The 288,358-nt window shown below is 41.8% G+C and overlaps 2 protein-coding genes across 3 annotated transcripts in view; one reads left to right on the forward strand and one right to left on the reverse strand.

Annotated features, from left to right (window-relative positions):
• The window catches only part of TGIF1 (TGFB induced factor homeobox 1), a 10,569-nt gene extending 8,385 nt beyond the window's left edge, over positions 1–2,184 (forward strand). Inside the window, exon 3 of the mRNA XM_077809052.1 lies at positions 1,238–2,184. Within this exon, the coding sequence (XP_077665178.1) occupies positions 1,238–1,801 (564 nt within the window). The 3' untranslated portion in view covers positions 1,802–2,184. The remainder of the gene's footprint in view (positions 1–1,237) is intronic.
• Positions 2,185–31,208: 29,024 nt separating this feature from the next.
• On the reverse strand, positions 31,209–228,149 carry DLGAP1 (DLG associated protein 1). Of its 2 annotated transcripts, none has more exons than XM_077809053.1 (10): positions 227,196–228,149; positions 210,747–210,961; positions 163,324–163,501; positions 160,493–160,733; positions 69,445–69,818; positions 56,049–56,140; positions 45,869–46,290; positions 37,743–37,834; positions 34,488–34,640; positions 31,209–31,418 (listed from the first exon to the last, which is right to left on the reverse strand). In XM_077809053.1, the coding sequence occupies exons 1-10, from the start codon at positions 228,147–228,149 to the stop codon at positions 31,209–31,211; spliced, it is 2,931 nt and encodes a 976-aa protein (XP_077665179.1). The 2 variants fall into 2 exon arrangements, with proteins under 2 accessions (XP_077665179.1, XP_077665180.1); XM_077809054.1 differs by lacking the exon at positions 227,196–228,149 and adding an exon at positions 218,835–218,885.
• Between the last annotated feature and the right edge of the window lie 60,209 nt (positions 228,150–288,358).

Consider the following 288,358-nt stretch of genomic DNA (forward strand, 5'->3'; position numbering starts at 1 on the left):
GGTGATAAGCACATGTATTAGCAGTATAATTTTCTTTACGCTATTAAAATGGTGACTTTGGGCCTAATCCTACACTTGAGTATATGTAACTTTTATTTATATGAGTCTTCTTGATTCATAAAGTCAGTGGGACAATTCACATGGGTAAAGCTATTCATATGCATGAGTGTTTGCAGGATGAAATTATTTGGGAATTGTGAGTCAGGAAATTTGGGTTTTATTCTGCCACTGAAACATGTGTGACTCTGGGCATTTCACTTAGCCTTTCTGTGCCTCTCTTTCCTCCATTGTAATATGGGCATAACCTCATAGGAAAGCTGAGAGACTTTAGGGCTTGTCTACATTAGCGAGTTTACAGTGGCACGACTGTACTGATGCAGCTGCACCACTGTAAAATCGCTAATATAGCCTGTCTCCTGCCAAGAGAATGCTGTCCACACCGGTGCTTCTGTTGGTGTAACTTACGTCACTCCGGGGTGTTTTTTCACAGCCCTGAGCGACATAAGTTATACCAACAAAAGTGATAGTCTAGACAAGCCCTTAGTTCATGAATGCTTGTACATTTTAAAATCTTTGGATGGAAGGTCATGTAGGATTGCAAAGTATTATTATTAGTGGTAAATTTTATTTTTTTATCTTTATAGAGCAGTATTTTGATATAAATGTTGCAATTAGTTAAGTAAAATCTCTTTAATATAACATTGTGAGGAAAAACTACTTTATATAGAAGTACTTAAAAAAAAAAAAAAAAAGACGTTAAGTCATCTGTTATTGCCCAGGAAACTGGTTTGATATTTAAACAAGGATGCATTTCAATGAGGTAATTCATGTTATGTCTGTTGACACAGTCAGTTGAGCAGGAAAAATCAGTAACTGTTTGTGGGAGGAGTGGCTCTTTTAATAGAGAAAAGGTTTTCCTGTTGTTAATTAACCTAAATGCAGAGAACAATAGGTAATAGGTTAATATATGTTCAGAGTTAAAAGCTAAACCTTTCACTTCAGGCTAGCAGTCTTCTTCTTTTTTTTTTTTTTTTTGCAAGGGAGAGAAGAGCTGGGGGTAGAAGAAGAAAGAAGAGAAAGGTTTTTACTAGATGTGTCAGAACTTGTCTATCAGTCTCTTTTGTTGTAGAGTTAAGGAAACTGCTTGGAGGGATTCATTAATCTAACTGAAAGACTCTACTGGCATGTAGTGCGGAAGTGAATGAAGGTAGAAATTAAGATATCATTATGTTCCCAGGTCTGCAACTGGTTTATCAATGCACGCCGCAGGCTTTTACCTGACATGCTGAGGAAGGATGGCAAGGATCCAAATCAATTCACTATCTCACGAAGAGGGACCAAGATTTCTGAAGGCAACCCAGTGGAGTCTTCCACAGGCACAAAAAACTACATTCCACTGTTAGAAGAGAACTCATTTCTTTCTGGTACCACAGGACTAAACAAGGCTGTCTCTTCTAAACCTTCTTCCCCAGGATCTGTTTTGGCTCGACCTTCAGTGATTTGCCATACCACTGTAACTGCATTGAAAGATGCCCCTTTCCTTTTGTGCCAGTCATCTGGTGTAGGCCCGACCACCGACCTGCAGGAGACATCAGCTAGCAGATTCACAGACAACTCTCTTGCATACCACGAGGATGCTTCTAAACTGGGACCTAGTACAACTGCACAAAGTGGCCTTTTCAACACTCCTCCTCCTACCCCACCAGACCTCAACCAAGATTTTAGTGGATTTCAGCTTCTGGTGGATGTTGCACTGAAAAGGGCAGCAGAGATGGAGTTGCAGGCAAAACTTATGGCCTAATTCCCCCTTTTTTTTTTCAGGCAGGAATTTAACAAATATGTGATTATTGCTGCCCATGTGATATCAAAAGACTAACTGCATTTTTTATTATTATTATTATTAATCTTATTTGCACAAGGGATTGCTGAAATGAAGCTTCCTGTCACTGAGGTGGTCTTCAGTGAAATATGGTCATTCCAAGAATTATAAACTTAAAGCTACTGTAGAAACAAAGGGTGTTTTTGTTTGTTTGTTTGTTTTTATGTTTCTTAGTAGGTTTTTCATAATGTGAGATGGTTCCCAAGATCATGTGATTTTTGTTTTCGTTTCTTTCAGACTGTGCAATATCTAGTAATGATGTAGACTTCTTATCATTCCTATATGGAACAGAATATACCGACATGCTGTCTAAAACAAATGTTCAATTTTTTTAAACAATATGAATCTGGATGATTATGCTTTTTTTCCACGATGTAATAAAATATTTTCTTTAAAAATGGATGCATACAGTGTGTTTTGTTGAACAGGAGCTTCACAGGGGACACCAAGTTGTGCTCCAAATATAACCAAAATAGAAAGAAGCCAGCATGAGCTTGAAAAGGATGCCTTCTCTCTGTGTCGATCAGAGACCTACACTAGCAAATTACAAAGTTGTTGTAAAAAGGATGTTTATAGGGATGAGGTGGACCAGAGCTACCTGACAGTGTCCTCTTGGGCTGAGCTTTTCAAAGGAGCCAAAGGGAGTTATGTGCCCAACTCCCATTGACTTTCAGTGAGATTTGGGCACCTCTCTCTTCCTTAGAAATCCCTTAAAAATCCCAGCCTCATTCCTTAAATATTGCTGAATTGATGTACATTGACAGCTCAGGGGAGAACATTCTCTTGAAGGTGAACTGAAAAGAGTAGACCAGTTGCGTTTGTGCTCTTCACTGGTCTTTTGTGATGTACAGAGAAGGCCTCAGAATTTTTTTCCTGCCTCTTTTCTTACACCAGTAATGTCAGGGGGTTGATTTGCCTGTTTTTTCTGGTAGACTGGAGTGGGATAGACATCACAATAAGTTGAAATATGACGTGCAATTTTCCCAGCCCGGAAGTGAGATATGAGGGATAAAATTTTCAAAAAGTCCAAGTCTATGGGCTCATGTTGAGGCACCTTTCTGCTTAGGTGCTTAGTAGAATTTACGAAAGCTCTTAAGTGAGTGAGGAACTTAGGCACCTTGTGTGATTTTACAAAAGATCCTAAATATCTTTGAAAATGTGTCTGAAGTCACTTCTGAAAATGGGCCTTAAGCTTCTAAATCACTTACCTGTTTCTAAAAAAAATTTACCCTAAGAGCTGCAGCTTGGATTTCAGTCTATTTGAATGTCGCTACCCAACTCCAGTCCTCCAGCTACAAAATCAACCCCCGCCTTCCTCTGAAAAATCAGTTCCCTAATGATTTTATAGTGTTTTGGGGGTATGTCAAGGGGAGGGTCATTCAGGACATCTTTATATAAGTAAAAACAATTTTTTTTTCTTTTGGTGCATTGCAGTAGACTTCAATCCTTTGGAGATAATAGACAGGTCTATATCCTCCTGAGTATTCTTTGGCTGGAAGTCTGGAACTCTTAAAAGATTTAAACTTCATTGCTGCTTTAGCTTTATTTATTCTGCCCATCTCTTGCTCTCCATTCACTTCCATGTTAGGGGTTACATGTGCTGCACTTTTTAAAAACAAATTCAATGGTTAGGCGACTCTTTTGGTTGAAAATATGACACTCCAAGGTCATCTCGTATGTTGTATGTTTAGAAAATACTAACTATATTTGAAGGAAAATAGAAGTATTTTGTATATAGGTAAAACTTGTAACTTTTTTTCAGCATAGGCAGACATAACTGTAGGCACCAGGGAGAATGTACCTTGTTTTCACAGAAGAAGCATTTTCAGGTTCAGAAACTTTCTACACTGTTGTTATTTCCCAGCCTGGCTAGACACAGTTCTTTCTTCTTTGTGCTGTTTTTATTGGAATACCTATACAAAATGTTTAATTCCAGTTTTATAACTACCTGTAAATATATATCATAAGTATACTTCTTCATAAGTGTGAGGTTGACTCTCAGAAGGAAAAATCTGGTCATAGATTGTAAGGCCAGAGGAGTGATCATGTAGTCTGACCTCCTGTATAACATAGGTCATAGAACTTCCCTGAAATAATTTCTAGGACATATCTTTTGGAAAAACATCCAATCTTGATTTAAAAATAGGCAGTGATGGAGAATCCACCATAATGCTTGGTAAATTCCAATGGTTAATTATCCTCTGTCTTTAAAAAAAAAGTACACCTTTATTTCCAGTCTGAATTTGTCTAGCATCAACACCCCACCATTTCTAGATCAATGAGTTAGAATCAGTCAATCAATTGCTAGATCAATGAGTCCATTATTATATATTTGTTCCCTTTGTAGGTACTTACAGATTGTAATCAAGTCACTCCTTAACCTTCTCTTTTTTAAGATAGATTGAACTCTTTGAGTCTATATATCTCTATAAGGCATGTAGTCTAATCCTTTAACCATTCTCTTGGCTTTTTCTGAACCCTCTCCAATTTAGCAACATCCTTCTTGAATTGTGGGCACCAGAACTGGACACAGTATTACAGTATTCCACTGAATGCATCCGATGAAGTGAGCTGTAGCTCATGAAAGCTTATGCTCAAATAAATGTGTTAGTCTCTAAGGTGCCACAAGTACTCCTTTTCTTTTGGCAGATACAGACTAACATGGCTGCTACTCTGAAACCAGTATTACAGTAGTGGTTGCAGTAGTGCCAAATATTGAGGTAAAATATCCTCTCTACTCCTACTTGAGATTCCCCTGTTTATGCATCCTAGAATTGCATTACCTCATGTTCAGCCACCAGGACCCCAAATCAATAAGGGAGGAATTGTTTTACATTCTCCTGTGGTATGGGTATTGTCTGAAATGGTGCTAGAGGCTAATTACTTTGATGATCTTTGCTTTGAAGTTTTATGTAACATACAAGAGGGAGATGGAGTTTGCTGCTCACTATCCTGACTCACACACCCCAGGCATTGGGTTAAGGAGAAACTGACCTTAAGCAAAAATTAAGCTAAATGTTTTCTGAAGTGTGTAAACAAGCGCCCATTCACATAGTTTTCCCCATGTTCCAGATTACTTCTGGCTGCTGCTAGGGTGTTCTGAGTCGGGGGAGGGGTGAAAAATGGAAGGAAACCAGGCCATAAAAAGGCAGTCTTTTCTGAGATCTTTTTTCATTTCTTACCCTTTTAAATGGGACGTTTACTCATCAGATTGAAAAATATTAAGAGATTCACTTGCTGACTTCCGCAGTTCCACTAGAATAGCGACCAGCATGAAGGTGCAGGAGGATGAGGGAGAAAGCTGCTGTTGCTCATAGCTAAAATAGTCTTAGCTGTGAAATAAGAACGGTGGGCTGTAGGCCTGATTTTCATTTACCCAGATGTCATGGGATCAGGCTAATAATCTCTACTGAATGGTATAGGTACCATTCTGGGGACTTCTTGAATTTGCAACCTATTTTATTTGGGGCCAAACTTTATTATTTTTATTAAAGCAGCAGCTAGACGCCCCAGTCAAGAGTAGAAGCCCTTTGTGCTGGGTGCTACTTAACCATAGAGTAAGGACTCTTCCTGCCCTGAGGAGTTTATTTAATTTGGAGGTAAAAAAATGTGACTCATGTCGAAGTGTCTACCAAAATAATCTCAAAAGAGAGTTTTATTTACTGTTTGCTGTAAATTAGTCCTGGTAAGCTCTGGGAAGACTTCTCAACAGATTGGAACAGTGGTGATGCAGTCACTGCGGTACTAGCCAGCAAAGGGACTAAGATGACTTCAGAACAAAACCGTGGCGATAAATTTAGGGTATCAGATGGAGCTAGAGCTTAAAACTGAACATGAGGCCATGTAGCTAATGAGTAAGGCTGGGAGAAGTGTGCCTGCCAGCCACTCAGCCTTGAAAGAACAAAAGCAAAGTTTATTTCAGGAAACGATGTTTAAAAAACATTCAAACAAAAAAAAGAAAAGAAATAATGAGACGACAGAAGCAGCTCTGACAGTTTTTGCTGCTGGGATAACTGGTGCTATAGCTAATTAAAACAAAACTGTCAAGTACTGACCACTACCTAAATTCAAGAGGCACAACCAGATTGACATTTAGCACCACTCGCAGAACCCAAGGAGAGGAGGAGAGGACATGACACCGTTGTTTACCACATTTGACTAGAGAGCAATAACGTATCCTCTGCTGGAACAGAGTAAGTGACCAGAGAGGCATGACAGACCTATGCCAGTAAAAACAGCTCACTCACAAATTGATCAAAAGCCAAGAAAACTATGTTGCTGAATATCTATAGCTTGAGTGACGACAGAGACAGTCTCTGTCTACTATGCAGAAATGATGAAACTCGACTCAGGAATCTTCAGACTGGGGCTGGTGGTATCACAACTGTGGCTGTATTCTTAAGCTTAGTTCAGTGCAGAGGCCTGGGAGCTTGGAAGCATAGCAGCCAGCTTCGTGTGCTGAAGGGAATAGTCTCACTGCCAGCACTGCACTCTCTTGCTGGTGCTAGGGGCCATTCTCATCCCACTTTCCCCACCCTGCCCTTCTAACAAGCCGCAAGGAGGGGTGGAGCTAGAGACTGGTCTAGCTCACTTGAAGTCGGAGCAGCTTGTTTCCAGGCGCCTGGGTGGCACTGACCCAACTTCTGGAGTGCTGCATGAGCATGAATTGAACCGGGAAAGTGAGAAGTAAGGGTGGAGTCGGTACCATGCTGAATGGGAAGAGGTTTGAAGGAGAAAGGAAGCAGAACTTGGGATCTGGAGGGAGCACCAGTGGAGAGCATAACAGGAATATGTATGGCCTGGAGAGAGGGAAAGAATACCCAAAGTCTGTAACCAAATGATGTGGGGATGTACTGCCTATGTTGTATGTGTACGATGAACATACTGAGTATTAGTTATACCTATTGTGTTTATGTCATTTACAGTTAACAGCACGTTGTATAACTCAAAAGTTTGTATTGTTCAGATTATTGGTCTGCATGTTTCAGCATTCTGTGCTGGCTTTCTGCAAATGCTATAAACATATTTCGATATTAGCGTGCAATTCTTTTAAGAGCCATTTCAATTTTTTCTCCATGCCAATGACTGTTTCAGTCCAGTGTGTATTAAATTTGTTAACCTTTTCTCCTTGTTGCCAGATGTCAAGTCCACAAACACAGCAAATGTTGCTGGTGCAGAATGTTACTTGTTTTAAGTCTGTTTACTGGGTTCTCACGTTCTTATGTCTTCATCCTGTTTCACTGGTTTAGCTGGATCTTTGCCTATAGCTCCAGTATTTAGATTAAAATGAAAGAGGTTAGATTATCCACAGTCTAGGGCAATGTCACTTAATCCTGGCCCCATTCTTGATGTAATAATTACATTAATGTGTGATGTATAGTCTCCACTGTTCACTTGAATAATCCGTTCCATGTCATGAGTGGGATTTCCTCACAGTTGTGCAACATATTGACTTCCAGTATTACACAAAATACTGCTGGTTATGTTGCAAACTCAAAACTCAGACCAGCTGTATCCAAAGGCTCACAAAGGTTTGTACCAGACTCACATGAAATTCAGTATTTCATGGTGTTTCAATTTGAAATTAGATGTCAATCAGCCATTTCGCTTGACGTACACTTTGAGATTTGGAATTCATTGGCAGGGTTGCACTTTTGCCATCTCCAAGCATTCAAAAGTCAGGAGCCAATTCCCCCCCCTCCCCGCTCCCCGCCCCGCAAGTCATGAGATTCGCTTAAGAATCATTAAATCTTTTTTTTAAAAAATGGATTCTGCCTTTTTCATTTGCCTTCTGTTTTTTGAGCCTTTAGGGTGTAGCTGGACCACATGTTCAAGCTTTTCTCCACACCCATAAGAACTAAAGGCTTGCTTTGTTCTTTAGAAGGAAGCTGAAATTCTTGCAATCACATGACTCCAGGAACTAGGGCTTAAGGAAAATATTGCAAGATTTACCAACCACTCATGAGAGTTTTCAGCACTGGGTTGCAAACCAATGAGGATATAAACTTGAGGCGGGAGTTTGTATGAACTCCTGTGACATAAAAGTGCAGGGATGCACATCTCTACAGTTAGGTTATACGTATACAGCAGCCTGCCATGGTGAGCCTTGATTAAGTATGGATCAGAGTTACTGTGTAAATCAGACTTGTCTCACCAGCTAATCCCATGCTTGGAGAGTGGGCAGAGTTGCTACCACCCTTCTTTAGTGTTTCCACCCAGAAAGAAATAGCTCTAGACCCAGATCCTGCAAATACTAGCACACATGCTTATCTTGGGGAACAGGGGACTACTCACATGTGTAAAGTTTCTCTCAGTGATTCCACAGGAGAACCGTGGTGATTGGTTTCTGAGCGGATGGGTTGAATTAGGGCATCACTGGCTGTTCTGGCCATGCCCCCATATCCATTTGGGGCTGCCTCTGACCATTGGCTGGTCCTTTCCCAAGGATGCGGATGCTGCTTTTGACCACAGCAACTTCCCAGCATTTGTCCAAAGGCTTTCCATCAGTGTGGGGCGGGGTCTTGTCCCTGGGTTTATGCCAGTGGAGTCCAGTATGAACATGGTCTGAATCTGGCCATATATCACATGTAAGCAACTCAGGCTTGGTCTAAACTACACAGTTAGGGTGACATAAGCTGCTTTACTTTGACCTAATAATGTCTGTGTCTACACTACCAGGTCACTTCTGCCGATCCGACTTTATTACTCCACCTCCAAGAGAGGCGCAGCACTTAATTCAACATAGTTAGGTTGCAGTAGTGGCAGTGTAGACACTGCATGGCTTATATTGACTTAACTGGCCTCCAGGAGGTGTCCTGCAATGCTCCACTGTGAGCACTCTGGTCACTGTTTTCAACTCTGCTGCCCAGCAGCCAGGTACACAGGAAACAGCCCCTTCCCTGTTAAGGGACTGGGGACTCTTGAATTTCCATTTCCTGTTTTTTTCCAACTGATCATGCCTTCTCCACGCACCCCTGCCTGAAGTACACAGGAGGTGGTGGAGCTTCTGGGTCTGTGGGGAGAAGAGGCTATGCAGGCACAGTTCCGATCCAGCTGTAGAAGTGTACAAATCTACGTGCAGATAGCGTGGGGACTGGAGGAGAAGTGCTACACCAAAGGGACACAGCTGTGCCATGTGAAAATTAAGATGCTGCAGAAGGCAAAGGAGGCGAACAGTCACTCTGGTGCAGCTCCGCAGACATGCCACTTTTACAAGGAGCTGGATGCAATTCTCAAAGGTGATCCCCCCACCCTCCACCCCAAGAGTAGCGTGGATACCTCTGAGGAGTCAGAATCCCTGGCCAGCACAGGAGGAGAAGAATGGGAGACAGGCGAGCAGGAGATCCATTGTCCTGGAGAGCCAGGAGCTGCCCCAGAGCAGGCCAGCCAGTTGCAGCACAGCAGCATGGCCAAGTGCGATGCCAGGAAGGACCCTCTGGTGAATATTCAATTTCAAGGGGAGGGAGGGATGTGCACAAGAAAGAAACGAAGCACTCACAGCAACATTCAGACTATGGGAAGGCACAATACAGAAAAGCAGCGTGCATTACTGTGGGTCATTACTAAAATGGACTTTTCAAAGCCTCCCTGAGATGCATTGCTCCACACTGAGCTTGTCTTATAGCCCTGGTATATGGCTGCTCAAAATCAGCAGACAGCCTATCCACCTCTATGCCCTATCTCTCTGGAAACTTCTCTCCCTTTGCTTCACAGATATTATGAAGCACACAACCGGCAGCTATAAACATGGGGCTATTTTTGTCACTGAGGTCTAACTAGTGAGCAAACTGCGCCAGCGACCCTTCAAACAGCCAAAGGCACATTCAACCACCATTCTGCACTTGCTCAGCCTATTGTTGAATAGCTCCTTGCTACTATCCAGGTGTCTGTTGTATGGCTTCATGAGCCCTGCGAGTAAGGGGTAGGGTGGGTCTTGCAGTATCACTACTGGCATGTCAACGTGATTTTGTAATCTGGAAAGAAAGTCTCTGCTTGCAGTTTTCTGAATAGGTCTGTGTTCTTAAAGATGCATGTGTCATGCACCTTCCCATACTGATGTTGGTAAAATGCCCCCAGTGATCCACCAGTGCTTGCAACACCAGAGAAAAGTGTCCCTTTCTGTTTATGTACTCTTTGGCAATGTGGTGTGGTGCCAGGATAGGGATATGCATACCATCTATTGCCCCACTGCAGTTACCCCACTGTAGTAAAATGATCCAGTATCTCCTGCACATTGCACAGAATCACAACCCTTCTTAGCAGAAGGCAATTAATGGCCCTGCGTACTTGGATCACAGAAACCCCAGGGGTTACAATAACATTGTTAATGTTATTTAATATTTGTATTACATTAGCACCCCTTGTTCTGGGTATTTCACACAACTACTACAAAGGAGGGTCAACGATCTCTGATTGGGACCTATATGTGCTACCACAATACATATACTAATAAAAAATATGAAGCTGTGCTCCCTTTCCTGAAGTACTTATAATCCTGGAATTACAGATGGGGTGGCGGGTGAGTGGCTAAGCCCCCACCTCTCTCCCACAAGTGGATCTTCCTATCTGCAAAGGGTTGACTGCAGAGTCCCAGGTGGGGCTGCAGCCACATGGGAAACTGTGCCCATACAGGTCCTGATGCTTTTATATATCTATCTAGCTCTTTCTCTATATATATCCTTGGAAGCATGATCACCCACAGAGTGAGGAGTGTGGTACTAGAGGATGAACCCTCACCATCTGATTAGTCTTTGATTCATGTGATTTATGGACCATAAAATTTGGTCATCCCTTTGCTCTTAACCTCATTTGTAGCCTCATTCTGTTGTAAGTTACAGATGCAAAACTGGTTCCCGGTTTGTTTGGTGACTGAACCTTTAATGCGTTGGGTACACGACTTCAGCAGTCTGAAAGTTGTGGGAGGGAAGAGAAATCTTTATGGTAATTTCCAAGAACTACTGGATTTTTTTCAACCATGATATATTTAGTATTATAATTAAAGCTCGTGGTTGAATTCCATTTATTGCTAGGCTAGGAAAAATTTGTTTTATTTGACACATTCCCGCTTGCTTTGTAAAGTTGTCTGGCTGGTTTCGAAGTTGTGGATACTAGACACACATTCACTGGCAAGATGGCAATTGTTGTGTTATTTCATTGAGTAAGCATTCAGCTATTTTGCCAGTCCTTGTTATTTCACTTCCCTTTCTAGCCCACAGTGTTCTGATTGTCTGACCTTGTATTAAGCAGCTCTTATTTTTTCCTTTTGTATGTCTAATATCGTCATGTGGTTGAATACTTCCCCCTATTGTGTCTCTCTTCTGTGTTATTTTAGAGTGCTTACATAATATTACATGTAGTCTAATTAACTAGTTTAGCGGTTATTTTGACTCTATTTGTGTTGTTTTGCAAGTCATCTAATCCTTGTGTTCTCGCTAACAAAAAACAGCCAATCCCTACTTTGCCAGGAAGCAAACATAGTACCCGTATGGTATGAAAGGCGATTATACAGGGACACCAATGTGCTGTTCTTAAACATGTGACAAGTGTGGCTTTTTCTAATTTCTGCTTTAGTGCTACAACAAGGCACAGTTTAAAAGAGAATGCATTAAGAAGCGCTAGGACTGGTAAAAATGCACTCAAAAACTGCCAACTTTTATTTTGATCAGTCAACTGTTTAAAAGCTGGTTTGTGGCATCTTTAGTTTCAATAAAAAAAATTCTTCATCTGGACTGCTGAACTGCATGCCAAATTTTTACTCTGTTGTGATTTGCAACAGCCAGATATTAACTCCCCCAAATAAGGTATGCAGTAGAAATACCAGCGCCAAGCCTGACTCAAAGGTTAGTTCAGGTTCACGCTACTGATGTCAGCAGGTAGGTGCTGCTGTAATTCATGGTTCATTTTAAGTACAGCCAGTTTTTATTCAGCTGAAGTGTTTTGAGCGATGTGCTGTCTAATTTTAACAAAGGGCTCCCTCAAAAAGTTCCATAGTTATACATGCGACATTTGATGGGTAAAATACTTCACCACTATCAGAAATGTCCATTTATTCCATCCCAATCACCACGCTCTTCCTACTGACCGATCTAGCAGTCCTTTCACTACCTCCTTCAGCCCAGTCCCTCTTGACCCACTGTACTGCCCCTTCATGAGTAGCTCCTCCCTAGAGAGCCGCTACTCCTAGCAGTTCCTCAGAAGAGCAGCAACTACAGTGGCAGTAGATGGACCATCATGCAATGTCTGGCCTTGGGGTTAGATAGGGAGTGCATCCACTTTGGTGGTGACGTGGGTGGTCAGTCAGGGAATAAGTCCCCTTTGGTTATTTAAGTGGGTAGGCCTCCTTTGACTTCTGAAGCTCTTCCTGGGCTGGGGGGTGGGAGAGGAAGGCCCAGCTTCTCCCCTCCCCCGGAGAGGGGGACCAGGGCTCTTTGGACTCTGGACTGAGGTTGGGTGAGCATGCAGACTCCAGCTGCAGTAGCAGCAATAGATACAGGACTTCCTACCCAGTGTAACAGCATCTTGCTCCATGTACTGCATGTGCGACTGGAGTGGCAGTGGCTGGTGTGGACAATGCTACCCACCCACCTCAACAAATGGGAAACTTGAAGAGGGGGGCTGGTGGTGATTGGGATAGGCCCAGTTAAACAGGGGAAGGAGAACAGTACACTGAGGGGATGCAGAAGTGCCCCTCCCCTTTGGGGTCTCTAGCCACTCATTGGCTAGCTTGAGGAGGAAGGGAGCTGATTGACTCCTTGCCAGCTCCTTTCTTTAATTTAAACCCTAGCCTGGCTCAGGGAGCCTCTTTTTGCACAGCCCCAGCTGTCCTATCCTGTGCTGGTAGCCCTAGTTGGAGTTGTGTTTTCCAGAGGCTGCAGATCTGACCAATCTCCTTTTTTGGGGTCAGAAGGAATTTTTCTTCTTATACCCCAAATTGGTAGCGGCCAGGGGAGTTTTTCCGCTTTCCTTGCAGTGTCCTGGAGATGCAGTGAAGTTAAATATGAACAGGATTAATAATTAGTGATAGTACTTGGTAAGGATGTTGGTTCATTGCAACTTGTGGCTGGTTTGCAGTGCAGTTCAAAGGAAAGATTCATAGAATCATAGAATCATAGAATATCAGGGTTGGAAGGGACCTCAGGAGGTCATCTAGTCCAACCCCCTGCTCAAAAGCAGGACCAATCCCCAATTAAATCATCCCAGCCAGGGCTTTGTCAAGCCTGACCTTAAAAACTTCTAAGGAAGGAGATTCTACCACCTCCCTAGGCAACGCATTCCAGTGTTTCACCACCCTCCTAGTGAAAATTTTTTTCCTAATATCCAACCTAAACCTCCCCCACAGCAACTTGAGACCATTACTCCTTGTCCTGTCCTCTTCTACCACTGAGAATAGTCTAGAACCATCCTCTCTGGAACCACCTCTCAAGTAGTTGAAAGTAGCTATCAAATCCCCCCCCCCCCATTCTTCTCTTCTGCAGACTAAACAATCCCAGTTCCCTCATAAGTCATGTGTTCCAGACCCCTAATCATTTTTGTTGCCCTTCGCTGGACTCTTTCCAATTTATCCACATCCTTCTTGTAGTGTGGGGCCCAAAACTGGACACAGTACTCCAGATGAGGTTTAAACTTTCCCAGAAGTAAAAGCCCTGGGATATTACTGGTGGGCCTTATACTCATGGGATAGGGCAAGATCTTGCGGCCTTTGCAGGCCCTGCTTTTAGTACCCCCTGAACCCTGCATGGGGTGGCAGGACTCAAAAGAGTGAGCTGAATCCTCGGAGTAGGCTGACGTGAGTAGGCTGACGTGAGTCTACCTCAGATTATGGGTTATATGGTAGAAGCCCTGGAATCCCCACACTGGAACCACTTAAAATGCCTAATAGGCATGGGTGACAGGGCAGGTAGCCCCCTCCCTGTGTTAAGTTTGGTAAAGTTGCGGCCTGCCACTTCAAATCCGGCCCTTGGTTTGTTCTCATTCCTGGCCGTGTTTACATCAGTGCACGTGCCTAGAGGCTCTGGTGAGGGAAGACGAGAAGAGAGTTCCTCTTGCAGCAGCTGCCAGAGTCACTGCACTCAGAGAAGGCTGCAAATGTTAACAAGCAAAGTCGGCCCGCTTTTGGGTGGGCTGCAAAACAGAGCAGTGCTGCCACCCCCTTTTGTAATAGTTTCCTCTTTCTGGTTATCATACCATGGATGCACAGAGCCAGCCGAAGGGAAGGATTAGCGAGATGCTTCTTTTGGCTGCTCCACAACCAGTAACTCACTAATTTAAATAAATAGTATCTATGGAAGTGGAGAGGGGGGCATTTTGGCCCATCTTGCTGAATATTCCTTTTAGTCTTTGCAATCACTTTGCATCAATTTTCAAAGCTAGCTTTAGCATGAAAAGGGCTAGAAACTTCTTCATTTATTTAAATGAAAGCTAAGATTCTCTACAGGGACAAAAAGATGGCTCTGGTAACAAGGGATTTTCAACTGGCACGTTGACGTTCGTCAGGCTTTCTTAGTGATTCCATGAGAGATTTTCTTGGGGCACAAAACAACACAAGGGTAACTCAGACTATTCTTGTTTAAATTCCTGAGGAGCAGAGCTCAGCATCTCTCTCACTTCCCTTGAGAATCTCCTTTTATTCCCAGCACTACACCCCACCACGCTCATTGAGCTGACCAAGACTGTAAGAGCTTCCTTCCAAAGCTCATTTGCACTGCTTCTTCAATGGTCAGTGGGGTTGCTGAAGAGCAGTTGGAGGCACTGTCGTCACCCAGGGACTAATTACTTCTGTAGCCCTTCCTGCGGGCCTGGGAAATGAGACTACACATAAACCGCTACCACAGGTGCTGACTTTTGTTTTTAACCGCTGGGTGCGCCTCTCTGCTCCTGGGCAAGCGGCAGTTGGGACCTTGGGGGGGAAGAGGCCAAATGGGGGAGGGCCTCAGGGTGGAGCGGCGGGCAGGCCTTCAGGGGAAGAGGCCGAGTGGGGCGGGGCCACAGTCCGGGCGGCAGGGCCTACAAAAGTTTAATCCAGCCCTGCGGGTGTTGCTGAGCACCCACTATTTTGTTTTGGTGGGTGTGTGAGCTCCAGAGCACCCATAGAGTCAGCGCCTATGACAGCTACAGTGGCTCAGAAGCAGCACTGTAGTGCTTCAATGTAGATACACACTGCCACAACAGGAGGGAGTTAGTGTTCATGTCGCACGCCCGGGCCGGGGAAGCTAATGATCCAACCAGGGGACCAAATTTGGTGATGAATCCTGGTCACGTGCCACCTGAGGCACTTTGTGCATACACTAAGAAGAAGATTAATGTAGATGGACAGAAGAATTCTTCTGTCAAACTAGTGCTGTGTAAACCACAAGGGAGTGGATTTTTCACATCCCTGAGTGATATAGCTTGGTCGATCTAACTTGTTAGTGTAGAGTGTTGTAGGAGCAGCCGTGATCTGTATGCTTTATATAACCTGTAGGTTCAAAAGGTCTCTTATACCTCCCCCGCCATTTTTTGTCTCCTCTCCGTCTTTGAATACCTGTGAAGTGACTTTCCCCCATCTCGTCCCTCCTGGAATACTTGTGGGATGAATGGGCTACTCGAGCAGCTGGAAGATCAGAAGAACTCCCAGGTTGACAAGGTGTCAGGCACTCTGATTAGGCAGCAATCACACTCCCAGTGCATGGACGCTGCACAGACAATGCTCGAGGTGGAGTGTGACCAACCAGATGCGGCCATGAGAAGGTCCTTAAAAGGGGAAGGGGCCATGTGGTCAGGAGTGCACTCACAAGATTGTACCTCCTGTGAAGGCCCTTCGCCCTAACTGCCTGGCCAGTTGTTCGCCACGTTGCATTTCATCGTGCCTCGGGAAGACTTACTTTCATCACACTGTCCATTGCTGCACTGTGGAACACTTACCTTGAAGAATCCTGACATCTCCAGTGCCGTGCCTGTCCTGGGAGCGTGAGAATGCGAGTATGAGTGTGACACCCCCCCTACCCCCGCTTCTCTTGAGCTTAGCTATCAGTATAATAAATGTGCTGCTTTCTGCCAGACTCTGGTGGGTCATTAGTCCTCCCTAAGCTTACTAGCTGGCCCAATTTCAGGTAACATAGACCTGGCCTGAGGTAATGTCCATGCTACTCATGGACATTCCCAGAATACCGGACGTTCCAGTATTTCTGGGAACAACGTGGGAACGCCCCCACACCAGTATGACCTCACACACATGGTATGTTTGAGATCATGCCACATGGGTGATGCCATTTTTAAGAGACCATCCCCTTACCCTCATCTGTATTCCTGAGCTATGTTGTCTTCCGCCTCCAGCCAATGGTTCCCCTACACTGCATACCTGTTGCCCATTGGCCTGTGCTGCTATCAGGTACTGCCCCCAAAACAGCTTATTAGGCCTACTCCTCAGTTCCGCCATGCCTTACACCCGTTGGCCAGGCTCCCCCAAAGCACTGCCCCCTTCCTATTTCCATTGGTCAGTATTCCTTCTCCACTCAGCTTTTTGAAAAAGATTGCTTTGGGCCAGATGCCTTCTTCTTTGGCAACCTTGAGCATCCTCCTTGGCCAACTTCTGTGCCAAGTCAAGGCTATTGCCTGCTGTGATTGGATGACACTGGGGATGCCTGCTGAGCAACTGGAAACACACGCTTCAAAATGGTCTCCCCTGTCCAATACTGGACGAAACCCTGTCCAATTCTGTCTCAGTAAATCCTTGAAAAGCAGGACTGTCCAGTTTAATACCAGATGAGTGGCCTGCCTACACTATGGTATTGGTTGCTACAGTGATACAGCTACAGGTATGGTGCTGTAGTGCAGATTTTTCCTACAGCAACGGAAGGTTTTTTCTGTAAACGTAGGGGAATCCACCTCCCTCAGAGGTGGTAGCTTTGTCAATGGAAGAAGTCTTCCATCTATTTAGCCATGTTTACATTGGCGGTTAGGTCAGCTTAACTATGGTGCTCAGGGCTATGAATTTTTTAACCTACCTTTTAAGAGTAGACCAGGCCTAAGTCTATCCTTGAACTTTTTTGGCATAGTCCCCTAGCGTAGGTGCAGCCTGGGAATCAAACATGGTCATTTCCATACCAGCGCACCAGCAGAAATTTAGTCTTTGGTGCATTGCTTAGTTTTTGCAATTGCTAGGGAAGGCCCTGTTGTATCTCATCCACATGGAAAATAAACATTTTAACAGGCATACTTAATGATAAAAATTAACCTGGGGGACTTACCTTGTGGGTTTCAGTCCTTTAAACTACAGCCAGTAATTACTGCATCAATAAAAGCTGTTGTGGGTTGGGAGAAATGTCATTGAAGCTGATGGGTGTAACTGCCGCCCTTCATTTAAGATAGCTGTAAGAAATAGTTAAGCTCCTTTATGAAGCAATAGTGGCCTCCACTCTGAACTTAGGCATGTCACCACACAAAAAAGGCATATGTGAGACTGCTCAAGAATCTGAATTCTATGGGAGAGGGGATTGGCTGGATAGTTCTTCCAGTAGAGGGACGTGTGTGCGCACGGACGTGTGCACGTGCGAGAGAAGCAGACAGAATATCCCAGAAATAGACACCATGAAGGACCTGAAAGCCAAACACAGCATGAACAAGCACGGAGTGTGTGTCCCTGAGAAAAGCCTAGAGATAGCTCTTTTGAGCTGAGTGCTGGCTGTAAGGGCATCGGAGCTCTGAGTAAAGAAACTAGCTCCCGTTTGTTGGAGCCCTCCTGTGTTCAGGGAAACAGGACTTCGCAGTCTTTGTAAACAGGACTGCATCAAAGATACCTGACTCCATCATCAATTTCGCCTTCCACGGGTGGCAACTAGCAAGATTGGCTAACTGCCCAGGCCGAAAGGGATAACACTACAATGTGTGTGTGTGATGGGGAGGTGCATTTTTAGGCAGTTTTATTAAAAAATTAAAATGTAAACAAATTAAATAATCTACCCAAGAAAAACTGCTTAGTCACCTGTACCACACATTTAAATTTACATCCTTAAGAAATGTCAAAGTCAGGCAACACTTAGAAGTTACATGAAAAAAAAGTACATGTAAAAAAGGAGCTATTATGCTACTATCATAACCTGACCTTGATCATTTAGCGTCTCACTACCATACTACTGATCTGAATTACTATACATTTAACCAGATGTATACATATCAAACATGACAAAAATCTTCTAGTGCAAAAGTAAGTAGGTAATATCAATTCTTGAAACCACATACTAATAGCTTGCAGCTAAATGGTTTGGATTTTCACATTATAGCAAAGATAATAATATTGTGACTGAATTCCCATTGTTTCTGTTATTTTTTTAATGCTGATGACCATAATGATACACAGCCTAATTGTGCAACCATTACTCAAGTTGGTGAGCACCGACAGGAGTAATTCAGTTGACTGCAGTGGGATTCCTCCCAGAGTAAGGCTTGCGCATTTTGGCCCTTTGGCTGCATTTTTGTCCTGGGAGTCACAGGCACTGCCGGTTTCATGTTTGTGTTTAAATCCCCATGACTTTTGACATTTGGGGATTTTTGCTGTTGGGTGGGTGGATGTGATGGTAACAGACGAAACAATTTCACTGAGAACCTTGAGAGCTGCCAAGGCTGCATGGAAGATTGAAAGAGGGCAGCAGCTCAGCAACAACACTCTAACAGCACAGACCCAGGTCAGAGAGCTTTGAGGGCTTTAGTTCCCCTGAGAGTTATGAGATTTTGCCTTCCCCAGCGTTTTAAAAGTAAGACTGTTAAAAATGTGGCGGGCGGGGTTGGGGTTATGATGGTCAATGTGACCACTGCTGTAGTCAAAACTGTAGTTACTCTCCATCTCAAGGACAGCTCCAATTAGCACTAAAACTAGGGAAAAAAATAAGTTATTTGGTGTACAAACCAATGTGCATGACACAGGACTGTTCATTTTTTTAAATTTGCATTTTAACCATCCTATGAGTCTTGTTAGACGACTAATGCTAACCAGAATACATTCTTACTCGTTTAATCATAATGCCTCTTCCCAGCCCTTTTGTGCCTGAGGGACACATTGTTGGTTGGTCCTATGGATCCTTCATTAGCTAATTATTTGTTACCTGCCTGGACTATGCAGAAATGTAGACACCATTCATTATACATAGAAGCAGCCACTAAACGGAGTACAGGCTTTTCTTTGTTCTGGATTTTTTTATTTCCCTGTTAATCATTAATCTATGTCTGATGTACATTACTACCGTCTGTGCTATCCCACAATAATTAAAAACTTAATAACTAAAACAAGTCTGGGATAGAGCTTTTCACTACAAAAGAAACAAGACCTTTGCATTGTCATATGCTGACATGAAACTATATTCCAAATTTGCAGCTGTGACTCACTCGCCTCTCCTGTGTAAAGATACCAAAGTGCGTATATAGAAATCAAAGTTATGTCTGTGTTTGACAACATTGCAATGTTTTTGGTTATCCATGAAGGACAAAGCTGGCAGAGATCAGCACTTTTGGATGAGATCCCTCGTCTCTGGTTTCCCTAAAGTGGTGGAAACAAACCTATAACCAATAATGTGCTGTGTGTAAGATCAAAGTACGTGCCCGTGATGGTTAGGGGCTGAAACATTAACCAGACCTTGGGAAATTGTCTGTAGTTGCTGCTTCATGTCCTCAGCAGCACTTTTGCAAATAGGGAATACAAATCGTCATATTACTGTGTGTGGAAAGGGCACAGCAGTGTTTGCACAATGCAGCCGGAACTACTTATGGTGGTACATAAAAGTGTCTGGTGTGCTGTACAAACAGCAGTAATTAAAAGGTTTGTTCTTGCCAGTAAAGAGCAGCAGGAGATCTGTCAGAAGTGGAGAGTCTCCTGAGTAGAGATTCTGGCTTTTGGCTCATAGAAATCATAGGCACATACTATATCTGATTTTGTGGGTTTTCTTTTTTTACGTGTGCTCCTGCTTTAATAAACTTACCTCACCTCCATGTGGAAAACTCACCCTTTTAAACTCCCCTTCTCCCCCCCCGCCCCCGCGCGCTTTTTAAACAAACCTGAGCTCCCAGAGATCAAGAACAAAGATACAGCAAACCACCAAACACTGCTGAATGCAGGGATGTTGTAATCATCTTACTTCTCCTTGGGCTCGAATTACACAGCTTTTCAAAACCAGTAAACAGCGTAGGTGACAATATATAAATCTTAGGGGCACACTTGGGAAAACAAGTCTTTTGCAACCTTGTAACCGTTGTGTTTAGCTGATATATGGCAGTGTTCAGATGGGCAATGCAGTGCCCAGATATCACTGCAAATGTTTTCTGCCCAGCTGGAGAGGAGCCAACATGTACATAACCACAGACACTCACAGCTGTAAAAATTGTCATTCTCTTTACGAACACTCACACCTTCAGTGAGGCTCTCAGATTCTGCTTACACTCAGCTCCTTGGTCGCGGGCCATAAATGTCTCCTCGGGTTCCTATACTACCTGCACGTATATCATCTCTAAAAGCATTAACTCACCTGAGTCCCACTTTTAGCTTTCTCAGCGGCTACTAACTAAGCTTGCTTCACTAGAAGGGCTGTTTAGGAATTAGTCCCTCCAATAATGGAGGAACAGCCGAGTTTAGCTTCCTTAAATTGCACAATGTCACACACTATTCTTGTTCTGGAATAGCAAAATCCTTTTTGGTCATTAGTGCTTCACTTGGCGTAAGATATTTTTGTTTGCCCACAGCCTCTGCCAAAGGACTAGCTCAAGATTGTCTATCTAAACGGTAACATTTTATTTAGATTGTAAATTTGTTCGTGCATAGAACTTTGTCTTTATACCTCTCTGTAAGTGTCTAGCACACTGTTAGTGCTAGACTAGTAATACATTAAAGAGGACTAATTATTGGGACTTCAAATAATAATATGCAGTTCTTTTTTGCATCTTTTTGCATCAGTAGATCTTAAAGCACTTCACACTCTCGAATAGATATATCTTTACCTGTGTGGTAGGGAGCTATTACTATCCCAGTACGATACATGGGGCACTGAGGTGGGAGCTAAGTGACTTACCCAAGGTTGTACAGGAAGTTTGTGGCAGAGCAGGGAATTGCCTCATGGTCACCTGTGTCCTAAGTTAGTGCCCTAAGCACATAGCACTACTGTAATATAAATACTTTCCACATACACTATTTGCAAGTTTGTTTTTAATTCTGTGTTTACTTGAATGGAATACTGTGGAATTTTAATTCTCTACTGTTGAAAATAATGTTCTGGTGCAATAATGCATCAGTGTGATGAAACAAAGTTTTGATTATATTAAGACCCTGGTCTGGTCATGTTCTTCTTATCACACTCATAAAGGAGTGACTGGATTTCAGATGCTATTGATAGGAATAAACTCATCAGAACTAGATGGTACCAAGAGAGGAGGACATGCAGAAAGTAAAGCTGTATAAGATGCTACAGAAGGTTCCAAGTATTCTGCATCCAAAAGGGGTGGGGGAGGAATGTTAAAAATGTCATTTGTCATGTTGACCTCTGGACTTACACTAGTGGAGCAGGGAGAAGACCTTAGCCAGATTCTCAGTTCTTAAATGCCGGGTAAATGGAATAATCCCCCTTCACAGAGGTGTAGCTGAAAGCAGGCTTCTAAGCCACTTGCTGGAAATCTATGGGGCCACCTCAAAGATAGGAAGCTGCTTGAATGGCATTTGGCTCAGGACCTAAGGTATGACATCCTTATTCAGACTCAGTAATTTCTGGTCCCACCTGTGTTGAATTATTGCTACCTGGAAGTGTATAGTTAATGCTTCACTTGCACTTTTCACTTGCAGCAATTTCTGAGTTAGCATGACAAGAGGACATAGGCTAAGACATGTAGGTTTTCTGTTACCATGGCTTACTGGTATGTGAACAGGAAAGGGGACATAAAGGGAGGTTCTGAAATAGCAGAATCTCAGTTGTTGGTTAGCTGCATAGTATTGGGACTACCCAACTTTATGGCTACGATTGTATTAGGAAAGTCTAATACTTAGCACATGAGCTTTGTGGCACCTGTTTTGTGCCCTCAGGTGGATGCTGGATCTTCAGATCATGTTTGCCATTCACGGCATGAGGCCACTGAACATTAATTTTAACTTACATGCCCTATTGATTGGGTATTTAGCACATAACACTCACATTTTCAGTTTCAAACCTTTACTGCTCAGCTTCAAACTGACACGTGCACGTGTTTATGATCAAAATCTACTTTGTAATTCTTAGAATCTAATGACAAATGTCATCTACATTTTGACAGCCATTTTATTTTACAAGTTCACCCCTTTGTCACTGAAAATTGTTTGTTATTTTTATTTTGGCAGTTACAGCCAAATATACAGGATCTGGTGGCTGCCTGAGCTCTTGCTGGGAGAAACGAATTGAGAATAATAATAAAAATCAGGAACATCACTATTCACTTACATTGCATTTTTCATCTGTATGCAGTGCACAGTGGTTTGCTAACATATGGCTGAGTTCCTAGCTCTACGTACATTTCTGCAGACATCACTGTTGCTGTCATGAGGCTTTTCCAAAGAAAGATGGAAACTAAAGGAAGTTGCCTTGTCAGCTGACACGTAAGATTAGAGGAACCATATTAAATTGTAGCTAATAGAGTTTTTTGGAGTGGTACAAGCCCTTAATGACACAAACCATTTTTTATCTTCATACTATTTATTAAGTGGAGAATAAGGACAGTGACCTTGTTCCCTTGCATATGATTGTGGCCTGAAATGCAGGTACTTTAAAAAAAGAAAAGGAGTACTTGTGGCACCTTAGAGACTAACAAATTTATCTGAGCATAAGCTTTCGTGATCCGATGAAGTGAGCTGTAGCTCACGAAAGCTTATGCTCTAATAAATTGATTAGTCTCTAAGGTGCCACAAGTCCTCCTTTTCTTTTTGCAAATATAGACTAACACGGCTGCTCCTCTGAGACCTTTAGAAAAAGTGTTTCTGGTTCACTTGGAAATTGATGAATGCATCTTTTCCATTGGAGGAGCTAATATGCACCACCATTGTTATAGGAAAATCAAAAAGGTAATTACACAGGAGTTCTCCTTTCTCTTACAGTAGTCAAATATTGGAGTGAAACTGGATTTAAACTGGTGTGAGATGTGAATGAGACCCATTCGGTCTACCTCAGTGGTTCTCAACGCATGGCCCGCGGGCCACTTGCGGCCCAATCAGCACATAGTTGCGGCCCATGTGACATCCTCAGGGCCCTACAGGTAGTGTATATATTGTGTGGATGAGGCCCACATAACGCACAAAGAGCTGCATATGTGGCCCACAATAGTAAATAGGTTGAGACCCACTGGTCTACCTGAATCTCTGCTGCAGTTTTGATTGGCTATAGCACTATTCTTCTCTTCTTGGCCTAAAACTGATGTGTATTGTTACTTGTGTTTAACAGATGTCACATTTCATCCCAAAGGCAGCTGCACTTCAGTAGCGTGGGATGAACTCTCTATGTAGTAGAAGCCTACACAGATTTGCAAACATGCTGAACATTTGCAGATCCCATTGACTTCAAGGGGATTTTTGGGTGCTCAGCACTTCTGATGCACTTTGAGGCTTGCAAAAGGCACCTCATCAATCAACCAACAAAACTATAAGCATTACAATGACATTGATGTTTTGTAAAGTTGAAATTTCTTCAGCCGAGTAGCATGTTTAGAAACTATTTTTGATGGCAAAGAAACAAGTTCTTGGGAAATGGGTGAAACAGAACATTCCATCCCTGGGTACAAGGCTCAAGGAGCTTAAGGGCTACCTGCCTTCAGTTGAGGTTCTAGAGCAGTGGTGGAAACATTTGGGTCACAAATGAAATTGATGCAATTCTCCAGTGCCAAACTTCATAGTACTATTGTTATCCATTCTCTGCCTTCCAGTGTCGCTCTCTTTCCTCTGTCACTATGCTGCTCCCTTCCCAAATCTGTCATTGGCAGCTCTCACCTTCAGCTGCTCATACCAAAGGCATCACTACCTGCAATGTCAGGTGCCTGTTTCTCTCCTGGTGCTAGCCATGCAACCAGGCCTTGTTGCATCATACCCCTTCAGTATATAATTTATGGTCCATCACTGGTACCAGTTTTCCCGTCCAATGTCAATTACTCAATAGCGGGATTAGTCATCCCATCCTCGGGCATATCAACTACTGTAAATCTAGGATACATGAAAAGCTGGGCAATCACTTGCCATTATTGTCTATAGACTGACAAATGACTCAACATTGTTTTCTAAAAGGTGGAAAACTTTTCTGCCTAAGATATCCCAGGAACTGTTGTGTACTCGGTTATAGTGAAGATCATTAAAAAAAAAATCGAATGAAAATGGTATTAGAGAAGAACTTTATGAATGGTCTAAATCAGGAATTGGCAACCTTTGGCATGTGGCCTGTCAAGGAAATCCTCTGGCGGGCTAGTACGGTTTGTTTACCTGCAGTGTCCGCAGGTTCAGCTGATCGCAGCTCCCACTGGCCGTGGTTCACCATTCCAGGCCGATGGGGGCTGCGGGAAGTGGCGCGGGCTGAGGGATGTGCTGGCTGCTGCTTCCTGTAGCCCCCATTGGCCTAGAACAGTGAATTGCAGTGGGAGCTGCTCTCGGCTGAACCTGCGGACGCTTCAGGTAAACAAACCGTCCCAGCCCTCTAGCGGATTTCCCTAATGGTCATGTGCCAAAGGCTGCCGAGCCCTGGTCTAAACCTTCCACCGTGCACTGGGCTTTATTTCATTTGTTTGCATAGGTTTTATAAAATAAAAAAGGAATGGTTTAGCTGTATTTCAAGAGCTTCAGTAGTCCAAGAATGATCGCATTCTCATGCAGTTACCTCAGGCAGCCTGAGACCTATTAATAAAATTGTAAAAAGGAGGGCACATTAGTTCAAAGCCAAAATATTGATACAGGACCCCCCTCCAGGTCTCTCTCCAGAGTTCAATGAGAGAAGGAACTGGTAAAGTTAATACTTCCCTAATAAAAATAAGTTATCGTATAGCAAGCTATAGTATGTGAAGACAGACTGTATAAGGCGTTCCTCCTTATTAAGTATTTAACCATTCAGTCTCCTTTGTTATACTGTTATGAGCCCTAGAATAGGTTTTTATTTCAGCAGAGATTTTACCCAAGTGACTTTTCTTACTCTGTGTGGTATTACATATGATACACTCAGCCTATTCTTTGCATTCTGGCCTGATCCTTTTTCTTCCGCTCAAGGCCCATTCCTTTCCCTGAATATTTGACAGTTCTTAAATGTACCTTCCACAGAATGGCAGCCCCCATGAGAAGCTCTGAGAGGCCGTATTGTCTGAATCCTCGAGAGGATCTAAAACTCTCAGATATTTCTCTCTCAATGGAGCCGGCAAAGCCCATAATTGCTTCCTTTCTGTTTGGATGAAAAAGGCACCCAGCCATGGGGATTGTTCCCTCCTGGGTGAGAAGATGGAGGCCTCACTATGAGTCATGCAGAGCAGCTTATGTCAGTGCCACAGCTCAATTTTCCCACCTGGTTTTGCTCGGTGGAGCTCACTCACTAAAGTCAGGATTTACCTGACACAGCAGCACAATAGATAACAATCTTGCATTGGCAGAGGGATTAACACAATGACCTAATAAAGCTTTTCTGTCTCTAATTTCTATGATTATATTGTTACTGGATCAATGAAGAGAACTATGAAAAATACAATTACCAGGAAGCCCCGTTCCTTTCCTTGTTTCTTTGTCTTTGTGCAGACTGTACATGTGTCTCACAGAGAAATACAAGACCTGCTATATTAATTTGCACTAGTGAGAGACTGTTGAATGAAGATCAGTCCTACGTGTGGGAAAGTCTGACTGTTCGCTGAACATGCCAATAGTAGCTGAAATCCAAAAAAATCCTGTGGAATAAAATAATAGCATCTACCTTTTTGCTATACACAATATCCGAGCAAGAACACCAAAGGGAACTGTGAAGCCACCTCTGTACGCACAAAAACATCTTAAAGAGAGAGAGAGAGAGAGAGAATGTGTTTGTGTCACCGGCAGGTGCATGATGTGCATGGAAGGGCAGATATTTTTTTAACTTGATGCAGCGCACACACACTAAGTTTTTTTAATGTGTACTTGGGGAAATGTTAGTTTTTTGTAACACAACTTTCTCATGACATGCTGGTAAGCCTAGCTCTATTTGTGTTGCACGTGAAGCAAAGATTTTCCTAGTAAAGGTGCATTTTTATTGACTAGCTGAACAGCTGCATTAACTCATGGCTTGGTGTGCCAGTTAAAAGAATTTTCTCTTTGCCAGGAGTTGTTCTTTGTCACTTTTCTTTCAAATATCTTGAAGAGGAAGAACAGGAGGCGGCATTGTGTTGATTGAACACCACCAAGCTTAGTTACAATATACAAGGAAGCTACAGGTGCCAGTTTCCACACAAAGTTGTTCCTATTTATAGTGTGCCACAGTGCCCAATTAGTCATAAAACACAAAAACTACAGGAATTCGCCTTGATTGCATGTCACTTTTTTTCTGAGTGAAAAGTCTGACTGCTCCAAACAGTTAAGCACAAACCAACAATGCGTGGCAAATCACCTGATATTAAATCACACTTGCAGGAAGTAATCATAATTTGGTCTTGAAAAACAGACCAAGTGTATTGCTAGCACAGATAATGTTCACCTTGATTAATCATGAGGGTCGGGTGGAGGTAAAGACCTTGCACAAGGGCTTTGTACATTCTCTCTCTGGAAAACAGTTTGAACATATCTGTTATTTGGTGCATTCTGGTCCATTCTGAATGCAAAAAAAGTCTTCAGAAGGACTTTTAATGAACCTCAGGGATATCACCTCTAATAGAGACAGTTTAATTGTATCCAGAGAGGACTGAATTCTGTCAAAGAAAGGGAAATTCTCTCCCTCTGGTGGGTGGTAAAGCTTTAACAATGGGTCTCCATCTATCACATCACTGACACAAGCCTCCACTGTAGTCTTCCTGTGCTTAGACTCTGTCTCTTATAGAACACAAGAGGTTAGTGTGGTTATATCATGTGAGGGTGACAAATTCAAATGTAATTGGCTTAACTAGCATAAGGTATGGTACATTGTGGAGTACAGGCATGAAATTAAAATAATTATCCTTAATATACTGACTCCACAGCCTGAATTATTTTATAATGTTGGCATTCATTTGTATTGTTATGAAATAGAGATGACAGGCTTAGAATTCAGATGGGCATTGCTTTAAGAATTACAGAGTGTCTTTGTCACACATACTGGACAAAGTTCATTCTGGTGGACAGAATTCCACTGAAAGGAATTCAGCTGTACTTCCTTATGCCAATTTGTCTCACCACGTTTTAGCCACAAGTGAAGGTAATTACAGCATGAAGGGACCCAGTGTGGTGAAAAATAAACAAACATAGGGCTTGTCCTCACTTCACTGAAGTCAATTGCAGAACTTCTGTTGTCTTTGTGGTGCTTAACCCCATGTAGCTTTGCCTTTGAAAATATTTCTAAGCAGCCAGGCCTTGATCCTGGTAACACTTACATATGTGAGTAACTTTATTCATATGAATATTTCCAGTGAGTTCAATGGGATTCTTCATGTGAGTTGAGTTACTCATGCAAAGTTTTCGGAAGATCAGAATCTAAACCTCTGAATACTTAACGGTAGCTTTCTGGTGGTTATGCTTTTATACTTGACCACATCAAATGAATCATTTTTACTGTTATGGAATTGTGAATTTGCATTGAAAACCCACAGCTCTTACAAACAGTGCATTAATTATTTTATTAATTTGCTCTTTTTTTACATTATGGGAAACATTTGTCTATTTACATTTTTCTCTCCACACACAAACTAGATAGATAATCCTATGAAAACCCAATTCATAAAGCCATAAAAATGCTTTCCACCCCTCCTTCTAAAAGCTTTCAATTTTGTTCCTTTTTTTCCAAACCAAAAACACTTTTAAAATCACATTTGGGAATGCAGGTAAGCCAGTGATTTACATTCCAGTTATTATTTAAAATATGCATTTAAACATTTTTTAAAAAAAGAAACTATAAATTCACAAAGATAAAATTTAAATTAAAGTGATAGTGCACATCAGAACATTAAGGGAACACCAATAAATAAACTGAAATATATTACAAATAAGTTATTTCTATTTACCTTTTCAAATATTAAAAATCTTTACTCCATTTCTTCATCATTCTTTACAAAAAGATTATGAGAATTTTATGGAAACATCTGCGAAAAATATAATAAATACTTCTTTTAAAACTTTCAATGCAGGAGACAAAAACAACCTTTTTGTCTTTTAAATTTTCCCCCAAGGGAAAAAAAAGCAACAATTTTATACCAAGTTAAACGGAATATAGTAATTTTTAGTTTATATTTGAACAGATAAGAATAAAAAATAAATAATTACAACTTACACTAAAATAAATGATGTAACAGATGTCTGTGGTGATATGTAATAAGTCAAGTGGCTAACTAGTGGCATTGTAGGGGGCAGAAGTAGTTTCTGTCCTGTATTTACCAATTTCTAAATTAGGTGTACACTTCAAATTTTGCTGTAAAGCTAGGCAAATGTTATAATGGCCTGTCCACAGGTGTTAGGAACCAGCAGGCATTCAACTAAGAATCAATTTAAAATACATTCCAAAAATATCATATAATGTACAAATACAATTCATAATCTACAAGACTAAAAAGTCTTCCATTTTCCATTTTTTGGAATTCACTATGACATAACCTTTGTATAAATGTCTGTAGCCACTTCTCAATCTAAGTCTTAACTCTTCTTTCAGAAAACTTCAACTGAAACGTACTTATGAACGTGCATCTTCACCTGAATGCTGCTTTGTACATCTTAGTACAAAGGAGTTCCAAATAATTTTTAATACTTAACATGACTATATGACCAAAAGTGGCAGTTGGCACTATATATACTGCAAACACTGTGATTTTTCATTGCTGCTAAAAGTTAAATGAAGTGGGTTCTTTTCAAAACTAGCAAATACACTGGTATTCAAATGCTTATAGGGCCAACCTTTCAAAGCTCCCTTAACATGAAGCACTCAGTGGGGTTACACTGGATTTCTGATCACTGTAGTTAAAAGTCTTTTAAATATTAAATTATTAGCCCTTATCTTGTAAACCACAGCAGTAAATATTTGTGCCCTGTTTATAAATACATAGCTCAGATACCAATGGCTTTGAGAGGTAGCAAATTCTCTAGTGGCTTTACAATGTTTTCATGACACTATTTGGTGCCAAAACCTATTACCTCTCCTAATTTCTTGAATGAAATTAAATTAGCACCTGGCTATGTTACATTAAAAGAAGCTGTCTGGCATGATCTTAGATGTATATTTTTAGAAAGCGCTTAACTTTCTGGTGGGAATTTCAAATGTTTTAGATGGGAGCTACACAGTTAAGGCTACCATGCACTGGAATTTTCACAGGTGGAATGTTCACACTGTTTAAATAAGGAGGGCATTTACAGCCAACTTTGGTTGGATGCAAAGTACACATTAGCCACCACTCAGTGGACTCTGTCACTATACTATTTCCAGGTTAGAGAGAAAAGATCTTCCTTTCTTGTAAGGGTAACACCCTGCTATATGATGTCCAAGTGGGAGAAGAGATGATAAGAACCACCCTGAGCAGGGCAGGATTCTAACCTAGAGCTCAAGAGAGCACTAACAATAGGGAATGGCTACTATGCCAGAAGACACAAAAGGGCATGGTCTGCTGACTAGGGGGCATAGCCAGGTGGGCCCGGCCAACTAGCACCAATGTTGCCTTCTGCAGCATGTTCAGGCTGCTCATTTTCAGCGACATACCCAAGACCTCCTATCCTGTGTTGGCACAATGGCTGGTGTCACTAATGCATAGCCAACGCCTTCCTCCATCAGTGCAATTCCAAGCAGCAAGGACAAGATTTTACCTTAAGTATCAAGTAAATTGCTGAAGACTAGGGAATGCATATTGTTCATGATTTCAAAAGCTAGTGTAGTGAACAAATATAGGCTCATTATGGTCCCACTGTGTCTGAAAAATCCTCATTTTTGAAAAATGGGGTATTTTATATTATTAAAAAAGAGACTAAAGGAGAAACTTACTCCCAGCTATGAACCATCTGATGGAAGCAGTCTGACCTGAAGCTTACAACCAGCTGTGTATAAAACAAAACAAAGTCTTGCTTTGAAAAACATCATGGATTCCATTTACAGTATTTCAGAAACAGGGGTGGATGGGTGTGAAATCTGATCATTTCACCAAGATTAAGACATCAACAAAACCAAGCTGTTTTTTCTTTTTTTTTCTTCTTTTTTAAATCCAATATAATTCATACAATACAATACAACAGGAAATGACAATACAGTACAGTTTTAAAAATTCTTAATACTTTGACAAAAAAGTCCCTTTTTATATTATCTTCAACCATCATTTCTTCTTATCTCCTTTCCTTTTGCCTTTTTATTGCCTTTCAAAATAGATGATTTCCCTGGAAGATTGAATTTACAATCTTCTGCTGATCAAAATGTTTAAGTAGTGATTGATGAAATACAAATGAGGCAGTTTGTGCAGCTGTGAGAGTGTGCAGGTATCTTTTCACAGGATCTTTTCTGTCCCTCACCATCTCACCTGCACAATTTACTTCTCCCTCCTTTTTACCACAACACAGCTATCTCTCCCCTTACCTCGCCCTTTGTGACGTCTTAAATTCAGGTGAGATATGATTCTGAGGTTTAGAATAAAGTGCGCCATCTGCTTAAAAAATAATAGTAATAAAAAGAAGGGAATCTGAGCCATAGCTCCTTTAATCTTTAATGAGGAAGACGGCAGAGTCCCAAAGGATCACCCTGCATTACTGAATTTCCAAAATACTCTATAGTTTTATATTGCTGTACACCAGGTAACAGACTAACTTTAGATAAACTAAAGATCATGAATGAGTTAAATGGTGCATTTACTATACAGGTGCGTGTGTGTCTGTGTGTACGTGAGTTCTGTATTTATTTCTTAAACAGAAAAAAGGATTGTACTCTCTTACATGAGGCAAAGTGGGAGCATCAATACATGTGACAAAGCATTATAATGACATGGGCAAACCTTTAGAAAGCAACGGTTATTAGAGGACACCTCTTGGATGATCGACAACTACACCACGAAAGTGGACTTCATTGGGATCATTGGGATTATGGAGGGAGAGAGAGAGAAAGAAAGAAAGAAAGAAAGAGGAGAATACAAATACTTAATGGTGGCTCTGAATAGGGACCTAGAGGAGCAGATTATACAAGAGACTTGTCTTGCCAGTGAGAGTCCTCCTGGTGGGATCCCTTCATAGCCTCGTCTGGGCTTCGGGGATGTAAATCTCAATGCTTTCAGCGCTCTCAGTGGCTGAATTCTGGCGGACAGATGCGGCTCGTTTGGCAGCCATCAGCCGTTTCCGGGCCTCTTGACGCTGTGAGCTTTCCAGAGAACGTTCCCGTAAGAGTGGCACCTGACCTTTCGCTGGCTTCTTTGGCACTGGAGGAGGGACCCTTCTCTCCTGATCAAAGCAGAAGGTTAATGACATTATACAGCTTCTCAGGGAAAGCTTGGAAAAAACTAGGATAGGTCAGTAGTTAGAACACACATTTTACCTAAGGTTTGTTAGTTCTTATCTGCATTTTTTTCTTCATTGAACTGGCTTTTGTATTCAAGGGTTCATAAAAATAATGTAAGCTTAAAGCAAAGGATAGTATTGATCGCAGTGCTAGTTCTCCACAGGTACGGTGTGTATTAAACGCCTGGCGCTGAAAGGGCCGAAGCTCCCACAGCTAACCAATTAATGCGGTTCCCATTGGGGAATCCAGACTCCTCGTCCTGGTGCCAGGGATTAGAAAGGAGAGCATCTTAAACAGAACTTTGTAGCACTATTTAAGCTAATACAGTTTCATAAACCTAATGTTTAAATTCTACTACGGAATTAAAAAAACCCAACTCCTATCAAACTCTTTGGGTTTGTCAATAAAATTAATTTACTATAGCAGCAATCTGTGTTACAGAAGTGAAAAGCACAAATGATCTTGTCCCTTACACACAGTACATACATAACACTAGATGGGCTTACAACACTGAGATTCAATGGATATATATCACACAGTAAATGTAATGTAAACTAGCAGCTTGGAGTTGGCTATACAGTTAGAATAAAAAACATGTGCTTAGTGGTGGCTGATCTTGGTAATAGCTCAAATAATCCACACTTTTCATGTCTCACTATAAAAATTCTTTAAATTTAGCACCATGCTGAATGAGCGTGAGGAATTACAATAACCTACACACTGAAAAACGGGTAGGAATTTAAAAAAAAATCACTGAGAAAACATACACTAATCGTCACTTGAGCAGCCAAATATACATGGTTAACAAAGATGTAATTTTTATATCTATAAGGATGGCTTTAGAAAAAGTGTGTATTCAGTTCTGAATTTCAGGCAGCTATAAAGTTTTTGTCATGTCAATTTAGATGGTATTTTAAATTACATCCCCTTCCAAATGTGAACATAGTTTCTGAGAGTAGGGATTTTATTACTACAAAGATTCCATTCTAGCCTTTAGTTTGCTCTCATGTTGATCACAACAGCCTTTATTACTTGAAATATAAAGCTGCCTAGTTGCACTTATTGTTCACACTTTGCTTTTTCCTCTACATCTAAAGATTAATCTATGCTGTTTAACAGGCCCAAGGGGGGCGGGGGGGGGGAGACAGAGGCAAATGCAAATATCAATTCCACAGAAAGTTTTCATTCTTTTTTTCCTTTTAAAATAGGAGATGAACAGTTTAATTTAAAATCACAGTCAAATGAAACAGGAACAGAGTCAGTGTAATTCTTTAAAGTGCATAACCTCTACCTTCCTACTGCAGATTGTAAATACATACGATCCTTTCTTCATTACTGCTTAACTTCTTTTAACCCTTTATAGTCTTCCTTTTGGTGGGATTTCCTTGAAATGTTTTCAAGGAAAATGAAAGGGACATTTTTAGTAAAACTCTCTTTTCTTCATGCTGAAGACTGGACACATTCTTTTGCATTAGAAGCTAATGAAAAATCGTATATTAGCATGTGCGCGCATGTGTGTTTGCAGTTTTACAGCTCCTTCTCAAAAAAGACATATTAAAAAGTAATTACCTGACTTCTGTATTGTAGCCTCAGAAAACAAACAAGGGCCACCCCCAAATAAAACACTAATGGTATTCCTCTGATGGTTTGGGATTAACCTGGAATTTGGCTCTCCTAATTCAGAAACAAAGGGCATGATTTTTTAGTTTTGTTTGGTGGGAACAGGATTCTAACAGAACTGTATTTGGAAGTTCTGTGGAAACTTGTGTTCTGTGGAAATCTGCTGGAAGATTTGTGGAAATCTGTGTTATTATTTGTCCAAAAGAAAATGCCACTTTGCTTGTCCGCAACAAGATGGATCAGAGCTATTTTTAGGGCAGTTAATCCAGACATCAGTTTGGGTTACCCAGACGTATATATTACTTGAAAAAGGGTACAATACTTGGTCTGCAAATGGTGCACTCCTTGCTCCCTTGCCTTTTTGGTGTATGTTATATCCCTACCTATGTGTCATAGTCATCAGCCAATGCCCATTTCCGAGTCTAATGAGGCTAATGGAAACCCAGCTGTAGTGTTAGATGGCAGCAGGAGCATAGCATTAGATTGTACATTCCTCTGGACACAGATCTGGCTTTAAGTGTTTTCTGTGAAGTTTCTAACTCACTTATGGGTTCTATAAAATAAACAATTATGATAACAATAGTTTTGGAGAACTGTATTGTGGCTCACCCAAGGTGCTGTTTGACCAGCTGATCAGCTGTCCTGATGGTGAGGATTAAAAATAAGGATATGTGCCAAACCAGAATGAAAAAAGGAACGTGGTTCACACTTGGAAACCTGGTAGTCTCTTTATGGCAACAACGGAAAACTCTGTTAAAAATAATTACCAGTGCTACAAATGATTTTTGGGCTATCTCAGAAAAATAACATTACCCGCAAAATGAACCCAATTACAAGAATTTCCATTTAAAAAACAAAAGAAAGCAAACAAAAAAAAATGGCATGGAAAGATTACCATGCAACTTGTAGGAAGTTTGGTTTTAGCTCTGTATGACGGCAGTTGGTTTATCACTGTACTTATGATCTGGTTACCAAAGTCAGTGATGATTTCTAGTTTTCTCAGTAACAAAGCCTAGAGTGTGCAAGTAAACTGAATTCTTGCTATATGCAATAATATGCACCATAAATGTGATTTATTTAAATTTAAGAATCAATATATATGGCAGTTCCTTCCAACGACTGATAAACTAGTATGATTAAATGTAAAGTTTAACAAAGTACTACATTCCCATTATCCAATTCACAAAGACAGATTTGGTTTTAAAATATGCCTGAAACATATTACAGATAATATCCCAGATGATTGTTATGTAAACATTGTTGTTACAGTGAAATGAATCTGATATGAGCTTCATTGCACATTTTTAACATCTGTACGCAGAGGACTATTTAATTTGTCCAGTATTTGTGCAGGGTTTTAAATGAAGCATACAAAATCTACATTGTTCTACCTTCTTGTCATGAGGATCCATCTGTTTCCAGTTATTGGCCTTTAACTGATGAAGTTCATCAAATTTCATACTAATATTTTCTATGGACAACTGGAGCATATCCCAAAACCCTGCTAAATCCTGGGAGGTCGGCCTTGGATGTGCATTAGGATTCTGTACAACAGAAGAAAAAATATTTTGGCTTTAGTATCTTTTAATATAAAGCATTTGTGCAAATGGCTATGCACCTCACAGTAAAGCAGTTTACTTCGATTCAAATTGATCAATGAGATACTTAGAAGAAGTTAATAGAAATGAGAAAGAACACTTTTTACTAGTATTTTTACTTATAAAGATTTAGAGCTAAATTCTGACAGGTGTGCTCCAGAAAACCTGTGGTTTCCCCTGAAGTCAGTGGCCTCAATTCTGGCTACCCATCAAAACATAGGGAAAGGTTGCTTCTCCGTCCTTCTGTAACAGGAGCAGCAGGGTGGCACTCTTTGGCACAGCCAAGGGGTCTACCCTTCGTAAAATCCTGGCTGCACTGAAGTCAATGGCAAGACTCCTGTTGACTTCACTGCTGTCAGGATTTCATCCCACATTTCTGCATGTGCATCTACTGATTCAACAGGGCATTAATTCACATTTGTACAGTGCTTCAATGATATTAAGGACTATGAAAATATTACATTTTAAATAAATGTACCCTGGACAGATTATTTATATTCCTGGCAAAAATAATCTGGGCAGAGGGAAATATATGGGAAAAGAGAATATAGATGCACATTAACCCTACTTTTGCAGGGTACTCTTTTGGGGAGAGTTATATGTTGAACCGGAATCTGACTGTTAAAACTTTACTTGTGCCACTGGCTAGTAAGATTTTGACCTTCCAGTCAAATGATACACACTGCTGTGGTGAAGTCTGTCTAAAGGATCTCTTTAAATGATTTACATCAAATAGACTGTTGGATACATGGGTTTACAGCTTGATTCTTCAGAAGTGCTGAACATCCACAACTTCACTTGAGGTAATGGGCTCTATGGGTGCTCAGCGCCTCTTCAAATCAGACCTGTCCTGACACCCAACAATTCTATATGATAGCTGGCTTAGCTGAGATTATGGTTTTATCTCACATTGTGTTAACATATCTTTCTCCAGCAAAAAGTAAAGCAGGTGCTGGTTGTGAAACTGTTTCCCTTAAGAAATTTCTACCACTGTATTTTTTTCATAGTGGGATGCCTATCCCACTATGAGAGAAGCAAGATGCCTATCCCACCAAAGCAGTGACTGTGGAAAAAGAAGAAGTCACTTTTCTGCATAGAAAGGATACAGGTTATAACAGGATTCTTAGTTCTTGACCATTGACATTATTAGGTAGGCAAACTGAAATAGTAACTTTTACATACACAGATATGGGAACAAAATACTTTTTCATTCTTCATGGTAAAAAGAGAAGGACTAACTCATGCAGAACTGATTTCCATTGCATCTTGCAATTTAGGCAGATTTCTAATTTAGGCCCTGATCCTCTGAGGTGCTTTGCCTTCAGTGAGAGCTGAAGGCCCTCAGTACTTTGCCACAGGAGTGAGCCTCTGATTCCAAAGTAGAGTTCAGTATGGAGTTTTTACAGTTATATTTTTCTCTTTAAGGCCTTGATCCAGCTCTCTTTGAGAGACTCCTAATGACTTGGATGAGAACTGGGTCAGGTGCTGAAAGAAAATGTCATATTAAAATATACACTATCCCATAATGTCAACTTGGCATAGTTCAAAAAGTGTTTTTGTAACAATGAAAAACAAAATCAGTTTATCTGTAATTTGGAGCCATGGCAGCCTTATCTCAGCCTGATTGGATGTTTTAAGAAGAGAGCTTAATAACAGGATGCAGAGTAACAGCCGTGTTAGTCTGTATTCGCAAAAAGAAAAGGAGTACTTGTGGCACCTTAGAGACTAACCAGTTTATTTGAGCATGAGCTTTCGTGAGCTACAGCTCACTTCATCAGAAGTGAGCTGTAGCTCACGAAAGCTCATGCTCAAATAAACTGGTTAGTCTCTAAGGTGCCACAAGTACTCCTTTTCTTTTTTTAATAACAGGATGGTTAGTGCAGAGGAAGGAAAGCAATGAGTTCTGCGGTCCATTCTCTGCTCTGCCCTGAACCTTTCTGTGCTACAGATTCCTCATGAGTAAATTGGGGGTAATTGTGCTTATCTACTCTGCAATGGTGAATCATTAAACATTTGATAACCGAGGGCTCTTCTGTTTAGCAGACAAAGGTATAACAAGTTGAAGTTGAAACTAAATAAATTCAGACTAAAAATAAGATGAAAATGTTTAATAGTGAGGATAATTAGCTATTGGAACCACTTATTAAGGGTCGTGGTGGATTCTCCTTCACTAGAAATTTTTAAATCAAGATTGGCCATTTTTCTAAAACGTATGCTATAGCTGAAACAGGAATTAATTTAGGGAAGTTCTATGGCCTGTGTTATACTGGAAGGTCACACTAGATGACAACTGTGGTCCCTTCTGGCCTTAAAATCTATGAATTAGTTTAAAACGTGGTTTGAAATCTTTGATAAATGCAAAGTATTATCATCATTTTAGGTATGTGGTATACAATGTATTGTGCATTATTAGGGATAAGCAAACTGATTCTGAGAAATTAAGAACTTTGTTTTGCCTTTTTTGGGGATTTGGAAGAGTTTGATTAGCTTCAATAATTCATTATTTTTCATTTTTGCAAAATGGTACACTGCCTTGATTTGGAGGCAGATGGGCCAAAACTCCACAATAGATATTGATTTACGGTACATCTGTCCAACTGAAAGCAAGCAGCACTGGAAATCCCATGAGAAAGTGTCATCCCACAAGATTTCCAGTCCAATTTTGAAAACTCAAGAGGTTCACTCAGTTTTGAAAAGCTTCCAAACCTTTGGGTGCTTATCTGAAAAGAATCCATTCCAAGTGTGAAATCCTGCCTCTGTAGAAGTTATTGGCAAAGCTCCTATTGAATTTCATCCTAAGCCTTTTGAGTTTCTCTCTTTTTAAATTATTATGGGCCTCACAGAGATCTCCCACTGTTTTTACACTGGTATAACTCCATTAAATTCAATGGATTTACATTGGTTGGATGAATCAAGCCCTTTATTGGAATAAATTGGAGATATTCTAATCTAGAAAAAGCTTTAGACAATTTAAGGCATAGTGACTCACAGAGTAAATTCCTTAGCAATAACAGAAGCACAATCATATCTATAATAAACATTACATACCAGGTTTTCTTCACACAGTTCTCTGAACTGGTAAAATTTCTGGGCCATGAGAAGCTGGGCACTGCCCACTGCAGTTCGAATTTTCCCTAGAACTGACAGGAAAGCAAACATAAGTCAGCACCAGTTATACAGTGGTGCCTTTCTGTAGTGATTGAACCAGATACACCAATGAGGAAGTTATGGAGTAAACATCTTTCATTTTACCTCTTTTGCTGGTATAGCTTATACAGGATCCCCAAATGAAAACATTGGTGAAACAGGATAATCTGCCCTTTTAAAGGACGGGGGGCTGGTGATCAGCCAACCCTGTTTGCTTATCAGACCCAGTTGGGAAGGAGCCAGGTGATACTTATAAAGGGCTGAGAGCACTCAGTTGTAGGGAGCTGTGGGACAGAGGTTGGCTCTTGTGACGGTCCCTGGAGCAGAGAGGTGTAGCGTGAAGCCTGTGTTGGTGAGGGGAATAGCTTTGGTTTGTGTTATCTGGTGAGTTTTTTGTTTGAATTAATAAGCACACTTCTATGCTGGTATAACCACATCTACATGGTAGCTTTTGCTGATATAGAAATGTTGTGAAAAATCACCCCCTTTCTGACACTGTTATATCTGCCAAAGTTTCTAATGTAGACCTGATCTCACATGCAGAAAAGTAAAGAGCTTTCAGAAAGTGTTACAAATGTGGAACTAATCATGTGCCATATTGGGGAAACACAGCTTTTACCAAAACCTCTGCTGTTTCCCTCAGAAACAGAGGGCCCAGTTCTTGGTCTGGTTGACTACTGGCTGGTGCTGGTCCCAGGAGGAGGAAACAGTGGCTCTATGTCACACTTACAACCCCCACCCTGATCCTAGGGCCATCCAGAGGCTTTTTCAGTCACCACTGCAACTTTGAGCAGCTTCAGGGCTGCTCTCAATTGTCCCCAGCCACCTATGGTCCTAACTGGCCATTTCAATAGCCAACACTCACCAGAGCATAACGGTGCTCCATGTCATGTTTCCCCCAGCTGCGTCCACTACACTGGTAGCCCGGAGGAAGGCAGCAAAGGGTCACTATGGCAGCTTTGCACCTCTTGGCAATTCCCGCACACTGGTCAGTTAAATCAGCTTTATGGTCTCTTTGCACCATCAGAGTGGTGCAATGAGTTAGAGTAGACCCTGGCCCATAGTATATGGTTTTACAACAGTCTGGATGGACTTAAATTGGTATTTACCACTTTACTAATGAAAGACATTTGTTCTGCTTTGATCTGAACCATTATTATTAAAAATAATTATTGTAGCGCCCAGAGGCTGCAACTAAGATAGGGCCCCATTGTGCTAGGCAGTGTTCAAGCAGAGAGAGGCAGTCTGTGAAGAGCTTATAGTCTAAATAGACAAGACAAACAATGTGAAGTAGGGAGAACTGAGGCACAGAGAGGTGAAGTGACTGGCCCGAGGTCACCCGGCAGGTCAGTGGCAGAACACAGAATAGATCCCAGTCTCCTGACTCCCAAGCCAATGCCATGTCTATGGACCACGCTAAACCCCTATAAATTCAAACACAGTGTTGAGGAGAGCTCAAAGGGGGAAAATGCCTTCGACACTTTGGGGTTGTAAAATCCACAGTAAAGAACTCAGCCCACCCACAGGCCAGACTTTATAGGTGGCTACCAGAGGCACTGCCCCAAAATCATTTAAAACTGAAAGACTCTTCGGGGTATTCACAAACACGGAGACACCAAGCAAGTAGGGACAAAACTAAGTTATGAACTGAAGTAGGCTTAACTGAAGCCAGGTATACAATCACAGCTCCATGTTTTACCCTTTTAGGGCTGATTAATGTAGCACAACAACTTAGCCGAGTGGAAGTAAAGTTGGACATAGAATACACTGTAAAAGGAAGAAGGGTAAAATAGTCGGGGGGGGGGGAGGGGAAACCTTTTATGATTCTTCCTTCAGAGCCCTACAGAAAAGAATGCCATGCATACACAAGCACAATCCAAGCCTTTCACTTTGCTCCCAGAGCTTAGCACTGCCAGGAAATAGCTCTGAACTAGAAGATTCACTAAGTGGAATATTTTCAGCACGTTGCACCGGGAATTCTACTTACAACTGTCATTATTGTTAGTAAAGGTTGCGTGTCTAATTCCCTGCGCACTGTGCTGCAAATGCACCCTTTGCAGTGTCTAGTCATTTATGCAACCCAGTGTGCAAACCACTCAACTGAAAGGAACTTTCAATGGTGGGGAGGAGCTACTTTGAGAGCTTTCATGTGGTTCCCATTGTTATGAAAACTCTTCCCACTGTGTGTATTTCAGAACAGCTGCCTCATCTGGAGCTTGGCCATCTGATGCTTCACAACACTGCCTGGGAGTTGAGAGGGGGAAAATGGTCCCTCAACTTTTCAGTAAAAAGTTAAGATAGAACTTTATATGAAATATACATTGATTGCATGGAGGTAATGTTGAAAGTCTGTTTATAAGTGAATTTAAAATACACTTTTTGGTGGGGGATGGGGATGGACATGAACCCCTTTCTTTTTGTTTTTAAAGACTACTTAATAAGTTTAATATTCTAAAATATCATTCGATAGAACTGGGGGGAAAGGACTGGCTAGTTGTTTAAAACCTTCACCCCAGCTGATTGTGAGATGCATGCTGATGTTCTCCACTGTAACCACTTCTGCTGTATCTAGTCAAGTGTCATTGATTTTCCTACCCCTGGAAAACAAGCAGTCCATTAACATGTTACCAGTCAACAAGACCAACCCTGTCACAGAAGTTTAAAAAAAAGACTTCAAACAAAGCAGGTGAAAGACTGAAAGGAATCTCCCCAGAAGGCAAAAAGTCTCCTCAATAGCTAAATACTAACTTACAATATTTGTTGCTTTTAGTTTTCAAAGCAGCGTGCCTACTCCTCTGACTCAGTCAAAATCTCTAGTGCCAGGAATGGAAGGGTTAAGGTGTACTGTGGTAAAAGAAATAAAAACACACTGATGCACTTATCTGGCTAAAATCCTGAGCGGCTCCATTCTTGAACACAAGTTTGGGGACAAATACTAAGTGAATAAGAGGAAGTGACAATATATCAGAAAACGACTGATGGAGTCTTAAGCAGCATGGGGAGGTGAGTGTAGGAGGAAGGTAGTATATATAAAAACATTGAAATTGACTACTTTAGTTCATAATGCTACAAACAAAATTTACAAAGCAAGCAGACAAAAAAATCCCTCCTGTTCATTAAATCCATCAAGATGCAGTCATAACAGACCCTAGCAACCATTTACTTCTCTTCCAGAATAAAGTGTTCATATGGGAGAGTTATTGTGCAATAGCTATAGTGAAATATTTAATCTGGAATAGCTAAACTGGTCAATTTCTCAGACATGCTCTTAATCTGGTATATTTTCAAAGTGGTCTAGTACATCGAGCACTGGGCAGGGATTCTGGAGACCTAAATTTTATTTCCATCTTGGCCATTGGCTGCTGGGTGACCTTAGGCAAGTCACTTCACCCCTCTGTGCCTCAATTTCTCTCTGTGTAAAATGTGAATAATGATGCTGACCTCCTTTGTAAAGCGCTTTGAGATCTACTGACGAAAATACCTAGGTATTATTTATAGCCACACAGATTATAAACTCTTTGGAGCAAGGACCATCACTTCTAATGGTGCCAAGTATACATTTTGGATGATACATAAATAAATGCAGGGGTAGAGGAGTGAAAATGCAACCCCCTTCCCCCCACCCAATAAGACAAAAAGTGGAGTTTGGTACATCTTGAAAGGAGTTTGCCTGCATATGTATCAAAGAGTAACAAGAAATAGAAAAAAGTGATAAAGAAGTAAAATTGAGGTGATGTGAAAAGTCATAATATGATGAGGGTTTTTCAAAAATATTATTTGACCTCTAAACACCAACCAAACTCTTTGCACTTTGATTATGATGGACCTCAGGGTCTAACAAAGAAACCACTTTGGGACTGTGGTTATAAAATGCCACATAAAGAATGAACACCTGATGTTTACAGTGTTGTTGTAGTCCTGTTGGTCCCAGGATATTAAAGAAACAAGGTGGGTGAGGTAACATCTTTTACTGGGCCAACTTCTGTTGGTGAGAGAGGAAAGCTTGCCTCTTGCACCAACAGAAGTTGGCCCGAATAAAATATATTACTTTCTCTCTAACACCTGACAGTTAGTCAGGGGGAACAAGCTGGATAACAGAGGAGACTGGCTGACTGCAAGGCTGAGCATCAGGAATAAGGGGAGGGAACAGTGGCAGAAAATAAAATGGACCAAGACTGAGGTTTGTGTTGCAGATGTTAGCTGTGCACTGTGCATATGAAAGAACCCTGCCATACAGATGGTACAATCCATTTCCCAGCCAGGATGGACCAATATTTAGCCTATTTGTGTCAACAGACTTGCATTTAAATAACTCAGAACATGACAAAAGCCAGGAAATTCAAAGTTAATGCTAACACTCGTGTCCTTAGTCAGCTATTAAGAAGAAAAGAAGTGGAATGAAACAAGCTAAGGACTGATTCTACAACCTTATACTGAGTAGCATTTATTATTGTGAGTGATCTCATTGGAGATTAATGGCACTATCTGGATGAGTAAGTGCCACTCAATATGAATAAGCATTCCAGAATCAGGCCTTCGGTCTTTTGATTTACCTGGTTTTTTTAGTGTGACTGACAAGTTTTCTAGTTATAGTATTTTGTAGCCCATGGATATTTCTCTTTTCTTTAAATCTTTGTACACTGGCAAGGATAACATCTGGGACCTGGCTCTTCTGAGGCTTTGGGAAATGGGCTGGTGTAGAGGGAACTAGTCAGGGAGAAGAGTTATAGAAAAGCAGAGTACACAGAAGAGCCAGGGAGCTGTAGGAATAACTGATTATTTTATTTGCTCATAATTAGGACTAGAGGAATACATCTGAGGGACAAAGAGAAATCAGTGTTTAGTTTTATTTTCTCATGCATAATCACTTGCAGAAAGAAGAGTCACTCCTATCTCTCTCCAAACTTTCCTCCCTTTTGTTCCTGAGCTTCCAATTTCATACTTCGTTTAAAACAAACTACGAAAACTTTGAAAGCCCCACATTAATTTGTCACAGTTTGTTGCCTTTGCTTAGCAGAAACCCTAGATTTGAATACAGGGTTACTACAGATTTGAGGTCAACTTTTATGTCTAAACAAGCCCAAAGGGGTACAATATACATGCTAAGTGATAAGATTGATGATGGGCACAAATTTTGTTAAATTCCTTTGTTTTCTTTCTTAGTCTTTCATTTGTTGGGTCTGACTCATCTCTCCATTACACCAGTATTACACATCAGACCCACTGTTTGCTTTGGACAGTCATCTGAAAGTTTATGAATCAATAAGCTACACTACTTCACAAAGATGAATGGAGATGTTTCTTAAAATTAATGAAATCAAATTAATTTTTGAAACTCTACGTGAATTCAGTATATGGCCCAAGGATTATAGGAATGCTTTTGTTTGTACCCACAACCAGCTGCAAATGTGCCTTGAGATCATATTTCTATTGATTAATACCAGTGTGAGAGGAGAATCTGGCCCATTTATATAAGGTTTGTCAGAGTTTGTTGTGTGGTAGGGTCAGTTAAAGGCCTGATACAAAGTCAATTAAAATAAATGGAAAGAATCCCATTGACTTCAGTAGGCTTTGAATCAGGTCCTTAATACATGCTTAGGTTTGCATGCTTACTTCCAACTCTTTCCTTTCATCAAGAGAAAGCTCTAGAATCATTGCTGAATTCACAAAATAGTAAAATATGGTGAAGGAGTATCTGGTGTCCTGACTGAAAGAGTGAGTATACAATGATAAAGTGATATTAATCTGCCTACTACATATGCTACAGTTTTGTGAGGAAATGTCTTCAGATAAAACCAGCAAATTTCATACAATAAGTAGTTTATGACAAGAAAGTGGGGCAAAGACATATTTATGTATACTGGTATTTCTCCCTTGAATGACTGAAACCCTAACCAGTGTTTTTATACACAGCAGTAGACTGCATTCCTAGCTAGAAACATTCAGTCCCATCTGGTAGATTCATTCCCAGTTAGATAATACCAAACGTATCTATGTAACATACAAGCTACTGTCAAATAGCAGCGAGCCGTCTCCCAGAGACAGCTGTTTCACACAAGGGCTGCATTGTCTGAGAGAAGCTTGTATCATTTTACTTCAAGTGCTGAGGGAACAAGCATTCTGTCAGCTGCCATGGCATTGAAGAAACCTCGCTCACTGCAGATTTTCATTATTTTGTTATCAGGCCAAAAACACACTGCAGACTGTCCGAGTTGAAGGTTGAAAACAAGAGATGCATTCCTTGTTCTACTTACATTTTATCAATTACAAATCCCCTCCTTCTCTGCAGCGTTTGTGTGTGTGTGTTTGTGTGTGTGTATGAAAAAGACATGATTTGCTTCTGAGTTTCCAACAACAAGCTTTTGTTCTCAGCACGAGTGAGCCGGCTACTGTGGCCCTCACCATATGCTTTTATTTGGCTTCAGGTAGAATAGGAAACTCTGTCCTGCAGTGGAATGTCAAACACAATGTCCTCAGGAAGCAGCTGTCACATTCAAGAATCGTAGATGACATCACAAAGAAACCAGTAACTCACTAATGATTGTTAAACAAGGTTGACCCCTTTACCCCCTGTAACCTCCACCAAAACCAGGAAGTGACAGTTAATAAAGAGGTAGATAAATAATCTGCAGGATATATAAAATGTAATTTTACATGGAGGCAATAGTAGAGCCTACATAACTCTTACCTTACTCGCCCCAAATTAGAATTTTTCCACTGATTGCTAAAAGTTTTAAGATGTTATAACTAAAAAGACAATGAAACACATCAACAAAGTTCTCATTAAAAGCTGTGTATAAATTAGCCTTAATAAATTCTATTTCCCCACTTGCCCTACATGAGTAATTGTTTTGATGGGCAAGTAAAATATCATTAGGTTTTTCAATTATCATCAGTCATTATGGTAACAAGCAGGCCAAGTATATTTTGTGATTGGACTGATATTCATTTTTCCCACATATGTATGTGTGCACACACTTTTCAACATAACCCCCACAGCCCAGTTCATGGGTTTTATCATCTGCATACCTACAGGGGGTAATTGTTCCATTGTGGCATGTCTCCTGTGCAAATAAACACTGATAATATACATTAAAGATGAAACCCAACCAAAACCCTGAATCCAAACACACCTCAAATTTGGGAAGTTTGGATCTGCCGCTGGAAGTTGTGGTATGGGCTCCAGTTTTTTGGATCGGTGGAATGGGTAGTTATATCCTAGCGTTAAGGTTTTGGTAACACTTTTTTTTATAAACCCATTTTCAGTTGTTTACTACCTTGCCAAATTATAACCATTTGGTCTGAAATTCTCCACGGTGGGTTTCTACATTGGGTTGAATAGTTTCAGTAACAATAGTTCAGCCATTTCTGGGAATGAGGCTAGGGAAAAATAAATAGGTTGTAGTCTGAGTGTGCCAAATCTATGTGTTGTGTGCCTCGAACTCACAATGTTGTAATATTTGCATGTGCAAAATTAGAGGCCACATTATATATATATATATATACCTAGTGAGGGTCACAGAATATGGGGAGCCTGCAATATCCAGAGGACCAGCTCAGTGGCAGGAAATTAGCTGTGCAACTCCCATTTAATCTAAAGTTTATCATATAAAGAGGAGCATTTAGCCGTGACTCTTCACAGCATCACATATAGAATAGCGCAGAAAAATTATTTCATATGCCAATCCATACACTGTGGATGTTTATCTAAATAAGGCCCATATTTGTCATCTATACAAATGTACACAAGACAGCTTAATTTCCATCCACGACCTCTTAGGAACATGGTATCCAAGGAAGCTATTATGGCCTGACTTCCAGAGCTGTCCCAACTTCAAATGGAGTTGCAGGTACTGGGCACTGCTGCTAACCAGGCCTATCATCTGATTATTGTGCAGATAAATGGCAAATGGCCTTATCAGACCTCATAGGATTCAATGGAAAGACTCCTGCTGACTTCAACAGGCTTTGGATCAGGTCTGAAATGACTATTTCTAGCAGTGATATTATTGTATTCAGTTACTTACTGTCTTCAGGTAAGTTGCTTTCCTGTTCTTCCCTCTCCATCTGTTGGCACCAGCCCTCCATACGATCTCTTTCTGCCTGAAGAAGCTTCAGAAACCAGTGCCCATCTCTATGACAAACTGACCTTTGAACAGCCTCCAGAGTATCTTCAGTTATAGAATCAATCCAGGGATCCGGAGGGGGTAAAATTGAAGGATCAAAATCTGTATCAAAGTCATCATCTACTGCACATGCATGATAATGGTTTCCTGACCCCTGTATGCTAACAGTGGAGGTGCTTGCATCTCGGGAATATTGTCTTGATATTTGCCCAGTGAATGTACTGTCCTCCTGAGGGTCCACTGATATTTCAAAATTCTCATGGAAGTCCAGGTCTGCTTGCACAGCTGCTGTTACACTATTAGATCGCGTAAACCTGCGGAAGCTTCAAAGAACATAAAAACAAAATGCTTAGTGTTAAAGATATTGTCCTAGATAAATATTCCCAATGATAAACTGGAAATACAATAAAAGATGATATTCTAAGATTCTGCCTCTCCTTGCATGGACTGAGGGAATGCCAGTCCCTGCTATAGATTTTAAATAGAAAGACCGATTTCTTTTTTCATAATATTTATCAGCATAGATTTTTTTCTTAAAACAAACATTTCCCGCCCTCCCCCGCCCCAATTATGATTTGAAGTTAGCGTTTGTGATGGTTTTTGGATTGACAGGCCTGGAGACTAGGCCAAGATTTTCAGAGATAACTATCGACTTTGGGTGTCCAATTAGACTAGAAACTTTAAAGGAACCTGATTTTCAGGAAGTGTTGAACTTCCATTCTCTGACTAAGACTTCCTTTAAGATGTCTTAAGTGGGCTCCCAAAAACTGAGGCAGCCAAAATTATTAGTCACTTCTGAAAATCTTGACCTGAAGTTCTCTATGCACTAAGCAGGCACAGCCGGAGAAGTGAGAAACCATGCTTCACCGGTCAATATTATCACCTGTAGGTGCCAGGGTAGTTCAGTGTCCATGTACATTCAGTCCTTGCCTCTCTGCTGAGATTGCCAATAAGCTATGACCATCAAATTAATAACATAAAGCATTTTTATGAAGGCACAGGTAAGGAAAAGTCTTTTCGGCATAAATATTCTATATGTTAATTTCTAATGTATCTCAATCATGAATAGGTTAATTTACTTCTTCACAAAAAGTCATTATTGCCAACTCTCATAATTGTATTGCAAGTCTCACAATATTGTTTTTTTAAGGGATTCTCGGATTTTCTAATTTCCTCCCTCAATATCACAATCTTCTGCCCATATCCATAATGGCCACCATCTCCCACTACTGTCAGCCAGACTAAAGCCACAGGCTACCCTCTGCAAGATGGTCACCATGTCCTAAGATTTGTAGATGACAATGACGCTTCCCTCAGCAAATATGGCCTTCGTCTCCTATTGTTTCTAATAGGGCTGAAGCCAGGTTCCTCTGAGGGAAGAAAGCAGCCCTTTAGTCAGCATGTAAGGGAGATGGGAGAATATGGAGATACCAGGGACTGTTGGGGGAGGAAAAACGGGGAGTGTGTTGAGGAAATAGTACAGGAAACTATGGGGAGTCAGAGAAAGGCCAGGGCAGGAGGCAGACTGAGGTTAAGTCTATACTACCTACTACTGTTGATGAGGTATGGTACATGTAGCTACACGCTGCAGTGAAAAACAGGCTGTGTTCACACTGCAGTGTGTAGCTACATGGGTCAGTGAAAGACTCTAGCAGCCTGGAGGTAGTGGAGAAAGGCTTCAGCAGCTCTCTGCCGTGAGAGCCTTTCACTGCGGGGAGGAAGAGGGTCTGGCAGGGGAAGGAAGTGGGGAAACACCATTGCTAGAGCCTTTTACTGCTGCCAGAGTCCTTCCCTGCTTAATTAGCCAAAGTTAAGCCAGGTGTACCGCTGCTCTATTGTGGGAGAAGTGCAAAGCAGCAATAGTGTACTGGGGAATCCAGCCCTTAATTGTGTTTAATGTAAACATAGATTCTGGAGTACAAGATGGCAATTGCCTCCTGCTCCTCACTCCCTTTCAAAGAAAATATTTGCTTTCCAAGCTACTGTCAGCTAGCCCAGTTTGAACCCTACCCTTCGAAGACCATGGCTCTATTTTCAGGCCTAGCCTTCTAGCGGGTGGGAATACAGGAGAGGCACTAGGCTGGACTCAGACCTCATTTTCATTTGTTCTCATTTTCATTCTCTTCTTATTACTCCACTGAAGAGTGAGTCCAGATTTACCATATGTAACTGAGAGCAAAATCTGGTCAAGTGTATTTAATCCCTGGTGGAGTGATGGATGGGAGGATGGTGAGGGAGAATCTTGCATCATTTAATAGCGATCATCCAGGCAAGGAGCCTCACTGACAGACTTAGAAGAGAATCCTCTTTAATCCTACTGGAGGAGAAGAAGAATGGCTATTGATATGAAGCTTTGAGAGAGGCACAACAAGGCAAAATGGGAGTTGGGAGGGATTCCTCAATACTAAAACAAGACACAGGGTTCTGCAGGAAATTGTTAATGGTACCTGTTGTGTTCTCAGTAAAACAGATTTGTGTTATCTGCATCTGTCAAGCTTATTATAATTATAGAGACTTTTTTTTACATCATACAACATAATGTTTTTAATGAAGCAGCTGCTTTTGTGCACTTGTTTTGAAAAAGGTTGTTAGGTGGTGCAAAACTCAGTTATCCAATTAAAGTTTTACATGATAGGCTCCATTTCCACTGACAAACTACAAAATATGATGTAGACAGATCTCTTCAGTTTTAGGTATTTATTTATTCTTTAATAAGCAAAATTCTTTCTTCACATTTTCTCACTTTATATTTCTTATTACTCCCCTCTTCCTGGAGTGGCCACCAACATATACAAACGCACACGCAGACACACACACACAGAGTCCCCTTTTAGTTGTTCAGTCAGGATCCACAGATAGCAAGACAATTTTTTTTAAAAAGCATTCCTCTTCTAATGATAATTAATATCCTGGGACAGCAATCATGGGGGAAAGCAATTCCTTTAATATGGACAGCACATCTTCCCCAGGCCCCTCAGGAGGTCTCTTGTGACTTCACCACAGTTTGTGTGTCTTAGGGCTTGTCTACACTTACAGCGCCGCATGGGTGCCGCTGTGCCACTATAGTGCTTAGTGCAGATGCTACTATGCCAACAGGAGAGCTTCTCCCATCAGCGTAGGTACTCCCCCTCCCCAAGAGGCCATAGCTATGTCAACAGGAGAAGCCCTCCCATTGACATAGCACTGTCTACACCAGGGGTAAAGGTTGGTATATCTATGCTGATCGACGTAGTTATACTGACGTAAGTTGGTAGTGTAGACCAAGCTCGAGTCAGATGCTGATATGCTTCTTCCTTAGTGTCTGTGCGAACTGAATGACTTTTTGAACTGCAGTTAACAGTCTGGCTTTCCAATATACAACAAATCCTACGTGTGAAAACATCAAGCTCTGCTTACCAGGACGATATATTGCCAGAGGCACCACATTTTAAAACTTTCAGGAGTACATCCTTCGTGTTTTCAATATGAGCTGGTGCCACCAAACACAGACTCCGCTCAACATATAAAAGAGAATGGCCTAGTTTTGCTTGCCTTTGTTTTTATCTAAGAAGAACAATGCTATATACTTGCCTAACAGACTGTTCTTGGCACTGGACTGAGTAAAGGCATCTGCCTTCAGAAGAAAAATGACTTGTCAACAGAATACAGCATCAGGTTAGAATTAAATAACTCAGAGGTTATGTCTATGCTTAAACTGCCACACTCACTACAGCAATGGGAGGGGTTCTCCCTCTTTTGCCATAGTTAATCCATCTTCCTGAGAGGCATTAACTAGGTCAATGGAAGGACTGGTCCATCACTAGCGCTTCTGTCATCCACCCTAGTGCTGTCTACACCAGGAGTTAGGTGAGCTTAACTATGTCGCTCAAGGGTGTGGATTTTTCACACCCCTAAGCGATGTAGCTGGGTTGACCTAACTTCTTAGCGTAGACCTGTCCCAAAGAAATACAAATTAATTGCATGAAAAAGGCTGGAGATGGAAGGCATTGCCTTTGTGCCCAGAACATACCTATACAAACTGCCTCAGCTAATATTTGTTTATTCCTGAAAGTAACGTCTGTCCTCCACCCATTTCTAAGATGTTCTATTCTTACAAACTACTATCTGTATCCAGAACCTCTCTGCTTATGTCAATTAAAATTCCATGCTGCATACATGACTGCATTACAGTAATACAAATAAATAATAATATAACAACAACAACAATAATGCAGGAGAGTTTCTACAGCTAACGTGCAAAGTTTACAATGTCTTTACGCATACAGAGCATTCACAACTAGTTAAGTCTGGAAAAAAAAGCTTTCGTAAATTGCTGACGGTTAGAGTAAGGATCTAAAAACATGAACTCATGGACTTGCCTCTTCCCCTGCTTTTAGATTCAGTTCTTTCATGCTCGTTTGTGCCCTGCAGGCATAAGGTGTAATAATTACAACTTTGGAGAACAACAGATATCTGGCCTAAGTGCAGAAAACCATGAAACCGCAAACTGGATAAACCAGTCTGGGGCACAATACAGTGTCTGTTCTGAACAGCAACAGCAGGGCCAGTCGTTAGTATTCATCTCTCTGCTGCTTCTTTGTGTTCCTTTTGAGAAACATGTTTACATTTCTACTGCAAGAGGTTCCAAAGCATCTTACAGATGGCAACTCACAAAGGCACTTCTAATAATTTCAACTGGCTTCATTACGTACCTATTGGTTCTGTTGTTTCTTGTATTGTGCTTGTCTGCCAAGGTTATGGTGATGCTAATTAAACAAAGCAAGTTGTGGAAAAGGCTAGCAGATTCAATATCATTGACATGTGTGTCTTGTAATGGCAGGATCCCGAACCATATATCTTCAAGATTCATGTCATATATAGGTAATAGACTAACGGGGCTATCAGGTTATGGAATCTTTTGTTTGTAATTATCTTTCTTCTACTCCTCTATTGTTGTTCTATGTTATTATGATCTTTTAGAATTGTTCAGTGAAACGTTTTCCACTGACAGAATAAGTGGGGACAGACAATGCTTCAGATCAGAACCAAGTCAATATGAATCCTAGCACCTTAGCTGAAGTACAGATGGAGATTTCTCACCTAAAGATCTAAGATTTGAGAAGTTTGACTTGCAACAGAGGAACAACAGACTACAAACATAAAACAATAAAATCCAATAATCTGCTGGCAGATTAATTTTTGGGTTAAAGCGACACAAGAAGGAACCCATGTAAGTTTGTTTTAATGTTAATGCAACAGCATCTAAGCTAAATTAGATACTAAGTGAAAAAGGCAGCATAGGAAGTATTGTGCTCCACAAACTCATAAAAGCCAGAGTAAAAAGAGGGCTCTCTTTCTTTTCTTCTCATAGCATTTAAAGCAATTGTAGAAGTCTTGGTCAATTTTTCACATTTTGCTGAAAACATTTTGCTCTGTAATTTAGCCTCTTAGAATATGTTATTGTTCTATTTTAGTAGGTTAAAACCCCCCAAACCAAAACTGAGATACTATTCCTTAATGTGAAAGAGTCTCGGTGTACATAGTAGATAAAATCTAATGTACTAGACAGAGCAGAAGTGTATCCAGGGGAAGAGGGCACCTTTCCCTGGCCTGGAAAGGTGGGAAGGCACTTATGTGGGTGTTTAACACCCCTGTTTTGCCCCAGGACAGTATTCTTGGTCAACCAACTATGATTATTTCACTGGCTGCGTGTCTCTTTCTAATAAGCCATTTATGACAGGCTTACATCCAAAGAACCAATGATAGTTATCAACTTAGAATGTGAATGAGAGGTATGGGAATGGCAATACCATAGGGATAAAGATAGGGAGGGGATACCATGGAGGCCTAGATCGGGCTGGAGGGGACAATGTGAGGGTCGCAGAGATAGGGAATTACCATTGAGCAGTGGGACAGGTGAGGGCACTGCAGCTGAATCAGTCTAGAACAGTACTAGTGAGGATGTGGAACAACTCTTAAACCAATTCAGAATGGCTAGTGTGGGTGCACGGAATAGCTTGTGCTTCAATTGGTTTGATACAAGTAGTTGAAGCACAAACAATTCAAGTATTTGGTGTAGACAAAGCCTTAGAGGTGGTCCCTTCAGATGAAGATTGAGTCACAGGTGAACGGAAAGATCAGGAGAGGAGTAGAGAAAATGAAAGACCACAAAATAAGTCTCCATGAACCTGATCCAGCCTATAAAAATGAAGACAGCAAGGGTTTGAAATTTCCCCTTAAATGAGTGAGTCAGCTGAGGATTGGGGGGATGTAGTTAGCAATGATGGGTGGGAAAGGGTGAGGGGTAGATGAGTAACTGCAACCAGTTCATAAGGTTACACATGATCTTTGGACATGTGAAAAGGTGGACAAGGCATCTATATTTGAGCGACATTGCAGAGCTGGGGCTTGGGAGCCAGTATGAAAGAGTTATGATAATAAAGGGGAAAGAGGACACAGAGTTGAATAAAAAGCATAACAGATTTGGACCCAAGGCATTTTTGAATATGGACAACTTTGCAGAGATAATGATGAGGAAATTTATAAACACAGGTAGTGTAGGAAGAGAGCTGTGAGTAAAAGATGCATTAAAGGTCACATATAGTGGAGGCGAATGGAAGTCTGAGGCCTCTTCTACAGTTAAAAATTAGAACAACCTACATCACTCATGGCTGTGAAAAATTTCATGCCATGAGTAGTTAGGTGAATTGAATAGTTAGGTCAACCTAACTCTTGGGGTAGATGCAGCTATGTTAATGGAAGATTGTCTCTTGGAGAGATGGATTTATTACATCAAGGAGAAAAACCCCTTCAGTTGGTGTAGGAAGCATCTGCACTATGGTGCTGCAGCTGTGACACTATAGTGTAGACACTACAAGAGGAGGAAGATGGAAGGGATAGAGCTATGTGTTGAGGATGCTCCCCTTCTGTAAAAGAAGCACTTCTGTTTTTTGAGACATTGAGATGGAGAAACTGAGACAAACCCTCCTGTTTCCTTGGTCCAGACACAGAAGGTGAAGAAGGAGGAGTCATTAAGGAAATAAAAAGACATGTAGAGATGAGTTTCATCAGCATGGAATGGTGGTGAAGATTGAGGGTAGCACGCAGTAAGATGACCAAGGGGAACAAAGTAGATAGAATGAAAGAGAGGGTTGAGAAATTATGGACCTTGTAGAATGCCATAGGGGAGGGCTCTTGATGCAGAGGGAGGCCAATTTTGTTGCTTCATGACATACGTTGATTTGGCTGGTGCAATTTTGTTGCTTCACAACATACGTTGATTAATGATTCGATTAATATATCTATCCTTTTAGAGTCAGTCTTCTACTGTATTTTTTCTTTCAGTGCCCTGGAAGATGATTTCTTTAACAGGTTTATTTCTTTGTCATGTATCCATCTGAAATGAGTTCTCTGTGTTTCTGCAGATGTTGTGGTTTGGGGCCAGGAAGAATGCACTCCATTTACAAGTCTATCCTTTAAGAGATACTCATTAAAAGTCCTCCCCTATGCTAACAAAAGGCATAGGAATCCAAATTGTGATGATAAGCCCTTTGTGTCTTGAGTGCACTCATTTTCTGACTATTAGGTTGCTGTCTTTTATCAGTCAGTTCATTTCTGGAAGTACATGATGGATTACTATTTGCCATTTTGCTCAAAACAGCAGCAGCTTCAACTTTATCAGCAAGAAATCCCAAAACACAGCTGTCCTTAGGTAATGCAGAAATAATGCTATCTCAGTATAGACCTTGACAGGCAAATCCTATCTCTTGATTTTGCTCTCTAGAACAATAAAAACAGCAACAGAAAGAATACTGCTTAAGTAAGGTATTTACTATCAGTGGTTGGCTTATTTTGGACACTTATTTCTTTTGTGCTTGGGGAGGAGTAGGGTGGCTGTCATCACCTATTTAAATGCGCTAATTTACTTAACACTAGAAAAGCAGTGGGGGGTGGAGGCTCAGGATGCGTATGTAAAGGAATGTCTTCCAGAAAGAGATGTTTTAACAGTTCATGAGGATCTTGCTTAGCAACAGCATAAGGTCACTACAGTTCAGATTTCCCCCCTGAAGTCCCCTTAACCTTTTAGAACCACAACAGAAATGCTCAGGTAGAAGATAATGACATGCTGGTCTATTTAACAATTATGTAGGTGATTTGGTTATCATCTTAGCAAATGTGCAACAGTCAAATATAGAAAATTAGTGCTAAATACTTTTCTGACCCACTCTCTACTACTGTCAATGGGCCAAATCCTGCAGACTGTAGGAAAGTGCCAGGCCCCAGCTGGAAGTGGTTCATAGAATCATAGACTATCAGGGTTGGAAGGGACCTCTGGAGGTCATCTAGTCCAACCCCCTTCTCAAAGCAGGACCAAATATTTGCTGGTGGGAGGGGGTTCCCCATCATGGAGAGTCTGCACAGGGGAACTATTCTCCCACTGCCTGGAATGAAGCAGTTCTTAACAGTGCTCTTTATGTTACTGCCCAGCGGCTTTTGGGCAGAGTGGCCCACGGAACCAACCAAAACTCCCCACTGAAAGGGGATCATAGGGACTGTGTCCGCCTCTGCAGCCGTGGCAGTAGAGCACCTCCGCTGGTGCTCCATGTCCTGAGAGGAAGGAGAAAATTCTGCCCCTCACCCAACCCTCATATGAAACCCACTGAGTCAGGTTTGTGCAGGGATCAGGATTTGCCCTACATGTTTGGTTGGTCATAGATTAAATGTACAAGGTAAAAGTCACTTTGGCAATTTCGCAGAGATGAAGTGCACTTCAGGCGGGGGGGGGGGGGGAAAAAAAGCATAAATGCCAGAGGTGGGTTTCTTTATTTTTATTTCAAGCACTAATTTAATAAACAACTCTAGAAGAGATTCAGGTTTTATAAACTGACGTTTTACTTTAGGTGTCGCAAAACAATGGGTTACAAAAAATCTCAATGAAGGATAATTACTCAAAATTTTATGGCTCTCTGAAGTATATAATGTTTTTCATTTAACTCTCCTACCATTCCTGAAAAATCAGCGAGACACAACACTGAATCATACTCAACTTTCCAGCACAGCAACCCAACAACAGCCAATCCAGGAGGTGAATTTTATCATGATTGCAGGCACTCATGCACTTCAGCTCCATCCCCTGCTTAACCTATTTGTTAGAGAGACCAAGGCAGGTGAGATAATATCTTTTACTGGACCAACTTCTGTCTCTCTCACCACCTTGTCTCTCTAATATCCTGGGATTGACATGGCTACAACGACACTGCATATTACCTATCTGTTGTCCTCTTGTGAACAAGTAGGGGGATGAAATGTACAAGAAGCCAGCTCCTTGCTTGTACTCATGTACCCACAAACGTCAAGATGGTGCATTTAATTCTAGACTACCAGCTTCAAAACTTGCAATACATATTGTCACTGTATTGGTCAACAGAGCAATAACACAGTATTATTTTTAAAGTGGTTTACAGATATTACTTTATAATTAATCCTCACAGTATAGGCAAGAAAATATTACTATCCATCTTTTACAGATAGGGAAACTGAGGCAGACAAATTAATTGACTTGTCAAAATCCCTCCAGAGATCAGTCTCAAATCCAACATTTGAACACAGGCCAGCCTAATTCCCAGTCCTGAGTTCAGACCACGACCACACATCTCTGCTCAGCTGCCATTCACCTATGATTTCAGACTACAGTGTTTTACTGAGAGAGATAATATCAACAGAAATGGTCTCCTATGGCAAGATTCATATTATTTTTAAGTGAGATTTTGTTTGTTTATTCTTTTAGAAAAGATTTTGAAAATGTTTTTATACCTTTTAAAATATGACATTCCTAATGAACATGCATCACTTTTAATGTAATTGTAAAACAGGAACATAATGAATTGTGGAAACATGTACATGCTTTACCTTCAGGGACCTTTGTTCATACCTACTTTTTAAAATACGAAATGTTATAAAAACTCAAAAGGATGCTGTTTGCGTGCCAGGCTCTTGGATATTTGGTCTCACTGGTGTGATTTTGCTTTGAGATATTTTTATTAAGGCATGAAAGGGAATATTGTACATGTGCATTCAGAAGATCAAATGAATGTTGACTCACCACTTCTCCTCCTCTACTTGAACACCTATGGATTGGAACTTACTGGTTGCTTTATTTTCACCTGGTTTGGTGGATTCTTCAGCGTCATCAACCTGAAGAAATAACCAGATATAAATAGAAGGTATTTTTAAAAAAGATAGTAAGGCAGCTGAATCACTTTACTTATTATTGTCTTAATTACCAAGGACATACACACATGGCTGGTACCATAACTACATTCATCTACTCAGATAGTTTATGTGCCAAATGGTATGCACATTTATAATGTTATTCAAATAACAGTATTTTGTGCTAATTTTTTTTATTAAGTCAATGATGGACTCTCAAAATGCAGATGAAGTTTATCCAGTGTATTACAGATGCTGGTTATTCTACAACACACTTTAATTAACGTGAATGTGAAGTGATGTTAAAATTAAATTTTTAAAGGAATTTGTTTTATTTAAATGTTAGGGTTCTGGAACTGACTATTATAGATACAAGGTTTAAAAGACAATTAAGGTTACTTACTTGTAACCCAAGTTCTTTGAGATGACGCTGCACCAGTCAGTGCATTACACAGAAATGGGAATATGCAGAGCACTCAAAGAACTATCAACTGCTCTTTATTGATGGTGTTATTTTGTTGCTCTCCATATTCATGCATGCAGATATTCAGTGACTTCATATGACTTTTCTAATTTAGCTAGGCTTGCTTTACAAAGTAAATTGAAGTTAAAATTCAATCACAGGAGATTTTCCTTTGACCCAGCAGGATTGTAAACTCTTATGGCATTGGGCAGCGAACATCTTTCTCTGTAAAAAGAAAAGGAGTACTTGTGGCACCTTAGAGACTAACCAATTTATCTGAGCATAAGCTTTCGTGAGCTACAGCTCACTTCATCGAATGCATAAGCTCAAATAAATTAGTTAGTCTCTAAGGTGCCACAAGTACTCCTTTTCTTTTTGCGAATACAGACTAACACGGCTGTTACTCTGAAACCTATCTTTCTCTGTGTGTCTTCTCATGTTGAGAAGAATCTTCCTCTGGAATTAGTGCCACTGTAATTAGTGGGATTACTCACGATGTAAAGGACTGCTCAGTGTGCACAAATATATGTAATAGAAATTCTACTGTCTACACCAGGACTGCTGACATTTCATAGCTCTGCTTCAAAGGTCTGGTTAACAACAGCAAGAAAAACAACAACAAAATTAAAGAGACCTGCCACAAAAATGTTTCCTTCTTTCTGACAATGGTTGAATTTCCCTCTAAAGTTACTATTATTTGAGATTTGGGTGAGTAGTAGACCTGGATCAGTGAAAGGTTTACGGTGCAGTATCTCGCAAACCGTCTAAGGGAGCATCTCAACACTGTTGCTTGAGACAGACAAATTCACTGGACACTGTTATGGTTTACAAGTAACTAACATTCCCGCCGTATTTTCAATATGCCTTTCACACTTTGTATAAGGAATATAATTACTTGCAATCAGTTTAGGTCAATATTTTAGGGGAAAATTTCAAAGGCACAAACAACAACTGCCAGTTGTGCCTTTGAAAATTTCCCCTTAATGGCTACTGCAACACAGTGTTAAGTTCAAACGGATTTTACTTACAGCAACAGTTATTTTAAGAATGGATTGAGAGACCCCTAGACAGCCGTTTTAGATTAAGGATTGACAATACTGTTGTCAATTCAGGTTTCCTCCAATGTGATCCTCGCAGATTTTTTTTTTTATTCCAAGAATTTTACTTCTAGCTTTGTAATTTTTTCCCCTGTAGGATGTTCTTTGTCAGTAGTAAAGTTGTTCACTGAAATGAGGGACACAGGGCTAGATTGTGCCATTGCTTTATGTGATGTTATTGACATAATCTGGGACTTTATAGATCATTGTTGCAACCAAGGTCCTGTAGTGGCACCAAATCTTCTATACAGGGGGTCAAATAAGGTGTCGAAGACAAGGTTATGATTTGCTGGTTATGATTATGCTGTCTATATGTATGTATTATTTTTGTAGTTAAAGTTATAAATATTGGCTCTATACTGTCTGTATTTCAAATTTATGCTATGCTTCTGGGTAACACCCCGGACAAGTTGGTGTCAGCTGTGCCTAGCCTTCTTGATGGCCCATTAAGGACCATCAGCTATACAACTGACCCATTGAGAGAAGGCAGATATGCCTTGTGACTCAGCAAAGTATGCAGGGACTTGCCCATGTGACTCCAAACTACATTTTGCTGTAATTTTCCACAGTAAGAACAAAGAGGTGTCCTTACACCTGGAAAAGACTATAAAAGGCTGATGCCTCATCTTGTCTTCTTGTCTTCATCTCCATCTTGTCTTCAATCCTGCTTCATACCTCTGGAGGAACTTTGCTACACTGAAGCTTTGAACCAAGGACTGAAAGACCCATCCCAGCTGTGGATGTACTCCAGAGACTTGATTTGAACCTGCAGTTTAGTCTATCACTGCTGCTAGCCTGAACCAAAAACTTTGCCATTACTGTATGTAATTGATTCCATTTAACCAACTCATGCTCTCATCTATATCTTTTTCCTTTTATAAATAAACCTTTAGATTTTAAATTCTAAAGGATTGGCAACAGCGTGAGTTGTGGGTAAGATCTGATTTGTATATTGACCTGGGTCTGGGGATTGGTCCTTTGGGATCAAGAAAACCTTTTTTCTTTTACTGGGGTATTGGTTTTCATAATCATTTGTCCCAATAACAAGTGGCACTGGTGGTGATACCGGGAAACTGAAGTGTCTAAGGGAATTGCTTGTGTGACTTGTGGTTAGCCAGTGGGGCAAGACCAAAGTCTGCTCTGTTTGGCTGGTTTGGTTTGCCTTAAAGGTGGAAAAACCCCAGCCTTGGGCTGTAACTGCCCTGCTTGAAGCAATTTGTCCTAAACTGGCACTCTCAGTTGGGTCCCGCCAGAACCAGCATCATTACACCTTATATGACTGATTAGGAAAGTAAGAAGAATTAAGGGCTCCCCAGCTTGCTCAGCCTATCTGGATCTTGGTTTCAAGTCTAGTGCTGAGCACAGGCCCAGATATCCAGATACTTCCTCCTGCAAGCAAGTGGGTAGGGAGGAACTAAGGGTACAAGGAAAGCAATAAGCTGCATCCTTTCAAGGGCTGCAGAAATTTAAGGCTGGTCTACACCTCCGTGGTAAATTGATCTAACCTACGCAACTTCAGTTACGTGAATAATGTAACCGAAGTCAACGTAGTTAGATCCACTTACCACGGTGGCTACACTGCGCTGTGTCGATGGGAGAAGATCTCCTGTCGACTTCCCTTATGCTTCTTGGGGAGGTGGAGTACACAAATGGATGGGAGAGTGCTCTCCCATCGATTTAGCGTGTCTCCACCAGACCCGCTAAATTGACACTCACTGCATCGATTGCAGCTGTGCTGCTCTACCGGTAAGTGTAGACATGTTCTTACTCTCCAAACCCCTGAGCGTACGGACCTGGTGGGCTAGAACCTAGGTGTCCAGGGTTCCAGGTGACTGACACTTCCATGCCACCACCTGGCAGCCACAGCACAGCCAAGATCACTGCACTGTAAATCCTGGGAGACGAGGCACCACAGGATGTGCCAGCCATGGAAAACCTGAATGGCAGCACCCCTGTGATGCTGATTGGTTCAGGCGCTACTATTTAAGCATGGAGGGAGTCCCAGGAAGCTGTGTGTGCAACAAGGCCAATCCCTGACTTGTTGCTGATACAGACCCTGCTTTGTTCCTGCTTCACTGCTGTCTTCTTCTTGTCCCTGTTTCCTCGCCTTGTCCCAGACCTGTCCCAGCCTTGCTCCTGCCTTGAACCCAGCTCTGCTCTTGCCTTCCTTCACTCCAGGTAATCTGGTTCCAATTCCTGATTCTGACTCGGGTTTGAATTCGGTCTCTGAGTCTGGTTCCAATCCTCGATTCTGTTTCCCAGTCCCTGATTCCTGCTTTGACCGCTAGGCCTGACTGCCCATAACCCAGTTTGTAATAGATTGCACAGACTGTCTCTGATCAGATGATGCCCCAGTAGTAAGATGGAAGGGATGGGCCTCCTGCTGCCTAGCACACCACACAGGGCACCAGATCCACAGAAGCAGGTCGTCTGTCTCCAGACCGAGGTTCATGCTCTGTGGGCTCAGGTGATGCAACTTTTAGCAGAAAACCAAGCCCTCTGCGAATTAGTGGGCTGCTTGCAAGAGAAGAATGTTACACTCCAGGCATGAATGGTGGCTCAACCACTCAAACAGGGGCCTTGACTCAAATGCCTTGATGGAAACCGCCAAAAATTCAAGGGATTCCTTAACCGGTGCCATCTACTTTTTATGTGTCATCCCCGCCAAGCAGGCCAAGATCGGACTAGTAATCAGTTTGTTGACTGGTGAGGCACTGGACTGGGTCTCTCCCTTGTTCAAGTGAAATAGTCCAACAATGCTGGACTGGAACACCTTCCTGTGGTCTTTTTCTGTGATTTTTGGTGATCTCCCATCACAGGTGGCTAACTGAAGACACCCTGATAAGGCTCCAACAAGGACAGGGGCCGGCTGCCCCGTATGCTGAACACTTTTGACAGTTTACAGTGGACGCCAAGTGGAACGAGGTGGTCCAGCTGCACCAATTTTGATTAGGACTCAGCAAGGAGGTTAAGGACAAGCTAGCCCACATGCCAACTCCTGCAAACCTGGATGCCTTTATCAACCTATCCTTCCCTGTTGACAATCAATTGTGCAAGTTGAGAGAAGAAAAGAGGGGAGTTATGCCATCACCTTGACCATGTCCTGAGACAGTATCCCTGGGCTCAACTTCCTGGACCCACGCAGGTTGGCCTTGACATACTGGCACTTAACCACCAACCAAAAGGAAAAGGACATTGGTGCAACAACCTATGTTTCTACTGTGGCAAGCCAGGGCATACACATGCTTTGTACCCATTGCAGATGCCAACCAGGAGATAATTGGGAAATGAATGTGCCCAGGCCCTGTCGGGGACCAGGCATGGGTACAAATGTGAAACTATACTTTGGAATGACCCCCCAGTTCCCGATGGGACCCCATCCAGGCTCACATGGGTCCTTGCTGCATCTTCAAGTGCAGATCCAGCTACGCATTCCAGGCAAGGCCATGTGGATCCCACCACAGGCTGTGCTCATCGATAGTGATGCAACTGACAACCGTGTGGATTGAAGACTCTCCAGGCCCTGTGAATCCCCATCCAGCAGAAGCCTAGACCAGATTTCATGGAAACTACAGCGGGAACCTTCTTATCCTTGGGGCCGATGGCTCAGGAGACCGTGCCCCTGCACACTGTAATCAAGGGCCACTGAGAGGTGATACAGTTCAATGTGATTAGTTCCCCACACTTCCTCATAATCCTTGGGGGGTCACCTGGTTGGCATGGCACAACCCCCACAGTCTCTGTCAGGAACAGAAATTAAGCATATTTTCTGAGCATTGCCAACGGATCTGCCTATGCATCGGCAGCAATGAATTGTTGGATCTGGGAGGCAGCATCAATCCCTCCCTTGAACGAATCCCAGATTGCGGCAGCTGGCAAGTGGGGACCACCCCAGCTTCGGCCTCACACATTCCTGATAAATAACAATATTATGATGACATTTTTCAAAAAAGAAATGTAGACACACTACCCCTGTACTGGGATTATAACTGCCCCATTGACTAGAAGCCCAGGGTGAAGGTCCGTTATGACTGAATTTACGCAATGTGTTGATTACTGCGTGTTGAACCAAAACCGATATTCCCAGATAATCTCAGATCTATTGGATCATGAGCAATCTGTGTGGATTATTCACCACACTGGACCTAGTGCATATCCAGATGGGTACAAGTGGAAGACCACCTTCTGGACTCGTTATGGCACTTTGAATACTTGGTAGCGCCATTCAGAATAACTAATGCATCTGCAACCTTTGAACACTTTGTTAATAATGACAGGTTTCAGAGTAGCAGCTGTGTTAGTCTGTATCCACAAAAAGAAAAGGAGTACTTGTGGCACTTTAGAGACTAACAAATTTATTTGAGCGTAAGCTTTGATGCAGCCAATGCGTCCGATGAAGTGAGCTGTAGCTTATGCTCAAATAAATTGGTTAGTCTCTAAGGTGCCACAAGTACTCCTTTTCTTTTTGTTAATAATGTGTTCAGAGAAATTCTGGACCAATATGTAGTAGTCTACCTCAACAATATGCTTGACTTTTCAGAAAACCATGAGCAACACAAATGCCACGTTAGGTCTGTCCTGGAGAGACTTCAACAGCATGGCCTGTATGCAAAATTAGAGAATATACCTTTGACCAAACTTCTGGAGTTTTTGGGGTACATCCTTGCCCCAGAAGGCTTTAGAATGGACCCCCCAGACTGATCAAGAATCAGGACCAAGAGGCAACATTTCATGCAGGACAGAATAATTTATGTTGACGGTTGCATATACGTTCTGCAGTTGGAGGTCCTGTAACTGTATCACAATAACCCCCCTAGCAGGCCATTTTGGGTGCCTCAAAACCCATTGTCCAGCCTCCTGCTTATTTTGGTGGCCCTGAATGTGGGCTAACATTGGAGTTTATATTCACTCTTGCGACCTGTGTACCCATACTAAGGTACCACACACTAAGCTGCTTGGCACCCCTGTGACAGCAGAAACCCCATCCAGGCCCTGGGCTGCTGTCACCATGGACGTCATTGTAGAACCCCCTGAATCCAACAGCTACATGGCAGTATCAATGGACCAAGATGGCACATTTTGTCCTCTGTGACCACTTGCCCTCAGCCAAGATGACCGCTCAGTTCCTAGTAGTGCATATCATTCGCCTCCATGGGTTTCCTGATTGCATTAAATCAGATCAAGGACCGCAGTTCATCTTGAGCTTAAGGTGCAAGGCCCTCCGGTTACTAAATGTCCACTCCTCTGTGTATCATCCCCAGATGACTAGCCAGACAGAGAAGGTGAATCGAGCATAAAGCTTATGCTCAAATAAATTGGTTAGTCTCTAAGGTGCCACAAGTATTCCTTTTCTTTTTGCAAATACAGACTAACAGGGCTGTTACTCTGAAACCTAGCAATATCTATGATGTTTAGTTAACTATCACCAAGAGGACTCGTCCACCTCCTGCCTCTATGATGAATTTGCATACAACACCGACCATGCCTCCACTGGGCAAAGCCCCTTTTTTTGCAATTACAGGTGTGATGGATTGACAATATCCTGTAAAATCCTGAACTTTATAGAATTAAGTTAAACTTTACTGAATGAAGTTAAAACTTACTGAACTAGGATTAATATCTTTGGAGTTCACTGTATGACAAGTGCAAATGTTTATGTACTATTGTAAGATTGTATGGAACTTCTTTAGAACGAAAACAAGATTAATGCAATTTCTGGAAGTTCAAAGGTCGTTTTGGAACAATATGGGTGAATATGGGATTTTCCTTAGGAAATACCTTGAGATGAAGGGAATGCAAATTCTCTCCCTGTGGAGCAAAACTTTTGCTAAGTTATGGCCTGGGGAGAGAGACCCTTTGTAAACTAACTGCTTCTGGAAACTCCAGTTCAAAGACCCCTGAACTGTACAAAAAAGGAAACTGAACATGTTATGAGTGTGCCTGTTCTGAGCTGGAGTTATGATGAACTTTTAACCACAAGGAATTCCCTAGGGTGGGGTATTAAAAGAGTGCACTTGCCAGAGACCATGTGAGAGTTGGAATGGTCTCTAGTAAGTTTATTAGAATGGGTTTAGGTCCTTCTATTTTTTTAATATGTTTTCTCTGTAACGCTTTGTACCTTAAGAATAAAGTAGGCTTGCCTAGAAAGAGCTGTGGGGTAACTTACAGCTGTAGCAGATTCACTGTTATTCATCTCTCAAGAGAAAGCACACAGGTATCCTTGGGCAACCTGTCTTTGAGGGGAATTGTACAGTGAAGACAAGGTAACTATCCAGCCTGGATATACCTGAGTCAGAAGAGAGACACTGTCTCTATCCAAGAGAGGCAACAGATGGGGATCTGAAAGCCAAGAGTGGGTACTCTTGCTGAACCCCTGAGAGGAGATACAGGTGCAGTTTCCCTAAACTGTGCCAGTGGTTTCCACCTCCAATTCTACCCCGTGCTACTGACAGCCTCCCTGAAGCTGGAAGGGGCAGACTTGGTTCGGCAGATTCACCACTGTCAGAAAGATGTAAAGGGCCTTGAGGATGCTAAGGAGGCCTAAAATGGCACACAAACCACCAAAGACAGGAAGCACCAACCTTTCCAGTAGGCCAAAAGGTGTGGCTATCTTTCAAAAATCTCTACACAAACAGGCCATCTCACAAACTAGACCATCAATTCCTCAGACCGTATCAAATTTGTCAGAAAATCAATCCTGTTACTTACAAGCTCCATTTACCTAGGTCTCTCAGCCTGCACCCTGTCTTTCATATTTCCCTCCTAAAGCCATACATTGAAAACCCATTCCCCAACCAGACACAGCCACCGTCCTGCCAGTTCCGGTTCAAGACCATGAAGAATGTGAATTCCATGCCATATTGGATTCCAGATTGAAATTAGGCAGGCTGCGGTACCTCATAGAATGGGACAGCTATGGTCCCAAAGAACAGTCCTGGGAGCTTGCTACACCCCTGAACAGGTTGAGAATTTTCACAGGAAACACCCAGATAAGCCTGGCCTAGCATCAATGACCCAGGGAACCCGAAGGGGGAATGATGTAAAGATCATTCTTTAGATGTAAAGATGTAAAGAGCTAAAGCCTGAGTGTGCAGGGCTCTGGGTGACTGATGCTTCCATGCTGCCACCCGGCAGCCATGGCAGAGCCATGAGCAATATGCTGTAAACCCTGGGAGATGAGGCACCACTGCAAGTACTGCCCATGGCGGACCCAATTGGTAGCAACCCCTATGGCTGCTGATCGGTCCATATGCACTATTTGAGCATGGAGGGAGTTCCAGGAAGCTGTTTGTACAACAAGGCAAATCCCAGGCCTGCTGCTAAGATAGACCCTGCCTTATTCTTGCTTGCTTCCATGTCTTGTTCCTAGACCCTGTTTCCTCTCTTTATTCCAGCCCTGTCCCAGCCTTTCTCCTGTGTCGGCTCCAACTCTGCTCCTGCCTTCCCTGACTCCAAGTACCCCAGTTGTGACTCAGGTTTGACGCATGGCTTGGGCATTTGACCTCTGACTCTGTTTTTGACTCTAGTTTGATCCTTTGTTCTGGCATCTGTTCTGATTCTGACCCTTGGTTCTGTTTCCTGGGCCCTGACTCCAGCTCTGACCTCTAGGACTGATCGCTTACACCCTGGTTCCTCACAGCAAGCACCCCAACATAGACGCGGCTAGGGGAGGTGGTTTACCTACATCAAGGCAACTTGGGTGAGTGTTCTGCAGAAAAGGACCTAGGGGTTACAGTGGACGAGAAGCTGGATATGAGGCAACAGTGTGCCCTTGTTGCCAAGAAGGCCAATGGCATTTTGGGATGTATAAGTAGGGGCATTGCCAGCAGATCGAGGGATGTGATCGTTCCCCTCTATTCGACACTGGTGAGGCCTCATCTGGAGTACTGGTGTCCAGTTTTGGGCCCCATACTACAAGAAGGATGTGGAAAAATTGGAAAGAGTCCAGCGGAGGGCAACAAAAATGATTAGGGGACTGGAACACATGAGTTATGAGGAGAGGCTGAGGGAACTGGGGATGTTTAGTCTACGGAAGAAAAGAATGAGGGGGGATTTGATAGCTGCTTTCAACTACCTGAAAGGGGGTTCCAAAGAGGATGGCTCTAGACTGTTCTCAGTGGTAGCAGATGACAGAACAAGGAGTAATGGTCTCAAGTTGCAGTGGGAGAGATTTAGGTTGGATATTAGGAAAACCTTTTTCACTAGGAGGGTGGTGAAACACTGGAATGCGTTACCTAGGGAGGTGGTGGAAGCTCCTTCCTTAGAAGTTTTTAAGGTCAGGCTTGACAAAGCCCTGGCTGGGATGATTTAATTGAGGATCGGTCCTGCTTTGAGCAGGGGGTTGGACTAGATGACCTCCTGAGGTCCCTTCCAACCCTGATATTCTATGATTCTATGATTGATTGATTCATGAAATGGTAGAGTTCATGATTCTAAGGAATGGTAGGAGGGAGTACAGCACAATAAAGACAATGGATTTCAGGAAGGCAGACTTTAGCAAACTCAGGGAGTTGGTAGGTAAAATCCCATGGGAAGCAAGTCTAACGGGAAAAACAATTGAAGACAGTTTGCAGTTTTTCAAAGAGACATTATTAAGGGCATTAGGAGCAAACTATCCCACTCCGTAGAAAAGATAGGAAGTATGGCAAGAGACCACCCTGGAGATCTTCAATGATCTAAAACTCAAAAAAGAGTCCGACAAAAAATGGAAACTGTCAAATTTAAAAGGATGAATATAAACAAATAACACAAGTATGTAGGGACAAAATTAGAAAAGCCAAGACACAAAACGAGATTAAACTAGCTAGGGACATAAAAGGAAACAAGAAAACATTCTACGAACACAAGAGGAAGACCAAGGACAGAATAAACCCATTACTCAATGAGGGGGGAAAGACAATAACAGAAAATGTGGAAATGGCAGAGGTGCTTAAAGACTTCTTTGTTTCAGTTTTCACCAAGAAGTGAATGTCAATGAAAATGAGGTAGGATCAGAGTCTAAAATAGGGAAAGAACAAGTCAAAAATTACTTAGACAAGTTAAAGATCTTCAAATCACAAGGGCCTGATGAAATGCATCCTAGAATACTCAAGGAGGTGACTGAGGAGATATCTGAGCCATTAGCACTTATCTTTGAAAAGCCATGGAAGACATTCCAGAAGACTGGAAAAGGGCAAATATAGTGCCCATCCATAAAAAGGGAAATAAGGACAACCCGGGAAATTACAGACCAATCAGCTTAACATCTGTACCCGGAAAGATAATGGAGCAAATAATTAAGAAATCAATTTGCAAACACCTAGAAGATAATAAGGTGATAAATAACAGTCGGCATGGATTTGTGAAGAACAAATAGTGTCAAACCAACTTGATAGCTTTCTTTGACAGGGTAACAAGCCTTGTGGATAGGGGGGAAGTGGTAGATGTAGTATATCTTGACTTTTGTAAGGCTTTTGATACTGTCTCGCATGACCTTCTCATAAACAAACTAGGGAAATACAACCTAGATGGAGCTACTATAATGTAGGTGCATAACTGGTTGGAAAATTGTTCCCAAAGAGTAGTTATCAGTGGTTCACAGTCATGTTGGAAGGGCATAACGAGTGAGGTCCCGCAGGGATCGGTTCTGGGTCTGGTTCTTTTCAATATCTTCATCAATGATTTACATAATGGCATAGAGAATATACTTTTAAAGTTTGAGGATGATACCAAGCTGGGAGGGGTTGCAAGTGCTTTGGAGGATCGGATTAAAATTCAAGATGACCTGGACAAACTGGAGAAATTGTCTGAAGTACATAGGATGAAATTCAATAAGGACAAATGCCAAGTACTCCACTTAGGAAGGAGCAATCAGTTGCACACATGCAAAATAGGAAATGACTGCCGGAAGGAGTACAGCGGAAAGGGATCTGAGGGTCATAGTGGATCACAAGCTAAATCTGAGTCAACAGTGTAACACTGTTGCAAAAAAAGCAAACATCATTCTGGGATGTATTATCAGGAGTATTGTAAACAAGACACGAGATGTAATTCTTTCGCTCTACTCCGCGCTGATTAGGCCTCAACTGGAGTATTGTTCCAATTCTGGGTGCCACATTTCAGGAAAGATGTGTACAAATTGGAGAAAGTCCAGGGAAGAGCAACAAAAATGATTAAAGGTCTAGAAAACATGACCTATGAGGGAAGATTGAAAAAATTGGGTTTGTTTAGTCTGGAGAAGAGAAGACTGAGGTGGGACATGATAACAGTCTTCAAGTACATAAAAGGTTGTTACAAGGAGGAAGGAGAAAAATTGTTCTTCTTAACTTCTGAGGATAGGACAAGAAGTAATGGGCTTAAATTGCAGCAAGGGAGTTTAGGTTGGACATTAGGAAAAACGTCCTAACTGTCAGAGTGGTTAAGCACTGGAATAAATTGCCTAGGGAGGTGGTGGAATCTCCATCATTGGGGATTTTTAAGAGCAGGTTGGACAAACACCTGTCAGGGATGGTCTAGATAATATTTAGTCCTGTCTTGAGTGCAGGTGACTGGAGTAGATGTCCTCTCGAGGTCCTTTCCAGTTCTATGATTCTATGATTTCTATGATCAACAGAAAAACCTTTTCTGTCACTGTAGGAAGCATATACACTATGGCACTACAGTGGCATAGCTTCAATGCTGAACGTGTGCCACTGTACCACCAGAAGTGTAGACACGGTTTCAGTCATAATTCAATCCAGGGACTGCTTCCAATTCCACACCACATGCAGCCTAAAGTCTCAGCCTAGTCCATAGTAATTAGATAAACCTAATAAGACCAACATAGTGGAAATCTGTGAGAGACCATTCATGTGCAAACTTCATCTTTGGGAAAAGACTAACCACTTTTTCCTGGGGGAGGAGGGTTGGTCAGTTTGAGGACACTGCCCTATTTGCTTGAGATTCATTTTCCCTGCAAAAACCAAAGCTGAGTCTTAGTCTGGGTTGGAGTCAACTATCTTGTTCTAACAGCATGAATGAGCAAGTAGATAGTAAGTAATTATGAGTATGTCATACTTCTACAGTAATTATTTAAGGGATGCATGAGAGAGATTAATAAAAAAAGTTAGATCAAATCTAAAATGGAAATGTATAGTTTATTTACATTTCCCTTTTCCCTAAGCCTCAGCTGAGTGTGGTTGGATTAGTTTTCTTGTTTCATTTCAGTAGAGGTAATGAAGTTTAATTTATTTTAAACAAGGGCTAGTCAGAAGGATCTTATCCTGTGCTCTTGTGGCTGAGATAACAGCTAAGTAGAACAATGCTGCCTCATTCAAATGACTAACAGTTGTTTCCAAATGCATGAATAAGCAGTGACAATTCAGCTAAGCTGCCTGAAAATATTTTTCTGGTGATAGTGTAGTGTAAATCATTGTTTTACAGATTCTCTTTCAATGATTTCATTGACCCCTGCTGTGATACGATTCATCGGTTTGTGCACGTGTGCAGTTTAGCAGAGCTGAATAATAAGTAGCAAAAAGACTCAAGAAATCCTTACATTTGATATATTTAAGATTAATTAGGAAAACATCACCCGCAACACTGAGAATAATTAAATACCACTGAAATCTCTACAGTCACCTGACAGAAATGGGCAACTAACCAAAAAGGGATTCAAAAGAGAAAAAAATGGACCGTTCCATAAGTAATGTAGAAACCCCCACGCCAACAAAACCAGACACTTATCTGCTACGCAAAACCCTACACTGTACCTGTATTCCAATGGATAAACATCTGTTTTTCTTGAAGTGATCCTTCTTTCTGTCTTCTACAGCAACAGTGGCAATGGCGGTGGTTGTGGTGACTGTTGCAGTATTGTTGCCTATATGCTGACTTGCCGGGCCATGGATCTGTGCATTAGCAGCCTCAATCGCAGCTGTCAGGGCCTTCATACTGTCCAAGCTTTCTGTAGAGTTACTAAGTCCAGACTGACTGATGATATCTCCCCTTTGCCCCTGCCCATCCATGTATGCATCTTGGGCAGACTCTGTGCTGCTCTGGGCTGTGATAGAAATAAAAGGTTTTGTGGTGGTTCTTGGTGGAACAGGAGGTGGTGTCTTCTTATATGTGGTAATGCAGGATGACACTGGAAAGAGGAAGAAAGACTCTGACTTACATTTCAGTTTTCACATTTGAGTAGGAAAAGAATGGATTCCAACCATGCAAAGGTCAATCTGTATGGGTGGGGTGAAGGTGAGGAAGGTCCTGTACGTCAACAAGCTGCAGTAGGCTCCAGTTAGAGAGCTGCATGACCCTACTTAATAGTTCTACTCATTCAGATGTGAATCACATGATTATCAATACAGGGGATGGTAAAGACAGACATCTCGTCCCTCCTCTGCCAGTTTATTATTTCCTTCACTGGATTTTTCTATTAATTTGTGTCAGTCCAGTTTTTAAATGAGTCAAGCAATGGGGCTTCCCCCCAAATGTCATGGTTTTCAAACAAGATTAACAGAGATTGGCCTCCAGACACTCACTCTAGCTAACCTGTATCATATGCGATGTTTTACTGCAGCCAGGTTTTGTCTCTCTCTAGGTATTTTTACGGTACTTATCACAGTGGTATCAGTATACAATGTTAGACCCATGTTTAGGCAGAATTTTTAAACACAGGTCTTTGGACAGTGAAGACGGGAGCTGCAGCTACTGCATTTGAGGCCTCGTCTGCATTTAAGATTTAGGTCAGCACAGCTACTGTTTCTCAGGGAGGTGGTGTTTTTACAGTGATGGAAAAACTCTTTCCATCGCTGTAGGCTGCAACCACTGTATGGGGTTATGTCAGCATAAAGATGGGGCCATAGCAATGCCAGTACAGTCCCCGTAGTATAGGCTTGGCCTAAGAAAATCAAAGAGCATTTAAGGTAAAGTCTGTTACCACTAATTATATGTAAACCTATGTCTATGCATCTGAATACAATAGATGTTCTCATTCTTTGCCGTGGGTCCTCAGGTCTCTTTGAAATATTCATTAAACATGAAAAATTACTGTAAAAGCCACTTAAAAAAACCCAAACATATTGCCAACCATTATCACAGATTTCTCCTGTGCTAATGACGGCCCCAATTTTGCAAAGGTTTATGCACTCTTTAATTTTACACACTGTGAGAAGTTCGATCAGTGTTTGCTGTACTGGGGCCTATAAAAAAAGACCATTGTTCATTGGGATTGTGGTGCCCTGCTTTTCAGAAGGTCAGACCACTTTTATTCAGGTGCCTGAATATGAATTTGGAAGCCTAACTTTAGGTTCCCCCAGGTTTGAGAATTTTGGCCTGTGCATACAAAATTAAAGAAATAAATAAAAATCTATCCTCAAAGGCCATTTCGCTGCTCTGTGTTAGTGAAATCCTGGAATGCTCTAAAATGAGAAAAAAGATTATTAGGAACCAAAACCCAATGAAGCCATATTTTATTTTAAAGAAAATAAATACAGGCACTAATCTGTGCATAGTTCAGATGCAAACATGTTCATACACATTATTATTAACAACAATCCCAAGACAAGAAATGACTTATCAGAGCCTCTTAACTGGCAGATATCTGTGCCACCCACATAAAAGGTAACTGTACTACAACTGTTCTGCTGCCTGTTTGAACTATATGCTTGTTGAGCCAGAAGCCATTATGGCATTAATTTGGCTAACCCAGATCCACACAACTGATATCTTTTTGATGGCTGTATGAATGCATTTTCTTTGCTGTGGAGTAAAAGGCATCACCAGGTCATGAAATCACATATGGATTTTTTTTTTATTTTATTTTTTAAAGAATTCCAGTATTTCTGGTAATATGTCTGCAAATATAAAATTCTCCATCAGTGCATTCATCAAGCATGTGAAACAAGGATGGAAAAAGAAAAGCTCACTGTAGTAGTTAGGGTTTTGAAAGTGTAATAAAGCAAACTGTGATTGGGGCTGGTCTTCACTACAGGGAGTTCAACGCTGCTGCAGTCGATGAAGCAGGGATCGATCTAGTGGAGCTAGTGAACACCCGCTAAATCAGTGGCAGAACGCTCTCTGGTCAACGCCATCCAGCTCTCCGAGAAGAGTAAGGGAAGTTGACCAGAGAGCGTCTCCCGTCGAAGCAGCGCAGTGAAGACACTGGGATAAGTCAACCTAAGCTACGTCGACTCCAGCTGGAGTGGAGCTTATTCACATAGCTGGAGTAACGTAACTTAGATCGACTGACCCCTGTAGTCAAGAGAAGCCCTGATTTGTGATGTATCCACCAGAAACTACAAATTCTTTGTGGGATGGAGGTAGTGTGGGGGGAATGGATAAAAACAAGCTCCTAATATTTTAAAAACAGTGCAGTTAGTAGTTTTCTATGTGAACTAAGGTCTGGTTTAAACAGCCCTTGAAAGGACAAGTTGTTGGTGCTAAAGAAAAGGTAACAATTTCTGAACAGGACTGAATATTATATAACCCTTGACCAGTTCTGGAGCAGCCAAAAGCAGCACCGCATTTATGATGCAAAACCTACTGATGTTCAGGAGAGTTAACAGCTGTTGATGAAGCACATACAGATGGACTTAAAAAGAATAATAGAGAATGTGGTTTGTGTGCTGATGAAACACATCTGCACCAGAAGTGACTGAGCTGCTTAATGGCCAGGAGAATGTCCTTGGAGTGTTAGGTTTCAGAGTAGCAGCCATGTTAGTCTGTATTCGCAAAAAGAAAAGGAGGACTTGTGGCACCTTAGAGACTAACCCATTTATGTGAGTTCACGAAAGCTCATGCTCAGATAAATGGGTTAGTCTCTAAGGTGCCACAAGTCCTCCTGTTCTTTTTTCTTGAAGTGTTAGTGACAATACTTTGGATGATCCCCCCTGGAGGCACAGCAATTTGCACTTCCCTGTATCAGAGGGAGTGAATTTGGCCCATTAAATAATTAATTCTCATAATACCCCAGCAAGGTACATGTAATTTTCCCTATTTAATAGATGGAGAAACCATGAAAAACCTTGAGGAGAGGTCTCAAATGGGGTAAGATCCTCCAAAATAGAAAGGAAGCACTAATAACACACGCTGCCTTATCACTGGTCACCTCACACTAAAAAAAGAAGCCAATAAACAATATCTACTATATGGTGGTATATACCAGCAGTCTGGCACTTCCTGAGAGCACGTAAGCATCTGGTTTAGAAGTATTTTATTCCACTGCTCAATGCATCCAATAGGGAAAACAGTTCACACTGTGAGGAAACATGCCTGCATCTAGTTAAACACAGCACTGTTCTCGAGAGGAGCAAAGAATCAAGAAGTCATATGCTGAAATTGTAAAAAGAAACAGAAGAAGAAAAAGACAAAGTTGTTTTAACAAGTCAATACATAGCCTTATTTTCCTGGAGTCACAAGGCACATACTGAGCAAATCCAGGCAGAGTGCAAGTCATAAAAAAGCCCCAGGCACTTCATTACTGGAAGTGATGTAAGCTGCTGCCACTCCTTTGCTGAAACTACAACAAAACAATGCAAAACCTGCAATCTGTAGCAGCTGCTCTCTAAATGTCAGAGCTGACTGAGCCCTTCAAAAGTCTGCAACATAACAAGCAAATGGACTTTGTTCCTCATTGTTCTTCCCAATCACTTTCAAGAACCTGGCAACTTGTGATATGGCAACCGGTAGGGTCTAAAAAGGCATTTGGCTTTTATGTTTGCTACCACATTTGAATATTAAAAAGGTGTTTAAAAATACTAAAAAACCTGGCACTCTGCCTAGCCCAATTGGGACTGAGTGGTCAGTCAGTGTGGGAGAGCATCACGTTGATTTCCTGGCTATGCCAGGAGCTGTGTTAGTGGGGGCCAAAGAGAATCCCACCCTGCTCTTCTCTGCCAGAAAAGACCACTAGGAAGGTGGGCTTTGAGGGAGAAGGTTGCACACTGGTGGATGAGTGACAAAGACAGGAAATCCTTCACCCAAACCCAGAACATTACTATGGTTTTCTAGATACAAAGCTATCATATTATCGTATAAGGCCCAGAGTCTGCAAAAGAGTCTATTCTTTCCTTCCGGGGCATACGTAGGACCTGATCCAACCAGTGAAGTCAGTGCAAAGATTCCTACCGACTTCAGTGAGGTTTGGATCAGGCCCATCATTCCCATTTGTATTAATGGACTAACGAAAAATGTCCTAATCATTATTTTTGCTCTTTCCTATTTTTGTGGCATGACTACTTGTGATATTTTGATTCCAAATACCTGGTGGGACAGAATTTTTTCCAAGGTGGAAAAGAAGTGAGAGTGTTTCTTTTACTAGCTAATGTTTCCGAAGTACTAACTCACAGGACAGGAATTTGCAACAAGGAGTGTCAACCGCCCCAGCCAGAAGGAAGTCCAATGGTTTAAAAAAAAACCCCAGGCTTGCTTAATATCAAGACTTGAATTCAAACTTTTCATTGTAAGAGCACTTCTGTTGTTTAAACAAGCTCACTAGGGAGAAGAATGCTAGGGAACAAACACGAGCATGCAATCACAGGCTTGTTGTATAAACCAGTGATGGGTGCTTTACTAAACCCGCAGGCAGACAGATCGAGCTGTGCAATGGGATCAGTTTCAGACACTATTTTGGACAGTGCAAATGAGAAGATATGTAAGCCATGCAATTCCCTGTCTAATTTAACAATTTCACATAAGCATGGTTAGCAAAAGGAAGAATAAGTGAATGCAGATTTAAAGTTAAGTAACTAATAGTCACTGTCTCATGGCGGGGAGGGGGGGGAGCAATTAAGTCCACAATTTACAGGGTGCAGTAAAAGGGTTAATCAGTACTTATATAACACAAATTATTAAACTATAAGGTAAACATAGTTACTTGGCCACATAACCTATAGATGGTGGCCACTTTTCTCATTTAACTATTGTTAAATATCTGTACTGTATTACGTAGTGCCCATATATCCCACCCAGATGCTGTACAGCATGTGGGTAGATAGGGACCCACTGGTAAAGATCTTACAAACTAAGAAACCAGCCTGAGAGTCGTAATTCAGATTCGAAAACTCCCCAAATTCCAGGGTATTTGGGCTTAGGGTTTTGATTTGGCCTGTTACAGAGATAGGACCCAGACACGAAATGTGGATTACAACTAAGATGTCAACCTCCTTCCCTCCTACCCACACTCTACCCTGTTCCATCCAAGTGTGGGGGAGTGCCAGGAATTGGAATTTTGGTTTGGGCACATATTTTATATACTTTTGTTAGTACACATTCAATGTTTATGCTTTCTTAATAAAAAAAACTTCCTTATTTCTGAATGGCAGACGGCTGCTGAGGCAGCAAAGCTTTATAATTAAAAACAAAACTGAAATAAAGCCTTCCATAAGATATTCTAAATTGACTGTGAGCATATCAGTGTCAGTTATGGGTATCATCCCAAATGAGAGCCAGTAAAGCCATCATGTATTCTGGGTATGCTTACATGTCACATAGAGCAGCAATTTCTAGCCCTGCAGTGAAGCAAGAAATGAGACCAGAAACTTGTCACAACTATAAGGCTGAATAAGGCTACCCTGCAACTCAAACTGTACTGAGCAGAAAAGATGAAAATATTTCTCTGGCATGTTTTTTTCTCCCCCCCCCCCTTAGCTGTTTGAAGCTGCTGTGATGTTCAGAAATGTAATCACTGTCCCTGCAGAGCTAAATTAGTGTGCGGAGTGCAAGTGGGGCCACGAAAGGAGTCTATGTGCAGTTTATTACATGGATATTGCTACCATCTAATAATTACATATAAGGAATTATATGCACACGTCATTCACTTGTTACTGAAATTTAGCCCGCTTGTGCTGAAACAGAGCAGAAGGTTAACAGTACACAGCAGACATTACACAACAGCTGTAGGGGAAGTAAAGAAACCCATACACAATTGAAACTGTAGGGGGAGTTTTATGTAGACTGAATGTAATTATCTAAATTACAACTCGGCTAGAACAGAGTATAACACCTTACTCATGAAAAAAATGCAATGTAATCTTTAAGGGTCTCAAGTAGTTACGACTTTGATTTTCTCTTATCTGAAGGACATAGATAAAATAGATCTGTATACTGTGCATGGTCAAATCCACAATTCATCTCAGTGAATGAAAATGAGCGCATTTGCGTTAACATACTGTCTAGTGAAGTAACAAAGCAAATGAATGGCACTCGCCTCTGCTTTGACCTGTGCCAGCCAGTAATTGTCTGAGGAATATTAAACTATTTAGAGAGAGAGAGAGAGAGAGAGAAAGAGAGAGTTTCTACTTTACACAAGGACTCTATGGATAACATCAAATCAGCCAGTAACCTACATACATCAATGGACAACTGAATGGGAATTCACTCAAGCTGATGACTTCTCATTAACCTTTGGCTACTGGTAAACCACCTGGGAAAAAAGAAGTTGAGAACAGCAGAATCACAGAACCACTATAAAACAATAATGTAGCACTCTTCCAGACAGATTCTCTCGAAAGGAAACTGGTTTAAAACCACTGTGGCAGGTTATACACAATAAAAAACAAACCTCTATGCTCAGTGAAATTGGGGTTGTTGGGAAGGGAAGAAAAAACAGAAGACTGTTACTTCTGTTAGTTGACATAAGGTATGAAATCATTACACAAGGCTGCAACAGGGGGTTGTGTGTGTGGAATCCAGCATTACTGTCCTGTTTAGTCAGTCTGTAAATTATTTACCCTCTCTTTTCAACTTTACAGTGTTAAACTGAGCTAATCAGGGAAATGCCGTTTGAGCTACAGCTTAATTCAGTGAGCTTTCTTAATTCTTTCTGAACTTAAATTCCTCCTCAAACCTCATTCATAGATTCATAGAATATCAGGATTGGAAGGGACCTCAGGAGGTCACCTAGTCCAACCCCCTGCTCAAAGCAGGACCAATCCCCAATTTTTGCCCCAGATCCCTAAATGGCCCCCTCAAGGATTGAACTCACAACCCTGGGTTTAGCAGGCCAATGCTCAAACCACTGAGCTATCCCACCCCCATGGATTTATTTGAAGAAGACAAGAGCAATATATGAAATATTAGATGAAAAAGAGTCCTTGAAAAGTACATTATGCTACAGAACTTAAACGTGGTCACAAACATTACAGTAAGAAATTGAAAAACTTTTTTGAATACCATAAATTTGTTCAATAAAAAAAGCTTTTAGAGTGAAGAGAAGAAACTATATTAAAAATGGGAGTTAATAACACTGCAGTTGATGAATGTAATAACCTGCTTTTTAAAGAGATCAGGTCCTTTTCCTGTACATCTTCTAGGAGCTGCATGTCTCCAGCAAAACCCTTTATTGGACACTGGTATTTTATTTGTGTTATGTTTTACTACAATGCACATAAACACCAAAGAGTTCCCAGCACTTTCTATCAGGTAATATTGTCAATAAATTGAAATGGGCTAAATTTTCAAAGTATGCACAAACAGGTATTTGAGTGTCAAAAACCTGCATATGCATACACCACGGGCCCACTTTCAGAATAACTCAGCTTTGGATAAGATTACCAGTTTTTGTATTGCTTTGCCACTTTCTGGTGAAAAGCTTTAATGACCCTTTTCCCCCTCACTTGGGACCAACGTTCCCTGTAAGCTGTGCATCCACACAGCAGGCTTGTAACTGCTATGCATGTCATATGGTAGGAACATGGACAGCACCTGGGTCTCCCTCTCTGGGCCAGGTCCTCAACCTGCTGAAACTGTTGTGGCTCCTTAGGCACTGGGGGCTGGGAAGTAGGATGGACCCGATGCTCACCAGCAGGCAGGGATAAGGAACGGGAGGGGAGACAGGGACTCTTCGGGGGGAAATTAGCCATAGTTGTCACTAGGACTCTTTCTGTTGGTGGGGGTGGCCGGCAGCTGGTTTTCTGCATCCTGGAGGTGGCAACCCTGGGGCTGGACTTTTTTTCAAGAGCTCAGCACCCACAATTAGGGCCAGATTTTCAAAATCGCTCAGCACCCAAACTGGTTTTGAAAATCTGGTCGCTTATGTTGACGCCTAAATAAGAGCTGAGCAATTTTGAAAACTGGGCCCTAATGGTGACCTAGCACATTGAGCGCTACACTTTTATGAAAATCTGGCCGTGTGTGTCACAATGGGAGATATTTGGGTGCTGAGCACTTGACATTAAACCTTATTTAGATGCCTAAATGGGAGCAGAACCCTGTCAAAAATCTGACCCCAACTGTGGTTGCTGAGCACTTTTGAAATCTAGCAGAAACAAGCACCTGTTTCTATGCCACAATACCCATTCTGAGCATGCCAATGCGGATTCTAAGTGCAGTTACTTTATTGTATATGTCTATATTTTTTGCAGGTGCAACTTAGGTGCCATTTTAAACATTTTTATTCAATATGTGCATGAAAAGATTATGGCATTAGCCATTTTCACCCATGCCCCCATTTACACACAACTGGAAAGAATACTTAAAATGTATAAGGGGCCACAGTCAACATACGGGTAGCCAATGTAAATCAGAACTAAGTTCAGTGAAACTGGTTAATAGTCCTGTAAGGAGCTCAGAATCAGGCTCATCGTTTACTAAACTTCTCATAAAAGAAAGCACTGCAGGTCACGACCTCCTTCACAGTTCAACAAAGGAGCAATTTTTTGTTCTTGCTGCTCTTCTGTTATCTCCTCTCTACCTGATGAATGCTGATGAAACAATCAAAGCTGCAATTTCAGCCAGTCATTTTAGAAATAGCTAGCTCTACCAGCAGTAATTGGCCTCGATGCAGGAATTCTATTCTATGGCCTATGTTATTTATATAGGAGGTCAGACTAGAATGGGGTTCTCAAACTGGCAGTCATGACCCTTCAGGGGGTCGTGAGGTTATTACGTGGGGCTAGCGAGCTGTCAGCCTCCACCCCCAAACCCCGCTTCACTTCCAGCATTTATAATAGTGTTTTTATAAAATGTGTTTTAATTTAGAAGGGAGGGGATGTTGTACTCAGAAGCTTGCAGTGTGGAAAGGGTCAGTCAATGGTACAAACATTTGGGAACCGCGAAAAATCTAAAGGTAATGTCTTTGCATACAGTCACAAGAATTCATGTGTCTTTCAGGTACTAGATTACTTGATTTAGCCAATTAGACACCATATGATCAAATTACTCACAGATAATCGGGTTGGCTATTAACATATCTGTCCATCTGTGTTTTAAGTACTTCACTGCAAGCATGGACTGCTTTAACCACTTCACAACAACCATCTTTAACTGGACTATTGACAATTTAAAGCGGTGGTCTCCAACCTTTTTACACACAAAATCACTTTTTGAATTTAAGCGCAATCCAGAATCTACCCCGCCCCTTCTCTGCAGCCCCACCCTGCTCCCTCCAGCCCCCTCCCACCATCGCTCGCTCTCCCCCACCCTCACTCACTTTCACCAGGCTGGGGCAGTGGTTTGGGGTGCAGGCTCTGGGCTGGGGTTGAGGAGTTCGGAGTGTGGGAGGGGGCTCTGGGCTGAGCCTGGGGCAAGGGGTTAGGGTGCAGGAGGGTGTTTGGTTTGCTGGCTCTGGGAGGGGACTCAGGGCTGGGGCAGGTGGTTGGGGTGTGGGAGGGGTGCAGACTCCCTCTGGGCAGTGCTTACCTCAGGTGGCTCCCAGGCAGCAGCGCAGCGGGGTTAAGGCAGACTCCCTGTCTGCCCTGGCCCCGCATCACTCCTAGAAGCAGCCAGCAGGTCGCTGCGGCCCCTGGGGAGTGGGCAGTGTGGCTCAAGGCACCAACCCGCAGCTCCCATTGGCCACAGTTCCCCATTCCAGCCAATGGGAGCTGCGGGGGTGGTGCCTGCAGACAGGAACAACATGTGGAGACTCCCTGCACCCCCCCCCAGGGACCACGCGGCTGCAGGGATGTGACAACAGCTACCAGGAGCAGCATCGGGCCAGGGAAGGCAGGGAGCCTGCCTTAGCCCTGCTGTGCTGTTGGACTTTTAGTGTCCAGAGATCGTGATCGACTGTCAGAGGCTCCAGGATCAACCAGTCAATTGTGATCTACCGGTTGGTAACCACTGCTGATTCTTCGCTGAATGCAAATATAACAACTGCTCCTTCCTCCTCCTCAAAAAAACAGCTCCATTTGTGAATTCAGAGTAATTACTGCTGACGTTAGCAACAAAACACAAATTTTTACCGTTTTTTACTCCCAATAGCCCTGCAAAGCCAATTCAATTATGATGGAATGAGCATGATTCTATTTTATTGTGTGCATCATGAACAGAATTGTTTCAAGGGGATGGTCTATCCATTGTTTGAGCAGCAATTTAAGTAAACTGATTTAGAAACCAATTAGGTTAAATTGGTCCAAACCAACCTCTTGCATGGATAATTTTATTCTGGATTAGGCTATTAAAAATTAAACTAAATCAAAATAGGGCTGAAATAAAAGTGTCCACACAAGAAATTGACCCCAACTGAACTCAGTTTATTGGTTTCGAAACAGACTTAGCTACATTGGTACAACTTTTGTGTGTTGACAAGCCCTAAATTCTAATAAATTATACCTGTGCTACCCCACTGAAGTCTGTACAGGTGTAAATGAACTTGTATTACTGATGACAATGCAGGGAATGGAAAGACCCCAGCTTCACTTTTAGATCCCAGGCTGAGTTTGCAGAACTGGCATATTTTTTACCTGTAAACTGAACACCTTTGATCCAGAAATCTCTGAAACACAATAAAAATGAGGCCATTTTTACGAATTTGCTTTTCAGAGTAGAACCTCATCTTAGAGAAGTTATACATGTGATAGATATATTTAGATACATGTAGTGAACTTAGGAGTGTGTATTGTTCCATAAGAATTGTATGTTTGTCAGCACTGAGGTTGTTCAGATATATGCCATCATGTGCCAGCAATGCCCCTCTGCCATGTACATTGGACAAACTGGACAGTTTCTACACAAACGAATAAATGGACACAAATCAGACATCAAGAATTGTAACATTCAAAACGAGTAGGAGAGCACTTCAATCTCCATGGATACTCAATAACAGACTTAAAAGTGGCCATTCTTCAACAAAAGAACTTCAAAAACAGACTTCAGTGAGAAACTGCAGAACTGGAATTAATTTGCAAACTTGACACCATCAAATTAGGCCCAAATAAAGACTGGGAGTGGCTGGGTCACTAAAAAAATTAATTTTCCCTCTGTTGATACTCACACCTTCTTGACAACTGCTGGGAATGGACCACATCTACCATGATTGAATTGGCCTCGTTAGCACTGACCCCCCCACCTCCCGTCTTTTCATGTGCTGTGTATTTATACCTGCGTACTCTATTTTCCACTCCATGCATCTGATAAAGTGGGTTTTAGCCCACGAAAGCTTATGCCCAAATAAATTTGTTAGTCTGTAAGGTGCCACAAGGACTCCTCGTTGTTGTTTTTTTTTTTTGTTAGATAAACTTAATAAACAAGTTATTTAGCATAAAGTATGTAAGATGAAGTTTAATATTTTAAGTAGCTGCCTATATTATTCTTTAGCAAACTACTTGATTATGTTGAAAGAGAGTTTTCCTAGGGCTTCTTCACAGTGCTGAGCACTTTGGCCCTGATCCAGCAAAGCACTTAAGCACCTGCTTAACTTTAAGCATATGAGTAATCCTCTTGAAGTGAATGGGTCTAGTCACATGCTTAAGTGCTTTGCTGGATCAGAGCGACAGTGCTCAGCACCTTGCAGGTGTCATTGCAGGTGTCATGTCATTGAATGTCATCAGCACAAAAGAGGTTATATTGACATCTCTTTTACTATCACCCCAGGAAACAGATAAGACCATTTCAATAACTCACAGCTCAGAAATCACCTATTGTCTGGAATCCTGGGCTAACACAAGGGCAGTAGCCACTCCCTGTTGTTTCAGAAAGTAAAAGATTTAGACAAGGAAGGACTGGGATCCTGGGAAACACGAAAAGAGAAAGGGTAAAACCAGCCCCAACAAGAGCTGAGTGAAAGACATTTTCTTTTTTTCCCCCTAACCCCAACAATATCCCTGAAGAAATGCATGTAAAATGGGTTATGCGATGGGGGGAGTGGGGGACTGGGGTCCCTGAGGAAATTCGAATCCACTGCATGTAAGAGACTTCAGACATAAAATCTTGTAACTTCTGTGCAGGCTACATACTCAGCATCAGCTGCCTGTGATAATGGGCTGCCAGCTACACTTTATCTACCTTCATAATTTTTTAAAAATAATGTCAATTTCACAACAAAGGAATTTTAAATTTTGTCAAGATGATGAACATGCTGCCCCGAAATTTGAATGTATCTCATGTCATTCCAGTGGCAAAACCCAAGGTATACTTACCATAATTCCCAGCATTACAAAGTAGCACCATTATAGTAGAGAGACTGTTGATGATTTGATTATATATTTCTCTCTCTTCATCCCCCTCCGCTCCAACCCAATTTGCCCCACAAGATTCAACTGCAACTTATCTAAAGCAAAGATTTAGGAATTCAGCCTGGATGAACACTATCCCTCATTCACCCCTACCCAACACAATTGTTTCAGGATTTCTGAAATTCACATGAATATAGGAACCTAAAGATACATTTTTATGCTTGCATAATTGAAAGTTAAGGCTGGGCCATCAGTTAAAAGATACACCCCTCCCCCCCCAATAAAAATACATTGGACATTGACAATTTGAACTATTTAGACCATTTTTAACCTATGGAAACACTTTTGGAGATCACAAACTCACACAAAATCTTTGCAAACTCCTGCAAAATTAATCCCACAAATTCATAGAATCCCACAAATGCTTGTAACACATTTTTGTAAACCTCAAACTAAGGTGAGAGGAAGACTGAATCAGATTTTCAAATAAAACACCTTTTCTTTCTCCCATTTTTCCTTTCTCTCCCCACAACTTTCAGCACTGGCTCTTTGCTTCCTCTTCCTGAGTCCCACCTCTAACAGGTCCCACTATCTACACAAATATATTCTTTCTGTAGGTCTGGTGTCTCTTCTGCAGTCAATATTTCATATTCTGGGACTTCACTGGCCAGTGCTGCCCCAGAAGACAACCTTTGATGCTGGCTGAGGAAGGTAGAACACATGGAATTTAAAAGAGAAAGCATCCTCTACCTTCAAGTCTGGATCCTGTGTCCAAATCAGTTAGCCATAACTAATCACATAATTCAACATTTCTTTTTACTTTCCTACAGAAATTATAAAACAGAGATTACAGCAGAATATTGAGAGAGCTGGTAGAATACTGCAAAACAGTGCCAGCCACCATTGATTCAGATTTGAAACAGCTGTTCTATTTGACCATGCTCACACCTTTTGTTGTTTGCCATTTGCAAACATTTGTGTGACTTGAATTTTTGTTTGCATTAATGTTTTGGGAATGGCTGTTTTACAGATTCACACCTATATGTGCATGCCAACTCTGGCATGAGTTTATTCACTATTTGTTATTCTCATCCAATCAGGGAGAGGAAACATTACCATTGGTAGATGACCAATCACAGAACACAAAGGACAAATAGTGAACAGTTCATGAATAATCCACAGACTAAAATTTGTTTGATAAACTGCTTGTGGACTAATTATGAACAACAAATAGATTTATAAAAATCAATGAAGCATCTGCAATCAGGGAAAAGGGATAAATTTGCAATGAATGTTAGTCACAATGAGTAATTCAACCAGCTCAGGTTAGTAATAATGATCATATAATTTACATTTGTCTAGCACCTTTTATCATAAAGGATCTGAAAGGATATATACACCACATATATCTAAAAATCACATTAGTGTCACCCACTGCTCAAATGCAATCTCGCTTGGGCACCACACTGAAGCACTGGTTCATTAGGGCTTGTCTACAGTTGGAAATTTACTTAAATAGTTATTTCAGAATAATTATCACTTTCAAAATGGAAAAGGAACTCTTATTCTGGAATAAGTGTTCATACAGCCACTTATTCTATAGCTATTTTAGTAAATTTCCAAGTGCAGACATGCTTAATTGATGCAGAGGGAAGAGTGCAACTTAGTGAATCACCAACCCAACTTCCTGCTGCTACCTTTGTTTTGTAGAGATCTCCCATCAAAGTGCTAACCAGCTTAACTTTGTTTAGCTTTTGAGATCTGATAAGAGCAATGATTCAAGATGGTTTGGCCTAAATTTGGGTCAGGCAGGCTTTTGGAACACAGGAACCGTGTAGATGAAATCAGTCCCATCCTAGAATTATCAGGGAACAGAATTATTAAAACCCCTCAACATAAAACAATTAGATAGTCATACAATTCAAAGGTAGTTTGTCACAGTAATGGAATCTTTGTGTGTACAACACTGGTGTTTAATTAATGTAGTGAATTTCAGGAATGAAATTCATTTCATTTGAGAAGTGAAATTTACTAATATAACAGAAGCAAATATTTTTAGAAGAGCATGTATTCTGACGATATCCCACTTTATCCCATTTAGTTGACTTTTCTATACATGATAAGAGTGTGAGGTATATTAGCAACCAACTAGGCCACTGCATCTGCTTTCTCTGAGATTGGGAACCTGCTGATTTGACCTGTTCATCAAAAACGTCATCTCAAAAGGACAAGATTGTTTTAAAAATTTCCTTCCTATTTTTCCCATTTCCGATCAATCTTTTTTTTTTAAAAAAACCCTGAACTACAGAGCCAGACTAAAATATAAAAGCATTGTAGGACAAAACCTTTCCCCCTCTTGTTTTATAGAGTTTGAACTTAGCTGCCCCTGTTTGTAACCATTGTTCTTCCAAATGTGATGCACATGTCCATGACACTAGATGTGTATGTATGTTTCATGCACCGATGCCAGGAAGTTTTGCCTAATGGTATCATATGGGTGGCATGCCTGCACCCTGCTGCTCCTTGTGCTCCAAGATGAGGGTATAAAGGGTAGGGAGCCCCCCATCCCTTCTCAGTTCCTTCATACTGGATCCTTAAACGAAAGACTCTGGTGCTTTGGGGGAAGTAGGGTGGGTCCTGTCATGGATGTATGCAACATATCTCAAAGAACAACAGTTAAGAAGGTAAGTGTTCTTTCTTTTTTGAGTGACTGCATATGTCCATTAAATTAGGTGATTCACAAGCAGTTTCCAGTGAAAGTGGGGCTGGGAGTCTCACTGGAAGAGGAACATGAGAACAGCTTTCCCTACATTAGCATCTTCCCTTGATGTGTGAGTAAGTGCATAAAGTCTAGCAACAGTATGGACTGTGGACTACATTGCTGCTCTGCAAATGTCTACCATCAGGACCTTACTCATAAACGTCATGGATGCTGAGTGAGCTCTGGTTGACAATTTTTCTGGAGGAGTAACATCCTTAGCATTAAGAAAAGGAGTACTTGTGGCACCTTAGAGACTAACAAATTTATCTGAGCATAAGCTTTCATGAGCTACCGCTCACTTCATTGGATGCAATCCTTGGCATTGTAGCACATGGCAATACAGCTGGTGATCCATTTGTGCAACCGTTGTGCCGTCACAGGATGCCCCCTCATTTGTTATGGGTAGGAGATGAACAGATGGGAAGATACATGAAGGGGCTTTGCTCTGTCTAAATAAAATGTCTGGGCTTAGCAAACATGCAGAGTCTGAGACTTTTGCTTTGGAAAGCAAACCTGTAAATAAATAGATTTCAGAGTAGCAGCCATGTTAGTCTGTATTCGCAAAAAGAAAAGGAGTACTTGTGGCACCTTAGAGACTAACCAATTTATCTGAGCATAAGCTTTCGTGAGCTACATCCGATGAAGTGAGCTGTAGCTCACAAAAGCTTATGCTCAGATAAATTGGTTAGTCTCTAAGGTGCCACAAGTACTCCTTTACTTTTTAAATAAATAGAGTGGCTGAGATTAAAGTCAGATATTACTTCTGAAAGAAATTTCGGATGTGGCCTAAGCTGTTCCTTGTCCTTGAAGAAAAGAGTGTTTGAAGGATCCATTACTAGGCATGCAGCTCTCCTACTCTCTTCATGGACATGGTGGCTACGAAAAGGCCCCCTTCACTGAAAATTGTAACCATGAGCAGGAGGCTAATGGTTAAGTTCAAATCAGATTGTGGAGTAGGGTCCCTAGAGAAGGTGTGAAAAGTCTATCTACAGCTTTTAAGAACCTAGTTGTCACTGGATTAGATGTTATCAGTCTGAATAACTGGCGAGGGCCATACCAAGAGGCTCAAGAGAGCTTTTGCAGATGCGTAGGCCTCCAGGGTGGTCAGTACCAAGACAGACCTTTGCCCCACTGTGATCAAGAGTGATGGTCTAATACCTGCTCTAAAGGAGCAGCTGGCCTCGACAGTTCTGGCTTGGTAACTGGATTCAATGGCTCTGCTGTGATTAAGCCAATAGGGAGTGGTACTGTGGGGCAGTGAGACGACAGGCAGTTCTGAAGTGGAAGCCACCCCTTTCTTTGGCTTCAGAGGTTGAGAGGGCTCTGAGTGCTTATGTCTTTCTGAGGAGTGCTTTGACGAAGGCTGGGAGAGCACTCCTGGATGGGCAGAAACTCCTTTCTAACTGACCAATGCCAGGGAAAGCGTGGCATCCATCAGAATATACCTGAAGCGTTCTTCTCTTAGCTTCTTAGGTGTTGACTTGAAGCCTTGGCAAACTGGACACCTGGCCCTGATGTGATCCTCCTCCAAGCATTTCAGACAGCAAGAGTGAGGGTCACTCACTGACACTGGCTTGTGACATTCAGAGCAAGCTTTGAAGCCAGGGGACCTATGCTGCCCAGAATCCACTGATTGACCAACAGTGAAAGGAAGAAAGAAAAGGGAGTTTGAGGACCCCCAAAATGAGTACTACTAACTAGCCAAAATCAAAAGGAGTACTTGTGGCACCTTAGAGACTAACAAATTTATTTGATCTTAAGCTTTCACAAGTACTCCTTTTCTTTTTGCGGATACAGACTAACATGGCTGTTACTCTGAAACCTAGCCAAAATCACTAACTGCATGTTCACAGAGGAACAACTGACAGCACATGGCCACCACTGACCAGGGATAGTAAAGAGGAACTGAAGGGAGGATGGGGTGGTCTCTGTCTGTTATGTGGGCCACATCTACACAATATATATACTATCTATATATATATACTGTATATAATAATATAGTCCCTGGAAAAATCATGGAGCAGGTCCTCAAGGAAACCATTTTGAAGCACGTGGAAGAGAGGAAGGTGATCAGGAACAGTCAACATGGATTCATCAAGGGCAAGTCAACCTGACTGCCCTCTATGATGAGATAACTGGCTCTGTGGATATGGGGAAAGCAGTGGATGTGATATATCTTGACTTTAGCAAAACTTTTGCTGCAGTCTCCCACAGTTCAACAAGGAGAAGTGCAGAGTCCTGGACTTAGGAAGCAAGAATCCCATGCATCGCTACGGGCTGGGGATCGACTGGCTAAGCAGCAGTTCTGCAGAAAAGTACCTGGGGATTACAGTGGATGAGAAGCTGGATATGAGTCAGCAGTGTGCCCTTGTTGTCAAGGAGGCTAATGGCATATTGGGTTGCATTAGTAGGAGCACTGCCAGCAGATCGAGGGAAGTGATTATTCTCCTCTATTCAGCACTGGTAAGGCCATATCTGGAGTACTGCTTCCAGTTTTTGGCCCCCCACTATAGAAAGGATGTGGACATCTGGAGAGAGTGGCAACGAAAATGATCAGGGGGCTGGGACACATGACTTACGGAGGAGAGGCTGAGGGAACTGGGTTTGTTTAGTCTGCAGAAGAGAAGAGTGAAGGGGGAGTCCAAAGAGGATGGAGCTCGGTTGTTCTCAGTGGTGGCAGATGACAGTGTGACATTGCACTCCATATGCTTTATGAAAATATGCTTATGAATGTGAATATAATGTAACTGGAATATGCTTTATGCAAAAGGTCTCTGGTAAGGTTTCATTACAAAGCTTATAATACTGAGTGTGTTCATCCTATTTGTATGCATGTATATTCTTGTATCTGAAGCTAGAAATATCAAGTATAACTTTGAGGTCCTATTGTAATTATACAAAGTGTGGGCCATTAATGGTGGTTTGGAATCTTGATGGCTCCCACTGACTAGGACAATTGGTTGTAAATGGCTTACTCACCTGCAAGCCTTCCTATGTACATGTGGGCAAGTCTGTGGGTAATGAAGAATGAGGTTTCACAGGGACATGTGACTGTGTCACCTGATAATGAAATCCACCTTAAATCTGGTACTTTTCCATTTAGAAGGAGGGGTGGGGACTCAGAGAGACAAAAGATTCCCACCTTGTGCCAAAGCTATAAAAGGGGTTGGAACAGAACAAAGGGGGCGGCCAGTCATGAGAAAGCCCCTGCTTAACACCTATGATGTCTGCTGGAACTAACAAGGACTGTACTAGGGGAATGGATTGGGCCCAGACTAGGAAGGAGTCTAGTCTGTGAAAGAAGCTTATTGGAACATCTCTGAGGGTGAGATATTACCTATAATCAGTTTCTTAATGTATTAGGCTTAGACTTGTGTGTTTTTGCTTTATTTTGCTTAGTGACTTAATTTGTTCTGTCTGTTATTACTTGAAACCACTTAAATCCTACTTTTTATACTTAATAAAATCACTTTTGTTTATTAATGAACCCAGAGTAAGTGATTAATACCTGGGGGAGCAAACAGCTTTGCATATCTCTCTATCAGTGTTATAGAGAGCGGACAATTTAGAGTTTACCCTGTATAAGCTTTATACAGAGTAAAACAGATTTATTTGGGGTTTGGATTCCATTGGGAGCAGGGTGTCTGGGTGCTGGAAGCAAGTAACCTACTGAGCAGTTGTTAGTTAAAGTCTGCAGCTTTGGGGGCATGGACCAGACCTGGGTCTGTGTTGCAGCAGGCTAGCATGTCTTGCTCAACAAGGCAGGGTTCTGGAGTCCCAAGCTGGCAGGGAAAATGGGCTCAGAGGTAATTCCAACACGTCAGGTGACAGTCCCAAGGAAGTCTCTGTGACTGAACCCGTCACAGAGAGAACAAGGAGCAATGCTCGCAAGTTGCAGTGGGGGAGGTCTAGGTTGGATATTAGGAAACACTATTTCACTAGGAAGGTGGTGAAACATTGGAATGGGTTACCTAGGGAGGTGGGGGAATCTCCACCCTTATTGGTTTTTAAGGCCCGGCTTGACAAAGCCCCGGCTGGGATGATTTAGTTGGTGTTGGTCCTGCTTTGAGCAGGGGGTTGGACTAGATGACCTCCTGAGATCTCTTCCAACCCTAAATTTCTATGATTCTATCTATATGGCCCTGAGGATGTCACATGGGCCGCACATGTGCACTGATTGGGCCGCAAGCAGCCCATGGGCCGCAGGTTGAGAACTACTTCTCTACCCTTTATACTCTCTGCTCAGAGCATCAGAGGCACCTGGGCACAGGTATGGCTGCCCCTACGAGTACAGCTAAAGAAAACTCTCCAGTATTAGAGTATGAGATTCGCACACACCTAGTGTAAAGGACATATGCAATCACTTGGAGAAGAAAAGCTTCTTTACTTTATTTAAAAATAGACACTGAAGTTGGAAGGGCTGAGCACTATAACCTTTATTTTACTTCTGTGCAAAGCACAGCTATTTCTTTATATGTGCTTTTAAAAATATATTCAGTGAGTGTTTGACTCTTAAAAGAATAAATCAATGTTAGCAGTCCAGTACTCATGAGCTACTTCGCAGTGCTAAATCAGTGTGCATGCACAAAGATGGCAGAAATGAGCTTCCAAGGGTTTAAAATCTTTTTTTATATAAACCACAATGAAAAATGTTATTTTAAAAATCATATGAAATATCCTGAAAGAGGGTATCCTTTAACAAATGCTGGTGGTAAATGGATGATCCCTGAGGCCTTCAGAAGAGGCCCACATCTGTAAAATGTTTTACATTTTCAAGATGGAAGGCACTACATTTCTGTATATATATGTTGTTGTTATAGTCAAATATTTTTGTATACTATAATCTGCTGTGGAATGGTCTGCAGATTCCAAGGGCTTAATTTTCCTCATGTATGCCAGTATAAATCAGGAATAAAATCCACTGAGGTCAATGGAATTACAGTGGTATCACTTAGGAGAATCAGGCCCAGTATCATCTTGGTTTTTTTTTATATATATAAATCTGCTGCTAATTTTTAAAAAGCTACTCTTTACATAGAACCTAGCTTTTCAAAATGTTGCATGCCATTTACCCACATCAACTGAGAATTGAAAACCCATGTGAATGCACAGCCTGCCATGGGGGATATTAGGCCTGCATGACATGTTCAAATCTGTGCATAATTAAGACACATGCCTATCTGTGCAACTTTTTCTGCATTGCTGCAGATTATGCGGAGACAGAACTGAGTGACGATTGTTACTGTGTAAATATGATTTTCTAATCACAACAGTTTGGGTAGCTCTCCGTGCAATATCACGCTTTGAAATATAGTAGGAAAAACTCACTATACAATATACAGTATATATGACCGCAGGCCTGGCGGGGCACTGCAAGTATACATACAGTGAACAGGCAGAGTCTACAGATCACTCTTACAACATGCGTGCTTGTGTGCATATGCACATGCACACGCCACCCCCCAGGATTCAGTATTCAGAACCTCTTCCTGAGTTTTGTCTCTTCCCTAAACTGCAACTGCAGTGTATGTTTTCTCCTGAGCTTGACTCTGTCCTTTGGGTTTCTCCCACCAAGGCCCATCTGTATTTCTGCCCCTAGTTCTACCCTTCCCCTCTTAAACACATGAACCCTTCTGTACCATAGATTGGAGCTAGTGAGACCTGCCTTCCAGGCAAAAACCAGTATGACTCAGAAGAATACAACTGCCTCCCCCTGCAAGTTCCTGACATTTCACATCCTCCCAGAATGAGCATAAGGGGAGGTCTTCAAAAATCATTAAATCTTTGAAAAAAAGACAATTTTCTCCTGTCACATAGAAATGCGTGTGTGTTACTCTAGCTGCTTGGCCAATTTGATTTGCCCCTTATTTCTTTAAAATCTGGCCCTTGATGTTTTATTTTCTGGAGAGCCAGAGGGCTTGTCACAGAGGGCAAGAGGGAGCACAAGTTTAACTAATGCATCTTAATCACTCAGCAGTTCTGCCATAATGCTGCTATTGCACAAAACAGCAATTAACTAAGACCAACACAAAAAGGAAGAGAAAGTTGTCAATATCAGTTTTAATTTCAGACAAGGAAAAACATTGCTAAATACAAATGGGAAAATTTGTAGGAAATTTAATTTTGTTCTGAAGTATTTAAGACAACATGGAAGAGAAGACAACAGCAGAGGCATGGTTTACTGATGTAACGCATGAGGCCTATAATACCTAGCAATTCTGTGGTCAGAAGATCAAATCCCAGCAGGGTTGTCTTACTGTCTATGGGTCCCTTTGAATGAAACCTTAAAAAAAACCCCAACATACTGTCTACTCTGGGTAGGTATTAAATAGCCCTTGGTAGCTTTGTAAGAGCAGAGGTTTTCCCTGATGTTGTCCATGTCCAAAATTGACACAATTCTCTGGCTGTAACCTTCTAACCCAGAGTGGCTGCTTTTTGTATGTCTGGTACTGTATATAGTTTTCAAAGTTCTTCAGGAAGAAAGGCACTAATATAAATATGTTATTAATCTGGAAAGAAACACACCAAAACCACATTATGAAAAGATACATGAAATGTCTTAATTAAAAATGATATGCAAATAACAGCTGCAGCAATGTTTCTGCTTCTCCATACAGAAAATCCATCTGGTTGCAGCTGATGTAAGCTAGTAACATGCCAATGAACATACAGTCTCTTTCAGTTTTAAGATAAATGAAAATGTGTTGCATTATTTTTTTTCGGGGCGGGGGGTAGGAGGAGAGGAAGTAACTGGGGTCTGAGAAATGATAAGATCTTTGATGCATTTGGAACAGGGAATTTTAGTTACAACCACCAGATGGGTGAGCCCTTTCCTGTGTTTTACTGGCCTGGGTGCGACAACACAAACAAAAGCTGCATCTCAGTTACACATGGAACCTGCCTACTGTGACAGAAAAAGTTCAGCTCTAGATACACATTACCTCACGGCTTATTCTATACCAACTCCACAATTACAGTATTCTTGACCATCGTCCACATTCCCTGACTCCCCCTTGAATGGCGGACTACAAGCTTTCCAGTACTGAATACTAATTCAGTGGCATGATTACCATTTCCACAGGATGCCAAAGTGGTGGAATATCTGATATAAGTATGAGGTAGATTCAGTTATTCAAAGAGAATTTTCTTTGCCTTTCAGACTATTCATCGGTCAAACACAAGGAAAAATATTCCTGAAGGAAGTCCTTTGCAACTTGGTTGATTTTTCTTAGAGATCACTAAAACCCCAATTTTAAAATTCCAAAAGTTAGAGTGTGTTTAGATTGGGATTTTATTTTGGCTCACTTTAAAGAGGGCTGTCATTTGCAGAATTGGCATTCAGATTCAGCCCTCGGTTCTATGGTTTAGTGAGTGCTTGATGACCTTTAATTCGCTAAGAACTCTGGTGTCTGCAGAGAGACAAGCGGTCATTTTGTGTTCACTTTGGTGCAGAAAGTTAAAGGGGAGACACACACAAGTCTTAGAGGTTTTAGTTTTGTCTTTTTCTAAATCTAAAAAAGGACATTTTCACTAAAGGTAAAATATCTGCTCTTTGCATACAGAGAAACGTAACAGCTTTTAATTTGATTTTAATTTTAATTTGCCAACATTTAAGGGAGTTTGGATCTGAGGTTTGGGTTGAAGCCCACCTCTAGTTTTTGTGTTATAAATACATGATGAGAAGAGGGGTTCTATTAATAATTTATTATATTAACTTTTAAAAAGTTAAGGGCCAGATCACTGATATGCACCTACTGCTGTAACGTAGCCACAACCCCACCAAAATAAACTGGTAGGTTAAACTGGGTTTACAGCTGCTTATGTTGCTGGAGCAACACAAAGCAGACAGAGCATGTCGATCAGTGGTTCTCAAACTTTTGTACTGGTTTCCATTTCACATAGCAAGCCTCTGAGTGTGACCCCACTTATAAATTAAAAACGCTTTTTTATATTTAATACCATTGTAAATGCTGGAGGCAAAGCGGGGTTCAGGGTGGAGGCTGACAGTTTGCAACCCCTCTCCCCCATGTAATAGCCTCCCGACCCCCTCCCTGAGGAGTCCCAACCCCCAGTCTGAGAACCCCTGATGTAGGTGAATCTGGTCATATGATGAGTTATGAGATTAATATTATTTTGGACTAAATTATATTGAGAATTTTCTGTTTCTTCTTGTGCAATTTTATGTCTCGTACAGCAACACAAATCAGAAAAGGCCTCCATGGTTTATAAACAGAGTTCAGAAGTGTGTTATCAAGGAAAAGCGGGTTTGACTTTCAAAAGCATTTTAATTCTTGTCTAGATATAATGATATCAAATAGACTATTCCGCACATTGCTTTGGTCCTGCCAAGGGCTCTAGGCAGAAGTAAGGATTTGCCTGTGCAGAGTTCCACTAAAGTCAATGGGACTCTGAACTGGGAGAGTCTTATATCCACAAGGAGCCTTTGCAGTTTGTGGCTTATGTTTGTAAAATTTATTTCCTGCTACATGCAGTTGTAATCTCTAAGCCACTCCTTGTATACTCTACTCAATAAAGAAATGTTAAAAAGACTAACAGAGAGGTACAAAGGAAGCTGTAGATTTCTTTTTGACATGTTTCATGACACAGGAGTGTTTATTATTTGACAGACTACACCCTACCACATTGAAAATAATTTGTAAAAGACTATTATTTAATTAATAACATTTTCTGTAAGTTACATCCAGAGATGTTTAGAAGAAATTGTGGTTAAAGAAATATTTCCTTGTAGTTTTTGTTAGATAGTATGTGTCTGCAAACTGTCAAAATCTGTCAGTAGGCTCCAGCTACAAAAATATGACACACCCACACCCCTTTTCTCCTGACTGTTATTGCCAGGACTCTGGTTTCCCCACTCTAACAAGGTTTTAAGCAAACAAAAAGACCATATTTGGGCTACAACAGAAACTAAACCCTCATAACTCAGTGTCACAGTCTGTCTGTTCTTAGAGATCACATGCACTACATCCTCTCCCATGACTGCTGCTATCGCCTTTACACCAATGACTTTCAAATGCACTTCTCCTGTCCTGACTTCTCCCTCTCTGTCTAGGTTGCACCGCTTCATTTCTTTCCAACTTTTCTTCCCGGATTTCCACTGCTTTCTGACATTTAATATGGCTAACACTGATCTCCTAATCTTTCCTCCTAGATTCTTTCTCCTCCTCCATCAATATGGCCATTGATGTTGACAAAGCCACTATTATCTCAGCCACCCAGGCTCTCCTCCATGTAGATCTAGCATGTACCAATAGATCTAGCATGTACCAAATCCCAGTATTCTTTCTTTACAACTTACCTTTTTTTTTTCCAGCTACGACCTTTTTTCCCAAGCTTTGCTTGACCTTTTTTCCAAGCCTAAAGACTACTGCAACTTCCCCCTCTCTTTAATTCCCATTTCACACTTTTTTAGTCCATCCGAAGTGTCAAAGTCCAAATGCCAAGATTTTCAGAAGCGGCTAATGATTTGGGCTCAGTTTTAGGGTGCTGACTGGAGACCTCTTAAAGGGGCAAAGGCAGGCCCATTTAATGTGTGTCAAGTTGAACACCCAACAAATGGGTGACCCCAAATCCCTACACACTTTTGAAAATATTGGCCAGAAGTCATCTTCCTGTCCTTCTGCAAATCACCACTACCACCAATATTATAATTTCAGCTGACACTGGGCTCAGTTACTGCAAATTTCCATTTTGTAATATAAATGACTGCATTGCAGTGTGGAGTCAGATTGTTCCTCTTTGGAGTTTATTCGTTTACTAAATTTTTACAGAGTTTTGGGATCCTTCAGGATGAAAAGTGCTGTAGAAATGAGAGAAAATGTAAGTACTAGCATTAATGTGCATGTATCAAGGGGAGATTGGGTCCCATAGAGATTCACAAAGAAATTTAGGCACGGTGTGACCAATCAATCTTCGGAGGGAGTTTGGTACCTAAATTTGGGCTGCCTGGAGGTGCCTCCCTCTGTCTGCTTGAGATTCTCAGCTGCAAACCCTCTCTTGGGAGTTAGGTGCCTATGCCATTTTTGCAAGAAGGAAATACCCACTGAATACCCTCTGCAGCCTAGTTAGTCGGGAGTTGGGATGTTTAGCACATATTTCTGGGGATTGCTCAGTTTTTATTCTACCTTTGTAGCACTCAATTTTAAAGCTTCTAAGCAGTGCACTTTTTCTGTGATTTTTATTCTTAGTCATCATCCTAGAAACAACAGTGTCAGCCTCATAGTGGAAAACAAACTGAAATAGCTGTCACCAGTGTCAGTAAATCAGAGTCAGATAACAGGACTAATTTATGAGTCATGGTGGGTCAGACAGATAAATATACAAAAACAGTACCCTCAAATCTGTGTACCATTCATTTTGTATATGCAAGTTTTGGGAGTCAAAATTGCACCTGCAAAGAAGTCTTGTGTTATTTATTTTTAAAATTAATAATACCAGTACTTGAATTTGGCTGCACTAAGAACAAGTCTTTTTTGCATGTTGACTTTGCACTCAGAAAACTATAACTGCCCTCTTTGCCGTTGCACCCAGTTGGAGGAAGTGAAACTACTCCGATGTGTGCCTGTAATAGATTCTCCGCTATAGCCTATATTCTATATTATGCACCTAGAGATTATAGCTTTTGTAAAATGCTTTGGAGGAAAGGTGCCATATAAAGATATGTTGATTATAAATACTTCCACATTTGGAGATAACCAAACTTTTCCTAACTGTCTTTAATACTATATAGAAATTTGCTGTCACGCTGAAGTTCACTGACACTTAATTCATTTCACATATCCTGTAACTGCACAAGAGGTATTATTCCAAGTGCCTTTTTGATGTTACTGACTATTTCCACCCCACATGACTAAATCAAAGCATTCCAGAAAACCAAAGGGATGGTTAAGTCTCTGGAATTTCAGAGCAAACATTTCTGTATGTCTGGTGCTTCAACTTCTGCCAAGTAATTTCTCCTAGCAGTTGTGCATTTCGTTTAGTACACTAATATAGTACTGGTGTGCGAGTACACTAGTGCTGTTAAACTCATCTTGATTCTCATCTCCTTATACTTAATTTGCATTGGTGTAATTCCGCTGATTTATTCCTCGTGTACATGTGATCAAAATCAGGCCTCCTACTGCTCTTTCAGTAAAATGAATCAAGAGCAGTAGGCCTGGCTTTGATCTCATGTACACTAGGAATAAATCAACTGAAATCAGTGGAATTACACCAGTGTAAATTAAGCATAGAAGATCAGAATCAGGCCCAGCGTGTATAATGTAGTGGACTCTAATTAGTTTTTTAACATAAAGACAATGGTCAGTTCACGGACTTAAATCTGTGCCGCATGGAAATATAAAGACTCTAATGAGAAAGTGGGTATGCACTTAAACTTGGTCTACAATATTTATGTCCTCCAATGGGAATAATAGTTCATTATGATAATACTACTATTTATTGTAGGAACACATGCCCCAAAGCATCTGGGCATCTTTACAGAGGATAACTAAAAATATAAGTTTCAATCAAACAAGGCAACATGCCTAAAGAACCACAAAACTTGAATGAAGAAATAACCCAATGTACCAGCTCCACATTTAGTAAATAATCAACATGTAACCTACAAACAACAAAACCAAAATTGTAGGTCCTGTAGCTAAAATGACCAAACATTTGCCCCCATATAAACTGACGTCTTTCTTAAAGTTACATCAGTGAAAGGTGTGTGTGGAGGTGGGTTATAGTAGAGCATAGGAGGGTTTGGAAATTGCGATGATTATTTCTGATGTCCAGAGGAGCTGATTTAAGCAAGGCTTATCATAGAGTGGAAAGGGCTACTCTGGGGAAACATAACTGGGAAATGGAATGGGGTATTTTGGTGACGGGTCACTGGAAGTGGTGTGTAACTATGTGTTTTATTATTATTAATAGAAGTAAATATTTGTACTATGATAATGCCTGAAGTCCCAATCAGGAACCGGGCTCTATTGTGCTGAGTACTGTACAAACATCAAAAAAGAGAGTTCCCTGCTGGAAGGGCTTACAATCTAAACAGGTGAATGTGTTACTATGCTATCTGGTTTCCAGAGTGTCACCAGGCTGTTCGGAGGGGAAAATGTGCTAGAGTACTTGGGGAAGTCAGATGGGTCAGTGAAGGGGCTGCTTGCCCCTTCGCTCTGCCAGTGTCTCATTTCTGTCCCATCTTATGTTTCAAACCCCTGCTCTACACTTAAAATTTAGAGCTATGCTTAAAATTTAAAGCTAGCTATGCTGTTCGGGGGTGTGAAAAATTCACACCCCTGAGCATTGGACTTAAGCTAACTCATTGTAGACGCAGCTAGGTCAATGGACGAATTCTTCTGGCAACCTTGCTACAAAGGTGGATTACCTACATTGATGGAAAATCCCGTTCTGTCTAGGTCGGAAGCATCTGCACTATGGTGCTGTGGCAGCATAGCCGCGGTGCTGTAGCCCCTGGATTGTAGACGTGGTCAGAATGTTCAAAGTAAGACTTTGAATCACACTCGGCAAACGACAGACAGCCTGTAGAGCAAGACATCATTGTTTCTGCAGGCCCTTGAGAAGTTGTACTATTGGGTGCTGCAGTTTATGTCTGGTTTTCAACAGTATCCTCTAACAAACCACATTCCCTAGAAGTCATGAATGTCATGAAAATGGCAATAACTGAAGCTTTCTCAAAAAAAAATTCAATATGTTAGCACATAAGTCACCTCTTCACTGCTAGCATGGTGAGATCATGATTTTATTACCATTTCTCCTCTGAGACATTTGTTCAAATAGCTGCCTAAATACACTCCCCTCTCAATACACTGAAAAATAATAATGAACAGTCCCAGGTTGCAAAGGATACATCGCACAAAATGCAAAGTATTCTGCCCCACACTACCACCTAATGCATTTTTCTCTGGTTCACTATATTCCCTACCTTTAATTTGTTTCAGAAGTGAGCAATACCAGCTACTAGTTATCACTAGTTGAAAAACAAAAGAGTGAGTATTTCAGATGGAGGATATAAACTGTTTGATATTTCAGGGAGTGAACAAACCCCACGAGCTGTTAAAAATTTGGACTGTGTGGGACAACTTGTGGGACTAATTAATACAAACTATGAATCTAAGTGAGTTCAAATACAGCATTATATCTATATAAGATTCAGAGTCTTTTAGCCATGTGCCCTCTGTAAAGATAACCATAAGAACTTTAACACTTTAAATATACAATATAAGGCCACACATTTTAAGGATTTAATGAATGTGTGCACTACAGCACTTTTGAGGTTCTACAGTTTCCTTTTGTCATTTTTAAAAGCACGGAAAAACGATGAGCAACTATATTTGTTGGAACTTGGAAGGCTGTGCATGGCAGTAAAACTACATTAAGTGTATAGCTGGGAAAACTTTTCATAAACAAATAATTTGTTAATTTTTTTTTTTTTTTTACAAATTATGAGCAAAAATACTTAGATATTTGTGTGTTTGTTATTCAGAATCATTCCATATACACTTTGTGTGGAGCTATTTCAGATTAGAGGTTGTTCTCAAACTATTCACTTTAGTTATATCTTGGAGTATTGAGTATTTGTGGTGTGTGACTGGTCCTCTTTATTACATGGGACTGTTTCGGCTTCTTCTTTGGATGACAAACTTTCTTCTACAAAGGGGAGAAAGATCAGAGGCTTCAAAATGGCTGCAAGAACAACCCTAGCATGAACACACATTCCCCTCAAGTTGTTGTGAGACATTTTGGCTTTCTGAGAACGAGCTTATACTTTAAACAAACATTTGTGGAAAATACATGACAGGTCACAAATATTGTCAAACAAATTCATACTTTTTATTAATTCCCAGATAAAACCTACGTTAAGGAAGAGTTAAGGCTGAGAGGGCATATCAGTGATTTAGGGTAAAACATATTGTAATTATCCCCAAACCAACCACTATAAAACTCAGGAAATTCAAAGTTAACGCTAAAACCTAAAATAAATCAAAATATGTTAAGGAATGGAATGCACTGGTGGGCACCAAATAACCTAACCTCTGCCCTGCAGTGACACCATGCAATAGCCATGTTCTTGTCATGATGGCATTTTAATGCTTATGGACCCAGGTTAGATTGAACAGGTTTTAAAGACACGTTAGATTTTGTTCTCGCCTGCCTCCCACCCTTACTCTGTGTCCCTTGCACCTCCTTACATTCCTCTGTGTATACACCAGTTTCTCCCTCCATCATATTCCACTTGCACGCACTCACATATCTTTGCTTCCTGTTGAGTAGATCTTGTGCGGTGAGTAGTTAATAAAAATATTTTTAGGATGAATGGTCATTTTTCACCGTCGTTTTTGAAAAGTGATAGTTTATCTGTCAGCAGTGGCTGGTGCATAAAGTCACTGCCTTCCAAGCAACTCAAGAAGAATTGCTGTCATTCAAAGTGACTGCTGTCTCCCAAGGTTCTCAAGGGGACTTGGCCACTGCCTCCCAGTGACAGTGAAGCCAAGCTGCCCTCACTTGTTGAGCTCACATGCTGTCAGGAGGTAGAGCTCACCAGTCAGTTCCATTGAGAATAATGGGAGATAGGTACCTTTCTTAAAAGGGCCACCTGAGACTCCTGGCCTATTGAGAGCAATGGGATGGAAGCTCTTTCTGAAAATGGCAGCTCTTCATGGCATCCTCTGTAGTTGAAGATTATGCGTCAACCTTTGCGGAAGGATTCTGCATGACCAACTCTACAAAATGTGATTTCAAGCCCTGCTGAAGCCACTCTCCCAATCATGGAAATTACCCTCTGACTGGCCACCTTCCTCCCTTCCCCACCTCCTGGGGAAGAGCAGCCAATCAGAGCTGCTGCAGAGGCAGACAGAGCTCTGCCCCCTCCCATCAGGAGCCAGAGGAGTTTTGGGATAGAGGAGGGAGCAGCCAATACCATTTTCATGAGCGGGCAAGGCAAAGGAGGGAGAAGAAAGGGCTCCACATGTCAGAATGGTTCTTTTCCCCTCCTCACCCATCCCCTACCGTGAAAAATGGGTCTCTCTGTTCCTCCCCTCTTCATTACTGCAATTCCAGGCCTGCAAAGGGGGCAGGGGGCGGGAGGGAGAAGAACCCCTGGAGCTGCAGGAGGAGCACAGGTGTGTTGGGGGCAAGGGGCAGACCTGGGGCTGATGTGAGAAGGGGGGGAGTTGCTGGAGGGTGCATAATTAATTGCTGGGGGAAGACAGATGTGAGAAGAATGAATGAATTAGTATTTTGGGGTTTGGTGGGAAGCCAGAAGCTTTGCACCAAAAGGCAACATTATATACAAATCTTTATAATTGGATTTCAGTTGGATCTTCCAGGAAGAGCTCCTGCAGTGGGGATGGGCAGGGGAATTCAAATATTAAAAGACAGACAAAAATACTGTTTTCCTGTGTGTGTGTGAGGGGAGGGGAGGCTGACTTATGAATTTGGAAGTTTTGGGGAGTTGGCAATACTAAGAACATGAGAAAATTAACGTTAAACCTAAAAAGACCCTTCAAATGTAGCCTATGAATAATATTTCAGTTGGTTTAAACTATATGGGAAGTCTGCAGCATTCGTATTATTCTGTTAAGATAACTCAGGACAACAAAAATGGTTGGTGACCAAGTGCTGAATTTCTTAAAGGACCCATTTTAAAATTAATTTTAACTCCTAAACTAATTAACAGATTTACTTGTAAATTATCTGAAAATTTGTTCTAAACGGAAAGCGCTGTAATGTTGGGAGGATATGCTGTATTTTTCATCCATAGAACAAAGATGTTGAATCCCTGCTTGAAGTGAAAAAATTCAACCTTTACTGTGCAGGTGCAGCTGTCACGTTTATAAGGTTTATATTTAAATAAATGTTTGCAAATACTTTTTGCAATATTTGCCCAGCTATGTGTCAATGTGAAGTGATGTCAATTTTGTACCATAATCTCATTTGTTGTTGCTGTCTGAAAGTACAGAAAAAAAATCACTAAATTATATACACTAGATAAACTAAATAATATACACTAGATACAGGTGCTTCACATAATCCAGCTGTTGATGATATGTGCAAATAAAAGGTATATGCCCTCTAAATGTATATTTTGATTTCTCTGTGTATACTTTTGCATTTATCTAACCATTTGCCAGGACCTGTCTGTTTCAATATGAAACTTGCTTCATGACAATGTTACACACAACTACACAAAGCTTGTTGTGACCCTTCTCCTCAGTATGTACTGTTCCATTGGACTACATACTAGATCAAATTACTATAAATAGACATGACATTATAGGAAACATAGTAGAATTCATCCATGCTTCCTAACATTCTTAATTCCTTACTGAATGGGGGAGGCAACCTCCTGACAGATGATGTGGAAAAAGCTGAAGTACTCAATGCTTTTTTTGCCTCGGTCTTTACAGACAAGGTCAGCTCACAGACTGCTGCACTGGGCAGCACAGTATGGGGAGGAGGTGAGCAGCCCTCACTGGTGAAAGAACAGGTTAAGGACTATTTAGAAAAGCTGGACATGCACAAGTCCATGGGTCTGGATCTAATGCATCCGAGGATGCTGAGGGAGTTGGCTGATGTGATTGCAGAGCCATTGGCCATTATCTCTGAAAACTTGTGGCGATTGGGGGAGGTCCCGGATGATTGGAAAAAGGCAAATATACTGCCCATTTTAAAAAAAGGGAATAAGGAGAATCTGGGGAACTACAGCCTCACCTCAGTCCCTGGAAAAATCATGGAGCAGGTCCTCAAGGAATCCATTTTGAAGCACTGGGAGGAGAGGAAGGTGATCAGGAACAGTCATCATGAATTCATCAAGGGCAAGGGCAAGTACCTAGGGAGCTGGTAGAATCTCCTTCCTTAGAAGTTTTTAAGGTCAGGCTTGACAAAGCCCTGGCTGGGATGATTTAATTGGGGATTGGTCCTGCTTTGAGCAGGGGGTTGGACTAGATGACCTCCTGAGGTCCCTTCCAACCCTGATATTCTATGATTCTATGATGATTCTAAGTCATGCCTGACCAACCTGATTGCCTTCTATGATGAGATAACTGGCACTGCGGATATGGGGAAAGCAGTGGACGTGATATACCTTGACTTTAGCAACGCTTTTGCTACAGTCTCCCACAGTATTCTTGCCAGCAAGTTAAAAAATTATGGATTGTATGAAAGGACTATAAGGTGGATAGAAAGCTGGCTAGATCGTCGGGCTCAATAGGGAGTGATCAACGGCTTGTTATCTAGTTGGCAGCCCGGTATCAAGCGGCTATAACAGGTGTTAATTAATCTCTCAGTCCATTGTCTTCTTTTTCTCTAATTTCTTTTACGGTAACATTGCTGTATGATGTGAGATATTTGTATGAAAGATAATTAAGTTCTACAGTGTAAGTTACAATGAACAACACAATGAAAGATAACTAATTTTTCCATTATTCCTTATATGCCATATATCCCTTTATCCCTGGCCAGAGGAGATAGAGCTAGACACCGTTGAGCTGAGGAAGCTCAGTTGAAGAAAGAAGTTCCAGAAGAGAGGAGGTAGGGAGTTCTTTCCTGCTCTCTCTGGAAAGGGTCTGGGGTAGGAAGATTGAGGAAGGCACGTGGAGAGAATTGATCCCTGTGATGGGCCCTGGAAAGGGAGAAAATCCAGGCAGAGATTGCAATGGAAGCAGGACTCTTCTACAGAGAGAAATCCACAGGGAACAGAGTAGGCTCCTGTAGGGAAGCCCTGAGTTACAGCCTACAACAGGTGGAAGAGACCCACAGGGAGAAGAGTAAGTGCCTGTGGATTTGTAAGTGGAAGTAGAAGACTTCAGTAGCCCAAAAGAGCAGAAGAATTATTCAGATTTGTTTGGACTTTCTTTTGGACTTATTTGTGATACTCCGGAAAAGGTGTGAACTTCATGTGACTTGGCTGGAGCGCTGAGTCACAGAAGACCAGGTGAGAGGCAGATGGCCCGCAGGAGGCGCTGTAGCTGAGGATACCAGTGATGTTACACGTGGGTGGAAGGGTGCTCTAAGGATGAGTGTTTCCCACCTCACTGCCCCAAAGAGGTTTTGGTCTAAATAGCCCGGAGCAGCTCGCACTGGTAACAGTGATCTTGAGACAATGCTCTTATAGTAATTTGAATAGTGGCATATACTTTAGGCCCTCTGTTATTTCCATGCAGAAACAACCTTCAGGTTTCAGTATAATGTAAAAACCCAGTGCGTGCTGCTCCAGCTGCAATTTTAAGCTGGAGTGTCCATGTCTGAATATCACCAAGAAAAGATATTAGTGGGAGATTTTCAAAAGGCACAAATGGCAGTTACTGATCGTCAGTGGGTGTTGGGTACAACTGCCATTTGTGCCTTTGGAAATCTCCTCTTTAGTGTACAGAGAGTTTTAAAAAATAACCATCCCGTATAACACCACTGTAAATGAGAATTATGAACAAAGCACCTGTTTTCAGACAGGTTGACTTGACTTTCATGCAGGACAAATATAAAGACAGAAACCATTAAAAGGACACAGTCAACCAATTTAGGTCATAGAACTGACAAGCAGCATCTTTGGAGAAAGCCATTTATATATTTCAAAAACAAAAAAGCCACAAAAAAACCCCAATGTTTTTTGGGGTGAGGGTGTGTGTGTGTGAAAGAGCTATTCAAGTATGGATTTTATGCTGGTTTGTCATGAAAGCACCTTTCCAGCATGGAATCCTCCTTTGGAGCAAGTCCCTAGCTGGTTATAAAACAAAACTCAAATGAAAATGTAGTTCTATAATCATGTTTTGTTCTTTTAGCCCCTGCCTCCTGTCAGGAGTGGCGAGAAGCTTCCTAAAAGTGGGAGGGTCATGGGAGCCTGAACCATGGCCCCATCCCGTGTTGCCCCTTCCCTGCTGAGTCCCCCCTCACTCTCTCCACCTCCTCCCCCCTGTCACTCGCCCTTATGGCTGGTAAAAAGTGGTGGGGGTCATGACTCCCTACCCCCCTTGTTCCAGTGCCCCTGCCCCCTTAACAGGAGGCAGGGGTAGGACTGTGATGAGTGAGGGGTGAAGCATTCAGTACTGCCGCACAGATGATCTTGTGACACTGTAGTAGTAAGTAAAAATATCCTCCACTGCTAAGGACCTAGTTAGGGAGGGCACTAAGGGAAGAAAGGTACAAACACAATACTGGGGCGGGGGAGGGGCAGGGAAGTGAACCCTTTAGCTGCTGGGAGCCTGGCAGGGAAGGAAAGGGGCTAGGGATGCTGACAGGCTACGAACCAGCTGCTTTTCCAGCTGCAATGAGGGCCAAGGGAAGAGTCTTTGATCTACTGAACAGGCCTGGGCTTGCAGCCAGGAGCTATATCCTTTCTCCACCCATGGCAGCGCACTTCCTCACCAGTTCCTCTCCTACCGCCTGGTCAAAAAACAAGTGACGTACCTTGGACTGGGACTTCACTGAAATTTTTCTTCTGTTTCTGCCATCGCAGAAGAAAACATGTGCTATAAACCCCCCGAAGTACCTGAAATCATTTTCTCATTCATAGGAAAAAGTATCATAAAGTACTCTGGATTTCATTTTGGGGAGCCTCATTAACAAAAAACCCACAACCCTCAGACATACCAGTGAATCAAACCAAATCCACAACTGCAGCACTGTTGCTGGATAAGTACCTTGGCATGGTAAAGGGAAGCTGCTTTTTCAGGTAAATCTTAACTGTTGTTATGGGTGTTTTGAACAGGCTGTTACTTCCAGGCCTATACATAAAACCATGTAATCAAGCGATTACTTTAACCTTATACATTATGGGCTATTTCAAGAGAACTCTCAGCAATTTTAGATACATAAAGTGAGACTATGGGCCCAATTCTGTACTGCATTTCCTTAGCAGCATTGCACAGGCGCACAGCCCAAGAATGGGGAGGGCAAGTGCACCACCCTTTGTGCCTCCCAAATTTTGGACACGTCTGGTGGGCCAGTGTGTCTGCAGCATAAATCAACCCCACGAGTTGCTCTAATTTATGGTGTCCCCCGTGGCTCCCTATGAGGCTGTCTTTCAGTCCAAAATAGCTGGAGAAGAGAATCCCCTGTCACCCATCAATATACTTCTACGCTGGGGGCTATGTGGGGGCAACGGAGCTTATGCCACACCTGCACTGTGGGAATTCCTGGTAGGGAGGATCTGCTTGGGTTTACTAGAGCAACCAATGGGAGCTGGCCCTATATCACAGCCCAGAAGCAGGGTCTATTTTGTGAGACTGAGAGGTTTAAATGTTGGAAAGGTGTTAGATTCATTCTTCCTAAGAAGTGTTTGGGTTGTTATTTCACATGGTTATATGGACGTTGATGGTTACCATGTATGCTGAGACTGCTGAAGAATAGGATATAATTTATACATTGGCTCCAGAAGTTTGGATGTTTTTCTTAAGTCGATCCAGATCTTCTCTTCAGGCACAGTATCTTCCCACTCCCTCACTCGAAGAGATCTTGGCCTCTCCCTGTGAAAGTTACTCTGAGAGTAGCGGCAGGTTCTCTCAAGAGGTGCCTGGGAAAATGTTCCTCATGTCCAACATCTTTTCCTTATTCAGAGGGGTAGCCCTGCACAGGGGGACTCAATTATCATTCCACTGGGCATGCTACTTTCACAGCTTTAAGGCCCAATCTAAAACCCATTGAAGTCAATAGGAGTCTTTCACTGGGACAGTTTCTCAGCTGGCATAAATCATCAAAGGAAGTCAATGGAGCTAAACCAGTGTATACCATCTGAGGATGTGCCACATTGACTTCAATGGAATTTGGGGACATTCTTCCAGGTAATGCCCTGTGTTGCTGCCTTTCATTTGGGCAGATTCTCTAGAGGGTTTGCTTTTTTGTTTTTTGATTTACTTTTACAATAATATCTGGCATTAAAATGTATGACATGAGGAGAGCCTTCAAAACTACAGTTATTAATTGATGGAACTGAACATCTAATAAATACTCGTAAACACACTCAGTGGCCAGTAAAAATTTGTAGAAAAATCAGACAAAAACAGTGGAATTTCTCCCCCATACTACAGCATAATTTGTGTTATTAGCCCTGTGCTTTAAAAGCTTCTGTTTTCAATAAGACAACGAGTACCAGTTCTTGCTGACAGCATAAGTACTAACAAGGAGCCCAAGCCAGAAAACAGGAGCATCAATAGTTTTGAAATCACAAGGCCAAATTCTACCTTCTGATACATGCACCCAACTCCCATTGATACAATTGAATCTGTGTACATGCACCTGAAGGCAGTATCTGGCCCAAAGTGTTTACTGCACAATTTTAAACATGAAATGCTCTGAATTTTTTAACACTTGTGACACTTCCTGGTGTGGACCTACTTGCAAGGAAAACCTATATATTTAAAGACGCTCATATTTGGAGTCCATCCATGCTGACAATGACCATTTTGGTCAAATCTAATGAGTTTCTTTGCTCATTACCATGATATTTGAGCACCTAAGTAATTAAACATGTATTTTACAGGCTGTATACCTATATATGTGTATATAAACATAGTGAATCTTCTTCCTCACCATCAATGAACAATTAATTTACTATTATTTTGGTACTGTTCAAGCTTAACTGTGACCCTTCATTTAAAATACATGAATCACAAGCCCCCACCTAAGACAAAGGGTATGTGAGCCAGCCCAGAAATTAGCATAATGTGGATGGAGGGTTCCACTGGGTATTGTCTAACTAGAGTGATGTGTGTGGTATGGCGCAGGGGTAGAATCAAGGTCCAGACTCCAGAGAAACATTTTTCACACCTCAATAACAATAATGATCATAATAAATAAAAAAAAAAGATTTTGCAATCCATTTAAAAGTGTTTTGCAGTCCATATTTGGCCCATGGTCCATCAGGTGACTACCCATGGTATGGGATGTGTGTGTGAGAGAGACAAGATGAAGGAGAGACGAGAAAGAGAGACACAATGAACAAGCAGTTGGCAACTCACTGCTGGAAAAAGCCTAGAAAGCGAGCTTTTGGGGTACTGGCTGAAAAGAGTGCTTTGAGGGCTATAAGCAGGGACACTGTCCCCTGTTAAATTTCTTCTGTGTTTAAGGAAACAGGACTTTGTACATTCCTTGAAAATAAACAGAACTGCATTCAAAACAGAACAAAATCCAGACTCCATCATCAATTTCTCCTTCCAACTGGAACACCCTCAAGACCCTGAACTTTGACTAGCCACTTGGGTCAAAAGGGATAACAGTATGATCAGACCAAAATGCCATCTGTGTTCTCCCCTCATTGCTCTTTTGTTCCTGGATTATTCACATTACTGCTAACATCACTGACTGATGTAAAGACAGAAACATAAACAAAAGGGAGGCATTTGCAGGACCAGAAATACGACAAAATAAAGTGTTTGCCAAATGGAAAAGGATAAAATGGATAGTGAAAGATAGTTTCCAGTTTCTAACTGTTCATATTACAAGACACAGAAAGATTGTTAAAAAGAAACAGCTCTGAAAAAGTAGCTGCCACTTTTATTTTATAAGATGTAAAAGAGATAAGGTTTTGTGTTGCACAAATGCTTGAAACTTCAGTTTTAATTTGCCATCTGTAATAAACATGAGAGCTGTAAAACTGTCAGCAGGGTTTATATGAACTTAACACGAATATAGAGATATCTCTGCAGAGTAACAGGGAAAATACAACAGTCAAACCCTTTTCACTCGAAGACTTAGCTTAATAATTCTTCCTTTCTGGGTACAATGCTCGTGTATGTAGGTTAGTAACTCAGAAATCCCAGAACCTTGTTGGCATATCAGCTGGACAAAATATCAAAGAAGTGACAGTTTTTAAAAATCATTTGTAATAAAAATGAACACGCAATGTTCACAGGGGCTTTACAGAGTGCATGGTGTATGGGAGACTCAGGCCCTGATTTGATAAAGCACTTAAGCATGTGTTAAGACCATGCCAATTCAGCATAGTACTTAAGCATGTGGTTAAGTGCTGTCCTGAACAGGGATGCTTTCCTGACACTAACAGAAGGTCCCCTACTTAGGGAAGATCATAAATGGCATAACTTGGCCTTAGTAAGCACAATACGTTCCCAGAATGTAGAGGTGAGGCTCGCTCAGATGGGAATCCTGAACCAGAGATGTATGTCTGTTTTAGCAATGTGGCTGTAATGAAAACCACCAGCCTGTCTTCTGAGTCCCTACTTCCAACTAGTGGTAGTTCTGTAGGTCCAGGCTGTGGCTGGCATCAGACAAAAGAAGGTAAATGTATATAATCAGAAATAAAAAACACTCTCAAAAACATTGCTATTAGCATATTTTTCACTTATTTTTGAACATATAATTTATGCTGGCCACTCAGAAATGTGGTCTGCTGTAATGAGTGAGAGATATGCTCATGTTTGTATAGGACACCTACTTCATCTCCCACACCTGCACATTTCAAAAGGCTACATTTTGTAGCCTTCACACAAACATCTGCAACCATTTTAAGAAATGAAACAGTCTCACTATCTTCCCTAGGCTTTTAAAAGGAAGGTACAGTTGATGTCATTCTGGTATTTTGGATTTTCAAAAGAAACCAATAGGTTTGTAGGCAAACCACATCACAGGACATGCCATGGTTATTAGCTCAAATTGCTTGATCAGTTCATCTGCTGCTGCTGTGTTTCATCATGTCTCTCTGAGGTCAGGCAGAGAACTGCTAGCCCCAAAATATACATCTGTGTACACAAAAAGCTTCAGGCTTGGCGTATTTTCACCTCTAAAATAATCCTCTGCTTACAACATATCAAAATGGTTTAGTACAGGCTTGGTCTAGGGTAGGCTTTAACATGAATCATGGACTAATTTAAGAGTGGGTGTTTTGTGCTGTTGTTTTTAAGGGTACAAGAAACAAAGATGAGGTGAAATGCACATTCTTACTGCATTGTCCTGTTGCTTTAATGCAAAAGAGTTACTCAGACTTATTAATTTATGTACTGTTTGCACTTTGTTCTTTAAACTGGTCCACATCAGAGACAGAAAGAGAAATAAACCCCTATGATCAGGTCCCTGGTGTGAGAAGGTAAATTAGATTCACATAGATTTGTTGGTTAGACCTCAGTTTCTTTAAATGTTGCAAAGTATATTGGACACATTTTGGGGCCCTGCAATGACTCAACGCTGATTCAGGTCTCAAAGTGTGACAGATTAGGTTGGACATGGCAGAGAAAGCGTAAAACTCTCTGGGGATGTTCTCAGCTACCCTGAAAACGCTCTCAGTTAGCAGCCTCTGAAAGAATCTGCCTGCCTCAAGCAGAAAAGAGACAGCAAATCCAGAGTCGATTCCAATGTAGCTTTGTCAAGGGAAAGGTGCTGTATAAATGAAACAAATAAGATCTGATGATGCGGATAATGATAATTTATCTGCCAGTCACTGATAAAAGATACTGGTTGACTAAACCTAACTGGCCAGGCACAGTAGTAATACAGGTAAACTAAATGTTGGTAAATCCGTGCTTTCAAAAACTTCGGGGCACATGCCCTAATTTACCATCAATCTGGGAGATATGAAGGCTTTTTGAGTTTTGGAAAATCAGGCAGCAAGATTCTTCCACCCTTACTTCAACACGACTATTGGTAGAGTAAGGTACTATTCCAGTGTGTCTGAATCTGAGGCTGTGTCTACACTTGGAGCTAGGGATTTGATTCTCAGCTTGCATAGACGTACTCACCCTAACTCTCATTGAGCTAGTGCGCTAAAAACAGTAGTGTGTCCATGTAAGCACGGGCAGTGGTAGCGGTTGCACGGGTTAGCCACGTATCCACGGGGGCCAGGCGGGTTTGCACTTGGGCTAGCTAGCCTGTGCTGCTGCTTGCCCCTGCACCTGCAAATGCAGCTACATTACTGTTTTTAGCACGCTAATTTGATGAGAATTAGCGTGAGTGTGGCTATATGAGAATCGTACCCCCAGCTCCAAATATAGATGTAGCCTGACTCAGAGCTTGTAAAACTGGGGTTCTAACCAACTGTTCAACAGGCTGGTATTGCAGGCAGGAGAGGCATAAATAGGACATTTATAAGAACTAAATTTTGAAAAGTGAACGCACACACAAATTAAATGCCCTAACTACCTGGTGCAAAGAGTTTAGACATTAACAAGAAAGGAGTCACATAGCACACTCATCCAAACTCTGACTTGTGTGCCCAGGTTGGGAGTTCACGTTTGAAGATCTGGTTTTATTTTGTTGCTAGGATTATTGCCCCCAGACCTGGGCTTCTTGTCTAACTCCTGGTCTTTCTACAGTCCGAACTATGTTGAGGGTTTGTGGAAGCGACTGGGTGACATCTCATGATATGAGATTTGCCTTAATGAAAGTGGCCCTCTTACTTCTGTCAGGTGATTTTCAACATAGGCACATATACACAGATTTTAAAAATATATTAGATACTGTATCATTTTACAAACTATACGCTCCAAAAGGTGAGCTAATCTTTTTTTTCTTTTCTTTTTTCTCCTCAGACATGAGGTTTCTTTTCACAGTGGAAGCCTCTGAAGGAATTGTAGAGAGGGAGGGCTCTTTAAATTTAGAAGGTCCTCATTTTACAGACTGCCCACACATGCTGCATGGCAAAAGATCCTGAGGCTTTATTGTAATACTACAGCAGCTTAGACAATGATGACATCTCAGTCTGTTGAAAAGGAGAAGATATTTCAATCCAAATCTGAGGAGGCATTGGAATGCATAAGGCACTTCAAATGCCTGGGTGGTATGACTACAAGGGATGTGAGACATCATTTAGCGATCTGACATAGAATTTGACTTGAAGAAAAGGAGTACTTGTGGCACCTTAGAGACTCACAAATTTATTTGAGCATAAGCTTTCGTGAGCTACAGCTCACTTCATCGGATGCATGCAGTGGAAAATACATTGGGAAGATTTATATACACAGAGAACATGAAACAATGGGTGTTACCATACACACTGTAACGAGGGTGATCAAGTAAGGTGAGCTATTACCAGCAGGAGAGTGGTGGGTGGGGGCACTTTTGTAGTGATAATCAAGGTGGGCCATTTCCAGCAGTTGACAAGAACGTGTGAGGAACAGTGTGTGTGTGTGGGGGGGGAATAAACATGGGGAAATAGTTTTACTTTGTGTAATGACACATCTGCTCCCAGTCTTTATTCAAGCCTAAATTAATTGTATCCAGTTTGCAAATTAATTCCAATTCAGCAGTCTCTAGTTGGAGTCTGTTTTTGAAGTTTTTTTGTTGAAGAATTGCTACTTTTAGGTCTGTAATCGAGTGACCAAAGAGATTGAAGTGTTCTCCGACTGGTTTTTGAATGTTATAATTCTTGACATCTGATTTGTGTCCATTTATTCTTTTACAGCACAGACTATGCTGACAGCTTGTGCCACACACTCTCAAAGAAACTGCGGTACCACCCTGATCAACATCCTCTACAGCAAACAGGGAAAGATTAAGAATGAGCTCTCAAAACTGGATACTCTCATAAAAAAACAACCTTCCACACAAACCTCCTCGTGGCTGGACTTTACAAAAACTAGACAAGCCATTTACAACACACACTTTGCTTCTCTACAAAAGAAAAAGGACACTAAACTATCTAAACTACTACATGCCACAAGGGGCCACAGCAATGGTTCCCTTAACCCACCCAGCAATATTGTTAATCTATCCAACTATACTCTTAGTCCAGCAGAAGAATCTGTCCTATCTCGGGCCTCTCCTTCTGCCCCGCTACCCCTATGAACATGATACAGTTCTGTGGTGACCTAGAATCCTATTTTCGATGTCTCCGACTCAAGGAATATTTCCAACACATCTCTGAACAACATACTAACCCACAGAGACCTTCCTACCAAGACTACAAAAAGAAGGATTCTGGGTGGACTCCTCCTGAAGGTCGAAACAACAGACGTGCACGGGCTGAAATTTGGAAAAGCAGCATCACTTGCCCCATAACCTCAGCTGTGCAGAACACAATGCCATCCACAGCCTCAGAAACAACTCTGACATCATAATCAAAAAGGCTGACAAAGGAGATGCTGTCGTCAGCATGAATAGGTCGGAATATGAACAAGAGGCTGCAAGGCAGCTCTCCAACACCACTTTCTACAAGCCATTACCCTCTGATCCCACTGAGGGTTACCAAAAGAAACTACAGCATTTGCTCAAGAAAGTCCCTGAAAAAGCACAAGAACAAATCCTCACAGACACACCCCTGGAACCCCGACCAGGGGTATTCTATCTGCTACCAAGATCCATAAACCTGGAAATCCTGGACGCCCCATCATTTCAGGCATTGGCACCCTGACAGCAGGATTGCTTGGCTATGTAAACTCCCTCCTGAGGCCCTATGCTACCAGCACTCCCAGCTATCTTTGAGACACCACTGACTTCCTGAGGAAACTACAATCCATCGGTGATCTTCCTGAAAACACCATCCTGGCCACTATGGATGTAGAAGCCCTCTACACCAACATTCCGCATAAAGATGGACTACAAGCCGTCAGGAACAGTATACCCGATAATGTCACAGCAAACCTGGTGGCTGAACTTTGTGACTTTGTCCTCACCCATAACTATTTTACATTTGGGGACAATGTATACCTTCAAATCAGTGGCACTGCTATGGGTACCCTCATGGCCCCACAGTATGCCAACATTTTTATGGCTGATTTAGAACAACGCTTCCTCAGCTCTCGTCCCCTAACGCCCCTACTCTACTTGCGCTATATTGATGACATCTTCATCATCTGGACCCATGGAAAAGAAGCCCTTGAGGAATTCCACCATGATTTCAACAATTTCCATCCCACCATCAACCTCAGCCTGGACCAGTCCACACAAGAGATCCACTTTCTGGACACTACAGTGCTAATAAGCGATGGTCACATAAACACCACCCTATACCGGAAACCTACTGACCACTATGCCTACCTACATGCCTCCAGCTTTCATTCAGACCACACCACCCGATCCAATGTCTATAGCCAAGCTCTACGATACAACCGCATTTGCTCCAACCCGTCAGACAGAGACAAACACCTACAAGATCTCTATCAAGCATTCTTACAACTACAATACCCACCTGCTGAAGTGAAGAAACAGATTGACAGAGCCAGAAGAATACCCAGAAGTTACCTACTACAGGACAGGCCCAACAAAGAAAATAACAGAACACTACTAGCCATCACCTTCAGCCCCCAACTCAAACCTCTCCAACGCTTCATCAAGGATCTACAACCTATCCTGAAGGATGACCCATCACTCTCACAGATCTTGGGAGACAGGCCAGTCCTTGCCTACAGACAGCCCCCCAAACCTGAAGCAAATACTCACCAGCAACCACACACCACACAACAAAACCACTAACCTAGGAACCTATCCTTGCAACAAATCATTGCCAACTGTGTCCACATATCTATTCAGGGGACACCATCATAGAGCCTAATTACATCAGCCACACTATCAGAGGCTCGTTCACCTGCACATCTACCAATGTGATATATGCCATCATGTGCTAGCAATGCCCCTCTGCCATGTACATTGGTCAAACTGGACAGTCTCTACGTAAAAGAATAAATGGACACAAATCAGATGTCAAGGATTATAACATTCAAAAACCAGTCGGAGAACACTTCAATCTCTTTGGTCACTCGATTACAGACCTAAAAGTGGCAATTCTTCAACAAAAAAACTTCAAAAACAGACTCCAACGAGAGACTGCTGAATTGGAATTAATTTGCAAACTGGATACAATTAACTTAGGCTTGAATAAAGACTGGGAGCGGATGTGTCATTACACAAAGTAAAGCTATTCCCCATGTTTATCCACCCCCCATACTGTTCCTCACACGTTCTTGTTAACTGCTGGAAATAGCCCACCTTGATTATCACTGCAAAAGGATCCCCCCGCCCCCCGCCACTCCTGCTGGTAATAGCTCACCTTACCTGATCACTCTTGTTACAGTGTGTATGGTAACACCCATTGTTTCATGTTCTCTGTGTATATAAATCTCCCCACTGTATTTTCCACTGTATGCATCTGATGAAGTGAGCTGTAGCTCATGAAAGCTTATGCTCAAATAAATTTTGTGAGTCTCTAAGGTGCCACAAGTCCTCCTTTTCTTTTTGCGGATACAAACTAACACGGCTGCTACTCTGAAACCCGTCAGAATTTGACTTGTGACTGCTGCTTTGGTGACATTCAGCCACTTCTGGAGGAGGAATTACCATGAAGTGTGAAATAAATTTGCTGTAGTCTCATGTCTTCAGCATCTTGGTATATGCATAGAAGCCATGGACTCTAAGGAAAGTGGACATTCAAGGCTTTCTGCCTTCAAATTGAAATGCTACAGGTGATTGCTGTGCATTAGCTGTACCTCACATGTGACTAACAAGGAGGTACTTGCCCAAATTTACAGCATAACTGGAGTGAAACTGGATATCATCAACATGATCAGACAAAGAAAACTTGAGTTTGTGGAAAAGGTGAGTTGGATGAGCATCAGAAGATTGCCAAAGCAAGTTTTGCAGGGGCTGGTGCCAAGTGCCAAGGGCGCCTGCTGCGAGCGTGGATCAATGATGTGGCTGACTGAATGAGATTTGGTATGGCTTCTCAAGGCTGTGTGAAGACCATGAAACAGGGAGGAAGACTGCTGGCCAATGACCCCAGGTGTTGTGTTTAGTGTTTATTGTGATGTGACTGTACGGTGCTTTGCACGATGAGAGAATGTACAACAGCGACTTCAAAGCATAACACATTCCTGGCTTTACTAAGTGGCAGTATCCTATTTTTGAAACTGTTGGTAATTATATGGGTTTGTACAAATATTATTCCAACAATTAAAAGTGCTGGCACTGAAAAATGGTCAGTGCCAGCATAGCTTATATCCACTGACATCCTGTTTGACAGATTAATTCAACATTTCTAAACATGTGATCGACAGCAAGCCTACTCTGCCTCATATGCATGCATTTCACATCCTGCCACATCATATTCTTCCAGGACACCAGCAGCATTCAGTATAAAACTTGATTTACACGGTTTCCTTCCACCATCAGTATTGTCAAACAACATGGTAGCACTCCCACCTGCCGGATACATAACCTTATTTGTATACTTTTAAAATACTTTTAGGGTCTATGCTCCCACTGGTTATGTAAGCAACTCACATAGGTAACTCTTAACCTACAAGGTAGTGATGAAAACGATCCCTATTAAAGCTTATGAAAATTACAAGTAGGTCCCCTGCATAGTGATGGAAGACTAGGGCCAATCTTCTGATTCTGATCTCAATTATATCTATGTAAATCAGGAATAACTCAATTGGCTTTTAATAAATGGATTTAGGGCCAGATTTACAAAGGTACTTGAGCACCTAAAGATGCAGACAGGTGCCTAGTGGGGTTTTCAAAAACACCTAAGCAGGGAGTTAAGCACTTAACCAGCTTAGACGTTTTTATATATTCCATTCGGCACCTGTCTGCATCTTTAGTATCTTGTAAATCTGGCCCCTACTTTGTATTTAAATTGGTGTAACTGAGATGAGAATCTGGTCCTAGATCTCTCTGATTTTTTATGTATTGAAAGAAAGATTTATGGTATAGATATTTTGTGCATGGATCTGATTGTCTGAGGTCAACAATTAAATTGACATCTGATGATGTTCCCATAGATTATAAAAAAGTTTTTTTTTCTGAAGATCAACTAGAAAAATGTTACCTTCTTCCTCACTAGATTTGCTTCCTGAGTGTATTAAAAGTTCTTCTCTGCTCCATTAGTCACAAAACTATGATTTGACTACTTTTTATTGCTAATTAGCCCCATAGAGCTAACACAGTTGAAAGAGTGCGAGCGCTAGGTTCTATTGTTGGCACACAATGCCAACGGAATTGTTAACCAAATGCAGAATATTTTTTTGAAGTGGTGACATGTCAGCCAGAAAGAAAACAGCTTGACTTTCAGACCCCAGGTTGGTTCTTAGGAACATTATCTTGCTACTTGTAAAGGAGTAAATTTGTTTTGAAAGCCATTGAGAGACCCTAAATATGAAACCCCATAATGCCACTTTTACAAAATCCCCATTTCAGACTATGGCTGCACTTTGAGGTCCTCCCTTTTGAAAAGGCAGATTGTTTCTGTAATGAGCTGCTTTATGTTTTTACTTTGTACAGGTGAAACTCAATTCTATGGCTATGGAATGCTAAGTACCTTGTAAATAATAGAACCTAACAGCCAGAGTAAAAAAGCAGCAATTTCAAGTGGGTGAGGTCAGAGAGAGTCTACATTTATATTATTATTGTCTTGGAAGTTCAAATGGAACGATCAGAAGCCCTCCTTCAGAACTGGTGTTGTACAAATGGCTTTGGAGTTGAATCTGTTTGTACATTGAAACATCCTTCTAATAAATGCACAGATTCATCTTTGGATTTTCTTGGTGCTTTGACATCTGCTTAACCATTAGTGGAAAATCATATAGATAGCACCAATAAATATACAAAGAGCACAATGGCTCACTTTTCCTGGATTTGGACATCTCCCTTAGCATGAAGGAGGCTGGCTTTAAGCTGGCACAGAGACAACATAGCCAGCCCCTATGTTGGTCTCAGCCTAAGGGGTGAGATTGGGAGTGGAAAGAGGCATGTCTGTAGCAAGGCTGAAGCACAATGCACTTTAGTAATCACCAGACCCAGAGAGTTAGGGAGCCTTAGCTCACAGCTCCACGCCTCTCGGGCCAAGTTCATCTTGGTGTAGGAGAGGATCTGGCTCATTTGTGGAACAGTGCCACAGAGCCAGAACTCCTTCACCAGCAAGGAAAGTGCTCCACATGTGGACAGTAAGAAGATGACCTGGGTCTATATCTGTGGCAATGTAAAGGGAGAAGATTTGTGTGGCAAGATTTGTGGGTGTGAGAAGAGAGTGTAAGGGACAACAATATGTGTCTAGAATGAAAGAATTGGGAAAATATTAAGGCCTCAGTCTACCGTGTTCACTGATTACAGCCAGGTATAAGACTTGCGCCTAAATGCCTGGGGGACTGGACAGCATCATCATGTATAGAGGGAGGATGCATTAGAATAGTTCAACAACAGTCTTATTTAAATAAACAAGCAAGAAAGGTTGTTTCTTATTTCCTATTTATCTGGCTCTGATGCTAAAGTGTCATTATTCTAATATTGCAAAAATACCTTAGAGCCATAGTACCATCATATAAAACAAGCAGTACATTACAGCCCTACTCTCCCCCTCAAACTGAAAAATTATGCAGAACGTAACCTCTGTTAATCTCCACAGAGCAATCAAAAGAATGCGAATGACAAATAGTGAAAGCAGAGCTCCTTCCTCACAGATTTTTTTCTTCAGGCAGAGACAGAGTTCAAATCAGACCCTAAGTCTTTCCTTTTATAATTCGTCAGTAGAACTACAACTCCCTCTGGTGTTTGCCTGATGTTGTTACTTCTTCATCCACAGCAATGGAAAATGCTGAGAGATAATTTATGTATTATAAAAATGAACACTACACCTGCTATTACCAGCAGGAGAGTGGGGTGGGGGGAGAGAAACCTTTTGTAGTGGTAAACACCCATTTTTTCATGCTTTGTGTGTATAAAAAGATCTTCTACACTTTCCACAGTATGCAAAAGCTTATGCTCTGACAAAAGCTTATGCTCAAATAAATTGGTTAGTCTCTAAGGTGCCACAAGTACTCCTTTTCTTTTTACTACACCTTCTGACTGTATACTGGACCCTTCACTGAACACGGGAAAGATGACGTGTGCACATATCAGGTAGACACCCATCCCAAACACACTCAGATTCAGGTGAACACCATTCTAGACTGAAAAGTCAGTTGCCAAATTTTCATGGGAAAACTGCTCCTACCATTCTGAACAGTTCTCCTTGCCAATGAATCATTAATCTGCTGTCTGGATTTATTTAATTATACAACTGTTCAGCTAATAGTAATGTTTCTGGATGCAAACAAAAATACAACTATTTACTTTTGCTATGATCTCATTGTATGAATGATCCAAGTGCCAAGCATAACAGAACCCACTACATTGTCAGAAGGCCAGCACCTTGTGGACTTTCACAATATATATATTTGCATTAGTAGTGGGCACCCATCTCTGTAGTATCCAACCTCCACCCATAACAAAAATAACACCAGACACGACCCAAACTGGGGACTATATTTTTACCTCCTTCCTAAGAGGTTGCTGGAAATTCTTCTGCACACTCCCTTCTTTCAGGGTGTGCACATACGCTCTTGTTTTCCTCCCCGTCTACCTTTTCTTAACTATTGTTGAGAGAAAGCTAGGCTACAGAAGTGAGTCTTCCCTTTTATATAAAGCTGGTGTGGTCTGTGGTCCAGAAGGGAGTTACAGAATTTTGAGCCAATGACTGAGAAAGCTCTGTCCTCAGATTCATGAATCTGACCCTTGATGTTGACAGCTTAATGCAGGGGTACTGGAACAATTTTTATAGTGGGCGTGCTAGGAGCCATTAAACCAAACTGTAAACATTGTATATGATGACAAGTTTCAGAGAGGTTGCCATGTTAGTCTGTTTCAGCAAAAACGACGAGGAGTCTTGTGGCACCTTAAAGACTAACAAATTTATTAGAGCATAAGCTTTCGTGGGCTATGAAAGTGGGTCATAGCCCACGAAAGCTTATGCTTGAATAAATTTGTTAGTCTTTAAGGTGCCACAAGACTCCTCGTTGTTTTTACTGTATATAATGGAAACCACTTCAAACCGGGGGGAGGGGAAAGGGGGGGTGGCAGCACCTCCAGTTCCAGCATCTATGGCTTCATGTTCTCAAGGTGTGTAACTGTCAAGGAAGATCTTGATCCAATACCATTAAATTTAATGGCAAAGCTCTCAAAGATTTCAGTGGAGCAGGATCAGGCTCTTAAGGATGAGGATCACACTCTTGAAATTAATCTGGTGTTCTGAAGCAAGCCACTTTAAACAAGCAAGTTAAAAAACTAAAGACTTTTTTTCCACTTGAATATCCCTGCTTTCATCACCATATTATGATCTTTAGCATTACATGCACTGTTTACTAATACCTAAACACCTTTAGCTATTAAGCTAGACTTAGCTGAAAAATGGGGAAACCAGTAAATGAAAATTTCTGAAATTTCAGAGTTGTTTCAATTTCACAGGGCATGAAATGGATCAATTTTCCAGAAAATTTTTATTGAAATTTAGCAAACAATGCATTTGTTTACTAAAAATTGAATAAATAATAATTCTGAAAACAATTTCAACAAAATGCTGCGGATAATTTCCTGAAAAACAGAAAAAAAAAGTTTCATTTTCACATCAAAACCTTTGTTGACTAAAACACATTTTTGCACAAAAAATTCCAACCAGCTCTATATAAAGCTTAGGTTATTATCAGAGATGGGATGAGCCTGAATCAGAATATTGGATGTGATCCTCCTCAAATGTTGAATAAGAATTTTGGAACCAGGACAGATTGGATCCAGACCCCTAGAACTGTGTCCCCCTTTTAACTTTATGGCTGAGGGTCATTCCAAATACAAGAAATTAACTTCCTTGAACTCTTTGAGAATTCAGATCCAGATTATTAACTGTGTTTTTAGCTCTATGGGTACATCTGCACAGCAGCTGGGAGGTTTAATTCCCAGTTTGGGAATTAGTCTGCTTGAGCTAGTGCCTAAAAATAGTGGTGTGTCTCTGGCTACGTGGGTGGCAGCTTGAGCTAGCTATGCGAGTATGCACACATAGGGTTAAGGGGGGGGTTATACTCAGGCTCCTAGCCTGTGCTGTCGCCCATGGTGGCATGGTTACCCTGCTGTTTTTAGGTGCCAGCTCAAACAGAGCTAGCACATGTATGTCTACCTGAGCGGAGAATTATACTCCCAGATGCTGTGTCGGTGTACCCTAAGTGATGGAAACTTTTCAAGAGGCCTCCCAGCGGTTCTGCGTTAAATCATTCAAAAAGACAAATGAGTATTGTACTAGGTTTTTGAAAATAAGAGCTCTATATTTCCTGATGATTTCAAAACTGGTGAAGCATGTCGTTAGTAAGAAAACAGGGTAATAGATTAATGTTGTTTAAAATGCGGCATCACTCTTTGTTTGATGCACCTCTAGAACTTAACTCTACACTCCCATTTCCAGGGGGACCCAGCATACGCACAGGGATATGTCAAATAACTGGACAACAGTTCAGGGAGTCAATGAACTATCATGCAACTTCACAACGCTCCTAGGGACATTATCACAGCTTCCTGGCCTAGAATTTGATCTACAACTTATATTTTTAAGTTGTATCTGTGGACCCAGGTAGCAAAATGAAACGTATGAGAATCCTGCTCTCTGAAATACTCATTGCCCCAGTTTGCACTGACACCCATTTATTTTGTGCTATTAAAATGGTAATTAGCAATTTTGTTGTAATCTAACTTTTCAAGTAGTTGCAAGGATCAGTCGGGAAAAGATTTACATGAAAAATTAAGAGAAATTCAGATGTTTGTGATCTAACCATGCCAAAAACCAGGAGAGGCCATTTGTTGGGGAGACCAATAATGACTGTTTCTAGAAAGAGCAGTGCAATTATTTTTTTCCATTGGATATTCTTCATCCACCAATGGAAAGGCTTTTAACATTTGACCAAATTTCTGGATTTTGTTTTTTTAACACACCAGAGGCCAGGAATCTGTAAGAAGATTATTTTTTGTTGTTGATGCACCTCCGAATGCAAATAGCTTGCAGTTTGCTTGCTTCAAATGCTGATGTATAAAGCTAAAAACACAGAAAGAAAAGTTAAAATGCTTTCTGTTCTCAAAGCTTCTACTAAATTCTAGCTGTCTGGCACAAATCTGTGTTTTACAAATAACCCAACTGCAGAGGCTTCCACTGCCAAGAGCCTAGTACAGTGTGTACAGTATACCTCTGTATGTAAAATTACTCTACTTAAATGACCTGTAATCTGTGACTCTCTTTGTCTCTCAAATAATAATCTTTGCATATGGTAATCCTGCTAAAATCACATATGCTCTTTCAAGCTCTTTCATCATAAATTTTTCATATGCAGTTTTCTGGCTGCTAGCTACCAGCTGCTAGGGAACACACTTTTTTCCTTACTTGACCATTATAATTAGAATTTTTAAAATGAATGAAACTATGCTGGATTTGATACTTGGCTGGAACTAGATCAATTTAGCAGTTTTCTGTTGCTAAGAATATAACATCACTTTTGACCTGTCAAAACTGGGACATTACGTTTCTGGGAGAATTGGAGTCAGGCTCTAGGCCTGGTGGCTGGAGATGGCTATAGAGTCAAGACTGGGACAAAGAAAGCACTGAAACATGACACTTTAGAAGGTGCATGGTACGAAAAGGAGAATTAGGGAGGAAAGATTCAGAGGAAAAAAGTTCTTCAGAATGACAAAAAAACCCACCATTCCTCTCTCCTTTCTTGGACCACTGGAATAGGGGAGGGATAGAGAGTGCCCCATGTTAACTGCTGGCCACTTGCTAGCAGAAATTAAAAAGTTTGTGGCTGCTCTAGGTTTCCTTATTATGATATTTCAGATTTGCAGATGTTGCAATACTTCTCATGTAAAAACTCTGAGTGCACCTCATCAAAAGTTGGCTGTTAAACGACAGTGGTCTGCTTAGGGAAGTAGAGGCTGCATCACGATCCTGTTGTCTCCTTTTTGTCCCACTGGGTCTGCATCAATGCTCTCTCTTCTCCCTCTGGCCCAGTAAACCAGACAGGGTGAAAGAATCATCTAGAAACTTTGGGTCTGCTGCTGGCTCATGCCAGCAGCTCCCAGGGTGGATAAACAAATATTGTTGTACTAAATGGCACAGCTATCTGGCAAATTGTTTGATTTGCTCATCCCTACTTATGCATCATAATGTGGGTTGTTTGATTTTGTGACAAGGAGGCTTAAAGCTGTCTTCTGAAGACACATGAAACTATAATATGAATGGAATTAGTAATGGTAGTCGTCGTCAAGTCCATTTATTTATAATTGAGAACTGGTGACATCATAGCAGAATTTTCAAAAGCCTTCTTAATCCATAGCTAACTTCACACACTCAACAGTTGACTTCTTAGTGATCTGTTGCACACCACCTATCCATCTCTCGCTGGTCGTCCCCTGCTACAATGACCTGCTACCATTTCTTCTATGATAGTTTCTCCAGGTTATTTCCATCTCTACACCTGATGCAACCAAAGTACGTAAGTTTTCGCTTGTTGATTTCTGAGGGCAGAGTCCACTTCTCTCCAATAATATTTCTAACTTAAGCATTCTTTTCCACCCAGGATATTCGCAAAAGTCTTCAGCAGCACCACATCTCAAAGGCAGACTTGGAGGCCTTGTTTAATATCTGCCCAATGGAAAACCATATGCTGCTGCCGGCTGCTGTTCTCACCATGATCTGTTGTTGATAGCACAGACTTGAAATAAGTCCAAGAAGATGTTTTGGAATCCCCATGTTTGCCAATCTTCTGCAGAGATGGTCATATTGCATTGCATGGTATTGAATATTTTGAATAGTCAGTGGAACCCATGATCAATGGCTGATGGTACTTTCTGCATTTTTCAGTGATATGACAGATATTCACCATTTGATCTCATCCCTCTCTGAAACTAGTTTGTTGTGGTTGGAGTTTTGCCTCTATCATTCACTTCATGAGATCCTGAATTATATAGAGCGGCACTTTATTTGATTGCAGTATCATGGAAACGGTATGAAAGTTACTGTATTTTGTTATATATCCTTTCTTTGGTAAGGGCAGAAAGCCTCCCTTCATCCAGTCGTCAAGCCAATTTCTAGTCATCCATACATTGTTGCAAATTTTCCACAAGATCAATATTGTGGTCAATATTCACTTTTAGCAATTCAGCTGATATATTATCTATCTCTGGTGCTTTCTCAGGCATTTCTCTTCATTTTCATAACAGTATGCACCACTTCTCTCACAGGATTGATGGCTCTGTACTCTCTTTTCTGTCATGCTGTATTGATATGGCTCTAAAGAGGCATACAGATTGGCAGAGTAATCTCTCCATCTGCGTTTGATATCATGATCTTTTATAATGCTCGGTCATGGGAAAGCTCTGTGGTAAGAAGTCTGACAACTGTGAATATACTTGTGTGTTATTACTTTCTTTATAATTCTCAAGTTCCTCACATTTTGCCTGGTGTGTTCACTCTTGTCTCATCTATTTTGAATCAGTTTCCTCAATTTCTTGTATTCCCTCCTGTGATCTTCAGCCTCTAAGATGCTTTTACTCTGCATCGTTTTTTACTGTCTTCATTAATAACCATGGTGCGGTCCGATACGGATATTTACCGATATTTTCTCAATGTGTGCTTTTGATCATAACAGTTTTCATTTTATTCCAAAGTTTGTTTGGGTTGGTCTCCTCTTTCACCTGTGACAATGACCCTAACTGTTCTGTAAAGAAGTCATATAGTTTTCATTGATTTTGTACAAGTCCAGAGGCTGTAGACCTGCCAAAGGTCTTGTCTTTATTTATTTATACTCATGCTAAGGAGGAGTGCAGTGTATGCACTCCACATGCTGCCATAATGAGTGTGCATCTTACATCTTTCCAATTCTTTGGTCACTATGCCAACCTTCCCTTCATACATACTCCTCACATTCAGTGCTTCTACCTTGATGATTCGTTTACGAAGGTTCAGGCCTTAAAATTCAGGAAATAAGTACAAAAGGATATTTATATTATATAGATTTATATCATAATGACAGCTGGACAAAGTTGAACGTGAACGTCCGCAAATCTGAAGGAGTTTGGGGGATGTGTTTTGGTTCAGGCTATTCTAGAGACAGGCCGAACTGCAAAGATCCAGATCTGAACTTTGCCTAAAGTTCAAGGGAATTTGGACCTACTCCACTGGGCAAGTCTGTCTCTAATCATAACAGTGAATAGTATGCTGGTCATACACAGACTCCTATGCTAAAGACTGCAACCTGAGCATAACAGCAATGATGTACAGCACTGATAAACACTCACAACCATATATTCCTGTCTAGCATGTGGGAATTAGCCCATATTATCTCTTGCAAGGGGAGAGGAATATAAAAATTGGCCCTCTTATGCCATTCCAGTGTTCACAATAATCAGCAAAATTAATGGCCCTAGGAGAAAGACACTCTTGCTCATTAAGAAATCCACTGCACTGCAAGTAAACTTGGCAAATATTAGTTTCCTTACAGCTGTTCCAACATTTATTTCCTACATTTCAACTAATTAAGTCATCTGAATTTTCTCATGAGTGCAAACATTCATTTGGCAAAAAAGGCAAGTCAAGTAACAAATAAGGGTAACTTATTAAATATAGGCATCTAAGCTGTGCCTGTGCAATATGAATACGTCTGCACAGAGACATACACACAAGCACACACACATACAGTTGTATGTACAAAACGAGCAAGAAATAGAGAAAATGTTAATGCTTACATTACTTGTGTGAATGTCATACAAATATAGCCCCTCCAACTTCCCCCCTACCCTCAAAAATACCCCAAACAGGACGACTTTAAATGTTGTGACATTAAATATCTTGACTCTTTGTATGCAGTTAACATTTCTAGATTCTAAAATTCAGCAGCAAATATATCTTTGTAGCTACTAAAAAACTTAAAATGAATCAGTTTCAGTTTCGTGATCAAAATTATTGAAAGCCAGAAGGCCAGCACACCTCGAAGCCAAATCATAACATCCTTCCTTTCCAGTTCTGGCCTTATCGGGGCAAAGAGTAAAAACCCTGGCTGCTTGCTAAATATTAATAATTAACAAAATAAATATGTTACCAAACATCTGATGCAGTATATCTTAAAAAAAAAAAGACAAATTTTGTATGGTAACACACTTTGCCACAGATTCCCTCCCCATCTGTAAAATGGGGATAATGAAACTTATCTTTGTAACGTGCTTTGCAATCTATTGAAGGAAAGCATTATATAAGAGCTATTATTGTTATTATTGTTTCATAACACATCTGACTTCTGAAATATAGTAAGGAGATGGAATGGAAAACGATTAGAACAGAAGCCGAAGTAAACATGCTGCATATAGGTCACTAAAATGAGGAAGAGGTATCTTACCATATACAAATGAGAAGTCTAGTGGTATCAACATTAGACTGTGAGCCAGGATGTTCAAATTAAAGCTCTGATTCCCTTTCTGTTACAGCTTCCTCATCTGTGAAAAGGGACTAATAATACTCATTTAGCTAGTTCACAGAATTCTTTCAAGGATTCATTTGTTTGTAAAGTACCTTAGAGATGAAAAGTGCTAGGTAAACGTTGAGTATTATCATTACGAGTTATTAGTTTTAAAAATTCTGGATAAAATCATAGTCATGTTCAGAAATGTAACAAATTTACAACTTCAAACACTGGGCACTGAATCCAGCAGGGAATAATAAAGTGTGATTAGGGAAAAATGTGTTTGTTTTATCCTGGAAACGGGAAGGTTTCAGGAAGTGCCATATTGCATTCACTGACATTTGTTGACATTCCATTCCGAGGTCCAGTCTAAGATGGTTTATGCAGAAACTGTTCACATTTAAATCAATCATACACTCAGCTCTTTGTTGATCTAGGTACAGTGTAACCCCAAAGAGTGGGTCAATGAATAAAAAAGAGGAAGACAGAATTAATAAAGAACTTTGTAGCTAAACATGTATTTTTAAAAAGTCAGTGATACTGGAAAGAAAACTATTAGTCATTTATTTTTTAAATGGAAAAAATTAACCCTACATGAAAAATCATAGCAAAACAAAACGATAAATTGTATAATTACTGCAGGCAAATAAGTCTTCTGAATATATTAAAAGTAATCTAAGCACAAATCAATGCTTTAGACCTGGGTAGGGCATACAGTATTCACAATTTCCTTGTTACTGTTTCACCAACAGGTCAGTAGAACAACAAACAACAATAAAATTAAAAGCCTTATAAATTCTAGGCCAGATCCTCAGCTGGTGTAAATCAGTATCTCTGTATTGCTAATTTACACCCCTTTGTTAAATCCAGTCCCCTTTTCACATTACTGACACTACTTATTTGGTTATTATTTCTTCTTTACACTGCATTTTTCAGGACTCTGCTCATTTGCCAAATTGGGATTGCAATGCTATACCCAGGAGGAGGATCTGGGTCTTTAACTTTATTGTTCTGAATCTCAACAAAACTTCCTGTTGAAAGGTCATGTTAACCAGATAGCTGCTGATAGAATGAATATGATGCTGCTTTGTGAAAATTAACAGAATTCTCCCCTACTTCCAGGGCTGGATTAACCTTTTGTGGGCCCGGTGCCAACCATATTTGTGGGCCCCCGTGGAGGCAATGGAGCATGGCGCAGAGAGGTCAGTCCCCAGAGTGAGAGGCTGGCCAGGGGTAATGGGGCATGGCAGTGGTGGCCCCACTCTGCCTAGCCCAGTGCGAGGCACTATTTACAAACTGGCAGTTGCCAAATGCAGTGGCCCTCCCAGCCAGCATGCCCCTTCCCCTTGGGAGTGGGTCCATGCCATGCCACCCAGCCCCCCGCCAAATGTGCTGACTCTGTGGGTGCTCCGGGCTGGAGCACCCACAGAAAAAAACATAGTATGTGCTCAGCACCCACTGGCGGCGCCGCCAATCAGCTCCTCCCCCTTTCCCCCAGCACCTCCCACTGATCAGCTGTTCAGTGGCTGGCAGGAGGTGCTGGGGGGGGAGGGGAAGGAGCAGGGGCAGGAAGAGCTGGGGTGGGGCCTTGGGGGAAGGGGTGGAGTGGGGGTGGGGTCTAGCACAGAGTGGTGGGGGTCAAGCACCCCTGGGGAAATCAGAAAGTGGGCGCCTCTGCAACCCTAACCCCCAATTCCCTATGGCTGGAGCCGCTCTGGACCCGCTAAGCCCAGCGCCCCCTCCACAAATGCACAGCGCCCAGCACAACACTGCCCCGGCCCTGCACCTCCTGCCCACAGCCCCACCACAATTACCCAGCACCCCAACACACACAAATCTTCCTCGCCCCGTCACAACCCAGCAATCCCACCCCCAGAGACCCACTCCCCCATACCCTGCCTCCTGGCCGCACTCACTGGCCCTGCTGGGATGCGACTGTGCCTGCTAGACTGAGCCGGCAGCACAGCCAGGACTGATCCTCAGGTGGGGAATCACTCCGGTCCCTCCGGAATGGTGTGATCAGCCAGGCCAGGGCCTGCTCCGCTGAACGGGCCAAGACTGGCCAGGCTTCTTCACCTGGCGGCTCAACTCTGGGGAGACAGGCGGGGCAACACAGGTGGTGGGAAGCAGAAACTGTCCAGAGCTGGAGGTGCACTGGGGTCCAGCCGGGGGCAGAGAGGAGCTGGTGAGTGGAGCCAGGGGGCAGAGAGGAGCCCTTGGCTGACCGGTGGGCAGGCTGAGAGGAGCAAGTGGTGGGCGGGGGGCAGCCAGTGGGCTGGCGAGGTCTTGGGCTGCAGCGCAAGCAGAACAGGCCAGGGCCCCTTCTGAGCATGGACCCAGCTCCAGGTGCCACTGGCACCATTATAAACGTTGGTACTGCCTACTTCCCAAAAAAGACAGTCAGTCAAAGTTCAAGCACACTACACCGAGAAAACCACATTGTTAAGCTGTCACTAGCTGCCATGGGCCTCTGGCAGGGATAGTATTTTGAAGGGAGAAGGAAGAATTTTTCCACATTTCGGGGAGAAGGAGGAAACACTTTTGGAAAACATTAATTTTAAAAATGGCAACTGTTTGAAGTTGTTTAGATGTCTGGAATATTAAAATAAGCATATTCCACTTAACCATTTACCTCAACGTAATCACCTTTTCTTCAACTTCTGTTTTTTATACTTGTTTACAGCACATTTTAATGCATCTGTGTGAGACAAATGGTTATATGCCAAAGGCAAAGCACCAGTGCATTCACCAGTGCTATAACAACGAGGAATCCTTGTGGCACCCTAGAGACTTACACATTTATTTGGGCATAAGCTTTTGTGGGCTAAAACCAAAAGCTTATGCCCAAATAAATTTGTTAGTCTCTACAGTGCCACAAGGACTCCTTGTTGTTTTTGCTGATACAGACTAACACGGCTACCCCTCTGAAACCCATCAGTGCTATGTTGCTCCAGCACCTTTCACTTTCATTTGCCAATATATCTTTAATAACTAGCTCTGTTTTCTGTTTATTTGCAGCCTTATGTTATGATCAATTGCTTCTGAAACACACTGTAGGCCCCTACATATTGTAGAGCTGGTTTTACAAAAATATTTTACGTCTGACGTTATTGCCCAAGCTGTGTGCTCTGAAAGTGTTCAAAAGCTGGGTGAAATACTTTGTAAGAGCAGAATTGGTAACAGAGGACCCCTAGTGGTGCTGATCTCTCTTTGCATCTCATAGGAATACTGTGGGACTGCTAAAAAGACTAGGAATAAATAGAGCGTTGCTCATTAGCAGACTGACCTGTTAGAATAAGATTTACAGGAACTTCAAGATGGAAAAATACACACACTTAGGCTATGTCTACACTACAGACCTTACAAAGTTGTGCTGCTGTAAGGTCTCCCATGTAGCCGCTCTATGCTGACTGGAGAGAGCTCTCCTGTTAGCATAATTAAACTACCACTAACGAGGGGCAGCTGAGCTACGTCGGCGAGAGAGCATCTTCCGGCAACGTAGCACTGTTCACGCCGGCGCTTTTGTTGGTGAAACCTATGTCGGTGGGGGAATGTTTTTTTACACCCCTGACCAACAAAAGTTTTGCTGACAAAAGTGCTCGTGCAGACATAGCATTTGGCTGAAACCCAAACTGAATTTGCAAAGTAACGGTCAAAGGTCTGAAAGTTAAGTATCACACATACATACATACATATAATATATATTTGGACATTACCCCTCCCCTCCCCATACACCATATTTATGTATTTGTTATCGATATCTATTTATATAATATAAATTAAAAACTATTAAAAGAACATAATTAAAGTCGCAAAATCAAGTACTAAGAATTTAGGAAACTCCCAACCTTACAACTTAATCTCCCCCCTTGTGCATATGCATTATGATACAGTCTTTAACTAGGTTTCAGAGTAGCAGCCGTGTTAGTCTGTATCCGCAAAAAGAAAAGGAGTACTATTTTTTCTACAGGAGCCCTGCCTCATTCAAGGCACAAGATGGACAATTCTGGGGAGTAAGACTAGATGACCCTTGTGGTCCCTTCTAACCCTACGATTCTCACTTAATCAGCAGCTATTCAATATTTTGTTTTCACTGTTCAATGTGTCGCTCCAGCTTTATTTACTGCACAGTATTCAAATAGAATTATTAACTTCATTAGTGACTTTTCTATGGTTGCTCATCATTATAATATGAGTTATTTTATGTATACAATGTTTATTTATATAAACATTAATTTATTTTCACAACACCCCTGGGAAGTAATGGGTGATATTTCCCCACATTTTACAGATGAATAATGGAGGCACAGAGACACTAAGGTAAAAAATACCACTAATTTTGGGTGCCCAATTTGAAATACCTAGGACCTGAACATTTAGCATTATATTAGTAGTTTATATGTTCCAAGTACAGCACCCACTGATATCAGTTGCAGCTCTGAGTACTGAGCTCTTCAGCAAATCAGAATGAAGAGTCTCAAGTCAGGCACTTATAAAATGAGGAACACGCAGTTAGTGACAAACTAAGAAATGTTTGGTTCACCCAGGAACTCTGTTGCAGAGGCACGGATAGAATTAGTTCTGTGAAAATAATTAATTTTTTGGTTTGCAAGCTGTTGAAAAAAAAAAGTCGGTGCAGGTCAACTGAAAAAGATTTTTTTTCTGAATTTGTGGCAAATTAAAAATAAAGAAAAGAGAAGAAATTATTTTTGCGTTGAACAAAATGCTTTGTTTGACCTGAAATGTTGTTCTTTAGTGTTTTTAAAAACATTTTTGCATTTGCATTACATTTTCAATATAAATTTGAAGGAAATTCCAAAATGAAACATTGTTTCAACCCCAAAATCAAAATATTTCATTTAGAAAATGTTTTCAACTTTTTCCAATTTTTCGAGACAAACAATTCAGCAAAACAACACAGATTCATGAAAGATTTCAGTGTTATTAAATTTGCTTTATTTGTCAAAAAAAAGTTTCAGCTGAAATTATTTTTGCAGCTCTAGATAGAATCCAACTCTCCCAGGGCAGCATTCAGCTGCTTTCACCATGAGACCCTGCTTTCTCTTCCTGCAATCCCCTGCCTCATTCACTACACATCTTCCAACTTCCACAACATATGAAGCAAGGGTCCTACAGACAACAGCCTTCTTCACTACACACCTTGATTAATTCCCACAGCAGTTCCATCCTGGCACGCTGAATGAGACAGGGGTTCTGTGGGAAAAATAGTGTGTGATTATGTAACTAAAGACTGAATCTTAATGCATATATATACACAAGGGGGCCAGAATAAGGTTGCCCTGGCAACCTGAATGCTGATGTTTCCTAACTTTGGAATGTTTGACTATGCAAACTTAAAAACGTTCTCTTACTGTAGTTTTTTGTGTGTCATTTCCTGGTTTTTTAAAAAGCAAACTGAAAAAAAACCCAGCAGAAATTCCATCACTTGGCACCATATTGACACCCATATGGGTCATTAGCAGAACTGAAACCTTTAGATCCACTGCGCAGACCTATGCCACTTGAGCTAACAGAGTAACTGATAGCAATAGTAGTTTTCATCCTCTATAAAGACCAGTATTAAAGGGGGATGAGACACACCTTCTGCCAGTGTGTCTCACAGATATTTGCTTACAACAGAGGCATGGTGAGACTCAGAAATTCTGGGTTCCATTGCAGGCATTGAAGGCGAGTGTGCTCTCGTGGGCCCAGACGCCTCTGACCATTCCCCCCACGCTTGACCCTTTCTGCCCTGTCCTCTCCAACCTCTCCTTGTCCTAGTCCCATCTCTTCCCCACCCCTCACTCCTCATTCCAGTCTCATTCTCCTCATCTAGCCAGTTCCAGTCTCCACTCCTCAGGCTTCTTGTCACAGTCCCAGTTATGCCTCAGCAGTCCCATCTCTCTTTGTCCATCGATCTGTCTCTCATCTCCTTTCCTGCTTTCCATCCCCCAGGTCTTCCAGTCCCAGTCTTCCTCCCAGCACCCTTCTCCAATCCTTGTGGCCTACTCGCTGGTTCCTTGTCCTAGTCACTTTGCTCCTCATTCAATAACAGTCTCTCCTGCACCCTGGTTCCTTGTAAGATGTGTCTCCTCTTCCTCTGGACTTCCATCTCACAGATTGCCAGTCCCAGTCTCCCTCTCCCATTGGCTTCCAGTCCTGATCTTCTTGCCTAACCAGCTCCAGTTTCCTATGTCCCCTGGCTCAAGCCAGTCCCAGTCTCCCTCCACCCCAGGCACAGTTTCCCTGACACCCTCCAGTCCCCATTTCCCCATCCCCAGGCTCCTTGTACCAATCTACTCCTATAAACACCTCAGGTGCTGTTCTTGTCCCATCTGCATTAGAATCAGGCAGCTTACTCCTTCTCAGTGCCTGGGTGTTAGCAGAAGGGACATTGAGAGCATAGGAGAGACAGACTCCCTGCTTTCAGTTCTGGTGCCCAGATCTGGCCCCAGCCTACACCAAAAATTGAAGGGAAATTCCTGTTCAGAGCCAGATGGGAGCATGCCCAGTGCAGACAGAATCTTTGGGGAATTTAGCAAGTTTCTACTGAGCATGTGTGAACTGTATTCACAGGCTTAAAAGTTCACCAAATTTGGGGGGATTTTCATGGGGACATCAAAAGACGTATCTTTTACACAAAGACCTCCACTTCATCAAATTTCAAGTCCCTGCTCCAAATGCCTGAACCATTTCGGCTGAAATTTAAAAAAAAAACGGCCTGAGGCAGATACCTGACGGAAAATTTGAACCAGAAAGTTGAACTTTGGCAAAGTTACAAGCAACCGAAAACAGGGTCATAGAATGGGAAGTGCCAGGCAACCTTAGTAACTGGTAGTGCTACCAGCTCCACCTACAATGCACACAGAAACGTCGGTGATTAAAAAACAATTAATTAAAAACGGTCTTATGTATAGGTGTATTTTCCTTCAGCAAAGAGGTTAATAAGAGAAAACCAACTTTATTTCTTGATGCACAAGTTATTGGGTGAAGAATTCCAACACCCTTTTTGTCTTCTGTAACTCACCTAAAGAAACATCTATTATTTTTGTTTCCCTGACTGCTTTTAGGTGACCTCTTTGCTTTAGGTGAAAGATATTCCTCTCCTTAGTTATTTCTTTGGGTTGCCACAGCCTTTGAAAATCAGTATTTTCCAAAGATTCTATTTATCTTCCTTTTCCCTCCTGATTTGAATATAAAATAAATATTAACAGCATCTGATCCTATAATATGGAAATAACAGCAAGGCCTCTGCGATCTACTGGATTTAGTGCCAATTCTAATTTATAAAGTATATTGTAATATTTCATATTATTCTGTAAATAGGTAGTACAACACATTTCAAATTGATGCTTCAATTTTAATTCTTGAATAAATTTGTTTCCTAAATGAGATTAAAATATAGTTGTACTAGATTAGTTTATTTTGCCCTCTAATGACTCCCCAGAACAAAATCTGAGATGGCATATGAGATTGTTTGGGAAACACCGAGCGAATAAAATACTCGTGTTGCTTAGGAAAGAGAAATTCTTCAATAATTCTGTAAATCCTGTCATAACCAATCAACTCTATTAAAATCTACATAATCAAAATCTGCCTGCTACATACTTTCATGTAGGTCACCAGGAAAATACTGTACTTTTCACTTAGCAGTCTTGGTCTGTGTGTAGCTCTAAAAAGGAAGAGAAGCTGATTTAATACTACTACTGTGTGCAATTGATAGTCTCAGAGTGGCAGAAATTAGTGAGAGCTCTGTCTCAAAATCCTGGACAAGTTCACCTTTAAAACACGATAAACAGATCAATGACAGCTTGAAGAACACATAATGAGAAATGTAAAAGAGAAAAAAGCGACAAACAGAGAAGCAACCACTTAACAGTGTAGTCCTGAAAATCTCCTCCGTTAAAGCATTACAGTTAGATGAAACTTGTTACTCCTTATATTAATCAACAGCTGCAAAATGTAAAACAAACATTGTATTTAACATGAACTTTATCAATATCCTGTTTATACTATATACATAAGGACACTTACTACTTATTTACACACTGTCAATCACCAATTTCAGCCAGGTTTCTGCATGCTTTCATGAAGATAGTTTTTTAACATTAAGTTTTGTAAAAACACTTACAAATATAATTAATTTTTGGATTTAAACTATGAAAATGAATTCATCCAAACAAATGCCACTCAGATTAAAAGTTGGGCAACTAAAACACCAAATACAATCAAATTATGCCATAAGAGAATTACAGTGGAGATCCTGATCAACAGAACGTTGACTCATTAGAATACCTAGTCAGTGGCCAGATGAGTGTATCTCCTCTAAGATGAAGACCATGGTTGATAACTCTGCTCCTTTGGCACCACGGAAAGCTGTACAATAAGGGTAAAGCTCATCTTTGTGGGAGAAAGAACTTTCTTGGGGGACAATCCGAGATAGTGGAATGAACTCACTCAGGAACTAAGGACAATCACAAACCTCAGCACCTTTATCTCCAAGTGCACTGCGCATTTCTTTGATCTTACCTTCTCTAACACAAATACATAGGTATGTTAAAAAGAAACAAACAAACAAAAAGACCCCAGTAACAGTAAACAAAACAGCCCTACCAAAACAATATACTCCATTGCACACTTCTTCCCCTGGAGAGAGGTTGAGAGAACACACACCACATGACAGACTTTAGTCATATTGTTTAACTCTTACTGGCATTCACACACCTTAGTGATGAACATGGTATAGGAGCCTAATATAGGATAGAATAGAAAGATCCACTATCTCAGAAAAACATACAATCCTAGTTTAAAGGGCTATGAGAGTCAATATACAATACTTCTTTGAGAGAAGCTGGGGCAGACAGCAAACATTTTGCTGTCTGCTTTATCCTCTATATGGAGAGCAATTCTTGGGATAGAGTAACTTCCTGGGAACTATGCACTGGTCCATGGGCTGTGATTTCTGGGAGAGGGGAGTGCCCGCATGCTTTGTGACTGCTCTCTTCCAGGATCGGTGTACATGTGTAAACATGAGTTATGCTTAGGTTACATCTACTCTCCAAGCGAGGGGTCTGATTCCCCTGCTGGTGGAGACATACTGGCACCAGCTCCCATCAAACTAGCAGGCGTATGAAGAGCAGAATAGCCACAGTAGCACAGATAGCAGCACTGGAGGCGTGTCTGAGCCACGCCAAGTATGAACCCATCTGAAACCAGTGGGTGTATACTCAGCATGGTTCTGCTGCCACTACACTGCAATTTACACTCACGCTAGCTCGATAACAGTTAGCACAAGTATGTATACAATAGCAGGGGAATTACACCCTTAACTCGTAGTGTAGACATATTTTCAGACTATATATAGACTCTGCATCACTAATTTCTCGTTCACTGGGAAGCCAACCTACAAAACCATAGAATCTGACCACTTGGCAGAAAGAGGACCCTGATATCGGCCGTGGGACACTAGTTTCAGAAGAGTGGACAACACTATGGGATTTTGTTTCATTGTGGTAGGACCTCTATAGTTATGGATTTTGCAGTTGCCTCTAAGATAGTTCATTTCCCCCCCTTTACATTAGTAATAAGCCTTTACCAAAACCACAAATGACTTCTACTTTGAGAATTTAGGATTCAGATCTGAACTTTTTGGCTTGGACCTAATCTAATTTAAAGGCAGATGCAAATGAAATACTTTGGCTCAAAGGATGTAAAAAGCCAGAGGACAACTTCAAATGCAAACCCTTACAGTTCTTGTCAAGAAGAAACAAAAATGATAGACTGGCTAAAAGTTAATAGGATAGAAACACATTAACAAAACAACAAAATAATCGTTGCATAACAGTAAATTCTTCTACCTGTACAATGCATATTCTTTCCCAGAACTGGAAGTAGGAGTGCATCTGTTAAAATATTTTACCATTTTAATTCTAGACCAACTCTATACATTGGAATGATCTAACCTCAACATTTACTGTTACCTGTGAAGTTCTGAATTATATCTTGGCTGTGGCAAGCCCAAACTTCTTGTACAACTGTGCCTCACAGTCTGTAAAACACTCATATTACATTGGGAGGCATGGATCAGTGTTCATGTCGCATTCCCTGTCAGTACCCAGCCCGGGCCGGGGAAGTTAATGATCCAACCAGGGGACCAAATTCATGTACCCTGGTCACGTGCCACCTGAGGCACATTGCACATATGCTAAGAAGAAGGTGCTAAGACGAGCGGTGCTTGCCCGATTTTGTTTTGATTTCACAGATCTCCTCACAGATTTCAGAAGACATGACGCAATAGCATTCCCTTCTGCTATTTCAGAAGGATTATCTGGGTTCCCTTTATTTCAATGACAAATCCATTCCACCTATGAGAGACACTGCTGCCTTTTGTACTTAGCAAGGGATATTATTGTATTTCACTCAGAATGTGTGTACAACAGAAAAGGGGGAGTTAACCCAGGACTTTTCAGACCATCAGTACTGTACATAATTCATAGGTGGCCCTGACTATGAATCAATCCATACATTAAAGATTAGGCAGTTTTATTTAGTTTAAATAGAGTTAACAGATGTGTACCTCTGCGTTGATCTCGATCCTTGTGATGAGTTTTGACATATAATGAAATTCCCTTCAGGCAATCAAAAGAGATGAGACAAATCTACCTTAGCGCTTCTTATGCACATACAAAAGCACTCCCATCCTTGGCCACAAAGGATATGGATTTGAAATGTAACACAGCTTCTATTTTCCCAATTCCATCTACCTTATACTCACATTTTCTATTCTACCAGTTGAAAGAATGCAACATATTTAATTATACTATATTTATAACACCTTGTTCAAAAATGGATTTCAGTGAAAGGCAAATCATAAGGTGAAATGGAGCCAGACAAATTACTTATGAAGCCTCCTGCTACGTATGATTAGATAAAGAGAAAATGGTTATAACGGAAAATTGTCTCTCTGCTAAACTTGGTATAATTATACTAAGGGTGAGGTATAACCTATTATTTTATGATTGAATTCTGTGTGCCTCATGAAATGAAAGGAAAACACACACAATCTGTATGTTTGACCTATTCTATGCAAAACAAGGACCAGGTGGTGGAAATGTGACATTAGAAGTAGCACCCTCTCCTCCCTTGTTTGGCTGAATACCCCGTCACCTCGCCTACTCTCTCTCTGCTACCACCCTATGATCACACAATTTTGAGTGGTGGGACCGTGACCCTGGCAGAAAGGTCTCTGGATTATCCAACGGGAATTTTACCTGATGTATGACATTTTAAATGTGTATGTTCTGTATTCTTCTTAAAGATACATTTCCCTACCCTGAGCTCTGCTGCATGTCTAGCTCCTTTTTCATAGAAATAAAATACGATTAATGATGCAATTCTGAGAAGCCTGCTGTACAACAAAGCAGCAAAATTCATATGTAAGCAAGACTTAGAGACCTCTAACAAGGGCTGTTATAGCCATCGTGAGGCTGGGAACGAGCGTCCAACTTCTATTAAATGCCCCAAATGGCCAGCAAAACCACCACCCCTGTCAGCCAAACTTTCTTTTAAAAGGTGAGTGTCTGGTGCCTTTTAAAAGAAACCAGACTGTTCAGGTTAGGTGGGGATCTTCAGCCTTGGCAGGCAGCTGCCTAGAAGAAGGAAAACTCCAAGTTCAAACCAGGGATGCCACGCTCCTCAAAGTGGAGGAAGACAACAGATACTGGAGAGGGGATGGACACCACCATAATTACTGTCCATAATCGCTTACAATGCTTTGGTGACACTTCAGCGGAGACAATATGTTAGATACAATATAGGGGGGAACTGACATTTTGCACTGGATAATTCCAGTGATGCATTTGAGAAGGGGCAACTGGATTTCAAGCAAATTAAACTGGCTAAGCAAATGTTCTCCACTGGCAGATGGAAAGTTTGTACCTTGAAAGCAGGTTACCCACAACTAATACAAAATGAGCTCTTGTCCTATAAGTGGAGTTTGATTGGTTTGTGAGACTCCAGATGCACTGGGAATGGAATGATGATTACTGCAGAAAGAAACATGCTAATCTGAAGTGGGGGCAGCAGAAAAAAGGCAGCATGCAGTTGTGCTGCTGATCAGGAAGCAGATCAGCCCCTACGTGATGGCCAACAAACTGGGGCTGATGATCATCGGATTGTCAGCTCATTCCTGTAATGTAACTGGTTTTCTGAGGCTGAAAAATTCTATGGTAACATCAATAAGAAGTTAGCAGCTGTTCAATGTTGATACATCTTAATTGTACAAGGTAACTGGAATGCACATATTGGTCCCAAGAGTTACCCAGAATGGTGCAGCTGTGTTTGGGAATGACAAAGCAAGGCAAACAGCAGAGGATTGAAACTCATGCAATTGGTAACTGAAAACAACTTAGTATTAACGAATACCTTGTTCAAGCATAAACCATCAAGGCAATGGACTTGGACATTGCCTGATTTGTGGACTCAGAACCAGACTGACTTCATCATAATGTCGTCAGTTCCCATTTAAAAAAAGGGGGACCTAGCTCGGTAGACAGACATATATGAAGTAAATAATCAGACAGGACTCAGTGGAGCAGTTGAAATGAATAAAGGAGAACTGAGTGGCAGATGACTTACACACCTGCAATGTATGAAACATTATCGGTTTTTGTTTCATAAAATGAATGCACTGACATCAAACAGTTTTTGTTAGGCTAAAGATTTTCCTAATTTAATCTAATTTCACAAATTCTAAACTTTTCCTATGAAAACCTGTCATTTTGTGACTTATTAATAGTTTGGGGGAGGCTTTGCGCAAATGTAAGTTTTGCAAAATGTTCATTTTTCAGCTGCAAACTGCCCCAGTGAAAAGGTCTGCCTCATCCCACCCATGTATTTTTTGCTCAATTGCCAACAGGTAAATATGCCCCAATTTTAGTTTACATGTAAAATGTTTCCCACAACAATACAAATGAGCTAGATATCACTGACAGCCTGAATTAATAATTTTCCTTGGCTTCTTTTTCTCCTAAAGAAACAAAGGTCATGCTCCAATGACAATAACACATTTTTCAGGAGGAAAAATTAGTTGTAAAAACTATGCCAGATGATGCCAGTGTGGTACATCAGAAACTGACAAAGTAGTCAAGGCCTCAGGGCCAATTGAAATAATTATCACATTGCCAAGCAATTAAAGAAAGAAAGAGGAAAGCTTTTGGTGCATATTTTTGAAATAGTGACATAGACATTCTGGAAGCCCACGAAAAGTAGTGGATGTCTAATACTGTTCTCGTGATTAATCCCTTCAGTGATTCATGCCATATAGCCAGAATGGTTGCATTTGTATAGTCCTAGAGACACACTATATGTTCTGATACATCCACAGAGATTGTTAGTTATTATTACTTATACAGGGCCAGATTCTGGCCTGGAACAAGAAGTTTAATCCTTCCTTGTGGTTCTGCAGAAGATATTGGCCAGAATACATACTGGATGTGTCGTCCTTGCTCCCTCTCCATGGCTGCTAGGTTCTGGAGAGGTGGCAGGTGAGGTTGCAGACAGTGGTCAGCAAGTACCTTCTTGCAGCCTCTTCAATGGTGATAAAAGTAAAGGGTCATGTCCCATGTCTACACTGAACTTGGGAGGATCACAGACTGTAGGAGAGAAGAGTTTGGAGGAGGCACCAGGAAGTTAATCTCTATGTGCATATGGCTAGGAAACAGCAGGAGAATCTTTGAAAATAGTTCTCTTAATAAAGAGCCAGTTAAGTTTTACAAGCATGGAGTCCTTTCATGTTATTACCCAGAATGTAGTACATGAAACATGGTGGCAGTGATCAGTCTAGTGAGACCCATGGCAAGGAACACAGTGTGAACAACAGGAAAACAAGGCAGTATCTAGACTAGAACAAACAAACAGCACAGAGAGACTCAGTCCACTGGGAGTGCTGGGTTTCCAGACAAAAAACCTTGGGAGAAAGAATGAGTCTGTATAAAGAGCTGACCATGGAGGATAAAGAGGAGAAAATGGAGATAGAGCTTTTTTACTATCTCATAGGTAAAAAGGATGAGAAGTGAGTGACAGTTGCCAGGAATAATACCTGAAACACTGGAACAACTGATAAAGGGGTTGGTGAGCATTGTGACCACAGACAGAATCAGGCTATAGAGAGGTTTCAGAGTAACAGCCGTGTTAGTCTGTATTCGCAAAAAGAAAAGGAGTACTTGTGGCACCTTAGAGACTAACCAATTTATTTGAGCATGAGCTTTCGTGAGCTACAGCTCACTTCATCAGATGCATACCGTGGAAACTGCAGCAGACTTTATATATACACAGAGAATATGAAAGAATGAATGAGTCTGTATAAAGAGCTGACCATGGAGGATAAAGAGGAGAAAATGGAGATAGAGCTTTTTTACTATCTCATAGGTAAAAAGGATGAGAAGTGAGTGACAGTTGCCAGGAATAATACCTGAAACACTGGAACAACTGATAAAGGGGTTGGTGAGCATTGTGACCACAGACAGAATCAGGCTATAGAGAGGTTTCAGAGTAACAGCCGTGTTAGTCTGTATTCGCAAAAAGAAAAGGAGTACTTGTGGCACCTTAGAGACTAACCAATTTATTTGAGCATGAGCTTTCGTGAGCTACAGCTCACTTCATCAGATGCATACCGTGGAAACTGCAGCAGACTTTATATATACACAGAGAATATGAAACAATACCTCCTCCCACCCCACTGTCCTGCTGGTAATAGCTTGGACAGTGGGGTGGGAGGAGGTATTGTTTCATATTCTCTGTGTATATATAAAGTCTGCTGCAGTTTCCACGGTATGCATCTGATGAAGTGAGCTGTAGCTCACGAAAGCTCATGCTCAAATAAATTGGTTAGTCTCTAAGGTGCCACAAGTACTCCTTTTCTTTTTAGGCTATAGAGAGATACTGTTTATTTTTTAACTTTGTAATGAAGCTGAGAAACCTCACACCAGCACAGAAAGGATTAAAGAGAGCCTATGGGCCCAGCTGTACTTGCAGTCAATGCCAGGCCTGAGGGGAGAAGAAAAGGAGGGAATGTGTCCCAGTTCAGGGCTGACTGGCAAAGAGGCAGGAGCAAGTTGCTTCCCTACATGAGGGGAGCATCACTAGGAGCCGGAAAGCCAGAATAGCCACCAGGGAAGAAGCACCGAGGAGCACCCAGCTGTAAGTGAACAATGTGAGTTAACTATAGAGACATTGTGCCCCACCAATCTTACAGCCACCCTGCCCAGAGGGACCTGAGACTGCAGCAGGGCACCACAAAAGGTTCACTTGAGTTGAGCCACTATAGACTGTTTAGAATACAGAGGCCACGTGCCAAACTGAAAAGACTGAGATAGAAAATAGCCCAGGACAGTGGATTTAGACTTTCTGCTGGGAGGACCCTGTCGGTGTTGCTTCACACAGGGCCCTGGGCTGGGATCTAGTGGAAAAGAAGGGCCTGTGATCCACACCACCCTTCCTTAAGGACTGTGGCACCTCTGCCAGGGAAGAAAGAGGCCAGAAGTCAGGCATGCCTATCACTGGGCCACCCAGCCCGCTGAGCACGCTGTTACAAACTTGAAACCAAGAAGCAGAAGAGGGAATAGATACTTATGTTACACAGCTATGGGGGATATGCTCAGATAGACAGATTCCATCAGTGCACCTATGGTTGGGTGACCAGATAGCAAGTATGAAAAATCAGGACAGGGGATGGGGAGTAATAGGTGCCTATATAAGAAAAAGCCCCAAATATTGGGCCTGTCCCTATAAAATCGGGACATCTGGTCGCCCTAACCTGTGGGTACAAGGTGGATGTGCATTTTGATTACAAGCCATTAGAAAACATCATGAAGAAGTCACTGCTGAGTGCACCCAAGCAACCACAATTCATGCTATTGAGACTACAGCACTACGAGGTGAAGACAAGGTACTGCCCAGGAAACTCACTCTTGGTGGCAGATACAATGAGCAGGATATAGCTTACAAAGTGAAACACATATAGTTCGGTGGAACAGAAAATCGAGTCTATCAACATGCTACAATATCTTCGTGTCTTTGATGGGATGCTCCAGGCAATCCAACACAGCACTGAACAGGATGGGGTGCTGCAGGCAGTAAAACAGTTCATACTCCAGGGTTAGCCACCGGAGGTTACTCTTTACTCCTACATGAGGGACGAGCTGTGTGCGCAAAACTGGATTTCATTAAAAGGGGTCTAATAGTAATCCCAGCCGATTTAAAAGCTAACTTCATGAGATGGATACATGCTTCATACCTGGGAATAGAGGCATGCCTGAGATGAGCCAGGAAGCGTAACTATTGGTCAGGCATGAATGCCAAACTCAGAGGTGAGGTGTGCAAAGCATATAAGGATTGACAACACAAGAGTCAATAGCCACATGAAATCCCAGCCTTGGTAAAAGTGTAGGTTTGTTCATTTTTAATGACAGGAATTACATCATCACACTAAATTACTACTCCAATTTTTTGTGGGAGGGCAGACTGCCTGGAGGATACTCAGGCAAGAACTGTGATAAAAAAAATGAAGGTCCATTTTGCAAGATACAAACAATTCAGTGCCAAATGGGAATTTAAGCACAAGAGGTATTTCTTTAGGTATCCACAAAGCAAGGGAAGGCAGAGTCAGCACAAAAGAGAGCCAAGAGACTGCTGGCAAAGGCAAAACAGACAGGAAAGGATCTCTACCTGGCACTGTTGAACCATTGCAATACACCCTCCCAGGAACTAAGTAGTAGCCCAGCACAAAGATCGATGGGCTGGAGCACCAAGACTCTGCTTCTCATGACGGATAGTATACTGAAGCCTAGTGGAGAACCTACAGACAGTACACGGAAGCAGTTAAGTTAAGCAGGGGGGACAGCCTGCTACAACAAAGGAGCTCTGGATCTGAGGCCACTATGCACAGGGCAGAAGGTCTGGATCCAATCATCAAATAGCCGCAAAATGCAATGGCAAAAGGCAACTGTTCAAGGTACACTGGGACACAAATCATAGGTGGTAGATACACACTCAGGAGAGCAGTGGAGATAAAACCAAAGACAACTGCTGAGGAGTGACAGAAAGCCAAGTCCAGGAGGACATAGAAGGAGCCTCAGCCATCAGCTAGCTTGACATAGGAGAGCCATAAACAAGATTTATAAGCAAGACAGAGGACCAACAGGGCACCACTCAACAGAAAGAAGATGGCAACAGGGTGGAAGCACGTCCCCCACCAACAATAATAACAAACAAGAAATGGGAGACTGGTTTGAAAACCATCATACTTGATGGATTATCATAGAGCCACAGAACTGGAAGGGACCTCAAGAGGCACTCATGGCAGGACTAAGTATTATCTAGACCATCTCTGATGGGTGTTTATCTAACCTGCTGTTAAAAAATCTCCAATGACAGTGATTCCACAACCTCCCTGGACAATTTATTCCAGTGCTTAACTAACCTGACAGTAAGTTTTTCCTAATGTCCAACCTAAACCGCCCTTGCTACAATTTAAGCCTATTGCTTCATGTCCTATCCTTAGAGGTTAAGGAGAACAATTTTTCTCCCTCCTCCTTGTAACAACCTTTTATATACTTGAAAACTGTTATCATGTGCCCCCTCAGTCTTCTCTTTTCCAGACTAAACAAACCCAATCTTTTCAATCTTCCCTCATAGGTCATGCTTTCTAGGCCTTTAATATTTTTTGTTGCTCTTCTCTGGACTTTCTCCAATTTGTCCACATTTTTCCTGAAATGTGGCACCCAGAACTGGACACAATACTCCAGTTAGGCCTAATCAGCATTGAGTAAAGCAGAAGAATTACTTCGTGTGTCTTGCTCACAACTCTCCCCCTGCTAATACATTCCAGAGTAACATTTGCTTTTTTTGGCAACAGTGTTACACTCATATTTAGCTTGTGATCCACTATGACCCCCAGATCCCTTTCCGCAATACTCCTTCCTAGGCAGTCATTTCGCATTTTGTATGTGTGCAACTGATTGTTCCTTCCTGTGTGGAGTACTTTGCATTTGTCCTTATTGAATTTAATCCTGTTTACTTCAGACCGTTTCTCCAGTTTGTCATTTTGAATGGATTGCAATACAATTACAAATTATGAGGCCTAATACACTGCAATGGGATGGTACTAAAGGCTGTGTCCCTACAGTGGACTATATACTAGTACCTCTGGCCCCAAGAAATCAGCAAACTTGTACAAAATACACAACAACAACAAAACAAAAAGTTACACAACAAAAGTTAGTACAAGGAAAGATGTAGCAATCTGCAGGGGATTTGGAGGGAGGAGCACAGGTTGAAGGAGGGAAGAGTTTGCAGGAGACACCAGAAGGGCAGTCTGTGTGTGCAAATGGCTAGGAATGCTAGTTGCAGTTACAGCATGTCTGGAAATAGTTCTCTTAATAAAGAGCCAGTTTAGTTTTACAAGCTCGGAGTCTTTTCATATTATACCCCATCAATCTGCCCTTCCCACAATTTTTGTCCCCCCTGACAGATTTTGGGTCTCATTTATTCATGTAAGCAAAGGGGATGATCTAGCCATTGCTCAAAAGTAAGTGGCCCTTGCTGTGTGTATGTTGTGGCATGACTGCTTTCCGAGACAAGTAAGCAATAGAAGGTATACATTCCCCAAGATTTGTTATCTAGTAACAAACAATTCCATTTGAAGAGATTGTCCAGAAATTAAGATTTACAAATCATGCTTTACATCACTCCTATTTTCCAGAGGGAAGAGAACAATGGAAAAAGAAGGCTTTTAAAGACTCTCATAGATTGGGAGTGATAGGAATCTTTTTTAAAATCACTGCTTAGGGAGCTTTTCTCACAGGGAGACAGGTAAAAGCTTAAAGCTTGCCTCTGAGATTGAAGCTTTCATCAGAACAAGAACCATAAAAGCTAGGTTTATATTTTTCAAAAGACATTGTAAGCTGGCTTCCCACACATTTATTCCCCTGACCCAGTCTCTTCTCATCGTAAAACCCTCTGCAGCAAAGGAAATGAATGAGATGCTTCTGTGACATCAGGCATATGGAAATTATGGACCAATCCTGTGGTGCTGGCAGTTGAGAATACACAGCACCTCACACTTTTAGGCCATAAAACAGCAAAACTTGCCATATAAATTCTAAAAGAAAAATATAGCTCACTTTTACAGCATGACAGAGTGCACTGGGTTGCAATTTTACACTTAAAAATGTAGTAAACTTACTGGGGAAAGAGCAAGTGTGACCGGGTGTGTGTGTGGGGGGGGGAGACAGCAAATAACTCTGCACCTTATATAATGAAATTTAATTGCTTTGTTGCTGCAGTCCCCACAAATTTCCAAATCCATTTAAGTTTACTGCTCCTCACCCATTATCTGTCATGTTTAATATTTTCCATTCACTATTTGAGTCTGCCTTATTAATGAGGAGGAGACCTTTGAAGAAGGCATTATTTTTTATGCCTACCAAGCACCTTGTGTGTATCTGCTCACTAGGAGGGAACCCAGCAAACCCATTTTTAAATACGTGCTAGTTACAACATATTAGCTAACACATTTTTAAGTGCATCTTCTTTTCCTACCCTAGACACGGCCCATGGAGATCTTGGACGGAGAAAGAGACGCCCTTGTATGTCACTGCACTAGAGCTGGGTGAATAAGTGATGTTTTGGTTCACAGAAAGTGCTGACAAATGGAAAAGAAAAAGTCCGTTCTTCCTGAACTGAAACCAAAACTCTTCAGGCTTTCCAGCAAATCAAAAAAGTTGACAAAATTTTTGTTTTGGGTCAGACAAAATATTTTGTTTCTAAGCATTTATATTAAAAACTAAATAAATAAAAGCAAAGGAAATGAAGGCCTAGAATGACATGGGAGGTGGTGGAGGTGCCCCCTCATATCCCGTAATCCAGTGCTAAGGGCACTTCACCTGGGATGTAGAAGACCTAGGTACAAATCCCCACTCTGTAGCAGGTGAGAGACCCAAGTCACTCCCATCCCAGGTGAACGCCTAACCATTGGCTATTGGGTATAAAGCTACTGATGCTGCTGCCACCGCCTCCTCTGATTTTGTGAATGGCTCCTAAGTCCCCTCATGAATTTAGATCATTTTTTTTGTCCAAAACTATTCTACAAATTCATGTAAAATTTGCAAATACTATTGGTCAAACTGAAATGGCATTTTTCACTGTATAAACAATTTGTCCAAAACGTTTCATCCAGCTCTGCTCTGCACAGCTGTGAAAGGGTGTGCTGGAGTTAAGGGGGAGTAAGTAAGATTAAAACATTGTTCACCCATTCCTCCCTGTAGGATCAGGCATTACTGAGAACTACATTTTTGGAACAAGCTATTTTTGTGGGATGGAGCACATTTCTGTATTATAAAATGAGTCCAACCTTTCTTGGTCATCTGATAACTCAAAAATAGCTTATTTTTACACCATCAAACCAGTTGCCCCTCGAGGAGGACATGTTCCTTGGAATACTATGAACAATTCTTGGTTAGAATATTAAAAACCTAGAACTGTATAAACGCCTATTCCTTTATAGACACATGAACTTTCATTATGTGAGCTCAGCATCTCCTGAAATTGTCATCCAACAGTCCCACCCATACTTACAGGACACACTGCTAGTCTTTGCACTCCTCCTAACTTTCTCAGATCCTCCACAAGGAAAGGATATAGTCCCATCCCAGTACTGGAAAAATGGAGGGGAGGCTAAAGGGAGTCTGGTAGCCTGTACCTGAAGGCTGGAAGGCATGAGAGTTGTGAGGATAGTTAGAGTTACAGGGGGGGTTTCAGGCCTTGTCTAGATTGAGAAATTACATTGTATTAGAACAGGTGTTAATTAACATGATGTTAAACACACAGTGTAGACAAAGACAGTCCTTTTTAACATTGTCTCCATGACCAGACGACATGATAAACACAAGTGTTTGTTTATAATGAATTCACCGTCATTAACACATGTTCTAACATGATACAATTCTCCCATGTAAATAAGGCCTCAGTGAAACGTGGAGCAAAGCTAAGAAGCACAGTGGTAAGGTTGACAGTGGAAGCTTAATAGCTAACTTCTTGCCCTTAACACTGTGATTAATTTGTCTTTTCCAGAGAATAAAATGAGTTGTGCATTAACATTTTAAGGGAAACTCAACTCTCTGTGTTTGGGGAATGGTGATTATGCTGCACCCTCCTTATAACAACATCCCAAGAAAACAAGCATGTTGAGCATTACAAAAAGATTGTATTATTGGGTTTAATCCACTTCTCATTGAAGTAAATAGTAAGACATCCATTGACTTTAATGGGAGTTAGGTCAGATCCACAGTGAGAATAACATGAATGGGAATTTAACAAAGGTGAGTACCACGGTGCAGTAGCCTTATTGAAGAGAGCATGTTAAAACAGAACACCCATACAGAAAGTGAAGTGCAATGTAGTATTACACATTTTATTCTTAGAACCATTTTTTATAGTGCTAAACTTTAGATATCTTTGACTTGCAGGTAAAATGCCAAGTAAGCATTCATAGAGCTGAGTGAGGTAACACCTCTTTAAAAGTGCGATATCAATGTGACAGGTGTAAATTATTTTTCATACACTACACTGGGTCCAGGGAGTGAGATTTTCTAAAGGCATTTTGAGACAGCCAGATTATTTTTATAATGCCTGGGCTGCCTCAGTTTTATACACAGTTCGTTAATTTCTGACCTGCTGAAAGCATTTCTAAAATAACACAGTATTAATGATACTGTTTCTGACATAGTTAGTTCATTTTATCTGGCAGTTTACAAAGTAACAAGGTAACACACTGTGCTAACTTAATTGAAGGAAGCCAAGAAGAAAGCTACAACTTTTAAAGCCAAAAAGTCCTAACTTACTTTAAAGAAAATGTATCATAATCATCATCTATTTTGTTACAATATTGCAATAATCTTTGACTTTTCTCTCAAACTTTCCAACCTAAGTTTTATTTTAAATAAACAGGCAGCTTACTGGAGAATCATTACGACAAAAAGAATGCGATTATTAAGTTGGGTTTCACTGTTCCCTTGGCCGTACTGATGAAAAGCTTCAGGACAAAAACTGGAAGTCTTTTGCAGCAGAACAAACAGAAGATATGTCCTACTAGAGGGATCTGCAGGATTATTTATTTGTCTTTCTCCTTTGATAGTGTAGCTCAAATCCAACCGTGATCAGAGTGACTAGGAATTATTTTTAGACAGTTTACTAAATTTTAAGGAGAATGCAATTTTAGGGCACTCCCAGCTGACCAAAGCCAAATTCAATAGGGAAAAAGAAAAGAAGTACTTTTGGCACCTTAGAGACTCACAAATTTATTTGAGCATAAGCTTTCATGAGCTACAGCTCACTTCATCAGATGTCTCTAAGGTGCCACAAGTATTCCTTTTCTTTTTGCGAATACAGACTAACACGGCTGCTACTCTGAAACCTGTCAATAGGGAAAGTAATTTCTGAAGACCAGAATATCCATTTATTCCATCTAGACGAGCTCTAGGGAGAACAATGGTTGGAGGAGCATTAGGATCAAATACCAGCACCTGCCTGTAATGTCTTTGATCAAGCAGATACCAGGCTCTAATAAGACAGCTAAATTTTCTCTCTTTACAAATAACAACATTAGACTTTTTTACATTCCTGTATTTTTAAGTCCTATTGTGCCTTGTTATTGCAAGCATCTGAAATCAGTGACGAGCACTGAAATGAGATGAGTGCAGACGTACTGCAATACCAAGGCATAAGAAGGTAAATTACATTTGGATGTATATGTCATGTCCTTATCACTTACTAAATGTATGCTTATTGTTGCTGCTTCATTTCCTTTGGGTTTCTCCTTTATGGTTTTTAAAAAAACAATAGAATATTTGGTTTGAGAACTGCTTAATAATGTATGTGCCAATAGTCCACAGCCGCTTCCAAAAGCCAATTACTGTTATGAACTGTTGTATAAATACATATTTAGGAGGTTTGAAAATATATAGTATGTATTGGAGCACGTAAATAAATATCCAATATGGGAGCTTTGAAATGGGATTATTGACATGATGAAGTGCAATGGCTCCAAAGGAGTTGTTCTGTAGTAGAGAGACCCTGCAGGAGCTGTGCTCATTAAATCCACTTATTAAAAATTCTTACAAAGGTTTTGATTAAAAACAAAATGACTCAGTTGTTTCAAAAAACCAAAGAATCCCAGCTCACTGTTGTTATAATCTGTATCTAAAAGGTGTCATGTAAGGTGTCATGTTTGTGAGTGCTTGCAAAGTCCAATAGTATCTCAATGTGCTAAAATTATTATATGTGGATGACATAAAATTATTCAGGTTAGTGAAGTCTAAAGAGGATTATGTGAAACTTCAGAAGGATTTAAAACTAAGTGATTGGGTAACACATTGGCAGTTGAAAATGAGTGCAGAAAGGCACCTGGTAATACACAATGGAAGGAACAACATGAATTATTCTTACACATTGATGGATTCTAAATTAACTGTAACCACTCAGGAACAAGACCTAGAAGCCCTTGTAGATGGCTCAGTGAAATCATCTGCTAAATGCACAGCTATATTTAAAAAAGTGAACAAGATGTTAGACTGTATTAAAAAGGGGACAGAGAATAATACTGAAAATGTAATGCCACTACACAAATCTGCAGTATATCTTCATCTTGAAGACAGTTTGGTCACTCCCATCTCAAAAAGGATGCAGCAGAAATAGAGAAGGTCAACAAAAATAATTAGAAGCTTAGTAAGACTTCCATATAAGGTAAAATTTGAATGATTTTCTGCTCAGCTGTAAGTGGCATCTCTACAGGGCAAAATATGAATCAGAATTCTCTTGTTTCATTGGAACTGAGGACTAATTTGCATACAGTCTTCTTGACAAGGGCTATATAGTCCTTTCATAATTCATCTAGTAAGTGGAAACTGTCTAATTTTTATTTTATATTTTGGGACACACAACAATTTTAGCTATGGGTAGCCAGTGACCCGGCTATTGGGGAAGGCTAGCTCCCGGCCGCTTCTCTTATGCCCAAGGCCTCACCCCTCCCCTTCTGCTCCTCCTGCTTTTCTGCTCCCCTCCACCCAGAGCACCCTCACCGTGGCCCCCGGCCCCAGCCCTGGTGTACCGGGCGGCCAACCCAGAGTACCAGGTAGCATGGCTGCAGTGTCCCCAGCCCTGATGCGCTGGGCAGCATGGTCTGAGTGCTGGGCGGGCAGCATGGCCCCAGCACCAGTCGACCTGAGTCCCTGCAGGAGGCAGGCCAGCCAGCCCCAGCCAGTTGGGAACTGCAGGAGGGGGCCTGGCCTGGGGGTGGAGCATGGGCGGGGTCACACTAGGCTATTTGGGGAGGCACAGCCCCCCCACCTACGATACTTGCCACCCATGATTTTAGCCCAGATTAGCAGAGAAAATTTGTTTCCTTGAGATCAGAATTCTCTTCTTGTATCAGAACTGATGCCTAGATCCACTCATAGTTCAGGCAACGAAAGAAGTTAGTTGAAAATATGTTGATGCCAGCCTCCAGTTATTGATTTGAAACAATATTTACCCAGGGGACCACTGACATCATTAAAATTTCAAATGTATTGATATCTTTAACAAAATAACCAATAACTAACTCTCAAGCCTGCAACGTGTGCCCATGGCCAGGTGACGGAACCACCTTTCAGTCACTGTTACACTCATCACACGTCCTCCACTCCCTCTACTTGTTTCTTATATCAGCTTGTTGCATTTTGTCTCAATTTAGGCCCTGAGCTGGTAAAACACTATGCATATATTTAACTTTAATCATTTGATTAGTGCTACTGAGGTCAGTGAGACTATTCGCATGAGTAAAGTTAATAACATGCATAAGTGTTTGTAGGATTAAGGCCTCAGACTGTAAAACTGTTAGGTCACAGACTGTCTCTCACTGTGTCTTTGCTCAGCACTCAGCGCAATGGGATCTCAGTCTCACTGGGGATCTGGGTGCAGCTGTAATAAATAATCACACTGGGCAAATTTTGGCGCATGTGAACTCATACACTCCTGTTCTGATGAAAAAGCCTATATCGCACCAAATCTGATTCCTGAATCTGCGCAAAATGGGTTTGGCACCTTTGATCACACAATGATGCATATAAATTTCACATAAGCATGTTCTGACTGTAAAAGCACCCCAATGCCAGAAGGCAAGGGGCTCCCTGCTATGTAGCAGTGAGTCTCAGTTGGCCTGACCAGCTCAATGCATCCCAGCTCACTGTTGTTATAATCTGTATCTAAAAGGTGTCATGTAAGGTGTCATATGAGAACGGGTAAGTGCTGGTCATCATTATTATTGTGCTGTGTGTGTATATGGGTGATATATGAAAAATTCTAAATATGTGCTGGAAATATGCTCTTAAAATGTGTTTGCAGGTAGAGCTTAACTCACCCCGCTTTAATTGAAGAAATGTGGTCCTGCCTGCTTGAATGTGTCTCTAATGTAAATTGAGCAAAGAGAAACAAAAGAAATACATATACATAAAAGGTAAACAAGGCCATCAAACCAGCGAGTGGGGGAGATGGCCGCTTAACTACCACGGTGACGGGAGGAGACTGCAAAAATTAACATGGTATCAGCTCCCTGGTGGACACGGCAAGCGGAGCCCCCAGGAGGGCTTCCTGACTTTGAAAACAAGGATAAACTTTGAGGATATAAGCAGAACGAGAAAGCCATTTGGGCATCTTTCACTGGACGAGACAAAGAAAGCAAGCACTTAGCCAGGATCCAGCACAGAGCTCAAAGAACTGGCCAGCCATGCTGGAAGAATAACTGTGGTGAGAAAATTACTTTGAACAAAAGGCTCGAGTTTATTAAGTCAGGTTTGAGTCTTAGGAGCATATTTTTACTTTGTTTAACAGTTTCTAAATTCCTTCTACTTGGTAACACTTAAATATCTGTTTTTGATAAAAAACTTAATCTTGTTTTATTCCACAACCATCTCAGTGTTTCAAAGTGAAGAGCAACATTCTCAATCAACTGCCAGGCTTGTGCTGCGTTCTGTCTACATAGCAGCAAACTTGCTAAGGTTTTGTGCGTGCTACAGTGAGAGGGGCTGAGCACTGCAAAGGAGCTGGTTTTGGGTAGACTTGGGGCTGGAAGGACTGTTGGTGTCACCTTGCTAGAAGTAACCAGGATGGTGGAGGCCAGGGTGAGGTCACTGGGCTGTAAAAGCAGGCTCTGGTGTCAGAGCTCTGAGCCAAAGCTGCACAACACTTAAGCACCCAGGGTTCTGGGGCAAGGAGTGACACAACCCCTTACTTTTTGGGTGAATCCCCAAAGTGTCACATATGTATGATGCAAGCAGAGTACAGGAGTTTAAGGCAGAAGGGAATCCAACTTTTGCTTAAATCCTCCCATTCCCGACATGACAAAAGGCAGCCAGAGGAAACATTAAATTAATTCAAATATACAAAGACATTCAAATGAAGGAATCACAATTACACCATATAAACTATATATGAATGAACCCCCAATATGTTCAATTAGTAAAACTAACTGATTATCTATGCATGTCTGATAAAGCCACCTTCTCTGGATAAATCCATGCTTTCTTATTTATTTAATCCTGTCAAACCCCTATTAACTCTCACAATCAGATATTCTATAGTTAGCTTCATCAAACTGAAAGACACTTTCAACAATTCTTACACATAGGGCATGTAGCTGAATAATACACTTTTCCCCCAAGATGATTTGGCAAAAGATATGATAGACAAAAAGCTCTTCTAAGTGTGGATGGCTGACCAAGGAAACAAAGAATTCGCTAAGAGCAGGCTGACCTCAAGAAGCTAAAGAGGGAAAGAGTAAGTGAAACAGGTAAAAAGAAAAAAGTATCATACATGATAGTCATAAGAGGTTGAGAAAAAATCACAAACTGTACTGTATTTTTCTGGTATATGGATATACTGGCTGATATAGAAACAAACTCTGAGTTGGGAACAAGGAAAATGGGATTAAAAGTAAAAAAAAGAGTTAAATAAAAAGAAAACTGATACCTTCAATTAGCGATCAGATGGATGGAATACTACATGATGAAACAGAAAACTTAGCTCACTGAAGTCTGGCAAAATTTTTGTGAATTCTTAGAAGACAGTTAAACTGCAGCTGAAACAGGCTTTCCACATAAAACTGTATTTTATCCTTGCTTTTAAAATGAAAAAACGAGAACATGATCTTACTACTTGATATAGAGATGGAGACATGCCCCGTGCACAGTGCATGAAGAAGACATTTAGGAAGCAAAAGTCATACTATTACTGTAGCTTGACTGGAAAGCTAACAAACAATCAATCAAACAAACAAAACATTCCTCTTAGATTTTGCTTTATTAATCCCTGTTTTATATCATGTAGCTATGAAGAGAGCACACAAGGAGCACTTTGCCATGCTAACAAAGCTAGATATTACTTTAAAGTAAGGATCCCAAATATGCTTTCAAATGTATATTTAATAAAATGAAATCGAGTATCACATAAACATTGTGACAGACGAAAAGCTGCTACGCATTAATCTATGGTTGCTGACATATAATAGAGTGTGATATAATAGTGTGTAATAGTATGAATATTGTAAATGTCCTAGTTAGTGAAGTAAAGCTACTTATAACTATGGTGGGTTATTAGAATTTTCTGAATGAGTGTACTGATCTAAGCTAGTAAGGGACTGCGGGAAGAGCAAACAGAAAAGCCACACAATAATAGAGCTAGGTAGAAAATGGTTTTCCTGTCCCGTGACGGTTTTTGAGATTTCAAAAATCTCTGTTTAAAACAAAACCAAAACCAAAACCAACCAACCAAAAAAATAAAATAAAATCAAGTTGTTGGTCCCTTTGTAATCTGCGGGCTACACAGTATATCAGTTGTCGCACAGCTTTGGCTGGGATAAAAGGCTTTTTTGTTTTGTGAGGTTTTCATTTTGGAAAGTGAACTGAATTATGATTTTAAAACTTAAAATATCCTTTACTCAGTACTTGCTAATTTAGATTCTTCAGCTAAATAGGCTGCTTTTATTTCCTCCTTTGGATATCTGGCCAAGACAGGGTAGGTGTTTTATGTACAAATATCTAAGGGGATTGCATACCGAATAGAAAAACTGCAATTGAAATAAACAAAGAACTTGTGGCAGGCAGTATTTAGAAATAAAATGCACATGTACCCGGGGGAGAAAGTTGGAACTGACTGAGCACCAGCTATTTCAAAGTTCTGTTAGACTTCTCAGAGGTTTTTGTCCAAGGGCAAATCTGTCCATAAAGAAACAGATACTTGAGTAATTTAGGAACATTTTAATTCTTAGGATTTTCAGTTTGATTTTCAGTTAGTGAGGAATCACAGCTGGAGAAAATGCCAAGAGTGAGGCAGAGCCAGTAAAGAGCTGGATAAAAAGTAGCTAAATAAGGCCTTCATGGAAGTTGAGACTGAATTTTAAGATAGATTGAAAAAAGACGTCAGTTCTGGTTAGGCTGTAACTATGCCTCTACAGTGAGAGCTACATACTTGCAGAATCGAGCCTATGATGTTTAAACATATTATAAATATCTAGTTGAAACTGAATGAAATGAAGAGTTAGGGAGCTTAATTTTACATGAAACCCCACGGAGGTCACATTTGAGCGGTCCTGAAAGAGTTGCTATATCCTATCAGTTCTCTGATTATTTCAGATTCATTTGGTTTCACTGAAAGAAAAAAAAAAAAAGGAAGAATCTTGCCCCCATCCAATAATAGCTCTCCTGTCCACTATAGACTTTGATGACCAGTGCTGACCAGCACAGGGACCAAAAGTTTTTGATAATATTGTCACGGCCAGATGTCAGTGGAGTATGCATTTATAAGGGACTGAGTCCTCTGGGGTATGTCTACACTACAAGTGCTACAGTAGCGCTGCGGCTACACTGCAGTAGTGTAGACACTTACTACAGCAATGTTGATTTAAATCCACCCTCTTGAGAAGCAGTTGCTAGGTTGATGGAAGAATTCTTCTGTTGACCTAGCGGTGTCTACACCAGGACTTAATTATGTCTGTGAATTTGTCACATCCCTGAGCAACGTAGCAAGGTTGACTTAAGTTTTAGGTGTAGACCAGGCCATGTAAGAATGTGCTGTCATTACCCATTAAGTGAGAGAGAGGTGATCAAATAAAATTCTGTACCAAGTTAAAAGGAAGGCTCTCCTCAGGAAACTGATGACAAGTAAAACCTGTGATAACTGAGGCCATGGATATCTATACTCAGTCTAGAGTAAATCTGTTTATTTTGGGTCTCTAAGAAGAGGAGTTTGTAGCAAGTGACTGGGTAGGAACTCTCCTTTTTCTCTTTCCTTTTCTTGGTCCTACTACCTCATGTAACTTAATCTGGTATACCCCCAGGCCAGAAGCAGTTAAGACAGTCTTTGCTGCAATGTACAATCATGGCCGTGTGTCTGAGTGAGCGAGTGGCAGGCCCACTTAGAGGATAAGAACGTAAGAGCTGCCATCCTGGGTCAGACCATGGTCCTTTTTGCCTGGTATCCTTTCTTCTTCAGTGACCCATACAAGAAATTCAGGGGGAGTGTACAGAACAGGGTAATTATTGAGTGATCCAGCCCTGTCTTCCACTCCTGGCTTCTGGTAGTCAGAGATTTAGAGATGCCCCAAGTACAGTGTCCCTGACTATCTTAGTCATTGATGGACCTATACTCAATAAACTTATCCAGTTTTTTCTTGAACTCAGTTATACTTTTGGCCATCACAATATCCCATGCCAATGAGTTCCACAAGTTAGCTGTGCACTGTGTGAAAAAGTACTTCCTCTTGTTTGTATTAAACCTGCTGCCTATTAATTTCATCTTTCATCAAATTTTCACCTGGTTTTTGTATTGGGTGAAAGGGTAAATAACACTTCTCTATTCACTTTTTCTATACCACTCATGATTTTATAGACTTCTATCATATCCCCACTTAGTCATCTCTTTTCCAAGCTGAAAAATCCTAGTCTTTTTAATCTCTCTTCATATGGAAGCTGTTCCATACCCCAATCATTTTTATTGCCCTTCTCTGAAACTTTTCTAGTTCCATTATATCCTTTTTAAGATGGGGTGACCAGAACTGCACATAGTATTCTAGGCATGGGCACACCATGGATTTATATAGTAGCATTATGATATTTTCTGCCTTATTTTATATCCCATTCCTAATAGTTCTTAGCATACTGTTAGCCTTTTTGACCACTGCTGTTCAATGATTGGAAGTTTTCAGAGAACTATCCATGGTGATGGTGACTCTAAGATCTCTTTCTTGGGTGGTAACAAGCTAATTTAGAACTCATCATTGTATATGTATAGTTGTGATTGTTTTTTCCAATGTGCATTACTTGGCACTTAACGTTGAATTTCATCTGGCATTTTGTTGCCCAGTCATCCAGTTTTGTGAGATCCCTCTGTATTCTTTGCAGTATGTTTTGGACTTAACTATCTTGAATAATTTTTTATTGTCTGCAAACTTTGCCACTTCACTGTTCACTCCCTTTTCCAGATCACTTACGAATAAGTTGAACAGCACAGGTTCCAGTACAGATCCTTGGGGGATCTCACTGTTCACCTCTCTCCACTGTGAAAACTTACCATTAATTACTACCCTTTGAGTCCTATCTTTCAACCAGTTACTGATCCAGGAGAGGACCTTCCTTCTTAACCCATGGCTACATGTCTTTCTTAAGAGCCTTTGGTGAGGGACCTTGTCAAAGGCTTTCTGAAAATCCATGGACACTATATCAACTGAGTACCCTTATCCATGTGCTTGTGGACTCCCTCAAAGAATTCTAATAGATTGGAGAGGCATGATTTCCCTTTACAAAAGCTGTGTTGACTCTTCCTCCAACAAATTATGTTTATCTATGTGTCTGATAATTCTGTTCTTTACTATAGTTTCAATCAATTTCCCCAGCACTAAGGCATCCTGTAAATGCCAGGATTCCCTCTGGAGAACTTTTTAAAATCCGTAGTCCATTAGCTACCTTCTAGTCATCTGGTAAGGAGACTGATTTCATCAATTGGTTACATACTAAAGTTAGTGGTTCTGCAATTTCATTTTTGAGTTCCTTCAGCACTCTTGAGTGAATATCATTTGGTCCTGGTAACTCATTACTGTTTAACTTATCAATATGTTCCAAAACCTCCTCTATTGACACTTCAGTTTGGGACAGTACTTCAGATTTGTCACCCGAAAATAGCTCTGATGTGAGTATCTCCCTAACATTCTCTGCAGTGAAGACTGATGCAAAGAATTTGGTCAGCTTCTTTGCAATGGCCTTGTCTTCCTTGAGTGCTTTGTCATCTAGTGGCCCCACTGCCTTTTAGGAAGGTTTCCTGCTTCTAATGTTAGTTTTTACCGTTAGTTTTTACCTCTTTAGCAAGTTGCTTCTCAAATTCTTTCTTGGCCTGCCTTATGATACTTTTACAATTTATTTGCCAGAGGTTTTGCTCCTTCCTATTTTCCTCATTAGCTGCCTATTACTGACAGTGAAAGCGTGAATTAATAGAGGCCAGTATTTCTGGAGTAGGTGGAACAGGTTTCTAGTCCTGGACTATTAAGTGCATGTAGATTTTATTGTAACTGTGTCTGATATCTGCAGCAAATATATCTGTTATACCACCTTTAGGGAGAGGTACCCGATACTCCTTTCCCCTCCTTCTGTATCCATCTAACAGACCTACTATCTGTTGTTACGGGGTGGGAATTACCACCACCCATCATGTAAAATGGTGGTAAGAAATGGTTAAATTCCTTTATAGAACCAGATAGCTGAAACAATAGGGGTCTCCACCCCAACCCCAGCCACATCACCGCCCAAAACAAAGATACATGCAAGGCACATGTGGGCAGAGGGGTTTTGGTGTCTATTATTTTGTGAAAGACTGCATCTGTGAAAGTGAGGAAAAAGGTACAGAGAAGTTTAGAGAGAAGGCAGCAAGGAAACACCCGACACAGCTTGAATAAAAACTAGGAATGTGGCCCTGAGAAAAGCCTAGAGAAAGAGCACTTTTTGAGCCGAGTGCTGGCTGAAAGGGTTTGGAGCTGTGAGCAAGAAAACCTCTCTCCTGTTGTTCAATTCCTCCTGTGTTCACAGAAACAGGACTTGTTTATTTACAAAGAATGTACACAAGATTGCATCAAAATTACCTAACTCCATCATCAATTTCTCCTCCTAACTTGGAAGAACCTGCAAAACCCCTGAATTTCTGGCTAACTGCATGGGTCAAAAAGGATCTTCTTTTTTCTACCTAGGCTGACTATTGCATTACTGCCTATCTGTGAATCAGCCTGAGGCAAGGGCAAAGGAGATTATTACATGGATGCTATAAGATGGAATTAAACTACCAGTTGAGGTTGTGAACCCCACAAAAGGTATGGTTAAAAAGGTAATAAAGGACAAAATGTGACCCTGAAGAGCCTGGAAAGACAAAATAAAAGGCAGAATAACCCAGTAATTCCTAAAACACAGGAGAAAGAATGGAAACATGCAGCAGTCTTTTAAATCCTTCTGCAATGTCCAGTATAGGGCTGCAGGTGCTCCCCTCTCCGGACTTTAAAGAGGCACCTGGAAAAGGAGTAGCAAATGACTAAAGATCTGTTTCTTTAGATTATAGTTTTAGGGCCATATTCTCCAACCCACATTCTCTCCTCAGTCCTCTGGGATCATCTACAATCATCTTTCATTCTCTTACTCATACCCTACCCCACCCAATTTTTTTCTAAACCACCAAAACTTCCTTTCAAGTACAAAAAGAATGGACATTCTTCTTATGTGGGTTGATGCTTAGAGTTATTTTAAAACAGGAAACATTTTAACATAGCTTTTCTCATTCTTAAGAAAAAATCAATTTATTGAAAAGATATCTCTCACTTCCAGGCATCCATTACAGGCTAATAATGGCACCTACGTACTGCAGGCTCTCTGCCTTCAGCTGCAAGCCTCCCAACGCATTGGAAATGAACTATTACTGTATGATGAAACAACACACATTTTATGTAAATCCCTCAGCTGCGATTGGGTGCAAATTACATGGATAAATCGTGCACACAGAAAAATGACCTTTCACATTCATAACACTGTAGTTTGGAAGTTGTTTCTTACTAGTCATTGGTTTAGAAGAGAACTGTGCTATCACAATTGTTCAAGATGTTTTGAAGTTTATGATGCGTTGCCAACATACATCCGATAATGCTTACACTTGATATTTTAAATGGTATAAATTAAGCGGCACATTTTTGATGAAAAAGCCTTTTGACGATGAAAACCAGTTGAAAAAGTGGCCTTGTAGAGGGAAAGAGATCAGAGACAAGGAACTCAAGCAACTGCAAGCGTGAGATAACACACAAGAAAGGGGAAAAAATTAGGAAAGACTGTAGAATTAACAGAACATGGGAAAAATGGTAGGTGGAATATGAGATGGCTTCTAGCAACCTGAATGTAGAATGAAGTGGTGCTTGCGTGAGGCAGTAGAATGGATACAGTCATGGTTATCTTTGCACGTCAAAGAGCAAGAGTTTCTTATTTTCTTTCTTTTTCTTTTTTTTTTTTAAGCAACCATAAATAATTTAAAAGATTTGAAAAAATCATCACCCTCATATCTTCTGGTTTCTGTTACAAAGCCTGAACCCCATTAGGAGGACGGGCAGGGGAGTGAGACGGACATGCCCCTTCCCCACTTTTTGCTATCCTGTTTAAGCAAAGTGGCTGAAGGAGTAATTCATTACCACCTCTCGTCCCCTCCAATTTTTAAAATGTGCTCACACCACCGCAAGGAGGAGGACTTTATGCAGGTTTTATTATGCAAGAGGATCCTCTCAACTCATCTGCAAGTAGAGGGCCAAATCCTCAGCTTGTATAAATCAGCATAGTTCCACTGAGTGCATTGATTTACAACAGGTGAGGGCTGTTAGGATGGTGTTAAATTATTAGGAATTATTGTGATTGATACGAATGAATGTGACAAACATGATTTTGGTATGGCTTGATATGTCTGAATTTGCTAGAGGATTCTGGGAGCAGGATTCTCTTAGCATCAGACACTTAGTATGGAAATTTACTGAGAGTGATCGGAGGCTCTATCTGTGTGTGTGTTTCAACATGGAACTTTGGAACATATCAGCCGATGGCCCACTCACCAAGTAGAGAAAATGCAAAAACACGCAATCAATGAGCTTGGCACAGGCTGACCAGGGTCAAAATGACCCTTTTGGATGGCACCACCCTAAGAGCTCAAGTGAACAACTGATGAGAGGGTAAATATCAACTGATCTTTGGTCTCTGTTTTGCAGTTCCTTTTAAAATATTAATTAGGAAAAACAAGTAATGAAACGTCCACAGGGCATATTTTGAGGACATGTGACTCCTTTGAGAGCCGAGGGTATAAATGTTAAGAGTATCATATGTACAGTTCTTAGTTCCCCAATTAACATCTGAAGAGTTCTGTGATGCTGTAAGACAGAGGGTCTTAGGGCAGCCAACACCCTGCTATGAGGGATTTTTGTAGGACTTTTGAACCAGAGGGCCTTGGGGTAACCAAGACCCTGCTTTGGGGGACATTTGAGAGAAAAAAAAGAGAAGAAAAGAAGAAGAAGTCTCTATCTAGGACTGGTAGCTATACCTGCTTTGTTTGCCAATCAGGATACTGTGTAAGGCCAACATAGTTACTGAGGGTTTATGCTTGGGGAACGGAGGCTTATTAGGGAGGTTTCAGAGTAACAGCAGTGTTAGTCTGTATTCCCCAAAAGAAAAGGAGGACTTGTGGCACCTTAGAGACTAACAAATTTATCTGAGCATAAGCTTTCGTGAGCTACAGCTCACTTCATTGGATATAGCTCACGAAAGCTTATGCTCAAATAAATTTGTTAGTCTCTAAGGTGCCACAAGTACTCCTGTTCTTTTTTTATTAGGGAGACATATTATATAACCTTTTATCGACTGTGTAATTCTTTCTCCAATAAACTGCTGTGCATTGAGCAAATTGAATCTGAATTTTCACTGGTACCAATAACCATCTGCCCAGCTGTGGGCCCATAAAGATCCATTTCAACAAGGGCCAGAATGTATAGCTCCTGCACAGCCTAGCTGTAGCTGCATTCCTGGGAACAGAAAGAGTAGCAGATGTGACCACTTTGTTCTCCCCACCCCTGTGTTTTTGAGTCAGTGGATCTGCATGTCTCTCCTTACACTACTGACTCTCCTGCTCCCAGGAAGAGCATGGTTCTATGGTATGTGGGGATATGCAGGTTTCCCAGTCTGATCCACATACGCAGAACAAACTTAGCATCTCCAGTGCATTTCATGCCTAGCAAGGATTTGGAGCAAGCATTTGACCCCTAGTGTAATATATATTGTGCCAAGTGGTGCCTTTCTTTTGCCCCCTCCTGAATTCCCTCTTTGTTACTCACCAGTACTGCTCTGAATGGTCCTCACTGTGGTGGCCGTGCGTGGGGGAGATGAGGACCTCAGGGACACGCATTCATCATCTTGGGAACAGCCCTTCTCAATTGCTCTCACATAGCTGTGGCTCCTCATGCGGAAGCAGCCTGGCACTGGCAGATCCAGGGCCTCGACGGCCTGAGACTCTAGTTCGCTGAACACTGACTCACAGACCGATTCAAACTGACCATTTACTTCCATCTCACTCACCTGCAGGCCAAGAACAGGTAGTTTCCTGTAATTATATCTCATTAGATCAATCTATCCTGTAATAACATTTACAAACAAAGATGGAACAATACCTAAAATTTCCATTAAAAGTTCCCTTTGAACAGTAAATGATTTACACTTTAAATCTTTTTTTTTTAACGCAGTAACAATTCTCCAAGTAAAATATAAAATGTGCATATTCAGAGTGAAGAAAACAGAGCTGTGGACATTGAGGGCTCAGTCCCAATCTCATGTAAGTAACCCTATTTGGGCCAACAGCAGGGATTAAATCTGGGACTTCTAGGATTAAGAGTCTGAGCCTCTCCAATTTGAATGAAAGGACTAACTCCCTTGGCTGGCAGCTATAACAGACTATTTAACCCTTTTTGAGAACCAGCTCCCAGAGAGAAACAAAGAGCCAGACTCTCCTAGCTTGAATGACACTCAAAACCACATGGCCTTGCCGGGTATCTTACAAATGCTGCAACCATTTGCCTGTGCTTATATGGCAATGGGCACCCACATTTCTAAACTCAGGATTGAGCCTTGAGACTGGTATTAAAATTATAATAATCACAATAGGGAAAATGCAAATCTGAGACAATAATATATACCATGATTTCACTATTTCTCAGGCATTCCAAAGGCACAGAGACCAAGGGAAGATGTGGGGTGGTCGAGGAAGATATGAAAGATGCTAGACTGGGATGAATTTTAAGAAAAAATAGGCTGAGATTCAGGCCATATTTCTAAAAAGTGAAATCTATTAGACTGTGGAATAAGTTTCCACGGGAACTAGTGGAAAGAGATTGATTGCTTTAAAGAACAATCCTACATTGGCAGGGGATAAACTAGATTATCAGACAGGTGTCTCCCAGAGCTCACTTCTAGGATTTCTTTTAAGCTTCCTATTTTTATTGGCAAGGAAGCCTACACTCTTCGGAGCATAGATAGCTTCAACCGTCTCACACATCCATCAGTCTAAACTGGAGTCAAATAGTTTTATCCCACACTTACAATTTCAGTTTGCTGGTTTCTGCTGGCTTCCTTCATAACTCAGCTTCTACAGCATCTGCTTATACTTTATGCTAGTGCTATAGACCCCTACAGCGTATAATAAGCAGACGACTCCTTCGAACATCCACATTCAGCAATCCCTGCCTGAGCAGTGTAGACTTCATCTTGGACCGAAGTCACTCCTCTAGCCCATTTATCCTGCACAGAAGTCCAGGGGTGAAATCCTGGCCCGACTAAAGTCAGTGGCAAAGACTCAGTGAATTAATGGGGCCAGGACTTCTTAAGTCCAACTAGTGACACTTTTAGAATGCCTTGATATTTATATTACATGAACACAGGGACAGCATTATTTTTATGCCATGAATACTTTAAAATGAAAATTGATCTAAGTCCAAAAAGGAAATCTCCACTGAAAATGTACTGTCCAGTTAAATTGGCCTTTACTTTTGCAGGCATAAAATTGGAGGTTCAAAACTGTGACAGCGTCATCTACAGCATGAGTTATTACCAGTGATTTAGAGCATACAACACCAAATGAAATGCAGTGCCCTGCGCTAGTTGGCAAAAAATATACATGTGAGAATACCCTCGCAGAATAACGTATCTGACTATGAAGTTTTAATGTGCATATTCATTCAAGTTTTCCCAAAGAAAATTACCTTCTATTTGAGCACCATTTCAGGGCCCAATTTTGTGAAGTACTGAGCATCCTTCGCTCCCACTGTTTTTAAGCAAAGTTGAGGGCACTCAACACATCCCTGACCTGGATCCTATTTTGCATGCATGGCAGCTAGACAGATGTGACAGCATGATGACTCCATATGCATATTTTATACAGGAGCAGGATATTCCACTGTGTCAACACTCACAATTTAAAATGCCCCAAAGTACACAGTATTCAACTGACAGACTGTAGCTGGCACAGAAGAGGATGTTATGATTTTTCAGGAAAATAATGCACATCTTCATAATTAATATGTGAACCAAACACATATGTACCATGTACACCGTAAAGTCAAAGCTCTATCAGAATTAAAAATAATGCGTAAAAGAAGTAATAAACCTTTTCAAAATATTGAATTAATGTCAAAACAACAATTGTGGAATATAAAATACCAGTAACCCTTATTCTTTTCCCCCCTCAAACATTTTATGGTCCTCACTCCTTAAAGGAAAACTCATTCTCACTAGGAATCCAAGTCCTACATTTTTAGAAGCGACTCGTTGTTTTGTATGCTAAACCCGAAACTTCTTAGAGGGAGTGCTGAGCACCTGTCCACTAAAAATCAGGCCCCTTTAAGACATTTCACGTTGTGCAACCAAAATCACCAAACAATTTTCAGAATTTAGACTATGACATTTTCAAATCTTAGTCCTTCACAAAAATGTACATGAAAAACATCCCCATAAGTCCTTTTAAAATTTAAATGCTTTTGAAAATATGTAATTTGTTACATGTCTGACTTCACTGCACAACCAAAAAGGGTTTCTGGTTCTACACATTGCACATACAGCTGAACTGGCTGGGGATTGATTTTGATCTTGTTCTTAGCCGTGCATGCTTGCCACTCACCTGACTAATCGTGCTCATGGCTCTCATGTAGCTCTCATTCCGGGAACGGAATTTAGGAGAAGTTAACAGACTTGCAGGGTCCAGACTGTCCAAACTCCTGTTGATTGAGACTTCACTCACTGCCCTCAAGTAACTGTGGCTCCGGATTTGAAGTTTTGGAGAGTGTTCGCTGGATATCCTTGAAGGAAACAGTGGGAAAGAGACATTTCATCAAATCCAAATAGCTTAACTGTGACTGGGAATGACAGTAAATTGTTCTACAGGAAAGTAAGACTAAAACCAGAAATTATGTAACCTTGGGGCATTTATACATTCAGTACAGTACAGCAAATCGGCCAGTTCCAGTTCGTTTATAAGTACAAATTTTAGAAGTGATTTTATACACATGCTAGAAGTCTAACTACTAAGATGGGTGAACTTGAGTGCCTGGTATTAAATAAGAATGTTGATATAATAGGCATTACATAAACTTGGTGGAATGATAATAATCAATGGGACACAGTAATACCAGGGTACAAAATATATTGGAAGGAGAGAACAGGTCATGCTGGTGGGGAAGTGGCACTATATGTGAAAGAAACCATAGCGTCAAATATAATAAAAATCTTAAATGAACCAAACTGTACCATAGAATCTCTAGGGACAGAAATTCCATGCGCCCCTGACCAGGATGGTGATGGGAAATGCTCAGGGAAATTAGAGAGGCTATAAAAACAGAAAACTCAACTGTAAAGGGGGATTTCAACTATTCCCATACTAACTGGATACATATCACCTCAGGATGGGATGCAGAGATAAAGTTTCTTGACACCATAAATGGCTGCTTCTTGGAGCAGCTAGTCCTGGAACCCAAAAGAGCAAAGGCAATTCCTGATTTTGTCCTAAGTGGAGCACAGGCTCTAGTCCAAGAGCTGAAACACTTGATAATAGCGACCATAACTGAGGCTACGATTTTGTCATGGATATTTTTAGTAAAAGTCAGGGACAGGTAACGGACAAAAAACAAAAAATCATGGAAGACGTGACCTGTCCCTGACTTTTACTAAAAATATCCCAAACAAAATGTGGAGGGAGGAGGGTCCAGCACCCTGTCCCCCACCCCCACAGTGGCTGGGAGCTGCAGGGACCCCATTGCCCAGTGGCAGGGAGGGGTCCCCCTGCCGCTCTGCGGAACTAGAGCTGGGGGGACCCCCCACTACCCTGCAGGACTGGGATCTGTGTGGGGAGTGTGACCCCTGCTGCTCGTGGCAATAGGGGAGCTGCAGGGTGGGGCAGTGTGAGTGGCGGAGGCTGGGGAACAGTGGGGAGCCCTTGCCCCCAGCCACTGAGCAGCTTCGGCGTCTGCGAGCTGCAGGGGCCCCCTGCCCGCGGTCACTGAGCAGCTCCAGGATCCCTCTGCTGCCACCGCTGGTGACTGGGAGCTGCGGTGGGGCCCTGGCTGCTTGCAGCAGCTGAGCTGCTGCAGGGGAGACCCCTGCCAGCGGGGACGGCTGGGCAGCTCAGGGATCGCCAACTACGGTGCCAGGTGGTCAGTTGCAGGGGGTCCTGCTACCCACAGCCCCCCCACGACCCATGACCCCCATGACATAATCTTAGCCTTAACCATTATACAATTAAATTTAACATCCCTCGGGGGGTAGGGGTGGGGGTGGGGGAGAGACACCCAAAGAAGCCCACCGCAGTATCATTTAACTTCCAAAAGGGGAATTACACAAAAATAGGAAGCTAGTTAAAGAGAAATTAAAAGGTACAGTCTCAAAAGTGAAATGCCTGCAAGATGCATGGACACTTTTTAAAAACACCACAATAGAAGCTCAAATTAAATGTATACCCTAAATTAAAAATATAGTAAGAGGACCAAAAAAGTGCCACCATGGCTAAACAACAAAGTAATGAAGTGGTTAGAGGCAAAAAGGCATCCTTTAGAAACAAAGAATCCTACTGAGGAAAACAGAAAGGAACATACACTCTGGCAAGTCAAGTGAAAAGGCATAATTACAGGCCAAAGGTACAATTTGGGTCATTTAAGATTTTTATTATATTTGACTCTATGCTTTCTTTCACATATAGTGCCACTCCCCCACCAGCATGACCTATTCTGTCATTGGTATATATTTTGTACCCTGGTATTACTATGTCCCACTGATTATCATCATTCCAACAAGTTAATGTGATGCCTATTATATCAATATAAGGCCAAAAAAGCATTTGAAGAGCAATTAGCCAAAGGCTCGTAAACGAACAGCATTTTTTGTTAAGTACACCAGAAGTAAGAAGCTTTCTAAACAATCAGTGGGGCTACTGGACAATTGAGCTGCTAAAGGAGCACTTGAGGAAGATAAAGTCATTGTTGAGAAGGTAAATGAATTATTTGCAATAGTCTTCAGTGCAGAGGATATGAGATAGGTTGCCACACTTGAGCCATGATTTTTAGGTGACAGATCTGAGGAACTGTCGCAGACTGAAGTGTCATAAGAGGAGGTTTTGGAACAAATTGATAAATTAAACAGTAATAAGTCACCAGGACCAAAGGGTAGAAGAAAAGGCCTACTGGAAAGCCATACAGTTGACTGGTTCATCAAGCACAGAGCTGCTGAGCATCCACTGTTCACACTGAAATCAGTGGGAGTTGCAGGTGCTCCGTTCCTCTTAGGGTTTGTCTCATAGGGAGGTAACCTGGTGCTAATCTTTTGAAATATACATTTGATATCCTATCTATGTATGTATTTTACAGCATATTCCAGTTAGACTTGACAGCTTGCTTCCTAGGCAATTCTAGGAGATAAGGGCCGCTAACTGTAAACATATAATGTACACAAAATGCAGCTGGACTGATTGGACAACCTAACCCTAACCTTATAGTAAATCATTCCAAGAATATACTGGTACATGGGTGTAATTTGGTTACATTCAATAGTTGTTTTGGATAGTGACAATAGCTGCCAGGTTGGTAGGCATTTTTCATGTCAAACAGCTATTTTCCATTTTCAGGAAACGCATTAAGTAGCTTGTAAATGCACATTCATTTAAATTCAAAAGTTTGAAAAGTCCATTTCTGTTTTTCCACCTATAATGAACACATCATTAGAAAAATGGGGAACTAGCTAGAAGCTGAAGGTCCTCTTTCATCACACTGGGCCAGACAGACCAACGATAAACACATTTCCTTAACTGATGTGTTATTTGACCCAAAGCAATAATATTGTCATCATAAGTGGGAATAATACTTTGTATGTATTCCAGTGTCAACAGTGACTCTCTGGTTGTGATTTCGTATACTGAAATTGTAGCAAAGAAAATCATTTCTGTTTTACAGGACAAATGCTATTTAAAGTTATTGCACTGCCTTGTTCATCATAGTTATCTGATCATGCACATTTCAAATATTTCTGTTAGTAAAACATTTCAGAGATGATGTTTTGGGACAGGTCAGAGGGGGTCCCGTATTCTGGGCATGAGGGAATCATTTTTAGACTTGCAACTCATTTGATGTTTTGTTGAGGCTTGACACTGAAGAATTTCTTGAAAGGAAAGAAAAACGTGTAGAAACTAAAATAAGTTATCTTCAATAATGAGGCGTTTTGGTACTTTTAAGGCAGTTGGAAAAACAATTATAAATTCAGTTCATCCTTTGATTTTTCTCTCTCTCTCTCTCCTTTAAGAGGAATATTTGCTTTTGTATGGTCCATTTAGGGTACTGATTTTCCCTTTTAAGAAAACTAGAGTTTGTAGCCAACTGTATTTCTGTTATCCATTGCAGACTCATTTACTGCAGGTAATATAAAAAAAAATTTATATTACCGGTGGCTGACAACACTTGAACCTTACTAGGCACAGCAGGGCCACAAATTCTTTTGCCCAAAATTGAAGAAATTGCAGCCTCAGCCATTCAAAGCTACAAGTCCCTATATGAAATTCTCCATCTGAGCAACTTTCTACGTAGATAAAGATGGCACAGTATGGTCTCCACAGGCTGTATCACCATATAAAGAGGATGGCAGCTACACAGCAAAGTGGTCTCCATCACGGCCTTCCACTTAAACAAACAGCTTTAGAGATTTTTTTTTAAAAGAGCACAGAGTGCAGTAAATGTTGAAAGGAACAGCTCTTCTACATCAAACATGATTTTTTTTTCCTGGGGGGATGCCCTCAGTTCCTTACAAAGATGGCTTGGTCACAATATTGAACAAGTCAGTTTTCCATTTTGAAATGGAAACCTCACTACTGTCTGTGTATGTCTGTGTATGAATGAATGAGAATGAGAGACAGAAAACATAAAATTAGTCATAAGAAATACACACATGAGGCTGATTTAAAGAGAACCTGTGTGCCATTCTGTGTTTAATTTCTGCAAGCAATTACAGATATTGTGCACTCAAATATGTAATACTAGTTATTGGTATGTGCAGTTGGAAAACTGCACATACAAATAACTAGTATTACATATTTGAGTTTAATGGTTAGACCCCAGGTGTAATTATGACAATACTGCAAAACCTATTAGTAAGGGCCACAATTGGAATGCCATGTTCTCTGGATGATCTAATAAAAATGAATTTGAACTGTTTACTATTAGATAATTATTATTACAGAATTCTGTCACCACTTGAAGACTGGTCATTCATTTGCCTTCTTCAATCAGTGAGTCAGTAATTGGATGGACTAGATATAAAAAATGTTCAGATTACTCTTGGGGCAATAATTCCAGATTTCCAAATGGAATCTGGAATTTCATTTAGGATACTCTCCAGCAGTGCTCAAACACAACACCACACACACACACACACACACACACACACACACACACACACACACACAGAGAACACTAAAAATAAAATGGCTGACCTAGCTATCACCTCTATTTGTGGCTGGCAGAGCCTTTTAATAACAATTTACCAAAACCTGATCAGTAGATTTCTTGAAAGTAATTCCTTGTATGTCATTTACTTGGAGCACTGAGAATATGCATAAAATCCAAGTTAAATTAATAATTCATTACAAAAAATTTATCAGATGAATACAAACTATATTACTGCTCTCTGTAGAGCTGCAAGCAGATCAGAAGGTCCTCAAATATATTTGTTAATCAAATTAATTCATTTTTTGTTTTATTTTATGGATTGATTGTAAGCAGTTTGCTGCCCGTATTCAATATTTGTTATAAAAAATTCAAACTGTGTTGATTATTTACAAATTAATCAAATAAGTCACCTGGTGTTGTTTCTGTTCACTGATTGGATGAGCATGCAAACAGTGAATATAACAAATCACAAAACTCAGTGCACAAGTATAAACAAATTAAAAATTGTTTTTTGTAAATACTCATGCATGCATCTTTGAAATTTGCTTTCTGCAAATGTCTGGTCCACTGTAACGAGTCCCCCCCCCCCCCCCAGATGTTCTGGTTTAACTTGGATTTAAACTTGGAGAGTGGTCAGTTTGGACGAGCTATTACCAGCAGGAGAGTGAGTCTGTGTGTGTATGGGGGTGGGTTTTTGGAGGGGGGTGAGGGAGTGAGAGAACCTGGATTTGTGCAGGAAATGGCCTAACTTCATTATCATGCACATTGTGTAAAGAGTTGTCACTTTGGATGGGCTATCACCAGCAGGAGAGTGAATTTGTGTGGGGGGGTGGAGGGTGAGAAAACCTGGATTTGTGCTGGAAATGGCCTAACCTGACGATTACTTTAGATAAGCTATTACCAGCAGGACAGTGGGGTGGGAGGAGGTATTGTTTCATATTCTCTGTGTATATATAAAGTCTGCTGCAGTTTCCACGGTATGCATCTGATGAAGTGAGCTGTAGCTCACGAAAGCTCATGCTCAAATAAATTGGTTAGTCTCTAAGGTGCCACAAGTACTCCTTTTCTTTTTGCGAATACAGACTAACACGGCTGTTACTCTGAAACAGATACCTTAGTCATCAACAAGGAACAAACTTGGGATATTTGGTACCAAAAACAAAGGCCTCACCCGCTTGAGCTAAAGGAGATCTCTCCATGGCTATAAGTGCAAGGTGTTCTAGTCAGAGGGACCTGCCATCAGATGGAGACATGATCATGTGCACTAGGCACCACTAAACTTTGATTGCTTGAATGTTCATAGAAAGCAAATACCAAAGAAGCATGAATCCATGTGAAAATCTGAGCTTTTGTTTGCACAATTTTTTGCAGCATTTTCCCAGTTCTATACAAAATCCCTAATTTCTCTGCCATGGTATATGCTTCTTATTGTTTCTGGATGTGGGTGGTTGAAGCAAATAGGTTCTTTTTCTGACTTATTTTGGTCAGATAGTTGGTCCTTAACTATACAACTGACCAGTTCAGCAGGTGTTTAGAAATGTGTTTCACAGATGGCTACTTATCACATCGCTGGTTTACATGACAGATGGGGAGTTACGCAGGGACTGAGATTTTGGCAGCCACTAGAGGAGGTGACTGTTGCTCACTGATGACCATATTCACAGGTTTCACTATGTTTAAAAACGGCGGAAAAAATAACTAAGGTTTAAAATACAGGCAAGGAGTAAATACAGGTAGTTAAATTGTTGTAGAATGCATCCCTTATATAGCAAAAGAGTTATTCAACAGCTCCATACCTGTTCAGGATTGGCACTTTATAAATGTGTAATAAATCATTATCATCATCATATACCACAATAACTATACAATAGTCTTTAAAGAGTAGCTGAAACGCCACAGAAAACTTTGAAAAACATTCTGTTTAGGAATAAGTCTGCCAATATAGCATAGTTTCAAGTTTTCACTTCCTTAGTTTATTATCAGAGACTTCAACCAACTATGATTCACAAAGGATTGACTATGGGCAAGATCTACAGCTGAAGTGAAATGGCTTAGCTAGCCCCACTGACTTCAGTGCATACAATGATTAGCAGCATGAGAAGATGAACTCAAAGATCCTGGAACCAGCTCCTCAGGTGTGTTGCACCCTTTTTGCATTGCAATGATCATCTCCATTACTCAGGGATGATCACTCAAGTACAAGAGTGGCCCTGAAGGGAGAGGTAAAGAGCTTACTTATACAGGGCTTGTACACCAGACCCCCTGTGAGTAGTAGAATGGAAAGATAAAGGTGTAGTTGGGGTGTCCTTAAGCTTATCTTGATCTGTGTTTTGATCCCTTGTGGCCATTACATGATGGTGTAATTTAGAGAAGTCTTCAGGCACCTTTAACACAGCACAAAGAGGACAACTTTTATCTAAGCACCATACAAACAGTAGTGAATTGATCCTTACCAAACTGCTGTGAGACAGGGGAGTATTATTAGCCCCAGATGTAGAACCGAGGCAAGGAAGATGTAGGCCCTGGTGCTGCTACCTTTACTCACACAGCGTGCCCCATTCATTTGCCTTATTCATTTCAATGGGACTACTCACAGGGTAAGGTACTGCTCAATATGAGTAAGTGTGGGAGAATCTCGCCCTAAATGATTTTCCTAATGTCACACAGGAAGCCTGTGGCAAAGGCAACAAGTGAATTCTAGTCCAGTGTCTAAACCATAAGATAACTGAGGATCAGAACAGTGCAAAGGAAAACTTTTAGCCCCCTTTGCACACCACTTTGTGACTAGTGCTCTGTGCATATTGGCCTACCTGAGTTGGCCTCTGACTTTTATTCAAATACACTTACGGGGTAAAACTATATTAGCAGGATTCCGTCTGAATGGAGTGCTTCTGAATGTTTTACAGGAAAAGCCACTGTATCTTCAAATTGACTCTGAGATGGAAAAGGTAAGATGGACAAGGAGGATTTTTCTGTTTACAGGAACAGGGAAAATCTGATGGTAGGAATATTTCCTTTTATTTTTGAGAGATTGGGAAAAATTGTACTTGTGCTGTCTATGGCAAATGTATTAGATGATCATGTGATCAGTGCAGGCAGCACCTCCACCAATAGGTGGCACAGTATTTTTTTTCTTAGTGTTGTTGTGTACTTTGATATTATGTTGTTGTCTTGGTTTGGGGTAGGGTGGGGCAGAAGCACTAGGAGGATGTTCAGTCCTGCCTGTGTGTGCTGGGGTTGGTACTTGCAGTGTTCCAATAAATGCTTTGATTTCTGTAAGCAAGTATTACAATGTTTCACTTGTGCATGAAAAGGTGTGTAGAGTCGGGAGAATGTGTTGGCAGTGACTGACTGATTTTTTTGGGAAAGCTCTGACAATTAAATAAGATATCCCTAAAAAATTATAATTAGACGGTCTTCTGCATTTCAATGTGCGAATTCATAGCACAAAACAGAGTGTTGTACCACATGGGTTTCTTGTCATCTCAATATAAAGAGTCATAGCTCTACAAGACAAAAATGATGCTGTGTCCAGAAGTATGTAATGAATACCTCCACTAGTCAGGCTGTGAGGAGCAGCCAGTGTAGAAAATATATTTTAACGCATCTTTAAAAAAAAAATCTTTGCCTCTTGCTGGTTAAACATCCCAGAATTCATTTTTCTAGGCTATCCCTGATAGCATAGTTCCCATGGAGCTAATTATTTCTGTGCTGAAAGTGCCCCCTCCCCTCAACCCGTCTGGTGGGAGCACCCAGCACATAGTTCTGTGTTTAACTATAATTTCATGTTAGCTTTTGCTTTAAGGGAAAAATCATCTGCTGTCTGATGCTAAGTAAAAGCAATGAAGAACATGCACAGAACAAAGCCGTTCAAGTGTATTCATCTTATTTCCCAGTCATGACATGGGTCATCAGATGGGTAATTTTGTCGCTGTTGCACTTGCATTATGTTGTGTTAACTTTTCACTGCACAGTGTACAAGGCTGTCACGGTACAGAAATTGGCAAGGACAGAATATCAACTACTTTGTGCATTTGTTCTCACTAGAAGTTTGCCACATTTTGAAAAACCTCCTTTCCCATATTTTTTAAAATAATACGATTGTTTTGCTAAGGGTTTCACACTTTGAAGATAAAATCTCAGTACATGTCACGGTACAGTTGCTATGGAGCCAGCCATGAGAAAGAAAAACAAAAACTTGCACATAACCAGAATATCTTACTTGCTGAGCAGAAATTCAACAGCAATTGTACAAAAGTGGCAGCTGTTTCCCTTTTGATTCTGACTCCATTAATCGGATTATAAATCACACACACCAACTGGCATTCATCCCCATTAATCATGTGGGGTATGCATTATTTTATTAATAATACCTTACACGTCCTTTTGAGGTGGATCAGATGCCAGAAAGAGACAGGGTGAGAAGGGGCGGTGACTTCAGTGTTTTTTCAATCATATTTGTCTCTCTGCCTGATATTACAGACTCTAATATGATTGAACAAGATATCACTTAAAAAATTAATCCAAAACTCAGCTCAGTTAAATGCCACACAGCTTTCTGATGTGTCTATCTCCAGCTGGCAAAATGTGCTGTTTTTCTGTATAAGCACATGGTGTCCTGCCAGAGAGCCCTTATTTGTTTGATAGATAAAGGACGAGAGGACTTTGATCAATTAATATTTATAAACATTTTTCAAAAGCACCATTTCTTTAAAGCTACCTGTGACTGGCTGGCCAGGAAGTCACTGCCAGTCAGCTCAGACTCAATCTAGAAATCATTCTTCTACAGCTAGCTGTGGTCCTAGATGGTCTCACGATGGTCTTTGTTTCTGAGGTTGTGCTGTAAGGACCATGGGCCAAAATCAATGGCATCTTCAGTCTTTAATTGTGATATCACTCTGTGCTTCATCTATTAATGTCTCAGCTCTTATTATACAATAAGGCCATATATGTACATAGTGCTTTTCATCCCAAAGGATCCCAAAACACCATATACAAACAAAAGAATAGGCCAGATAATTAGGGATGCTTTCACTCACTGCTGGAATGCAGTTGCTCTTAGGGTGAAATGCAGCAGTGTTTAACAGTGCACAGCAGAGCTACACAACAGTTATGGACAAATGAAGCAGAATACGATATTGAATTGAATCTACAGGGGAAAATCTAGATAGGCATGATATCATTTTCTTAACCAAAATCTTGCCCAGATACTGGAATTAACCCCTGTAATCTTGTCAAAAGTGGTGTGATGATGCTGTGTCTTTTACATACAGTCTGAGAGCTGATAAAAGAAACACTGCAATGCAGTACTCTGCAGTTTCCAGTAGTATTATTATGGTGGCATGTAGGGCATTACGATAGAATATTGCAGTATTTTTCATTCCTCTCAGAAAAGAAACCCATCCCGTTTAGTCAGACTCAGGCTGGCAAGATATAACAAGATTGGTAAGGCCTGGTCTGCAACTAAACCTTTGGTCGACCTAGCAACATCACTCAGGGGAGTGAAAAATTCACCCCGGGAGACATGGTGAAGCCAATCTAAACCCTGGTGTAGACAATGCTAAGGTTGATGGAAGACTTATTCTGTTGTCGTAGCTACTGCCTCTCCAGGGGGTGGATTTCCTTGCAGAGATGGAAAACCAATTCCTTTGCTGTAGCAAGTGTCTACACTACAGTGATTCAGCGGCACAGCGGCAGGGTTGCCGCAGTAGCACTCGGACCACGGACATGCCTGAAGGTGCCCAACTTCACTTCTTGAAGTGTATTAAAACTTTCCCCTCCGTACATACTACAGAGGATCCACTAGCATAGCCTGTGACCCGCTAAGAAGATTTCATGTTTGCTCTGGTCATTTGTTTGGCTATGCTGAAAGAATGACAGGAGACATTAGATATGGGTTTATCAGGCTGCAACTTTATTATTAGACAGATGTCTGAGGTTAACCCGGTGGATGAAATGTGCAGTGCAGGTGCAAAATTTATGTCCCACCAGCAGATCCACTGCTGGGACCTTACCAATTAGAGCCAATTTTTGCAGCGGGGGGCAGGTGGGGGGGCTTCCACCAGCTCCCCCTCCCCTTTTCATCCAGGTCCCTCCAGCAATTCCCTTGCCCGGACTTTACTGACCCCCCCCCTCGCAGGAGGGATTAAGGTGGACTATAATGATGGGGGGGGGGGTGGCTCCCGGCTGTACCAATCAGAGCAGTCCCCAACTGCCCCCGGCTTGCTTAATTACTAGATAGGTAAAGAGACTGAAGTTTACTAATCCTCCACTGTTCCCCTAGTCTAGATGCAGAGTAACACATTTTACCTCAATTTAGCTGGTCAAGGTGGTCCTAATTTCAACTTCGTTTACTAATTTAGACAATTCCTAAATTAGATAGTCCAGCATCTTCACTGTTCGTCTCAAGCTGCTTACATTTAATTTATAATTTTTCAGCTTTACAATCTAGGGGACTGATTTACCTCTGCTAGGAGAGGGAGGAGAAAACGGCAACTTCCTGCCAACTGCATCAGTAAAGGCTGCTACTTGTCAGGAATGCCACCTTAGAGAGCAGCAGATGGTATTTGCATTGCTGCACTCCCTGGGAGTCCTCTCAGTTAGCCTTACAACACCCCTCTTTAGCCAGTGCCTCCCATTTGTGAGACAGCATTGGTCGGCTCTGGACTCCACTGTGGAGTGGGGATAGAATGCTTCTTTGCAACAAAAAACATCTTTTGGGCTGACTTTCCACCAATGGGGGCAGTGTGATGGCACTATATGATGTTGGTCAGTATACAGCATATTTTGCCTTTACTTATACTGGTAAAGGCATACAAACAACATTTGCTAGGTGCAGACTATAATATTAAAAAAAAAAAACCCACAATCTAGTATTGAGTGCCATGATTACTTAAGAATAAAGCAAAAAGCTTCCTCTTCTGAGAACCTCGGCATACTTCCTGCATAGCACTCTCAGCCCCACGTGGCCTGGGAAACTTGGGATCAAATCTGGATACCGTAAATTCAGGGAGATTAGACTACAGGACCTGCCAGTATTTTTGTTTTTCATTTATCTTTTTTATAGGGGAGAAAATTTCTAAATATCTTAGTTTGGTCTGTCTAGCTCGAAGTAGATAAGTTTAAGAGCATTTCTTGGTTTCACCAATCAAGAGCACTACCCAAAGTTTCACAAATGGTAGAGTGACTGTTTGTTTATGTGAAAATTTACAGCAGAAGTGCACTGCTTGTTAGTTCCTATTTGTTTTCCCCCAGTTTAAAACATTTCAGTCATCCAGTGAAGGAGCAGAATCAATACCATGTGACTTATGTAACTAACCACACAACACACATAGCCAGCTACTCCTGAGTGCAGTAGTACTTACCACTGCAAGTGGTTCCATTGACATCAGGTAAACGTTTGAAGGAGGAGAGCCTAGACTTGTAATGAGTTTTATTTGTAACAAATAGTTTGACTAGTTCTCAACTTTGAGTATGCATTTTCTGGTTAACACCTGCAAACTGTGGAGTTGTGCTGAGCTATTTTTCTTCGCTTTCCCCCTCATGGCATAATTTGGAGTGTACACTTTTACTAAATGGTTATTTCAACATCCTCCATTTTAGCTTGTTTTGTATTTTAAGAACTCTAAACTATCCAAAGGGCTGCCGAGGAGTCTGTTTTTCTTCTTTGCAGGGTACTTTTTTTAAGCAAGTGGTTTGGATTTGGTAAATTTTCTTTTCCTTTGAACACCTGTGAGCTGTTGAGTTTAATAAGGATAGAGCTGCTGCTGCTGCCTACTGTGTGTGAATTGAGAACATGTTGGGAGCAAGGACCAGTGCCTACTGGATGTCATTATATCTAGTTTCTCTAGCTGTGTCTTAAAAAGGGTAGCTTGAAGCTCAGATATGACCCGGATCCAGCTTCTCCCTGCAGCTGCAAGACCAATGTAAAGCCGTTCAATTGAGTTTACTGTTGGCTAAGAGAAAGCAGCAGCAACTTGTACCTATATATCAAGGAAGATAGAAATACAAAAATACAGTGTTGTGTGCATTTATTTGTGATAAAAATAAATCCAGCATCTAAGTAGCTATGAAAATTAGAGAAACCCGTTGGTTCCTGCCAAGTCAGTCACGGCCCAATTCTTTATTACTTTAAGGACCATTTTCTTTTCAAGTGACCTAGGCGGTCATAAAGGCAATACCCCTGGAGCACAGAGGTTTCCCCTCTGTGCCACCCAAAGAATCTCCCTAACCATAGCTATTGTTCGAGTAGCAGATCCACTGCTTTTCTTTCAGCTTTTTCTCTATTGAAAGAAATCCAGATAATTCCAGATAGCCCAGTTGTCTGTGTGTGTTTCACAATTTCCTGCCCTCTTCTCTTTACAGCTTTGCTTTATGGAAGCTATCGGGGACTTTTCAGATATAGTGAGGATTCAAGAGAGTGGTAACCTGTTATTTCAGATCCGTGTGAAATCTAGTGTTGCCTGGATAATTCAGTAGGTACCTGCGAAGGCAATGTTAAACTGTTAAACAGCCTAAGGTAGAATGTAGAGCTTATTTTCACTTTGCAAACTCTTCTTCAAAATCTGAACATGCCCCAAAAGACTCAGAATTGCACTCAGACAAAACATTTTTATTTAAAAAAAAATCCAGATACTTTTTGTGCTATAGGCTGTCTTCAGGCCAGCCCTGTGCATAGTCATTCATGGCAGACAGGAATTGGTTACATTTCTGAGTGAGAGGGAGTACAGCAAAAAAATAGTTTGCAAGCTTGCCTAAAACTGCCAATGCCAGCTATAGACTTAAGCACTCTCTCTTGCAGTCACTTAAAGTACATGGTTTGTAATCTTGTGAAAGTGAAACAGACTGAAACACTCATTTGAGCTTGGGAATAAAGGGGTGAATTTTTAAGAACCAGGGAAAATGTCATTGGGCTGCTAGAGACTCAAGTAGTGCAGGGCTAAAAATGAATGTGAAAACCCTTCAAGACTGGGATCCTGCAAAGTGGTGAGCACCTGGTATGAGGGGATGAGCATCCTCAACTCCCAATAAAGGAATTCAGGAAAGGCATTCAGTCATACTTGCCTAAGCTTCAGTGGGACTTAGGCATCATGCTTAAAATTAATTATGCGATTAAGTATTGAATGTGACTAAGTGCTTTGCCATAGTCTACACATTGCCTATTTAAAATGAAAAGTCAGAGGAAATTCCAAGCAGGGTGGATAAAAATTGATGATTAAAAAAAAAAATAAAATAAATCGGATTTTTTTATTTAAATCAGATTTTTTTGATAAAATGCTTTTTGAGGGAAAAAAACCTACCTAAAGATAGTTTTAATTAAGATACATTACAGCTCAAAGATATCTCATCATGGAATAGGGATTATAAATTCTAATTCTATAGTATGAGACTATATTCATGTAATGTTTAAGAAAAGTTTTATAAATGAGTTCCAATAGTTCATGGATTAGGGACCCAATTTTATGGGGTTCCAGGGGCTCTGTATAGATTATTTAGGTTAATCTTTCTATCTACCCAATGGGACTCAGTGCTCAGTCTAGAAGATACCATCAGATATGCTTAGTTTTGCAGTTCTCAAACTGGATTTGTGTCTCCAGAGATAACATGCTTGTTAATAGCAATTTTTTTAAAAATAAATACATAAACAAACAAAAATATAGAGGTGAGAAATAACAGACCTCAACCCTCTTGTCCCTCTGCAAATTTGTGTACACAGAGTCAATCCCTTCCCTCTCTCTAAAAGTGCAAAGTTTAAAAAAGTTCAATGAACAGAAGATTGTTGGAGGCGGAATAGATCTGGACAAGGAGAAGAAGTCTGGAGATAAATGTGAGAAGGGAGGGACAAGCAGTAGAAACAAAAGTGAAACTGTTTGAGCAGCATATTCTAGAAGTCTTGAGGTCTTTCTGAGTGTAGTCTTTATTGATTTAAGATCTACCATACCATTCTCTCACTAGAACGGAAAATCTATAATGGTAGAAGGCCATAAAAGAGACCCAGTTTGGGAATAGTTTAATGAAGTTCCTCTACCTGTGGATAAGACAGGCACACGTGCAAAATGCAAAAAGTGCCACAAAGAAATGCAAGGCCTGGTAGCCTGAATGAAACAACATCATGAGAAGTGTTCCTTCTCAGGAGGAAGCTGCGTTGACGATGATGAAAGGAATATGTCTGAACATGCAGGATCTTCAGGTTGGTAAACTTTTTAATTTTATACTTCTTTCTTAAGGACTGCCTGTCTTCCTTCTGGATTATTCTTGAATTCTCATGTTTGAGCAAAAAATATAGTTGTTACACAATGGTCCTATCATTTTAGATACAGTTGTGATAAAAAATAAATAGCTGAAATAGGCAGATCTTTCTTTTACAATTTCACCTTTAAAGTAGTTCTGAGTGTCGGTGAATGCAATGAGTAACACTAAATGAGCAGTATGGTAATAATAATTAAATAACTGCATTGACTTATTTTGTTTCGGAGACTCCATCCTCAACATACAGGATTCTGAAGACTATTCACCTTCAAGATCACCATCATTTTCCATAGTTTCATAGTTACCTGCCAATGACAGTGTTTCAGTCACATCATGTACGTCACATAGACAAAGTATAACACCGGTAGCAAAAAGAAAAAAATATCTCCATCATCCAGAAACAGCCATAGATAAGTTTGTGATAAGAACCAGCAGATTACAAAAAGAGGTAATTGGTAAAAAAAATTGTCCCGTTTGTTTATGCAAACAACTCTCCTTTCCATATGATTGAGAACCCACACTTCATTAACGTGGTTCAGTCATTAAGACCAGGATACAGTCCACCCAACAGAGCAGATGTCGCGAGCAAATTGCTGGATAAAGCGTATGAAAAAGAAATGGAGCAGTGTGCAAAAGGTCTAGAGGGTGAAATTGTTAACCTGAGTCTTGATGGGTGGAGCAATGTCCACAATGATCCTGTTGTATGTGCTTGTGTGACAAAAGAAGGGAACGTCTTCCTTACAGAAACAATCGATACACCAGGAAATGCACACACAGCAGAACACTTACAAGTAGCAGCAGTAAAAGCTATAACGAACTGTGAAAAAAAATTCAAATGTCTAGTATGCAGCTTGGTCACAGACAATGCTGCAAACGTATCCAAGATGAGAAGAAATTTAAAAGAGTGATGAGATTTCCAAGCTAATAACATAACGGTTGCCGTGCTCATTTGATGCACCTCCTAGCCAAAGACTTCAGTGTTCCAGAAATAAAGGCTAATGTTATTGAAATTGCAAAATACTTCCGTAACAACCACTTTGCAGCAGCTGCTCTGAAAAAAGTGGGAGGAATCAAGCTAACTCTCCCAAAAGACATGCGATGGAACTCAGTAGTGGACTGGTTTGAGCACTATATCAAGAACTGGCCCAATCTGATGACAGTTTGTGAACAAAACCGTGAAAAAATAGATGGCACTGTCACAGCCAAAGTTCTCAACATTGGGCTTAAGAGAAATGTTGAACACATGCCGAGTACCCTGAAGCCTATTTCTGTAGCCTTGAACAAAATGCAGGGAAACAGCTGTTTTATTGCTGACGCTGTTGACATTTGGAAGGAACTGAGTGAGATCTTAAAAAGAGAAATATGCAATGACAGAGTTAAATTACAAGCATTAAAAAAACGAACTGGACAAGCACTATCTGCAGCTCATTTTCTTGCAAATATTCTCAATACTCGGTACCAGGGTCAAACCATGGTCAAAAGCTGCCTTAGGAAAAATAAATCTCTCTCTTAGATTAAAAACACTAACTACAGAAGTGCTGATTTATGGAACTTTTTTGTTCAGTATTTTTGTTGATGTTTGGATTATCTTCCTTGAAAAGGTCAGCTGAATAAAGACGTGGTGTTTTAGAAAAGTTATGGTAGGTAGAGCTGGGAAAATTTTTTTGGCGAGGTATGCAGGTTTGGGTTGACTGAAAATATTTGTGAATTTGACATAAATTCACTGAATATTTTTTGACAAATTTCTTTTCCAGCAAGATTCACTTAGGCACTACTTGAGGAGGAAGAGGTGGCCAGGATTTCCCCCCCCCCGCCTTTATCCTAATGCCCTGTGGATAGAGCACTCACCTGGTTTGCGGAAGAAGCAGGTTCTAGTCCCCACTCTGCATGATTCAGAACACGGACTGGAACTTGGGTCTCCCACATGCAGAGCAGTGCTCTGAATATTAACTGTTAATTGGAGCAAGGACTCAGACCACTGGTGTATATGGTAAAAGGAGGACCTGGGCTCCCCCACCTCCTCTTACAGTTTTGTGAATGGCATTTCCTAAATACCAGAAAATAAAACCTTTTAACTGACCCCAAATGAATTATGGTGGATTATTTTGGTGGGGAGGACATTGGGGTTTTTTTCCCCTGAGAAAACTGAAATTTTGTTTTGGAAACAATTTTTTAATGTTTTCAATTTGGCCAGTGAACCAATCAATCAATCAAAAGTTACACAGCCCTAGAGAGAAGTCAGGAAAGAGTAAAACACTGAAATTACACACTTTAAACAAATTACAATAAAGTCTACATTGCTTCCCAAAGCTTCTGAGCTCACATATGGATTTCTGAACCTTACAGGAGGCATACAGTTTTACCCTATGTTTTCTTTAACTGAGGGCTGTAAATGCCTTATTCTCATCCAACTTATACATAGATATCACATCTTTGTACAGTTGACCTTTTCTTTTCCTTACTTGGCTGCTTTTGTCTGTGTCAAATGTTTGTCATCACTTACCACTTACTTTTATTTTCTTGCGTAGAAAAATAACAGTCATGACAATGTATTAATCCATTTCCCCTTGTCATGAACCACAGACTGAAGACATGTCTAATGACATCTGAATACGGAGACTTCCTTGTGTTTATGTGGGAGATGGCTCTTCCAAGCTCAGTTCCAAACCCTGAGCATTTTGCCTTAAGGCCCTGGGGCATGCCCACTATGCTGCAGGCCAAAGAGGACTATATGTACCTCCTTCTTGAACACATTAATTCTGCTCGTAACCAGCAGGAGGTTATTACAAAACAAAATTAGGTTCTCCCTCTTGTAGAGGGCCAAGCATGCCACTCTACAGCACATCTAATCTCTCCTGTCCCAGCACTGAAGGGATGAGTTTGATCCCTTTTATGCCACCTAAGGGTCAATGCTGCCCTATGCTAAGTGGATGTGATGAAGTGGGAAAGGGCTCAAGGAGCTCTTTCCACTACTAATTTACCCATGCAGTTCCAGAAGGTGTTTATAGCTGGAGGCTTCTAGACAATCCACCCAGCCCAAATCCACCACATATTAAGTTTAAAATCATCTGCACAACGTGCTGTACAGATACAGACTCCTTGTATTTAATTATGTCGTATGTTAAATTAGCCAAAGTGTAGTATACTGCAGAATCTCAGAAATGTAATAAGAAAAGGAGTACTTGTGGCACCTTAGAGACTAACCAATTTATTTGAGCATAAGCTTTCGTGAGCTACAGCTCACTTCATCGTATGCATTCTGTGGAAAATACAGAAGATGTTCTTATACATACAAATCATGAAAAAATGGGAGTTTATCACTACGAAAGGTTTTCTCTCCCCCCACCCCAATCTCCTGCTGGTAATAGCTTATCTAAAGTGATCACTCTCCTTACAATGTGTATGATAATCAAGGTGGACCATTTCCAGCACAAATCCAGGGTTTATTATCATACACATTGTAAGGAGAGTGATCACTTTAGATAAGCTATTACCAACAGGAGAGTGGGTTTTTTGGAGGGGGAGTTAAAAAGGGGGCGGGGGGGGAGAAAACCTGGATTTGTGCTGGAAATGGCCCACCTTGATTATCATACACATTGTAAGGAGAGTGATCACTTTAGATAAGCTATTACCAGCAGGAGAGTGGGGTGGGGGGAGAGAAAACCTTTTGTAGTGATAAACACGCATTTTTTCATGATTTGTGTGTATAAAAACAAACATCTTCTGTATTTTCCACAGTATGCATCCGATGAAGTGAGCTCTAGCTCACGAAAGCTTATGCTCAAATAAATTGGTTAGTCTCTAAGGTGCCACAAGTACTCCTTTTCTTTTTGGGAATACAGACTAACACGGCTGTTACTCTGAAACCTGTCAGAAATGTAATAGAAGCAGACTGATAAAGTGCTCTTCTCGGCACCTCTAATATTAGAAGCCTATAGAGTTTGTAATAGAGTTAAATCAAATTAATGCCGAAATCCAGCAGCACTTTAGCACAGGTAGCCTGATAAAGATGAAAGCAGTGTAATGAAGACATGGCCATATACATAAACAATATGGGTTCCCAAGCAGCCCCTGAACCAGAGAACTTTAGCATCAAAAGCATAACCCCTCAGTAACTGAGCTAAAGTAGTAACTCTGTTAGACGTCAATAAGTAGCTGGTATTATGCTCATCAGGACTAGTCAGCCATCAGAGGGAGAAATAATCCATTGTTACCAACTCTTGAAATTTTGTAGTGCATCTTGTCTTAGCTTACGTTTTTCTTAAAGACCCAGCTCCTGGAGGCATTAGATTCTCAACTTTCATTTAAAGAAAAAGTTTCTAGCCCTTATGGTTGTAAAAAAAACCCCTTGAACACACGAACCCTAAGGACTCTAAAAGCAGAAGGCAAACAACAAAACCTCCAAAATTATTTAAAAATATATTCTGACTTTTATGCACTTTTTGGTATTTTGAAGCATGACTCCTGAACATCTAGGGCTGGCAATGCTGATGATCACACACGAAGCCCATGTGCAGCAGTAGCATTTACTATACAGTGTTAAATAGCTGCAGAGTTAAAAGATTTTTATGTACTCTTCACAAAAACTACACTTCAGTTATTTTATATTTATTCTATTTGTTCTGGTCAACAAGGAAATGTTGCTGATGAAAAAAGGAATAGACTTTTTTCTCCAGAAGCTAGCAGACCTGTTAACAAGGTAATCTGCACATGGCTGAGCAGTGAAGCTCCATGGAAGCGGAAAATGGACAGAGCCCAATGTAATAATACACTTATGATGACAATATCTATATTTCCTATCATTTGTTTGCATAGAGATAGGAATGCTAAATGTCCATTTGTAGGTATGGCAATCGGGATACACATAGGTAGGATTTTTCATGTACACTTCTTCACTAATCATCCTTGTGTAGCAGCTACTCAGCACTTGAAAATATACATTAACTGGATGATAAAAATAACTTTTTAGTTTTATGCAGTATCTGCAGCTATAAAATCCAAATGCATAATACAGGGGCGACACTGACCTACATGAGGAATCAGATACACAGTTTCAATTATTGATAATAGATCAAATCCTGAGTTCTTGACAGAGTCTGTCAATGGAGAAATCAGTTTTAAAATGGATGGCAAAATACCATTTCCAGTTATTATTCAATCATGACTCAGACAATTGTCGCTGAAATGAATGGGACCAATCCTGCCCCCACTGACTTCAATGAGAGCAGGGTTTAGGGTCAGCGGGCATTTGGCTGAGGAAACGGGCCAATAACAGTAATAAAGAGTGACTGTTTCAAGGAGGGTAAGGGAACTTGGCTGAGCCTGATAGCCTGCTAGAAATTCCCTGGGGATCCTGGGGCAGCTGCACAAAACACCTTTCCTTCCACAAGCTATTTTGGATGCCCTTTCCCAATCAGCATGGTCAACTCATCGATAGTTTACTAGTGGCACCTTGTCATGGCGGCTGCATTCTACCTTTCAAAAAGGGTAAAAGCCACAGTTTGGAAACCTGTGGATTTTCTGACAAAGTCTCCTTTGAAAATTACTTCCGCTAAAAGCAACATTAATTTCCCATGAGAACACAATTCATACAGGATAACATGGCGACTCTCCTACCATCCAAACTGTGACCCTTCGTGTTACAGTGTGTGCATTCGCGCCCCTCTGCCATACACATGCCAGGAGGCAGGGTCTTGGCAAAATATTTTAAAACATCTTGTGCTACCTATAGAGGCTTTACTTTTCCTGTTATAAAATAAGTCCATGTAACCCATCTGCTGCAGTGTGGAGGAGAACAACTTCAAAGAAAATCTGTAGCTAATGGGGTAGGGGAATTACACTGAAGGGAACAGAGTCTACTGATCATACCTTCTCTCCCCCACCATGGATCCATCTGTGGGCTCTCTGTGACATATGTCAGTGTTGGGTGTGGGCAGAAGGGGTCAAGGAAGGGGAGACATGCTTGTAAAATGCAGCATAAGATACTGCCGCTCCAAACAGTGCTAATCCTCCCTTCTGTGGCTGTTAGACATCATGGAGGGAGGGAGTATGTACAGTGGATGGGAAGGCAGCCAATGGCAGCATGACGCATGTGGGAAGATGACTAACAAATACAGGAACTGGCCTCTTTTGGCCCCTGGATCTTCTGCCTACCTTCATTTGAAGGGCCCTACCCCCTGGTGATTCTTCAACCCTAACCACTCTACATCCAAGAGAAATGCATGTGGAGGATTTCACCTCTTCCTAAAGTCATGCATCATCTGCATGTGAAATATACAGGGGAGTTTTCTTACATCTTGGTTAACATAAAGGAATATAATTGCAAGTATTCCTGTAGGAATAAAAATCCAGGGCTAAGAGTATAGTACATAACTAACAACAACAACGGGTTGTACTTCTGTAATCTCCTCCATACACGGTTCTCAGATTGCAGTACTACCATTAATTAATCGATTCTCCTAACATCCCCGATGTGAAGCAGGTAAGTGCTATCCCCGTTTTACTCCTGGGAGACAGAGGCACTGACAGGTTTAACAACATACCCAAGGGCACCCATGAAGCTTGTGGTAGCACTGAGAATAGAACCATCTCCTGACTCCCAGTTCTTTGCTTTAATCACTAGACTGTCCTTTCCCTTCCCTACTTTAATGTTGTGATCCAAGTATTCTCATTCCAGGTGCACCCTCATGTTCTGTTTGAATGTGACAGATGCTGAGAAGACAAATCATACCTTGTGGTGCTCTTGCACTATAATTAACCTTAGTGTATCATTTTATGGAAGAAGAAGCTTTTAGATTTGTCTACGCTGAAGAGCCTAGAAGAATAGCAGCAAAATGCTGTTTTTACAAGCAGTTTGGTTTATTCACAGTAGATGTTGTCCTCTGCTTAAAGCAACTGTATTTGTATGGTGGGAGAGGGGGAGTTGACATTTTAAAATTCAAATCTGTTTTGTTGATACCCTCCCCCGCCCAGAAAACCAACTTGCAATTTTAAATACTATAGATGATGCAACTAATAAGCAATACCTTGTAGATGAAGGACAGAGGGTCCAGATCCTGCTTGCTCTGAAGTTCTCAAGGACTTCAGGACAGGATAGGATCCACAGCTTGACACCAGTTTTTCTTTATCATTATTAATTCAAATGAATTAGAACTGAAAGATATCTATATAACATTGGTTTTGGTGGACTGCATATACTGGCATGGAAATGTGCATAGGTGTGACAACATGGCTGTTATACAATTAAAATCCAAATAAAACCATATATACAAAAGTGCAATATCCATGAGTTTTTCTCTTGAGAGTGCATTGGAATTTTTTATTTATATTCCATATAGAGATATATATTGTGTACACGATTGTTTAAAAAAAAAGTTGTTTGGATTATATTATCAGGGACAGGTCCAAATGGAACGTCAAATCTGATTTCTACCCTCATCTTTTTGTGGGGGGAAGGAGGCAGAAGGTTTGCCCTCAAATTCCCACATCCAAAGTCGAAGGAGGCCAGTCTTCCTAATCTGGTTTCAATACAACACAAAATTGCAGAAGCACCGGGGGAATAGCTTGCAAGATTTCAGCCTAATTAAATATGAACCATAGCCCTTGTCCACTCTGGAACTGAATTTTAAGTGTTAACCTAAATCTAATCCTTCCCCTACCTTCTTGGCCCATCTCTGGATAGTATATGTAATTTGCTTAAATGACCTTCTACAGAAAAAAATTAAGCTATATTATTCATGTTGATAATTTAAAACATTTTTTTTCAAATGCACTGTCAGTAAGTTCCAAAAAGTTCTGAAATGGATGCTTTAAGTAGTATTTTACATGGAAATTATGTTTGTTCCTATTTCTTTAAAGATAGTTTACTTGTAGAAATGATTGATCCTCCTTTGTAAACCATATGTATAAAATACAACTCATTTAAATAACATCTAACCTCAAAATGTATAAACAGATAAAAAATTCTCAAGAGACTAGGAACAAATTAGTTAACTAGTCTGTTATGGAAAAGATTTATTTTTGTTGATTTACATAAATGTTGAGTTGACTTTTTTTAAACAGTGACTTAGGTTGTTGCCTTTATATGAAATAGCATAAATTAAAGAATTATCTGTATTATCATATGGACTTAGTGATTTGAGTACAGAAGAAAGAGCAGCTTGAAGACAACAGACATACACCTAACTTCAATACGGACAAGAAAATGAAGAGTTGTTTATATTATGGACAAAGCAGAACACATGGACAAGCACATACTGGAAAAAGGAAGTCATCCTGGATACATAAAGGATAAATCTGCTACATAAATGTGATTGAGGAAGAGACAATGAGAGTTAACAGGAATAAAGCCACATACTTTGGACTTCAAGCAGGTATTTGACACAATACAACATTCAAAGTACTATATAAGGTTAATAAGGATGTTACTGATAGTGGATAATAGGATAAACAACTGCTTAAGAACAGGGTATTCATAAATGGGTACAGATCACGGAGGGAGGTGGGAAGCAGAGGTCCACAGAGATCAATATTAGATTTGGTGTTGTTCACATTATATCTTAGCAACCCTGAAGATAGGACCTACCACAAAACACCCCCAACAGATAATCAGCACAATATCTTGCTTCAGTAAAGAAAGGAATTAGAAAATCTTAAACACCACCTTTGGGAATTATGCTTGACTCTACCCAAATGCTATTCAGTCATCATTTGCACAACAACAAATTTATTTAAACAAAAGTAAATAAAATAGAAAACAAAACTGATAACTGGGATGTGCGAACATGTATAGGGATGGTGAGACCACAATACCAGGGGTTTTCCAAGCACAAATCTTGGCACTGTGTTCGTGAAAGAATAGTGGAGAATTAGTAAAAAATTCAGAAAAGGGAAGCTAGGAATGTAGATGGGCTTTGGGAGAAATTAGAAAAGTGAGGGCTTGATCCTGCAAAGATGCATATGCTTAATTTTAAGTATATGATTTTTCCTCAAATTCAATGGGATGACTTAAGTGATTAAAATTTGGGAACATGAGGCTTTTCTATTATAGGCTTGTATGACTCCTAAGAGATGGAAGCCCAGCTCCTTGTGGTGCACTGCTGGAGGATTGTGGACCTAAACCCAGTGTAGCTGGCCATGGGAGAATTATTCTCCTGGAGATTGAGCCTTCACTGACAGCAGGCCCAGTGCTTCGTAAACCCCCCCACCCACCTCCTTGCCCCCCTAGGATACAACATGCACTAAATCAGGCTAACAAAAAGGCCACCTTTTCAGCCACTCCTGAGCACTGTACTGTGTTCCTTGGCTGGAGGCATGGATCTTGGCCTGAGTTTAAAATTGGCTAAAAAAATCAATATGGCAGGACTGAAACTTGGTAAAGCTCTTTCCAAATAAACAACTGACTTCAGAAATTGTGGGAGCTATGGACACATTTCTTGGGAGCATGTGCATGGCTGAGTAAGAAAATTGATGGGATTTGTAACCTGCTTTCTCGTATTTTGTTTGTGTTAGATGTTAATTTATTTATTTATATATATATACACACCCACTATGTATATTATACATATTCCTGTGCTGTTTTGCAATATTTTGGATTGTTTTGCAATATTTCAGAATGTTTTTCAGTTATATTCTCTTTTCCTTCATAAGATAATAAAAATATTCATTTTTAATAAAAGAAAGAACAAGAGTAGAACAACAGATGCTGAGAAATCTCATGCTGCATGCTTGAAACACTTTTTACTGATTTTACACCATCACAATGGCACAGAGAGACCACAGTGCATATAAGCAGTGAGCTCAAAGTGTCAAATTAAGGCTTTAATGTGTTACTATAATATGGTATAATGCGTATCCCTTCAAGTCAAATGCCACTGTTTGAAGAAAGTAAATGGCAATTAACCCTTGCCCTAATTCACACAAGACATAACGTATGTAACAGAGAAAAAGACAGAGTTATTGCTATGTGAGAAATTATGTTCTATTCAATAGCAAAGGACTGAAAGCTGTGATGGAATAATCTGCCTCCGCAGAATTTCAACAAAATCTGAGCAAGAAGTACCTGACTCTTTCCAAAGTACAGAGCCTATGTCCCTGAGTTCTATTTGACTCTAGAGTTGACTGTACATGAGTCAAAGTGGCTCTGGATCTGGATCAGTCTTAGTGGAGGTTCAGGTTTGAGGTAAAATCAGATCTAGGGCTCTGAGCAGACAGTGCCAAAACACTAAGCGATTTCCAACACTTTGGACCGAAATCTCGTAAGAATGGCCATTCTTGTGATATTCTAGCTGCATTCCCACCAGAAAATAATACTCCTTCAGTTTTAGAAGCTGAGTTACCATCCCCTCCCTTGAAATTCAAACAGGTACGGATTTAAATTTTGAATAAACATCACCGTAAATACAGATTTTTTTTTGTCCAAAATCCCTGTTATTATAGCAGCACCATTTATGGGATGAAATCTTGGCTCCCCTGAAATCAATGGTGCCAGAATTTTACCCTGGGCATTTATAGACTTTGTGCATTACTTACACCCGTTTGCAGGTCTTAATATATTCTTGACTAAAACATGGCAAAGCAAATCTCAGTCCAGAAATAAATTATTTCGGTAAATGTGATAAAAAAGCAATACAGCAATTCTTAAGTTAAAAAAAACCCAAACACAAACCAGATGCAGTCAGATTCTTAATGTCATTTTGCAGCTGATTACACGTCTCAAATATTGTCAGGCAGACAGTGAATGGAATGATGAATAATACTGGGTATTATTATAAGGAGAGAATTTTGACAGGCTTCTGTCTAATTTACTGACTGCATTATCGCTACACTTGTATGACAAAACCATAAATTCCTGGGACCAGAGTACAACATTTCTGGGGACGAGCCCTGCAGAAAAATGAGTGTCTTTCCAGGGGAGTTTTTCAATATTTCCTTTGAAGCGTGCAGATCTGCAACACCAGGTGTCAGATATGAAATGGGAGAGATTTATGTGTTCACCCTGAAAGCTCCTCAACCCGCTTTCAGCATGATACATCACTGTCACATTGCAGACATGCACTGATAAAAAACCAAAACCTAAAGACAAACAAACCATGGTTGCCACTCCTGCTTCATTAAAAGAAAAGAAAAGGATTTGAGTGTTCTATATGCAGCTGCTGGCACTCAGAGATGACAAAGTCAATTAGGGCTGGCTAGACTCTGTGGTCTTGCCACAGGCCAGGCTTTGGGCAGCAGAAGTATAGTCTTATCAGGTATCATAATCTTTCTGCATAGTAGCTGGAAATTACTGTAAAACTTAGAAGATGTGACAACAGAAATTTCTTAAATAAGCCAATGACTGTTGTGGTATCTTCAATAAGCACCTTTTCTTACATGAATAAACACAACAACCAATGATCATGTTAACGATCAGACACAATGGTTCCATGACTTTGCAGCATCCATTTAATTAGAAAGCAAGCACATTTTGAGAAAAGTCAAACAGGTCCCCCCGCAAAAGAGAATTATTTATATATTGGTTAGGGAGAAGAGGCAGATCATAAAAAGTCAAATCTGATCAAATGAACTTTGCACTCTCTTATCTACGTGGGATAAAGAGCAATATTTGAAGCTATTCTTTTTCATATTATTCAATGTTTGTTCCTGCTGTGTGCCAGGCTCTCTCATTCTGCCCCCTCATTCATAGAGATTATTTAAAAATACTTTGAATGCTATTTTAGCTTCCTATATAAAACAACTATGCAAAAGTATATGATATAAATGAATGTGCATCAAAGTATCTTCTTGCATCATCAGTCAAAGGGTAGCAGAACTTCTCACATTCATGTCTCTCTCACCTAAGGCTGTGTGAGTCAACAGTCTTAGGGTATGTTTACACAGCAGCTTGAGGTGTTATTTCCAGTTTGGATGACATACCTGTGCTAGCTCTGATTGAACGAGCATGCAAAAAATAGCAGTGTAGTTGCTGCTGCGTGGGTGGCAAGATGGGTCAGCCATCACGAGAAAAATCCTGTGTGAGACCCCAGGTACACACTGGAGCAGCTGACCCATCCATGGCCACAGTAATATTATTATTATTATTTTAGTGGGCTAGCATCATCAGAGCTAGTTCAGGTATGTCTACCTCCAGTTCCAGTGTAGACATATCCTTCAAGCAAAAGATACCAAAGAGTTCACAGAGTATGAGACATGTTCATCTTGTAGGAACACAGTATTAAAAAAAACAAAACAAAACCAACTATATATTATTTTATATCACTTTTGCAGTTATAATATAAATGTTCCAGAGTTTCATGGTGAACTAACGTCCACATTCTATGTACTTCTAGCTGCTCAGAACAGAAAATTACCATGAATAATTAACCAAGTTATTGTTGCCTGTTTGCTTATCTCATTATACTGGACGATAAGGACTCTAAATGGAATTTTGTGTAAGTGCACTTCTCTTTTTAGTCCTATGAATTTTCTGCATGGCAGGTTTACTACAACAGCTGTACTAATAAGAACATAAGAAAGGCCATATTTGTTCAGACCAACAGCCCATGTAGCCAGTATCCTGTCTTTCAACAGTGGTCAAAGTCAGTTGCTTCAGAGGGAATGAACAAAACAGTGCAGTTATTGAGTAATCCATCACCTATCATCCAGTCCCAGCAACTGGCATTCACAGAAGTAGGGACACCCAGAGCATGGGGTTGCATCCCTGACCATCTTGGCTAATAGCCATTGATGGATCTATCCTCCAAGAACCTATCTAATTCTTTTTGAACCCAGTTATATTTTTGGACTTCACAACATCCCCTGGCAATGAGTTCCACAGGTTGTCCGTGCATTGTGTAAAGAAGTACCTTCTTTTGTTTGTTTTAAACCTGCTGCCTATTAATTTGATTGGCTGAATCCCTTTAGCAAACTAAACCAGAGAATACATCACCACACGCTGAGATGTAAGTGTGGTGTGGTTAGCAGCATACTAGAGTAGTTTCCAAATGCTGGCATGGGGATTCCACTTAAGGTATATGAAGGAATTGTGCAGGTCTAAATGCAGGCTGAATACCTGTACTTATTATTCAACAACAGAGGAGCAGTCTCCATGACCATGTAGAACCTAGGGATTAATTTCACAGAACAGGAGACCTGCTTCATCAAAATGCCTCAGTGCCAACAGTCCTTAGGCCAGTTGTGATCCTTGAAAAATTACTTCCTCCTCTTCCTCTCTGGCACGTACCACTTGTACGCATTCAGATAATGGGCATTTTAATTTTTGAAAGAGATGACTAAGAGAGCAGATTACTAAGCACTATCAGCTCTTCGGTGACAGTAGGAACTGAATGAGGATTTTACAAAAACTACAAGTATGGAACATGGTGCTGGACACAATCAATAGCTTGTGATACTGGAATATAGACATGGATGGAGGAGCTTAGAACAAATGGATACAGTTTTCAACAAAAAATAGATCTGGTGCAGAAAGAGACACAAATCTGGAAGACCTGAATGCCTGATATAGATGTACAACTTGGTTTTGTCCAATTAATCACTATGGAGTTTCTGAAACTATGTCCCACAGTTCTACCCCTAAGATACAGAGACAGACATGTCCCTCCCAATGGTAAGTGCTTTAAAGAGGGGGTAGTATAATTTGCTATTAAGTTAGTAAATAAATACCAGTAATAAATTGAGAGTATGTAAGAATCCCCTACTCTGTTACTTTCTACTTACCATACTTAATCCACTAAATACCAGATATTGCAAACACGTTTCCACATACTCAGATTAAAGAACTCCAGTTGAGTAAAGTGAATCATGTGTACAAGTACTTGCAAGATCAGGGTCTTAATTGTTATGACTGGGGAAAAAATAAAGATACACTGACAACAGTAGTTGCTTGTCATATAAACCAGCAAGAACAATCTGATGATAAAGAGACAGCAAACAGCCATTCTGCTTCCTAATATACTGTTAAATTACTCCTCCTAAATAACTTCTAGCAACTCCTCTGAACTATGATTAAGAAGGAAGTGAAGAACAGAATTTATATACAGTAGTCTCAAATCCCCCCCAAAAAAGCGAAGGCATCACAAAATACTGGTTTTTGTATGGAGGAAGAGGTAATTTTTACATAAAGAACCAAAGAATCACAGGTTCTCTGAACTCTTCTACTTAAACAGGAAATACAACAGAAAGTAATAGCAGTCCATGCATTTCTACAAAGCAAGCCAGACTCGGTCAAAACACCTGCAAAATAGCTTTCCCCACCCAAATTAAAAAAAAGAGTCAATAACCATTTCAATAATATTTACATAAAACTTTTAAAATATTAAATTTGGGAACATTTTTGAAAAAAATAAAAATGGGCCTGTTCTGAACTCTTTGAAAGAAAAGCAACTTTGAAATGTTGATTTTTCCCCCCCAGCAGTTATATTTTAATTTTCAATCATCTCTGCTGCAAAGTTTGTTCATTTAAATTTGCTCTCAAAGGATCACCTCTGCAAAGAATCATGTCTTTGTAGGAGTTCAGTGGTGTAGCGCAAATTAAGCAGTCCTTCGTGCTCCAATGAAAACGAAAGCAAATTGGGAAGGGCTAGCATCTGGGAATGGAAAGGGAGAAGAGATGGGTAAGGAAGATCCACTTTAGTGCTGACAGCTTATATTTATGAGTAAAGCTCATTCATATATATGATAAAGCCATGATGTTGTTGTGGGAAGATTACCTGGTGTTCTGGCTTCTGACTGATTACAGCTGCTATTAGATATTCAAGCTAGTCTCTCCTCAGCATTTATCCTAGAGATGTGGACTGCAAAGTTTGAACTGGGATCTGAACATTCCCAAAGCTTGAGGGTGTTTGGATTCAGGCTTATTCCAAATGTATCTTCTGGGCGGCTGGGAATTGTCTTATTAAGCAATGAATAAATGTCAATTAAGTGACATTGTTAAGAGAAAACATTTCCTCCAAAAGAGGTAGCTCTTGCTGCTACTCTACAGTTGAGTGAATAGTATCACAAATAATTTATTCAAATGTTTTAACCTCTTTTTCTGCTCATGGGTTATTTGCAAGAGGTTTATGATTTTTTCTGAAAGTATGCATTATTCAAATTTATTTGACAGTTTTTCTTTTCATTATCGGAATTAATCAAAAACATTCTATTGCAAGCATTTGATGTTAATTATTTAAAATGTGAACTGCCCTGCTTTGTTATGATTGGTCACATAAGTTGCATGATATTGTTTCTGTTCCCAAATTGCACTACTGTGCAAGTACTTATACTGTAAATACTTATACACACATTTAAAATTCAGTTTCCACAAATATTAGCACTTGTGTGCAAATGTGCTCTCCGAATTTGTGTCAGTAAGTCATGATGGTTGGAGTGTTCACAGAAAGCAAACAGAAATGGAAATGGGGAAATGAATTCATTGAAAATTTGACTTGATATCGATGGGAATTATTTTACAGTATTCATCTAACACGAATGCTGACATAGATAGTGATATTAGTTAGGAAATCAAGAAGTCACTTTAACCAACTGACAAGGAAGCCCCTATTGGTTCAAATCCCGACAACGCGTAAAATGACCAAAAGAAATTGGATGGATATTTGGTGACATCACTCCAGTCCTTAATGATTCACATTGCCAGTTCACAAAACACCCCCCGCTAGTAGCCTCAGCTGCCTTTTGGCAGATTCAGCAAGAGGCTGAGATACAGAAAGTGAATGGACATGGAGACTGAACTAACCCCGCCTCTGCTCCTCTGCCTACACTCCGAGCTAGGGGGTGACACGTGCTCAGCAGTGTAGCCTGGGCAGCAGCAGCTCAGCTCAGCCGGGCTGAGAACAAACCCATCCGAATCCCCTGGGTACGTGTTCTGCCCAGCTAAGCTAAGCCAGTGCTATTCCAGTGTGGCTATTCCACTATTTATACTGGAAGTAGCTCTCAGCAAGCTTGTGCCAGGATGTGCCCACAAGCTGGGAATCTCACACACCGCTCACAGTGTAGACACAGCCTGAGGGTACACCTACCTTGCAGCTGGAAGGTGTTGAGGACACAAACACACCCTAGCTCTCACTGAGCTAGCATGCTAACAAACAGAAGTGTAGCCAAGGTAGTGCAAGTGCAAGGTGGGGAAGGGCTAGCTGCTCCAAGTATGTATGACACATGACCACGGAAGAGTATAAAAATATTGCTCAGGCATGCAGGAGGGAAATCAGGAAGGCCAAATCACACCTGGAGTTGCAGCTAGCAAGAGATGTTAAGAGTAACAAGAAGGGTTTCTTCAGGTATGTTGGCAACAAGAAGGAAGTCAAGGAAAGTGTGGGCCCCTTACTGAATGAGGGAGGCAACCTAGTGACAGAGGATGTGGAAAAAGCTAATGTACTCAATGCTTTTTTTGCCTCTGTCTTCACGAACAAGGTCAGCTCCCAGACGACTGCACTGGGCAGCACAGCATGGGGAGGAGGTGACCAGCCCTCTGTGGAGAAAGAAGTGGTTCAGGACTATTTAGAAAAGCTGGACGAGCACAAGTCCATGGGACCGGATGCGCTGCATCAGAGAGTGCTAAAGGAGTTGGTGGATGTGATTGCAGAACCATTGGCCATTATCTTTGAAAACTCATGGTGATGGGGAGAAGTCCCAGCCGACTGGAAAAAGGCTAATGTAGTGCCCATCTTTATAAAAGAGAAGAAGGAAGATCCTGGGAACTACAGGCCAGTCAGCCTTACCTCAGTCCCTGGAAAAATCATGGAGCAGGTCCTCAAGGAATCAATTCTGAAGCACTTAGAGGAGAGGAAAGGGATCAGGAACAGTCAGCATGGATTCACCAAGGGCAAGTCATGCCTGACTAATCTAACTGCCTTCTATGACGAGATAACTGGCTCTGTGGATGAGGGGAAAGCAGTGGACATGTTGTTCCTTGACTTTACCAAAGCTTTTGACACGGTCTCCCACAGTATTCTTGCCAGCAAGTTTCACAGATTCGTAGATAGATTCATAGATATTTAGGTCAGAAAGGACCATTATGATCATCTAGTCTGAACTCCTGCACAATGCAGGCCACAGAATTTCACCCACCACTCCTGCGAAAAACCTCTCACCTATGTCTGAGCTATTGAAGTCCTCACATCGTGGTTTAAAGACTTCAAAGAGCAGACAATCCTCCAGCAAGTGACCCATGCCCCATGCTACAGAGGAAAGCGAAAAACCTCCAGGGCCTCTTCCAATCTGCCCTGGAGGAAAATTCCTTCCCGACCCCAAATATGGAGATCAGCTAAACCCTAAGCATATGGGCAAGATTCACCAGCCAGATACTACAGAAAATTCTACAGAAGTTAAAGAAGTATGGGCTAGATGAATGGACTATAAGGGTGGATAGAAAGTTGCCTAGATTGTCGGGCTCAACGGGTAGTGATCGATGGCTCCATGTCTAGTTGGCAGCCGGTATCAAGTGGAGTGCCCCAAGGGTCGGTCCTTGGGCCAGTTTTGTTCAATATCTTCATAAATGATCTAAAGGATGGTGTGGATTGCACCCTCAGCAAGTTTGCAGATGACACTAAACTGGGAGGAGAGGTAGATACGCTGGAGGGTAGGGATAGGATACAGGGGGACCTAGACAAATTAGAGGATTGGGCCAAAAGAAATCTGATGAGGTTCAACAAGGACAAGTGCAGAGTCCTGCACTTAGGATGGAAGAATCCAATGCACCGCTACAGACTAGGGACCGAATGGCTAGGCAGCAGTTCTGCAGAAAAGGACCTAGCGGTTACAGTCGATGAGAAGCTGGATATGCGTCAACAGTGTGCCCTTGTTGCCAAGAAGGCCAATGGCATTTTGGGATGTATAAGTAGGGGCATTGCCAGCAGATCGAGGGACGTGATTGTTCCCCTCTATTCGACATACGTGAGGCCTCATCTGGAGTACTGTGTCCAGTTTTGGGCCCCACACTACAAGAAGGATGTGGAAAAATTGGAAAGAGTCCAGCGGAGGGCAACAAAAATGATTAGGGGACTGGAACACATGACTTATGAGGAGAGGCTGAGGGAACTGGGATTGTTCAGTCTGCGGAAGAGAAGACTGAAGGGGGATTTGATAGCTGCTTTCAACTACCTGAAAGGGGGTTCCAAAGAGGATGGATCTAGACTGTTCTCAGTGGTACCAGATAACAGAACGAGGAGTAATGGTCTCAAGATGCAGTGGGAGAGGTTTAGGTTGGATATTAGGAAAACCTTTTTCACTAGGAGGGTGGTGAAACACTGGAATGCGTTACCTAGGGAGGTGGTGGAATCTCCTTCCTTAGAAGTTTTTAAGGTCAGGCTTGACAAAGCCCTGGCTGGGATGATTTAGTTGGGGATTGGTCCTGCTTTGAGCAGGGGGTTGGACTAGATGACCTCCTGAGGTCCCTTCCAACCCTGATAATCTACGATTCTATGTAGGACCTCACCCCTCCTGCTATCGTGCAACCATAGCTACACTTCTATTTTGAATGCACGCTAGCACAGTTATGTCTCCAAGCAAGAATTTTCAACTTCCAGGTCTAGTGCAGACATATCCATAAAGTGGTTCTCCCAGGTCGGGACTGAGCCATTGTGGTAGAGCACTGCAGGGGAAGCTTGCCTATGCTGAACCTCTTCTAAGGATAAACAAAGGACTTCAGTTTCCAAGGATGTCAGTCTATATCTTTCACAAACATTAAAAAATTCATTCACAACACTTAAAAAAAAAAAGAAAAAAAAGCAAATTCCTTAACATGAAACTCATAACACTCTTGTGCCACTTAACTGCAGTTACTCTCCTGAGTGAAACATGAATGAATAAAATCTGGGGTGAGGCATCAATCATAATATTGCCAAACTTGTAAGCAAAAAATAAAATAAACCCCAACCATAAGTCTTAAGTTAATGAGGGAGAAACATAACTCTGAGTGTATTTGCATAGAAGCAACAATAATGGCTGAACAAAGGAGAGATTAGGGCTACATCTTCACTCTCAAAAAAGGATGTTTTTTTACTATGGGATAACTAACACGTGTTAGCTATCCCACTGTAAAAACCTGAGGGGTAAACGAGGCCAAGGGTAGCGAAGGATATAGTGCTGACCTCACCTCGCTACCTTACAGTAAACACTACAAGTGCCTTGTCTCCAGTAGGACTTTCCAGCTATCTCATTGTTCGAAAAAACCCAACCCATCAGTGCCAGTGAAGACAGAGCCTGCAAGAGAGGAGCAGTGTTCCTGACATTCCTGTTAGTAAAAGCAAGGATTAAATGACCAAACATGCTTTACATCTAGAATAATTGCGTTCTGCTGCCAGTGGAAAGTTACAATAGTTGGTCTCCTATTGCCAAGGCTGTCTCATTCTAAGTTCCCACAATAAATCAATATTCTCTAACCCTTAAATATATCGTATCCCATATACAAAGCTAATGAGAGCTGCCATCAAGAAACCACTGCTCCACAACTGCTTTCAGCACCTAGTACAGCACCTAGTAGTATAAATTTGCCAGAAGCTGGGACTGGATGACAGGGGATGGATCCCTCAATAACTGCGCTGTTCTATTCATTCCCTCTGAAGTATCTGGCACTAGTCACTGTCAGAAGACAGGATACTGGGTTAGCTGGACCATTGATCTGACCCAGTATGGCTGTTCTTATCTATTAACCCTAACTGAGCTCTCTCTAGGCTCCTGGGTCTGAATAGAGAAAATGCTTGAAAACAGGCTGAGCTCTACCTTACAGAGAGAAGAGGGGGTTGCGATGAGTAACAAAGTAATAAGGACAGTAAATGAATTACTGTGACTGGGGCTGGGAAGGTTATTGCAAACCAACTTTGTTTCTTAAATTGGGATCTAGCCTTCTTGGGGAGACCGCATTCTCTTTTTTGTAGGCCCAAACAAACCCAAGGAAAACGAGAACAAAATATTTCTCTCTCTCTCTCATTTACTAAAGACTTGTTGAAACTGAAGCCTAGTATTAAATTTTACTAATACTAACTACTCAGTGAAATATTCCACTTGTACCGAGCCCTAACTGAAAATCACCCAACAAGTAAGCAAAATGAACAGGCTGCCCTGTTGGTGTTGAGAAACACATCCAGAGTGAAGATGAAGACCTTTGCTCCCTGCATTCTGCCTCTCCTCACCCTTGGCTGAAATCCTGGCTACTGAAAGCAATTAGATATTTGTCATTAACTTCAATGGGGCCAATATTTCACTCTCCATTTTTGAAACCGCTTGTTTGCATTAGGCCTGAGATGTTTTAGGAGATATTTGCAAAAGTGCCTGAGGGATAGAGGAAAACAAATCCCGTTAAACTCTCCCCCTCTGTACTACAGCCGACAAGGTGGGAGAACCTCACTCTACCACGCAGGGCACTTGCAGGAAGGTGTTTTCCAAGCTGTACAAATTTCTCCCTCCATTCTACAGTAGGTCTGACAAATTCTGCAAAATATATTGTTCTTTCTTTTTCTTCCCTGTCCCTTCCTTATTTAGCTAATCTTCTCCTGAATTTTTTTATTTTATGTTTACCCTCTTCCATTTCTCTTCTCCTTATTTCCATTTGGTTCTACTGTGGCTTCCCACATCTTTCTTTTCCTTCCTTTTCTTCCTCTCCATCCCACTGCTACTGTTTAAATGCCAGGCCTTCCTTCCTCCCACATCAGTTTAGGAAAAACAGAGAACAATGCAAAAATCATGAATTTCATTATCTTATTTGTACCCCTTTCTCCTGAAATATTGAGCATAATGCCAAAACAGAATCCCAGATATGAAAGCTCACACAACAATGCCTCTTACTACATTTTCAATGCAATCATCTTTTTGGCACTCTTTTTCCCTCCTTTCATTGGGCAGCATCCCAAATGTCAAAATATGTTTCATGTGCTAATATAGAAATAATCCTGTTGCTATTACATTACAATGGTGGTCCTTATCATGCAAATGTAGCACACTTCCTCCCAGGTGTGTGGGCTGAGCGTGTGTGCACCTGCCATCCCAACTCTTCCCTCCACAAATTAACTCTGGAGCAAACTCTCTGAGACCTGTGTAGATTATGTGGGATGTTCTGATGTTACAGCTCCATGTACCAGTGATCATGGTATCTCTCTGCCCTTTTATCTCCAGTGGCTTTTTTCAGCCTAATAATGAATAGTATGTTTATTTGGTTATATTTTATAATAAAGGGGGTGGATTATCCCAAAGGGTTTGCTTTCTATCTGTAAAGTTTAATGTACCCCAAATGGGAACCCAACCTGGGTCCCGATGCAAATGTCAACATGTTGCAATACAAAGCTTGCCCTCTGGGAGAGTAGGAGAGTAATAACCATGGGAAGAAGCAGCCAGGGACGAGTTTCTAAAGGAAACAGGGTTTCCTCAAGTGTCTGGCCCTTTTCCGCAACCCAGGCCACTAGCAGCCTGCATGCTATATTGTACATGCAACCCCTGCAAAGTTTGATCTGACTCTTGCAGTTTGGTTCTCCAGGGACAGATCCAGGATCAACCTTTGAATAGGTGTTGGGAGATTGTTCTATACTCTCTTAGCTGTAGCAGATGTGTTATACCACTCAGTCAATCAATTAGATTATGTAGGGAGATGATTTTCTTTTCCTTCTGGGTAGGGTCGAAAAGATAGGGTGCTGTAGCAAAATAGTAAAAATGTAAATTTCCATGATTTGTAATCAGCTGCCCATTTAAAAAAAAACATATAAATGTTACATTTTGTGGAGGTGTGTGGGAGAGCCCCAATTATTTTCTTTGGGTTCATATTATTATTGCAATTTTATAATGAATATTCTGTCAATGAATATTCACTGTAGCTCACTGTACACTGAAACAGTGGGTTTGGGACATCAGGGGGCAAAAGACCAGGCTAATCTCTGCTACAAGTCTACTGTTGCCACTGCCATTACTGGGGATGTGATCTCTCACTCTTTCTGTATCAATTTATCATTATTGTTTGAGGCGGTTGTATAGGTTCTTAGAAGACAGGACACAGAGATTCTCAGTCTCATCTCATTTTGTTTTGAGATTATATCCTAACACACACACACACATTATATAAGTGCACGCTCATGCACACACACACACACACAATATAAGCATATAATAAGTATTTCTCAGTATATAAATTTTAATGTATTGCTTCCAGCCTATGATTAGTAGAAGGGAGTGTTGGCTCATCTTATTTATAAAGTACTATTTATATTGGTAAGTGGGAGGCTACAGGAAGAGACACACTGATGAAATAAGTTACATAACAGAATTCTGTAAATTATAAATCCTTCCTAATGCTTTCCCCAGACATATGCTACTTCTCCTGTGTGTTACTTTCTCATCATTACTGATGCAACTAATTGTGTAGGGTACAGATCAGTAATGCTGTATATACAACTGGGATGCATAAAACTATCTTATCCATAAAATAGTATATTGAAAAAAGTATGGATTTGTGAGTGTGAATTTCCTCTTACTCATCTCTTTGTAAGTTCTCTTTTATAAGACTGGTGAAGGAAATGCATTGGTGATCGAGTTGGACTTTCTTCCACAACATGTATATGATCAAACATGAGATCAAAGCAACAATGCTTTGATCAGATATAATCCAAAATGTAGAGCAAATGGCTGGAAATGTATCCACATTGATTGTGATATTTTAAAAACATATTCTAAAATCCCAGAAACTTCAGTAACCCTATGCCCCCAAACCAGGAAGGATGTTGAATCCGGCAAGCACAGTCAGAACCCCTGTTTTAAACAGGGAGTTTGTATGCTGGAGCTGTCACAGTTCAGGGCCACTGCACCTGTATTTCCCCTCAGTGGTCCAGCACAGGCAGCCACTCAGCTTCCAGCTCCCGAGCTGTTGCCTGTCTTGGGTGGAGATGTGTCTCTGTCCCTTCTGACCAGGATATTCCCAGGCTGGACAGCTGCCTTTCCTTTACTGTTGCATATAGTGTTGCTGTAGAACAGGGGTCAGCAACCTTTCAGAAGTGGTGTGCCGAGTCTTCATTTATTCATTCTAATTTAAGGTTTCGTGTGCCAATAATACATTTTAACGTTTTTAGAAGGTCTGTTTCTATAAGTCTATAGTATATAACTAAACTATTGTTATATGTAAAGTAAATAAGGTTTTTAAAATGTTTAAGAAGCTTCATTTAAAATGACATTAAAATGCAGGGCCCCCGGACCAGTGGCCAGGACCCGGGCAGTGTGAGTGCCACTGAAAATCAGCTCGCGTGCCGCCTTTGGCACGTGTGCCATAGGTTGCCTACCCCGGCTGTAGAAGAAGAGTTCTGTGTAAGCTCATCTCTGTTTCCTTCACTGAGTCATTCCTAGCACAGAGATGTTGCCCTAGGACATCTGCTCGCTTTCTCTTCAGAGATGGATAACTGTGTAATTGCCATAGCTGTAAATTACCAGACAGCTCTTTCTAAGCAAGCCTTCTTTATTTTTAAGGTACAAAGCATTACAGAGAAAACATATTAAAAACTATAAAAGTCTACACACATGCTAACGTACTGTCAGGTGATTAAAATTTTTTAATCTCAATTAATTGTGCTGTTCAACAATAATAGAGTACCATTTATTTAAATATTTTTGGATGTTTTCTACATTTTCAAATATATTGATTTCAATTACAACACAGAATACAAAGTGTACAGTGATCACTTTATATTTATTTTTGATTACAAATATTTGCACTGTAAAAAACAAAAGAAATAGTATTTTTCAATTCACCTAATACAAGTACTGTATTGCAATCTCTTTATCATTTGCAGTAGATAATGCTGCCCGCTTTTTGTTTACAATGTCACCTGAAAGTGAGAACAGGCATTTACATGACAATGTTGTCGCCCGCATCGCAAGATATTTACATGCCAGATGCGCTAAAGATTCATATATCCCTTGATGCTTCAACCATCATTCCACAGGATGTGTGTCCATGCCGATGATGGGTTCTGCTCGATAACGATCCAAAGCAAAGCGGACTGACGCATGTTCATTTTCATAATCTGAGTCAGATGCCACCAGCAGAAGGTTAATTTTCTTTTTTGGTGGTTAGGGTTCTGTAGTTTCCACATCAGAGTGTTGCTCTTTTAAGACCTCTAAAAGCATGCTCCATACCTCCTCCCTCTCAGATTTTGGAAGGCACTTCAGATTCTTAAATTTTGGGTCGAGTGCTGTAGTTATCTTTAGAAATTTCACATTGGTATCTTTGCATTTTGTCAAATTTGCAGTGAAAGTGCTCTTAAAACGAACAACATGTGCTGGATAATCATACGAGACTGCTATAACATGAAATATATGGCAGAATGCAAGTAAAACAGAGCAGGAGACATACAATTCTCCCCCAAGGAGTTCAGTCACAAATTTAATTAACACATTATTTTTTTAACGAGCTTCATCAGCATGGAAGCATGTCCTCTGGAACAATGACTGAAGCATGAAGAGGCACATGAATCCTTAGTGCATCTGGCACGTAAATACCTTGCGACGCCAGCTACAACAGTGCCATGTGAATGCCTGTTCTCACTTTCTGGTAACATTGTAATTAAGAAGTGGGCAGCATTATCTCCCGTAAATGTAAACAAACTTGTTTCTCTTAGCAATTGGCTGAACAAGAAGTAGGACTAAGTGGACTTGTACGCTGTCAAGTTTTACATTGTTTTGTGTTTGAGTGCAGTTATGTAACAAAAAAACTACATTTGTAAGTTGCACTTTCATGATAAAGACATTGCACTACAATACCTGTATGAGGTGAATTGAAAAATACTGTTTCTTTTGTTTATAATTTTTATAGTGCAAATATTTGTAATAAAAATAATATAAAGTGAGCACAGTACACTTTATATTCTGTGTGGTAACTGAAATCAATATATTTGAAAATATAGAAAATCAAAAATATTTAATATATTTCAATTTGTATTCTATTGTTAAGCAGTGCGATTAATTGTGATTAATTTTTTAAATCGTGATTAATTTTTTTTGAGTTAATCGCGTGAGTTAACTGTGATTAATGGACAGCCTTAGTTAATACATTTACCAGAATTCATCCCAACTCTCACATGAGCTCTGGCAAGTGCAGTCTTTTAATACCAACTCTGGGAGCATCCTTGTGGTTACACAAGTTCATCATAGCTTCAGCTCACAACAAGCACACAGTCTTATGAGACTCTAATAAGCCAAGTCCCTCCATTCTTCCCCACAGGACTGGGGCCATGAACCAGGGGTCCTGTCTGTTTGCTGGAACAGGAAGAAGGCCCTGAGGCACATTAAACCCCAGATTTTATCCAAAAATCTTCTTTGTCTGTTGGTCCCAGGAGAATCCAGTTTGAATTAGTATATGCATATCTTCCTAAGGAGGTGTCTAATGGAGGAAGTACATACGCATCCCCTCACACCCCCGTCCCTACTAGAGAGGGTACGTACAGTGTCACAAAAACACATAAACAGGTGCATTTGTAATTGCACTCCAAAGGCATTAACCCTAAGTCAATAAGGTTTAAAGTAACTCAATAAAGCTTATCTTAATATCATAAGGTATGTTCAGTATATTACAGCATATTGCCAGTCTGTCAGAAGGGCAGAAGGGGAATAGTGTGCATAGAAGGGAGGCACAGAGAAAACTTCCTTTGATTCCAGGTATCAGGAGAACATATGCACCTTTCGCTGAATATTTTACCTACACATTGGATCAGATAGACATGGATGGGGATAAAGACTGCCTTATACCTTATACTTTTATACTACTTTTCTTACCATAACTAAAATAATTTAAAGATGACTGCACATAATAAAGGGAAAGGTGCTGGTTCAGGATAGATGCACCAGGAACATCAGTCACCTGTTTTGTGCACATTCTTTAAAAGTCAGATTAATAAATCCTGTTTCTATCTATTCAACAACAAAAGATAGTCAAACTATTTACCACTTTTCAGTACTGGGCAGAAAAATGTCACCTTTTCTGTAGGGCCAGATTTTACGAGTTTGTTAATGATTAAAATCCAGGGGGATATTGCCAGCAATGAAAAGAAAAAGCTTCTCCCTTCCTGGTAGGATAATGGGAGTGCAGCAGAGGAGGTGTGGATTTCGAGATCACAACAAGCTGTGCTTTATTCAGAATTTTACCCATAGCATTTGAAACATGTTCTGTAACCACATGGGAACCATGGCATGAGAGGAAGATTGTAGGAGGGAGATTGTATGGTATAACAACAAAAATCAGCAGAAAACAGAAAATAAATTTCATATGACATAAAGGAGATATGACACAGTTGTGCTTTTAAAAGGTTGTTACTTATAGAAAAAGAAACACAGATAATGAAAAGCATTTCTTTCCTTGGAAGAGAAGAAGAATGAGCAATGGTAGGTAGGTGGGAGGTAGTGTGTGGGCTGTGTGAGGCAAAGTACATTTGGAGAGAAAAAAATCCCACATAATGAAAAAACAATGAAAGCAAAAGAGGAGATGGTTTTAAGTTACCAGGCCCATTTTACTCCCAAAGATAAAGTTAAGACCAACTAGATGTCACACAGGAGTTCATACACAGGGTGGTGGGGGAAGAGATGAGACAAGCAGAAAGGACTGCTAAAAGTCCCTGAAACATTACCACTGCTGTCTCTTTATAACAACTCCTTTCACATCCACCACTTTCTCTTCTTCACAGTTAGAAAAGACAAGATTGGGGAGGGGAGAGGAACTCAGCTACAGGGTATTGGAATTGGAATTTAGGGTCTGATCCAAAGCCCACTGAAGTCAATAAGAGAGTCTCCATTGACTTGAATGGATTTTTGATCATTCCCATGAAGTCTTTTATTTGTGTACAGTTTTTAGCCTGAGTCAACAGTGACCAAAGGAAGCAATTTGTTATGTATCTCACCATTGGTAGGTAGCCTATGTGAAATGATTTAGGGGCTTTAGTGCAGATCCCAGCAGACATGATGACAAAATCGAAAGTATAGATTCATATATTCCAAGGCCAGAAGGGATCACAGTGATCACCTAGTCTTTATCTCCTGTAAAGCACAGGCCACAGAACTTCCTCCAAAATAATTCCCAGAGCAGATCCTTTAGAAAACATCCAATCTTGATTTAAAAATAGTCAGTGATGGAGAATCCACCATGACTCTTAGTAAGTTGTTCTAATGGTTAATTACTCTCAGCATTAAAAAATATGCCTTATTTCCATCAAAACTGTAGGGTTGGACGACTCAAAGTCATAGACTTTAAAGGTCAGAAGGGACCATCGTGATCATCTAGTCTGACCTCCTGCACACTGCAGGCCACAGAACCTCACTGACCCACTGATCAGGGAAGCCGAGGAATAAACACACACAGAAAATAAACTATCCTCAACCCCCCTGAGATGGTCTCCTTTAAGTCAAGGTTGAGTCATATTAATAGAGCAGTGAGAAGAAACTTGCACTGCCACTGACTGGGCTGGTTGGGGCTTGTTTTCTGGAGCATACTTGAGTTCCCAGAGATTACTTGGATACTTTTCACAAAAACTCACATTAAAAAAAATATTGTAGAAGTACATTTCACGCATTAAGACCCTGGGAACGGTGTGGGCATGATCTCACACAAAATGTCAATCTGGACTGTCAGAAAACGATTCTATTTAACATTATTTCATCTTGAAAAGTAGATAATAAGGAAAGAGAATTCTCCATTTTTTCCATGTTAGTGACTTAGGTGCTGCTTCATCAAAGCCCATAAGTTTATGACATCAATGGGACTTAGAGGTGCTTAAAATTAAGCATGTGCTTAAATGCTTTCCTGAATAGAAAAGGACTTAAGAAGAACTTACTTAAAGTTAAGCATAGGTTTAAGTACTTTTCTAAACTGAGGCCATAATGAAAACAAAGCTCCTGCCCTCCCCTTTTTTAAAATCTCTGGCTACCACATACATTTCTGCTGCTTCGCACCTTAGATTTCACTAAAACCATTTTTAAGTGGTGTGGAAAACTTGTGTTTTTATTTTTTAATTAATTCCATGCATTTTTACTAATCTTGCCTCTCCTATGTCCAAGAGGGAGCATACTTGATGTGGAATATTTTAACCTCCCACCAAACAGCATTTCTATTGTGAGTTTTAGTGTTCTTGGAACTAACAATGGACTTTGGGTCCGATATATTCAAAGGGCTCCATCAGAAGAAGTCAGCACCAGTCCTGGTAGTGTCTCAGCATAAAATCCACCTGAGTGTGGGGTTTGTGGTGGTGCAAGGTGTTTAGGTCCACTTTCTGACAGGTACTAAGCAGGTACTGCCCCCATAAGTGGAAAATTTTGGCCTAAGAGAGGATGTGGCAAGAGCTGCGGCGGGATGTGCTGATTCACTGTAGCTTTGAGCAGTCATCACTGAGCCTATGAAACTCCCTGCAGAAATTAAAGCTGCCCTCCCCAATGGACACCAGGTAACGACAGTAACGGAAACAACACCTGGCTTCCCCTAGGTCAGAGTGGATCAGGCTGGTATGGAAAGGCACAATTAGCATCTTCTTGTGCCAGAGGGTCTGAATTCGTCCTCCTGTCTATTCATTACTATGGTCAAGAATATGACATTGTTAATAATAACCAATGACCACCATCTCAGATGAGGTGTCCGAGACAAGTGCAGGACAGGAGGACAAGGAATGAGGGGAAATTAATGAGGGAAATTCAGAAGGATACTTTTGTCACTAATCACAGACAACAGAGGAGACATAAGTTAAAAAAATTAAAAGCTGTAGCCCTAGGCATCTTTTACTAATTTTAGGTTATGTTTTTGGTTCAGTGAGTTATGATTCACTATTACAGCTGTGAGGTTCTGCAGAGAACAGGGAGAAACAATTGTTAGCTTAAATCTCAGGCAAGTAAGACTCTAAGTACACCATTCTCTTTTATGGAACAGCATTTCTTTTACAGATTTATGTCAATTCACCAATCTAGAATCACTTTACTATACATGTATCAGTGCTGCCATCTCTACAATTTTCCTGTGACTCTCATGACATTTGGAGTTTTTCTTAGAGCCCTAGATGCTGACTGATCTCAGCTTTCATTTTTAAAAAGAGGTTTCTCGCTCTCTTGGCTGCAGAGAAAAGTGTTTGAAAATGTGAACCCTAAAAGCTGCAACAAAGGCAACTAAAATTAACCTATATTTTATTATTTTTAACATCTCCAAAGTCAAATTGTAAAAATCCCAACATTGTAAAAATCCCAATGTATTAAAGCCCATCAGATGAGTTTTTCTTGCACACTTGGGGTTGGTGGTATTGAAGTCCAATGAAGCCCTGAGTAAGAGATACAGCATAAACTGCATGTAGAGATTACGGAGATTTTGGCTGTAAATATTCATACCTAAGGCTAAGATTTTGTCATGATTTTCTTAGTAAAAGTCATGGACAGGTCATGGGCAATAAACAAAAATTCAGGGAAGCCATGACCTGTCTGTGACTTTTGCTGCTGCAGCTCCATGGTTTCCCCCACCACCATGGTGGCTGGGAGCTGTGGGGTTCCCTCTCCGCTGTGGCAGCTGGGAGCTGCAGGGTGATCAAATTTCCCAAAGAGAAATTGGGACACCCCAGCTGCTCACCTGAGGCATCCCCCCTGCCACCACAAGAGGCTGTTGCCCGTCACTTGTCGCTACTGTCGCCGGAACCCTGCCAGGGCCCCACTGGCTGTCAGCTCGAGAGTCCTGGAAGCCATGGATTCCCTGACTTCTATGACCTCTATGACATAAATGTAGTCTTATTCTTAACTAACTCCAGGAGTGGCCCTGGGTATAATCATGGATTTGTGACTCTGAGTATCAAAATTCCTCACAGGGCACCTTTCTTATCCCAAAAGGAGGGTAATTTACTGTGGCCATGACGAGGGTGCAGGTTACTTTTCCCAGTCTGTCCAGCTGTGTGGGCTGGCATATTGGGGCAGAGCCTGCCTGCTCCCTGCCCCTTTTTCCCCTGGTCCCAGTCACTTTATGCGTGGGAGTAGCAACCACTCTCTGAACAGGGCTTGGACTCAAGATCCTTACGTCTTCACCCCTACTCCTCTGCACTGGTATATGACAGCTACGAACAATCTAGTGCTCAGTTAATTCAGTTAAAAATGTAATTACCTGGACAATATCACAATGGCACTGTAATACTCTGACAAGATACAGACAGACAGAAGTTGATCAATCTTGGTGTTGCTAGCGAGCCAAAAACACCAGTGAAATCTATGCTTAGTTGATTCATGGCCTCTCGGATGAACCCACAGAACAAAAGTGACAGTTAACAAACTAGGTTCTATTTGTAGCTTTGCCATCCATTTACTGGGGAATGGCCGGGGAGCGGGGGAGAGGCGGGGAGCGGAGTAATAGATTTCTGTATTTTCTAATACGTAGTTTGTTCACTCTTTGCTCCCAACTGTTCTTCCATGTCTATCATTTTGGTGGCATGACTGACTTTAGGGGACTACTCGTATGCTTATTAAGCATAGTGCTTAAATGCTTTACTGGATCAGGGCCAGAGTGCTCAGCATTTTGTAATATTGAGACCAATAAAATTAAGAAGCAAGAGAGTAACTGGAATCCATTTAGATTAGGCCATGGAGCCCCAGGCCATAACATGGCTTTGCTGTCACAAGGGGAAAAAAAAGTTCAGTAACAAATTCTGCAAACTAAGATTTCTGAAACCTGAACACAAGGGGCCACAGACTGTGAACACTATCTAGAGTTCCAGGAGAGAAGAAGCCAAAGGACAGGGAATGACAGACACTGATCCTGGATGTTGCTGAATTGCCCTGCCTACACTCGGAAAACATTTAATGATTTCCTAGTATTGCTAACAACAGTTATGCTCCACTGCTATTAGCCATAAATTCTGAATTAGAATCTGACAGATATTCCTGCTTCCCTGGAAATAATAATTCATTAGAAACTCTTTTCACCTAATGTAAATCTAGGGAAAAGTTACACTAGAGTTTTCTGGCTACTGCCACCAGTTCACAGTTACTCCCTTCAACTGGACACATTTAACTTAATCTAACCTAATTTAACATAATCTGGTCGATCATATTCTGCTAAGCGATTGTCACCTTGGTATCTCAATGCCTCCCAAAATTATGACATGTACACATGTTTTCAGTCTCCTTATTAGATGCTTTGGCTCACTCTCCTGTCTGAGTTGGTGCTTGGGTACTCTTCCTTTCCCTCTTTCATAGTGCACTGCATAGTAATCAGTAACATGTTTCCTCAATTTCCACAATAACAACATTTTTCAAATAGTTAATTTGCATTATTATGAATTTTTACTTTGGGTCCCAGCTGTTAAAATATTTTACAAAATGTTATGACATTCTCACAAAGAATCTTCAGAATGAATGTTTGAAACATTAGCCAGCTCTAGTTAGATAAAACTATTTGATTTTTAGTTAGTTTGGGTCAAATCCTGCTTTGATGTAAATCAGTTGAAGTTTTGCCACCGATTTCAGTGGCAGAAGCAGTGGGCTCTTGTTCTTTCATTGTTGTTTTGTGTTCTGACCCAGCACAAATGTAGATTAAATATATGTTATACTATTTGAGTTTTTTAAATTATACACTGAATGTTTTCTTTGGTCTTAAAAACACAATCTATTTTGAGTGCTGCTTTTAACTCAAAAAACACATTCCAAGCAACTTAACATATCTCCAAAGTTGTTTCATCTAGCAAAGCTCTATCCACAAGCTACTACCTCCTCCAGTATATTGACACTTTGCTTCTCCATTATCTGAAACTCCTTAGGGACTTTAGCCTTTGTGAAAAGAGCTACAAATATTAAAAAATGATGATTTTAGATTCTCTGTGTCACTTTGTAATTTTTTTATTGAAGTCTTTTTAAAGCAATTCTCAGTCTTAATTTTTTGGTCATATTCTCAATTAAATAATAATGTAATTTTGGATTGGGGGGTTGAAGATATGGACTTCTCTATTTTCTGATGCTCACTCTTCAGGGCTTAATGTCAAAACCCTCTTTGAGGATTTACAAAGACTGATTTAGGGCTAATTTCACATGCCTCGCTCATGTTAAATTTTACTCACCCTTGCATAAATACATATACAGTTGAGTAAGGCTTGTGGAATATGGCACTCAAGGTTCTAATTCAACAAGGTGTTTAAAGAATGTATGTAATTTTGAGCATGTGAGCAGTCTCATGGAAATTAGTGATTTTAGGTGCTTTTGTTGGTTTGAATCCTGAACATTAGTGCCCCAGTTCAGGAAAGCACTTAAACATGTGTTAAAATTCACCCCATTCAGGAAATCATTTATGAGGACTCAACTGGGACTTTAACACATGCTTAAGCACTTTCCTTATTTTGGGCCCAGAAAGTGGAGAAAGGAGAGAGGAACAGAAATGTGTTTCTCTGAGGATCAGTGGTTCATTCCGACACTGTCTTACTTGAGGGTGGTGAGTTCCGTAAGTGAGGGCTGGGTGGCCTTGAGATAGCTCTCCCTTCGTGCTGCAATCTTTGGCGATGGCTTTGGGCTGGTGTCTGAGTCCCCACTATCATCGTCCCCCATGGCTTTAATGTAACTGCCACTGCGCATCCGCCGGCATGGAATCTCGTCATCTTTGCCTCGCGGAGCATACCCGGTCCATTCATCTTGGGGAACCTAGAGTAATAAACACAATTCACATATTCAGTATACCTTCTTCTGTAGCAACAGTAAGATTAGAAAACAGTAAATTGCAGCTGAGCTTTCATTGAAAGGATATATGACTCTGATTTTGGTTTTCTAAGTAAAGCCCTGTGGCTCCAGTACAGTTAACATATTTGCAGGAAAGAAAAGGGTTAGCCCTTTGCATGGTACAGAGGGGACAAATCTAGATTCGTGAATCAGAATCTCTTCAAACACGGTGTGTATGCGTTCTGATCTGAACCCAAACCTAGGGTTTTGGTTCAGGATATATTCCACACCAGAAGGCCTTACTTTCCATTTCCAGTTTAGATGCATGTTAAATGTAATGAAGCAATAATATAATGTAATATATAGCTGTGTGACTCTAAGGCTGTTTTCTATGTACTGCACCTTTTATAGTAAAGTGAACCCAACAGTCTGCCTGCAGGGATGCTCCCTCTGAGTTTCAGAAGTTCAAAATGGCTGTGTGTTCAAAATTACACCTATACACCCCTCTCTCTCTTATGTGACTTTATATTTGTTCTTTCTCCTTGTTATTTCCTTGAAATTAAAATAAAAATTGTCCAAACATTATATTTTCTCCTTGTTTATAGAAAACCATAACAATGAGAATGTGTTTTCAGACAATTTTGGAAATTCCATGAGAACAGCTGCCTAGTCCATGCCTTGCCTCCGGAGCATTGCTGTTGTCCTGGGGTTACTGGACATCATCTTGGCCCGGGGAAGTGGAGAAAACACGTGTCTGAATAACAGCAGCAGCAGGAACGAGAGCAGATGTGAAGTGGAACAGGGTTACTGTAGGAGGGGTCCTGCAGTCAGTTCTTTTACTGAAGCACCCCAGGTTTCCAGAGTGGTGTAATTTGAGTAGACTCTCCAAAATCAAAAAAGCAAGTAGGCAACATTTTAAAGAAATAAAGTACCTGTAATCTTTAGTTTTCCCACCTATTCTTTTCTCCTTCCCTGTACTGAGATCAACATATAAAGGCAATTTATATGGCTCACACAGTGATCATTATATGTTATACTAAACGGACACGGTCAAATTTTAGGGGTCAAAATTTGATCTACAACATTTGAATAGTAGTGTCCCCCTAATAGGGATTACAATTTGTAGTCCCTTTTCATGTGGAAATTGGTGCTATATAAATTGTTAAATGTGATCCCACAACACACAACTTTCAGTGCAGCTTACTGAGTGTGCATTGCTTCTTATATACTGTCTCCTCTTATAGGACTCATGCAGCAGTTCGTTTAACCTGTCATAACGAAAACTCAAACATTTACCTAGTTGTTTGTTAAATTTAAATTAACATTCAGTTGCTGACTTCCTACAACCAGGAACATGACAAGTCCTGAAGGCAGATAAGCCCTTTCAAATGTAACTACAGCCAATGCAGGTCAAGCTTTATGGCATACGAACTCTGGCAATGTTGCTATAAAACATAACTCAACAAAACACTGCACCAAACGAAGAAAAAAGTATTCCACAGACCCCAAATGATTATAATTAGCCACCCAAGCTAGTTGCAAACTGGTGCAGTTTTTGGTTCCTTTATTTTTTTTCCTGTGTCATCCAGGACCTCATCAAATCCTGAATCCTTTCTTCACAACATTTCCAAAATTCATTCCTTCTTCCCTCCCTACTGCCATGACAATATTTCTTCTTTTGGTAACTTCATGCTGACTATTGCAGCTTTTTTCCTTTTGACTTCCTCCTTTCTCATCTCTTCTTCCTCCAGTTCATCATCCTTCTCTGCTACTATTATTGTGTCATCATCTTACTGGAATTTCTGCACTGGCTCCTCCTCCTCTTCTGTATTAAGCTTCTGTTTCTCTTCCAAAGTACCCCAGGGGTGCAAATCCTGGCCCTACAGAAGTCAATGGGAGCTTTGCTATTGATTTCAATGGAGACAGGATTTCACCCCATAAGTCTACTCTTGCCTATATCTCTCCCATAATTTCTTTTTACCACTCAAGCATCTTTCCTGACTGCTCCTTACTCCTTTGCACGCTTCTTTCTTCATGCCTTCTTTTACACCCATCTATATCCTTGAAATAATTCCCAGTAACTGTCCTGAAAACTCTAGTTCTGTGAAGCTTTACAGTTCAAATGACCACACAGCACACTGAGTTTGTTTTGTATTGTGTTGCACTCTATTGTACCTATTAATGCCTCAGGAATTTAAGCTCTTCAGAGAAGAGACATATTTTGGGTTGGGCCTAGTTCACCTATTAAACAATCCCACATATATTTACATTGCCATATGAAACCCCCCCCACACATTTAAATAAATCTCTCTTCCACCCCTCTCCTTCTGAATAACTGGTGGGGGACTTCAGAGGAAGGTACTTCCAGCAGGAAGTACCTGCTAAAGGGAAGGTGGGCCACCTGGAGATCAGGAGTTAAGAAACCAAACAAGAACTGTAAATTAGGCCCAAATCCAGCTTTGGTTTCATATTAACACTCCAGGGACTGATTTAGAGCTGATGCCCTGAACATGATACACCTAACTCCAAATTTGGAGTTCCAGTTCATGCCCACTTCTTGTATGGGTACATTTGTACATGTACATATCTTTTGATATTGGCTTTGACTTTGGATCCACAGCCTATAGAAATAGGGAGTATTTTACACTTTTTCACCAGTACACTTGTGACACACACACACACAAATCTCCTTTTCTGCTTAGATTCTTGCACCGTTTCCAGGGTAAATAAAATAAAATGCGTGCAGTCCATACCCTTAGCATTTCTCAAATACACGTAGGAGCATGCAAAATCACCCCCTCCCGTTACCTCCTGTGTTGGGAATAAAGAGTTGAGTTTCCAAATTGTTCATAAAGAAGTTGACACAAGATTAGTAAAATCAGGGCTTGCTGACATCGTGAATGAAAAGTTGGGACACCTCACAAGAACTTTACAACAAATAAGAAAAGCTCAAGAAAAATAGATTTCTAGTCACCCTTAGGATAAAGATTATTTAAAGTCTTATTATGTCCAGTACATCTGAATGCTCTGAGGAAACATTTACCTCATAAATCTCTTCTGTTTAATTTCCATTCATTATGTTTGATTTTAGTATCTATGTTTACCTTGTTATACTAAATTAATTAAAAACAAATTATACTGAATTAAATTAAAAACCTATGTTAATGCAACATTAAGGCTGAGACTTTTAATTGATCAAAAGTTTGGGAATTCAAAGTTAATACACATCACCCATATTTCAGCCAAGTGGAGCGCCTGTAGGTTTTGCAATACTGTATGTATTGTTGGATGTCATGTTTTAGTATTTAGCTGTAATATAGATGAGACATAGTGTTGTGGGAACCATTCCTCCAACAACACAACTTAAGAAATTCAGTGTCTTAATGCATACAGGGCCTTTTGTAACAAAGATTATCCAAGTGGTTTAGATACTACTGAACAAGTTTCCGAAACTGGTTGGAATGGGTTTGCCACATAAGCTCATACTTACATATGCACAAATGCGGATCCTGTCCAGCTTTGAAAATTTAGCTGCGTGTGTGCATGTGAACACAATGCATCAGATCATAATTCAGAAGTCTAGGCTCTCCTAGCTCAGTGACACAGGTTCATTTAGTGAAAAGCAACAACCAATCTTGTTAACATCCACTTTGCTGTTGCAGAACTACTGAGATGTGAAGGTACAGACTGAGAATTCAGCAGGCATCACAGACAACTGGTTGCTGCCGTCTGAACAATTCCAGAATGGGGGGAACTTGCTGGTGTGAAAATATGGAGGTAGAAAATTTCTAGTACCATTACTACACTGAGGCTGGTAGGGAAAGTTCATATTTGACAAAGAAAATGACAATATACATAGGTACTGGAACTAGGGGTGCTGGGAGTGCTGCAGCACCCCCTGGCTTGAAGTGTTTTCCCTCATATACAGGGTTTGCAGTTTGGTTCAATGGCTCTCATCATCCCACTATACAAATTGTTCCAGCACCCCTGACAATATGGTAAGGGAAAAAACTGAGCTAAACACAGAGTTATGTGATAACTCAGAATGCAGTACCACAAAGAGAAGTCTAATTTCAATTCGTGGCATTTGTGAAGTCAGGTTATGATACAGACTGTTCAAGCTTCAGTGAACAAGGAAGTACAAAGACAATTTCACAAAAATAACCATTCATTAAAAAGAGGTGGTACTAGTTACAACTTTTTTTTTCTGTGCTGAATGCTATATAGTTTGCTTAGCTTGCTTGCAGAAATCCGTTTAAGCCAATTTTCATTTTTGCTTTGCAGGTATCAATTTTCTAAGAGAATATTATATTATATTACGCAGGACCTGATTCACTACCGCCTTACTCCAGTTTTATGATGGAGTAACTCTATCTATTTTAATCATGTTACACCAGGGTAAAACTAACTAGGAGTCCTTGTGGCACCATAGAGACTATCAAATTTATTTGGGCATAAGCTTTCATGGGCCAAAATCCACTTCATTAGATACATGGAGTGGAAAATACAGTAGGCAGGTATTAAATACACAGCACATGAACAGGTGGGAGTTGCCTTACCAAATGGGAGGTCAGTGCTAACGAGTCAATTCAATTAAGATAGAAGTGGCCTTTTCTCAACAGTTGACAAGAAGGGGTGAATACCAGGGGAGGGAGAAAACACTTTTGTAGCGCTAATGAGGCCAATGCAATCAAGGTGGCCCATTTCAAACAGTAGACAAGAAGGTTTGAGCATCAGCAGAGGGAAATTACTTTTTGTAGTGACACAAAGATACAACCACATTTGCTCCAATCCCTCAGAGAGAGACAAACACCTATAGGATCTCTATCAAGCATTCTTAAAACTACAATACTGACCTAATGAAGTGATAAAACAGATTGACAGAGCCAGTACCCTTCTGGCTCTGTCACCTACTACAGGACAGGCCCAACAAAGAAAGTAACAACGCCACTAGCCATCACCTACAGCCCCCAACTAAAATCTCTCCATCACATCATCAAGGATCTACAACCTATCCTGAAGGATGATCCCTCACTCTCACAGACCTTGGGAGATGGGCCAGTCTTTGCTTACAGACAGTCCCCAACCTGAAGCAAATACTCACCAGCAACTACACACCACACAACAAAAACACTAACCCAGGAACCAATCCCTGCAACAAACCCCGTTGCCAACTTTATCCGCATATCTATTCAAGAGAAACCATCATAGGACCTAACCACATAAGCCACACCATCAGGGGCTCATTCACCTGCACATCTACCAAAGTGATATATGCCATCATGTGCTAGCAATGCCCCTCTGCCATGTACATTGGCCAAACTGGACAGTCTCTACGCAAAAGAATAAATGGACACAAATCAGACATCAAGAATTATAACATTCAAAAACCAGTCAGAGAACACTTCAATCTCCCCGGACATTCAATAACAGACTTAAAAGTGGCAATTCTTCAACAAAAAACTTCAAAACCAGACTCCAACGAGAAACTGCAGAACTGGAATTAATTTGCAAACTGGACACCATCAAATTAGGCTTGAATAAAGACTCCGAGTGGATGGGTCACTACAAAAAGTAATTTCCCCCTGCTGATACTCACATGTTCTTGTCAACTGTTTGAAATGGGCCACCTTGATTGCATTGGCCTCATTAGCACTACAAAAGTGATTTGGGCTTATGCCCAAATAAATTTGTTAGTCTCTAAGGTGCCATAAGGACACCTTGTTGTTTTTGCTGATACAGACTAACACGGCTACCACTCTGAAACCTGTCAGGGTAAAACTGTATCACAGTAATGAATAAGAGCATTTGCAAGGGGAAAAAATGCTGATAAAGTAGTTGACATTTAATTTATTATTAGCTATGTCTCTATAACACCTTATATGAAAGGATCTCAAAGTGCTTCACAAACATTAATAAATTAAACCACACAATCCCCTTACATGCTAGACATTATTATTATTCTCCCTTTGCTGATGGGTAAATTGAGGCACAGAGCATGTAGGCCAATATTTTCATACTTCGTATAAAGTTAAGTACTGTGTTGATTCAGATACCTAAGCTCTAAAGTAAGTGATCTAATTTTCAGAGCTCATTTAGAGAGTCCCCATTATGGCTGATTTAGTATATATTTACACGTTAACTTTAGGCATCCAAATCTGGTAATTTTGGTAGAAGCGATATAAGCATAGTCTTAAAAAATGAGTTTGTGGCAGAGTGGAAATAGAACCCAGGAGTCCAGCTGAGTCCCAGTGCTCTGTCCTACTAGACTAAACTCCTACTACATATCAGATCCTTATTTTAAAACTCAACAACATTATATGTATTTCTTGTATTGCCACTTCTACACATCTTTTTAATATAAACAGTAATTTATGAAAAGTATTTCAAATCCATGCCCGGTTTTGTTTTTTACTTATTGCCTCTAGGCTCTTAAAGCAAAAAGCTTCTGGGGCTTAGCAGACTGATATCATCTGCTGTCAGAGAAAAATGTTTCAGATTCTGGGGAAAAAACATATATATTGAGTACTTAGAGAACTAAAAATAAAATTAACTATATATAACCAAATATAAAAATAATATTTCCAAGCGCCTTATTATTACATTCTCAGATACAGTGTCACATATTACAGTGCTGTGCATCCAAAAGTACTGGGGAAATGTTGAGGAAAGGTGGCTATGTGAGTTTTCAGATCATATTTTCTGATTGGGAGGTTTGCTCAGCTCTTGCAACTTTTGATGGCCAGCATGTATCTTGCAAGGTGAAATACTATGCTGCATGTAAGTATGTGTAGATAGTGGCTGTTGTCTTTGAAGATGCAGGGGAATAAGATCTATATATCTTAGAAAGTCAGCACCTTCACTTTTCTTTAATGTTTAAGCATACTGTAATTTCCAATTGCCTCAACCGTATAATTTTTTCCACCATTAGGAATATTATACTACAGCCTAACTAAATTAAACCAGCCTGCATCATACAGAATATTTTTACTTCCAGAAGAGAGGGGGAGAAGGAGGGACAGAGATAGAAATATAGAGAGAACAGTGGAAAATAAAAGCCAAATCCAAAGAATGTCCCCTCTTTAATTAAAATCTCATTTTTATTATCAAGCTGTTAAACAAAATAATATGGAGACTAGAGGCATTTTATTTTGCAAGTGGGCTTTAATAAATTTAAAGTGCGATCTTTCATAGTGATTTTTCATTCTTTACAGAACTAATAATGAAGAATGTGCTTTAATTAAACAAAGAAGTCTGATGAAATAGAAAACAAATGTAAGGAAGAAAAATAGCACCTAACAGAGGCCTCAGAACTGGGTCAGCTAATGAAACACACCACTTCCATTATAAGTAATCACGTAGAAATATAATGTTCCTTACAAGTATGAAAAATAATACTGACTATGGTTTCTTTCTTTCTGCTCAAACATCAGCTATTAGATTTACTGTACATAAACAGACCATACAAAACACATACAGTCAATAGCCAATCCTTTCATTGGTTTCAGTTGCATTTGCTGTGCCATTTACATGCTCTGATCTTTATCTAAATTTACTTTGCTCTGAAAGAGACTAAATTTATCATTAGCAAGCTTGCGGTGACTGGTAAATTTCTTTTCGTATTCTTTTTGTGCAAAAAGCAGGATTTTCCTTATGTATATTTCTGGGTCCCCAAATAAAGAAAAGACAGGTATATAGTGGCACTCAAGTGCTAGATTATTCATCTCTAATTCACACATTGAATGAAATTTGAAATAAACTCCAGCATGTGAGGATAAAAATATGGATTTTATTCAGGTTTTAAACAATAAAAAAAGAATATTTTCCTTTCTGTTGCCTAGAATGTTTGTTAACTTACCTTATTAGATGAAATATCAAACAGACTGTCTTTTTGGCAAATTAAGTTCATTATTCATCTCAATTTTGATTTGGTTTACTGCAGCTGAGAGCATTAAGCTTCTCCCTGTGCTTTGCCAATGCAATGTGGGTGACTGGAAGTAAACACAAAAGCTAGAGGGGAGTGGCTGGCCATCACTCAACAGTAGACTCGAAACTTTAGCTTTCTATTAGTATGCAAATACTTAATGAAATGAAATCACACAACTAAGAACAATACTTAATGATTGCTCAGTGCAGATTTTCAAACCCATGCAATTTGGTTCTCTTAGCAGTTATTATGGCTATTTTGTATGTTAGAGAAAATTCAATTGCCCTCTTCCACTTTCTTGGTCTATTCTTGGCAATCATGAATACTGAATTCTTAGAACAATAAAAATGAATATCATAGCATCCTTTCCATGTGCATTTTTTTTAGGAGTCAGTGAAATATGCAAAAAAGGAGGACTTAAGATATAATTAACACTATATGTTTTACTGTATTTAAAAATAACCTTCAGCAGTTTTCAGAAAAGCAGATATATAGGTTATTTCCATTTAGAGAAAATCAAATATCTGCAATATCCTTGCCAACATTTGTTTCAACTTGTGGGATTGTAGCAATCAGGTTCTATTTTAAAATCAGTTCATTTGACTGAAATATCTGCATGCATCTTTACATGGGGAGAAACTGTTATTAAGTTCCGAACAGCCAAGACCAACAAGACTGAGTCAAACTGTTCTTAGCTTAGACCAGTCTGCCCGCACTGGGATAATGCAGTTGTGGTGCTTTTTGATCCCTACTTCAATCTGGGAACAAGATGCTTAATTTAAAATAGCAGAAATATTCCTTACTCCTCACCCTGAAAAAGAGAAGCATCACTTTCAACATTCATCTCCAAACTACTGTACATATCTCCTTAGAAATGAGCCAACATTGTAGAGTTCAGACCAGATTTAGATCTGGATCCAAACTGTCACCGAGGATGGGGTTGTCCAGAACAGGGTTTGGTTTGGGCCCATTATAGAAAGACCCAATCCATAAAATTCAGATTCGAACATCCCCAGTGTTCATGGTGACAGGAAGTTATCAGATTCAGGGTTCTGAGATAGGACCACATCTAGTCTATGTTTTCTCTCTGGAGTTGGAGTTGTTACCAGGCATCAACTTTAATGTCTTAGATACAGTTTCCACAAACACATCTCACAGCTTCTAAGGTAATTTATGATGGGATAACTCAAACTGCTGTATTTAATGGCCCCTTTCTACTATATACTAGCATCACACAGTTGAGAGGAGGCATAGATCCAAGTGACAGAATTTTATACAGAGTAGTAAACATGCCGTTTGAATGAAAGGATGTTCAAGCAAGCTGGACAGTGGTACTGAAAGTCAAACTAGAACAATGTATTGTGTATTTGTGTACAGTCACCGACACTGAGAAGTAATGGAACAGTAGATGGGAAACAACAATCTCAAGTACAATGGCAGATAAAATTGCAGTCATAATCATTAAAGAGCGGACATTGTCATAGAAGATCTAGCTAGGTATTTACAGGACCTCCATCAGTGGGGTACTGAGCAACTAAGATGGGACAGCTATGCCAAAGACCAGCCTTTAACTAATTGTATGAGAAAATGGTGGTTGTTAAAGTGAAATATACAGTGATGTCATTCTCATCAATTGTAATAACTAAGGTGATGGAAAGTTATTGTAGGGTAAATTTGAAAAGAGGTTGCGAGGGGAAGACAGGATTACCTAGAAATGTTCTGCTACATTTATGGGTTATTTTCATAGGAAAGATTTTTCACAGCATATCCAAAGGTGTCTTCGATAGATAGAGAATTAGGCTGAAGACTATGTATGCCTAAGAAGTAGATCTGGTTGAATTATTCATTATGAATATATTTGTTGCAAATGTAGCTCCCATTTGTGAATCATTTACAAACCCATCCCAATTTCTACAGATCTACTCATTATTCATAAGCATTCACCAACAGGTTGGATGAACAATTTTCATGGTTGAAAAACTACTTTTGGGTGAATTATGTTTTTCAGGTATGAAATGTGAGATAAATAACCAGTTATGCTACAGTTCAAGAAACTTTTGGGATTCACAAACTTTTTCATGAATACCTGGAAATGGTCCAAATACTTGAGAATAATATAATCCCATTATTATATTTGGTGTTTTATTTGCAAGTATATTTGTATATTTTTCTTTTCAATTATTTCACCAGCTTTATTAAGAAGTATGAAGTAAAGATCAGGATAAAATGATAATAGGAGGCTTCAACTTTAGCCGTTTTGCAGAGCTGATAAGAAAATTGCAGCTGTAAAGGACAGATTTACCATTGAGTGGAAGAAAGGAGTGGAGAATCAAGTCCTAGATATGTAGACTGCAGCGGAGAACAAGACAAGGACACATTGAGTAGATTAATTTAGTAATCACTTCACCGTGACAGAAATGCAAACAAAGTTCACAAGAAAAACAAGTAGAAAATGATTGCAAATTCAGATGAATGTGCACAGATAAACCCAGCAAAACAGATTTTAAACAAATTACTATCCCAGAAGAATAAACAATTTACCAGGTGATTTAATAGACTAAATGATCAAATAATATGATAGCTCACTATACAGAATAGCACCAGGAAGTTAAGCAATAAAGTCCATTTAGCCTTATGAAGAAATGACTGCATCACAACTAAAGGGAGGCAGAATTTTTCTGGGCTTATCCAAAAGAAGGGCAGCTCTACTTTGTGGTAGAGGAAGAAGGCAAAAACTGCTGTAAAAGGTGCTCGGTGGTCAGCTTTGAGGCAATGTCCCCCCCGCCCTCCACACCAGGCATGTGCATAAAGGTACAAAACCTAGGTGGGGCAATATATCCAATAAATATGTCCAAGCAGCAAGGAAGCCAGCACCCACCCTCCTTCCCAGAGTGGAGGCGAATGGCAGGCTGGGTTAGGACCTGCTGTAGGCATTACACTAGTCGCCCCATTTAAAGGGAGGCTGGGAAGGAATTTTTCCCAGACCACCAGAATTGGCTTCAGTGGAGTGTGGTTTTTTCACCTTCCCCACAGCGGGTGTGTGGATGGACCTTTTCTGGTGAATAGAAAAGGTGGTAGGCCATATGTCACAACTTATTTTGTAAATTGGGCGGATGTTCAGTGCAGGTACTCCATAGGGAGGGCAGCCAGCGACCAGATAAATGGCCTGGTAAAGGACTTAAAAGGAGGTAGTGGATAAAGGAACAGAATGGGGGAGGGGGTTCAGGGACTCCTATGATTGGTATGGCAGGGAGCCAACCCGCCCTGTTCTCATAGCCTCCTTAACCTTCTTACAAGGCTGGTGGATGGTAAGGTCCAAGCCATGGGTTGGCTGGGGGACCTGAATGGAAACAAAGGGGGGCTGGTGGAAGCCCTGGACAATTGATTTGAATAAGCATAGATTTGCCTGCACTGTACACTTTATCTGCTGGGTAGTCCCAGACATCTATATAATAAAGTTGCGGCCTGATTAAAACCCATAGCAAGTCTCCTGTCCTTCTTGCGGTGTACCCAGACTTTCTTTACACTGGATTAGATTATGGACATTGTTGATGGCGTCCACCAGCGTCTAAGCCATAAGGGAAAGTAAGACATAGGCTCTGGGACAAATCAGGCCCTTCTTTACCAGATCCAAACTACAATGAACTAGAAAATATGCATATAATACCCAAGCCTTTTGGTTTAAAGTTTTATCGATTTTTTCCCCCATGTTGCTTGTTCATGGGCTGCTGGATAAAGTATGGTATGGTGATAGCTGCATAGGCTTCCTCACCTACCTGATACTTCACTTGCACACCCACCCTGCCACTATTCTACTGCTAAGTCTTCCTTGAACTGTAGCTACCAGCAGCAAAGTTCTACTTTTTCTGTCCTGTGCCAAGAATATAAAATGATTATTTATACTGCGGTAGTGCCTAGGGGCCCCCAGCCAAGGCCCTCACTGTGCCAGGCACTGTACAAATACATAAGAAAAAGATAGTTTTTGCTTCAAGGAGCTTAGTGAATGCCAATTAAAGCCAGGAAATAAATAGCTTGCTTTCCCTATCCTGTGTGTCTTGATACAAATGATTACAGTGTGTCATGAAAAAACACACGACTGACCCAAATAAAAAAAAAATGGAGGAAAATATGAAAAATAATCTGTGAATTTTTTCTCTCTTTACGGATAGGCAAAGGCTAGGAAAACAATTGTGGAGACTATCCAGCAGTACACACATCATTAGAGACTAACTGCGTAGTGAGGTAGTGTTGGTGCATGAACTTCCATAGATCCATAAAATTAAGAATTGTAAAATATCTATGCATTTAGACCCGTTTCTTGGCCAGGGAAGTATTGCTTCCTACATTACAAATTCTAGTGATATGTCTAACTTAGAATATTCCAAAGGATTGCCAACCATAAGCCTTGGGAAACTGTTCCACTACCTAACATCTCACTGTCAAGGCATGGGGAACTATCATGGATAAAATAAGAATGCTCCTTACCATCTCCTGCCCTCCACTGCTTGGACCATTCCTAGAGCTGAATCAAATCAGAATATTTTCTCGAGGTAAGGAAAAGTTCAGTACAGACTGTACCCCATTCCCTTCCCTCCCACCAACACACACCTACATCCCAGAGAAGAGATGGGGTAGTTCTAATTTACCCTATGCCCACATTAAAGAATAATCTATTCTCTCCCAAAGTCCACATTAATGCAAGCGCCTGTACACAGTCTCCATCCACAGGTATCCTGCAGAAGCACAGAAATATCAACCTAATCATACTGTGAGATTTAAAGGAGCAGGTGTAGCAGAACCTAACAGTGAGCTTCTGCCTTTCACTACTGTAGAAATGGTGGGATGGCAAGTTTCCCAGCCCCCGATAATATTTCGCTTGGGACTTTATCGGAGCAGGTCTCCCTGAAACACCATCCCATAGGAAGCGGCAGAGGCAGCAGGCAAGACACCACCATCTCAGAAAAGCAGGTGAGAAGAGAGGTGGTCTATCAGCCATCCCCCTAAAACAGCACAGGGGAACTTGCAGCTACTTGTATAGAAAATGGAATTGGGAGGGGGTCCTACTTGCCACTTCCTCCTTGGACACTTAGCTTTCCTACAGCTAATGGAGCCTACTGGAGAGAGGAAAGATTGTGTTAAGAGGAAAGAATGGGTCCTTGAGGAACATCCATAGGTTTGGATAGCAACCTTAGGTTTGCTCTGAATCCACACTCCAAACCTTCAGAGATTAAGCCATCTCTAATATGGACAAACGCCAGTTGAGGACTATGTTGAAATGATCAAACTTAAGTTATTTCTTCTACAGAGTGAGATTGTTATTGCTTGTCATTTCTATGTCTAAATAATGAGGTGTTGCGATACTACAGTAATAGAGTCCATAAAAACAGCCAGGTATGTAGATGGGGCGGGGGGAAGGGCTGAGATAACTATTTCACTTGTGACCTATGCCAGACTCAAGCCTGTAGCGTCACAGAAAAAAAATCCTATTGAATATTCAGTAGAATAAAAAAGTCACTTATCCATTGTATTCAGACACTTATATCACAAGGACAGTTTACATAAATAAAAAACTAGGCTCATCCGAGGATCATGTAGTCCACTTGCTGGGTCATCAATAGAAACTTAAATTACAAGTGAATTGAGACGAGCATCTAGTAATCTGGTTAACACGTTAAAAAAAGCAGCAAAGAAATACCACATTAGTCAAAGTCATTATCAGAGTTGTCCAACACTATCATGGCTTTGTAATTAAGTAGTTTTATCTCAATTAGTACATTTCAAATTGTCCTAACACAGGAAACCAGCCTACCTATGTTTCAACAGGAAACATAAAAAACAGTTGAAACATATCTACATCTTATTTACAGAAGGATACTGATTATTTTTATTTATAATATTTATATTGCAGTAGAGTTTACAGGCCCCAGTGTTCTAGGAGCAGTACAAACACAAAGGAAATATTGTACATGCATTAAAGGGCTTCTAGTCTCAGATGACTAAGGGGAAGGGAATGGGAAGCAGTTAAATATGCACCATTTTTTTACTAACATATACACTTGCTATTTTTTAAAATTGTCAATAGATAAGAGTAAGTTTCAGTTGTCTCAGACTGCCTCTTACACTAGCAATTGTTAGCTGACTGATGTCTTATAATGCTAGCAATGTAAATTAGGGCTTGATTAAGATTTTCCTCTGCTTTTTAGCAACTTCCAAACACTTACTGTTTTTTTTTAAAGCAAGTATATAATAATAAAGAAAAACAAACCAAAAATAACATCTGGACATAAATAGCATGGCATATGTATAAGAGAACGTTCAGTCGTTCTAATTCCTGCACTAAAGGATTGCTGGACATATTTCCATGAAGATACAGATAGTGTCCTCTAATTCCACTTATAAGCCTATTCCTGTCAATTAAATATTATCTAAAAGTCCCTATGGAAGTGCTTATTTGAAGCTGATGTTGGCATAGTTTTTTTACTCTTTTTCTATCCATCTGGTTACACACTGAATTGTCGGCTATTCTATCAATACCTGCCTTGAAACTGAATGAGTAAACAAACACATCAACAACAAAAAACTTCAAATCCAAAATAACCAAGACATTCAACTCCAAAATTAAAATTTCTTCTAGCTCCCAAAACTCAGATTGAAGAAAACTACTGTATCAAACCTTTAAAATGTTGTAACTCAGCCCTAAAGTCCCTCCCCACTCCATACGCGCATCTATACACACACTCTGAGCACACATACTTTCTCCATTTCCCCTTCCCCCATGTTGCTATAAATTAATGGAAAACATACACATCCTTTTTTTATATTGTAAACTGAGAGTTTCAAAGCTTAGTATTCTAAATGATTGTATATGCCATTTAACCTATACAGCTCAATTTTAAAATGTGGGTGCCTTAATAGGACATCTGAATCCTGCCCTTTATCTGAGTAATGACTTGAGCAATAAAACGTGCAAACCGTATGTCCCATAAAGGTAACCACATTAGAAAAACGGGCTGCTGTATACATTTAAACATGCAAGAGTTCCATTATTTTAAAGCAAAACAAAGTTCTCTTCTCAAACCTCTTTTTTCCTCATGGTCTTCTCTCTTCTCTGTGTAACGTTATTCCATTTTACACATACACTTAGATGTGCCATAACTGCTTCGTTTAAAATGCATAAAAGCTATCCACAGCTCAACTAAGAATGAAACAGTTTTAGTATTTTCTGATCCATGTTTCTGCCACACACATTCACCGGCAGTATGATAGCTCCAAGAGCAGACATCTGATTCTTGACATTTAAAGATACAATACTGGTGAAAAATAGTGACGCCTTATTAACTGCAAACAGCTTGTGAGGGAGTAGGTGATGTACTCTTAAAGTGCATAATCAGAACAAGCACTCATTACAGCCTTTCAATTTTATATTTTTGAATCAATGCCATAAGAAAGAGAAATAGCCAGAGATACAAATCTGGATACTTTACAATAACTATTTCATCTTTTCAGCTAGCAGTTTTTTTCCCTGGTGTCTAAAGGATTAAGACATCTCAAAGTTTCCAAAGGGTCTCTAATTTTCATAATAAAATAAGAACTAATGAAGGCAAACCCTGAAACTACAGAAACAAAAGAATTTGTATACTGGTAACCATAAGTGCTGGAACTAATGGGGTGGGGAGTGCTGCAGCACCCCCAGGCTTGAAGTGGTTTCCATTATATATACAGGATTTACAGTTTGGTTCAATGGCTCTCAGCACCAGCACTAGAAAAACTGTTCCAGCACCTCTGCTGATAACATCCTGTTGAGTGACACTGTAATCCTAAATAGAAGCAAAGCAACCTCCAACTCCCTATGTCCCTTCTGTGACCGCCTTTGGAATCCAGCCCCCCAAAAGCTCTCATTCTTCCCATATGGGAAAAAAAAACATCAGCCTGTTGCCCCCTGGAAAAGTTCATTTGAAACACTGACTTCTAGCATTAAAATGCACATTTATTTTAAATCTGATCTGGATTCCCTTTCTCTTTTCTACGCCCAATGACCTCTCAAAACATGAGAGACGATGACCTCTGAAATATCACAAAAAGAAAGGGAGTACTTGTGGCACCTTAGAGACTAACCAATTTATTTGAGCATAAGTTTAAAATTGGTTAGTCTCCAAGGTGCCGCAAGTACTCCTTTTCTTTTTGCGAATACAGACTAACATGGCTGCTACTCTGAAATCTGAAATATCAGAGTGAAAAACCATCTGCAAAAAGAACAATTCAGTAAACAGCAGTCAATGCTACATACTATACCTGAAGGTATTGACAAGACCGCTCCTGTTGACATGTCTCTGACTTCACTAGTGTCTGATCCATATTAACTGAAGCTTTCTGGTAAACCTCGCGGGCTCTGCTCACTGTCAGTGTAGAGGACCAAGAGCTTTTCTTCATTAACTGGGGATCCAAATTCACGGGCAGGTTTGCACAAGTAGAGCATTTGACATCGTTATTGCTTTTGGATGACTTCACAGTATGTTGACTTACAGTATTATAGGCTTCCATAAAGTACTGAGAAGTGGAACGATCGGGGCACCTTCCCATAGTCATAACCCCACTGGGAGCATGATAAATGCAAACATCATTGTCCAAGTTGTCATCTGAACTCCACCATCCTGGTGCATTGGATCTGGACTTGCCTTCTAACCTCCTTTCTTTACTCTTGCTACGCTTCCCATACCTCATAGTCTGTGTCTCCTCTGGGCTTGCTTTGCCACCATTTACACTTCCCTTTGATGGTCCTTCAAGAGAATGAGACTTTGTGAAGAGCTTTTGAACAGAGTGAACTAAGTGGCGGATCCTCCCTGGACTGTCACTGCGATGTTCCACAGCAGTCCGTTTGTATTGTAAGGTATGGTAGCCATCTCGATTAAGAGGCAACTGCCTTTCAAACTGATCCAAAAGATTGGCAGGAATGCGATTAGTTTTATTAGCTGTTCCATGGGGAACAAGAGCACACTCGTCTTTAAGTTCATGGTGGGAACTGTAATGTCGCCGAGGAAATGTGCTGCTGGCAATTTGATCGTTATAAGGTACCATGCATTCTGCCTGAAAAGAGTTCCTCTGAGTATAATAAGGGTGATCGGCAGGGTGAGGGTCGACTGGATTTAACAAATATGGCTGCCTGTCTGGGTGATGTGGCAGATTGTCACATGGAGGGTCACAGGTAATCCCATGATGATGACTGCGGTTGCTGGATAATCCTTTCATTATTGATGTAAAGAGTGTCCCAAAGTCATCTAATATGTATAGTTACGTTAGAGACAGATCTCAGAGAAAGGCCTAGAAGAATGGAAAACAACAGAAGATGTGAGATATTTAAGCCACTGCAGTAATTAACATGCATATTTTTCATATAAATTGCCTTTAATATCAGAAATCTTACACATAAAATCCTTTCTCACACCCCTTTGTTAGACAATTGGTCACTCCTTATGCATGGCCTTACATCATCACAGAAAGGATAGCTTAACAAATTACAAAAAGTGAACTTGTTTCACCGGAAAACCAAGTGAAAACTAGACAAGGGAAGATTTTCTTCTGTAAAACCCACCATTGCTAACTAACTGCAGTAAAAATGCTGTCATCTAGCCTCTAAGGCCCCAATCCTACAAACACTTACACATGTGTGCAAATCCTTATATGTATATTCAGTGGGTCCCAAATTACTCACATGCATATTTGCAGGATCAGGCCTGAATTCATTAAGCAAAATCATGCTCTTTCAGAACATTTTCTGGGTTACTTATGGCCCAATGCAAAGCACAGAGAAGTCAATGGGAGTCTCTCCACTGAATTCACTGGATATTGGATCAGGTTCCAAGTGTACTTTCCATTCAGTTTATGTCTTTTCTCTACTCAGATTGTAAGCATCTTTTCTTTCTTATACTACACTAAGAATAACTCACATGATTTATATTTCAGCATGAGACTTTATTTCTTCAGGGGAGAGAAGCAGTGTGGGAGACATGCATCTCAGTTGGATTGTCTGTGTCTTTGCACAAGTGCAGAGAAAAGGTCAGAGTAACACAGTTAGAAAGACCCAGAAACTTCCAGAACATGGTGTGGTAGTTAGCAGATATGGTCAGTAGCTGTTCTAAGGCTCTATATGATGTTTTCATTGTGGGCAACTCGCCTGGCAGGTGATAACCTAGTCATCCTCTGAGAGCTGACTCAATCAGAGAGCAAGGTAGTCTGTGGGAGGGGGAAAGTTACAAACAAAAAAGTTCAATACAGCCCAGCAGACCCAGCAGTTAATTGACACAGGACAGGAGGAAAGTATGTATGAGAACACCATAAATTTACATAAACCACCGTAAATTTACTGCTTAATAGCTTTTGTTTAAAAGTTATTCATAGTACTCCAAATACTATTTACAAGGTGTTTTTGCGCACATTAAATGTTTGTTTTTAGTAAGAGTATGGTATGCGCTCTTTGAAATCGACTGGGAACTATTAACATTCATTTATTTGGGGTTTACATACAATAGCCTGAGGTTTAATTCTGTGTAATGCTTTTTGAAATGTCCTGAAAAGACAGAACCCTGGCCTGTGCTTGAGCGAGGAATAAAGCTGAGGTGCAGGAAGAAGGGGACTGTCATAGATTTATACAGTATATTTTCTGAGCACTCCATCCTTTCCCCCGTCCCCAGTACATAAGCACAATATCAAATCAATAATAAAATAATAATAAAGGTTGCTGACTCCATGAAAACACACCCCAACAGTAATAGTTTTACAGTACACACCTTTGGGACCATTACGTACCTACTGACTTACTCCTACTCTTTACCAGAAATATTTTAGACTTAGAGCAGACTGGTATTTTGCTATTCAGACTTATTCTCATAAATTTTCAAAGAACGAAAGTGTTTGAGTATCACCTCTCCCTCTAAAGTCAATGGGATTTGTACAACCAAATCTTTTAAATGGCTTTTTCAAATGTAAAAGACTATATTATTTGAGTGGATTGGAAACATTTGGCCTCAGAGTGACTTTCAAAGGTTACAGTACTACCACTAGCAACCAGATATATTCCTTTAGCTCAAGTGATTCAATAACTACAACCTTTCAAGTCCCCAGTTCATATCTCACCAGTGGCAAATTTAGCAGTCCAAAGGACCAGTTGGAGTAATGTTGCTGCAACATCTACACCGCTAATGTATGAATTGCTAATGTTGCAAAATAATTCATAGCAATGTCTAAGGAGCTGGTCCGTAGAAGGGTGATGCAGCAACATTGGGCTTTTCAGGGGCATTCTTGTTGTGCAGTCTCTTTGCAGTTTCTTTTAACATAAGTAAACTGGAACTTTTTCACCTTCACTATTGTTTCCATTGGGGCTTATAATGCATTGTATCTCTTGGAACTCTATTTCAGTCTGAGTCTTTCTTGGGAATGTGGAAAGTCTCGTGTAGCAACTGGAGTGGCAACTGTAAGGTATTTTCATCAGGTAAGTGTTTATGTTTTAATGAGATGTAGACATAACATCTACCGGAAAATCAACCGCAAAGAGACTTTCTGAAATAGCATTAAATTGGTCTTGATCTAGCAAAGCCTGTTTTGCATTAACCAGAACATATTTTATATTTTCCTCTGAATCTCTAGCAAGCCAAAAATGTTTCTCAATATGCTACAGATCTGATGTGGATGTGCTGCATTTCACTCTTCTATACCACCTCTGTGCAATGCAGAAAATGTTCATTGTCCGGAGACCTTGAATGCTAAAAAGTTTTCAAAATATCACAAATGGCATTTGAAATATTCAAACAAGATAAGCTCACTGGTTTACTCAAATAGAGACATGATCTAAAGTACTTTTAAAAGCACTAAAAGAGACTATGTTCAGAGCTCAGGTCTTATCAACTACACAGTACTTAAAGTATCCAGCAATTCTAAAGAACACTTTACAGCTTTACCAACTCCTTTACAAATATGATCTATTAGGCTGTGAAACAGTCACGATTACCAAGGGAAATGGTAGTAGCACCATTACTTGAGTCATTTAAAATGCAACTTGACAAAGAATATACTGTCAAGAACAGTTCTGCAAAATGGACCTGATGACCAAATAAGTCTCCCTCATTCTTTAATATCTATGAATATAGGTTCACACTATAAAGCTTGGCAAATGGGGGTTTCAACCATGTAATAATGTTGACAAAAATCCCTTCATTATCATATTGTGAGCCTTAGCGCTAAAATAATTATTATTATTATGTAATCTTAACAAAATACAAGTTCACCACACAAGAAAATGATCACAACAATTCCACTCCCAAAGATCTTACAATCTAAAACATAGACCTAAAGGAGACGGGGTGGAGTAGAAAAATTCAGAATGGTGAGTGAGAAATTTTATTTTTTAATTATTCATGTTATTATGAATTCCCAACTTGTGGGTATTGTGAAAGAAGCAATTTTTCAGAGGAGAAATTTGATTGAGAAGGGGTGGCTGTGGTATAAGAGTTTGAAGACTTGACAGGAGGCCATTCCATGCATAAGGCAGCATGGAAGAAGTCATGGAGATGAGAGTGAGGGACGGAAATGAATGGCATATACAGACTGGTGTCACTGGTGGGGTGGAGTGGTTGTGGGAAGGAGCAAGAGCACCAAAAGAGGAAAGGTCTGATTTGTAGGCTGCAGCGGAGCTGTGTGGGAACTAGAAGGCAAAGATGAAAAGTTTAAACTAGATGCGGTGTGCAAGGTGGAGGGCTTCAAAGAAATAGAAGATATGGTTTGACTGATGGAAGAGGAGAATAATTTTACTAATGGACAGGTTGTGGTCTTGGACGACTGGATGGTGGAAAGGCTTAGGAGGAAAGTTAGAGTTCAGTTTTATATCCATATTAAGTCAGTGTTGTCAATGAATCATCCAGGAGAAAATGTTGGACACAAAGGAGAAAATGGACTGGACCAAGAGCGAGAGAAGATTTGAAAGTCACTGCCATGAAGAAGATAAGCTTCACCACTCACAAGTCTATGCAGGGTTACAATGAAGAGGAGGGGCTAAGAATAAGGCCTGGCAGAACCACTACAAAGAAGGTATTGGGGAGGAAAAGAAACACCTAAACAGTGCTGAAGATCTCACAATGGCTGGAGAACCAAAAGAGGGCAGAGCCAAGGAAAAACAGGCTGCCATGGAGAAGGGAGTGATCAGCAGTATCTAAAGATATGGATACAGATAGAGTAAAGGCCAGAAATGTATTCTATATAATGTAAAGTAGAATTTTTTTTATTCTTAACCCTTAGGCTGCTATTATATTAAATTATAGAGGTCCTTACATTGCATTGACTGTTGTGAAAATGATAATGCTGAAAATATCTACCCAGAAAAGAGCACCATTCTTTTATCATATATCAAATATCTAATTAACAAAGATATGTCCCACTGTACTTTAATTATTCTGCTACTATAGGAGGATCATACAAAAACAGAAAAGTATCAGGCTAAGTTGGTGAGCTGATGTACATTACATTGAATAAAGCATACTGGTCATATATTTTCCCTAGATTACAGAGATTTATAGTGCTTCTACTACATATTTAAAGGACTATCCTTATGAACAGTAAAAAGCACATTTGTTTTCATTACTATATAAACTACATTCAGAAAATACTTGAAATACTGACAAACGATATTAAAAAACTGCATGCCCTCATCCCATTTGGAAAATGATTTAATATGATTTTACATAACAGAATTGGTTAAACCTATCAAGGAATTTTTCAGTGTCATTAATAGCCAATGGGGAATCTGATCATAACACGAGTAGCTGAGATGAGGAAAATTGAGTTTGTGCTGTATTGTTATATCTTTGCCAAACCAAGACTGTTTAATCAATCATAAAAATAATAAAGGATCCTTTCTGAAGATCTTACAGATTTATAAACAATGGAAATCGCAGCTCTGTAACTAGAAGAACAAAAGACCGCTCGATAGCATAGTGATGGATGACATAATAGAGAAATAAAACATTATCTTGTAAGGCTGGAGAAGTCTAATCTTATTCAGAATCAGTATTATGTTTGCCACTGTTATTTTAAGTAAGCGAAGGGGATAAAAACCTATTCATACTTATTTCTGACACAGTATGACCACACATATTACAGTGCACAGTACATATATCAGTTATATGTTGGAATGATTTAATGTGCTGGAACATTGTGCCCTAAATTATTCATATGCCACTAGCATGGTTTGGAATCAAAGTGGCATGTAAAACATCAGAACCTGAATATACAAGTTTTACAAGCTTTCAAGTATTCTATGCACATACACTCTATTATGGTGTTTATTTGTATTAACTGATATACAAATCATCTATATTCTGTGTTTATTAATGTGCAATGCTTTCCAGAGACCTGTTTCCTGTTTTATATATCTGTGGAAACCTCACCCTTTTAAAAAGATTTAGGGATATGTAGCATAGCCTCTCCAACTTTATCTGATAAAATCACACAACTTCGTTACCTGTGTTTCATAAAAAAACATGAAGAAACTATTAGGTAGCAAAATTCTTTAGCTACAGTCATGTGCAAATAATATTTATAGATAAGGCTGCGCGTCTGTCACAGAGATCATGGATTCCGTGACTTTCCAGGATCTCCATGACATCTGCAGCAGTCGATGCGGATAACCCCAGGGCTAAGCAAGCAGCTGGGGTGGCCCTGGGGCGAGCCGCACTGGCTGCTGCTGGACCTAGGGTGACCAGATAGCAAGTGTGAAAAATCGGGACAGGGGCTGGGGGGCAATAAGAGCCTATGTAAGAAAAAGCCCCAAATATCGGGACTGTCCCTATAAAATCAGGACATCTGGTCACCCTAGCTGGACCCAACCCGGGGGCCAGCTGCTCAGGGGGTGCCAGAGCTAACTGCAGGGCCCCCGGAGTCTCACCCCCAGCAGCAGCAGCGCCTGGGCCCCCCTAGAGCACCTAAAATTTAGTCAGGGGTATTTGTAGTAAAAGCCATGGACAGGTCAGGGGCTGTGAATTTTTGTTTATTGCCCATGACCTGTCCATACGGCAGAGTAGAGCAGTAAATATAGAATGTAGAGTTAACATTTGTGTATTCTTATGTATTCAGAAATAGGTTATAGTTAGTATCAGAAGGGTAGCCGTGTTAGTCTGGATCTGTAAAAGTGGCAAAGAGTCCTGTGGCACCTTATAGACTAACAGACGAGCATCCAACGAAGTGGGTATTCACCCACGAAAGCTTATGCTCCAATACGTCTGTTAGTCTATAAGGGCCACAGGACTCTTTGCTGCTGTTATAGTTAGTGTCTTACAAAATACTGCATTATAGGTTAGATGTTTCTTTCATGTGGACAATATATTATATGTAGTAAATACTGATTATTTTTCTAGTAAATTCAGAATTTGATTATGCAACAATAAGATTCATAATGAGACAAACTCCATAACATATAGAAGTACAACTGATACTTACAGAGGGCATTTGAAGGAATCACCACATAATTATATTTGTATTTATATATTGCATATTTTAAATATAGAAAAACTCAAAGAATTGAGAATTTTATGAGCAACAAGTGAACATGAAAACTGTATTAGCAATACACAATATTAAGACCAAATAATTACTTTGTGTGAAACGTATGATTTCCTACTTACGGGTAAAAGTCACCTAAGCCACATTATGTAATCCCTGCAGTACACATCTGTTGAGAAAATGAGGGCCAGACTCCTATGGAGGTTGAATTTTCTTTGTGCAGTGAACATAATTCTTTTGAAATGTCATTCAGTGAGTCACAGCCTGATTTAAAAAACATTTTCATTTTCATTTTCAGACAGGGTCAGACTAAAACTATGGCTCTGATTCAGGAAAGCACTTATGCACCCTTCCTGTATAGGGATGCTGTCCTGAATTGGGACCTCTGTGTCTAAAAACAGGATCGTCTTTCCAAAAAGTATTGTGTGTGGCTATTTGGAACACATTCCCCCCCACACCCATATGCTTTTTAATGTTGTCATCTATAAGTTCTTGCATCTGATCCTATTGTATCCATCCTGGACAAATGGAGGAAATTCTCCTTATTCTCATACTAAATCCTGAGGATTTCATCCATATACTTAATGTGTGTCACCAAAAAGAATAGCTGTTAACAGAGAATACCAGGGATTGAAAATGCTACCTCAAGAGTTCTAACCCCTTACAAACACAGGAAAAATACATCAAACTGCCATAGACTCCTCAGACATAACACAGAGCACTGACCTCCCAGGTTTCATAGACATATAGATATTAAGGTCAGAAGGGACCATTATGATCATCTAGTCTGACCTCCTGCACAATGCAGGCCACAGAATCTCACCCACCCACGGTCTCGATATTTTACAACCAGTTATTCTGGGCTGGCCTTTCTATTGGCTTTAATAATGTCAGTGTTACATCACAATAAAATAAATTAATTGTATTATATATAAATAAATACAAGGCTACATATGTAAAAAAATGTGCCCATGTACTTTGTTAAAGGTATCCAGAGTCCAACAAAAGGAAAATAAAAGATGCCACGTTAAGTTTTCCCAATCCTTTTTGGCATATGTCCTGCGCTGAAATGTGTTTAGGGTAAAAGTCTCAAAAGAATGCGTAGATTTGGGTGCCATGCCAAGCAGTCAGACCAGACAAATGACGTTTAAATTATAATGACAGCTTTGAATAGCAGAAGGGAATCCTCAAGAGAAAGATTCTGCTTGTTCCAACAAACAGATCAATAAATGGGAGTATCTTGAAGAAAACGATCACACTCTTGTTGATCTTTGAGGAGTGTATTGAAATTGGCATAGTAGTGAAGGAAAACTCACAACAGAGAGAAACAACAGGATGATGTGATTAGAATGGATGGATTACAACAAAAACACTTTTTTTTTGTTATTGTCTACTTTTCCTGTCTGCGGTATCACACCCCAACATCTTTAAGTTCACAAATGACTGTGGTGAACGGTGCCCAATACTTATATACCATAGAATGTGATCACAAATGACCCACTGCATTAGATACACCTAATGGAAACAGCTAAGCATACACTTTGGGGGTTCTAAAAGTTATATCCACATAGGAACCAGATTTTCACTAAAATGGGTGTTTGAGGTGAGACAGTATTGAAGTCCAAGCTTATCATGTTATCTGCCTCTGGTAGTTTTTTGTCTCTATGGCTAATAATAAATGAATTCTCTGAGTGTGTCACTAAGATTGTAGTCACTGCAAGAACCTTCTAACACATAATTATTTCTGTGAGTCTCATTCAAATACCATTACAGAGTCTGCAAAAGCTGCAACAGTGATACATGTCTGCGACATTTTGACATATTGAGACTGAATTTTAATCATGTTAGGTGTGCAATTATTTGGATTGCATGCACAAATCTGGGAACTGCATATAAAAATGGCACACAGTGATAATTTTCACTCCCACTTACCTCATTAACACACACACACACACACTTGATCCTTTATATGTTTCTAAGTCAGGTCCATTATGATAAATAATGATATACTATGTAATTAGACTGCTTGTAGCCATGCATTTTCTGTGGTACTTCAGTACAGAATCTGTCTCTCAGGGTAGGGTGCAGCAACTGTATGTAGAATTTGTGGTACTGTAGGTCCTATCACAGATTCATAATTACCATTTTCTATTCTTGCCTTTCAGGAGGAAAATGACCCAGCTGCTTTTGATACATTAAAATGTCTAGATGAGCAATATATTATGTTACACACATTATTATATTATAATTGGAGGGCTTGTCTTGTTATGAATCTTTTACTATTGTTACATAATCAAATTCTTAAATTACTAGAAATGTGTATGTACACACACACACACACAAGGATGTGTATAGGAAAATATATTAAATTATACTATTTGGGAAACACTATGTGAACATACATTTAAAGACTATATTGTAAAAGTATATGTATAAGGAGATCAGTTTAAAGTTGCATATGAAACTCTAATTCTATTTTCTGACTTTTGAACGCTACCTTAGCATTCTGTTAACAGTGTTACATGAAAGTTCAAGAGGGATATTTGAGGAGAAGAAAAGCAAAATACCATAATTTGGAACTATATGGTTATATACCACTTCGCTGGCTTGTGTCATTTACCTCACTTCAAACCTAAGGATCTGCAGAGTACCTGTTTTGGTTGGGAATTCTAAAGATCTTTCACTTATTGTAGTGGCACAGTGATCCCGTATTATTTCACAGCTCGACGTCATAAAGCGAAAGGAGAATCTGGATCATTGCATGCTGGTCTCATGGCATTCAAATGATTGGAACTGCTCAGGATCACACAGAGAAGGAACCTGTCTTGAATTCTCAGTAGCGGCAAGTACCAGAATATACCTAGGACATCCCAACAACACTGAAGGTCTTGTGAACATGGAAGTACTGCCACAAGAAGTGCTACATTAAGAACTTACATGCAGAGATATGAAATGATTCATTTTGTATACATTATTCACTTACAAACTGTTGAAGGCTTGTGTTTTCAATCAGAAAGCGATGCTCAGCAGATAAAACCTACATACAATACGTGTAATGTACAATACTATTCTTGTAGAAGTCAGTGTGATACAGCATGGCCAGAGGGCAGCAGGATAGTGTGTTTTTTTTTTTTTAAAGCAGAAAAGAATTTTATTTGTGTAACACTTAAAAGGAGTCACCAAAAAGGATAAAGCAAAACTATGCAACAAAACAAAAGCAAACACAAGGTATAACACAGCAGCCTTCAGGAGGGAAAAGTGTTCAGGCTAGCCTGGGCCCAGAGCGGGGGGGCTTCCTCGACACTCGTGGTCTTCCACCCTCTTGAGTTACCTGGTGGCCTAGAGCAGGGGGGCTTCCTCGACACTCATGGTCTTCCACCCCCTCGAGTTACCTAGTGCCACACCCAGTGTCACCGATTATTCCTCTCCTGAGAGTGCCCAACAAAATGGGCACGGCTGCAGGGTGGGCAGTTTGGGGGTGGGAGGGAACGTACACCACGTGTGATAGGACCCCTCCTAGGTGACAGTGATGATGGTATCCACAGCGGCAACAGCTGCGGCTGGGGTCTCTCGCTCTTCCCCTCAATCAAAGGGTCAGACGGAGGGAACCGGACGGGGTCACCGAGCAGAGAACCTCGGACAGCGCCCACCGGTCCTCGAAGGTGTCAAGGGAGTCGGTGGACGCCGCCCAGAGGAATTCCGCCCAGATAAGTGAATGTACTGAGGATCGGAAAATGGCCCTACAATCACAGGACGCTTCATTAGCCAATCTCCCCTCTCTGGTTTTATAAATGGCTTTTTTAGCTAGGGCTAGGAGGAGGTTAACCAGGAGATCTCGCGATTTTGTGGGGCCACCGATGGGGAGTGTGTAGACAAAAAGGTGAGGGGAAAAGTGTAGCCAAAAGCGTAATAAATTATTCGTGAGGAGCCAAAAAAGCGGCTGCAGCCTGGCACACTCTAAATATACATGCGCCAGGGTTTCCCTCACATTGCAAAAAGGGCAAGTATCCGGGATGGGGGTGAACCATGTCAAAAACACGCCCGTGCTCACAGCTCCGTGAAGGAGAAGCCAACTAATGTCCCCGACGGGCCTCGGGACCAAGGTGGAATACAGGCTGGCCCACCGGGGTTGCTCACCCTCCAAAGGTGGCAGGAGGTCCCGCCACTTTGTATCAGGGTGGGACACCAGGTGTTGGCGTGAAGGGTGTGAAGTGTGAGTGTGTATAGATATTTCCGTGGCGCGATTTGGAAGCTGACCAGCTGCAGTTCATGCAGCCGGCTCACAGTGAAAGGGTGAGGGGTTTGTTGGGATCTACGGTGTAAGGGCCCAATTGAAAGGTCCGGCGGACCTGGGGTAGAGGGTGGGCGGGGTGCACCCTCACACAGGGCTCGGTTGAGATAAGCCTGAGCAGCAGGTGTCAAGGAGGCCTTCACCTCCTGAAGTACGTGCTCGGGGGTACGAGGTCTGGAGAGCCCCATGCGCTGAGTGAGCGTCAGGGGATCCAGCCAGTCTCCCCAGTCGTGGTCCAGGAGGTCTCCAACTCTCGTGACTTCCACCAGGACCAAACTCTGGCGCACCGAGCGGGACTCCGCCACCTTCACACGGAGCTGGGGATTGTGTAGCAGGGGCTCCGTGAGGAGATCTGCTCCCACGGTGGCCGCCACGGACCTGGTCGTTGAAAACAATTTCCAGGTCCGGAGGAGGTCCTCGAGAAGACCGGCAGCCTGGAGAGATCTCGCGGAAAACCTCTTGGACAAAGATAAAAGAGCTGCCGGTCGTAACGGAGCCCTTGGAAGCGGCGCAGGAAGGCGTGCGCCAATATGCTCCACGTCGAACTACCTGCACTATAAAGGAGCCTCTGCAGGGCCTAGAGGGCGGAAAACACGGACCTGAGTGTGTAGACACTTCAGGCCCTGCCCTCCTTCCTTCAGGGGTAGATGAAGAACCCCAACAGGGGCCCAGTGCATTCCTGACCAAAAGAACTCTAGAATCAATGTCCGGAGGTTGGTCAGGAAACCCGGGGCCGGGATCAGGGTGTTGAGCCGGTACCAGAGCGTGGACAGGACTAGTTGGTTAAGTACCAGTGCTCTCCCTGGGAGGGAGAGACATTGGAGTAGCCTCGTCCATTTCCGGAGCCGCTCTATCACCCCACCTTCTAAATTTTGCCAGTTCTCCGGCGGAGAAGGGTGCGTGGCAGAAAGGTAAACGCCTAGGTAGAGCAGTGGACCCTCGCTCCACCGGATGGTCTGAAGCGCGGGTGGGAGGGAGCTCACCTGCCGCCAGTCCCCCACCGCCAAGCCAGAGCTCTTGACCCAGTTGACTTGGGCGGAGAAGGTTGCCAAATAGATGGCCTAGCAAGCCTCCACCCGTGCCAAGTCGCCCGGGTCCTGGACCACGAGGAGCACGTCATTAGCGTATGCTGACAGGACCAGCCGCAGCTCCGGTTCCCACAGCACCAACCCCGTCAACCTCCTGCAGAGGAGACAGAGGAAGGGCTCGATCGCCAGAGTGTACAGCTGGCCCGAGAGGGGGCACCCCTTCTGTACTCCTCGCCCGAAGCTGACCGGTTCAGTCAGGGTCCAGTTGAGCCTAACCAGACACTCCGTGGAAGCGTACAGCACCTGGAGAAAACTCACAAACTGAGGTCCGAATCCAAACGCCTGCAGAGTGCCCAGAAGGTACCCATGGTCCACTCTTTCGAACGCCTTCTCCTGATCAAGAGACAGGAGGGCGAATGACAGACCGTCTCTACGCCCAAGTTCCAAAAGATCTCGGTTTTGACAATAGGTTGTCAAAAATGCTGCAACCCGGAACAGCATAGGTCTGGTCTGGGTGGATCACGTCCGCCATCACGGACCCTAGCCGCAGCGAGATTGCTTTCGCTACAATTTTGTAGTCCGTGCTAAGGAGCGAGACGGGACGCCAGTTTCGTAAATCGCGGAGGTCCCCCTTCTTCGGCAACAAGGCAAGCACTGCTCGCCTGCATGAAAGAGGGAAGACTCCGCCCTGCAAAGACTCAGCCCAGACAGTGACTAGGTCTGAGCCAAGGATGTCCCAGAACGCGCGGTAGAACTCCACAGTCAGCCCGTCCATGCCCGGAGATTTATTGCTGGGCATGCGACGGAGGGCTTCCGAGAACTCGGCCAGGGTGAGAGGCAGCTCTAGTTGGTCTCGGTCGCCCACGCTGACTGTGGGGAGTTCCTCCCAGAGCACCCTGCAAGCTCCAGGATCGGTCGGATCCGGGGAGAAAAGGCTCATGTAGAAGTCACGGGCCCTCCCACACATCTCCACCGGATCCGTGAGGGGGGCGCCGTCTTCTGCTAGAAGGCAGGTGATGTTTTTCTTGGCCCCCCTCGTTTTCTCCAGGGCGTAGAAGAAACGGGAGCCGCGATCCATCTCCCGAAGGAGGTGGATGCAGGATCGAACAAAGGCACCTTGGGCCCGATGGTCCTCGAGGGCCTGGAGCTCCTCCCGCTTCTCCCGGCACGCTCCGCAGAGGAACGGGTCCTCGGGGCTGGCGGCCAGATGCTTCTCCATCTCTAAGACCTCCCATTCCAACTGCTCTATCGCTGCATTTCTCCGTCGGCTGGTGCCCCGGGTGTAGTCATGGCAGAAGAGCTTGGTGCGCACCTTCCCGAGATCCCACCATCGCCGTGCTGAGGGAAAGGCACGCCGCTGCTCTCACCAGGCCAGCCAAAACTCCCAGAAGGACGTCACGAAGCCCTCATCCTCCAACAGGCTGTTTTTAAAGTGCCAATAGGCCGGCCCCGGCCTCTCTGCAAGGAGGGAGGCTGTTATGGTGGCTAGATGATGGTCGGAAAATGGGGCCTGCCGAATGTTGGAGGAGTGGGCCTGTGAAAGATGGAAACAGGATAAATAAATATGGTCCAACCGAGAGTGGTGTGATTGATGGGCCTCCACCCAGACAAAGGTGAACGTGGAAGTGTCATCTGGGTGGTGGTCATGCCAGACGTCTACTAGGGAGTAATGTTCGACTATTTCTCGGAGAATGTTCGCAGCAGCCGGGCTCAGCTCGGCCCCTGAGCGGTCCTGTTCCTCGAGGGTGGTGTTAAAGTCCCCTCCCAGGACTAAGCACTCGTGAGAATCTAGGGTGCTGAGGAAGTCGGACACCCGCTGATAGAATTGCAGCCGCTTCGGGCTCATTGTCGGGGCATAGATGTTAACGAGGTTGACCATGAGCCCCTCCATACGGACTCGGAGATGCAGCAGGTGGCCCGGCATGGCCTCAGTGACCCCTAGCACCTTGGGTCGTAGACTGGGGGAGAACAGGGTCGCCACTCCAGTGTGTCGAATCGTGAAGTGGCTGAAATAGACCCCGTCCACCCACTCCAGCTGCCAGCTGTCCTCAGCGGTCGGATCAGTATAGGTCTCCTGCAGGAAAACCACAGAGTACCCCCCTTCCCGAAGGTAAGAGAGCACCTGGGACCTGCAGAGAGCCATCCTACAGCCCCTGGTGTTCAAAGTTGCAATAATGACGGGCGTCATGCGGAGGGCTGGGTGGGTGGGGGTTCCATGTTGGCGGGGGTGTTCGCAGCCCCCGGTGGGTTGTGCAACAATCCGTGACCCATCCCGTAAGTGAGTAAATTGTCACGGAAGCTGCGGGCCCGCCCGTAGGCCGCGGCACCATGCTTTCCTTTCCCTTTACCCTCCTTTATAAGGGCCCTTGTGGCCTGGAGGATTTGATCAAAGTCCCCCCATAGCTGGAGAGCTAGCTGTACCCTGTTGCGGGAGCCACGGATGTCTTCTAAAAACTCTCGCAATGCTTTTCGCAGCTCATGGGGGGGTGGGGTTGTGATTTCTGGGTTATTCCCTGGTGGGGCTCTTGGTGCAGCCTCGTGGTCCGCTGAGGCGGGCAGGCAGGGTGCAGACCACCGACGGGGCATCTGACAGGCTAAAGTTATTAGGTCCGTCTCAAGCCTTGGGGTAGAAGAGGATGGCGGAGGGAAAATTGCAGCTCCTAATGGGTCGCGGCAGGAAAATGCAAAGGCTGCTCCTTGGGGAGGATCCGCAAAAAACAGGAAAAAAATAACCCCAGGGGCAGCAATAGCATTGCAGGAGGAGGTGGACTGGGCAAGGGACAGGGGTGGGGTGGGGGCAGAGGCGAGGCTCTGGGCTTCGGGAGGCAAGCAGCTGAGAAGTGGTGCCTCCCGAACAGATTTGAGGGTTAAGTGGGTGGGAGGGGGCTCCCAGTGACACTAGGCACAGGCTCTGTAGTGGATTTGGCAGCCATAGCATCAGGTGGTGGACCACCTTCTGCAGGGTGCTCGTCCGGGAAGGCGGTTAGGGGGAGGGAGCATGGGGAAAGGGGGACTGGGGCAAGGTTGCCCAGATCGAGGCCAGTCGGCAGTAGGTCATTCTTTCCCTGGGTGACCGGGGTCAAACCTAGGGCCTCGATCTCATACATGGAGGAGAGGTCGTCTTCTGCCACACGGGGGGTCTCCCCTCTGGCGCCCGCTACGACGGTTGCTTCGGGGTTCGCGGGGGGGTTCGGGTGATATTCGGGCAGAAGGGGCTTCCTCAGGGGTCTCGGAGGGGTGGGTCTCCCATGGAGGGAGATTCTACCTTCCAGTGCTATTTTGTCTTCCCCTCCTGACACCGGCGGATGGATCTCACTCGTGGGCATAGCGGAAGGCTCAGTGTCAGTGCCTCCCTTCCTGGTTTTCTGGGGGGCCTCCGCATCGGATGGGTGCAGCGGAGCTCGAGCCTTCCGCTTGCCTTGCTTTCCCTGGACTAGGGTCTAGCCCTCCATAGCATCGTCTGGGATAGCAGGGGTTGTGTCTGGGAGCAGAGGCGATGGTTCAGGGGCTCGGGGGGGGTAACGGTGAGGAAGCATGGGGGGGCGGTTCTCCTTGGGGCTGGCCCTCTCCTATGCCCGGTAAAATCTTTGCTGCACCCTCCTCCATAGGCTCTGCTGGATTGTTAACAGCAAGGGCAGGGCTCCCTTGCTCGTCTGGGCATTGTAGGGGAGGTGTCTCTTGGGCCCGGGTAGGAGCAGCGGTGGATCGAGCAGGTGGAGAGGTGGTTTCAGATGTCGGGCGGCCAGGGGCGTCGGCAACGACGGAGCCGATGTCCTGCTGGGTCTTGGGGGTCTCGGGTGCCTCTCCCCGCCAGGCCAAGGGCAGTCTCTTCGGACATGCCCCGCTGATCGGCAGAGGTAGCACCGGGCCTCTCCTGTGGAATAGTAGACCCGATAGCGGGCTCCCTGGTAGGGGACTAGGAAGGACCCCTCGAACGCCTCTCCGTCACGCGCCGCCGGCGGCAGTAGAAGCTGCACTTGCCGGTGGAATGAAAGGACGTGACAGAGGATGAGGTCCTTGCAGCCCAACGGGAGAGGGCTGATGATAGAAACGGGTTTCCCCAGGGTGGAGAGAGCGAGTAACAGGGCGGCATTGGGTAGAAAAGGAGGGACGGAGGTCAGGACTAGGCGGACACCCAGGTCTTCTAGCAGCTCCAGGGGGACAAACACCCCCCCCACCACCAGGACCTTCTCCACCATCTCCTGGGCGGCAGCCTCCGATGCTAAGAAAAAGACGACCTTCCCGTACATTTTGGAGGCCGCCACAATAGCCGTGGGTCCTACCACCCTCGCCAACGCCTGCACGTATGTCTCCACGTGGGGCGAGGCGGGGACCAGGAGGCAACGGACGCCGTGCTTCCTGGTCATGGTGGGAAAGGGGCCCCAGCCGCTATTGATGATAGCGGAGGCTGTGGGTGGGAGAGATGACGAGGCGGCAGGCGGGAGGGGGCTGCCACCGCCCGGGCATATGCCCTGGGGGCCGGGGGAGGGACGTTCGCAGAGCTGGTGGAGGGAACAGCGGGGAGGGATGCCATGGTTGATGACGAGGCCACAGCAGTGGGGGCGGTGGCAGGTGTTTTGGCAGCAGTGGGGGGGGCGGGCTTGGGGGTTGGGCGGGGGGTAGGTGGGGGAGGAGCAACTGAGGTTGTTAGAGGGGCCTCACCCCTCTCATTCCCCACCATCGTGAGCAGGGAGAGACAGGGAGACACCAGAAGGAGGAGGGGGGAGGGGGAAACAGATTAACCACTTTTCCCTGTTGGGCTGCAGGCGGGGGGTGGGGGGCAAATGGGTCGGACTGGACAGGGGAGGGAAACAGGAGTTGGGGTCAGGTAATAGGGGCAAACTGTGGGGTGGGCAGTCCGGGGGGGAGGGGGGGGGGACGTGGACCCACGAGCGTTTGTCCACAGAGTCTTGTTTGGTCGGCTGTTGTGTCTGGTCCCGATGATGGAATTCAGGGCAAGCAGTTGAGTCTAGAGGCATATGGCAGGTTGCCAGCAGGGACGGACGGTGGGGGGGCCGTGACGGTTGTAGTAGTGTTGGGGGACACACCGATGGATCGGGGGGCAGCTCCGTGCCACACCCCCTGTGCCCCATAGATGCAGTTAAGATGCAGTCAAACTCCCCCCACACGAGAGTACAGTCTTACAGCCCCCTTCACGATGATTTGTAGCTTCCCTGGCGGTTTTTTCTGTCGGCTGCCTTCTCTTCCGGGTTTTGTAGCTTTGAACAGCGGGGCTTTCAGCAGGCCCGGAATGTCGCAGAGATAAGAAAATTCTTCATGGCTCTGTATGGGACCATAAACAAACAGCAAAACGGTTGGGTCTGGGGGCTTCCACTCCCCTCTTCCGGGGAGCGGGTCGGCAGTCCTCCCCCTCTCCTCCGGGGGTTGCAGCTGAAGCAGTAGCAGTGGCCGAGGGCAGGTGTGGGGGGGCTGGCAGGCAAGCTGGCAGCCGACCAGCACTCGAACAGCAGCAAAGAAAAACAGCAAAAAAAACCCCAAAAAAAACAAAACGAAGAAAAAGCATCTGGCCCGGTCAGGGTGGGGGGGACGACTAAAGCAGGGGCAAAAAGCAAGGAAAGCCCAGGCCAGAGGGCAGCAGGAGAGTGTTAGAAGGGAGCCTTCTTCCCTGTAGAGGGAAGAAAGTTTGCTATGGATTAATTAAAGCACCTGAAGCCAGTCACCTGATAAAACCCCCCTGCTTCAATCAGACAAGAAAAGGAGTTGAAGCAGAGTGGATTGATGTTGGAGCAGAGAGCAGTTCTGAGGGAAGCAGAGGAGAGTTTGGAGAAGTGCTGTGGTGGGCTAAGAAGACCAAGACCCTAGGTAAAGGGACACCTGGTTTGTGCAGAGGGAGGGCAGGAAGGCCCACTAGCTGAAGGGCAGGAGAGGGAAGTAGCCCAGGGGAAGGAACTGCTAGTTCAAGCGGTTTACCGCTATCCCTAGGGCCCCTGGACTGGGACCCGGAGTAGAAGAAGGGCCCGGGTCCCTCCCTCTCCACTCTCCTCCTCTAGGACACTAGTGGGGCAGTTAATACCCCAGTTCAGGGGTGAGAAATGGTGCCCTGAACCCTCCCCAAGAAGAGAAAACACAAGACCCATCAAAGTAGTGCCGGCAATTTGCCAGTCAGGTATTTTAATGTTGTCAAATCCTGGTCATTTTTTTAAAAAAAGGTCACCTTTAATTTATATTATAAAAGCAGGATTTGATCTGAATCATCCAGACAGTACACATCACTGATCAAAGGACATTGTGGTAATCAGTAATTATTTTACAGCAGAATAATGAACACTGCTGATCAAAGCCTACATGGGACTTCCACCAACATTATCCACAGTTGCATCTGCAGATTACTAATCCACTTTCTGCTAGCTAGTTTAATAGTCTGAGCTTCGTGAAACTCTGCTAAATTCTGACCTCAGATACTGACCACACTCCACCTTTAAGCACTGTCCGGCTTGCTGAGAGAAAGGGAACAGTGCTGGGGGGAGGGGGCGGAAGAGGGGAGGGAAACGGAGGGGAAGAGATCAGAAGCTGCTGAAAAACAGGATGTGGATACAGCGTAGCGTTGCAGACTCATCGCCTAGGACTGGAAGGGCTAGGGGTTGAAAAGAAGCAAGCCCAGGCATGAGAAGCCCTTTTTCCATGGAGCAGGCGAGGCAGCATGTGTTAAAGAATTTTAAAAGGAGGTATTGGTTAAAGGAATGGAATGGGTGGAGGGGTTTGGGCTCCTATGAATGGTATGGCAGGAAGCCAACCCCCCCTTCTGATTGCCCACCTTAACCCTCGTATGAGTGGGGTGGTGGATAGTAATGTCCCAGCAATGGTTTGGCTGGGGCACCTGGATGGAAAAAAAGGGGAGCTTGCAGAAGCACCCTCGGGTAGTTATTGAATGAACATGGAGTTACTTGCACTGTACATTTTTATCGGCTGGGTAGTCCCAGACATCTAATAATAAAGTTGCAGCCTGATTAAAACTGTATCAGATGTCTCCTGTTCTTCTTTCAGTATAGCCAGACAATTGTTTGTATGGTTCTAAGAGGATTCTTGTACGCTATCCTGAAATCACAGTATTCAGATTCACGTCAGGTGCCTGGCTTTTCTTAGTCCCATGTGCAGGGGTCCACCCCATGCACAACACATACCATTACGCCTAAGTTTTTATGGTGATGGGAGTCTGTGTGTATGTAACTTTATATGCTTTCAAATAGTGATATATTAAATTCAGAAATTCATTTACTAAAATGGCTCTTGTTTTTAGATTCATATTTCTTATTATTTAAATATCAAACTGAACATTGTTTTAAATAAAATGCTTCTTCATTTTTTTCTCCCCCTCAGCTGAGAGCACCAGGCTGTCTCGAACATAATAAAATATAGTTTTATGAGGCACCTTCCATTGCTCTTGCTTTCAGCATGGAGTGCTTGTAGGCCTCGATCTACTTAAACAGAAATATAGGATTCTTTGTTTCCTTTCACTACTACCCCCTGCCAGTGACTCTTTACTTTTTACAGGGTATGCTTCTAAGTCCAAGCAACATTATATTCCATAAAGGATGTCAATATCACATTCTGTAAGCTTTCCATTTGCCTCTTGTCCTGGACCAGGTTGTCAGCTGCTGGAACTAGTGGTGGAATAATACCAACAACCTCAATTCTGATGAGGCTTTTCCTGAAGGTTTGTTGCCTACCCCCCACATTCCAAATAAATATAATTGAGTCTCTAATGGAACAGCCAGGGCCACGTAAGAACTTGGAAGGGCTTAGTGACATGACAAGAAAGATGAGACCATTGGCCTTAGTAGCTGGGAATTCCATACGCTGCCACCACAAGTCCACCAGAGTGTCACTGGACAACTAATTGTAAGGAACCATAAAAATACCCCTGAAAATATTATTAGGGGAACCCATTTCACAGTCAGGCTAGGTATTATGCAGCCTTGAACATATTCAGAATTTTGCCAGTGTGGTTACCTTGCATGATCCAGGCTCTCCTGCTCCCTAAAGGCTAGCAAGGCATGAGGGTGCTGTGGAAGAAGTTCTATCCTTGGATCAGAAAACTATCCACGAAATTGCTCTTCACAGACGACGATGTGGTGCTGATGGGTTTTTAGTTCTTGGGGAAAAAAATTATTTGTAAGGTAGGGCTTAGTGAGAGTGTTGTGAATGCTTTGGAGAAATTAGGAGGGATCCTGATGATTCCTCTCAAAGCTCTGATTCCTACCAGTTATCTGCCCAGACCACATCTCTTCAATGGCACACCAAGAAACCAGGCAAGAGGTACAGATGTGAGGAAGTTTCACTTATATTAAGGGCCTACCAACTGCTGCAGGAAATATGCTTAAGGAACTACCCTAAGGAACTTTTTGAACTATCTTATATATACCACCTCGGACAGTGGCAAAGACAGTTGATAAGATAGAAACAAAATACCTTTGCTTAGCTCAAAACTGGAAATAATTTTTAGAATGCTCTTCAAAATCAACTTCTACAAACTCCTCATTCTAGAAGCAACAGGACACAAAATAATTAATGCTCAGTTCATCTCACTTTCATCTAAATCGCAAAATCAGAAGGAGCTTGGATTTTTCCTGAGCTAATTTCCAGACACCCTTTTATTAAAAAAATGTTAATATGGTGGACTCTTGAGATTCAGTGACCCACATAAAAGGATTATCTGAGCAAATACCTTTAAAGAAAGGTATTGGTACTGGTAAATGTATCATGTTGTTTAAACAGACAATTAACAAAAAGAAACTTAAAGCTCTCCTATAATTCATGAAAGGATTTCTAATTCACTTTACCGAACTGCCAAAACTTACCACATTAGTTTTTGTTGACACTGTATTGCTTGATTGGTTTGTTGCATAATTTACAAGTTTAATACATCTAAATATATTCCCAAATTAAAACAAAAACAAACAAAAACCTTGCAGCAAAATGCACTAAAATTGAGTAAATATCAAATATAAGGGTAAAATAAAACAGGGATGTTACAATTATCACCAAAAGTAGCATTATAAATTCAAAAGAAATCCAAACATGTTAAGGTGTGAAAATGCACAGTTAGGGACCATTTTAAAATTAATTTTAACTTAAACTAATTGATTTACTTATAAATTCTTAGAAAATGCATTCGGTGCTCAAACCGTAAGTGCTGTAGTTTTAAGGAAGTTAATCTGTATTCATATGTAAAGATCAGTTCAACTCCACCTTAACTATGGAAGCACTTAATACATATATTTTAAATAAATATAGTTTAAAGGCTTTTAAAAGAGGTTCCCTCTACAATCACAATTTTGGATTCTCTTTTGGCTATCAGCCTGACTGTGAAAATTGAAGATTTGGTTGAATACCTCAAAGTATTTCCACTAATATTTGTCCAAACAAAAAATGTAATTTGCTTCAGCTATGTCCATGGCCTTTTTGTGTTCATTTTTCATGAATATTTCAGTGACTTGGTTCAGTGACCTGAATGTGTATGTAAACCGTTAATTTTAAGACAGCAGCATAGAATATTAATGAAAAGCAAGTTTTGAACTTCCGTAGTCACAAAAAGAACCTGATTTTAAGAGTTATCTCATCCAGTTAAGTAGCAGAAAAGAATGCTGTGTATTCCATGGGTAAAATCAAAACTAACATTGCTCAACCACTGGATTTTCAATACTTGCAATGAACGACTTGCAAATAACACAACTAAAAATTACTCACAGAAACTATTCAATTAATAATTTAAAATATTGAACAAGTATCAGAAATTCAGAAATTGCTTGTGGACAATGTTAGGATATAGATATTCAGGCCTGTCTGTAAAGGCCTATACTCTAAGAATTTAGGTGTATTCTTATCACTTGGCTAGTGATAGAGGTATAAAAGAAAGAATCAAAATCACTGTCTGCTGGTGTAAGGGCCTTCTCTTACTGTGACAGATTGAGGCCCTGTTCTTAGGCTAAGGCCTTTGGCTAAGCAGCGGAGGCAGCCATAAGCTAGGAAGCGAACAGTCACATCCTCACATTCCAAACTAGTCACACTGAAATAAGGTGCTATTTGGCTGTTAGGAATACAATCCTGTCCTGATAGTTCCTATCACCTCCAGAGAAAGGGAAGTGCCTAGAAAATGTAAAAGGAAACTTAGTTTGATAGCATCCTGTCTGGCAAGAACTCACTTATCAATAGCTGGGATGTGAAATCCTCACTTCTGTATTGTCTTGTCATTATAGTTCCCACTTTGCTGTTGTTTGTCTGTATAATCTCTGTCTGGTTCTGTGATTGTTCCTGTCTGCTGTATAATTAATTTTGCTGGGTGTAAACTAATTAAGGTGGTGGGATATAATTGGTTACATAATCATGTTACAATATGTTAGGATTGGTTAGTTAAATTTCAGGAAAATGATTGGTTAAGGTATAGCTAAGCAGAACTCAAGTTTTACTATATAATCTAGTCAATGAGGAAGTGACTGGGTGTGGGTGGGGGTGGGCATGTGGGTGTGTGAGATGGGAACAGGGAATGGGGGTAAGAAAATTGGAATCATGTTTTGCTAAAGGGGGAGATGGGAACAGGGAATGGGGGTAAGAAAATTGGAATCATGTTTTGCTAAAGGGGGAAATGGGAATGGGAGTAAGGAAGTTGGAATCATGTTTGGCTAAGGGTAGGAATGGGAACAGGGACACAGGTGTAAGGCTCTGTGGTGTCAGAGCTGGGAAGGAGGATACTAAGGAAGGAAACTGGAATCATGCTTGCTGGAAGTTCACCCCAATAAACATCGAATTGTTTGCACCTTTGGACTTCGGGTATTGTTGCTCTCTGTTCATGCGAGAAGGACCAGTGAAGTAAGTGGGTGAAGGAATAAGCCCCCTAACAGACAATTAGCAAACGAGGAGGCAAAATCCATTGGATCAGTTATTTGCTACAAGTTATTCGCTCAGTTTCGTAAAAATAGGGATGTAGGAACCTGACTAACATTGTTTAGCTCAAAAGAAATAATGAATAAACGCTCTGATATCCTGGATTGAACTGGCCAGCTCTAGAGTTCCATGTGTAATTGATTGACTGACCTTTATTTGCATAGTCTGGGACTGATTTTTCATCAAATTAGTGAGGTCACAGATGGTTAATTCTGAAGCTCTGGTTCTCAAAAGAAAAAGACGGAGCCCCCGCTGGAGGATTATTAGATGTACTTCTTGTTCCTGTATACATGGCAAACAGAATTCAAGCCATGTTGTCTCAGTCACTGCATATGTTCTCTCTAGAAATGCATCACAAACAGCAGAGGTGAAATAATATCAAAAGGTAAATGGGCACGTTATTACTGAAGGACGCCTGACTTTGTCACATCTCCAGCCCCATTACTGTATGTTGTCTATTAGGTCTATAGGACAGGGACAATGACTGCACTGTACTGTGTGTGTGTGTGTGTGTGTGTGTGTGTGTGTGTGTGGGGACTTGTCACATTTGCCAGGAGGCTTCAAGGCGGGGGATAGAGAGGCATGGACATAGCTGCAGATGGAGAGTGGGTCAGCATGACAACGCTCGGGGACCATACGAGAATCTGATAAATGGTGAGCCCGGCAGGAGATGACCCTTGTTCCCCAGACCAGGCAGAGCACCTCACAAGTAGCGAAAAACCAGGTCTGCTCAGGATCTGCTGTGGGCACTGTGCTAGCACTGTGGTTGCTCAGGGGCTGGGAAGGAATTTTTTCCGTCACTGCCAGACTGGCCAAGTCAGAGTAGGGGTTATTTTGCCTGCCCCTCAGCGGGTTTGGGGGAGGGCTTAGTTAGAGTGAGCAGGAAATGAGAGTTAGGCTATGATGTCATGACTCATTACATAAGTGAGGGGCGGATGACCAATGCAGGTACTCCATCAGGAAAAGATACAGCGATCAGATGAACGGTTTGGTAAAGGATTTAAAGGATATGTTTGTTACAGGAGCGGAAACATGGGGGTGGGGGTGTGTGAAGGGCTCTTATGATTTGCACGACAGGGAGCCAACCCCCCTTTATAGCCCACCTTTAACCCTAATTTGCGGGGAGATGGTATGATCCCAGCAGCATTGGCTGGGCACTAGGATGGAAATGGGGGGGGCGATGAAAGGCTCCCCCTCCCCCCGGGTAGATACTGAAATGATCATGGAGTTACCTACACTGTACAGTTCTATCTGCTGGGTACTCCCAGAGAGCTAATAATAAAGTTGCTGTCTAATTAAACTATATCCAGGGTCTCCTGTCCTCCTCCTGGTATAGCCAGACAACGTAGATGCACAGTCCGCGAGGCAGCTGCAGATTGGGCAGAAAGGCACCAGTGTGCGTTCCTTGTTTTTCTTTCTCTCTGGAGAGTGCCAAACGCACTGCTAGCACCAAACATAGTAAGAAATTATAATTATTAATAGTTACAAGTAGAAACAGAATATATTCAAGAATATTTCCAATTCACTTGAGCTTTCCTGCTTGGAAGCATTCTCAGGCAAACAGGGAATTTATAGACTCAGAGACTTTAAGGCCAGAAGGGACCATCATGATCATCTAGTGTGACCTCCTGCACATTGCAGGCCACAGAATGTCACCCACTCCTGAAATAGACCCCTAACCTCTGTCTGAGTTACTGGAGTGAGTCCTCAAGTCATGGTTTAAAGACTTCAAGCTACAAAGTATCCACCATTTATACTAGTTTAAACCTACACGTAACCCACGTCCCATGCTCAAAGGAAGGCAAAAATCCCCCAGGGTCTCTGTCAATCAGACCTGGGAAAAAATTCCTTCCCAACCCCAAATATGGTGATCAGTTAGACTCTGAGCATTTGGGCAAGACCTGCCAGGCAGATGCCTAGGAAAGAATTCTCTGTAGTAACTCAGAGCCCTCCCCATCTAGTGTCCTGTCTCCAGCTGTTGAGGATTTTGCTACTGGCAGTCATCAATGGGCAACATGCCTTTGTAGGCAATCTCACCATACCACGGCCTCCACAAATTTATCAAACTCAGTCTTGAAGCTAGTTAGGTTTTTTGCTCCCCACTGCTCCCCTTGGTAGGTTGTTCCAGAACTTCACTCTTCTGATGGTTAGAAACCTTCACCTAATTTTGAGCCTAAATTTGTTGATGGCCGGTCCATATCCATATCGGTTCAAAAAAGAGTTAGATAAATTCATGGAGGATTAATCGTCAATGATTAATTAGCCAAAATGGTCAGAGATGCAACCCTATGCTCCAGGTGTCCCCAAATCTCCAACTTTCAGAAACTTGATCAACAGGTGGTTGATCAATCATTAATTGCCCTATTCTGTTAATTCCCTCTGAAGCATCTGGTACAGGCCACTGTTGGAAGACAGGTTACTGTGCTAGGTGGACCATTGATCTGACCCAGCATGATCATTCTTACGTTCTTATTTGTAGGTCCTACTGCAAAATGGCTTGACCTGAATGTTTTAAATGATACAAGCTAAATTTACACTGTGATCTGTAAAAATTGTTTGCAGTTCAAACAATATCTGTACTAAGCAGTTGCAAAGCACTCAAAATGCTTCAGAGGAACTATGATTGTTAAGAAGTACTAAAACCTTCAAAATGAGAAAACTACAGAATTCAAATTAGCACACAAAAACACCATGGTAAATTTTTTCCATCCATCTTTCCCTGTCTCCATCACATTTTATTTTGGGGGTAAAGGAAATGAAGTTCATACCAATATTTCGTATTAATCCCTCAAATTATGCATTTCACAGAAACTACGAGCAGGGAAAAACCCAACTTAAAGTATACACAGACGTTGTCAAACAATATCTTCACTTTGATTATTATGTCTTTGCTATTCAGCAGAAATCCTGCCTTTCCATTCAAAACATTGGGCATATACTCAATTGAATACCAGAATAATCAATTTTTAAGCGTAGAAGGGACCATAAGCACCATCTAGTTAAATTTGTCCTTTAATTTGTCCTTTAATTTGTCCTTTAATTCCTGCATCAGGTCCACACTTATGGTCCATATCTCCTGGTTGACCTATATTACATCTTTTAGAAAGTATCGGGGTAACCGTGTTAGTCTGTATCCACAAAAACAACAAGGATGCAAGAAGTGGGTTTTTTTACCCACGAAAGCTTATGCCCAAATAAATATGTTAGTCTTTAAGGTGCCACTGGACTCCTTTATCTTTTAGAAAGACATCCACTTTTGATTTAAAGACTTCAAACAATGGAGACCACATCCCTTGGAAAGATGTTCTAATGGTTAATTATCCTGACATTTAAATATCTATATCTTATTTTCTGTCTTATTTTATCTAGTTTCAGCTTCTAGCTATTTGATCTCTTTATGCTTTTGTCTCCTCTGTCATCAGAAATCTTCTCCCCAAGTAGCACTTCTAGGGTATGTCTACACTACGGAATAAGGTCGAATTTATAGAAGTCGGTTTTTTAGAAATCGGTTTAATATATTCGAGTGTGTGTGTCCCCACAGAAAATGCTCTAAGTGCATTAAGTGCATTAACTCGGCGGAGCGCTTCCACAGTACTGAGGTTAGAGTCGACTTCCGGAGTGTTGCACTGTGGGTAGCTATCCCACAGTTCCTGCAGTCTCCGCTGCCCATTGGAATTCTGGGTTGAGATCCCAATGCCTGATGGGGCTAAAACAGTGTCGCGGGTGATTCTGGGTACATATCGTCAGGCCCCCGTTCCCTCCCTTCCTCCGTGAAAGCAAGGGCAAACAATCGTTTCGCGCCTTTTTTCCTGAGTTACCTGTGCAGACGCCATACCACGGCAAGCATGGAGCCCGCTCAAGTAACCGTCACCCTATGTCTCCTGGGTGCTGGCAGACGCGGTACGGCTTTGCTACACAGTAGCAGCAACCCATTGCCTTCTGGCAGCAGATGGTGCAGTATGACTGGTAGTCGTCCTCGTTGTGTCCGAGGTGCTCCTGGCCACGTCGGCTGGGAGCGCCTGGGCAGACATGGGCGCAGGGACTAAATTTGGAGTGACTTGACCAGGTCATTCTCTTTAGTCCTGCAGTCAGTCCTATTGAACCGTCTTATGGTGAGCAGGCAGGCGATACGGATTGCTAGCAGTCGTACTGTACCATCTTCTGCCAGGCAGGCAAGAGATGAGGATTGCTAGCAGTCGTATTGTACCATCTTCTGCCAGGCAGGCAAGAGATGAGGATGGCTAGCAGTCGTACTGTACCATCTTCTGCCGAGCAGCCATGAGATGTGGATGGCATGCAGTCCTTCTGCACCGTCTGCTGCCAGCCAAAGATGTAAAAGATAGATGGAGTGGATCAAAACAAGAAATAGACCAGATTTGTTTTGTACTCATTTACTTCCCCCCCACCCCTGTCTAGGGGACTCATTCCTCTAGGTCACACTGCAGTCACTCACAGAGAAGGTGCAGCGAGGTAAATCTAGCCATGGATCAATCAGAGGCCAGGCTAACCTCCTTGTTCCAATAAGAACAATAACTTAGGTGCACCATTTCTTATTGGAACCCTCCGTGAAGTCCTGCCTGAAATACTCCTTGATGTAAAGACACCACCTTTGTTGATTTTAGCTCCCCGAAGCCAACCCTGTAAGCCGTGTCGTCAGTCGCCCCTCCCTCCGTCAGAGCAACGGCAGACAATCGTTCCGCGCCTTTTTTCTGTGCGGACGCCATACCAAGGCAAGCATGGAGGCCGCTCAGCTCACTTTGGCAATTAGGAGCACATTAAACACCATGCGCATTATCCAGCAGTATATGCAGCACCAGAACCTGGCAAAGCGATACCGGGTGAGGAGGCGACGTCAGCGCGGTCACGTGAGTGATCAGGACATGGACACAGATTTCTCTGAAAGCATGGGCCCTGCCAATGCATGCATCATGGTGCTAATGGGGCAGGTTCATGCTGTGGAATGCCGATTCTGGGCTCGGAAAACAAGCACAGACTGGTGGGACCGCATAGTGTTGCAGGTCTGGGACGATTCCCAGTGGCTGCGAAACTTTCGCATGCGTAAGGGCACTTTCATGGAACTTTGTGACTTGCTTTCCCCTGCCCTGAGGCGCATGAATACCAAGATGAGAGCAGCCCTCACAGTTGAGAAGCGAGTGGCGATAGCCCTGTGGAAGCTTGCAACGCCAGACAGCTACCGGTCAGTTGGGAATCAATTTGGAGTGGGCAAATCTACTGTGGGGGCTGTTGTGATGCAAGTAGCCCACGCAATCAAAGATCTGCTGATATCAAGGGTAGTGACCCTGGGAAATGTGCAGGTCATAGTGGATGGCTTTGCTGCAATGGGATTCCCTAACTGTGGTGGGGCCATAGACGGAACCCATATCCCTATCTTGGCACCGGAGCACCAAGCCGCCGAGTACATAAACCACAAGGGGTACTTTTCGATAGTGCTGCAAGCTCTGGTGGATCACAAGGGACGTTTCACCAACATCAACGTGGGATGGCCGGGAAAGGTACATGACGCTCGCATCTTCAGGAACTCTGGTCTGTTTCAAAAGCTGCAGGAAGGGACTTTATTCCCAGACCAGAAAATAACTGTTGGGGATGTTGAAATGCCTATATGTATCCTTGGGGACCCAGCCTACCCCTTAATGCCATGGCTCATGAAGCCGTACACAGGCAGCCTGGTCAGTAGTCAGGAGCTGTTCAACTACAGGCTGAGCAAGTGCAGAATGGTGGTAGAATGTGCATTTGGACGTTTAAAGGCGCGCTGGCGCAGTTTACTGACTCGCTTAGACCTCAGCGAAACCAATATTCCCGCTGTTATTACTGCTTGCTGTGTGCTCCACAATATCTGTGAGAGTGAGGGGGAGACGTTTATGGCGGGGTGAGAGGTTGTGGCAAATCGCCTGGCTGCTGGTTACGTGCAGCCAGACACCACGGTGGTTAGAAGAGCACAGGAGGGCGCGGTACGCATCAGAGAAGCTTTGAAAACCAGTTTCATGACTGGCCAGGCTACGGTGTGAAAGTTCTGTTTGTTTCTCCTTGATGAAACCCCCCGCCCCTTGGTTCACTCTACTTCCCTGTAAGATAACCACCCGCCCCTCCTCCCTTCAATCACCGCTTGCAGAGGCAATAAAGTCATTGTTGCTTCACATTCATGCATTCTTTATTCATTCATCACACAAATAGGGGGATGACTACCAAGTTAGCCCAGGAGGGGTGGTGGAGGAGGGAAGGAAAATGCCACACAGCACTTTAAGCACAGCACTTTAAAAGTTTACAACTTTAAAATTTATTGAATGACAGCCTTCTTTTTTTGGGGCAATCCTCTGTGGTGGAGTGGCTGGTTGGCCGGAGGCCCCCCCACCGCATTCTTGGGCGTCTGGGTGTGGAGGCTATGGAACTTGGGGAGGAGGGCGGTTGGTTACAGAGGGGCTGCAGTGGCAGTCTGTGCTCCAGCTGCCTTTGCTGCAGCTCAGCCATACACTGGAGCATACTGGTTTGGTCCTGCGGCAGCTCAGCATTGAATCCTGCCTCCTCTCATCACGCTGCCGCCACATTTGAGCTTCAGCCCTCTCTTCAGCCCGCCACTTACTCTCTTCAGCCCGCCACCTCTCCTCCCGGTCATTTTGTGCTTTCCTGCACTCTGACATTATTTGCTTCCACGCATTCGTCTGTGCTCTGTCAGTGTGGGAGGACAGCATGAGCTCGGAGAACATTTCATCGCGAGTACGTTTTTTTTTCTTTCTAAGCTTCACTAGCCTCTGGGAAGGAGAAGATCCTGTGATCATTGAAACACATGCAGCTGGTGGAGAAAAAAAAAGGGACAGCGGTATTTAAAAAGACACATTTTATAAAACAGTGGCTACACTCTTTCAGGGTAAACCTTGCTGTTAACATTACATACATAACACATGTGCTTTCGTTACAAGATCGCATTTTGCCTCCCCTCACCGCGTGACTACCCCCTCAACCTTCCCCCCTCCCTGTGGCTAACAGCGGGGAACATTTCTGTTTAGCCACAGGCAAACAGCCCAGCAGGAACGGGCTCCTCTGAGTGTCCCCTGAAGAAAAGCACTCTATTTCAACCAGGTGACCATGAATTATATCTCACTCTCCTGAGGATAACACAGAGAGATAAAGAACGGATGTTGTTTGAATGCCAGCAAATCTACACTGCAATGCTTTGTTCTACAATGATTCCCAAGTACGTGTTACTGGCCTGGAGTGGTAAAGTGTCCTACCATGAAGCAATAAGGCTGCCCTCCCCAGAAACCTTTTGCAAAGGCTTTAGGACTACATCTAGGAGAACTGCGAATGCCAGGGCAAAGTAATCCTTTCACATGCTTGCTTTTAAACCATGTATAGTATTTTAAAAGGTACACTCACCAGAGGTCCCTTCTCCGCCTGCTGGGTCCAAGAGGCAGCCTTGGGTGGATTCGGGGGGTACTGGCTCCAGGTCCAGGGTGAGAAACAGTTCCTGGCTGTCGGGAAAACCGGTTTCTCCGCTTGCTTGCTGTGAGCTATCTACAACCTCATCATCATCATCATCTTCTTCATCCCCAAAACCTGCTTCCGTATTGACTCCATCTCCATTGAAGGAGTCCAACAACACGGCTGGGGTAGTGGTGGCTGAACCCCCTAAAATTGCATGCAGCTCATCATAGAAGCGGCATGTTTGGGGCTCTGACCCGGAACGGCCGTTCGCCTCTCTGGTTTTCTGGTAGGCTTGCCTCAGCTCCTTCAGTTTCACGTGGCACTGCTTCGGGTCCCTGTTATGGCCTCTGTCCTTCATGCCCTGGGAGATTTTGACAAAGGTTTTGGCATTTCGAAAACTGGAACGGAGTGCTGATAGCACGGATTCTTCTCCCCAAACAGCGATCAGATCCCGTACCTCCCGTTCGGTCCATGCTGGAGCTCTTTTGCGATTCTGGGACTCCATCATGGTCACCTGTGCTGATGAGCTCTGCATGGTCACCTGCAGCTTGCCACGCTGGCCAACTAGGAAATGAGATTCAAAAGTTCGCGGTTCTTTTCCTGTCTACCTGGCCAGTGCATCTGAGTTGAGTGCTGTCCAGAGCGGTCACAATGGAGCACTCTGGGATAGCTCCCGGAGGCCAATACCATCGAATTGTGTCCACAGTACCCTAAATTTGAGCCGGCAAGGTCGATTTAAGCGCTAATCCACTTGTCAGAGGTGGAGTAAGGAAATCGATTTTAAGAGCCCTTTAAGTCGAAATAAAGGGCTTCATTGTGTGGACGGGTGCAGGTTTACATCGATTTAACGCTGCTAAATTCGACCTAAAGTCCTAGTGTAGACAAGGGCTTAGACTATGATAAAATCACCTCCTAAGATTCCCTTCATTAGCTAAATGGATGGAGCTTCTTAGTCTCTCATAGTAAAACAGGTTATCTAGACTTCAGATCATTCCTGTAAGATCCTATTTCACCCAGACCTTAAATCAATTTTGTATGTATCAATCAGGGGTATCGCAAATATAAAATATACAAATGTGCCACCAGAAATCCTGTCAGTTTTAAAAGTGAGCACAAGGAAACAGTATGACAATCATACAAAGATATATCACTTCCTCAAACAATTAAACCATTAGCTCATCTATTTATATACATAAACACCATTTACAAAAATCTATAATTTACAGCCATTGGCTATTCTCCCATTATTGAAGTGGGGATTTACAAGCATAACTTCTACCAGTGGTTGTATCAAAATAAGCACAGATGGATAGTACTTCTGATGTGGTGAACTGTCCATTAAGAACTAGAGTGAGCTCAGATTGTGAACTCTGCAAAGCAGGGATCACGTCTTCTCATGTGTCTCTGCAGGGGTTCCCACACCTGAATGAGGCTTGAGTGCTACCACAATACAATAAATCAAAAAATAATTAAAGAAAACTAATTTCACAAATATTACTTAGGTTTGGTCACTACCATCTGGATCAGATTTTGAACTGGTGCCAAACTGTAATGGCTCTGTCCCCTCTATTAAGCATCGCTAAATCACCCATGTCCCCTCAATCAGCTAAGATAACTTGGAAACATTTACACTAGAGTTATGAAATCTGAACACTGTAGCTGAGCCCCACCTTGCATCAAAAACCCAAACAACCAAAGGCCTACAGAAGGAACCTGGGCAAATTTGTTGTTTTAGAGTCTGGATTTAGTAGTTATCTGTTCAGTGGATAAATGGAGGGCACCTGTTTCTGTAAGTGTCAATCTGACACTTTAAGAGCATTAAATTCACTTAAAATTTTACACATTTTAAAAAGAGAATGTTCTTTAAGTTAAGGTAAAAACTACAACAAGAATATCGGTAAATGGATCAATTTCTGTTTGTTTCACCTCATTTGTCTATGTGACACAGAAGCTCCGAGGCAAAGGGTCCCCTATTCTTTGCAAACAACGCTCACCCAAACCTGACAAACTCACTACACCAAACGTGTTGTACAGGATATTTATCCATAAAGTGTAACATGTAAAATATCTACAGAAAGCTCGTAACTTATCAAGATTCATAATCATTGTGAGATACATGTATGGGTAATATTTAAGGGATAATGTATTTATACTGAAAGTATGCTTTATGGTCTTGGAGTAGAAAGTAGTCACCAGGGGATATGATGTTTCAGTGATGACCCATTCAGATAGAAGGAAGTTGTCACCTGACCTCATCCTGTTTAGCTGGTGATGTAATGCAAAGCTCAGTTGTTTAGCTTTGCTCAATTCCAAGAGTTTCAATGCAAAATCAGCAGAGACAACTACAAACAATCAAAACCTCTTGAAGACATCTTGAGGAGCAAGATGTTCTCATTAAAAATTGAACCCTGCTTCCTGTGAAGCCAGACAGCACTGCAACAGACTGAACTTTGGGGGAGAGGGGAACCTACTTTATTAGATAGAAAAATTAACTGCTAAGATGTGCAGACTCAGGTTCACAACTTATGATTCTGTTTTGTGTCATAACCATTTTTGTCCACCACTCTCTCTTGTTTCTAGGTTAAAACTTTATTCTTTTGTTTTATTACAAGCAGTCATAAGTGCGCTGTGATTTCACAGGAGTGGCGATACAAGGTAAAACTAATTAAATGGGGCACACTTCCCTTTGAGGGCAGAGGAGCTGGGATTTCTGTGAGTAGCCAGTGTCAGTGGCTAGATATCACAGGGGAATGATTCAAAGGGTCTCGGGGACTGGGTTGCAAGGTGAAGTGAGGGCTGGCATAGCCCAGGGAAGAGTAGTTGAGTGGCTGGTGGTTAGGGAGCAGACACCTAGCCAAGCAAAGGCAAGACTCCCTCATGCTAGAGGCAGGGAGTAACAAGGTAACTCACAGTCCTGGGTGCCCCCAGAACCATCACAGTTTCCCAGGAAGAATTCTGGTTACATTATTCATATGATATCTATTTAGGGAGCTGGGTTTAAGTGCCTGCCATTCTCAGAAACAATGAAAGTAAGCCAGAATTTATTTCTACTCATGATTAAACCACCCCTCCCGCCCGTGCTAGTCTGAATTAGGTGAATATAAAAATAGCCATAGAAAGAAATGAAGGAAAGACATAATGGAACAAAATCTCTAGTGGTATAAACTGACACAATTCCATTGACTTCAATGGAGCTGAAGCAATAACAGCAGAAGAGAATTCGGCCACTGCACTCAGAGTTCCTATATTTCTTGCTCAGTTTGACTGTACTAAGCCTCTCACTTGTATATCTTTTATCAGCTCTCGTCCTTCCTTTATGCTTCGGGTTCAGAATACAGATTCAGAGAGGAATATAGCTGAGAGGTAGGGTGGGGCAAAGGCCTATTATTTTACCTCACAATATCCATTAGAGAGTTCTGTAAAGTATCGTGCATAGGGAAATTTAAAATACACAAAGTCACATGCATCATATAAGCTATTGAAAATGTTGCCTTAAATCAGAACACATAAGTAGCGTCAATCTATCCTGGTATTTTTTATATTAGTGGAGATGTACAATGCTAAGAAGGGGTGACTCCAGTCTCTCTAAGGAAGAAAGGAGATTATAGGATTTTTTTAGGCTGCATTCATTGCCGGATGATTACTCAGTCGTGTTCAGAATAGCTTTCAAAAAAAATCATTCATCTCCTCTGTAAGCAGAGTCAGGATGAGCTCCACCCTGACATCTGGTGGTGAGGTATGGCAAGTTGTGGAAAAGAACTTCAGGGGCCGATCTCATTTGCATAGGCACACCCACCTATGGTCACACCTTTGGCTGCTGTGGAATCCCCAGTGTCTCTGTTATTGGGGCAGGAAGAATAAATTGTTATTACCCTGATTATGGGAATCAAGGACAGTGGAACTGTACTTGGCCTTTTGTTATGATGGAGGGACTCGCCATCAACTAAGTAGCACTCGCTAGGCAAGGGACATGGGTTCCAAAACTCTGTGAATTGAGAGAGGTTGGGGACAGGTATTAATACTTGGTGGCATGGGTCCCCTGGTGAGAACCTTACATGCTGACTGCATTTCCTCCTCTCTCCACTGTGGAATATCAGAGCTAATTTTGATCCCATTAGGATTCTAGTTACAGGCTGCTGAGCTGAATTCACTTTGGGCTAATGGTGCACCAGCACTGAGGCTCCCTTACTACAAGCTGAAATCACAAAAGAGCTAAACTTACTAAGAACTGAAATCACCGAGTGTTGTGTTAAGTAGTGGGGGAGCCTGAAGCTATATGGTAGAGCAGTTTGTGGGACGGCGAGTGGAACGGCTGAAAGAGCATTGCAGTTTGCATAGCGTGGAGCGGCTGGTGGAGCAGAGCAGTTTGCGGGACAGCGAGCAGAGTGGAGCCCCATGGAGAGGTGGGGCCATCAGCATTGGACCATGTAAGGTGCCCCTTACCCCCCCACCCCCAATTTCCACCCAGGTTGGGAGGTAAAACTCTGCAGATAAACTTTTGAAGTCTGGGGCTGCCCTGACCAAGGACTTGGACTTTTGGGACTTTGGGTGATTTTGGGTTGCTGGACTCAAGAACCAAAGGGAAAGGACATACCCCAATTTGCTTGGGGTGGGTTTTGCTCATGGGTTGTGTTATGAATCCTGTTGGTGGTGTTTCCCCAACATAATGCCACATTGTTTCTCTCTGTTATTAAAAGGCTTTTTTTTTTTTTGCTACACTCAGACTATGTGCTTGTGAGAGGGGAAGTATTATCTCTTGGAGGCGCCCAGCTGGGATGGTATATATTTGTCCCAGGTCACTGGGTGGGGGCTTGAGCCGGTTTTGCATTGTGTTATTGGAATAGAAGCCCTAGATACTGAACCCGGCCCTTGTTGCTGCCAACTCTGACAGGCAGAAGGGTTACACCTCTCCCAGCTGAAAAGTGACTGATAGGTCAAGGGCATCTGGGCAGGAGGTTTGGGACAGAATCTGGGAAAGAGCTGTTATCAAAAGAAAAGGATTACTGATTTCTGCCAGAATAAGTAGACAGAAGAAAACTCTTTTGAGACCCTTAATGTTGGTTTAATTCCATTACACTGTGGTCTAAAAGAGGCTTTTATAGTCTTAACATAATAGTGATGAGAGTGATCTCAGACCATTACCAAAAAGTCTTTGAAGACTACCAACGAGATTCCTGATAATAAAAGAGATGTGTTAAGTATTATTTTATGTTATGACAATAAATAGACTTGTGTTATTATCTGTAATGTTTTTGTATTCTGCCTTATGACAAGTCTTTAAATCAATACATCAATGACAGGAGGACTGGACGCTGATATCAACTAGTCTAAAGGAACAAACAATAAGTTATCTTAAACCAGAAATGTATCTAGTGACTGCTGCTCTTGACCTGGCTCGGTAACATGCGGCATTGCTGAGTGTGTCATTAGATGAAATAATAAATTGGAAGGAGAATTTCTGTTGTATTATGACAATTATAAACAAATTATATCTATGTCTCTTTCTGCAAGGGATCAGGGCGTAGGCTGTCTGGCTTAGAAGTCACAGATGGGCTGAGGTCTGCCCACCAGAGACCACAGTCACTGAGCAGGAGTTTGAGGTAGGGTTGACAACTGTCTAATCACACAAACCCAAACATCCTTGCCCTGCCCCCTGCCTTGAGGCCATACCCCTGTCCCACCCCTTCTCTGAGGCCCCGCTCACTCCATCCCCCCTCCCTCGCTTGCTCTCCCCTCTCACTTTCACCAGGCTGGGGCAGGTGGTTAGGGTGCAGGAGATGGTGCAGGCTCTGGGAGGGACTTTGCACGTGGGGTGCAGGCTCTGGGCTGGGGCAGGGGTTTGGGTGTGGCAGGGGTTGAAGGGTGCAGGCTCAGGCGGGGCGGCACTTACCTTGGGCAGCTCCTGAAAGCGACCGGCACATCCCTCTGGTAGTGGCTCATGGGGGGGGGGGGCAAGAGGCTCTCTGCGCACTGCCCCTGCAGCTCCTATTGGCTGCAGTTCCTGGCCAATGGGAGCTGCAGAGTCGGCGCTTGGGACGGGGGCAGTGCGTGGAGACCCCCCGCCCCCCCAGAGCCACAGGGATGTGCTGGATAGTTCCAGGAGTGGTGCGGAGCCTGGGCAGGCAGGGAGCCTGCCTTAGCCTCGCTGCGCTGCTGGACTTTCAGTAGCCTCTGGGAGATAGAGCCTGATTCCGGGAGACTGCCAGTGAAACCGAGAGGGTTGGCAACCCTAGGAAGCTCAAGAGTCAGGTTCCATAAGCAAGAATCAGGGTCGGAGTCAGGCTGGGGTTGGAGACCAGAGATCAGAGGCAGTACCAGGCTAGAACTGAGAGGCAGGCATCAGGATCAGAGGCAGGCTGGAGTTGGAGACCAGAAAGCAAGAGATCCAGCAAAGTCTGGCTTGGCAGCAAGGCTGAAGTCTGTGTGGTTGCCCAGACAACTTCCTAGAGAAACCTAAGGTTAAAAAGGGTGCTTGGCAGGGTGTAACAGGGTACTGTCACTTGGGCCTCTTGGGTGGTACTTCCTGCAGCGCCTACTCTTTTTAGACAAAAGAACAGGAGGACTTGTGGCACCTTAGAGACTAACCAATTTATTTGAGCATAAGCTTTCGTGAGCTACTTCATCGGATGCATTTAAATAAATTGGTTAGTCTCTAAGGTGCCACAAGTACTCCTTTTCTTTTTGCGGATACAGACTAATACGGCTGCTACTCTGAAACCACTCTTTTTAGGCTTCCTGGCTGTGCCTCTGCATGGTCTCCCAATGGCACTGTGGGAATATCAGCTGATCCCAAGTGCTTACATTTTCTTTCTGTGTATTTATTTTGTAAATACGAAAACATCACAGAGTAGAATGTACTGTATTAAGAAGCTTTGAAATTTGATTTCCTTTGATAAGATGTTTAAGGGCCTGATCTAAAACCCAGTGAAGTCAATGGAAAGACTCCCACTAACTTAAATGAACGCTTAGCTATTATAGCAAGTATAGGTAGCGTCCATTGTATAAAGATTACAAAACAGTTTCCATGAAGAGGACATTTTCATGTTTGTTTATAAATGATATTTTCACACTCTCATACCTCTGAAATCTTCCTTTTGGAGCTCAAATGTATCAAGTTTGGCCTCTGTCCAAAGGCTTTTAAATGTAAGCAAAACGCAGTAATATATTTTCCCCTTTTTATAGTTTGGTGCCTCTGGACAAAAAAAGACTATTCCCCTCCTGGGTGGTACGTACTTGCATATCAGAGAGCAGAATCTGGACCACTATCTAAAATCAATTTTTAAAATTGTACTAACAGCCAAAACGGAGATTCATTTCCCATGCAGTCAAAATAAACATGCACTGAACAGTATTATTACAATAAAGAGACTATGGGCCAACCATGACATAACTCCAGTGACTTCAATGGAAACATCAGAGATAAATTTGGTATTAGATCTCTATTTTAAGCCCCTTCTAATGACTAGTTAGAACAACTGGCAGAATTAGGACAATTACCTGACTTTCCTTACAAATTATTCATTGAAGATTTCTCTCTTAAATTTTTGGTGACAGGCTAGTTTTCAGAACTAACTAAACTCCACAATGTATGATTTTCTCAGCGTCTGTCTGGACAAATCATCCAAGACTACTCTGACTCTGCTGTCCAGTAAGCTTATTGATAGCTCTAATATGAAATATTCAATAGGATTTAAAATAAACAACCTTTTCACAGTCCTTACTGAATCCTACTGTATTTTGAGCTGCCAAAGGGATGAATAACTAAAACCTAGTTCTCTAATACTAAATTAGAATGTGCTGGACTTTTTTTTTTAAAGAGGTAGAAATTATTATGTGATCATACCATGAATATATTTGGCACAATCTTTAGACTCCGACGATAATCTCAGCCATTAAAATCTGACTGTCAATTTGCCTATTTATTTTTGAATAATGCAAAATTCAACAGCGTTTGAATGTAAACAGGTATGAAGATGAATTAGGCACGAAAAAAGGGATGAAATATGCTACAGATTGCAAAGTATTATTATTATTATTACCTATATCAACAGGAAAATTATAGCTTTTTAATACCATTTATTATTAATCCTCTTTCTAGATGCCTGGCTGGAGCATCTTACTCACATGCTCAGGGACACACTGATCAATAGGTTTGGGTTTGGGAAGGAATTTTTCCCCAGGTCACACTGGCTGGCATATTGGTGTTTTTTCCTCTTCCTCTGGCATGATTCGACTGCTAAAATCATCTGGGCATATCTCACCTAATCCATTCCCTGCCATTGCAGAGGCTGTTGTCACACCCCGATGGCCCCCTCCCTCAAGGGGTCCCCTGGGGAAGGCAGATCAGCATTGTATATTGCTAATGCTGTTGCAAGCATTGCAGGATATTTTGGGAAGGGTCAAAGATGTGAGTGAGTATGGAATGGAAGATTCTTTTGCAGGCTGCAAGAGGCCAAATGGGGAAGGAGAAAGAAAGCAGAGAACAGGTTAACTCAACACTGTAGCTAGCAAGCTCAGTCCAACTATAAGACGCTGGCCCCAGCCCAAGGACGCTGCTCACAGCCGAGACTTGGCTCACAGCCGAGAAAGACGGGGGCGTGAATGTGCCCGAGCAGCCGTGAGAAAGAAAAACCCAACTGTACAGACCTGCAAGGCAGCGAGGCCAGCAAAGAAGAAAACAAGGTCTAGGACTGCAGAGATTGAAAACTCCGGCGAGACGGCAAGAGGGGGAGCTGAACCTTGTGTTTTGAGAAAGCTGAAGACACCATGAAAAGCCGGTTTGGACTGGCACAGAGGACATCAGGAGCAGAGGTCCCTGAACGAAGCACCCCCACAAGGAACCCCAGACTTAAAACCCTCCTGAGAGCTGGAGCAACTTGGAGATCACAGCGGATCCTCGGACGACCTGGGCCCAGGACAGAACTCCCATCCACCCTTCCCCTTCTTTTGCTTACGTTACACCCAGGCTTGGCCAGCCTCGGGTACAGCGTGTGTGAGTATGAAAGTGGGTTAGGACTTGCGGCACAAACACATTCTTCCTTCCTCTGAGTGATGTGGGAAGCACCCACCACTCTCCGCTGTTATTTTATTATTTTATCAATAAAGCTTTAAAATGTAGACACTTGGTGTGTTACGTCATCTCCTCCCTTAATGATCCTGTGGCCTCAGACTGATCACCTGACGCTTCAGGAAGATTGGTAACAGAAATTTGTCACGCTGTGAGCACTAGGGGGTACCTCAGTCTTTCCTGTTCTCTCCCCGTGGCACACAGTTTAGTTTCCTGAGGATTAAAATGCTTTAGACTAACTAAAATGTTTGGGGTTAATACAGGGGTAGCTGGATGAAAAATAATGACCTGGGAGATACAGGAGGCTGGACTAGATGATCTAATGGTCCCTTCTGGATTTAAACACTATTAAATTATGAATTATTCTGTGTTATTATTAACTATTTACATAGTGTTGAAAGAGCAGTAGGTACTTTACAGACAGACATGAAGAACTACCCCCCCCCCCAAAAAAAGAGATCCCCATTATGAAGACAGTGTTTACCAATAGTAAAAACACCACAGTACACAGTATCTGAGGTACTGCCGCTATTTCCCTCTGCTAAGAACAGGAAATAGCTGTGGTACCTCAGACATGGCAGTGTGCTAAATATTAAAATCTGCCAACAGTTAAGGGGAAGATTTTCAAAAGCACCCAATGTATTTTCGAAAGCACATTAAATGCTGATTAATATATGTTTTCCACATAGGGTAAGATTTTTCAAAGCAGTGCAGTGGCTTTAGCCACACATGTCCCATTATCTGTAATGGAAAGATGGGTGGCTAAGTTCCCCTGCACCGATTTGAAAAGCTCAACTGTATATTTTTTATTGGTCATAATTGGTATAAATTATAAAGCCAAAGAATCATAATACAACAGCAAATAGATGTTTCTGGCTATTATTTTTGAAAGTGGGAACTTTAAATGTGTTTCAAGTTTTCTAGGTGAGCCCTGGATACTATGTCAGGTACTAGTATGATACTAGTCAGCTCTGTGTTTCTGGGGAACCAGGGTGCAGTATCTAGCCTGTCTGGCTCATGAAAGACACCCCACCCCTCACCAGTCTCTGCTTGAACCAAAACCAGTCAGAAAAAAGGCTTGCAGAGAGTAATGAAGGGCATTGGGAGACACACCTAGACCCCTCCTGACAAGGGTGACAAGATTAAGACATCTCATTAGCTTACAGAATGGAAAACAGAGAACCACACTGAACTCTGGGACCAGAAAAGCAGGGAAACACTGCATCATGGGGGATCTCTGCTCCAGATGTTAATGAACCTACACCTGCACACAGGCAGCTCAGCAGTTATCAGACCAAATCTAGTACTGAGTCCTTGATGGATATCCAAAATACTGAAGCAGCCTAGTTGCATTGTGAGCTCCCTGGAAGAAAACACCACCCATAGCCAAGAGTGATCAGCTCCTACTGTCTAGCCTAAAGAAAACCCTTGAGTCATCAGTTTACCCATAAACAAATCTAGTGTTCTCCCTTGAACCATTGTTGTTTCTCTACAAAAACCCTTACCTATGTTCAAGTAAGGGTTCTGATGCATGGACCCAAACTCTGTATCAGTTCCACTAGGATTTCATCTTCTCCTGACTGATCGTGCTGGGGGCTCTGCCTGTCTCCAGCACTTAGGACCTTGAGCTACCACCATCACCTGGGAATCCCGAACAGTTCAAGCTCCATGGAATGGGTGAGATCCCTCTCTCTTCTCTCTCTCTGTTTTCTTTTCTACCTCAGGTATTAACAGTTAATAATGTAACTGTTATGCTGGTTTAGGCTCTCCTTGTGTAGTTATCACTATTATCCAATAAATAACTTTTATGGTTAAGCTGGTGGCTTCTCTCTCTCTCTCTCTGAACTTTACTCTTTTGTGTTTTTAGCTTCCCCCATTTACTCTGCAGCAATGCTTCTTTTACCTAAGCTAAAGATCCCTGCAGTGCCCAAAATACTGTGGGGTTTGCTCATCCAGTGGGTTACTACCAGTACAATTGTGACGAGAAAATGGGGATAGGGATGTGTTAAACCTGTGGCATATAAGGGTGACAGCTTGAAAGTGCTGCTTGATCCAGCCCATTGAGTACAGGGACATAAGGGGGTCACCTTGAGAGTGCTGATTGACCCAATCTGCTCAGACTTGCTCTGTTAGAGTGTGTGTGTGTGTGCGTGGGTGTGTTCATCTGGTTCTAGGGCTGGAGGAACCCAGTCCTGGGGAACCTAGGTCCTGCAGGATAGCTCCATTGGGAGGGAACTTGCAGAAGGAAGGAGTAGAGCTCCATATGAACACACAAGTGACATAAGCAGTACATTAACAGAATTACAGACCCCCCCAATCCCAGAAGAGTAACCCTAATAAATGAGCATACCCCAAAGTAATGGGCATATCTGGTAACACCAAATGCTTCCAACACTTATGCACTAGTTAGGCAAAGACATTCCATAGTGAGTTACATTGATGCCCATGCAGAAGTAAGGCTAGGGGATTGGTAGCTGTGTGGAATTACTTGCTACTGAGTGACTGTAAAGAGGCACACAATTGCTGAAAAAAGAGAAGGAGTACTTGTGGCACCTTAGAGTAACAAATTTATTTGAGCATAAGCTTTCGTGAGCTACAGCTCACTTCATCGGATGCATTCAGTGGAAAATACAGTGGGGAGATTTATATACATAGAGAACATGAAACAATGGGTGTTACCATACACACTGTAACCAGAGTGATCACTTAAGGTGAGCTATTACCAGTGGGAGAGCGGGCGGGAAGGGGGGGAGGAGAAACCTTTTGTAGTGATAATCAAGGTGGGCCATTTCCAGAAGTTGACAAGAACGTCTGAGAAACGGGGGAGGTGGGGGACGGACGGGGGGGCGATAAACAGGGGAAATAGTTTTACTTTGTGTAATGACCCATCCACTCCCAGTCTCTATTCAAGCCTACCTCTGAACAACATACTAACACACAGAGAGCTTCCTACCAAGACTACAAAAAGAAGGATTCTGGGTGGACTCCTCCTGAAGGTCGAAACAACAGACTGGACTTCTACATAGAGTGCTTCCGCCGACGTGCACAGGCTGAAATTGTGGAAACGCAGCATCACTTGCCCCATAACCTCAGCCGTGCAGAACACAATGCCATCCACAGCCTCAGAAACAACTCTGACATCATAATCAAAAAGGCTGACAAAGGAGGTGCTGTCATCAGCATGAATAGGTTGGAATATGAACAAGAGGCTGCTAAGCAGCTCTCCAACACCACTTTCTACAAGCCATTACCCTCTGATCCCACTGAGGGTTACCAATAGAAACTACATTTGCTCAAGAAACTCCCTGAAAAAGCACAAGAACAAATCCGCACAGACACACGCCTGGAACCCCGACCAGGGGTATTCTATCTGCTACCAAGATCCATAAACCTGGAAATCCTGGACGCCCCATCATCTCAGGCATTGGCACCCTGACAGCAGGATTGTCTGGCTATGTAGACTCCCTCCTCAGGCCCTACGCTACCAGCACTCCCAGCTATCTTCGAGACACCACTGACTTTCTGAGGAAACTACAATCCATCGGTGATCTTCCTGAAAACACCATCCTGCCCACTATGGATGAAGAAGCCCTCTACACCAACATTCCACATAAAGATGGACTACAAACCGTCAGGAACAGTATCCCCGATAATGTCACAGCAAACTTGGTGGCTGAACTTTGACTTTGTCCTCACCCATAACTATTTCACATTTGGGGACAATGTATTCCTTCAAATCAGCGGCACTGCTATGGGTACCGGCATGGCCCCACAGGATGCCAACATTTTTATGGCTGACTTAGAACAACGCTTCCTCAGCTCTTGTCCCCTAATGCCCCTACTCTACTTGCGCTACATTGATGACATCTTCATCATCTGGACCCGTGGAAAAGAAGCCCTTGAGAAATTCCACCATGATTTCAACAATTTCCATCCCACCATCAACCTCAGCCTGGACCAGTCCACACAAGAGATCCACTTCCTGGACACTACGGTGCTAATAAGTGATGGTCACATAAACACCACCCTATACCAGAAACCTACTGACCGTTATTCCTACCTACATGCCTCCAGCTTTCATTCAGACCACACCACATAATCCATTGTCTACAGCCAAGCTCTATGATACAACCGCATTTGCTCCAATCCCTCAGACAGAGACAAACACCTACAAGATCTCTATCAAGCATTCTTACAACTATAATACCCACCTGTTGAAGTGAAGAAACAGATTGACAGAGCCGGAAGAGTACCCAGAAGTCACCTACTACAGGACAGGCCCAAAAAAGATAATAACAGAACGCCACAAGCCATTACCTTCAGCCCCCAACTAAAACCTCTCCAACGCATCATCAAGGATCTAGAACCTATCCTGAGGGACGACCCATCACTCTCACAGATCTTGGGAGACAGCCCCCCAACCTGAAGCAAATACTCACCAGCAACCACACACCACACAACAGAAACACTAACCTAGGAACCTATCCTTGCAACAAAGCCCGTTGCCAACTGTGTCCACATATCTATTCAGGGGACACCATCATAGGGCCTAATCACATCAGCCACAATATCAGAGGTTCGTTCACCTGCACATCTACCAATGTGATATATGCCATCATGTGCCAGCAATGCCTCTCTGCCATGTACATTGGTCAAACTGGAGAGTCTCTATGTAAAAGAATAAATGGACACAAATCAGACGTCAAGAATTATAACATTCAAAAACCAGTTGGAGAACACTTCAATCTCTCTGGTCACTCGATTACAGACCTAAAAGTGGCAATTCTTCAATAAAAAAACTTCAAAAACAGACTCCAATGAGAGACTGCTGAATTGGAATTAATTTGCAAACTGGATACAATTAACTTAGGCTTGAATAGAGACTGGGAGTGGATGGGTCATTACACAAAGTAAAACTATTTCCCCCTGTTTATCCCCATCCCCCCATCCCCCACTGTTCCTCACACGTTCTTGTCAACTGCTGGAAATGGCCCACCTTGATTATCACTACAAAAGGTTCCCCCGCACCCTCCATCTCTCCTGCTGGTAATAGCTCACCTTAAGTGATCACTCTGGCTACAGTATGGTAACACCCATTGTTTCACGTTCTCTATGTATATAAATCTCCCCACTGTATTTTCCACTGAATGCATCCGATGAAGTGAGCTGTAGCTCACGAAAGCTTATGCTCAAATAAATTGGTTAGTCTCTAAGGTGCCACAAGTACTCCTTTTCTTTTTGCGAATACAGACTAACACGGCTGCTACTCTGAAAATTGCTGAAAAGAGATTCTAGAATTAAGGCTGAAGCAGTAGCCAGAAGAAGGCTTACCTCTTTCTTTGTGACCTGAGGAAGGATTTCTTTCCTCCAGAGATCTTCAGCATGTAGTTCTGCTCCTTGGTGCTATGAACATGATTTGCCCCTAAAAATATATCCCAGGGTATCTATGACAGCATTATGAATTTTAGGAACACCCAAGGAGGAAGAGGAGAGGAAACAAAGTATACTAAGGAATCCTGTAAAGGGGTGGGGAGTCAAATAGTAATAGCTACATGGCCAGTAGTATTGGCTGCCTCTGCAATATAATAGTGAACCTGGAAACTCATGCTGGTGCTCAGGAGCATTGTATGGCAATGTTAAAAACCTAGAAAACCTTTTCCTACTATTAAAATGTTTCATGTACAGGTCAATTACATATCAAGGGACATGGGCTATATTTCTTAACTTCTTGGAGTTCAGCTCCCTGTGCAGCACGAAGAAACAGAATGTGCACAACTTCCCAGAATACCATCTGATATGAAAGATGAAGGAAACTGCAATATCTCAGGTTTCAGAGTAACAGCCGTGTTAGTCTGTATTCGCAAAAAGAAAAGGAGTACTTGTGGCACCTTAGAGACTAACCAATTTATTTGAGCATGAGCTTTCGTGAGCTACAGCTCACTTCATCGGATGCATACCGTGGAAACTGCAGCAGACTTTATATATACACAGAGAATATGAAACAATACCTCCTCCCACCCCACTGTCCTGCTGGTAATAGCTTATCTAAAGTGATCATCAGGTTGGGCCCTGATGATCACTTTAGATAAGCTATTACCAGCAGGACAGTGGGGTGGGAGGAGATATTGTTTCATATTCTCTGTGTATATATAAAGTCTGCTGCAGTTTCCACGGTATGCATCCGATGAAGTGAGCTGTAGCTCACGAAAGCTCATGCTCAAATAAATTGGTTAGTCTCTAAGGTGCCACAAGTACTCCTTTTCTTTTTGCAATATCTCAGTGATGCCCACAGGAACAGTAGCAATTGCCAGTTGGTCACCATGCCTCTGCAATTCCAGAGCACACATGAGCATATGGATAGCTTAGGCTTTATGCCATCAACCTACAGTGGGGAAGCATGGTTCATGCAAATACAATCTGGATCTGTGTCAGTGGAAAAATATCTCCATTGCAATTGGCTTACTGGACTCAGGTAAGAAGGGTCTTGCACTCTGGCAACTCTAGTAAACACTGCTGTCCTCCACTACAGATTGCTATCTAGTGCATCAGAGTGTTTCTTCAGTGCTTCCCTGTGAGAAGTGCTGTACATGTGACATATGACTGCACACTGAGATTATGAAACGATGTGTGAAACAGGAAATCCTTGCCTTCTGTAGAATGCATAATACTGACAGTGCTGCACAGACCCTGCGTAGAGCCAACATTGCGGAGAGGTTTATTTTTACCACAATTAATGCAGGCTGTGATGTAGAAATATGCGCACACAGCGCTTTCAATTATCTGTACAGGCAGTTGGAGTACTCCTTAGTAAAGGAAAGACATTACCAGAACCCTTAACAGGACGCTGCATATGCACATCTTGGAAGGGAAAAATAAAACACTATGGAATTGTTACCAGTACGCTTCGAAGTTCAATTTCCTTGGCAAAATATTATTCCCAGGTCTGTATAAGAACCATGAAGGGGGATGGCACAGTGGATAAATGGCCTAGTCTTTCACCTCTCAAGAAATAAATCCCAACTTGTTCTTCAATTACATTATCCACATGACAAAACGACCATTTGGTACAGTTTCCTATATTTGTTTAGGGGAAGATTGTTTTTAAACCAAAAAAATAATATAGAAAAATTTCCTTCCTATGCATCTGACCCTGTAATCTAGTGTCTGATCCATAACATTTTTGGGATTTCTAGGAACGGTTGCTAGCTGACAATCCATTTGATATTTTGGTGGCAATTATGCAGTTCTGATATTAATGAAATATCTTGGTCCATTACAAATAATAAGTAGAAAAATATAAAATGGTACAAGTTCAATTCATTACTCGTTGTTAGCCATAGAGCCATATATTCCTCTACCATGCTCCAATCCTGCAAACACTTACACATGAATAACTTTACACACACAAGTAGTCTCATATAAGCTAATGGAACTACTCACATCAGACTAGTAATGCATATGCTTAAATGTATGTAGGACTGGGGCCAAAATGTTCGTAACAGCCTTGCAACTGAATACGGAAGTGTTTGAGAATACATTTTTAGCCTCTGTATTCCATTTTTCAGCATTTAATTCAGTTTCCTTTGCACTGACTGACATACAGTGCGCAAGGAGGATTTAACAAGAACTCTTTAAATATTAATAATCAGGTGGAGGTGTCTTGAAAAACAGAATCTTGCCAGTTACAACATAGATGCATTACTTATTTTCCTGAGTGATGCTTATGTGAGCAGCACTGTAACTGTAACAGTGAAAACACTATGAGCCAAATATGTTCTTTCCTATCTTAAATTAGGTACCTTTTCAATAAATATAAAGAAATACTCTTGAGTCAGCATTACTCTTTATCTCTGATCATCTATGGCACATCTATCTTTAATAAAGGAGCACTGCTCACCCTCTGTCTTCTCTTCGTTGGTTCCACTAAATATAGTAAGTTTCTCACTATTCTTCATATCTGACTTATCTAAGTGGTTTTATATATGTTTCATATGTTCCTTTGAAACTAGAAATGTATTGTGTGAGGTTAAAGTGGAAAACCATTCATTGCGTTTCAATAGGCCAACACTTAAACACTTGCCATACGTTTTCATTAAAAGAATATACACAGAGATTCACCTACAATTATTAAATGGATCTCCTGCACCTTAGATTAATGCATTTACTAGGTTTAAATTTAACTAAAAACGGAACATGAATAATTTCATACAATCTAAGTAATGCTGATAAGTAAAATAAAACATATATCAGGAAACATTCCTTTTATCATCTATGGACCAGGTAAATAATTATGTGAGGCCAAAATTTCAAATATGGGAACCCAAACTGTGCTTTCAAAATTTGCACTTGCACCATTGCTTGTAAAACCCCATTAGTAATGGCTTGCACAAACAGGTGCATATATGCACTATTACCCATTCTGTGTGTACAGAAATCTTTAAGCATAAATTTTGCAAAATATATACATGCAATTTTTATGGGTACAAATCAGACACCAGTTTTGAAAATCTGGTTCATGTATTCCAAGTCTGTTATGCCAATATGGTTATATTCTATAAATAAAAGAGGAGTCAGGACAGTCATGTTTGTTTGGTAAATATTATAACAAGAGTTTATTGTAACCTTTTACATGCTCATAACATTCTGAAAAATTCTTCTTATGAACAATTCTCATCTACTTTGAGGACCTTATTCTTATTTACACTAAGGCACTTTTATACTGCTCTGGCAGTATAAATGGGCCTTAGAGAGGACACAAATTACACCTTCCCACCTCTTTCAGGTTTCTTCACATTGTCAAAGTGGTGCAAAAAGGCCTTTAGTGTAAATTGTTCCATCCTGGCCAAACCTTATTGAATTAAATTAAACTTTACTTAATTGAGTTTAGCATCTTTGGAGTTCATTGTATTACAAATACAAATGTTTATTATTATTATGTATTATTGGGAGATTGTATTGAACTTCTTAAGCAGGAAAAAAACATTAATACAATCTCTGGAAGGGATGAGGAAGTCCAAAGATCTTTTTGAAACAATATGTGTGAAGTGAATTTCCTTAGGAAATAATTTGAGGTGAAGGGAATGCAAATTGTCCCCTCTGAAGCCAACCTTTTAAAGATATGCCTGGGGGAGAGAGACCCACTGTGTATTACCTACCTGCTTCTGGAAACTCCAGATCAAAGACCTCTCATCTGTATAAAGGGTGGACTAAACTTTTTCATGAGTGTGCTTGTTCCGAGCTGAAGTTGAGATGAACTGGTAACTGCTAAGACTCACCAGGCAGGGTTGCTCCTGCCAGAATCTGTGTTAGAGTTGAGGTGAACTCTGGCAAGCTTATTAGCATGAACAAAGATTCTTTTACTGTTTTTAGTATGTTTTCTCTGTAACACTTTTACCTGAAGAATAAAATAGCGGTAGCATATCTGTAGCAATCACTCTTCTCAGTCTCTGAAGAGAAATCAAGCAGGTCTGCTAAGGCAGACTGTCTTTGTTGGGAAATACACAGTGAAGGCACGGAACAGTACAGCCTGAAAATAGCCCTGTCAGAAGGGAGAGTGATCCAGGCCTCCACTCAAGAGAGGCAACAGCTAGGGAGCGGGAAACCTAAGGGTATGTCTACACTACGAAATTACTCAGATTTTACAGAAGTCGATTTTTGGGAACAGACTGTATAAAGTCAAGTGCATGCATCCACACAAAGCACATTAATTCGGCGGGGTGCGTCCACAGTACCGTGGCAAGTGTCGACATTCCGAGCGGTGCACTGTGGGTAGCTATCCCACAGTTCCCGCAGTCCCCGCTGCCCATTGGAATTCTGGGCTGAGCTCCCAATGCCTGATGGCGCCAAAAATTTGTTGCGGGTGCTTATGGGTAAATGTCATGAGTCAACCCTCCCTCCGTGAAAGCAACGGCAGACAATCATTTCGCGCCCTTTTCCCTGGATTGCCCAAGCAGACGCCATAGCACGGCAGGCATGGAGCCCGTTCAGCTCACCGCAGCAGTTATGACCATTGTAAACACCTCGTGCATTATGGTGCAGCGTATGCAGAACCAGAACCTGAAAAACCAGGCAAGGAGGTGACGGCAGTGCAGTGACGAGAGTGATGAGGACATGGACACATATTTCTCTAAAACCGCAGTCCCTGGCAATTTGGAGATCATGGTGATAATGGGGCAGGCTCATGCTGTGGAATGCAGATTCTGGGCCAGGGAAACAAGCACAGACTGGTGGGACCGCATAGTGTTGCGGGTTTGGGATGATTCCCAGTGGCTCTGAAACTTTCGCATGCATAAGGGCACTTTCATGGAACTTTGTGACTTGCTTTCCCCTCCCCTGAAGTGCTAGAATACCAAGATGAGAGCAGCCCTCACAGTTGAGAAGCGAGTGGCAATGGCCCTGTGGAAGCTTGCAACGCCAGACAGCTACCGGTCAGTCGGGAATCAATTTGGAGTGAGCAAATCTACTGTGGGGGCTGCTGTGATACAAGTAGCCAACGCTATCAAATATCTACTGATATCAAGGGTAGTGACCTTGGGAAATGTGCAGGTCGTAGTGGATGGCTTTGCTGCAATGGGATTCCCTAACTGTGGTGGGGCCATAGACGGAACCCATATCCCTATCTTGGCACCGGAGCACCAAGCCGCCGAGTACATAAACCGCAAGGGGTACTTTTCAATAGTGCTGCAAGCACTGGTGGATCACAAGGGACGTTTCACCAACATCAGCGTGGGATGGTCGGGAAAGGTTCATGACGTTCATGTCTTCACGAACTCTCGTCTGTTTAAACAGCTGCAAGATGGGATTTACTTCCCAGACCAGAAAATAACTGTTGGGGATGTTGAAATGCCTATAGTTATCCTTGGGGACCCAGCCTACCCCTTAATGCCATGGCTCATGAAGCCGTACACAGGCAGCCTGGACAGTAGTCAGGAGCTGTTCAACTACATGCTGAGCAAGTGCAGAATGGTGGTAGAATGTGCATTTGGACATTTAAAAGTGCGCTGGCGCAGTTTACTGACTCGCTCAGACCTCACCGAAACCAATATTCCCATTGTTATTGCTCCTTGCTGTGTGCTCCACAATCTCTGTGAGAGTAAGGGGGTTACATTTATGACTGGGTGGGAGGTTGAGGCGAATCGCCTAGCCACCGATTACGTGCAGCCAGACACCAGGGCGATTAGAAGAGCACAGCAGGAAGCGCTGCACATCAGAGAAGCTTTGAAAACTAGTTTCATGACTGGCCAGGGTACTGTGTGACACTTCTGTTTGTTTCTCCTTGATGAAAACCAGCCCCCTTGGTTGACTCTAATTCCCTTTAAGCCGCCCGCCCTCCCCACTTCGATCACAGCTTGCTTGCAAAGGAAATAAAGTCACTATCGTTTAAAAACAATGTATTCTTTATTAATTGATTATAAAAATAGGGAGATAACTCACAAGGTAGCCTGGGTGGGGTGTGGGAGGAGGGTAGGAGGGAAGGAAAAGGCCACTTCAAAACCTGTTGAATGACAGCCTTCTGTTGCTTGGGCTGTCCACTGGGGTGGAGTGGTTGGGTGCCCGGAGCCTCCCCCACCACGTTTTTGGGCGTCTGGGTGAGAAGACTATGGAACTTGGGGAGGAGGGAGGGCAGTTAAACAGGAGCTGCAGCAGCAGTCTGTGATCCTGCTGCCATTCCTGAACCTCCACCAGATGCTGGAGCATGTACGTTTGATCCCACAGTAGCCCCAGCGTTGCATCCTGCCTCCTCTGATCTTCCTACTGCCACCTCTCATCTCGATCATCCCTCCTGTCCTCACGTTCATTGGCTGCTTTCCTGTACTGTGCTACTGTGTCCCTCCACACATTCTGCTGAGCTCTGCCAGTGCCGGACGACTGCATGAGCTCAGAGAACATTTCATTGCACGTGCGTTTTTTTTCACCGCCTTATCTGAGATAGCCTTTGAGACAGAGGAGGGAGGCTTGAAACATTTGCAGCCGCAGAAGGAAAAAAAGGGAGTGAAGTATTTAAAAAGATACATTTTACAGAACAGTGGCTATACTCTTTCACGGTGAACAACACTATTCACATTACATAGCACGTGTGATTTTGGTACAAGGTCGCATTTTGCATCTTATATTGAGTGCCTGCGGCTTTGATGTTAGAGATCCCACACGCAGGGCCGGGCAACAGAATTCAGCTTGCAGGTGGCCATGGTAAGCCCTAGTCTTTCGGCTTCTGCAACCTTCATAACAGCAGCGCCCTCCTTTCCCATACCAAGCAACGCCTGTTGAGTTGGCCATTTAGTGCTGTGGTTTTCGTGTTAACATGCAGCAGCAGAAACCAAACAATCCCCCACCCCCCATCCAATTCTCTGGGATGATCGCTTTAGCCTCCCCCCTCCGCGTGGCTAACTGTGGGAAGATCCCTGCTAGCCAAACGCGAACAGCTCAGTGCCAATGCCCCCCGCACCACCGCGTGGCTAACTGGGGGAAGGATTTCTTTTCAGCCACAGGCAAACAGCCCAGTAGGAACGGCCACCTCTGAATGTCCCCTTAATCAAATTTCCCTATTTCAACCAGGTTACCATGAACGATATCACTCTCCTGAGGATAACACAGAGAGATAAAGAATGGATGTTGCTTGAATGCCAGCAAACACCGAGACCATACACTGCCAGGCTTTGTCATGCAATGATACCAGATTACTTGCTACTAGCATGGCGTGGTAAAGTGTCCGACCATGGAGGATGGAGTAAGGCTGCTCTCCCCAGAAACCTTCTGCAAAGGCTTCTTGGGTACCTCCAGGAGAGCTTCATGGAGACGTCCCCAGAGGATTTCGGCTCCATCCCCAGACAAGTTAACAGAGTTTTCCAGTAGCTGTACTGGCCATGAACGCATCCCAAGTCCTCAGGGCCAATTAATCGTTAAAAAACTCTTGCTTTTAAAACATGTATTATATTTAAAAAGGTACACTCACCAGAGGTCCCTTCTCCGGCTTCGTTGGGTTGGGAGGGTATTTCAGTCAGGGTGATAAAAAGATCCTGGCTGTCGGGGAGAACGGTGTGCTGCGTGCTCTCCTCAAGCTCATCCTCCTCATCTTCCCCGTCCACAAAATCCTCAGGCATGGTGGAGAGTACCCCATCATTGGAGTCCACGGACAGGGATGGGGTAGTGGTGGCAGCCCCCCCTAGAACTGCATGCAGCTCAGCTTAGAAGCGGCATGTCTGAGGCTCTGTCCCAGAGCGTCCATTTGATTCTTTGGTTTACTGGTATGCTTGTCTGAGCTCCTTAAGTTTCATGCGGCACTGTGTTGCGTCCCTGCTGTAGCCTCTGTCCCTCATGGCCTCGGAAATTTTTTGAAATGTTTTGGCATTTTGTCTTTTGGAACGTAATTCTGATAGCATGGATTCCTCTCCCCATACAGCGATCAGATCCAGTACCTCTCATTCGGTCCATGCTGTAGCTCTTTTTCGATTCTGGGACTGCATAGTCACCTGTGCTGATGAGCTCTGCACGGTCACCTCCGCGGATGAGCTCGCCTGGCCAAACAGGAAATGAGATTCAAAAGTTCCCAGGGCTTTTCCTGTACACCTGACCAGTGCATCCGAGTTCAGAGTGCTGTCCAGAGCAGTCACAATGGTGCACTGTGGGATAGCTCCCAGAGGCCAATACCATCGAATTGCATCCACACTAACCCTAATTCGAAACGGCGATGTCAATTTCAGCGCTAATCCCCTCATCAGGGAGGAACACAGAAATCGATTTTAAGAGCCCTTTATGTCGAAAAAATGGCTTCGTTGTGTGGATGGGTGCAGGGTTAATTCGATTTAACGCTGCTAAATTCGACATAAACTCATAGTGTAGACCAGGCCTAAGAGTGGTTTGCCCACACTGGACCACTAAAGGGAAATACAGGTGCAGTTCCCCTGAACTGTGATATAAATAAGAATGGGTCCTGAGCATTTAACATTAGGTTAGTCATCATGTCATCTCAGAGTTGTGCTGTAACATACTGTAATTTCCCAGAGTAGACTACCCCATACTGCAAAGACTGTTTCCCCAAATGGAAGCATCTCCTGTACCCATTTCCTTTCTTAATATTTTAAACAAATCTTATTAAAAATAGTTGCATTTTGTACGTCATCAAATATTATTTCAATTGCTTTTAATTCTGTTAAATACTGTATCTAATATATCTAAACATTAAATTGATATTGGTTGAATAATGCAAAACATTTTCTGCAAATATTTGGTTTTCATTTTTAAATAAATTCACTGGGTTACGGTTTCTATACCTTTTGTGTTTGCTCATATGGTCAAAGAATGCTATCAAATTTTACTGGCAAACTTATTGAAAGCAAATTTTATAATTGTGTGTAAGTATTCATATACACTGATTTTTAAATTGGCATACACAATTATTTGGGTGGGAAGTACTTTTCCCTTCTCATCCAGTCAGGAAACAAAACGATGCCAGGTGACATATCTAGCTAATCACCACTAAGCAACGCAGTTCAAAAGTCCAGTATTCACAGTCATTCCATAGAATAAAATACTGAAAATATTTTTTCTGAATACATTCTAATAACAAAAACAAACTGTTCAGGGATATTCTGTGAGAAGAAAAAACAATTTCATCAAATACATTATTTTCTCAGTGATAAATTATGTCTTTGTTCAGGAATTTGGGAAATGCCTACCTGCCTGACAGCATGCAAGTTGAGTACTGTTTATAAGCCTAATGACGGAATGGTGCTACACTAAATCAGGACAAAATGTAAATTCAGCTGTTCTTTAGTAGTCCCATTTTTCAATCAACTTTAGTGGGTTTTGGATTAGTCCCTATGCTCAAATTTAAAGTTACTTTGAGTAGATGATTGACAGCTTGGCATTGTCTACACTGGGGATTTGCCCCAAATACAGCCCTTGGTACAAATCTGTAGCACCAACAGGCAAAGCTGCTATTTGAACCAATTGATCTTATCTGTACTTGAAACTGGGGTAAAGTCCACTAGTGTAATAATAGTTTTGCCTCTCTATGCTGGGTATTGCACTGGTGCAGCTAAAATAGTGGCTGGCAACTGATGGCTGTAGTTGGGGTATGGCCCTCAGTATAGCACAATGATGAGCATTCCTTTTTAAAACAAGGATTCTCTTCTAATAGCACCCTGTTCTACTTTCTATTAGTTCCTGCTCTGTTTCCAGAATAATCTCTACAGTGCCCTCTCCCTTCACCGACAGGGGGCATGCAAAGGAATGCCCAAGTATAATGAGACTGTGGCTTAGGATGCGAGACAGGCAAAAAATAATTTACCAGATTTTCTCACACCGTCCATTCTCTGAATTCCTTTCTCACACATATACATCCCCTCCTCCTCGCTCTTGATTTAGTACTTAACTTTTGACCAGGCCCTGGTCTACACTAGGAATTGAGGTCGAATTTAGCAGCATTAAATTGATTTAACCCTGCACCCGTCCACACGACGAAGCCCTTTTTTTCAACTTAAAGGGCTCTTAAAATCGATTTCTTTATTCCACCCCCGACAAGGGGATTAGCGCTTAAATCGGCCTTGCCGGGTCGAATTTGGGGTACTGTGGACGCAATTAGACGGTATTGGCCTCCGGGAGCTATCCCAGAGTGCTCTATTGTGACAGCTCTGGACAGCACTCTCAACTCAGATGCACTGGCCAGGTAGACAGGAAAAGGCCCGCAAACTTTTGAATTTCAATTTCCTGTTTGCATGGTCACCTGCAGCTTGCCACGCTGGCCAGAGCTCATTAGCAGAGATGACCATGATGGAGTCCCAGAATCGCAAAAGAGCTCCAGCACGGACTGAATGGGAGGTACAGGATCTGATCGCTGTTTGGGGAGAGGAAACCGTGCTCTCAGAACTCTGTTCCAGTTTTCGAAATGCCAAAACATTTGTCAAAATCTCCCAGGGCATGAAGGACAGAGGCCATAACAGGGACCCAAAGCAGTGCCGCGTGAAACTTAAGGAGCTGAGGCAAGTCTACCAGAAAACCAGAGAGGCAAATGGCCACTCCGGGTCAGAGCCCCAAACATGTCACTTCTATGATGAGCTACATGCCATTTTAGGGGGTTCAGCCACCACTACCCCAGCCGTGTTGTTTGACTCCTTCAGTGGAGATGGAGGCAACAAGGAAACAGGTTTTGGGGACGAGGAAGATGATAATGATGAAGTTGTAGATAGCTCACAGCAAGCAAGCGGAGAAACCGGTTTTCCCGACAGCCAGGAACTGTTTCTCACCCTGGACCTGGAGCCAGTACCCCCCGAATCCACCCAAGGCTGCCTCCTGGACCCGCCAAGTGGAGAAGGGACCTCTGGTGAGTGTACCTTTTAAAATAGTATACATGGTTTAAAAGCAAGCATGTTTAATGATTAGTTTGCCCTGGCATTTGCGGCTCTCCTGGATGTACCCCCAAAGTCTTTGCAAAAAGTTTCTGGAGAGGGCAGCCTTATTCCGTCCACCATGGTAGGACACTTTACCAAACCAGGCCAGTAGCACGTACTTGGGAATCATGTAGAACAAAGCATTGCAGTGTATGTTTGCTGTCATTCAAACAACATCTGTTCTTTATCTCTCTGTGTTATCCTCAGGAGAGTGTTATCATTCATGGTCACCTGGTTGAAATAGGGTGCTTTTCTTAAGGGGACATTCAGAGGTGCCCGTTCCTGCTGGGCTGTTTGCCTGTGGCTGGACAGAAATGTTCCCCGCTGTTAGCCACGGGGGGGGGGGGGGGGAGGGGCTAGCCATGCGCTGGGGGGAGGCAAAATGCGACCTTGGAACGAAAGCACATGTGCTGTGTATGTAATGTTAACAGCAAGGTTTACCGCGAAAGAGTGTACCCATTGTTCTATAAAATGTGTCTTTTTAAATACCACAGTCCCTTTTCTTTTCTCCACCAGCTGCATGTGTTTCAAGGATCACAGGATCTTCTCCTTCCCAGAGGCTAGTGATGACAAGAAGGCGAAAAAAATGCACTCACGATGAAATGTTCTCTGAGCTCATGCTGTCCTCCCACACTGACAGAGCACAGACGAATGCGAGGAGGCAGACAATCTCAGAGTGCAAGAAAGCACAAAATGACCGGGAGGACAGGTAGTGGGCTGAAGAGAGTAAGTGGCGGGCTGAAGAGAGGGCTGAAGCTGAAAGGTGGCGGCAGCGTGATGAGAGGAGGCAGGATTCAATGATAAGGCTGCTGGAGGATCAAACTAATGCACTCCAGCATATGGTTGAGCTGCAGGAAAGGCAGCAGGAGAACAGACCGCCGATGCAGCCCCTGTGTAACCAACCGCCCTCCTCCCCAAGTTCCATAGCCTCGTCACCCAGACGCCCAAGAATGCGGTGGGGGGGCCTCCGGGTACCCAGCCACTCCACCCCAGAAGATTGCCCAAGCAACAAAAGGCTGGCATTCAATAAGTTTTAAAGTTTTAAACTTTTAAAGTGCTGTGTGGCCTTGTCCTTCCCTCCTCCACCCCTCCCGGTGCTTCTCTACTCCAGCACCCCTCCCAGGCTATCTTGGCAGTTATCCCCCTATTTGTGTGATGAATTGATAAAGAATGCATGAATGTGAAGCAACAATGACTTTATTGCCTCTGCAAGTGGTGATCGAAGGGAGATGGGGAGGGTGGTTAGCTTACAGAGAAGCAGAGTGAACCAAGGGAGGTTTCATCAAGGAGAAACAAACAGAACTTTCACACCGTAGCCTGGCCAGTCATGAAACTGGTCTTCAAAGCTTCTCTGATGCGCACCGCGCCCTCCTGTGCTCTTCTAACCGCCCTGGTGTCGGGCTGCGCGTAACCAGCAGCCAGGTATTTACCTCAACCTCCCACCCCGCCATAAACATCTCCCCCTTACTCTCACAGATATTGTGGAGCTCACAGCAAGCAGTAATAACAGTGGGAATACTGGTTTCACTGAGGTCTAACAGAGTCAGTAAACTGGGCCAGCGTGCTTTTAAACGTCCAAATGCACATTCTACCACCATTCTGCACTTCCTCAGCCTGTAGCTGAAAAGCTCCTGACTACTGTCCAGGCTGCCTGTGTACGGCTTCATGAGCCATGGCATTAAGGGGTAGGCTGGGTCCCCAAGGATATATATAGGCATGTCAACATCCCCAACCGTTATTTTCTGGTCTGGGAAGAAAGTCCCTTCCTGCAGCTTTTGAAACAGACCAGAGTTCCTGAAGATGCGAGCGTCATGTACCTTTCCCGGCCATCCCACATTGATGTTGGTGAAACGTCCCTCGTGATCCACCAGTGCTTGCAGCACTATTGAAAAGTACCCCTTGCGGTTTATGTACTCGGCTGCTTGGTGCTCCGGTGCCAAGATAGGGATATGGGTTCCGTCTATGGCCCCACCAAAGTTAGGGAATCCATTGCAGCAAAGCCATCCACTATGACCTGCACATTTCCCAGGGTCACTACCCTTGATATCAGCAGATCTTTGATTGCGTTGCCTACTTGCATCACAGCAACCCCCACAGTAGATTTGCTCACTCCAAATTGATTCCCAACTGACCGGTAGCTGTCTGGTGTTGCAAGTTTCCACAGAGCTATTGCCACTCGCTTCTCAACTGTGAGGGCTGCTCTCATCTTGCTATTCATGCACTTCAGGGCAGGGGAAAGCAAGTCACAAAGTTCCATGAAAGTGCCCTTAGGCATGCGAAAGTTTCGCAGCCACTGGGAATCCTCCCAGACCTGCAACACTATGAGGTCCCACCAGTCTGTGCTTGTTTCCCGGGCCCAGAATTGGCGTTCCATGGCATGAACCTGCCCCATTAGCACCATGACACCTGCATTACCATGGACCGTGCTTTGAGAGAAGTCTGTGTCCATGTTCTCATCACTCTCGTCACCGCGCTGACGTCGCCTACTTGCCCGGTTTCGCTTTGCCAGATTCTGGTGCTGCATATACTGCTGGATAATGCGCATGGTGTTTAATGTGCTTCTAATTGCCAAAGTGATCTGAGCGGGCTCCATGCTTGCCGTGGTATGGCGTCTGCACGGAAAAAAGGCGCGGAACGATTGTCTGCCATTGCTCTGATGGAGGGAGGGGCGACTGATGACATGGTTTACAGGGTTGGTTTACAGGGAATTAAAACCAACAAAGGGGGTGGCTTTACATCAAGGAGAAACAAAAACAACTGTCACACAGAATGGCCTCCTCAAGGATTGAACTCAAAACCCTGGGTTTAGCAGGCCAATGCTCAACCCACTAAGCTATCCCTCCCTCTGGTATTTCAGGCAGGACTTCATGGAAGGATGGGGGAGCAAATGAATACAAAACAAATCTGGTCTATTTCTTGTTTTGATCCACTCTATCTATCTTTTACATCTTTGGCTGGCAGCAGACGGTGCAGAAGGACAGCAAGCCATGCACATCTCTTGGCTGCTCGGCAGAAAATGGTACAATAGGACTGCTAGCCATCCTCATCTCCTGCCTGCCTGGCAAAAGATGGTACAATACGACTGCTAGCCATCCTCATCTCCTGCCTGCCTGGCAAAAGATGGTACAATACGACTGCTAGCCCTCCACATCTCCTGCCTGCTCACCATAAGATGGTACAATAGGACTGCCTGCAGGACTAAAGAAAGTGACCTGGTCGAGTCACTTCTAATGTAGTCCCTGCACCCATGTCTGCCCAGGTGCTCCTGACCGACGCGGCCAGGAGCACCTCGGACATGACAATGACGGCTACCAGTCCTATTGTACTGTCTGCTGCCACAAGGCAATGGGTTGCTGCTGCTGTGTAGCAATGTAGTACTGCGTCTGCCAGCACCCAGGAGACATACGGTGACGGTTACCTGAGCGGGCTCCATGCTTGCCGTGGTATGGCGTCTGCACAGGTAACTCAGGAAAAAAGGCGCAAAACGATTGTCTGCCGTTGCTTTCACAGAGAGAGGGAGGGAAGGAGGGCCTGATGACATGTACCCAGAACCACCCGCGACAATGTTTTTTGCCCCATCAGGCATTGGGATCTCAACCCAGAATTCCAATGGGCAGCGGAGACTGCGGAAACTGTGGGATAGCTACCCACAGTGCAACACTCTGGAAGTCGACTCTAGCCTCGGTACTGTGGAAGCACTCCGCCGAGTTAATGCACTTAATTAACTTAGAGCATTTTGTGTGGGGACACACACACAATCGACTATTTAGAACGATTTTTAAAAAAACGACTTCTATAAATTCGACCTAATTTCGTAGTGTAGACATACCCTGAGAATGAATGAATGAATCTGAAAGTGCCCTAATTCAACACATTTTCCCATGAGTCAAATCATGATTTGAGGGAAATTTTCCTTTTAATGAGAGGTTGGTTGACCTTTTGAGAGTATTCTCAGTATGTTCCAGGTGAGCTCCATAATGGTATAGGAACCACTGGGTCCAGTTCTGCTCTTGCTTTCACCAGTTTTGCACCAGTGTAACTCCGTTAAATTAAGTGGAATTATTCCTAATTTAGGACCTGATCCAAAATCCACTGAAGTCTATGGAAAGGGCTTTGGACTAGGCCCCTTATATTAGAGTAAGGGAGAAGAGAATGAAGCCATCTTTTTATGGGTGTGCTTCCTAAAGCTGCAGCTTAAATACTGAAATTTTTCTGAATCTGTAAATAAAAATGAATTTTTATTTGTAATGCAATTGGGAGCATTACATTAAGCATTATTAAACGAGACAAGAAAGCCTTTACTGCAAAAGTGGCTTCTTCTTGAATGTCATATTGGCTTTGCTCCTCTGAAGAACCCAGATTTCTAGCCACCATAGTGTGAAAATCCCCCTCAAACTTGGGCAAGTTAAAAGCCTTAGGAAATATCACAGTTCACATATGCTCAGTAGAGACTTCCTGAGAATGCCTACACCGCACATAAAATGTGTGTTCTTAAACTGCGTTAGCTAACTCGGGTTAAAATAGCAGTGATGACATGGCAACTCACTTTTAACTCAGGTTAGTCGCTTGAGTTACAGTCTATCGGATAGTAAACTCAAACTGCTAACCAGAGTTAAAAGGTGAGTTATCATATTTTCATGGGCAACCTTGTACAGGCAAACTTAATACTGGCATTTCCTAACTTATGAGTGCTTGACTTGGCAACATTAATAATGTTCTTCTAACACACATTCTTTGTGTATGTTTGATTTATCTATCTCACACATACTATACACTTGCAGGCTTACAGAATGCTA

The sequence above is a fragment of the Eretmochelys imbricata genome, chromosome 2 (assembly GCF_965152235.1).
Source record: "Eretmochelys imbricata isolate rEreImb1 chromosome 2, rEreImb1.hap1, whole genome shotgun sequence".
Classification (NCBI taxonomy): Eukaryota; Metazoa; Chordata; order Testudines; family Cheloniidae; genus Eretmochelys; species Eretmochelys imbricata.

Bases quoted from the DNA above. Each gene is read 5' to 3' on its own strand.
- DLGAP1 (XM_077809053.1), bottom strand. From the start codon at position 228,149: ATGAAAGGATTATCCAGCAACCGCAGTCATCATCATGGGATTACCTGT. The intron at 46,291-56,048 runs GTGAGTCAACAT...TGTTCTTTGAAG, and splicing joins CAAGTAGAGGAGGAGAAGTG to CTTCCGCAGGTTTACGCGAT. The intron at 34,641-37,742 runs GTATGTAATGTT...TCTGTTGTACAG, and splicing joins AACTGTGTGAAGAAAACCTG to AATCCTAATGCACATCCAAG.